Raw genomic sequence first — 288,358 nt, forward strand, 5'->3', positions numbered from 1 at the left:
TTTGAGAGAAGTAGTTTCTCCTCAACTCTGTTTTAAGTTTGCTATCCCTTATCCTAAGACTGTGGTCTCTCGTCCTAGAATGCCCCATAAGAGGAAGCATGCACTCCACGTATATCTTATCCATACCTTTTATCAACTTTTATACTTCAATTTGATCTCTCCTCATTCTTCTAAATTCCAGAGAGTATAGGCCTAAGCTGTTCAATCTCCCTTCATACGACAAACCTGTCATCTCTGGAATCAATCTAGTGAACCCCCTCTGAACTGCCTCCAATGCCTTTACATCTTTCCTCAAATAAGGGGACCAAAATTGAGCACAATGCTTCAGTGCGGCCTCACCAATGCCTTCTGTAGTTGCAACAATACTTCCTTTAGCTGTAAATGCCAACATTGCATTTGCTTTCTTTATTATCTGCTGTACCTGCTTGTTAGTTTTCTGTGACCCATGAACAAGAATACCCAGATCCCTCTGCATCGGAGCATACCAAAGTCTCCCCCATTTAGATAGTAAGTCGCCTTCCCATTTTTCCAACCAAAATGCATGATCTCACACATATCCACGTTAAAGTCCATCTGCCACATTCTGCCCAACTCTCCTAACCTATTTATATCCATTTGGAGGGTTCTTATTTCCTCATTGCAACTTACAGTCCCATTTCTAGGAAACATGATGTTGTTAGAATCTCAGACCAGTGGTTAGGTTTTATACCTAGGTACAGGCCTTGAATCCTTATTATGGAACATACCGTCTTATAGACAAGGCAAGCCCTATGATGCACACACTAATTCCTGCTTAAAAGATAGGGAAGAAAGAGCACACCCCGCCCCCATGAACATCACTGGCATCTGACCTCTTCCTCCTTCTCTTGCCCCAAAAAGTCAACACAAGCACTCCTTCTTCCTCTTCCTCTCAAAATATCACTGGCATTGAACCCTTTCCTCCTCCCTCACCCCAATCAGTCCATGCCAGCAGTCCCCACTTCCGCATGGAGATTGCTGGCATTGCAACTGCTCCCCCCCCCCAACAGCCATCAGTGGCATCCCCAGCTCCCATGTTCACTCCCCCTCCCCCACCACAAATAAATGAATACTCCCCCCCACGTGGCTCCCACTAGGGTACGCCCCTAACACCCCCCTGGCAGATGTTGTCACTGCCAGATTGGAAGGACATGTTGCCATCCTGGCAGTGCCAACCTGCACCAGGAGGCCATTGCCTGGCCATGTCCATGTCCGCAGCAATCTACCCAGCCTTCAGGAGAACAGTGACCACAACACCACACAACCCTGCCACAGCAACCTCTGCAAGGTGTGCCGGATCATTGACATGGATGCAATCATCTCACATGAGAACACCATCCACCAGGTACATGGTACATCCTCTTGCAATTCGGCCAACGTTGTCTACCTGATACGCTGCAGGAAAGGATGTCCCAATGCATGGTACACTGGGGAGACCATGCAGACACTACGACAATGGATGAAAGAACACCGCTCAACAATCACCAGGCAAGACTGTTCTCTTCCTTTTGGCGAACACTTCAGCGGTCACGGGCATTCGGTTGCTGATCTTCGGGTAAACATTCTCCAAGGCAGCCTTCACGACACAAGACAGCGTAGAGTCACTGAGCAGAGACTGATAGCCAAGTTCCGCACACATGAGGACAGCCTCAACCAGGATCTTGGGTTCATGTCACACCATTTGTAACCCCCATGACTTGCCTGGGCTTGCAACATCTCTAACTGCCCTGTCTGGAGACAATACACATCTCTTTAACCTATGCTTAATGCTATCTCCACTCACATTATCTGCACCTTAGAGACTTGATTCGCTTTAAAAACTCGCATTCTAATCAGTATTCTGTAAACTGAGTGTGTGCCTTTATATGCCCTGTTTGTGATCAGAACTCCCCACTCACCTGATGAAGGAGCAGCGCTCCGAAAGCTAGTGGTGTTTGCTACCAAATAAACCTGGTGTTGTGAGACTTCTTACTATGTCCATTTTCCCCAGGGGGCTTTATTCACCTTTGGGTGATCCTCAGAGTAACTTCACATTGAGGCGAACCTCTTGTAAACCTTGGCGACATGATGCCATGTTTGCAAGATATGAAAGTACGCCTAGGGGGCAATACATGGTGAGGGGAGGGTGTCTTCATTTATGTTTAAATTTTTATTTAAATGTATTAAAGTTAGGTTCAGACCCACTTACACTGACAGCAAGAGATCGCAAAAATTCGAGATCACTAATTCACTGCCGAGATTCATGATGTCTGGGTTTTACCGGATCCAGACGCTGCCATCATTCCCACAAATGGAAAACATTGGCTCAAGTTTGCCCCTTGAGTATTTGCTGAGAAATAGAGGCATTTTTGGTGAAGCTTTTCATCTTACACCCTTAGGACAATTTGCAAGAAAATACCAACGTCAGGGAAACTACATATTTATACTTTATGAGAGTGCAGATTTGTTGGTTAGTGGACTCTGATAGAGGTGTTGCCAATGAGCATGCACCTGTTGATGCTGATCGACAGTTAAATGTCAAGCACTGAATGAAATTTAAACCATGACTCTTACTGCGTGAGGAATGAGCCAGCGAATGGCCATCACTTACTTTGTTTAGCTGAAACAGATGCAGTGTGTGTACATGTTCTTTCTGTCTGCAAATACCAAAGTACTGTGCATTAAGATTTGTAGCTTCCAATTCATACAAACGTGTCACATTGTGAGCCTGACCAATGAAATTGTTCGTCAGCATAATTCTTCGCACACAACATTTAGCAAATATTGTCCAATCGTGGGACCACATCTAAACTTGGCTGTGTTTTGAGTTTTGCAAGTTGGGCTAGTTGGTTATGGTCTGTACCTTGTCTATTGTGAACAGTGGAAGGAACGTGTTATTTGAAACAATCTGACAGTCTTTGGAATGTACAGCCTATATCCCTAGCATCCCTTTGGCTGTACAAAATGACAAAGAAAATCTTCAAATAAAGATGAAGAAAAATAAGGCTGATTTGAACTCAGGTCACATACCAGAGACAAGACGTAAACAAATTAAAATAGCTGTGGTGCAGTTACTGTTTGATACCAGCTCCACTGCTGTATTTATTGGCATTCTGTAATGCAGTCCTGCTGTTCACTAGAATCAATGGACACGCTTGCTTTGTGCAAATTGTAACGTACATCATGCTCTGATGCAATTTCAAGGGACAAGAGGATGCAACATGTGCCAGTAATGCCAGGCAGGCGGAGGCACCAAAATTAGGCTGGTTCAGAAAGAGCTTTATGGAGTCTGTCAAAATAAACCCAATCTGGAATGCATTCAATTTTACCTATGTGTTATGAGCACAATCAATACGAGGTGAAAGACAGATTCACTCCTTCCCATGTAACCGCCACTTACAAGTTGTTCACTTGTTATCAGATGAATAGTAAAGCATGCACCGCAGAACAATTTAGATTTGATTTTAGATGAAGCTTGAAGGGAACAAAATTGGAAAAACAGGATTTCTATTAAATAAGTCTGGTGAGAAAGGCTAGCATGAAATCAACCCTAATTATACCATGCTGATAATACAAAGTAATGTGAGGAAGCCTGCTGGAAAATGTTAAAGTTAATTGAATGCAAGAAAGCATAGCTGAAGCAAATGAAAGGGAGCCTGGTGAAAGCATAAACCTGATGTCTTCAATTAGTCAAATAACTTCTTAATCCTTCTGTGTCTGTAATCTACAGCAGAACACTGATTCAGCAAAATGTCTTCTAATCTGGCTATATTTACATACTAATATATCACACAAATAGCTCACAAATTGTCTCTTCAATGCATCATTATAATTTGGGTTTGGTTAGATACCTGTCACCTCATACACTAATAACTTTTGTGTTTTTATGTACAGAATGCAGTATTGCAATAAAACCACCTAGTCCACAATTTTTTTTAATATAGAAGCTACATTTAAACATAGGCAAATAAAGATTATAGATTGTAATCTGTCCTGACTGGTGTTTTATTTGACAAGAATGTTTGGGTAAACCTAACTCCTGCAAAAATGCAAACATGTTTCTAAACATCCTAATCCATTAAGTCATTTAGTGAGCATGCCAGATAGCAGTGACCGTAAAAATAATGCTGACAAAGTACAATTCAGAAATGCTTTTAGAAGCAGATACTGCCAATGGATTATTTTCTTATTTGTTTATTTTTAACTACAAATGTTACTTAAATGAATGCTATGTTCCAAATCCGCAGACAACTCCCATACCAATTGACTAGTGTCTGGTAGTTTGCTTAAACAATTAGAGATGGATTTTGGAACAAAGGCAAAAGTCTTTCTGCAATTTTCATGAGATATTGAAACTAAGATACAAGTTTATGATTTTTCGTGCAACAGACGATACTTAGGATGGCAATTTCGGATTTAATTACTGATTTCTTTCTTCACATGTTCCATATTCAATAATATTCAGTCTATTTACATAATTATATAGCGAACCATCACTAGCAATGGCAAATAACTTACTGCAACTCATTTCAGCAGTAGTAAGCATTGCACATCCCAAGAACTTGGCCAATATAATCATTTGGGCATTGCATATGATATTTATACAGTCCATCTGAGTGTTAGAAGATTTTAGGATCAATTTTGGCTTGGCCGGTCTTGAAGAAATTATTTAAGAATACAATTTACCACACCATTGCCTAGTCCCAGTTTCAATAACAATCTACTTTTCAGCCTGATGTAAGAGCCAGGAAACAAAGGGTAATGGGTGTACAATTTTATTTCATAACTTATGGGAGAGCAGAATGCTCAGACTGTTCCATAAAGGAAATCTAAGGCCTCTGGTGTTATGATCCCAGTTGCTGTTATAAGTGGACAGGAAGATCCCAGAATGGAACCGTAGTCAAAAACATTTTAATTTTTTTAATCAAAGGTGAAGGAACGGAGTCACAGGACCATTACATAGTTTTAGCAACAAAAAAAATTATTAAACAGGGAAAAATTAGATTATAATACAATACTCCTTGATTCCCCACTTAGCTTAACAAATAAAACACAGGTTTATGATTAACATGGATGATACAATACGTTCAAAGTTACAATAGTCTCATTAATATCCAAAGTTGTTTTGACACACACACAATGACCGTGAATAAATCCACATTCCTCTTTGAACCCAAGTTCGTGTCTGTGGATTTACCCTCAGAATCCCTTCAAATGAGTGTCACATGAAATTTTCAAACTCTGCTCCCAAAACACACCTTAAACCAATGCTTTCACTTGGCAGTTTGAGGTCTGAAATATACACCAAGTTTTCCAATGAACTCGTTTGAACAGAGGTTTCACTCAATTTCTACTAGTGAATCCATTCCAGGTTTTACACCAACCCTTTTTAGGATTTCTTTGCCTTAAAGAGCTTTTATACACTCAACGTCCAGCCACTGATTCCCACAGATTTAAATTCATATTCCACAGGTTGTAGTGAAATCTCACAAACCTGAAAATCACTTGAGATTTCTTCTTGGCATCTCAACCTTCCTCTGAACTCTCTTTGTCTTTACTGAATGGTTCTCTGTTCTCACACCTTTAGCCTCAAACTGCCTGGAAGCTTCTCTTCATATCTATAGGATGATAGATCTCATATCACCAGGTTATAGTCCAACAGTTTTATGTGAAATCACAAGCTCCCAGAGCACTGCTCCTTTGCCAGGTCACCTATAACCTGATGTCGTGTGACCTCTCATCTTATCCACCCCAGTCCAACATCAGCATCTCCACATCATGGCTTTCATTTCTATAGTTTCCTTAAGTAGCTGTCCTTTAGTTTTCTGGCACCCCCTTTCTTAACCATCATTTAATTGTATGGCTTTTCTTCTATCAAATCTCTAATTGCCTGTTACCAGCTGTCTTTAGCAGTGTTGTAGGGGCTGTTCCCTCTCCAGCTGTCTATTTGCAACTAGTTTAGCTTCCGGTTAAACTAGGAACAAAGGAAAGCATTTTCCAGTTACAGGAATCTCTCGTTGCTAAGCAACTATTACCCCGCAGCTCTCTCTATCAAGTTAGATATTAACTAAATCCCCACATATACTAGCATTTTTGTCCAGCGTGATTTTAACTATAGGTCCCTTCCAATCATAGAAACATTAAAACAAACCGAACTAAAACTATACCTTACTTCAAAGGTTTACCAATATAAATGTAAATCCCTTTAAACTACCTTTAGTTTCCTGACTCTTCTGACCACAGTACCCTTCGGACTTTCTTCCAGACGTCGAGCACTGAAGATCATTTCTTTAGGGCCTCAGCCATTGTCTCCTGTTGCACAGAATCCAGACAGTATGGCTTTCACTTCACCGACAATTTCAAGACCCCCAGCTTGGAGTTAAAATCAGAATTTTGTTTCAGTGTTCCTCATTTATTTCAGGTTATTTCTATTTGAAGTAATGAGCCTCAAAGGTAAACTTAAGAAGCCAGGTTTATTTACCATTTCCCTTTAAACTAAATCCACCTGTAAATACTTTGCACCTATTTGACATGCTGTAAATTTCCATTGAGATTCTGTAAATTCCACTCTACACATTCTGCCATTGTTTTGTAATCCAAAAATTACACTTACAAGTGATAGCAAAAAGTTCAGTTTCTATCTGGGCACTGATAGCACTAATCACAGAAAAGGTAATTTGTTCGTAACATTCTACAGATCCACGTATTAAATATCACCTATCTCCCTGATTAATGACCCATCTGTTTCTCTGGTTACTTTCCCCACTGTTGCACTAATAACCGACCACCTGTTTGTCTGGTTATTGTCCCAATTGTTGCTCCAGTTACTGACTCACTTGCTCCTCTGGTTACTGATCCACCTGTTCCTCTGGTTACTGATCCACCTGTTCCTCTGGTTACTGATCCACCTGTTCCTCTGGTTACTGATCCACCTGTTCCTCTGGTTACTGATCCACCTGTTCCTCTGGTTACTGATCCACCTGTTCCTCTGGTTACTGACCCACCTGTTCCTCTGGGTACTGACCCACCTGTTCCTCTGGGTACTGACCCACCTGTTCCTCTGATTACTGACCCACCTGTTTCTTTGATTACTGACCCAACTGTTCCTCTGATTACTGACCCACCTGTTTCTTTGATTACTGACCCAACTGTTCCTCTGATTAATGACCCACCTGTTTCTTTGGTTACCAATTTAGTCAGTAGCACTCTGAGTCAGAAGTTAAGAGGACTTGAGATATCAAAATAGGCTAATGGTCCAGTGCAGTGGTGTGAGACTATTATACCTTCATTTGCGTCACCATCAGGTGCAGTGTTGGACTTAGGTTTTGTTTAGTTGATCTAGACATTCAGGTAGGTGTTAAAGATTACAAACATTCTCTCATTAACTTGCCCAATATTTCACAATCACCCAATGTCACTAAAAAGCAAATTAGCAGCCCCTTTACCTCATTGCTGTTTACCAAATTTTGCTGAAATCTGTTGCCTGCCATAATAACCTACACTGCCCAGTTTGCTGCGTTTCAAATAAACTAAGCTGTTTCTGGGAGAAGTATTAAAATAGCATCTATTTTGATTTTGGTAGTTATAAGTTGCACGAGAGCTATCAAATCAAAAAAGCTAGGTTCAACGTGGAACATTTTTGCAAAGCTGAATGTGAAAATAAGCACCAGGTCACTGGCATTGAAAGATTCATCCACATTGTCCCCTTTGCTGTTTTTTGAAATGCAACCAAAGTATAAAAGGATAAAGAAAACTATTTTCTATTACAAAATAAGACACTTTGATTGTTATTTTATAAATTGCTTTCTAAGAGTCCCAAATTGAAACTATTTTAATCGCAATCCAATCTAAATACAGTATAATAAATCAAAATTCAAGACTGCTGGCTACTGAATTCTGAAGATTATTAGTTTACTGCAATAATTGCTGAATTGGCATAGAGATAATGGAATATTTGAAGGCCCATTCATTGAATGAAACCAGCAGCAGCTAACTTTCATCGTGCTCCAGGTTGTAAAATCCTTAATTTTCTTATCAGAAGGGGCCAGTAATTGAAATGCAACAACTGAATAGGCAGCACACGAGGAATGCTTTTCATATCAGTGGAATAAAATATGGCATCGTTGGCTGTGGAAGAGAATATGACTACACGCTAACTGTCAGTATTTCACACGTGAGATGGGATTTTATGGCCTCGCTCATTCCGAAACCGTAAAAATCCCGTCCGAGTTCAAAATACCTTTCCATTTTCTGCTCCTTGCCCGCTTTGATTCCCGTGGCAGACGGGGTGCTAAGTTTCTGGTCATAATCAACACTTTGGAAGATGACTCAGTGCAGTCCCCCACTCCATTAACCTGTCACCCCATACAAAGTCTATACCTATAATCACGCCCATTCTTTGACCCCCCCGGCTCATGTGGCCTCCTTAGCCCCACCAAATCAAATATAAATAAGAACATTTAGGTGGCTTCCTTGTAGTCTGCACTAACTGCATACCCCTTTCAGCTCCACTCCCTGCTGCTTCTACACCTGCAATAAACTCGCCCTCAAGTCCCTCATAACAACACTGGTAAATTCCAAATCCTTAGCTTTAATTGAACCCATCATTTGCCGCAATACTTCAGCAGCTAGCAACCTCCTCAAACATATTTCCCTCACTATTTATGACTTCCCTATCCCCAGTAAAACCCATTCTTACCCCCTATCCTGTTCATTTTCTCTAGTTCAAAACTAATCACCTTTAAATTCAAGGGATGCAGATTTGATTGTTAGGGTCAGACCATTAGTTTAATCATTCATCGCCAAATCTGACTAGGACACATCAAACATTATCTCTCCTCTGCCAAAACTAGTCAAGATTTGTGTAGCATCCTGGAATACAGAAATAAAACTCACCCTCCATATTCTTAAATGTTTTTTTTTTGAATGTAAGACTAGACAGTCACTGAAGAATTCTAAGCAGGCCAACACCTGCTCCACTAATTGGAAACCTATTTCCAAAAGCAGTCTTTAGAAAGAGCCCCCAATTAATATACGCAAGAAGTGTAATACCCATTTTAAATGCTGCCTAAGTCAAATAAAAATTGGTGCCTGCAAAGTTAGCAATGGGCACAAGCACGTATGCAGATTGGACACACCATGTAATTGTTACATTTCTTATCATTGTGTCCATCGTATGTCCAAAAACAGCTGCAATTTATAGTAATTTGTAACTCATTATATGTTTGAACTCATGTATGTACAAATGTTTTTTGTTTAATGTTACATTATAATATTTATATTCAGTATACTTTCAAGTTACTCCTAGTGTTCTTTTTTATCCATTCATGCGATGTGAGCATTGCTGGCAAGGCCAGCATTCACTCTTCATTCCTAATTGTCTTTGAGAAGGTGGAAATGAGTCATCTTCTTGAATCATAAGACCATAAGATATAGAAACAGATTAAGGAATTCAGTCATGGCTTATATGATTCTTATCCCCATTCGCCTGCCTTGTCCCTGTAATCCTTGATCCCCTTATAGGTCAAGAACCTATCTATGTCTGTCTTAAAAACATTCAATGACCTGGCCTCCACAGCCCTCTGTGGCAAAGAGTTCCATAGATTCACCACCCTCTGGCTGAAGAAATTCCTCCTCATCTCAGTTTTAAAGGAGCGTCCCTTCAGTTTGAGGTTGTGCCCTTGAGTTCTAATCTCTCTCACTAGTGGAAACATCCTCTCCACTTCCACTGACACTTCAGGTTATGTGGTCCAAGTTCACCCACAGTGCTGTTACGCAGGGCAAGTTAGAAAACTTCTGGACCCCAGGTGCTTCTCCTATTTCTGGGCCATTGGGTGTGTCTGTGCAACAGAGATCTTAGGAGACTGGAGAACAAATGATTCACAATTGTATCTGTTTCATGGTTAGCAAGTACGCAGACTCAGCTGACTATTGCTGGAAGAGAGACTTTATTTGTTGAAGTAATATATATTATACAGAGAGACCAGTTCTTTGAAGGTGAAAAGAAAAGTGCATTGTGCCTGTTTTTGATAAACAAAGTAAGTGATAGCCATTTGCTGATTCATTGGTCAGGACAATTCCCTGACCAATCAGAGTCAAACTACCCGGCTTAAATTTCAAACAGTGCTCAGCATTTAACCATCAGTCACCATTAATTGGTGTATTGTCCATTATAAAGCCTTCATCAATCAATCAGTACACTCTTCTCATGTAAGATAAATGCACTCAATGCATTCTTTTGGGGCCAAGGCGTCAGCGTTTATTTTAAACTTTATGAACAGCTGGTAAGCCCATCAGCATCTGGAGAATGCATCCACTGTCTGGAATCCGCACTCTCAGAGAGATATGCAGGTTATAGAGATAGTGCAAAGATGTGTTACCAGGAAAATAGAAAGCATGGGGGGAATAAGGTATGAGGGGACTTTAATAATTCTTGGATTACAATCTTTAGAGAAGAGGAGACAGATTTTTGATTTAGTTGAAGTTTATAATTTGTTGCATGGCCCGAAAAGTTTTTTACTCACAATTAAAGTATTTTGTGAGGTCGTCTGTATGAACTACAAAAATTTAGTTCCAGTCTTGATATTCGTAATTCTTTTCTTCCTCATAGAATTGTTGACACTTGGAATGCTTTGCCTAATTTTGTTGTCAATGTTGAAAATGTAGTGACATTTAGAAGGTTTGTCAGATACAATGGGGACATTCTTGAGTCCGTGCTCTCCGTGCACAGAAATGGCACAGGAGCTCAAGATCCGGGAAAACCTGGAATACGTGAATCTTGCCAGCGTAATAGCAATTTCTGATTTTCGCCACCCCTCGCCAGTGATATGATCAAGTCACGGCCATAATACATTTGAGTATTGCCAACCTGGCAGTGTCAACCTGTGCCATGGGCAGTGCCTGGGGTGGAGCTCGTTTAAGGCACCAAACAAGTTAACAAACTCAAATTAACTTAGGGACAAATTAATAGGAGCAGCCCCCCTAAAAAGGAAGGGGGGAAACGGCCCGAACAAAACCAAAGTCGAAAGGAAACTTAAAACATTAAATCAAAATGTGATTGTCGGGGTCTATAATGCATCCCAGCCCCTACAGTGCTCAGCGGACTCGGAAGGCATCAACTGCGTCCGTGGATGCCTGGGGTGGATAGTAGTGGGAGCCTCATGGTTGGGGGACTCATTTATTTGTGGTTGTGGTTGGGGAGGGTGGTGGGGCAGCAAACGTGGGACCTGTGCAAATGCTGGCATTAACTGTTTGAGGAGAGATGTGTCCAATGCTGGTGATGTTTGGGGGAAGGGTGTTGCTAGTATTGACTGTGTGGGGGAAGGGGTCCAATGCTAGCAATATTTGAGGGGAAGAGCAGGGGAGGGGGTGGGGGTTGCCAGTATTACTGTTTGTGGGTGGAGGGTGGGGGAGAGGTACTGGTTCTGACTGCAGAGGGTCAGGGGGATGCCAGCATGCCGGCTTTGCTCATGATGGGGAGGGGAGAGATACCAGCTCTGACTGAAGTGGGGATGGGGCAGAGGGGGATGCCAGATCCATGCACAGGGGAAAGGAATGCTGTGAGAACCCGATGGTGGTGTGGGGATAGTTTATTTTTTCCCTCTGAACGGGGCACCCTTTAAAAACAGTGCCCTGAGCTCTATAAAGCCGGTATTTGCTACTATGTTCAGGTCCCGCCCCTCTGTCCCCCTGTTTTTTTTTGACAAAAGTGTCAGAAGATCTGGAGAGAAAATCAGCCTGTTTCTCTGCAGAGAAACACATGGTTTTCATTCAAACCCTGACACTTTTGATATTTTTTGATAAGATTCTGCCCAATGTAATTTTTATGCATGTAGTGTCTGATGTTGTTGTTGCTGTTCTTGACTAATACTGTGTCTATGTTCTTTGCACTATATGGCAATAAAGATAAATAAATTGTCTCCCTTGGATTTTTATTTTAGGGACTTATCTTGATGAGCGCAAGCCTTGGTGAGTGTCTCTTTTTAAAAGTAAAGGTTTATTCATTAGTCACAAGTAAGGCTTACTTTAACACTGCAATGAAGTTATTGTGAAAATTCCCCAGTCCCCATGCTCTGATGCCTATTTGGGTCAATGCACCTAACCAGCATGGCTTTCAGAATGTGGGAGGAAACCCATGCAGACATGGGGAGAATGTGCAAACTCCACACAGTGACCTAAACCAGGAATCGAACCCGGGTCCCTGGCACTGTGAAGCAGCAGTACTAACAACTGTGCCACTGTGCCGCCAGTTCTGTACTATCAAACTACTTTGATGATTGCTGCTTCTCCCTGCAATATATTTTGAACGTTTACTCCACAACACAACCTTATCATAATATTTCAGTAACTCAAAAAAAGTTCATAAAAAGCACCAACATAGAGTGGGATAATAGATAAGTAGACAAAAGGACAAGATTGAAGTCAATGGAAAAGACTCTTGAGAATTACATGCAATGTAAAACAGATTACTAATTCACTATGAGCCCATTACACACTCCTGTCCAGGCAACCTCATATCACAAATCCCACTCACAGTAAACTTTCATTCACAACAGAATTAATAGAACTCCAGCCACAATTCCAGCCTCTGCTCACAAGACAATTATGGATGTTAAAGGCCATTTAGCCCAGTTCATCTCATTCATCCAAAATGACATATGAACACATGTACCAGGAGTTGGAATAAGCCATTTGGCCCCTTGAGCCTGCTCCACCATTTGATAACATTGCCTACTTGATATCACTGACTCCAATTCAAAAGTACTGTGTTGGTTGTAAAAGTGATGTGGGACTTTGTGAAAGATGCTGTATAAAGGTAGGGTTTTTTTTCATTACAATCTTATGCAGCAGGCAGAGCCGTAGTGTTGAAACAGTAGGCCCAATGCTGATTCTTTCAGGATATTTAATCATAAAGTTAATTAATTGACCAATATTCATAAAGTGACTACAAATAAATCACTACATTTACAAAACAATGCAAATCTGTAACTGATTTCCACCCAGCACAGCATTCGCTAACCTCTCAAACTCTCAACTTCCATCAAACCCTAATTCAACCTTCACCTAACTTCCCTCTAAGCAAACCCCTATCTCCCAACACACACATACACACAAACAGATACATACACACACACACATACACACAACACGCACACACACAAATCAGACAGATACACACAAACACATACACACAGACATACACATAAGACACACAACATACACTCAGATGCACAACACACACAAACACAGACATAGATACACAAACACAGGCATAGATACACACACACACAGACAGATACATACACACAGACAGATACACACACAGACACACACACATTCACACAAAGACAGACATAGATATACACACACACACACACACAGATACACACACAGACATACTCACACAGATACGCAACACACATGGACACTGACACAGATATAAACACACACACACACACACATACACACATACATTTGGTTCTAAAATTACAGGGATCTGAAGGACCATTTTACAAGCAGCAACACTCTCAGTTGCTGCTGCTTCTCACCTCCAGGTAGTTTTTGAGGCTTCCTGGCGGGCTTTCCAAAACAAATCAGAATCACGAAGGAGCTTGAAGTTCAGAAGCAGTAGCAACAACAGTGAAATTGACCTAAAACTGCCAGACGTACGTATAAAATATCAGAGCTCAGCCCGACAGGTCTATTTATTTTTAAGCCTGTCTTTGAGATCTGTAGCCCTGGCTGCTCAGCTGGACGATGAGAAACTGTTTGAAACATTGAGTCTGGGTTCCCCCAGACCTCAGGTCCTGGTATCTGGTGTCATCTGCATCCCCTCTCCTGGGCCTTGTTATTAGGGAGGGAGTTTTAGAATTTTTACCCAGCAACAGTGAAAGAATAGCAGGGGATGATTTTCGCGTTGATCCTAGAAAATAGCATGGGAGCCTAAAAGTAGGTCCTGCTCCTGGCACTAAATAGTTTGTAGTTATTACAGCCTCTTTCTACTGGTGCAGACAGGATCACGCCTAGAAATGGTGTGAGGCTGATTAGCATGAGATTGACTGGATCTCAATCTCATTAGCAAGTTTGGCATGTGAATATTCTCCTGGAATATTCCAATCTCTCCAGCGATACTCATATGGGCGCGAATCGCTACTGGTCTCCACTAGCAATGGCCATCCCGTGGACATTTTGGGGGGTGTGGGGCATGGTGCCATTGAAGCCCCAGAGAGTCAGGAGCATGGCTGGACAATGCCCATTGGCAGTGACCTTCTGGCATGCTGGCAGGGCCCATGGATGCCTTGACGGTGCCAGTTGTGCCATAGGCAGTGCCAAAGGGGTGGGGCTTGAGTGGAGGTGGGGCCTAAGTGGAGGCTAAGATGGGGGGCATACTGAGTGGGGGCTATGCAAGGGGGCTATGTCAGAGGGGCAATGCAGAGGTGAAACATGAAAGGGGTCGTGATGGGGGAGAATGTCGGGTGTCAAGTGGGGTGGAGAGGAGACTATCAGAGGTAAGGCTGGGGACCCATCGGGAGGACACTGATGCACTGATGCTGGTGACCAGTGGCAAAGATAGGGTGGGGGAATATGCCGCCATTGAGTGGGGGGTGGGGGGCGTTCGTGATGTCCAATTGTGGGGGGGAGGGGAGGCAGGGAGGAGGTCTTGCCTTGCATTGTGAGATTGGGGCACCCTTGTGAAACAACGCCCCAGAGCTCTGCGGCCGGTTTCTCTGGCGTGTTTAGGCTCCCCCCAGTACTGGCACGCGACTCACCATTCTCCCAAAAATGACTAAGTGTAGGATGATTGCAGTACCGCGTCTGCGGTCCAGCATGGATCACTCTGGTATTATTGCTGTTGTGACAGATAGGCCAGAATTATCTGACCTGGCCCATGGCTGGATTTCTCTGGTCTCACTGCTATCAAAAGATACATACAACAAAGGAGAGAAAAACACTTTGTTTGGCCGTAGAGATAGGATGTATGTGCATTTAGAACAGAACAACCTCATTAGTGACAGGCAGCATGGTTTTGTAAGAGGGAGGTTGTGCCTTACAACTCTGGTGGAATTTTTTGAGGAGGTGACAAAAATGGTTGATGAAGGAAGGGCCATGGATGTCGTCTACATGGATTTCAGTAAGGCGTTTGACAAAGTCACTCATGGCAGGTTGGTGAAAAAGGTTAAGGCTCATGGGATACAAGGACAGGTGGCTAGATGGGTTGAGAACTGGCTTGGTCACAGGAGACAGTGGGTAGCAGTGGAAGGGTCTTTTTCTAGCTGGAGGTCTGTGACGAGTGGTGTTCCGCAGAGCTCCGTACTGGAACCTCTGCTATTTGTGATATATATAAATGATTTGGAAGAAGGAGTAACTGGTGTGATCAGCAAGTTAGCAGATAACATGAAGATGGCTGGACTTGCTGATAGTGATGAACAGTGTCAGGCAATAAAGCAGGATATAGATAGGCTGGTAAATTGGGCAGAGAAATGGCAGATGGAATTTAATACAGAAAAATGTGAGGTGATGCATTTTGGAAGAACTAATGTAGGGGGGAGTTATACAATAACTGGTAGGACCATTAAGAGTATAGAAACACAGTCCTTGAAGGTGGCAGCACAGGTGGAGAAGGTGGTGAAGAAGGCATATGGTATGCTTGCCTTTATAGGAAGGGGTATAGAGTACAAAAGCTGGCATCTGATGTTGCAGTTGTATAGCACGTTGGTTAGACCACATTTAGAGTACTGCATCCAGTTCTGGTCGCCGCACTACCGGAAGGATGTGGAGGCCTTAGAAAGAGTGCAGAGGAGGTTTACCAGGATGCTGCCTGGTATGGAGGGTCTTAGCTATGAGGAGAGATTGGCAAACTGGGGTTGTTCTCCCTGGAAAGACTGAGAATGAGGGGAGACCTAATAGACGTGTATAAGATTATGAAGGGTATAGATAGAGTGAACAGTGTGAAGCTTTTTCCCAGGTTGGAGGTGAAAATCACAAGGAGTCACGGGCTGAACGTGAGAGGGGTGAGATATAACTCAGATGTCAGAGGGACGTTTTTTACACAGAGGGTGGTGGGGGCCTGGAATGCACTGCCAAGTAGGGTGGTGGAGGCAGACATGCTAGGGTTGTTTAAGACTTACCTGGATAATCATATGAACAGACTGGAGATAGAGGGATACAAAAGAATGTTCTAGTTGAAGATCAAGAGCCTCAGGACATTCCTGGGAATTAATAGATTTCTATCAGCCGTCCAACAAATTTTAAGGCTCGCCTTGTCACTTATGTTGGAGCTGTTGGGGATCTTGCATTAATGTCTGTATAGCCTGTTGTATGTCTATTGATGTTTACTGATGTCTCCTTTTACATCTACAGGTGATTTGGTCCACCTTGTTGGCCAACAAGGGGCATACACGCGGTGAGTCGTGCGAGGGTTGCTCTTGGATGTTGCTTCAAGAGTTGCCTAGTGCTTCACACCCGTTAGCGTACGCTTAAACTGGGTCAGTTGACGGGCAACACGACAGCTCAGTGACTATCACTGTTTGCTGTGCAGTTACAGGGACCTGGGTCGGATCTCCAGCTTGGATCAATGTCTGTGGGAGTTTGCACATTCTCTCCGTGCTTGCGTGGGTTTTCTCTGGGTGCTCCGGTTTCCTCCCACATCCCAAAAACATGCTTTTTAGGCTGATTGATGTCAATAAATTGTCCCTGAATTGGATCTCCCTTAATCTGGCACACATATAATTCCCTAAATTTGCACCCCCTTTATTGTGGAGTCCACTAGAGGTAGACAGGAACATCGACAATTGACGGAAGACTTGAATAAGGCACTCACTGAGTGGTAAAATAGGCAGTGCGGACTTGTAGGGCCGAAGGGCCTGTTTCCTGTGCTGTGCTAGTCTTTGTTCTTTGTTCATTTTAACTTCAGAAAGATTTCAGTTTGTTTATTTCAGTTCACAGTGTCTGTATGTTTTACTAACATACCCATCAGTGTGTCTGTGTGAAAATATGGGTGTCCTATGATCAACGTACCCTCTATTTTTTTTGGAGTACATGGGTGATTTGTTTACATCAATGGCCCCTTTAAAAAGTTTCTGCAAGGTTTAAATGCACTGTTAATTAGAGAGGCCAATTTGTGCACAGCTTTCAGGTTGCGGCTGCGCAGCTTCGAAGGAACAAATTCAGTTTAAGGTTCCACTGGCTTGCCTTCTCTGAGTAAATGCATTTGAGGTATTTTATCATATGGCCTCCTTCCTCCCACACCCGTACTCCCACACTGGGCACCCAACGTGGTGTATCCACATGGCAAACCACTTCCCATGCTAGTCGGAAAGCAAAAACGATTCTTCGTTACCCAAGTTGGGTGATTCTACACTGTTATTCAAACAGTAACTTTCCCAATCACCAATGTTTTTATAACTAATAAAATCATAGCCTCATAAAGCACAGAAGGAAGCCATTCAACTAATTCTGCCTTTGCCAACGTTTTGGAAGAGTTTTCCAATTAATTCCATTGCCCAGTTTTTCTTCATAGTCATGCATTTTTTTCCTCTTTCAAAAGGGAATTGGAAAATACTTGGAAAGTTGTTATTGAATTGCTTCCACCATCCTTTCAGGCAGTGCATGACAGACAGATCATAACAACTCACAGAAACAGAAGTATTCAGAGAAAATGAAGAGAAAAGCATTATTTTATTTAATGCCACTATTTTACTCCTCCAGGGTGGCTCGCAGCAATGTCCTGGAGATCACCTTCAGTTCCTGGAACCTCCGGGACAGTCCAGTTCGGAAAGGTTTGCAACATTTTCCAGCTCCAAATAGTTCAATTGCATTGTGGACTTTTCACCAAAACATCTCCATCCACAAAGATAATGAAACTAATGCTTTTACGGCACATCGTTATGTACCCGGGAATATTGCAGCAGTTTCAGATGAATGTTTAAACACGGAAGTCCAAAAGTCGCTGTGTACGATACACAGCACCACTGTTAGCTTCATGAAAACAGCATTACAGTCAACCTCACCACTGAAATACATCGAATAGCATAACATTTCTGTAGTAGCCTGGTGAAACTAACCAAACTCACCACAGAAAGGTAAGCCTTGTCCATTTCAGTTGTTTAAGTATCCTTTTAACAATGTGATCAATGTTAATCACTGACAGTCAACCTCAGGCACCAAAAATTTACTAGTACTAGTGTAGAGTCACATTCCTTGAGGTTTTAATTGTTTGTGGAGATTTTTTAATGTAAAATTTTGAATATAATTTTTTCATAAGCTTCCTTTTGTCTCTTTTCTAACTTTTTCTTCATCCAATCTCATTTCCCTCAATTTCTCTTTCTTAGTTCGTAAGTTCATAAAATATGGAAGCAGAATTAGACCATTCAGCCCATTGAGCCCACTCCGCCATTTGATCATCGCTGATATGCTCCTCATCACCATTTGCCTGCCTTCCCCCCCATAACTTTTCAACCCATTACCAATTAAATATCTGTCTAACTCCTCCTTAAATTTAATCACTTTATTCTGTGGCATTGAATTCAACTTTGAGCTCTAATTCATATTTCCTTCTCAGCCTTCGCAGTGTTAATTTCATAATCCTTCAAAATTATTGATAAAGGTGCTGGTTCTGTTCAATCAAGTCCTAGATACCAGTCTCCCTCACTGAGATATCATCAGTTCACACATTCCACAACTTGGAATGAAAACATTTTCAAAGCTGGAATGCTTGAGAGTAAGTCTAACTAACAGCACATCAAATGGCTGTCTCTAACATAATCAATTCCTCACATTTATTTACAATTCCTTAAATAAGGACGTGCTACATTAATTCAATGAAATGCCTGAGGATTGTAACTTTCCCTTAATTTGTATTCTTGGTTTTCAATAACAACGTTTGAGAAACAAAATAAAACAACATGTATCATGTAAATAGAAGCAAAATACTGCAGCCACTGCAAATCTAAAATAAAGAAGATGTTGGAAACACTCAGCAAGTAAAGTAGTATCTGGGGAAAGAGGAACCCAAAAAAACCCTCAATGAGTTGGGCAAGTGAAACAATAAATTGCTCAGAGCATGACCCCAATCTGCTGTGTGCGTGCTATCACCACTTCTATGATGCCAAATAACACCTGGAACTTATGACATTAAAGAGGGTCAATCCCTAATGTGAAGTGGACTGCTGCGGTGATCTTGAAGGCTTCCGGTTGTCCATGGGACATGGATATCAAAGTAACCAGGGCACTTCTTAACGAACAGATACAAAAATGGCTATCTTTACCGGACTGTTGTCTGAAATCACCATTGTGGGAGTGATCAACACCTTTTCCAGGGCAACTAGGACAAGTGCAGCTACTAGATGATCATCCCGGGGAGAGACCCAAGGTCAACCGCTTACCCCCAGCCAGGGGGGTGAGCCCTCTCCCTGCAGCCTTGCAGTGGCAGAGGGCCACATGGGCACAGCACCCTGCCTCCCCAATTCCAAGGTGCCAGATTAGGGTGTCACTACTAGGGTGCAGGAAGCAGTGCCAAGGAGTGGGGCCAGGGCCTGAGGGTCATGCCTCTTGTCTCTCTTGTGGGGGGGGAGGGGATCGGGTCACCCTCATGTCTGAGTGGTTCTTTCAGTTGTGAGGGGGGGGAGGGGAGAATGCCTCTCTGTGCTGAGAGATTAGGGGTGCTCCCTTGTCAGTGGCAGTCATCCAGTAGGGTGAAGGTGGGGAGGGGGCAGAGAGGGTGTCCATCACTCAGCATTGAGATCGGAGCACCTGTCAAAAAGGGCGCCCCAATTTCTGTAAAGTCACACTGGTCAGCAATGCCAGTATTGCATTATGTATATTTTAAATGCTAAAAGTTGGTGAATCCTATGCAACAGGTATTGCTAACACAATAGAAAACACACCAGTTTTCCCACTGATGGGAACACTTAGATTGCAAATGGGAGAATCACGCCCTCTGTTTTTCTGGCCACAGATGCTGCCAGGCTTGCTGAGTATTTCCAACACTTTCTGTTTATTTTTCACAGTAGTTCAGCACTATTAAAGTTTATATTCCTTCATGGGATTTAAAGTTTGTGATGACCATAAAACTGTTGTGGGAAATTTACCACTTCGGAGTCAGACTTGGAGGTTTCAACAATATAGTTTTATTTCGGACAAAACTTTGGGAGAAAGCACTGGTACTCCATGGTACTTGGCAGCTATCTTCTCAACTATACAATGGTAGTTGATCATTTTTATACCTTTTAGACAATAGGCGATACAGACATTGGCCGTTAACACATTGTTACAAGTCGAGTAGACAGATACGGACATTGACAGTTAACACATCATTACAAGCAGACAGGTACAGATATGGACAGTTAACATATCATTGGTCATAGAATAGATATATTTAGGCAGTTATGTCTTCTATCAATGACTGGTTTTGATCTATATATTCAGCAGCTGATCTTGTTACCTTTATGTATTTATGTCCCCATCTGTGGCTGACCTTTTTATCAGACTCATTGGTTTGGGTCTGCTCTTATCTAGAGTGCCTCAAGCTCTGACCAGCTTCCTGCAGCAATTCAGATACTGCAGGTTTTAATCTTTTGTGTAATTGTCTGTGCCTAAAGCCAGTCCCTCTTAATGTCCCTTCCCAGGTAACCATTTTGTGTCCATCACTTCTAATTCTAACTTAACACTCCCCCTTTTTGGTCAGGATTATTACTTAATAATCCCCAGACCAACAACTGTATTTTCACGGGTAGGTGTCCATTTTCTTCTTTCCTTCATCGTAGCTTTCAACGTCTTCAGGGGTTCCCATCATGTATTCTTCCTCGATGGTTACACTGGCTCCTGGCACAAAACAAACATTAAGGCATCCAACAATTAGGAAACAGACAATTACAATTGCAATGAGTACGATCAGTCCATGCAGTAAATAGGATCCCCCCACTAGTCATTTCAGCCAGCTACTCCCTTTCTTGGGTTCTTATCTGAAATTATCAAGCTGTTTTCTGATGTTATTAATGACTTGGGTGATGTTATAGAACATAGAACATAGAACACTACAGCACAAACAGGCCCTTCGGCCCACGAGTTGCGCCGATCACATCAACACCTACCAACCTACAGACCTATCTATAACCCTCAATCTCATTAAACCCCATATACTCATCCAGAAGTCTTTTAAAAGACCCCAGCGAGTTCGCCTCCACCACCACTGACGGCAGCCGATTCCGTTAACTCACCACCCTCTGAGTGAAAAACTTACCCCTAACATCACTTCTGAACCTCCCTCCCTGCACCTTAAATCTGTGTCCTCTCGTAGCAACCATTTCAACTCAGGGAAATAGCCTCTGAGAGTCCACCCTATCTATTCCTCTCAACATTTTGTAAATGTTATAGGATTTGTCTGTGACATGGGTTATGCATTTGTTTCCTATGATTGTACATACTCCCCCATGTTGTGCTAACTGGTAGTCTACTGCATATTGTGTCTGCTGTGCATATAATCTCTATTCAGCCATTTCTTGGTTGACAGCCTCCAGTGCATTTGAAGTGCTGGTCTGCACTCACCAGCAGCCACCACCCCCCCCCAACCCCCGCTCCAGACCTCCACACAGAGATAGGGCCCCATGGAACCCATATCCCAGTGATGAACCCATTTTGCCAGGGTTTCCCAATCAGCACAAAATTCCTTGCTGATGGCCTGGGTTACTATCTTTTTCCAGATATGCCCCTTCTGAGGGCATGGTACAGTGAGTGGTCCTATTGTTCCTACTGCAAAAAGGATCGGGAGGGTTGGTGTTTCTGTTGTGTAAGTACCATTGAAGAGGAATACAAATCCCTTCTTAGCCCAGTAGCATTTAGTGTCCCAATTATTGGTTTGTGTATACTGCAATTATCGGTTTACTTGACTCCCCGTTTGATGTCACCACCTGGTAAGTATCAAACAGGTATGTCCATTCAGCTGAGCTGACATGAGTCCTATTATGCTGTCCACAAATGAGCTGCCTGCCTGCGGTTACATTCAGGCATTTCTGTTCTTTATAGGTGCAAGTAAACTGACTCTTATTTACCCAACAGTGCTGACGGACACACTCTGTCTGTACGCAGAAATCACTCTTGGGGACCGAGGAATACGCATATCCCCATCCCTGCCCTGTAAAACAAAGTGGATAGCATGCATTATCCAAGCAAACTTTTCCTTCCACCTGTTGGAGCCCCCTGCACCCAGTATCTGTGGGATTTACAAGTTCCACACATCTTCCCTGTATACCTCTTTTATATTTGCCAATTTGTCCCTTATAGGTGCATCTGATGTATCTACTGAATATAAGTCATGGGGAGGGTTCATCCAGGGGCGGCCACAAATAGGGCTTCTACCAATTGGGTTAATGGATAACATACAGTTCGATTCCCATGTAAGTGTATATGAGCCTTGTAAAATAGGTTATCCTCCAGCCCAGTCAAATTTACAATCGCGACAACGCAAAGTAATACAGTTTCCACAACAACCAAGTATCAATCCTAATACTGTAAGTTACACAATTTTCAAAAGTTATACTGTCAATCTGAATGTGTCAGCTACTGTTGCTTGCAGTTTTCACCTGTTTTGGGGAAAGCAATCTGGTCACTTTAATTCATTCATTCATTCCTTTGTGTAATTTCAGCTGGGTCCAATGTTTCCATACACCTTTCCCTCTTATGTCTAGACAGGCATAGATGTCTCCACTAATTATAACTTCATAAGGCCCATACCATTTTGGTGCAAAACCTGATTTGTCAGGTAATGTACTTACTAGGACTTGACTTCCCGCTGTTGGGATGTCAGGGAGCATTTCAAGCTCTCTCTGCGCGTCTCTTTTTTCTTAATTATCTTTTACCAATTTGCGCATCCTTTTAGCTGGGTGCTTAGTTCCAAAATCTATCTTCTGATTTTGTCTTCTAGGGAACCTACATCGGTCCCACCTGTTATGATGCTTTCTGGTAATTGCATCACCCGTCCTGTCATCAGTTCATAAGGTGTTAATCCAATTGTCCGGTTTGTGGTAGCTCTTAGCCTCATTAATATAGTGGGCAATACTTCTGTCCACAATTTTTCTGATGTTTGTATGGCTTTAGCCAGTGCATTCTTAAGTGTTCTTTCTCTTCATGCATTCCACCATTCCAGAACTCTATGGGTGGTAAGGGATGTGGAATTTTTGTTTTATCCCCATCAATTGGTATATTGTTTTTACCTCTTTTCCAGTGGTGTGTCTCTTGATCTGATTAGATTTGTAGGGATACTCCTTATCTTGGGGTTACCTCTTCTTCCAATATTCTAGCTACCGTAGTAAGAGTACAATTTGTAGTAGGGAACGCTTTTACCCAACTGGTCTATAATAAACAGACAATAGGTTTTGCCATGGGATTGTGGTAGTGGCCCTGTGAAATCCATTTGCAGATGTCCTCAGGGCCCCTTTGGTCAGGGCTGGTGCCCCATTTTAATTTTTATGGGTCGACTGGGGTTGTATTGCGTGCATGTCATGCATCAGTGACAATGTCGAGCTATGTCTCTTCCCATTTCTTTCCACCACCATTCCTTTCCTATACTAGTTATCATGGCCTCTCTACCCATATGTGAGAGTCCATGATGTAGTTCCAATAGGGTGTTTTGTATGCATTCTGGTACTATAACCTTATCTTCTCGTCTCTAAATGTTATCATTCCCTCTGCTCGCTCCCTGTGCTTCCCACTTCTCCTTTTCCTCTTTCAAGGCATCCTCTTGTAAGTCCCTAATGTCTATTTTGTCTCCTGTCTGTTCTGTTACTGCTATTGGCAGCTCGCCAACTGTCTTCTTTTCTAAGGCTAACTGTGCTGTTCTATTTGCGGCTTGGTTCCCTTTGAAATTTAACCAGTCCAGGTTAACTCTTCCTGGGTATTACTGGTGTGCTTTAATTTTGATTACTGCGGCTTCTTGAGGTTTCTCAATAGCTTTTAACAATGCCTCAATTCTTTGTTGGTGTTTAGTAGGAGTTCCTTCCATGGTTATGAACCCCCTTCTACCCCATGCTGTCATATAATCATGTATTACCCTGAAAACGTACCAACTATCTTTATATATGTTTACCATTTTGCCTTCAGATAACTCTAGTGCCTGTGTGAGTGCCACTAATTCTGTCACTTGCACAGATAGACCTCCGTCAATTCTTTCTGATCTTACTGTCTCTAGTTTGTCATTTACTACTGCCTACCCTGTCCGCAGTGATCCTTCCACATATTTGCATGAACCATCTACAAAAAGGGTCTCCTTAGCTGTTGTTAAAGGTACATCCTTTACCCTACCTTCTTCTATGTCCATACCTATATCCCTACAATTGTGTGGCTTTCCTGTGTCTAAAATCCCTTTTGATGGGTTATTTCCTGTGTCTCATTATTATTAAGGATTTGCTTGGAGATAGGAGGACAGCTTCCCATTTAGCCCTTCTCATGTTTGAGACGGACCTCAGTTTTCCAGTGTTCAACATTTCCACCAAGGTGTGTTTGGTGTGAAGGATTATATTTCCTGTCATTATTGGCTCACTAACCTTTATGGCTCAGATGGCACAATGCAATGCGGCAATGCACCTTGGCAGTCCAGGGACTTTCAGTCCTTCTGCGGAGACCTGTGGGTCTCCTTTTGTTGCCATGTTCCTATGTTACCAGTGCAGAACAGAAACCTCTCCCATTAATAGAATGGTTGTGGAAGTCTTTATTAGAATCTGGTTATCCTAGTCCAGGGGCTGATATCAGTTCTGTTTTTAGTTTGTTGTAAGCCTCTTCCTGCTTGGGTCCCCATTCTATGGGATTTAAAGCTGGTTTTCCCCCTTTGACTAGTCTTTGTATAGGTTCTGCCAATTTTGCGAATCTTGAGATAAAATTTCAGCTGTAGTTAAACACTCCCAGCACCTTCCTGACTCCTCTTATGGTGACGGGCCGCGGCATATTGCCTTCTTTCAGTCTGTCAGCATCTCTTTAAGCCCTTGGAATATTAGGTGTCCTAGGTACAGGACTTGTGTTTTTCACAGGATTTGTGCCTTTTTGGGGCTCACCTTTAACCCTGCAGTTTTCAGTTTATTTAATACTAAATATAGTGCTTCCTGATGTCCTGACTTGGATTCTGAAGCTATTAAGATATCATCTACATATTGTAGGATCGTACTATTCTCTGGCAGTTGTACCCTGTTTAGGATGTCACTCATTACTCGATGGAAGATAGCGGGGCTGTTGTGGAATCCCCGCGGTAGGCGAGTCCAAGTGTACTGTTTGTCTCTCACTGTAAAGACAAATTTGTCTTGGGATTCGGGATCCATGGGTACAGACCAGAATCTGTTGGCTATATCCAACGCCGTGAATATTTTGTGCTCCTGAGACAGTCCATTCAGGATTGTCGAGGGACTTGCTACTATGGAGTGCAACTTGGAGGTGGCTTTATTGAGTCCGGTGCAGTCTATCATGAGCTATAGCTTCCGTCAGATTTTGCTCACCGGCCAGGTTGGGGAGTTAGTGGTACGCGTAGTTTCCCTCAGAATCCCCCTTTCCACTAACCGTTTAACTATCTCCTCTACAGCTTTCTCTGCTTCTGGTTTTATTGGGTATTGTTGGTAGGGCTTATGCTCCGGTCCAGGTATCTTTATTGGATCCGGTATCTAACTTTGTTTTAGCCCATACTCCGGGGACGGAGGCACAAATGGCTCCAAACCCTCCTGTCTCTAATTCCCAATCTCTGGTGGTGGCAGTGGCCACCTTAATAGTTTTGAGGTGACTTGTGAGTTTCCCTATTCTAGTTTTCCAACTGTCCCATTCTGGCCAGATTAATTCTCCCTTTCCACAGTCTATCAAAATCTCATATTCTTTCATTAAATCATTTTCCATTATCGTACCCTTGTTATTTTATAACCACATAAAACCTCAGTGGTATATATAAATTATTTATTTCTACTAACGTGATCTAGCTCAGGTAGGCGGGTGTTTTATTCCCTCCTATCCCGGTCAGGTAAATCATTTTACTTGTAGTGGGTAAGGGAAGGTTGGTGACAGATATGGATGCTCCTGTGTCCACCAGCATCTCACATTGCCTGCCCCCTACTGGTGCAGATACATAAATCCTTCCCTCCTTCTTACCCTTATGAATGGGGGCTGCAGACAGTCTATCTTACTGACCCCGGAGGTCCTGTGGTCCCTCCGGTTCTGCTATGGTCATGGATTGGGTCAGGGATCTCCCATGCTTATCCCAACACACTGCTTCTGCGCATCCATGTTTATTACAGTGGCTACAATGTTTCTCTCTGCTCCCAAATCTGTTTCCTATCCTTGGGACCCTGCAATCCCTCACAAAGTGCCCTTGTCGGCCACAATTGTGGCAAGTCAGTTTGGACTTAGTTCTGTTCCCGTTACTGTAAGCGGCTACTCTTTCTAACCTTGTTCTTGTCTGGGATTTCTCCTCTCTGCCTCCCGGTACTCCACAAGCTCATTCTACCAATTCATCATAATCTTGGGACATAATCACTCCCATTTTTAGGATGATTTGGTGAGAACTAGAGAGTCCATCTTTGAAAGCCTGGATGAATGCTCGATCCCCACGACCTGGGTTTCCTTGTCCTGAGCATTCCTGATATACTTGGATCAACCGTTCCCTTTATTCAGAAGATCCTTCCCCCTTTAGCTGGTTGTGGTTATTCTGCTCCAGTTAGCAGAAGCATTTCTGAATACTCACTGAATTTCTGTCTTAAACTGGGTGAAGGGTGCCTGTTGGGCATCTACTTCTGCTGTTAGGGCGACTACATGTGTCCACCGTTCCCCCACTATAATCCTGTGCTGGAGGAGCAGCAGGTCCACCTGCCACCTGCCTCCCTTTATCTGCTGGACAGGCTGCCCTGACCAGTTGGTTTACGTCTCTCAGGTGTAATTGGTGTCCTACCCAAATTGTATCTAATTCTTCCCAGAATTTAGTGTTTGTTCTTCTAGATTGTAATTTACCCAGTGAAGCCATTATCTGCTGCCTCTCACCTGGGGTGAAAGGTTTATAATTTGCCTTTGGCTGCGCATCTGTTCCCTCTCGGGTTACTGCCGCTAAGTTGTGTTCTAGCGCTTCCCACTCCTCTGGAGGAGCGGTTGGTCCCTGCTGTGTGGACTCATAAGGAGGTAGAGGAACAGTTTCCCCTCTCCATCGATTCTCTTCTAGCACTTGGTTCTGTTTCTCCAGTTCCCTTACTCTAGATTCTAATTCTCTAATCTTTTCTTTATCTTCACTCCACTTCTTAGAAGAGGCGACTACTTGTTCAATTAGTCCAGCTAACTGATGTACTAATAATACCCCTGTCTTCTTTGTCTTGTCTCTTTTCCCCATCTATCCACTACCTGTACTGTTCTAAGGTCTGAGAAGCATCCCAGCCATCCTTTTGCATCCTCTTTATTAACGCTTGCTTGCCTCTCACATACACTTCAATGAGAGAACTTGCAGATCCTCTCTTAACTTTTTTATCTGCCATCTCGCAGACTTCACTACCTCCGGTCACTATTGCCACCTTGGCAATGTGTTTTAGGCACTGTATGGCCACAATTACCCCCTAGTAAAGTGTGCTTTCTGCTGTAGGGACTTCCCTACCCCCAGCCACTATTACTTCTCTAGCACCGTGTTTCACTACCGTCTCAGGGTTTCAACTTATACTCATGGCTCCACTATTACCGCCTCGGCAATGTGTTTCTCCACCAGAGTCCTGTTCTAGGTCACAGTTGATCAGCTCCTTTTTTGCACCGCTTTACAACATTGACAGTCCAGTACCCAACTATACAAACTTTCACGCAATCAGATGGCAACTCTGCGTTTGTTCACCACTACAGAGTTTGATGTTAACTGACTTTTGCCCCTTGTGCTTCATAATCCTAAGTGCCCTTGGTGCCTCTACACCCACTTCAGGGTCCTGACCTTCATGTGGGGGATTTCCCCTCTTAACAACTGGTCTAAGGCTATGCGTTTGAGACAGGCACTTCTTTGTTCCCTAGTCGGTCAGCACAAGTAACAGTTACTTATCACTATCAGCAGCTAGTACTTATCACTATACCATATACGATCAATACTTATCACTATAAATACCCCTTAATTTTTAACCCCTTTTAAAATGTGCTGTTGACCCCGTCTGACTCCCACAGATTCAGTGATCTCTACCCTGGCTTTCCAATCTTGGCCAATCGATCGAATTTACCAGCAATGAGATAGGTCCTCGCAGACTACGCCAATTGTTGTGGGAGTCAGACTTGGAGGTTTCAATAGTAGTTTTATTTCAGACAAAACTTTGGGAGAAAGCACTGGTACTCCACAATACTTAGCAGCTACCTTGATCAACTACACAATGGTAGTCAATCGTTTTTATACCTTTTAGACAATAGGCGGTACAGACATTGGCCGTTAACACATCGTTACAAGCAGACAGGTACAGATATGGACAGTTAACATATCATTGGTCATAGAATGGATATATTTATGCAGTTATGTCTTCTATCAATGACTGGTTTCAATCTATATATTCAGTGGCTGATGTTGTTACATTTATGTATTTATGTCCCCATCTATGGCTGACCTTATTATCAGACTCATTGGTTTGGGTCTGCTCTTACCTAGAGTGCCTCAAGCTCTGACCAGCTTCCTGCAGCAATTCAGATACTGCAGGTTTTAATCTTTTGTGTAACTGCCTGCGCCTAAAGCCAGTGCCTCTTAATGTCCCTTCTCAGGTAACCATTTTGTGTGCCAGATAACCATCTTGTGTCCATCACTTTTAATTCCACCATAACAAAACCATTGTTAATCGTTGGAAAACCTCATCTGGTTCACTAATGTTCTTCAGGGAAGGAAATCTATCGTCCTTACCTAGTCTGGCCTACATATGACTCCAGACTTACAGCAATGTGGTTGACTCTTAAAAGCCCTCTGAAATGGCCCAGCAAGCTACTCAGTTCAAGGGCAATTAGGGACAGACAATAAATGCTGGCCCAGCCAGCGACCCCCCATATCCCCTGAATGAATAAAAAAATTTAGCTTAACATCCACTGCAAACTTGCATCAAAAAATATTATTAAAGAAATAAGTAACCAGAATAAAGCCAAAACAAGATCTTTGTCCCAGATGATTTTGAAACTGATACAGTTAAGTCACAGTATGGATTACTAGGTTTACATAAAAATTATTCACTTACTGAAAATTAAATTTCAATCACAATAAGTTGATTAATTTGATGGAAGCTTAACTCCTTGTTTAAAAGTTAAATGTTCAAACCCTGAACCAGGAGTTTGTTCTGAGACAGTACTGAATTGGGAGAGCTATATTGAATCATAGAATCAAGAATCCCTACAGTGTAGAAGGAGACCATTCAACTCATCAAGCTTACACCGAAAAAATCCCATCCAGGCCCTATCCCTGTGATCCCCATTTATTTAGTTTGCTACTCTTCCTCACACTAAGGGTCAGTTTGGCAAGGCCAATCCACCCAACCTGCATATCTTTAGATTGTGGGAGGAAACTGGAGCACCCAGGGGAAACACACAGACATGGGGAGAATGTGCAAACTCCACACCGTCAGCCATCCAAGCCTGTAATTGAACCTGGATCCCTGGCAGCAGTGCTAACTTTACATGAACAATTAATCTAAAATGCAGTATATCTTTTTTTGTGTAAACTTTAATGATCCCTTAACATTATTGAAAGAAAAACCATAGCTTGTCCTGGCCAACAATTTTTCCTCAACCAATACTACTAAAAGAAACAATTTAACTAGTTATACATCTCATTATTATCTGGGGAAACTTTCAATGTGAAAAATAGCTGCTATACTTTGTCAGAACAAACATCAATTCAAAGTAAATCATCATATGAAGCGCCGGAGGTGTATATCGCAATGTAAAAGTTTTTTTTCCCCTTCATAGGAATTAAACACAAAAGATAAGAGTTTCCTCCTTGCCTAATGGATAATAAAGTGACATGGACAAAGCTTAGGCCTTTTACTTGATTCCTAATTTTTAGGAATTGGGAATGAGGAATTGTATATTAAAATTATGCGCTTGGGTCATTTATCCTGATATTTTTTCTTCTTTTTCTCTATAGGTTATTGCAGAAGGTAAGGGGGCATGGAGTTGGGGGTAGGGTGTTAGCGTGGATAGAGGATTGGTTGTCAAATAGGAGGCAGAGAGTGGGGGTTAATGGGTGCTATTCGGATTGGCGGTTGGTGACTAGTGGAGTGCCCCAGGGGTCGGTGCTGGGGCCTCAGCTATTTACCATTTATATAGATGATCTGGAGGAGGGAACCGAGTGTATGGTGTCGAAATTTGCTGATGACACCAAGATTGGTGGAACGGCAAATTGCGCGGAGGGTGTGGAGAGTCTACAGAAGGATCTAGATAGGCTGGGCGAATTGGCCAGGAACTGGCAAATGAAATTTAATGTTGGCAAGTGCGAGGTGGTCCACTTTGGTAGGAATAATGGTAGGAAGGACTATTACTTACGTGGTGAAAAACTGCAGCAGGCGACGGTGCAGAGGGACCTCGGGATCCTTGTGCATGAGTCGCAAAAACCCAGCTTGCAGGTGCAGCAGGTGGTCAGGAAGGCGAATGGGATGCTGGCCTTCATAGCGAGGGGGATTGAATATAAAAGTAGGGAGGTCTTGCTGCAGCTGTATAGGGCATTGGTGAGGCCGCAGCTGGAGTACTGTGTGCAGTTTTGGGCGCCGTACTTACGCAAGGATATTTTGGCCTTGGAGGAAGTGCAGAGGAGGTTTACTAGGCTGATACCGGAGTTGAGAGGGTTGAGCTACGAGGAGAGGCTGAATAAACTAGGCTTGTACTCGTTAGAGTTTAGAAGAATGAGGGGAGATCTCATTATGACGTATAAGATGATGAATGGGATGGATAGGATAGAGGTGGAGAGACTCTTGCCGCTCAGAAAGGACAGTAGGACTAGGGGGCACAGCCTCAAGATAAAGGGGGGGGTGGTTTAGAACGGAGTTGAGGAGGAACTTCTTCACTCAAAGGGTGGTGAATCTCTGGAATTCTCTGCCCGTTGAAGTGGTGGAGGCTGCCTCGCTAAATATTTTTAAGAAGCGGGTTGATGGGTTTTTGATAAGCGAGGGGATTAAGGGTTATGGGGAGAGGGCGGGAATGTGGAACTGAGCCACGACAGATCAGCCATGATCTTATTGAATGGCGGGGCAGGCTCGAAGGGCTAGATGGCCTACTCCTGTTCCTATTTCTTATGTTCTTATGTTCTTATGTTCTTTCCCATTGGTTATACTGATGTAAACTGGCTGAATTCAACTAAAGCAAAGAGCAGGGAATGCAAGGTTTTAATCAAGCATTAATGGAGTCCCCACAATCCTTGACACTGGATTAAAATAAATTGTCCTGGAATCTGGTGAGCCCACAAAGCTAGCTATACCTCTGGACTGAAATAATGTGGGTGGCAAATTTCTATTACTTGGAGCACTTTGAGGAGGCTCTTCGAATCGAGCATATTGCTTATCACACAAGCACTAGTGCATATGTTTTTACATTGCTCAGAATTTTACATTGATTGGGTGGGCATGTGCCCCACTCAGAGGCATGTGAAATCACAGGACAAGATGTCAAGCAAGCATCCCCAATGTCATTACACATCATGCAATATTTTGGTTGGCAGGTGTGTGTGAAGCTAGTAGCATACCCACTGAAAAGCAGGTATTTTAGTCCATTAAGGGGCCAGTTGAGTGCAATTTTACATGGCCTGACTGATTTTATGGTTGGCAGATGTACCGATTGGCCAGGCTGCCTTTGTGTTTTAGCTGCAACCTTGATCCAAGGCGGGTTGAAGTGAAATAAAATTAACAGATGTGTCTGGGGACTGTGGTCTGTGTATCACTGTGCTGCCCAGACACTTGTAGCATACGGTTTCCGTCAATGTTTATTTTTCTCGGGTCAGCTGTTTTTTGAAACAGTTCTGCAGCAGCAGTCCCCCTGAGGGAGCACATTGGAAATGCCAGCCCAGAACCCTCTAAAGTTTATTTATTATTATTAGAAGTAAGTTTAACGTTGCAAGTTACTGTGAAAATCCCCTAGTCACAACACTCTGGTGCCTGTTTGGGTACATTGAGGGAGAATTTAGCATGGCCAATGTACCTAACCGCACGTTTTTCAGACTGTGAAAGGAAACTGGAACACCTGGAGGAAATCCATGCAGACACAGGGAGAATGTGCAAACTCCTCACAGTGACCCAAGCTGGCAATCAAACCTGGCTCCTTGGTGTTGAGAGGCAGCAATGCTAACCATTGTGCCACCATGCAGACATACCTTACATTTTTGATGCCCATTTTCTTCCCACCCATCCTGGCAGAATTCAATCTTTCACAGAGCAGGTTTTACACTGGATGGTTATTAATTGACCAGCCAGCATGAAATTGTGCTCCGGGGCCAACCATGACTGGGAAGGCGTTTTGTGTCCACCTCCAGGCCCACTGAGTGCACGCAGCCAATGGTAATAGTAAATTAAATATTTTTCATTAGAAAATTTCCAATGTATGCCGAACTATGGTTCATTTTTGTTTTTTTAATGTCATTTTCAATTATATAAAATTAGGCCACTCACAGGAAGGGACATTTTATTGATGTGTTTATATTTTATGATAAACCCATTCTCTGCTATATGAAGAAAATGTTTAAGTTGACACCAGCACTTTGGAACAGCAGTCCAATTAATCCCATTACCACCCTCCATCCTTTGCAAAATCTCTATTTTGTATTATGTAGTTATCCAGTTCCCTTTTGAAGGCATCTATTGAATTTATATCCACCACAATAAGACCCAGGCCAGAAACTTCAAGGTGTTTTGTGGATTTAGCCTAGACCCTAAGTTTTACATTTGATTTTGGCATGGGTGAGCATAATGTGTTTCACTTCGGGTATGATTCATGTGACCCACTGGGAAGAAATTATCAAACAAAATTTGTTTGAGAACACAGTTAAAATATAACATAAAGAATGGGCATAACTTTTACCAATTGAAGACTTAAACAAGACACAGCATAATCCTTAACAGCTAACTATCTGTGTTGTTCCAAGTCAAACACCACCCCACTAATACACACTTCTCCAGCACAAAATGCAAGTACGCTCACGGGATGCTGAATCTTCAGCTTTTTAACACTTGTTGGGAATTGGCCCTTTGACTGTTGGATCAAATCTCTGAGGGCCCCTAGTCTTGGAACTTTCAGAAAACTTCTGGGGAGAGAAAGAGAAACAGAGAGACAGAGAGGCAGTGCCTTCCTCCATCAGCTCCTGAAGTGACACTAAAAACTAGAATGCTCTGTGGAAAAATCCTCATAGTAAGAAGTCTCACAACACCAGGTTAAAATCCAACAGGTTTATTTGGCAGCACTAGCTTTTGAAGTCTCAGGCTCCTTCACCTTCCGAGGCATGCCACCTAACTTGTCAATCAACCTCAATCTACTCAGCAATCCCCAAAGGATAATTAAAACCACAGAACACTGCATTAGTCCAGATTAAAATCAAACATGATATCAATTATACTAGTTCATGGAACATTTTACATTTGCAATTATCTCAATGGGCTCAGGCAAAATCTTGAACTTCAGCAAAACAGCACAGCTTCAGACACAAATTGCACTCAAAGTGCTGAAACTTGCATTTGGTTCTGGCTCTGGCTTTTTTTCAGACTCGAAGTTCTGACCACTCCCATTATCTTTCCCAAGTGAGCATTCATAAGAACATAAGAACATAAGAAATAGGAGCAGGAGTAGGCCATCTAGCCCTTCGAGCCTGCCCCGCCATTCAATAAGATCATGGCTGATCTGTTGTGGCTCAGTTCCACTTTCCCGCCCTCTCCCCATAACCCTTAATCCCCTCTCTTATCAAGAACCCATCAACCCGCTTCTTAAAAATATTTAGCGAGGCAGCCTCCACCACTTCAACGGGCAGAGAATTCCAGAGATTCACCACCCTTTGAGTGAAGAAGTTCCTCCTCAACTCCGTTCTAAACCGCCTCCCCTTTATCTTGAGGCTGTGCCCCCTAGTCCTACTGTCTTTTTTGAGCGGGAAGAGTCTCTCCACCTCTATCCTATCCATCCCATTCATCATCTTATACGTCTCAATGAGATCTCCCCTCATTCTTCTAAACTCTAACGAGTACAAGCCTAGTTTATTCAGCCTCTCCTCATAGCTCAATCCCCTCAACTCCGGTATCAGCCTAGTAAACCTCCTCTGCACTCCCTCCAGGGCCAAAATATCCTTGCGCAGGTGCGGCGCCCAAAACTGCACACAGTACTCCAGCTGCGGCCTCACCAATGCCCTATACAGCTGCAGCAAGACCTCCCTACTTTTATATTCAATCCCCCTCGCTATGAAGGCCAGCATCCCATTTGCCTTCCTGACCACCTGCTGCACCTGCAAGCTGGGTTTTTGCGACTCATGCACAAGGACCCCGAGGTCCCTCTGCACCGTCGCCTGCTGCAGTTTTTCGCCACGTAAGTAATAGTCCTTCCTACCATTCTTCCTACCAAAGTGGACCACCTCACACTTGCCAACATTAAATTCCATTAGCCATTTCCTGGCCCATTCGCCCAGCCTATCTAGATCCTTCTGCAGACTCTCCACACCCTCCGCACAATTTGCCTTTCCCCCAATCTTGGTGTCATCAGCAAATTTCGACACCCTGCACTCGGTTCCCTCCTCCAGATCATCTATATAAATGGTAAATAGCTGAGGCCCCAGCACCGACCCCTGGGGCACCCCACTAGTCACCAACCGCCAATCCGAATAGCACCCATTGACCCCCACTCTCTGCCTCCTATTTGACAACCAATCCTCTATCCACGCTAACACCCTACCCCCAACTCCATGTCCCCTGACCTCTTCAGGAGTGAACTTAATACTAGTGCATCCTTAGACTCAACATAAGAAGCAGCACAGCCAAGCCAAGCAGGTCCCCAGCCACTGGTTATTATCAGCAGGAGTCACTAGGAGCAGAATCACCAGCTGAACTTTCTACTGTGCAGCCTAACATCATTAACAGTTCTAAAAGCTGAAAGGAGCAGACTCAGCACAGACTGTGGTTTTAATAAGGACTCGGTTGTCCACTCAAGACATCAGGATAATTTCCCTAGATCTTCTTTGACTCATTTTATTTACTATTCAACATTTTTCATTTCATATTGTTGTATGTCAGATAAACAAAACCAGTAGAGGTGCTGCCTTAATAATTAACAGAGTAACTTGCTGGAACATGTTGTTTCATCTATCTGTGAATGCACCATTTTGACATCTCATCACTTTTTGAAGCTGGGCATAATCAGGGCAGTAATTGGAACTCAGAATATTTCATGCACTTCTGAGGAAGCATCATCTTGACTCGAGATGTTGGCTCTACTTCTCTCCACAGATGCTGTCAGACATGCTGAGATTTTCCAGCATTATCTATTGTTGTTTCAGATTCCAGCAGCCACAGTATTTTGCCTTCATTTCATGCATTCATTTGGCCGAGCCGATTAATCACAGTCAATGAACCATTATTTGGGACCAATTGGAAATCTAAGTTTGATTCAACATAAATAACCATTTGAGTTTTGGCCAACCTATGAGGTAGTTTGAAAGAAAAACCCAAAGGATTTTAGTTCATGTTAAAGGCAGATTGATATTAGATAGAGAAAACTGAATACAGCTGCTTGGAAACGTTGAGATGAATTTAGTTTTCTAGTTAACACATTAAATTATGTCCAACATGTACTCAAATTTGAACTCACCTTATCTTAACCAAGTAACTGTAATAAAGACACATTTTCCAACTCCCACCCCCCACCCCACCCCTGTGGCATCTTTCCCAGCGCCGGAAGCAGCCAGCTACTGGGCAGTGGTGGGATCATCTGGTCCCGCCACTGTCAATGGGGTTTCTGGTTCTATGCACCTCCGCCACTTGGAAACACATGGCAGGAGTTTGCCATTGGTAGGACTGGAAGATATCGCCCAAGAGAAAATCTGGAAAATTCCGACCCCTGGTTGCTATGACCTGTCAGAAGCTGCCAAATCGCTTTGACATCTTTGCCTCTGGGCCCTTCCAAGAATGAACTGTGGACCTTGGTGGCATTTTGCATGCAGCAGCACAGTACTGGTTTTCACAGGTTACTGATGTTCTTCATTTGTGAGCGCTGGACACTACATTCATTTCCAGGCAGATAGCATCTCCTGTGCACAAAGGGCAATGTAATTCACATCCACCTCTGGATTCTCCCAGGTGGGGCATCAAACATTGCACTCATGTGACCATATAAGTACCCAGTGACCAGCCAGTGAGATCATCCACAGGAAAGATTTTCAATACTTTAATGTTCAATTGGCCTGTGTTCACAAGAACTTGCTCCGCATATACGTTTGCGTTCATGATAACTGCCATATCTCCTTCATCTTCCAGCCACTGCAGCTCTTAATTTCACTCCTCCACACTAGATTTCCCTATTCTAGGGTACAAGGGATATCCCTTGATTTAATGGCTACAGTCACCTTTATGAGATCCCAAGTTTGAGCTGTAGAGGTACTACAACCAAAACCAGTAGCTTACAAAGACCACTCCATGAGTAAACCATCAGGCTGCTGAAGATCGGCCTGATGCCTGGATGGAGAGGAGTGATGCCCTTCAAAACACTTGCAAGGGTCCTACTGTGATGGTCTGGTATGCAATCCCTCCAGACAAGTGTGGATCTTGAAGAAGGCAATGTCCTGCCCCAGTCTCCAGCCCTGTTCCAGCCTCCAGTCCTGCCCTAGCCTCCAGTCCTGCTCCAGCCTCCAGTCCTGCCCTAGCCTCCAGCCCTGTCCCATCCTCCAGCTCAGCTGCAGCCTCCAGCCCTGCTGCAGCCTCCAACATCCCGGACATTCTCTCTTCCACCTTCTTCTGTTGGGAAAAAGACGCAAAAGCCTGAGATCACATACCAACCAATTCAAGAATAGTTTCTTCCCTGCTGCCGTCAGACTTTTGAATGGATCTACTTTATATTAAGTTGATCTTTCTCTACACCCTAGCTGTGACTGTAAGACTATATTCTGCACCCTCTCCTTTCCTTCTCCCCTAGGTACTCTAAGAATAATATATTCTTTGTCTGTGTGGCACACAAGAAACAATACTTTTCACATATGACAATAATAAGGTCAAATCAAATCAAAATAAGTGTAATCCATGTGAAATCCATCGAACTCACATAAAAGCTTGTGAAATGTTAAATGCAAGATATATCAAGTGTAGAGTAGGTTTCTGTGATCTTTATAGTTGGTTTAAAAATCATTTTACCTGAAGCCAGCCCACTCATAAAACTGACCACTTCCAGAATGAAATGACAAACATGCTGAGTTTCTGTTGATTGCACTGTTTGCTGTTCAAGGAGGCTCTTCAAATTACATTTGTTTTCTTAAGCTCACAGGCATCATTCTGCAATCTTATGTGTTTTAGAAGTAAGAAATACTTCTATTACTAAGAAATTCACTCTACTGCACACCAATGAAACTAGTAAACAATTTGGTATTCTGCTTATTTTCCTCTGATTTAAAATCATGCTATCCCCAGGTGGAAGATCAGAGATGCTTATTAAACATATTTTGTGATAAACTCATTTTCAGCCATATCAATAAAACTGGGCCAGGTCACCCCTCAAATATATTAATGAATATTTTTACTGCAAAAAAAGATTGTGCTCGATCATGAAAAATGTTACATTTTATAATTATGCAAAATAATTTTTTTTGGACTTGAACAGTAATCTGGCCAGCACAATTTCAAGCACAATTTGTGCCCAATTTTCTGATCATGACCCAAGTGGAAACTTGCTCTATAGAGTGCAGCCAAAACCAAGGCAAATTAATTCAACCTAACGCGTAGCATGATATCTATCTTCTGAGCCAAAATATCCACCTCCATTTTACCAATTAATCTGAAGCAAAATGCATGTTTTCTGTCTTGTAACAATCTGTATGGTTTTAAAAGTAAACAACAGAATCACAGTTACAGCACAAAAGAAGGCCATTTAAGCCCATTAGGTCAGCACTGGCTGTCTGCAGAAACAATTTACCTAGTGCCAATTCCCAGCCATTTCCCCATCACCTTCGCATTTTCTTCTTTTCTGATAATAATCCAATTCCTTCTTAAGTGCCTTAATGAACCTGCCTTCATCGCTCTCTCATGAGAACTGAAATTATAATGACATCTCAATAAAGGGAACTAAGTTCATTCAGATGGCAGGTATGGGTTTTATTTGATAGTTATACTTACATCAATGGGACTTTCCCCATTACGTCTCAAAGGAGGTATCAATCATTTTAAAACTGGAAAAACATTTATCCACTGAGCAAAATAACAAGACTTTGATATATTTATGGTTTATTCAGAGATCGCTTTGAGGTACGAAACACTCTTTGGTTCAATACAATCTATTCTAAGAAAGTCATCAGTAGAATATTATCAACAATATTTTTTTCAGATGTTATGTGATAAAAAACATGTGCAGTTTAGAAATGACAAATGGCATTTAAGCATCCAAGAAATGAGGGGTAAGAATGAAATCATGTTTTGGAACTTTCAAATGCTTTGGAAAGAAAATCTGTGGTGTTCTCTATGGTTACATTCATACAGCAGCCAGAAATTACTAGCCAATGGAAAATCTCCCAGTTCAACATTTGAAAGACAATCACAGTATTGGAATGGATTGCTGGTTCAGTTGATAAATGCAATGCTCAATGTGGGACAAACCCTGCTGAACCAAAAAGGTCTCTTAAGGTCAGCCCTTGATCTGTACCAAACATTGTACACATGTCATTCTGTTTTTGTTGGAATGGTGGGCTGAGGAATTTTAATCAGGCCCACTTAAAAAAAATCCTCCATTTCAGTATAGGTCCAAGATTGTTAATGGGTGAGTTATTTTGGCATTAGAACAGAGAAATAAATATTAGCTGATCTCTTTTTGGCTGAGTTGCAGCTAATGGGCCAATGAACAATAGATTGATTCTACTATCAGCTCAGAATCCATTACAAACCAACTCAAATCGGAATTCTACCAGCACCTAAAGGACTAGATAAAACTTTAAATTTAATTCACATTCTGAACCATTGTAGTTAAATGCAACACTTTCAATTATCTCAGTTAACACCCAAGAGTAACACATCCAATTTTTTTAGAGAATTGGGTTATATGAATAATACCAGGTTCCAAAATTAACAGCTCTGAACCCCAGAAGTTTGGTAGTAATGATAAACTAACTTATTGATCAGGAAACAGACAGGGTTAATTCTGATATCTATTTACTCACTATACTTATTAAATATTAAATTGGGCTGGTGTAAAATGAGTGGTGAACCTATCCCTGTGAAGTTCTCACTGAATGGGTAAAATTAAAATTACTTTCTGAAACACTACTTCATCTTCCTTTTCTGTCTTCAAATTTAAAATCTACAATCATTTAAATTCAGCGGAAAATGAATTTTCTGGTGTTTGCCCTGTCACCCAGTGTTTCTCGGCCATGGCCTATTTCTTGAATAAATGTTGTAGGAATAATTGACCAGAAAAAGAAAGATGCTAGGTAAGGCACCAGTAGCAATTATCACTTAATCATGGGTGGTTTTTATTCCAGGTTGTTGGCCAGAAAGTTAGGTTGCATGGGGCAGAGAATCTGAATGGGAGAGTGTGTCATAGGGTCATTGAGTCATAAAGGTTTATTGCATGGAAACAGGCCCTACAGCCCAATTTGTCCATGTCACCCCTTTTTTTTAAACCTGTAAACTAATCCCAATTGCCCGCATTTAGCTCATATCCCTCTATACCTATCTTACCCATATAACTATCAAAATGCTTTTTAAAAGACAAAATTGTATCTGCCTCTACTACTACCTCTGGCAGCTTGTTCCAGACACTCACCACCCTCTGTGTGAAAAAACTGCCCCTCTGGACACTTTTGTATTTCTTCCCTCTCACCTTAAAACTATGCCCTCTAGTTTTAGACTCTCCTACCTTTGGGGAAAAAAAATTGACTACCTAGCTGATCTGTGCCCCTCATTATGTTATAGATCTCTATAAGATCACCCCTCAGCTTCCTACTCTCCAACGAAAAATGTCCCAGTCTATCCAGCCTCTCATTATAACGCAATCCATCAAGTCCTGGTAACATCCTAGTAAACCTTTTCTGCATTCCTTCTAGTTTAATATCCTTTCTATAATAGGGTGACCAGAATTGCACACAGTATTTCAAGTGTGGGCTTACCAATGTCTTGTACAACTTCAACAAGACATTCCAACTCCTGTATTCAATGTTGTGACTGATGAAACCAAGCATGCTGAATGCCTTCTTCACCATTCTGTTCACCTGTGACTCCACTTTCAAGAAGCCATGGACATGTACCCCGAGATCTCTTTATTCTGTAACTCTCCCCAGTGCCCTATCATTAACTGAGTAAGTCCTGCCCTGGTTCAATCTATCAAAATGCATTAACTCGCATTTGTCTAAATTAAACTCCACTTGCCATTCGTCAGCCCACTGACCCAATTGATCATAGAATCAGAGAAACCCTACAGCGCAGAAAGAGGCCATTTGGCCCATCGAGTCTGCACCGACTACAATCCCACCCAGGCCTTACTCCCATATTTCTACATATTTATCCACTAATTCCTCTAATGTAAGCATCTCAGGACATAAGGGGCAATTTTTTAGCATGGCCAATCAACCTAACCTGCACATCTTTGGACTTGGGAGGAAACCGGAGCACCCGGAGAAACCCATGTAGACACAAGGAGAATGTGCAAACTCCACACAGAGAGTGACCCAAGCCTGGAATTGAACCCAGGTCCCTGAAGCTGTGAAGCAGCAATATTAACCACTATGCCACTGTGCCGCCAAGATCAAGATCAAGATCAAGATCCCATTGCAATTGGAGATAGCTTTCTTCACTTTCCCAATGCCACCAATCTTAGTATAGATAGGGTGGGAGTTCTCAGCTGGGAACTCCCAGCCACCTGACGATGGGACAGCCTGTTCCAAAAGTTTGCAGCTTTTGCTACAAATAAACTTGTTGGACTTTAAGCTGGTGTTGTGGGATTTCTTTCTATTTTACCCCAGTCCAACGCCAGCATCTCCACTTCATGACTATCATCAACACCGCCCTTCTTAAACAAAGGCACAACATTTGCCACTCTCCAATCTTCAGGCACCTCACCCGTGACTATCAATGATTCAAATATCTCAGCTAGGGGACCTGCCTAGCCTCCCACAATGTCCTGGGATACACTTCATCGGGTCCCAGGGATTTATTTATCTTGATGTGCTTTAAGACTTCCAGCACCTCCTTCTCTGTAATATGTATATTATGTGTGGTTGAATGTGGCAGGATAGAACAGAGAACCAGCCCTAAAAAAGGGAAAAGAGCTAAAACTGAAAATTTCCAACTGAAAATAGAAAATCAAACTACAAATCGAGCAAAAATAAATTGCGGTTCACATGGACTAATATGGGCAACATGGGCATATGGGTGACACTGTAGTACAGTGGTTAACACTGCCGCCTCACAACACCAGGGACCCAGGTTCGATTCCCGGCTTGAGTCACAGTCTGTATAGAGTTTGCACATTCTCCCCATGTCTACATGAGTTTCCTCCAGGTGCTTTAGTTTCCCCCCACAGTCCAAAGATGGGCAGGATTGACCATGCTAAATTGCCCCTCAGTGTCAGGGGCACTAGCCAGGGTAAATGCATCAGGTTGTGAGGATAGGGCCTGGGTGGGATTGTAGTCGGTTCAGACTCAATGGGCCAAATGGTCTTTTCTGCCCTGTAAGGTTTCCATCATTTTAATATTAGCAGAAAATCAAATAAACAAAATGTAAAGGGAAACTAAGGCATTATGGATCAAAACACTAATAGTGAAGAACTTGTGATCGTAAATCTGCTTTCAAAAAACTTCCCAGCAGCTCATTGGATTGATACATTTTTACTTGTATCTACTCTCATACTGAGTTACATTGGGTGGAATTCTCCCATTCTTTGCCAGTGGATTCAATGGGTAGCGATGGGAGTGCAGTGGGAGGAGAGGGGGAGCGATTTGGTGGGAGTGCAAAAATTGGTTTCATGCCGGCCTGAATTTCTCATGGTATCTTCTACTGTTGCTCACCATGATGGATCAGAAACTCGCTGGAGGCCAGTTAAAACTGACTTGTGTTGGGCTATTGGGATGCAGATGAAGGCCCCAACCAGAACCTTGCACACATGGCATCCAGCAGACATTCACGACTGACAACATTCACCAATTTGTCTCCACTGAATTTTGAAACTTTGCACGCACGTAAGACTTTGAGCATATCATGAGCAGTCCCCCATATCAACACTCAAATCGTCTTTTGAAACGCTCAGCCATTTATCTTCTAGTAAGTGGGCGTGGGATTGCACAGATTACAGTTCTGCATTCCTCAGCCTGTGAACTCTATTGTGACAGGGCCTGCCGTCATCAGCAAAATGATTCTTTTCCAGGTATGGCAGGACCACGATTCTCACTATTAACGCTTGTCAGCAGCCCAAGGTTGAAACCCACACCAATTAAGAGGCAAAACGCATTACGATTGAACTGCTCACAGACATTGCCCTCTAACACCTGGTCAAACAGTCAGGATCCAGACTATGCATGGCCATGGCAAGTTGACTGTGATACACAGCCTTTCCTCACAACCAAACAGTTACGCAGTAGCCTCAAACGGTGCCCACTATGGACACAAAGACAATCATATCCTACAGGTATCAGATCTAGTATGAGCAGATAACACAGCACTCCAGTCATCCGGCCGATGGCACAGGTCCTCAAATCAGAGGACATGCAAACTCCACTGGAGGCCAAAACAATGAGCCCTGGACCCACCAAACACACTGACAGATCACTCCAGATCATGAAAGTGAAATTATGTTTCAATCAATTTACAGGAATTCTTTGAAGGAGTCACATGTGCTGTGGATAAAGCAAACCAGTGAATGGACTATCCTTAGATTTCCAGAAGACATTTGCTAAAGTGCCACATCAAAGATTATTGCTGAACATAAAAGCTCAGGATATAGCGGGTAACAAATTGGCATTGATAGAAGATTGGCTGGCTGGCAGGAAACAGAGAGTTGGTATAAATGGGTCTTTTTTTGGTTGACAGGATGTGATGAATGGTGTGCCACAGAGATCAGTGCTGGGTCTTCAACTTTTTACAATATATGTAAATGACTCGGATGAAGTTATGGGTTGCTAAATTTGCTGATGAAACAAAGATGAACAGCCATGTAAATTATAAAGAGTTTACATTGATTATGTGAATGACTAAAGATCTGGCAAATGAAGTATAATGTGGGCAAACGTGAAATGTCTCCTCACTTTCGAGTTATAGAGTCATGCAATGCAGAAAAGACCCTTCAACCCATCGAGTCTGCACCAACAATAACTACCACTAAAGCCAAACTATTTGATTTGATTTATTATTGTCACATGTACTGGTTTACAGTGAAATGTATTGTTTCTTGCATGCTATACTGTTCATAGAAAAGGAAACAAGAGAGTGCAGAATGTAGTGTTACAATTATAGCTAGGGTGGAGAGAAAGATCAACTTAATACAAGATATGACAATTCGAAAGTCTGATGGCAGCAGGGAAGAAGCTGTTCTTGAGTCAGTTGGTATGTCACCTCAGATTTTTGTATCTTTTTCCTGATGGAAGAAGGTGGAAGAGAGAATGTCTGGGATGCGTGGGGTCATTAATTATGCTGGCTGCTTTGCCGAGGCAAAGGGAAGAATAGACAGAGTTAATGGACGGGAGGCTGGTTTGCACGATGGATTAGGCTACATTCATGACCTTCGTGGTCCTGGGCAGAGCAGGAGCCATACCAAGCTATGATACAACCAGAAAGAACGCTTTCTATGGTGCATCTGTAAAAGTTGGTGAGAGTCGTAGCTGACATGCCAAATTTCCTTAGTCGTCTGAGAAAATAGAGGCATTGGTGGGCTTTCCTAACTATAATGTCAGCATGGGGAGGACCAGGACAGATTGCTGTTGATCTGGACACCTAAAAACGTGAAGCTCTCAACCCTTTTTATTTCATCCCTGTTGATGTAGACAGGGGCATGTTCTCCTTTATGCTTTCTGATCTAATCCCACTAATCCTAGGAAGAATAAAAAAACATATTATCTAGCTGATGAGAGATTGCAGAGGTTTGAGATTCAAAAGGGTCAGAATGTCTTAACACATGAATTACAAAAGGCTAGTAAACAGGGACAAGAAGTAATTAGGAAAGCCAATAGAATGTTACAGTTATTGTCAGGGGAATTGATTGCAAAAGTAGAGAGGTTATGTCTCAGTTATGCAGGGCATTGGCGAGGCCACATCTGGAACATTGTGAACAGTATTCGTCTCCTTATTTAAGGAAAGATGTAAATACATTCGGAGCAGTTGACTAGACTAATAGCAGGAATGGACAGGTTGTCTTATGAGGAAAGGCTAAACAGATTAGGTTAGAATTTAGAAGAGTAAGAGACAGCTTGATCGAAACCTTTAAGATCCTAAGGAGGCCTGACAGGTTGGATGTGGAGAATATGTTTCTTCTTGTGGGAGTTACTGTTTAAAAATAAGGGATTACTCATTTAAGACAGAGATGAGGAGAATTTTTTTCTCTCAGGGAGTTCTTTGGGACTCTTCCTCAAAAGGTATTAGAAGAAGTGTCTTTGAATATTTTTAAGGCAGAACTAGTTATATTCTTGATTAACAAGGGGTGAAAGATTATCAGGGGTGGGCAGAAATATTGGATTGAGGTTACAGTTAGATCAACCATGATCTACTTGAATGTTGAAGCAGGTTCGAGGGGCCAAGTGGCCTTCTTCTGCTCCTAATTCATATGTTCTTAAGTAAACAACAAAAATATTATGCAATCTCCTACCAATTCAGATTTGGAGTCTGGCCTTGTTAGTTTTTAGGTTTATTGGGGAATAAACTAAATTCCTTTGGCAGGAATTTAATTCTGAACACTAATTAAAATATAGACCAGAATTTTACCGGCCCGCCCACCATGGCTATTGGAGCGGACAAGGTTTGCTACCTTGGGCAGGATTTTATGATTTCAGGGCAAGCGAGGCTATAAAATCCTATCCATATTATTCAGTTTCTTGGCAAATGTGGCTCTAACGCAAAGAAGCTTGAGAGTGTTAATTGTCAATTTAACCATATGATATTTCAGTATATTTTCAAAATTTCTCATGGAAATAATTAAAAGCAGTGAAAAATAGAAACAACAAGCTACAAAGCCTTAATTAAATGCTCTCTTGACAGACTTTCTTAAGTCACCCTTCCCACCAACAATAAATGCGCAGAGCTCTTGGAATTCATATTTAGTTATAAAGATCGAGACCATCCATTCAGCTGCCTCTTTCCTTTCCCCGAGTTCACCAGAACAACTTCTTTTAAGGTTCCCACACTTCCCCAACCCTCAATTCATATCTTGCTTTAGGTTCTCTTCCACCTCCCCTCATGGTCTCTCTAAACTCATTTTTGTTTTATTTCTTCATGAAATGTGAGCGCTGCTGGGAAGGTACTTATTGCCCATCCATAATTGCTTTCGAGAAGGTGACAGTAAGCTGTCGTCTTGAACCGCTGCAATCCATGTGGTGCAAGGGTCACCTACAGTGCTGGAACTTCAAGATTTTGACCCAGTGACAGTGAAGGAAGAAGTGATATAGTTGCAAGTCAGGATTGTGTGTGATCTGGACAGAAACTTGGAGGTGGTATTTTTATGCACATACCCTTGTTCTTCTGGAGGATGGAGGCCACATGTTCGGAAAGTTTAGCTTTCCTAATTACTTGCTGTACCTCTGTACTAGCCTTGGCAGTTTCCTGCAGTGCCTTAATTTGGACACTCACTCTTGACCTTCATCAAATTCCCATTAAATAACTGACCAGTCAACTTCCCTTTCTAGCACGTGCGTTGACTGATATTATTAATGGTTCTTCCATCTTAAGTAGTGTCCTTCCTTTTAAAATTTACCATTATCGCTCCCCCTCATCAATAAGCCAATCCATATGCCTTCCATTCTTGCAAACCACCACCCAACACCCCAATGCCAAATTTCCTTGCCTCCGAAAAGTCCTTGAGTGCTGCCTCCCAAACCCAGGCCAGTCTTTCTCAGAATATCATGCCTGAATCCTCTTATCAAGTTTTTGACCCACCAAGCACTAAAATGGCTCTTATCAAAATCAAAAGTTACATCGTAATTGACTTAGAAAAGCATCCTTCTTCATCCTTCTCCAGTGTTTGCAGCTTTCGATATAGTGCATCATAGAATCAGAGAATGTCTACTGTACAGAATGTGGCCATTTGGCCCATTGATATGTCCACTGATTCTTCAAAAGGGCATCTTATCCAGGCCCTATCCATGTAACTCCATGCATTTATCCTGCTAATCCCCCTAACCAATACATCTTTGGACACTAAGGGACAATTTAGCATGGCCAACCAACCTAACCTGCACATCTTTGGGCTATGAAGGAACCCGGGCACCCAGAAGAAACCCACGCAAATACCACACTGGCAGATACCCAAGACTGGAATTGAACCTGGGTCCCCAGCACTGTGGCAGCAGTGTTAACCAGTGTACCACTTATGGACAATGAAATTTTGACCTCATACCTCTCTAATGCTGGCTAATGGGACACGGCTGCACATGTCTGATTCTATCCTTATGTATCCAACTATAGCCAAAGAATCACTTGCAATGACTTCCAAAGAACAAAAAACAAAGAACAACATAGCACGGGAAACAGGCCCTTCAGCCCAACAAGCCTGTGCTGCCATCTTAACAATGTGTTTTTCCTCCTCCACCCTTGACCCATGCCTATGCTTATGGTACCCCCATTGGAAACCAGATTAAGGGGAAAATAATTTAGGGACAATTTGTTACACCAATCAGCCTAAGAGCACATCTTTGGGGTGTGGGAGGAAACCGGAGCACCCGGAGGAAACCCATGCAACCACAGGGAGAATGCGCAAACTCCCACAGACACTGGCCCAAATCCATGTGTCTGCACAGCAAACAGTGACAGTCACTGAGCTGTCATGGTGCCCATCTGCTGGTCCAGTTTAAGCGTACACAAACGACGCGAAGTACTAGGCTACTCTCGAAACATTCAAGAGCAGCCCACACACAACCCACCGCATTTATGCCACTCATTAGACAATAAGGTGGACCAACGCACCTGCAGAGTAAAAGAGAAAAACATCAACACAGTTGATTTCCAGGAGCGTCCCGAGGCTCTGATCCTTATTTAAAACAGTCTCCTATAACTCTCCATCCCTATTTTGCTCATGTGTCTATCTAAGTAAACCTTAAACAAGTCCAGTGTGCTTGCCTCCACCACCTTACTTGGCAGTGCATTCCATACGCCCATGACCCTCTGCGTGAAAAACCTCCCTCTCGCATCCAAATTACACCTCTCCCCCCTTACCTTAAGCCCATGGCCCCTCGTGATATTTGTCTCCAATCTAGGAAAAAGCCTGCCACTGTTTACTCTAACTATACCCTTCATTATCTTATACACCTCTATTAGATCCCCCCTCAATCTCCGTCTTTCTAAGCAAACAGCCCCAATTTACCCAATCTTTCCTCATAACCCAGTCCTTCCATACCAGGCAGCATCCTGGTAAACCTCCTCTATACTCTCTCCAGGGTCTCCACGTCCTTCCGGTAATAAGGTGACCAGAACTGGACGCAGTACTCCAAATGCAGTCTAACCAACGTTCTGTTCTGCAATATTACTTCTGGTGTCCTTTCAGCCTCTTCTTATTTTTCATCTGCATGCTGCTGCTTGGTAAGACAATCCAAAGGTAGTGTCAGTTTCCACATATATTCTTCCAATGCCAAGCTCTACCTCACAATCACCATTCTTGGCCTCTGCACTGTCTTTGTGCTATCACAGGTCTTGCCCAATATTTAGTACTGGATGAGCAGAAATTTCTACCAATTAAATATTGGGAAGATTGAAGCAAACTCCATTCCCTAGCCACCAACTACATCCTTCTCCCCGCTAGCTATGAGGCAGAACTAAACTGTCCACAGCAATAGTGCCATTATTTGACACTGAGTTGAGCATCTAAATGGTGCCATCATAAAGACCACTTGCATCACAACATCACAACAGTGGCTACACTTCAAAAGTCTGTATTTGGCTGTGAAATGCTTTGGATAAATGCTCATGCAATGCACTACAAAAATGCAGGAACCTTCATTTACTTACTGACCATTGAAAAATGGATTCTGCAATTACAATGTCTGTATATTCCATAGTAGTGGTAGGTAACTCTCAATGTCAATGCCAGATGTCATTCTTGAAACTAATTGCGGAACTGGAGCAGGAGAAACAATTTTCACTTGTTTTTCCTGGAGTGAATCTGTTCTTCATTCACTGAATATAGGTGATTGTAATAAAGCCAGCATTAGTTGTCCATTCCTAATTGTCCTCTAGGGGTGAGCTGCCTTCTGAGTGGTTTGCCAGCTATTTCAGAGGGCAGTTAAGAGTCAACCACTGGAGACACACGTAGACTAGAACAGATCATGAAGCTTAATTTTCTACTCTAGAGGACATTAGTGGACCAAATGGGTTTTTGCATCCGGCGGTTTCATGATCATCATTACTGTTGCTAGACTTTTATTCCAGATTTAGAGACATATAAGATAATGAAGGGGATGGATAGGGTAGAGGTAGAGAAATTCTTCCCGCTTAGAAAGGATAGCAGGACTAGAGGGCACAGCCTCAAGATAAGGAGGGGGAAGTTTAGATCGGAGTTGAGGAGGAACTTCTTCACTCAAAGGGTGGTGAATCTCTGGAATTCTCTCCCCATTGAAGTGGTGGAGGCTACCTCGCTGAATATATTTAAGTCACGGGTAGATAGGTTTCTGATAGACAAGGGAATTAAGGGTTATGGGGAGAAAGTGGGAAAGTGGAACTGATCCACTTCAGATCAGCCATGATCTTATTGAATGGCGGGTCAGACTCGAAGGGCTAGATGGCCTACTCCTGCTCCTATTTCTTATGTTCTTATTTATTTAATCAATTGAATTCCCAGCTGCAACAGTGGTATTTGAACTCAGGCCTCTGGATCATCAATCCATAATATAAACCGTAATGAATATGAAGATCCAAATCATTATTATCAATAGTTCTATAGGAAACAGTAAGCAGATTAAAATGTAATAGTCTTTTCGAAGCAATATTTGGCAGCTTCAATGGAACCTTATAATGGTAGCTATACTAGTAAACTTAATTTTGATCCTTCAATTTATTAGTAACAAGCTCAATTTTATTTCAATCTTAGGTTACAGAAAGCTGTCTTAAGTGTTCGCAATTCAGTACAAGCAATGTTTTAAAATATTGAACATGTGTTGAAATTATTTATTTTGCCAAAATTCAATCAAGAATTCTATTTGTTGTACATAGGTAATTCCTTTTGCCTCCAGTATCAGTTTAAATACAAAATTAAGAAAGAGATCAGGTTCACTATAATCACTTCAATTTTATTGTTAAATCATGAATAACGGTTCAATATTTGTCACAATAAATCAACATCAACCAATAAAAATTGCCCAACATAAGATTCTTCATATTGCATAGGTTTTGTATGATCAATGAAATTGCTCAATGTTGTGTCAAGATATATCTGGTGTCCACTTAAAATGAGAATTGTCAAATGTAATTCACATCAGAACCTTCTAGCCTGCAGAATTAGGAGATTAATTAACCCATCCTTATTTGAAACTCTAGTCTCAGAGGCAAAGGAGCAACATGGGAACTCACTGGGCTCCCCAAACACTAGTGTAAGAGTTTTATTCATTATTTCCCTTTCAGAACATATGAAAAATAAACATGGTTGCTTTGCTTATTTCCATTATAAGTTTGCCAAAGATATCAAAGTATATGAATATTATATACTGTGTTGCCTTAATTAGGGAGATATTTAGGTCAGCAACTTTTAGTACTGTGCAAGCGAGTACTTGTAAATCTTGAAAAAAGACAGTGTTATCTATTTCAGCAATAATTAGTGATTCTTCTACTCTGACTCCTCCTGGCTCTGAAGAAATAAAGCAATTAAAAAATTTTCTTATCTTTCTTGAATCATCTCCAGTAGTCCTTTTATGGGCAGTTGGTTAGACAATTCCCTTTCACAGAACCAAGTCCACTGGCTTCTGTTAATTTATCAAACCTCACTAGGGAAAACATCTATTTATTTGAAAAGCTTGTTACCTTTTACTGTCACTTTTTATAATCTGAGGTCATGAGTCGATGCAGACTTGATGGCCGAATGGCCTCCTTCTGCGCTGTAAGGATTCTCTAATTCTATGACTTGATTAAGTTGGTCACTCTAAGGTTTAGTAGAACCTTTGGTTGTAATTCATCCCAGTTTGCAGCTGCCATTGACTGGAATGAAGTACATCTGAAGCTCAAGCTAACTAATTTCATTACTGTGGATGCCTTTTGTCGAACAGTTAAGCCTGTGTTGACTGATAATGGCATTGTTAAACAAAGGGTTCCCAAATAGAGGTCTGCTGACCCCCAAGGGACCATCAAAGGTCTTCAGGGTCTGTGGAACTGGCAGCAGCCACACAACTGTCAAACACCAGTTCAAAAGGAGCAATTGACCAATTTCAAAAACAATCACTGCAATGAAATAGGCCAAGCAGAGCAAGGCCTCTTGGAACACTAGACAGCCTATCAGCATCCAGTGATCTGAGAGGTTTTTCACTGATTGGCCCATTTCATTTATTCCACCATGCTGCTTCAGGGCAGAAAAGCTCACGGCCTGAGAATGGAGCTAGTCGCAAAAAGAGGAGGCAAGAAGGGGCCTCAAAGAGATGTGTGTGGGAGAGCGGGGGAGAGTAGGCCTCAAAGAGATGTGTATGAGAGAGCGGGGGAGTGTAGGGCTCAGAGTTGTGTGTATAAGAGAGCGGGGGTGGGTCCTGGCTTCATAGAGGCTTGTGTGAGAGGGGTTGGGAGTGCGTTCAGGCTTTGGAGAGGTTTGTGTGAGAGTGAGGGCATGGTTTAGCCATGGAAAGACATATGTGTGTGTGTGTGTGTGAGTGAGAGAGAGAGAGAGAGGGGGGGTTGGATATGTGTGTTAAAAAAGGGTGAGTGTGAGAGAGAGGGACCTGAGTTTGTGTGCTTGTGTGTGAGACAGAGAGGTGCATGAGTCTGATATGAGAAGTAGCTTTCCAGCATCATTCTTTCCATTAAAAATGACAAAATGTAAGACTTGATTATTTTTTAAATAAGAGAATATTTTATTATTACTAGATTGCCCACTCCTAGTGTGGGCACTACTTCTTGAGGTTAATGTTAAGGGGCCATGGGAGGATGGTTTGGCCAGGGGTGACTGTGAGGGGGCCATGTAGTTGGTGGATGTATTTGTGACCATGTACTTCTTCCTAATTACTAATATACACATTGATATTACTAGAGAAAACTTGTTTACATCTGATTTCTATGTTTGCATCTATTTCACAACAAAAAAAGGGGCATCAACATTATCAGAATAATAGGGGTTCCCCGATGCTCTTGTCACTAAACTTAAACAATAAAGTACAGTTACATAGATCAGAGAACAAACTAAAAGATCAAACAGATCAATCAAACCATTGAACACAACAGGCGTGATCTTACAAAAAAAATTCTAAGTGCCAAACGAGTGAGGAAACAGGTCAGAATGGCAGTGGCTTTTAGCAGCAAGCCACAAATCACAATCTTAACAGCAATCAGTGAAAACAAAGAGACTGGATGCGATTCTCAGCCTACGCTTGGCACTGAAGCTGGCTGCAGACTAGGGTGCCATTGTGCAGGTGCCCGATCTCCCAGAGAACTGACAGAACTTCTGACACCACTCCCACCCGAAATGACCATCATCCTCCCCTGCCGATCACTTCCTATGCCAGTCTCTCCACTACCACTGCCAGGCTGGCACTGTCCTATGGGCATTGTCTGGCCATGTCCCACCCGGGGGTTTCAATGGCCTCCAACCAGCCTCCCCCCCACCTCTACCCCAGCGAGGCCATCATGCCTGGTCTCTACTGATGGAGACCAGCTGTGATTCTTGCCGGTGTGATGCATGACCAGCGAGGGAGTAATACAAGTGAGTTTGGACGATGCCATCCTGGACTCAGTAATATCATGTTAATCATGTCATTAATATTGGGGTAATTTCACAGTAATTTCATTGCAGTGTTAATGTTTTAGCTCTACTTGTGACTAATAAACAAATAAACTGGCAAAACAGAGTCAGTGAGATCTTACCACCTCCCCTTACCAACATTAGGTGGGATGAGGTTGTAAGATCACGCCCAACATTTTTTCCCAATTTTAATTAAAGACATTACTTTCAACTAAATTACTTCCTAGTGTACAACTGTCCCTAATACCAAAATAGTGTTTGAGATACAAAGATACTTTCGATCGGCAATTAGATCTATGAATTTGACGTTGTGGTTCTGTGTGATCAGTTTGATGAGGCAGATGATCAATATCACTCATATGAAAAGGAAAAGTATTCTCATAATAGAGTGCAGCACGGTGGCACAGTGATTGGCACTGCTGCCTCACAGTGCCAAGGAAGCTGGGTGTGATTCTGGACTTGGGCGTCTGTGTGGAGTTTGCAGGTTCTCCCCCTGTCTGCAGGGTTTCCTCTGGGTGCTCCAGTTTTCTCCCACAATCCAAAGATGTACAAGTTAGATTGGTTGGCCATGCTCAATTACCCTTCAGTGTCAGGAGGACTAGCAGGCCAAATACATAGAGTTACTGGGTTAGGGCCTGGATCGCATCATTGTCAATGCAGTTTCAATGGGTCAAATGGTCTCCTTTTGCATTGTAGGGATTCTATGATTCAATGGTAATCACTGTCCTCATATATTCATTCAGGCTCTTCTTCTGACTAAAGCCTTGTTATATCCTGCACACAGATAAGGCTTTTCCTGTGTGTGTGTGTTCCAATATGCATCTTTAATCCATCAATCTTATTGAAAGCTTTGTCATAGTAGGGAGACTGGTAGGGCACTCAACTGTATGACTTGTTCCATTGCCAGCAAATAACTGGCCACAATATGGGCAAATCATCTTTTCTCATTTATATCTTTATGACTCTAGCACAGAGCAAGTCACAAAGTTTTTGTTGCATAGATTGCATTTGAAAGTTTATTAATTTTTGTGCATAAGTAAATGTCTCTATATCAAGCGTGTCTTTTTAAGGTACTTGTACACATTTCTGGGAGCAAATCCTTTTCCACAAAATTTTTTATTTGTTGGGTTCATCCTCATTATGGATTGTCTTGTGTGCAGTCACTTTATCAAGCATGAGTTCGTTTTTGTGATGGTATATAATGTCTTAACTCACTCTCAGGAAGAGACTCTTCCATGAATCAATCCAATTAAATCTTCTTTGACAACTGCACATCTTTGTAAAATGTTTCCACTTAAAGCATGAGTTCCTCCTTCGACCTGAATGTTGTGGCTCAATGAATATTTCAACATTTTTTTATATTTGTGTCACAAGCAGCTTATATTAACACTGCATTTTTTCTTGCAGACTCTCAGCCTATAGTTTTCCAATCTCTGGAGAGTGGCAACCAAATTCCAAAGATGCTTTTCTTTGTCTCCTCCAGTGACTAGGATGTCATTCAAATAACACTGGACTCTGCTTAGTCCACTCAAGGCCTAATTCATTGTTCTTCGAAACAATGCAGGAGCTGAGAGTGATACCCTCAAGATAGCAAAGTGGTACAGTGGTTAGCACCGCTGCCTCTCAATACAAGCAACTGGGTTTTGATTCCAATCTTGGGTTGCTATCTGTGACAAGTTTGCATGTTCTCTTAGTATCTGCATGTATTTCCTTTGGGTGCTCCAGTTTCCTCCCACACTCTAAGGACAAAGAACAAAGAACAAAGAACAACCCAGCACGGGAAACAGGCCCTTCGGCCCAACGAGCCCGCGCCGCCGCATCACCCTAAGGATGTTCAGGTTAGTGGATTGGCTGTGCTAAATTGCTTCTTTGTGTCCCAAGATGTGTAGTATGGGGGATTAGTAAGGTTACGGGGATAGGGTGGGGGGGTGCTATGCCTGGGTAAGATGGTCTGTCAGAGATTCAGTGTAGACTCAGTGAGCCTATTGGCCTCCTTCTGCAATGTAGGGATTCTATGATTCTATGAAACAGCAAGCTTCAGTACTGGGACAAGGCTTTATGTGTCATGATTATCAGAAGTTCCTGTGCCTTCTTGTCCACATCCATATGTAAGTAAGCCTAAGTCACTAATGGATTTTTACAGTAACTTCATTGCAGTGTTAATGGAAGCCTACTTGTGATTAACAAATAAATATCATAAAAAAAAGCCTGGCTCCGGTCAATTTTTCTGAAATTTTTGACTGCTGCCAAGCCCACAAACATGTCTTAACTGCTGGGTTAATGGGTACTGTTCCTCCCATTCCATTGAATTAGTGCTGATATCGAAATCTCTGCAAATCCTTATGGAGCCATTCTTCTTGATGACTGGAACTATTGGAGTGGCCCATTCACCAAATCTGACAGGTTCCAAGACTCCTATCTTTACAAGTTGTTCCAAGTCAGCTTCCACCTTTAGCCTAGTAGCATATAGCACAGACCTTGCCTTCAAGCATTTTGCTTGGCTTCCGTCTTTTATTTTCAGTTGAGCTATAATATCTTCCACGTTTTCTAATTCTCCATCAAACATAACATTCTGCTTCTTTAGAATTTTCGTGAGGCCTGATTCTTCATTGGCCATCATGTTGACTTCGGCCCTGTTCAGTCGAATCCTGCCCACCCATATACAGCCCATCAATGCCAAATGATTGCCATTTATTACATGTAAAGACAAATCTGCTGTTGGCCCATCAAGTTGCACAGCTATTTTGATGCAGCCATTCAGTAGAATAGTTTTCAGCACCATCTTTGATAGCTTCAAGGGAATGTGTTTGAATTTCTCCTTGTAAACAATCTCTGGCATCAGTGAGACTGTTGCCGCAGCATGAACTTTCATCCATACTGATTGTCCATCCAGCAATGAAGTGACCCAGTATTGGTGTGCAGCACCAGTAATGGCTAGCACATTCAGTGATTATTCCTCCTTGGGCCATGAGTCACTACGCTTTTCTCAATCCTTTTGTACAGCATGGACATTTCTCCCTTTATTCTGTTTACATGCCGTCTTGGTTAGTTCATGTGTCTTATTTTTATTTAGAACTTGCTTTCTCTTCCAGCAAGCATGCTCTGTGTGTCCTCTTTTTCCACAGCTTTGACATACCATGGCCAGAAATCTTCCCTCTGGCCTGCTGTGGGAATTGTAGCAGGTGAGACAGAAAGGTCTTTTGAGCTCAGGCGGCAATTTCCAGTCTTGGGGCAAGCACAGCCAGAAAATCCCACCTCATGTCTTTACACTAGCATTCAGCAGCAGAGTGGCCTAGCTTTGCACATCGGTAACATGTACTTATTCTGAGGTTCTTGTGTATTCAAATATAGGAATTCAATTACTGAGCTTCCTTTGCAGCTAGTTCCATAGAAACAGTAAGTTCCATGGTCTTTTTCAGAGTTAGGTTACTGTCCATTAGCAAATGTTTCTGTATTGCTTTGTAGTGCAGACAAATCTATCCCAAATAATATCATTTGACACATCTTCAAATTCATAATAGTTTGCAAGTCTTTTAAGCGTAGCCATGAATTGGATAATTGACTCCCCCTCTTCTTGGTTTCTTTAGTGGGATCTAAATCACACTGCAATCACCAAGGATTGTGGCAAAAAATATGCTTGTACTATATCTATGATCTGTTCATTCATTTTAACATTCTCAGATTGCACTAAACCACAGAGGAGATCAAAACTCTTTTTTTCCCTTGTCAAGCTCAGGAAAGCGGCACCTTAATATCTGCAGTTGTTTTGTTTGTCTGCACAAAATAATTAAAATGCTCAGTGTAGGAGATCCATCACTCCACATTTTCACCAAAGGGTCCCACAATGTTGCAAACTCCCCCCATTTTTTCTATAATAGAGGATTCCCATGGACATGCTTCACAATGAGTTTCCAGCAGCTACCTTGACTTTTCTTTCACACAAGGCAACAGCCCAAGCTTCAGCCTTTTATTTAATGCATCCTCTATAACTGCATCTTGTATTACTTCTCTCCTCTACCTAGCCCATCAGGTCTGGAGCTCATGAGAAAAGCTTCTTTCCTAATCTTTCTTTACCAACTTCTTTTTGGTAAAACTGTCTTCCCAGGTGGCTTGCAAACACCACTCATCGTCCTTGTCACCAAGGACGTTTTCTTCTTGTGTATTGGAAAATGGTGCTAGGGGAGCATGAAACGTTAAAAACAACAGATCTTTATTTACAAGTTAAAGTTTAAAGCTTATTTATTATTAGTGTCACAAGTAGGCTTACATTAACACTGAAATGAAATTACCATGAAAATCCCCTAGTCACAACAGTCCAGTGCCTGTTTGGATACACTGAGGAAGAATTTAGCATGGCCAACGCACCTAATCAGACTGTGGGAGGAAACCAGAACACCCGGAGGAAACCCATGCAGACACAGGGAGGCCCACAGTGAGCATTTAGCAAATTAGATCTGCAAAGATGGTTGAAACAATACCAAATTGGGGTCTTGAACTCGCATTAGACAACACTGGGATCCACCTCCCCCCGTCCCAATAGGATGTGGGCATTGCTGGCAGTGCCCACGAATGACAAAGATGAGGCTTGAATTTACCAGTCACTGGCCTTGCTTATAGCTGCATGCACAAAGCCAGTTAGGTTTAACCATTATCTTTCTAAAACATAAAAAAGCCATCTAAAGAAGCTAACGCATAGCATAATGCGCCCTGGAACTGACTGCGTTTCATTTGTTCAGGAAGAAGTATTTCCACCTACCTTCAGAAAGCTTTTCACAGCATTTCTGCATTCATTATAGTACTGTTTAAACGTCAGCTTCTTCCACTCTTCACTGTACTTCGATGCAAGGACTGTATAGTCCCCATACTTTTCCACAGGCTCCATGAACATCTGAGACATAGTAACTGGTGGCTGCTCCGAGCAACTTGGATCATCCATTTTCAGCTTGACCTCATCGTCCTTGTTTGTGGTGCAGAATTTTGGGCCAGCCGAGCCTAAACTCTGTGTAACCATATGAAGCATATCTTCAAAAGGAAACAAAAGCAAGGACATTCAGTAATATTGCTTTGCCTCCACTGGCCATGCGTCACAAAGTTCTGTCCGCAGTGGCTTCTTCTCTGCCTATTTCCCACACTAGGACGTATGATGTTACTTCCAGTGAATACATGATTACAACAAAATTCTGTAAGCCAATAAGAATTAATACAAAGCGAGCCTAGATTCTGAGGTCCCCCTACCTTTGAGAAAAAGTGTGTTTCATTGTAAATCCACCCCTGCTCTCCATCTCCACCCTAAATGGGAGAATCTCTTATTTTGAAACTGTGAGCCTTGGTTTTAATATCCCACTAAATGAGGTTGAGGATGTGTCTGTACTTTGTTTTAGAATTATTTCATTTGTAAATATATCAGACAAGTATAAAAAAGTATTAACTTGTACTTTGTCTGAGTTCTTACTTAATCCTGATGTACTAACGTAATCCAAAATGTTTCTTCTCCAAAATGCCCAAGTTTGCATCCGTTTGGCTGATGTATGAGCATAAATTTGTCTGGCATCTTTAATTTACCATCCATGGCTGTTTTTCATAATGGGTGGATGTTTAAGATAGCACCACAGAAGCTGTTTCTTTGTCTCTTTGTTTTCCCACAACTATCGAACCTTGGTAGCCTCATCCAGTGATCTGGAGCCCTACTCTTTAATGTGGAGATGCCGGCGTTGGATTGGGATAAACACAGTAAGAAGTCTCACAACACCAGGTTAAAGTCCAACAGATTTATTTGGTAGCAAAAGCCACTAGCTTTCGGAGCACTAAGCTAGTGGCTTTTGTTGTGAAATAAACTTGTTGGACTTTAACCTGGTGTTGTGAGACTTCTTACCAACTCTTTAAACCAAGATGCCAAACTCAAATCATAGAATCCCTACAGTGCAGAAAGAGGCCATTTGGCCCATCGAGTCTGCACCAACCACAATCCCACCCAAGCCCTACCCCCATATCCCTACATATTTACCCACTAATCCCTCTAACCTACACATCTCAGGACACTAAGGGGCAATTTTAACATGGCCAAACACTCTAACCTGCACATCTTTGGACTGTGGGAGCAAACCGGAGCACCCGGAGGAAACCCGCGCGGACAGTGACCCAAGCCAGGAATCGAACCCAGGTCCCTGGAGCTGTGAAGTAGTGGTGCTAACCACTGTGCTACCATGCTGCCCAAATGAGCCAAAGGGTCAAATTTCTTCATAAGAGATGGCATGGCAGGCCAGACCACTATTGCTTTACAAATAAGACATCTTTAAAGTTGTATGTAATGAGACTCAAATATTTCATTTATAAGAACTTTAATAAGCTGCGTATTTCCATTTACTTAAAAAAGCATGGCATTCGTACTCTACTTTTCTCCTCACAGATATGGTTAAGTATGTTTTTATATTACAAAGTAATATAATATTTATATTACAAGTACAAGTAATCTATTTACATAGCACTTAGTGATTTCCAATTAGATGAATGCCCAAGACAGAGAAACTGATGACTTCTGCATAGAAGCTGCAGGTGTGCCTGAACGTGTGCAGTTAGTTGTACTGCAGGCGCATACTCCACCTCACCAACATTAACATTTATACCCACAAAGTTTATTGTAACTTTATAAATGTTCAGTGGGGCCACGTTGTGACCTTACATGGGTCTGTTGTGGCCAACATGCCCTGTCTTTCACACCCCTGCTTTAGACTAAACAACTCTGCAGGGAATCTTCAAAACGAATTGTTTGGGCCAGGCATTTGCTTTTTAAACCTGGGAGCCACATGGAAAATGATTTTCAGCTCTGCCCGCTGTGTATTTGTTTTGCATTTAGACCCCCATGTGGTATGGCAGCAGCAGTGGACATGGATGCAGCTGTCAGCCAGCTGCACTTCAAAATGCTGGTCCTAATCCCGATATCTGCATATTTTAAAAGGCAATTTCTGCCTTTTTACTGCATTTTGTTCACCCTTCTTGTGATCTGGCCTTCCATTTGATGAGTGCTACCTCCATGCATGCTTCTTTCAGACTCCTTTACGTGTGATCCAATCATGTGACACTTTACATCACTCTGTGGGTAATACAGTTTCCCCAGTCCCACTGCAACCTTTGCCCTGTCCAAACACCCTTTTTACCATGACCTCTTTCTTTTGGTAACATTTAAACAAAAGCTATGTTGTTCCAGTTTGTATGGAATTTTATTTTGTATTTTATCATGCAATTATTTAGCCCCTTTAATCACCATATTCCCATATTTTTCCTGTTTCTGGTATTTTTCTGACATAAAAGATTATCAAAACATTTAATTGCATCCTTTTCATCAATAAGAGGAAAAATTGTTTTTTTAACAGAAGTATTAACAATATATCCTTCTCTGGGCAGCAAGGTGACACAGTCGTTAGCAATGCTGCCTCACAGTGCCACAGACCTGGTTCAGTCCCTGGCTTGGGTGGACTGTCTGTGTGGAGTCTGCACGTTCTCCCTGTGTCTGCATGCATTTCCTCCGGGTGCTCCAGTCTCCTTCCACAGTCCTAAAGACACGCTGATTAGATCCATTGACCATGTTAAATTCTCCAAACAGGTGGTGGAGCGTGGCAGCTAAGGGATTTTCACAGTAACTTCATTGCAATGTTAATGTAAGCCTACTTGTGACAATAAATAAATAAGCTCTATCAATAAGAGTGCCAATATTTCAGAACTGACAAGAGAAATTGATCAATAAAACATTATGATGTATTTGCTTAAGGCTATTACATTATTTTATCAAACAAATTCCACATGGAAACATGGAAACAAGAGCATGTAAATCAGTTTGAGAGTGCACACACATGACCTGCAGCTAAAGCTACATAATAGTTGGCCCAAAGAAATGGATAGGCCTCACTTAGATTTACTATTAGTTTATCATAATTATTTCCTAAGGGACACAGTTGTTATGTATATAATTCTTGGATGAGGAGTTTAGTGACTCAGACATTTGGTCTAGAGGCAAATCTTTGCTCTCTTAAAAATCAGCAGTGATCCAGGAACTGGTGTAAACAAACTCTTAGAGGATCTATTCTGGAACTCATTTACACTGTTGATTCTGGCAGGCTGTTGATGCTGGCATTCTGGCTACATATATGTATACACACATGTGCACATCAGTATAGGTCCTTAATCATTTTAAATAATATAACTCTATTCCATGTTTAGCCTTTGTTTTGTTTCAGAAATAGTAAACATCTGGCGAAATCGGGTGTTATGAAATGCAATAGACTCAAAAGGCAGAGAACTCTGAGCAATTTGCTACTTTTTCAGAAAACGTTAGTCCACTTATGAGAGGGTTAAATATGGAACTGTGCCTTTAAAAATGGGATGCATGGTGACTCTATTGTGGCACAGTGGCACCAGCTTCTTCAGATGCATCATAGAAAGCATTCTTTCTGGTTGTATCACAGCTTGGTATGGCTCCTGCTCTGTCCAAGACTGCAAGAAACTACAACGGATCGTGAATGAAGCCCAGTCTATCAATCAAACCAGCCTCCCATCCATTGACACTGTTTACATTTCCTGCTGCCTCGGAGAAGTAGCCAGCATAATCAAGGACCTCATGCACCTTGGACATTCTCTCTTCCATCTTTTTCTGTCGAGAAAAAGATACAAAAGTCTGAGATCATGTATCAACCGAATCAAAAACAGCTCCTTCCCTGCTGCCATCAGACTTTTGAATGGACCTACCTCGCATTAAGTTGATCTTTCTCTACATACTAGCTATGACTGTAACGCTACATTCTGCATGCTTTCCTTTCCTTCCCAATGTAAGGCATGCTTTATCTGTATAGCGCACAAGAAACAATACTTTTCACAGCATACTAATGCATGTGACAATAAATCAAATCAAATCAAATGCTTAGCAGTGCCAGGGATCCAGGTTCAATTCCCGACATGGGTTACTGCTTGTGTGAAGTCTGCATGTTTTCCCTGTGTCTGCGTGAGTTTCCTCCGGGTGCTTCAGTTTCCTCCCACAGTCTGAAAGACATGCTGGTTAGGGGCTTTGGCCATGCTAAATTTGCCCTCAGCTACCCGAACAGGCACTGGAGAGGGGCAACTAGGGGAATTTCACAGTAGCTTCATTGCAGTGCTAATATAAGCTTACTTGAGATATGAATAAACAAACTTGAAACTATTGATTCCCAACAGTCAGTATAAGAGCTTGTGTATGTAAAGTCTTATTAGTCTTTGTCTATTATTAGAAAGTAATTTTATTACAAAGTGACATGGATCAGCAATTGAACTGGATTGATCTTGAACTTTATGGATTGGAAGAACATTGAAACACCGACAGTGCTGGCACTTAGTGAGAAATAGTTGGAATAATTCTCTTAGAAGCTCATTGAAAACTGGCCATTTTTTTCTGAACTAAGACACATGATATTTAATTTACTACAGCCACAAAAATAATATAAGATATAGAGTCATAGAGTTTTACAGCGTGGACAAAGGCCTTTTGGCCCATCATGTCTGTGTCAGCCACGAAGCATCTACCTATCCTAATCCCATTTCCAGCACTTGACCCGTAGCCTCGTGTGCTATAGTGTTTCAAATGCTCAACAACGTACTTCTTAAATGTTTTGAGGGTCCTCGGCTCTACCGCCTTTTCAGAAAGTGACCTCTATATTTTCACCACACTCTGGGTGAAAAAGTTTTTCTCATATCTCCTATAAACAACCTGCCCCTTAACTTAATTCTATGCTCCTTTTCCATGCAAAGGGAAAAGTTCCTTTTATCCACCTATCGATGCCCTCATAATTTTATGCACCTCAGTCAGGTCCCTCCCCCAGCTTTCTCTGCTCCAAAGAAAACAACCCCAGTCTATCCAGCCTCTCTTGTTAGCTGAAATGCTCCATCTTAAGTAACATCCTTGTGAATCTCTTCTGCACCTTCTCCAGTGCAATGACTTCCTTCTGAGAGTGTGGTGACCAGGACACCAACTGTGACTTAATCAGTGTTTTATACAGCTCTATCATAACTTCCCTGCTCTTATATTCAATGTCACAGTTAATAAAGGCAAGTATCCCATATGCTTTCTTAACCACCTGATCCTGCTGCTCTGTTGTCTTCGGAAGTAGGTTGGTCGGTCCATTCATCCAACCATCTGGTTTATTGAGTCTGTTTCCTTCACAGGCCATCAACATGTACAAATAACTATCTTAGAATGTATCTCATACATTTGTTTCTTGAGGCAATGCTGTGCAAATGCTCTTTAATTCCTTAATGGAATTGGGCAAAACACCAAAATATTTATCTGTTCCCATATTTTCACTGTTCAGTTCTGGCTAGCTTCTCTCCACAAATATTTCAGCTTCTTTTCTCTATAGCTATCTCTATAAATTTCTATTTGATTTCAAGCCAAATGTTATACAATTATCTTTTTGAAGGATTTATAGTGTTATAGACAGAATGTGTGTTTTATTATTCTCAGTGAGCATAGTGTTCTAATATGCATTAATACATATGTCCCTTCTGACTGTTAGTCACAATTTAAATAATTTCCAGCAGCAAGATTTTGTCTTAACAATAAAGTTTTATTGTCACATACTTGTCCTTGAGGTTTTAACATATCTCACACACACTACTACACGCACACACCCACACACAAAAGAGATACAGATGAAGAAAACAATTAGTTATAAGTTGCAATGATTTCAGTTTATTTTGTAGGAAGCCTATGGTTTCTCAACTGAATTGATACTTTAGTTGGTGTGGATATCTTGAAAACCAGAAAAGACTCAGGAAACTGTGATGCTTCTTGTAGTTGAAATTCCAGAAGGCTAGTTCTCAGGTGAACTTGAGGTTGTGGAGGGGGGTGGGGAAAGAACTCCTTCTTCCATTCAAGATATATCTCTTTTACCTCAGCTGAGCTGCCTTGCTGTTAGTCAAACGGCTTTTCAAATGATGCTTCAGATCTGAACGAGTTCTGCTGTTACTTTTAAAAGAATGTCAAATAAACATGGCTACCATACATTATGATGCCAACTGAGAGTTCAAAATCCTCTTCCAAAAAGAGGTAATGGGTTATATGCCTTCACGATTGTTTTAGTCTTTCGTATGGTGAGAGATTTTGAGACAGCCAATGTTGTCTTAATTGAGTGACCCATTCAATTCAAATTACTCTTTGAATGCCTTTCATAAATACCATAATGAATTTCAATATATTTATGGCCCAGGATGAAGAATTAGAACATAGAACATAGAACATTACAGCGCAGAACAGGACCTTCGGCCCACGATGTTGCGCCGACCAATTAAGAAAAAAGCAATGACCCTCTAACCTAAACCAATCCCTTTCCATCCATAAACCTATCCACAGACCTCTTAAACGCCCCCAAACTAGGCGCATCTACAACTGCAGCAGGCAGGGCATTCCATTCCCCCACCACCCTCTGGATAAAGAACCTACCTCTGACATCCGTCCTATAACTACCACCCCTTAATTTAAAGCAATGTCCCCTCGTGCTAGCTTTCTCCATCCGAGGAAAAAGGCTATCACTGTCCACCCTATCTAAACCTCTAATCATCTTGTATGTTTCAATAAGGTCTCCTCTTAGCTGCCTTCTTTCCAACGAAAACAACCCCAAATCCCTCAGTCTCTCCTCATAGGACCTTCCCTCCATACCAGGCAACATCCTGGTAAACCTCCTCTGCACCCTCTCCAATGCCTCCACATCCTTCCTATAATGTGGGGACCAGAACTGTACACAATACTCCAAGTGTGGCCGCACCAGAGTTTTGTACAGTTGCAACATGACGTTGCGGCTCCTAAATTCAATCCCCCTACCAATAAGCGCCAAGACACCGTATGCCTTCCTAACAACCTTATCGACTTGATTTCCAACTTTCAGGGATCTATGCACATATACACCTAGATCCCTCTGTTCGTCAACACTATTCAGAGTCCTACCGTTAGCCCTATACTCTACACATCTGTTATTCCTGCCAAAGTGAATTACCTCACACTTTTCCGCATTAAACTCCATCTACTACCTCTCGGCCCAGCTCTGCAACTTGTCCAAGTCTCTCTGTAAACTATGATACCCTTCTTCACTATCTACCACTCCTCCGACTTTGGTGTCATCAGCAAATTTACTAATCCATCCTTCTATACCCTCATCCAGATCATTTATAAAAATTACAAACAGCAGTGGCCCCAAAACAGATCCCTGAGGCACACCACTTGTAACCGAACTCCATGATGAATACTTTCCATCAACCACCACCCTCTGTCTTCTATCAGCTAGCCAATTCCTGATCCAATTAACTAAATCATCCTCAATCCCATACATCTGCATTTTCTGCAGAAGCCTTCCATGGTGAACCTTACCAAATGCCTTACTAAAGTCCATATATACCACGTCAACTGCCTTACCCCCATCCACCTCTTTGGTCACTTTTTCAAAAAACTCAATAAGGTTAGTAAGGCACGACCTACCCTTCACAAAACCGTGCTGACTATCTCCAATCAATTCATTACTCTCTAAATAACTATAAATCCTATCCCTAATAATTTTTTCTAATACTTTGCCCACAGCAGAAGTCAGACTCACCGGTCTATAATTCCCGGGGAAGTCTCTATTCCCCTTCTTAAACAATGGGACAACATTCGCTATCCTCCAGTCTTCTGGCACTATACCTGTGACCAACGACGACCTGAAGATCAGAGCCAGAGGCTCTGCAGTCGCCTCTCTTGCCTCCCAGAGAATCCTAGGGTAAATCCTGTCCGGCCCAGGGGACTTATCTATTTTCAAACCCTCAAGAATATCTAGCACATCCTCCTTATCTACTGCAATACTATCCAGTTTACAACCCTGTAACCCAGTGTTCTCCACAGCTACAGTTGGCTGAAGGATGTTAGTCTTATTCTATAAAAAGGCTTGTCAGTTTCACACGTGGCTCTTAATATTTTAATGAGGTAGTATAGTTCTGGTCACCCTATTATAGAAAGGATGTTATTAAACTAGAAAGAGTGCAGAAAAGATTTACTAGGATGCTACTGGGACTTGATGGTCTGAGTTATAAGGAGAAGCTGGAGGCTGAGACTTTTCTCTCTGGCGCATTAGGGGACTTAAGGCTGATCTATAGAGGTCTTTAAAATAATGAGGGGCATAGATCAGCTAGATAGTCAGTATCTTTTCCTAAAGGTAGGAGAGTCTAAAACTAGAAAGCGTAGGTTTAAGTAAGAGTGGACACAAAAGTATCCAGAGGGGCAATTTTTTCTCACAGAGGGTGGTGAGTGTCTGGGACAAGCTGCCAGAGTTAATAATAATGGCAGGTACAATTTTGTCTTTTAAAAAGCGTTTAGGTAGTTACATAGGAAAGATGAGTATAGAGGGATATGGGCCAAATGAGGGCAATTGGGACCAGCTTAGGAGTTAAGGAAAAAAAGGGGGCAGTGCGGACAAATTGGGCCGTAGGGCCTTTTTTGCATGCTGTAAACCTCTGACCCTACTTGAGTTTCTTTCTGTCCAGAGTCAATAATGCCAAACTCATTGGTTACGCTACCAGCCATCTTAAAAACTGTTGTGGCCATTGAGAAAAAGTTTAAATTTGTAAGATGTTCATGCCTGTACAGGGTATGATAGTATTAACATAGCTTTATTGGTTATCTATTCCATATTTCCACTATAGCGTGAAAGAAACTTTGCTCACAATTATTATATGTGTTCTAAGATCTAACATAGCCTTGGGAAAATATTCAATTTGTCTATGTGTATGGTTTTGATTGAAAGGTAAAAGGAGCTTTTTGGTAAATTTATTTGGTAGGCCGTACTTGGCACACACCAGGAACTAGTGAATCTTGACATGATGCACGTGTGGCTGGCTTGATGTTGATGGTGACCAGGTGGGGGAAGGGTTGGTCGAGAACGTTAGCAGTGGAAGCTTAGGGGAGCTCAACAACAAAGTTAGCCCAGCTAGAAAAATTGTTTCAGTGAGGAATGGGATAGAATTGATAAGGATCACAAGAGTGATGGCTTGGGAGGATGAAATGGCATGGGGTGAGATAGCACTGGCAGGAGGGAATGGCCTAAAGGGGCAAACAAGGTATGTAATTGGTTAATTGTGGCATAATAGCAGGGATAATTATTTGATGCAACTTAATATTCAAAACCTACTTTTTGTGCTTTGAAGCTTACAATATTTGAATGAAAAATGTTTTGAATGAAAAGGTTTTAAGTGAATTAAAAGGATACCTCAGTGTTAATTCAATAGATGAAGATGATACCTTCCTGAAGTCTACATGGACCAACTCCAAAGGACATACCACAAGAGAAATGTAGACTCAAGGAAGGACCAGTTAAAATGTTGCTACGAAACTTGAATCCTAAAAGGGACTTAGTCATGGGCCAAGATTGCTGTTAGGGAATTGTTTTCTTCGATGATAGATACTGAAATTATAACAGACAGGAATACAAGGAAATAGAATGCTACTCCTTGACTTCTAATTATATTGTCATCTCTCCAGTATTGCTGGCTCAAATTTCTGGCAATCCCTAACAATGCTGTGGGTGTACCTACATCATATGGTCTGCAATAGTTTAAGAAACCGGCTCACCACCACCTTCTCAAGTTCATCAGATGTGACCCTGTGTTTTTAATTTAGAAAAGAACAGTTCCCAATTAATTTTCACATTCTGTGACTCTAAACAAATCATAAGCCTTGACAAAATTTCTGTTTATATTTCTAGGCCATAGACCACTTCATACAGCATTTTCCAGAGAGAAATTTTGATACTAAGATGAAAGAAGAACCAGAAATTCAGTTTTGAAGTAGTACTTTTATAATAAAGATGTCAATATGGCCACAAATATTTACTAGTCACTGGAAGTATAATAAAGTATTATCTGGATACCTGACAAAAGACCAGTGCAGCCCTTGCCCATTACTTGCACTTTATACGCAATAGATCACTTTTATGCACAATATAGTTCTCACAAATAGGAAATAAATATACAGTCGGGATTCTCTCAAAAAATTTCTAAATACCTAATTTACATAGAAACTGGAGTAACTCTTGCTGTTTTTTTTTAAAGCGGGATTTTCAAATTGAACCTCCCACACACGGAGCACTGCAGTGCCCTAGTGAGATTCACAAGGAAAATCTGTGGGCAGGACCTATTCCCACTGGAGAGGCCAGCAGCATAGTGTGATGTTAGTGTATCTTTAAGAAACATGTGGACCACAGACATAGATGATGTAATTTGTTGGGTGGAGATAAAAAAAACTGTGAGCAGGTCAGGTGACAGGAGTTTATTTTCAGTTTTACAAGGGACAACAAGCTAATAAGTACCTTCTCTCTCTCCCTGTTGTTTTGAAAATTATGTTGGTTAACTGAAAACAAGAGCTTGTTTTCCTGAAGGGTAAAAATCTGCCGTTGTTGGGGACTGGACCAGAGTCTCCCTGGTGTTTTGGGAAGCTGCCTTGTTTTCAAACCATTCGGAGTGAATCCAGAGAACGGCAGGCTTTAACCAAAGGACCCAAATATCCTCATCACATGAGCAATAGGCTTTGCTGGATTGAACCTGTTTAAAGGGTTTTGTTTATGGCAAGGGTTTTGGTTTGACTGGAACACATTAGATATCTTTAAGGGTTATACATTACAGTGGATGGTTTGTTTCTTATTTGTAACTGATAAACATTTGTGCTAATTTTCTTCTTATTCATGTTAACTATATTCTTAAAAAAAAATTGCTTGGTTAAAAACTCCCTAGTGGGTCTTTTGAATCACACCTGAAGTGGAACATGTCATGCTTATCCTAGCCAAATTCAAGATGTAAAACATATCATTCAGGCAGGCTTCATAAAACACTTTGGAGTTTCTAACCTGAACGATGACAGTAGCAAATACAACAATCTATCAAAGTGGAGATCGGTGCACACGCAATAGCTCCCACTGTTGGTCTCCCAATCACTCATCAGCACAGCAACCCTCCATTACTGCCTCTCCGATCCCACCACCCTACCCTCCCCCCCCACCCGATTGCTGGCCTTCCACATGTCTCCAGACCAGCCCCCACTCCTCTTCCCATCTCACCTCTCCGCAGTCCTGATCTCCCCAAAACCACTTTACCCCCGGCAGTATCCCCCCACCTTAATGATCAGTCCTGATCAGCCCTCTCTATCCTTCTGCATTCCCTTTGCCATTGATCTTAGTTACAGAATGGCAGTGGGACTCCTCCACCCCCATTCATCTCCCCACTGACCCCCTCCAATAGATGCTGCTCCTCATTTGCCCTGCCCCCTTGGCACTGCCCAATGCCCAGTGGGCAGTGCCAATGTGTCCCTTGGGCATTGCTACTTTGCTCCTTGGGCAGTGCCAAGTGAGCACTCCTGGCAGGGGAGCGTGGGGTGGAGAGTGACTAGTAGGCTCAGAGATTTCACTCCCGCAAAGAGGCCCTGCAATGCATCATGGGGAAGTCAAGGACAGCATAACAACAAAACGAGAAGCATACAAAGTGGCAAGGATTAGTGAGGATGGGGAAGGCCTTAAAAAATGAGCTAAAAAAGCAACGGGGTGGGGGGAGAAGATGAAAAATGAGTGTAAGCTAGCCAGTAATATAAAAGATAAGAAGAGTTTTTTCAATATATCAAAGGTAAGAGAGAGAGGCAAAAATAGCTATCAGACTACTGGAAAATGAGGTTGGAGATGTAATAATAGGAATCAAAGCAATGACAGAGGAAACTGAATAGTTATTTTGCATCAGTCTTCACGGGGAAGACACCAGTGGGATGCCAGAGCTCCAGAGAGTCGGGGGCACAAGTGAGTGTAGCGGCCATCAGTAAGGAGAAGATTCTGGGGAAACTGAAGGGTCTGAAGGTGGATAAATCTTCTGGACTGGATGGACTACACCCCAGCGTTCTAAAAGAGACAGCTGAGGAAATTGTGGAGGCATTGGTAGTGATCTTTCAGGAATCACTGGAGACAGGAAGGGTATCAGAGGACTGGAAAATAGCTAATGTAACACTGCTGTCTAAGAAGGGAGGGAGGCAGCAGATGGGAAATTATAAGCCGGTTAGCCTGACTTCGGTCATTGACAAGATTTTAGAATCCATTATTAAAGATGAGATCGCAGAGAACTTAGAAGTGAATGATAAAGTAGGACTGAATCAGCACAGCTTTGTCAAGGGGAGGTCATGTCTAACAAATCTGCTAGAGTTCTTTGAGGAGGTAACAAGGAAGTTAGATAAAGGGGAACCAGTGGATCTGATTTATTTAGATTTACAGAAAGCCTTCGATAAGGTGCTGCATAGGAGACTGTTAAATAAGTTAATTGCCCATGGTGTTAAGAGCAAGATTCTGGCATGTATAGAGGATTGGCTGACTGGCAGAAGTCAGAAAGTGGGATAAAGGAGTCTTTCTCAGGAACGGCAGCCAGTGACTAGTGGTGTGCCTCAGGGGTCAGTGCTGGGACCACAACTTTTCACAATATACATTAACAATTTGGAGGAAGGAACCGAAGGCACTTTTGCTAAGTTTACATGTGATAAAAGATATTTACAGGACAGGTAGTATTAAGGAAGCAGGGGGTGCTGAAGGAGGACTTGGACAGGTTAGGAGAGTGGACAAAGAAATGCCATATTGAATACAATTTGGAAAAGTGAGAGGTTATGCACTTTGCAAAGAGGAATGGAGATATAGACTATTTTTTAAATGGGAAAATGCTTAGGAAATCAGAAACACGAAGGGATTTGGGAATCATTCTTCAAGATTCTCTTAACATGCAGGTTTAGTTGGCAGTTAAAAGGCAAATGCAACGGTAGCATTCTTTTGAGAGGGCTAGTCAGATCCCATTTGGAGTACTGCGAGCAGTTGTGAGCTCCATATCTAAGGAAGGATTTGCTGGCCTTGGAAAGGGTCCAGAGGAGGTTCTCAAGAATGATCCCTGGAATGAAGAGCTTGTCACGTGCAAAATAGTTGAGGACTCTGGATCTGTACTCTTTGGAGTTTAGAAGGATGAGGGGGGATCTTATTGAAACTTACAGCATATTGCGAAGCCTTGATAGGACAGATGTGGAGAGGATGTTTCCATTTGTAGGAAAAACTAGAACCAGAGGGCACAACCTCAGGCTAATGGGACAATCCTTTAAAACAGAGGTGAGGAGGAATTTCTTCAGCCAGGGAGTGGTGACTCTGTGGAACTCTTTGCCACAGAAGGTGTTAGCATGGATAGAGGATAAGATGTTAGCGTGGATAGAGGATTGGCTGTCTAATAGGAGGCAGAGAGTTGGTATCAATGGGTGCTATTCGGATTGGCGGTTGGTGACTAGTGGGGTGCTCCAGGGATCGGTGCTGGGGCCTCAGCTATTTACCATTTATATAGATGATTTGGAGGAGGGGGCTGAGTGTAGGGTGTCAAAATTTGCTGATGACACAAAGATAAGTGGAAAAGCAAATTGTGCGGAGGGTGTGGAAAGTCTGCAGAGGGATCTAGATAGGCTAAGTGAGTGGACCAGGACCTGGCAGATGGAGTACAATGTTAGCAAGTGTGAGGTTATCCACTTTGGCAGGAATAATAGTCGGAGGGACTACTATTTAAAGGGCAAAAAGCTGCAGCATGCTACGGTGCAGAGGAACCTGGGGGTCCTTGTGCATGAGTCGCAAAAACCCAGCCTGCAGGTGCAGCAGGTGATCAGGAAGGCAAATGGGATGCGGCCTTTATAGCGAGGGGGATTGAATATAAAAGCAGGGAGGTCTTGCTGCAACTGTACAGGGCACTGGTGAGGCCACAGCTGGAGTACTGTGTGCAGTTTTGGTCGCCACACTTGCGCAAGGATATTTTGGTCTTGGAGGGAATGCAGAGGAGGTTCACTAGACTGATACCGGAGACGAGGGGGTTGAGCTATGAGGAGAGGCCGAATAGACTGGGTTTCTACTCGTTGGAATTTAGAAGGATGAGGGGGGATCTTATAGAGACGTATAAGATAATGAAGGAGATGGATAGGGTAGAGGTAGAGAGATTCTTCCCGCTCAGAAAGGACAGCAGGACTAGAGGGCACAGCCTCAAGATAAGGGGGGTGCAGTTTAGAACGGAGTTGAGGAGGAACTTCTTCAAAGGGTGGTGAATCTCTGGAATTCTCTGCCCGTTGAAGTGGTTGAGGCTTCCTCGCTAAATATATTTAAGACGCGGGTGGATAGGTTTTTGGTAGGCAAGGGAATTAAGGGTTATGGGGAGAAAGCGGGAAAGTGGAACTGAGCCACTTCAGATCAGCCATGATCTTATTGAATGGCGGGGCAGGCTCGAAGGGCTAGATGGCCTACTCCTGCTTCTATTTCTTATGTTCTTATGTTTTTTAAGGCTGTGGGAGCCAAGTCATTGGTGTCTTTAAGACTGGGATGGATAGGTTCTTGATTAATAAGGGTGTCAAGGGTTATGGGGAAAAGGCAGGACAATGGGAAGAGAAGGCTATCAGCCATGATTGAATGGTGGAACAGACCCAATGGGCCAAGTGGCCTAATTTTGCTCCTACGTCTTATAGTCTCGTAGTTAGCACATACTGCTGCCACTGTGCACTGGTGGTCGAAAGTGACTGTTTGTGAATGGGATACGAAGCAAGTGAGCTGCTTTGTCCTGGATGGTGGTGAGCTTTGAGTGATCTTGGAGCAGGACTCATTCAATCAAGTAGACAGTATTCCATCATATTCGTGACTTGTAGCTTGCGGATTGTGGACAAGGGTGACAGAGCCAGGACATGAGTTACTTGCTTCAGGCTTCCTAGTCTCTGACCTACTTTTGTAGCCACAGTATTTAAATGGCTATTTCAGTTCAATTTCTGGTCAATGGTAACACCCACATTGGGGATTCAGTGATTGTCATCCCATTGAACATCAAGGGGCAATTGTTCGATTCTCTTTTCTTGGAGGTGGTCATTGTCTAGCACGACGTGGCACAAAAAGAGTCAGAGGTTTACAGCATGAAACAGGCCCTTCAGCCCAATTTGTCCATTCTCCCCCCTTTTCTTTTAAACCCCTAAGCTAGCCCCAATTGCCCGTGTTTGGTCCATATCCCTCTATACCCATGTTAACCATGTAACTGTCTAAACCCTTTTTAAAAGAAAATTGTACCTGCCCTCTGAAAAGTTGCCCCTTTGCACACTTTTGTATTTCTACCCTCTTCCCAAAGGTAGGGGAGTCTAAAACTAGAGGGCATAGGTTTAAGGTGAAAGATATTGACTATCTAACTGATCTATGCCCTTCATTATTTTATAGACCTCTATAGGATCACCCCTAAGTTCCCTAACGCTCCAGAGAAAAAACTCCCAGACTAAACAGCTTCTCCTCATAACTCAAACCATCAAGTTCCAGTAGCATTCTAGTAAATCTTTTCTGCACTCTTTCTAGTTTAATAATATCCTTTCTACAATAGGGTGGTCAGAACTGTACACAGTATTCCAAGTGTGGTCTTATCAATGTCTTGTACAACTTCGACAAGATATCCCAACTCCTGTATTCAATGAAACCAAGCATGTCAAATGCCGCCTTCGTTTGTCCACCTGTGAATCTACTTTCAAAGATCTATGAACCTGTACCCTTAGGTCTCTTGATTCTATAACTCTTACCAACACCCTACCATTAACTGAGCAAGTCCTGACCTGGTTCAATCTACCAAAATGTATCACCTCACATTTATCTAAATTAAACTCCATCTGCCATTTGTCAGCCCACTGGCTCAATTGATCAAGATCCAGTGCAATCCTAGATAACCTTCTTCACTGTCCACTATGCCAACAATTTTGGGATCATCTACAAACTCACTAACCATGCCTTCTAAATTCTCATCCAAATGACAAACAACAGTGGATCCTACACCGATCCCTGAAGCACACTGCTGGTTACACTACTCTGTCTTCTGGCATCAAGCCAATTTTGTACCTACTTGCCTACCTTCCCCTGGATCCCGTGAGATTTAACCTTGTGCAACAACCTACCATGTGGTACCTTGTCAAAGGTCTTGCTAAAGTCCATGTAGACAACATCAACTGCACTGCCCTCATCTATCTTCTTGGTTACCCCTTCAAAAAACTCAATGAGAGACATGATTTTGCATTCTCAAAGCTATGCTGACTGTCCCTCATCAGTCCTTGCATCTCTAAATGCCAGATCCTGTCTCTCAAAATACCTTCCAACAACATACCCACTACAATGTGAGGTTCACTGGTCTGTAGTTGAGGCTTTTCCCTGCAGCCCTTCTTAAGCAAAGGCACAATATTTGCCACCCTCAAATCTTCAGGCATCTCACCTGTGACTATCAATGATTCAAATATTTCTGCCTGTAATTTGCTCCCTAGTCTCCCACAATGCCTTGGGATACACTTCATCATCAGATCCCAGGGATTTTTCTACCTTGATGCACTTTAAGACTTCTCTGTAATGTGTACACTCCTCAAGACATCACTATGTATTTCCCCATGTTCCCTAACATCCATGCTTTTCTCAACAGTGAATACTGATGAGAAATATTCATTTAGGATCTCAGCCATCTCTTGTAGATCCGCACATAGGTGACTTTGTTGATCCTTAAGAGGTCCTATTCTCTCCCTTGTTACTCTTTTGCCCTGTATGTATTTGTAGAAGCTCTTTGGATTCTTCTTTGTTTTATCTGCCAAAACAATCTTGTATCCCCTTTTTTGCCCTCCTAATTTCTCTCAACTCTGCTCCTGCACACACTATACTCTTCAAGAGATCCACTTGTTCCCAGCTGCCTCTGCATATCATATGCTGCCTTCTTCTTGACCAGGGTTTCAATATCCCGAGTCTTGCCATCGGGTCTCTTGCATTGAAATAAGTGCAGTTTAATCTGGACTTCCCTTGCTTTTGCCTGAACTATGTAGTACTAGGATGACTTTTACTATTTAATGTGTTCTTTTTAACTTCTGTGCTGTCCTCAACCTTCTCTTCTGTCTCCCTACTGCTTTGGATCTCACCCCCTGTCAAACTATTTTAAACTCTCCCAAGTGGCTCTAGCAAATCTCCCCACCAGGATTTTTGCCCCTTCCAGTTCAGGTGTAATCCACCCCTCTTGAACAAATCATCCCTTCCCCACAAAAGATCCCAATGATCCAAAAATCTAAACCCTGCCTCCTGCACCAGCTCTCAAGCCATGCATTAATTTGCCTAATCTTCCTATTCATACTCTCACTAGCATGTGGCACCGGTTGTAGTCCAGAAATTACTACCTTCGAGGTCCTGCACCTTAGCCTTCTGCCTAACTTCCTATATTCACATTTCAGAACCTCATCCCTTTTCTTCCTATGTTGCTGGTATCAATATGTACAATGACTTCTGGCTGCTGATCCTCCCCCTTAATAATGTCCTTAACCCAGGAAGGCAACACACCATCCTAGAATCTCGATCGCGGCCACAGAAATGCCTGTCTGTGCTTCTAACTAGTGAATCCCCTATCACTACTGAATGCTTGCTCTTTGCCTGACCCTGCACTACAGCAGAACCAGCTGTGGTACCACAGGCCTGGCTGCTGCTTGTATTTCCACCAGAGAGATTATCCCTCTCAACAGTGTCCAATGTTACCTGCCACTTGTCTGCCCAAGTCTAGTTATTATCCAGATTTTGTTGCATTTGGACTTGACTGCCTCAGTAGCTATGGAGTCATGAATGATACTGAACAAAAGCAAACATCCCCATTTCTGACCTTATGATGCAAGATCATTGATAAGTTGCTGAACATGATTGGGTTTAGGACCCTATCTATGGATTTTCAGCAGTGATATCCTGGAATTGGCATTGACCAACCACATCATTTCCCTTTGTGTTGGTGATGACTCCAACCAGCAGAGATTTTCCCCGATTCCCATTTACTCCAGTTTTGCTGGGGCTCCTTGATGTCACACTCAGTCAAATGGTGCCTTAATGTCAAGGGCAGTCCCTCTCATCTCACCTCTGCAATTCAGCACAATTATGTATGTTTAAGCCAAAGCTGTAATGAGATCAGAGCTGAGTGGCTCTGGCCAACCCCTAACTGAAAACCAGTAATTATTGCTAAGCAACTGCCGCTTGACGGCACTGCTGATGAACCCTTCCATTACTTTACTGATGATCTAGAGTAGACTTGTGGGGTGATAATTGACATTTCCCGGCAATTTTCCGCATTTCTGGGTAGATGCCAGTGTTGTACTGGAACAGCTTGGAGTGCAAGTCTTCCGTACAATTGCCAGAACATTGTCATGATCCATAGCCTTTGCAGTATCCTGTGCCTTGAGCCAGTTCATGATACACGTGGAGTGTATCGAATGGATTGAAGACTGGATCTGTGATGCTAGGGACCTCCGGCGTAAGCCGAGATGAATCATCCACTCAGCATTTATGGCTGAAGGTTGTAAAAAAAACTCTTCAGTTTTATCTTCTCCTTGTTGCGCTGGTCTCTCCCATCATCTGGGCTGGGGAAATTTCTAGGAGCCGCTTCCTCTGGTTCCAGAAATCTATTCAATCTGGAATTGAATGTCCAGCCAACTCAAAAGCATGTTCCAGCAAGAGAATAGTTGAAAGCAAACCAGGATTGGCAATCTCAATGATTTATTTCACTCCTTGGGTCCAAGGTGTTTCCTGCGCATTCGACTCCTGGCTCAACATAAACAAATCCATCTGTAACAAATGTGCTAAATCACATGCTCCTTTTGCCAATCATTATCAGAGGAGCCATCAAACAATAGAGGGAAAAATCAGCATTAGAATTGCCATAAATTGCTGCTAGTTATCATATGAAAAGGATGTGTCCTGTGAAAACAAAAGATGATGGAAATATGCAGTAGACTTGTCAGTATTGGTAAAGGACATTTTGGCCTTAGACACAAAACCAAGTCTCTGTTGCTGGATGCCAATGTATGTGTACTTTCAGTATTTATTTTTTTCCCACTTTATTTGAAATTTACAAGAAAGATGTATTCCTATCTTTGTTGCTGAAGTGTAGAATCAGTTCTCATGTTTCTGGTAAAATAGTGTGGAAAAGAAATACTGTGGAGATTTGTTCGATCATCTTAAGTAACCTTTATGACTAAAAAAGGTATACCTCTTTATTGATACATTGGGCCTTTGAGAGACAATATTTGCTGGAAAAATTTGCAAACTATGCCTTTGAAGCTTGAACAGATCAAAGGTTGTGCAGACAAAATCACAGCAAAATAATCACATCTTTGAACATAGTGTGGGATACATTACAATGAACAAAGAAACGTACAGCACAGAAACATGCCCTTCAGCCCTCCAAGCCTGTACCAATATTGGTGTCTGAACTAAACTAAAAAATACCTTTTGCCCTCACTTGGTTTCTATGCCTCTCTTCCATCCCTATTCATGCACCCATCCAGATGCTTCTTAAATGTTGCTAATGTGCCTGGTTCCACCATTCCTCTGGCAGCGCGTTCCAGGCATTCACCATTCTGCGTAAAAGAACTTCCCCCCTATATCTCCCTTTAACTTTCCTCCTTTCACCTTGACCCTGCGCCCCTTGCATTTGGCACCCCCACTCTCGGAAAAAGCCTCTATCCACCCTGTCTATGCTGTTCATAATTTTGTAAACCTCTCTCAGATCTCCCCTCAGCCTCCGTCTTTCCATTGCATTGCCTTCGACTGTTCTAGGTCAATGAATGGGAGCGGTTTTCCCACTGTGCTGTGCCATGCCTGGCATGGATTGTGCTGATCTGAGAAAATAGCATGCAGGCCTAAAAATCGGTTTTGCGCTCGTCCAGTTTGCGATTCTTCAGGTCTCTTTCTAATGACACGATCCATATCACATTCAGAAAGGGGAGGAGGCCGATTAGCACATTTAAAGCAGTATTTAAATATGCATAGCCTGTTGAACTCCCAGTGCGTGCAATCTTCCAGCATTTGGGCACAACGCGATAACAGCAAGAATCACTACTGGTCTCTACCCGTAGAGAGCAGGCACGATGGTCACACCAGGGGCTCAGAGCTCACTGAAGCCCCCTGGTGGTCAGGGGCATGACAAGGTAATAACCGGACACCTGGCAGAGCCGACAAGACGCCCCTGCAGTGCCAGTAGGACACCACCAGGCCACCAATTTGGTACCACCACCGTGCTGGGCAATGCAGAAGAGGTGGGGCCTAAGTGATGATTAGTGCTATGACAAGGGTTATACAAGTGTTGATCATGTTGGGGGAGTGTGTCAGGAGCTCAGGCTGGGAGGGGCACTTCAGGAGGGCCCCAAGGCTCTGAAGCCAGTGGCCTGTGTTGGGGAGGGAATGACAACATAACACCGATGTGGGAGGGGTCGTGATATCCACTGGGGAAGAAAAGAGATCTCCCGGTGCATTATGGGATCGGGGTGCCCTTGCAAAATGGCACCCGAGTACTCCGCAACTGGATTCACTGGTGTGGTTAGATCCAGTACTAGCACGAATCTCCCAACTCCCTAAAAGGTGACCGAGTGTGGGATAATTGCAATGTGGAGTGTGCTTAAGAGACTGGCACAGATCACTCCATTATTCTTGTTGCTATGACACTTAGATTTTTTCTGGGAAAACTTGGGCTTGTCTTCCTATTGTCATAAATCATTTCTTTCTTTGGTTACTTTCAGTTCTTTCAATAAGTGAAAACTGAAACATAGTAATGTTTGAGAACCAGATCTCAAATCCATGTGATTTTCCCATAACCATTTGCGATCATCATGGAATCCCTATAGTACAGGAGGCCATTCAGCTCATCTGGTCTGCATCAACTCTGTCTCAAAGCATCTTACCTAGGCTCACCTCCCACCTGTCCATGTAACCCCATGCATCTACCCTGCTAAATCCCCCTAACCTACACACCTTGGGACACTAAGGGGCTATTTAGCATGGCCAATCCATCTTACCTGCACATCTTTGGACTGTGGGAGAAAAACAGGGCACCCAGAGGAAACCCACACAGACACAGGGAGAATATGCAGACTCCGCACAGTCATCAAAGGCCAGATCTCTGGTGTTGTGAGGCAGCAGGGCTAACCACTGAGTCACCATGCCACCACTCACTTTAATATTGAATAATTTGGCAACATTTGAGTGATCCATTGTTAATCACAGCTGCTTTCCTATCAAACCGAAGAAATAAAAATTCAATTTACAAGTTTACACTAGCTACCTAATTAGCTGCATTGCAGCATTTATGGTACAGAAGGCAGACTTTTGGAATTCGCTTGTGGCTGTTTAATTAAAAAAATTTCAGCTAATGGTTAAATAACTGCATCAAGCCATTTGATGAATGGCCACAGAAAATTAAGGAAATAACAGGAGAAAGTTCCATGAACATTCCCATCTCCGATGATGGAAAGAGACCAGTGTGAGCGCAAAGCCTAAGAAGGTTTTGCAATCATTTTCAGCACCAAGTGGATGATCCTTCGTAGGTCTTCTCTGAAAAGTCCCACCTGAAATTCACAAGCCACTTTGCTTCGCTCCATGTGGCATCAAGACACGTTTGAGTGCACCAAATGCAGCAAAAGCTACCTAGCCCAAGGACATCCTAGCTATAATGCTAAGAAGCTGTGCGGCAGAACAAGATGTGCTGCTAAGCCAAGCTGTTTCATTGTAGCTATTACCTCGGCACCTGACAATGCAGGAAAGGTTCCAAATATGCACCGTCCACAGAAAGCAAAACAAATCTAACCAATTGTTATCCAAGCAACCCACGTCCAACCCTCAGCAGAATTACACAAAGGTTATTAACAATGCTATCAAGATGCACTTATTCATCAAACTACTCAACAACACTAGGTTTGGGGCCCTGCAAGGGTCACTGGTTTCAAACCTCAGTCAAATTTAAAAGACATGTTGGCACCAGGTCAAAATTCCAAATGAACTAAGTGACATCAAAGCAACATTTGACTGAGTATAGTGTTAAGTCATTCTAGTAAAATTAAGTTAATGGGGATGAGGGGAAAACCTCTCCAGTGACTGGAGCATTAATGACAAAAAAAAGATAATATTGGGCCCGATTTTATTGTGTCACGCTTGTTTTGGACACAAACATAGTAATGTCAGACTTGAGGCCATTAATGGAATCTGCGCCCACACAGATGACCAGTTTACTGAGACCCGGGAATGGCCACAATCTGATTTGCATGCATTTAAATTGAATTAATGAACTACCCACACAATTTTATCAGCATTTCCCTCTTTACCACGTTTGCCAATCTGGAATTGTGTCGAAACGGACATGCTGAGTAAAAGTCTGTTTCCGGCCCTCCAGCTGCTGAAGGGGCGAGTTCAGTGCTTCCAACAGCTCTCTGACTCAGATTGGTGGTGGAGGGAGGCAGGTCAGACCATTCTCGGGGCAAGGTGGGGGTAAGATGGGGATATGGGGGTAGGCCTGGATGGGATTGTGGTTGATGCAGACTCAATGGGCCAGATGGCCTCTTTCTGCATTGTAGTATTTCTACGATTCTATGTATCTCTGGCAGGGGGCAGGAGGGTCTGCTGCCACGCTGCGGGCGATTAGTAGAGGGGGAAAGGGGGCCGGAGGCAGGAGGTTGCGATTGGTCTGGGTAGTTGGGGGGGTGGCGGGGCTGGGAGGATAAGAGGGACAGTGATGTCTATAGGGCCATCGTTCCCACATTTCACTCCTGGGCTGCTTTCTCCACTTCCTGTGGCCAGGGAGCAATCTGACACGGGCGCGCTTTTTCAAGTTTTTTTCCCCTAACTGCGCATGCGCAATTTAGAGCCCTGATCGTTTTGGGCACACTAAGCCCCACCCACAGCATGATTCAGACCAGTGATTTTTTTTTCAGGCTAAGTGCGTATGGGGGCACCTGAAAGCAGATTCCCAATTCGGATCTGAATTGTGCCCAGTTTCAGCACTTAGCATGAAAATGGTAAAATCAGGCCCATTGTGGTTGTTGGGAGGCCAAACAAAGACAAGTGTGTCATTGCAAGTTCAATGACTTCCCCTCCTTCACAAGGCCAGAAGGGGGGCTGTGCACTGATTCCTCCACAGTATTCGCACTATTCCTGGATAATGTCCAAGTCTGAACTGACAGGTGGCCAGCAACATTTGTGTTACAAATGCTAGGCAATAATTATCTCCAAAGAGACAGAATCACATCCCTTGACATTCAATGGCATTATCATTGCTGAATTTCCCTCACGCAAAATGCTAGGAAAATCTCTGATCAAGAACTCACCTGAACCAACCACATAAATGCAATGACTAGTAGACAGGATCAGCAAGGCTGGATATTCTGTGGATAAGGGACTTCAGTTGTGCGGACACAAGGAAAGATGGGATTGATCTTAGCAGAGCAGATAAAGTTGAGGGGAAATTAAATAAGGGTCTAGAGTAAAGAGGAAGCAACTTTTGCCGCTGGCTGGATGATCGATAATCAAAGGGCAGAGATTTAAGGTAACTGAGAAAAGCTAGAAGGAAGATGAGAATATTTTTAACAAGCAATTATTTATTATATGGGATGCACTGCCTGAAAAGATTGTGGGAATAGGTTCAACAACAGCTGTCAAAAATAATTGGAAATATACATTTGCAGTGTTATGGGTAAATAGCACCAATTAAGTATCATAGAACCCCTGCAGAGCAGATAGAGGCCTTTCAGCCCACTGATTCTGCACCTACTCCAATTAACTTAAACATGCCCTTTCCCCTGCCTAATCCCTGTAACCTCTCACCTTTTCCATAGCTAATCCATCTAACCTACACATCTTGGGACTGTGAGAGGAAACCAGAGCACCTGGAGGAAACCCACACTGACACAGGGAGAAAGTACAAAGTAGCATCTCTAAAGACACCAGCTTATATTTATCTAGCATGTTTAATGTAGTAAAAATCCCAGGTTACTTAACAAGTGACATCAAAATACAGTTTTGACACCATGTCACGTAAGGAGAAATTACGACTGACGACCAAAGATTTGACTGAAAATGTAGGATTTAAGTAGATGTGGTGTGTGCGCTGGGGAGAGTGGGTGGTGGGATGTTCTGGGGGATGGAAAAAAGAAGGCAAGGAAAGAAATTCCACAGTTTAGGGCCAAGGCAGCTGAATACATGAATACACGCCAAGGATGTATAAGAAGCCAGAACTGGCGCTGCTGAGAATTTGTGAAGGCTTGTGGGGCTGGAGGAGGCCACAGATATAGAGAGAAATTAGGTCATGGTGAAATTTGAAAACAAAGATGAGGATTTTAAAATGGAGGCATTGGCCACAATGGAGACCCTATGGATTTGAATCTATTAAGAATGATATGCATTTTGTCAATATAATTACACTGTCAGGCTTGCAAATATGCATGTCTGGGTTGGCCCTGAGGCCTTGCAACACCTCATATTAACACTGCATATGAAAAATACCACAAATCATCAGGTATTCTACAATATTCCAAATATGTATCTACTGGCGACTTAGAGGTTTATAAGATGAGGGGGAATAGATAGAATGGACATGAAGAGACTATTTCCTCGGGTGGATGTAACTGTTACTAGGGGACGTAAATATAAGGTTCATGGTAGGAGACATAGGAGGGATGCCTGAGTTAGATTCTTCACTCAGAGTGGTTGGGGTGAGGAATACACCGCCTGCTGTGATAGCGGAGTCAGACACTGTAGGAACTTTCAAGTGGTTACTGGATAGGCATGCGGAGCACACCAAAATGATAGGGAGTGGGATAGCTTGATCTTGGATTTGGACATAGCTCAGCACAACATGAAGGGCCTGTACTGTGCTATACTGTTCCATGTTTCTATGGATCTGCCACCAAGAATGACTGTGCAGCCTTGCTCAAAAGCAAGCAACAAAAATGGTTGTTTGACTTGTACAAGAGAAACAAATTGCCTTGCAACATGTGTGGTAACACTATATTCTGCACTCCCTCCCTTCCTTCTCTATCAACGATATGCTTTGACTGTACTGCACACAAGAAACAATACTTTTCACTGTCTACATAAGAACATAAGAAACAGGAGCAGGAGTAGGCCATCTAGCCCTTTGAGCCTGCCCCACCATTCAATAAGATCATGGCTGATTTGAAGTGGATCAGTTCCACTTTCCTGCTTTCTCCCCATAACCCTTAATTCCCTTGCCTACCAAAAACCTATCCACCCATGACTTAAATATATTTACCGAGGTAGCCTCCACCACTTCAACGGGCAGAGAATTCCAGAGATTCACCACCCTTTGAGTGAAGAAGTTCCTCCTCAACTCCGATCTAAACTGCCCCCCCCTTATCTTGAGGCTGTGCCCTCTAGTCCTGCTATCTTTTCTAAGCGAGAAGAATCTCTCTACCTCGACCCTATCCATCCCCTTCGTTATCTTATACGTCTCTATAAGATCCCCCCTCATCCTTCTAAACTCCAACGAGTACAGACCCAGTCTATTTAGTCTCTCTTCATAGTCCAACCCCCTCGTCTCCGGTATCAGCCTAGTGAACCTCCTCTGCACTTCCTCCAAGACCAAAATATCCTTGCGCAAATGTGGCGACCAAAACTGCACACAGTACTCCAGCTGTGGCCTCACCAGTGCCCTGTACAGTTGCAGCAAGACCTCCCTGCTTTTATATTCTATCCCCCTCGCTATAAAGGCCAGCATTCCATTCGCCTTCTTGATCACCTGCTGCACCTGCAGACTGGGTTTTTGCGACTCATGCACAAGGACCCCCAGGTCCCTCTGCACCGTAGCATGCTGCAGCTTTTCACCCTTTAAATAGTAATCCCTCTACTATTATTTCTACTAACACGTGACAATAATAAATCAAATCAGAACATCCTCATGGATCACCACATGCACACATATATAGGCTGTCAAAGACACAAAAGTGCTGCAACATTATGCCCTAATTTATCAATGCCAGTTCTGAACAGCACGAATTGGCCAAATAGTTGAGTGAATTACTACTACCTGCTCCTAATGAGTTTGCAAAAGGAATATACTGAAGCCTTGCATCTGTTTTGAATTACAAAAGAACTTGGAGAGCCCATAGTCAGCCATTGCTTTCTGCATGGCAATATCTCAGCTGATCAATGTCGACTTGCTAACCAATCAGCACTCGATTCCCCTGTATTGTAAACAGTAGTAATCATTTGAAATTTGGTATTCTTGCATTTGTACTGATAAGTGCAAGGTGAAAAACTTCAGCATCATGTCTCCCTTGTCAGCAATATGATCACAATTTCCGGTTTCAGTATAGCTGAAAAGAAATGTTTGTATCCTAAAAAGTTGTACAACTGGGTCCCACATCCATGAACAATCAATATCAAATGTCAGCATTCATGGATCACATCAGAGATTATTTGCTAATAAATATGCTTCTTTTTTTCACCAATTACTGAGGTAGAGGTTTAAGTTGACACTAGGAAAAAATTCTAAACAAAAGGGAAATTGTATTTTTGCCCCACCCAAATGGTGATATTTACAAAAAAAATTCCTCAGACGGCCTTTAGTTCATGTCTCCTCAGACTGCTTTTTCTGGCATTGCAGGAAAATATGTCGTTGTGCAATATAAAAGTCTTTCAAAAATAGCATGTGAACAGAATTTCAATGACAGCACCAAAGTGACAGAATTATATTTTTACAACCAAGAACTTTCATGTGTAAAAAGAAATCCAGAAAAAGCATGCTGGAACAGCAAGGTCATTTGGAACAATGCTCTTTGTAAATTTCTAAGAAAATAAGATATACTTGTTAACTGATTACAGTGTCTAAAGAAATAGAAATAAGTCCACTGGAAAAGCTTCAGGATGCTTTTCTTGGGCAAGAATCTACAATGAATTATTTTGTTTAAATTTAAGCGCTGCCTTTCCAGAGGAAACTAAATGACCTTGAATTAGGAGCTAACCTTTTAATGTTGAATATTCAAAAGCAACCAGTATGCATGAGAAATGTAACATGACTCACGTGATCGCTATTTACTTCTCAATTAGCATCACTGAAAACATATAGGCCGAAAATCTCCCACCTTGTCCACCATAGGAATTGTAGCAGGAGAGACAGAAAATTCACCAGCCGTTTAAAGATCTATTAAGCTCAGGTGGGAATTTCTGGTCTTGCAACATGCACAGACAGAGAATCCCACCCATTATCTGATCACTATCATATTGCTGTTTTTGGGAATTGTGCGCATGCAAATTGGCTACAATACAAAATTACTGCATTGGTTGGAAAGTGCTCTCAGATGTCCCGAGATCACACTAGATACTATATGCTAGTGATGGGCAACCTAGGCTAGTGAGTGGGCCACACAAATGGCCTTTCAAGATTGAAATTGGGCTTGTTCACTAACCCTGACCCCATCAATAAGATTAAATACATTTAATACATGCTGAATATTTCTTAATGAGTTAGAGAAAATGCTTCATTATTTATATATTAATAGAACTATCAATTTCAAATGGTAAAAACAAAATAAATGTTTACACTTTGGAAGCAGAGTAAGCTCATGGCTGTCTCAGCCAATGTTATGTACAATCGGCAGACACCTTACTTCACTTGCCCTTGCTTTATATGCGTATCACTTCGGTCATACTGATAAGAAGAAAACTATATGGACGGAAATTACAATGTGGCAACTCTGCACATGGGCAACAAAATGTCTTGAGCCGCACTCAGAACCCAGATGGGTTACATGTGGTCCTGGGTTACAGGTTGCCCACCACTGAAATTCACTTCATTTAGTGAATGTTGAAAAGTCAATCCACAGCGTTGAACAAAATGTTCTATGCCCACCAAGAATGAAAGATATTTTAGGGAAACTGGATTCTGGGGTGCTAGATGTTTTCTCCCATCCTTTTCCTCCTATCCCTGAACAACCCATTTCCCCCCACCTCAGTGAGGTCCTCACACGTGGGCTGGTGGCAATGAGCTGCACCCTCAAGAAAGACGACCAACATGTCGCAGACAATAAAGTTTGGGGAGACACTCCAACAAATATTGTAGACACCCCAGGGCAATCCAGGTAGTGGAACTGTTGCTTCAAATTGCCGGTGGCTTGCAGCATGACATTCCTGGTGGCAGCATGCTGTTCAAATGTGGTGATGTGACAGAGAGTCATTATATGAAGGGATAGTTTTTGCAACCAAGTAAAGACAGACCCTTTTGTCTTGGTTTGGAGGTGGCAGAAAGTATCACAGGTTGTTTCAGGATAGCAGCCATTCACTGACATGTGCATTCCGCCCCCGCCCCCACCCCCCCCCCCAAAAGCTAAGCAATTGGAACACTTTTAAGTTTTGGAATGCCTCCCTACTGAGAAGCAGCACTCTCAGTCAATGATTGCTTGCATCATTGGCAATCACTGAATCCTGGCAAAGGTACTTGTCTACTATTCCTGCTTCTCTTTGATTATGGGAAGGCTACAGAATTCCCTCTCCTGGTGTACAGGGCCTCAGGAAGCACCCTTTACGTATCAATGGATGATGAACTGAGAGCTACCAGACTGCAGCTAGACAGACACAGCCAGACTGTGGAGCAATAGGATTATGTTTGCTGGAGTTCAGAAGAATGAGGGGGATAACAGAGAAACTTAGAAAATTCTAACAGGATTAGACAGGGTAGCTACAGGACGGATGTACCCAATGGCAGGGGAGTCCAGAAGCAAGGGTCACAATCTCAGGATACAGGGGAAACCATTTAGGAATCAATTTCCAACAACAGTACTTCTACAAGTTCTGCATGTGCAGCAAAAGTCAAAAACACTCAATTTTGAAGTTCTAAGTGGAAGTCTTTAAATAGCTTGTAGGTGCAGGGTCCTTCATGCAGTGCTTAAAGTTTAAAGCTTATTTATTAGTGTCACAATTAGACTTACATTAACACTGCAATTAAGTTACTGTAAAAATCCCCCTAGTTGCCATACTCCAGCACTATTCAGGTACACAAAGAGAATTTAGCATGGCCAATGCACCAAACCAGCACATCTTTTGAACTGGGAGGAAATCAAGCACCAGAGGAAACCCACACAGGCATGGGAAGAACATACAGACTCTACACAGACAGTGATCCAAGTTGGGAATCAAACCCAGGTCCCTGGCGCTGTGAGACAGCAGTGCTAACCATTGTGCCGGCATGCATATCTGAGTATGTTTAGGAGGGGAGTAATAGAACCTCAAAATTCCATAGTAGATTGCAATCTGTCACCAAATCAGCAGAGTGACAACACAATCTGGCCGTACCTGTATGCTTCTGGTACATGCTCAGATGTGCACAGTGGTTAGCAATGCTGCCTCACAGTGCCAGGGACCTGGGTTCAATTCCCAACTTGGATCACTGTCTGTGCAAAGTCTGTATGTTCTTCCCATGTCTGCATGGGTTTCCTCTTGTACTCGATTTCCTCCCAGTTTGAACGACAAACTGGTTCGGTGCATTGACCATGCTAAATTCACCTTCAGTGCACCCGAATAGGAGTTGGAGTATGGCAACTAGGGAGATTTTTACAGTAACTTCATTGCAGTGTTAACGTAAGCCTAGTTGTGACACCATATGCCCCATTAATGCCCTACCAAACATTGTATGCCAAAAGAGAGGCTGGAACCAGATCAGCCATTATTTTTGGGACTAGTGTCAAAACCAACCATGCTTTATGCTAGGAAGCCCAATTGCATTGCCTCAGTTTTGGTGCTCTTGCTCAGCCATACCCATGGCCTTGTTTGGGGATGGCAGAGAATCTGCCACAAAAAGGGGCTCTGAGTAAACATCAGGGATCATTGGGATTCCCCGTGTTCAGCTCCAGGCTTAATTTGTGGTCCACCAAACATACCACAGCCAAAGCTATGGTGGGAATGCACGAGAAAGCATGCAGACTTTCAACCTATTAGACTATTGCTAAGACTAGATTCCCAAATTTTTGGAATCCTACATAAGTTTAAATATGCATCAAATGGCCTCATTAACTTAATTGTCACAAGCTGTTGCGTGGGTGACAAAAAAAGTATTAATGATTCAGTCTGGAACTCGATTACGAGTTTTTCCTGCATGCACATCAACATATTGTAAACATATCTCAAGTAACTGTCTGTATCTGAGTCGGAGGTTTTAAAGTTGAGACATTTGTATTCAACACTGCATATAAAAATGCTTTATGCTATTTAATTATTCTTATATCTGACTTCATCCAAGTCACACTTCAGGTGTCATGCATGTATATTTTCAAATTACTTGCTTCTGTTCAGGTTAAATTTCATAATAGATCCATAAATCATAATTAAAGAGATAGAAAACAAGAGGAGAGTGAGTAAAAAGGCTTCAAATAAACATCAAATAAAGATATATGGAAATAGCTAGATGGAATGGGTAATTAGTAAAATTTGCAATTAAAAAGCATTGAGCTCCAATGAAATAGCTCCAAATACTTTTTTGAAAGCCTTTTGGTTGCCATCTTCAAATCTCCACAAAGTCAAGCATTCATCTCTGAAATAATGCTTCGACCATCATAAAGATATACAAGAAAGTTAAATTAAATACAATTTTCATGTAATAAAATTACATTATATACAAGAAGCTTAAGTTTATGCATCACTGTCAACTGAACAGACTCAATAGTGTAGCAGTAAACAGCTTGCAGTATGCATCTGTGCTGAAAATTTACACATATTGACAGCAGGTTTGACCAGCCTGTGCCAGGAACTGCTGCTTTTGCAAACTTGGTCTCCCTGGTCACCTGTGTATCAATGCAAAATTACTAGATATCGAATGAGTTGAGAAAATTATTTTCAGAAGCAGTGAAATGGAGTACTTCTTTTGTATAAAATATCAAAAGTTTCAAAAGCAAAGCCAGTACATTTTATGTCAAAGCTCGAATGAAGGGTTATCTAGATGTGAAACGTTGGCCCTATTCTCTCTCCACAGATGCTATCAAACCTGCTGAGATTTTCCAGCATTTTTTCTGTTTCAGATTCCAACATCCGCAGTATTTTGCCTTATCCCAATATTGTCTATACATGAGCAGAGCTGCCACTGCTAGATTGTGAGGATAAGTGGTTAAATACAGGAACAACTGAGAACACTGAACGGCAGATGTGGTAGCAAGCAGAGAGAGAGAGAGAGAGAGAGAGAGAAGATAGTTAACTCAAAGGAATGAAGCAGAGTTCCACTGTGAATACGGATATCTACTGGTGTATTTCACACACAAACACACACACACACCATTTGTCTCTTTCAAACTTGACTTCCAGTGATATTCTACATTTGTTGGAAAAGTGCACCACCTAATGTCTGCAAAATTATAAATCAGTATAAAAACATTTATACATCCATAGGGGTTCATTGAAATCAGTAAATATTCCGTGAATAGAAGCATCATGAAATGATCATTGTAAAGGACATAGTGGTGGAGATAGTACTTCTGACATAATATGTTCAAAGCTCAACGATATACATTTTCTTGTCTTTTTTTATATTCAACTGCTAGGTTAATGAAATAGAACCATAGAACATTACAGCACAGAAAAGGCCTTTTGGCCGTTCATGGCAGTGCCGAACCATTTGTCTGTCTAGTCCCACTGACCTGCACCTGGACCATATCCCTCTTTGTATCATCAGGTAATGTGCTGATCCAATTTACCACATTTTATTTTATTTTTATTTTAAATGGATTAACTTAGAAACCTGATCCGAGTGAACTTTTCAAAACTAATGTACGTTTGCATGCTTTCTTAAGAGTTACATAAGAAAAAAATCAATTTTTGTTACATACATATGGTTTGCTTTGCAACTGCTTCTATTGTAAGCAGCTAACAAGGGATCAAAATTACAACTTGAATACAGTCTATTCTTTATTGGCCAGAAATATAAAGTTAAGGAGAAAGTTCAATTTGACAAGAGACCTGATTCTCTGCTTAATGAATGAGAAAGAAAACATAAGCAGGTGATGTAGCTTAGAGAACCAAGCACATCAGCAAACTTTGAGAAATCAGCATAAATGGGCATTTCTCTCTCAAAAGTGGTAAGGAATGTGGGTTTGATCCTTTGAAAACTGTATAAATATCCAGTAGAGAATAAGATTGAAAGTTTTAATGATGAGGATTTCAAAAAAAAAAATCAACAATCATATAGTGCCTAGGCCATGAAGAGTCAACTATGGAATGTTACTGGTCTTTGTTGAACAACATGTTAGTTCATATTTAGTCCTTGGAAAGGGTACAATTACTCCTGTGATTTGGAGGTTAATTTCACAGAGCTTCATTATATTGGAGTCTTTACCCCAAGAGATCAAGATGATTATGGAGTGAATATACATCGGCAATAGAAGGCTCTGGTTTCATTTATTAAAAGAAAATACCAGGTGGTAACACTTTAAACATTAGTATCACTGAATTTTAAAACTGAATTCATCAGTTGCCAGAATGGGGATTGGTGCTATAATCGAACAGCTGTACATGAAGTTTCAGGATGCCCTCTTTTAGGCAAGGGGAATGAAGCTCACTTGTTTCTGCCACCCATATCAACCAGTCTACTATTCACAAAGTCACTCACAATAGGCACAAACAAAATGGCTATTTAGTTTTGTAATAACGCTGGTGAGATCAAATCTCCCTTAAAGTATTACCCTGGCACATTCACTAAACTTACTTAGGATGGAAAAGACTTAAGATAATAGATTCTCTTGAGACTAATTTAAAATGTTCTCTATATCCTAAAGCGCTTAATGACACCTTTAAATCCTCACAAAACAAACTGATTAGATCCTCTCAGCTTCAGTAATCTTTACATGTAGACACTCAAATATACTTGAATTGTAATCTTGCCCTCATTTTCAGAGGCTACCACAACTTATACTTACACTGCGGTTTTAATGTATTAAAATGTCCCAATGCACTTTACAGAAGCATTATGAAAGAAAATATGACACTGAGCCACTTAAGGGGACATTAGATCAGATGCCCAAAACCTTGGTCGAAAATTTAGGGGCTTTAATGAATGTCTTAAAGGAGAAAAGTGAGGTAGAGAGGCAGAGTCGCAGGTTGGGAGGGTATTTCTAAATTTAGGGCCAAGTGGAGAAACTAATGTTGGCGGTGGTCAAGGGGACAGAATTAGGTGAGTGCAAATATCTCAGTAATAAATAACATTCAACATCCTACACAGTCAACAAGGAAATCTCCAACTTTACTGTAAATCCAGTTCTCACTGCCATCTTGAGAAAACCTTCCTCCCACTCCAATGTTGTGATAGACCTCTAATTTCTCAATTTTCATTGTATTCACTTCAGATATGTCACCTCCACATCAATAATTTCAAAATGTCTTTCCTTTATCCTCAAATGGAGGACTTCCCTCCCCTGCGGTTGGCAGGCCCTCAACTATGTCTCTTTTTTTGACATCCCATCCTCACCTCTTCTCCTTCCCAAAACCAAGACAATGTCCCTTTTTTGCTCATTAACCACCTTTCAGCATCCATATTCAATAAATTATCCTCCATCATCTCCAGCATGGAACAACGACCAAACACTCTCTTCTCCGCTTCCCCTTTCAGTTTTCTGAAGGGTTTGGTCCATCTGAGAAACAGCGGTCTACTCATCAATCAACCCCAACACTCCTTTATCTTCCCATGCAAGTGCAGGAGATGCAACAGCTCCTCATTCACTGTCTCACTTCCCACTATCCAAAAAATCCTTTCAGGTTTAAAAAAACTCACTTGCATTTCTTTCAACTTAGTGTATTGCTGCTCATGATATATAATCTCCTCTGCTTTGGGGTGACCAAAGGCAGATTGAGTGATTGTTTTGCTGAATGCTAACATTCTGACACTCTCTCCCATATCTCTGTACCATGATCCAATTTCCTGGCCTGAATTGTCTCCTCTTCGCTCTGGGCCTTCAATCCATCTACACTGCCACCTCCTTACCAGAACAATGAGGGCTCTCCACCATTTTGTTTGAAGTCTAACTGATTTCCATCCGCCACTGTCCTCTCTCACTTTGCTGAACTTTCTCTTATATTGAACCACTCCTTCAACTCTATTCATTACCTCCAAGTACAAGATCTCAGTATGGGTATGCATTTGGTTGCTAGTTAAGCCTACCTTTTTATAGGATATCTCGAACATTTCTTGGGGCACTTCCACTTAGAGCACCCACCCTCAATACTTTTTCTAGTACAAGATAAAAGCAGAAAATGCTGGATGAACTCAGGCCTGGCAGCATCTGTACAGAAATGCAGTTAGTGTTTTGAGTCCCTATGACCCTTGTACAGAACCTGGTGGCTTGTTGATCCAGGGGTATGATTTTTGTTTGGGTGTCACAACCGACAAGTTTGCAAGAGGTCCCAAGCTCTTTAGGGATGGCATGGTAGCACAGCTGCCTCTCTGTGCCAGTAACCTGGGTCAATTCCAGCCTTGGATGACTGTGTGGGGTTTGTACATTTTCGTTTGTATGCTCTCCGGGTGTTCCGGTTTCTTTCCACAGTTCAAAGATGTGCAGGTCAGATGGATTGGTCATGCTAAGTTGCTCCTTACTGTTAAGGGGATTAACAGAGAAAATGCATGGGGTCATAGGGATAGGGCCTGGGTGGGATTGTTGTCGGTATAGGATTGATGTGCCAAATTGCCTCTTTCTGCACCGTTGGGATTCTATGATCCTTCTACGATTCTAACTGAAAAGGGATAGAAGCTTGTGATTCCAAATAAACCTGTTGACTGTAACTTGATGTTGTGTGACCTCATCTTGTCCACCCCAGTCAAACATCGGCATATTTACATATTTAACAGATCATCCTCTGCCATGTCTGTCACCTTCAACATGACACCATCACCAAACAGATCTTTCACTCACCTTGCAGCATTTCATTCTATTCTCTCCATGACAGGCTGATCCACTTGCTGAATCACTTCCAACATAGGAGATCAAACAGCTGCTCCCCTCATGTCTCACTCTCCTACATCCCCCAAACACCCCCCAAGAGGACTTGTATACTTCTATCAGTTTAGTATACTGGATTCATTATTCACAGTATGGTTGGTGATACACTGTGGAGACCACAAATAGATTGGAAAACTGTTTTAGAGAACAACTCAATTCAGAGCATGAAAATGACCCCAAGCTTTGGGTGATCTGCAATTTTAACTCTTCACTATTTCTACACCGACATTGCTGTCCTCACTCTACTGTGGTGTTGCCATAAATTTAATACAAGCATTAGGAACAGTGCCTCATTTTTCTATTGGAGTTTTCATTGCCTTCTGGACTAAATATTAAGTTCAACTGTTTCAAACTGTAAGCTCTTCCCACCATTAAGTTTTAGACTTAATCTAGGTTTTGTGTTTGCCATTCGTTCTTCTGCCATTCATACTTCATCTGGATACATCTTTTGTTTCTTATTCCATTACTTTTGACTCAGCTCCATCAACTCATCATCTAATATCTCTAGTCTTCTGCTTCCTCACAAACCTTCACTTTAGATCCTTTTTTCCCATCCTCCTTCACTTTACTGACCTAAAATCTATTACATTTATTCAGATTTCATTCAGATGAAAGATCAAAGAACTACAACATTAACTCTGTTTCTCTCCCTGCAGATGCTGGCGGACCCTGCTAAGTGCTTCCAGTATTTTCTGTTTTATTACACAAATCATAACCCCACTTCCATTTTCTTGCATAGCAGATTCTGGTAATGGAGGATGGCCATACCAAATTCATTTGAGTGATACAAGTTAGGGTCGGTGCTTGGGCTAGTGATCCCATCAATACAAAGCTGGTACAATACTCCTGGGTTTGTACTCTGGGGTCTATCTACATTTCTCAGTCCTTCCTCTTTACCAGATATTCCATGCTTTCCTTATTAATTTTTCCACATTTACACCTTCTCTGGACCCTTTGTTTCTTCACTTATCCCATTTTGTCTCGTATCACCCCTTTAATCATATAGCCAATTTTGCTTTTGCAACCCATCAGACACTTTTGTTCTTCCCCATTTCCCTAGCTGTGTACATGCTTGAAAGTTCAATCTAATATCATCCAGTTCTGATGAAAAGTTATGAACTGGAGACATTAACTCCTCCCCACAGATACAGAATGCTTCTTGCATTTTCTATTTTTATCTGAGATTTTTTGGTCAGGTGTACTTTGGGCATCAACTGAACGCCAAGCATTGTTACAAAGCTATAAAGGTATAGGCTACTTTAATCAATTATTTCACCATTGAAAATGGTATAAAGATTAATGTTTGTATTTCTGCATTAATTCCCAAAATCATTACATACTTCTGCTTGGGCTATCAGTACCAACATCCGTACTCCACTAATATTAATGAATGAAACAGCAAAGTGATAATTGCCAGATAATCTGTTATTTGTGATGTTAACAGAGGGACAGACATTGGCCAGGGATTCACTCCCCTACTCTCCTTCAAAATAGTATGATCTTTGGCATCTCCTCAACCAGACAGATGGGACTTAACCAAATGTCTCATCCGAAAGATCTCACCTCCACTAATACAGCACTGAACTGTCAGCCTTGATTTCCTTTTGCACTCTAGCTCTAGAGTGGGACTTGAAACCAGGACCTTGTGACTCAGAGGCAAATGAGCTACCAACTGAGCCACACCTAACAATATAGAGCTTTGATTTATGTACACAAGTGAATCATCTTCCGAGGTGAATAGGAATTTTCCCCAAATTGCTGATGGTCCTCTAAGAGCTATTTTCCATATATTTTTGGATTCTTATATATAGTAGATTTGGTGATAGTGACTTAACTTTTAAATACTTAAAGATCATTCCCAGAGGCTAAGCATAAAAATTGCACATTTGACAAATAAAAAACAGGTAGTAACAACAAAAATGAGAACCATTTTAAGTAATAGTTTCTAATACTGGAGAATGCACTTAAAGTGAAAGTTCCAAGGACATTTCAGAGGCAAGTTACTTTACAGAGTGGCAGGTGTTTGGAACATACTGCCGGGGTGGCGGTGAAGGCAGCTATGATAGGGGCATTTAAGGGGCTTTTAAATAAGCATATGACTTTGCAAGGAATAGAGGGATATGGATCAAAGGCAGACAGAAGGGATTAGTTTAATTTGGCACCATGTTCGACACAACATTGTGGACGAAGAGCCTGTTCCTGTGTTGTACAGTTCTATGTTCTGCATGGGTCAGAACATAGAACAGTAAATATTACCTACCTTATTCTGCTTTCACTGTTAAAATTAAAAGTATTCCAAGGAAAGTTGAATGAGTGTTACAGACCACAATCCGACCAGGAGTTTTTTTAAAAAATAGAATAATGAAATATACAATAAATTGTCATTTAAAAACATTATTTAGAAAAACTTTTAATAATCTGTATAAACGGTCATGCTCCTTCAAAAGAAAAAAGACGTCTTGCCATTTGGTGAATGCAACTTGAATTCATTAAATACAAATGTCAGAAAAGTGAACTAGACAGAATTTCCCAGCAGTTATTTCATGTGGACATTCCAAACAGATAGTAAGATTGTGTCCATCAAATGAATAACTAATTTTAAAAATGCCTAAGATTTAAATAAATTTCTTTGACAATTTAGCTAATCTTCATGAAACAAAATTATTTCTGATTACAAGCTCTGGAATGTTTTAATAAATCAAAAACTTTACAGTTTTAACTGGATGATAGATGTGGATGGAATATTAAACTTGGATTAGTGCACTACACGAAATAAACCTTTAACAAAAAAGCAATATTATGAATCTAAGTCGCATGGTGCATGGGTTGCTAATGTACTGCAGTAAAAGCAGAGTGAAATTTTTTACTTAAAATTAACCCTAGTTAAATGAATAGAAGTGCTATCACTGAACCAGGAATGATGCTTGACCGAGCACACAACCCTCATGCCTTTTAACCACTTTTGTTAACATACAAAAGAAATTGTCAGTTGTTTCAGAAAAAATCCGTCCTATTTTGCCAACTATGTGACCCACATTTTGACAGTTAACATTACATGGTAAGAATCAGCTTGTTCCTTCTCTTCAAACTAATTTTGGTGCTTTTAACAAGAATGAGATCTGAGTGTTTTAAAACTGAAGATGAAAAACAGAAGAGAAAGAATAAAATTGAGACTAATGGAGTATGGCAAAGATGCCCAGTTTAAAGAAGTACTGAGGAAGTTTTAAAGACGTAGTGAAATATATAACCTAGCGTTGAGAGATTTAGGGATTCTCAGAGAACAGTAGCAAAATGGCTGAAAGACCATCCACCAATGGTGAAGCAGAAAGCAGACGCAGCTCGGTGTTGGCAGAGTGAAAAACATGCACAGGCAAAAGAGGAAACTGCTATGGTACAGTAGGGTAGTGCAAAGGAAACAAGCCAATAGTAACCCATTATGTACCTCACTTAGGAATTGCCTGGGAAATCCTCTGTCAGTTTTCAAAGTGAGATTGAGGGTGGTAAAATGTTGGCAATGTGAGATTGTGGGTGAAGGACATTAATTTGGGAATTTTGAATGGGTTGAACTTGAAATGATAAAGGTATAGGTTAAGGTTTAGCTGGTATTGGAGTGAGCCATAAAGGTGGGGAATATTGTTAAGGATATCAAATAGCAGATAAAATGGGATATCTAATCAAGAGAAGAAAGCTGAAGAGTTGAATAGTCTTCTCGGCATCACATCAGTTTGATATGACAGATGTTGAGTTTGTGAAATTCAAGGCCAAACACACAAATACAAATAAAAAGGCAAGGATTGTTTTGCAACTATTAAATGTCATTACTCCTAGAATGATTTCACAGTTTGGGGTATAAAATTGGCAGTGGAAGATTTAGCACTGTTGATGAGGTATTGAGAGTGTCTTCTGAAAGATATTCTGCAGCTTAACAGTCTCTCTTGACATGCATGGAAATATGAACCTTTCAGCAGACTCCAGTTGTAGCAGTTTGGAACACCCTTCCACAAGTAGAAATTGATGTTAAATCAATTGTTTTTTTTTTAAGATTCATAGATTTTTGTTAACCAAAGGTAAAATGGGACATGGGGCAAAGACAGATATATGAAACCAAAAGAGAAAATGTTGGAGAATCTCAGCATGCCTGGCAGCATCTGTAAGGAGAGAAAAGAGTTGACGTTTCGAGTCCAGATAACTCTTTGTCAAAGCTCAGATATAAAAAGTTGGGTTACAGATCCAATGTGATCTCACTGAAAGGTGAGATAAGCCTGAGCAATAACATAGCCCATTTCTGTTCTTATGCCCCTTATGTTTTCTAGCATTGTTGAACTATTTGATCTTATAAACGAAACAAAAAATCTACAGATTCTAAAATAATCTGCATCCCACATGAAAATAACCTCCAACAATACGGTAAGGCAATTAGGAAAGATGCATCAGCTCTGTGGTCTAGGATGTATGGAAGCATTCATCTGCACAAGTGCAGCTGGCTCACTGAGTGAGGCCACAAGTGCATATAGAATATCACATCACATGCCTATGAGTCGAAGCACAGGACGCTATTATGGTTATTTGCATAGTTCAAAAGCTATTCTGCAGATAGCTCAGTAGGATTTAATGCAGCAGCCTCAAAGTCTCCCATGGTAATTTTGGATAGCAAATCTGACAGCTGTAATACTTATAAGTATGTTTACCTTTTTTGGAATAGCACATCTACTCAGGTCTGGAGGGTAGGTACCAAAAAGAACCAATTGCACTGCAGCAAAAAAAAACAGAACTACTCAGCAATAAGGGCAATACTGAGTCCTTAACTGGCATTAAACAGCAGGCATGAAATTAAAGCATGAATATTGTTCTGTTCGTCCCCCAGGGCAGAAAGCTTAGAAAATGGCTCACAGTACCAGTTAAGTCCATTAGTACAATTTTAATGGTTTTCCGTTGTTGACTAAACTTCATTGCCTTGATTTGAGAGACACCATAGTATTTTATTCCAATGTGTTTATAAGCAACAGGGCTGTTATTCCTTCCCTCTGTACTCGAGTTGTATATTTTTCCTAAATGCCAAGGAAAGGAAACAAAAGATGAAACTCGAGGATTACCTGGGGAATCCTCTCGGTAGAGAGAATTGGTTGGTGGGGTTGGGGTGATGAACAAGCAAGCGATAAGATGTTGTTATGCCTCTTTCTTAAAATGCAGATATCTTAATGACAAATCAGCAAGGACAGTTTTTCTGCCAACCTTACTTTCATCATTCAACACTAAAAACATTGCCATTGTGAGGGGTAGCCCACAAAAGTAGGCTTTGGTACTGTACCTTGCCCCTCTCTGATTAGAGGTTCAAAAAGAAGTAGGGAGCAAAGTCTTGTAAAGCAAAAATGCTAGGACCCATTTTCTTTCGGGACCAGTGGTTAAGACATTGCATGCTGTTCTTTTTGTGCAGTAACCAGTAGGTCCTGGTGCTGGCAACTGCTTCTGGTGACATGGGTCCCGGTTGCTGTGTAATCTTTGGGGTTTCTTATGCTGTGACCTGCCAAAGTACAAAGCAGAATTGTTAGAATTTAGAGCTAGTTAATCGGGGGAAGAAAAACTTAATTCATTTCCCTTCAGCTTCAAACTTCACCATGAGTGTCACTGAACAAAAGCATACCTCAGTCAGAAACAGGGCAACTGGACCCAAAGTAAACTCTTCAGCACAAGTTAAAACAGATTCAATACTACAGATAAAAAAAGATTTAAAACTCTCACCAGCACGAATTATAACTGAAAGCAACTAAATATAAATAGGTCAAGGTTCTAGAAAGCATAGATAATGGATTTTACATCATGGCTGAATAGGCCTAGATAGGACTAATTTCCCAGTCAATTGATAAGTATTTAACATTAAAAGCCTGCTGCATATTCGGATGGAAAAATTTGTTTATACCTTTAACTTTGCTACTGAAACAGAATAATTACGTGGTTAGGAAGTACATTTTCTACAAAAACTGAAATCGTCTGATGTATTACATGATCGTCTGGCCTTCTAATATCTGATCAGAAGGTGACCATGTGGAATTTACAAAAAAAGAAACTGTTTTACATTTCATTGGCATCAAACATTCATAAGTATGACCAGCTGAAAAGTCCAGTTCCTAAAATGTGCATTGAATTACATTAACGCTCATAGGTTCCACATCATCACCATTTGGGTTCTATCCCACAATCACTACCACCTAGGACAAAAACAGCAGATACCTGGGAACAGCACCACTAGGAAGTGCCCCCCCGCTCCCACCCTCAGTCACTCACCATCCTGACTTGAAAATATATCACTGTTCCTTCATGATTGCTGGATCAAAATCCTAGAACTCCATCCCTCACAGCACTGTGGATGTACCTACACCTCAGGAACTGCAGCATTTCAAGACGACAGCTCACCACCACCTTCTCAATGGGGATGGATAATAAATGCTGGTTGAGCCAATGACATCCACGTACCATAAATGAATTTTTAAACAGCTCTACCCTTCACAATGGGTCAAGTGTATATTGCTTTTCATTTCACTATGAATAGGGGATTGAAGAGAGTTTATTCTGAGTTTATACTGAATTTACATAAACATAGTTCTCTGATGCAGAAAATCATCTCCAAATTATTGTATTATAATTGTGGAAAAAATAATCCTGTATTCTATTTTCTGGTAAATTCTAAGGATTACTAAATAAAATTCTCCCATGGTTTTATGTGCCATCGACTCACTTGTAATGTTCTCAAAAAAAGTCTAAAAATCCAATTTTCTTTGAGTCAGTAGCCTTCAAATGCATCTATTTATCCGACAGTAAAGATTTCCCAAATGTAAATTTTCCATTCCAACAAAAGTACTCCAATCTTCCTGACCGTTAAAGAATAGTTGCTGGAGTGGAGAATCTTTCCTCATAACTCAACCTTCTAAATTCAGAATTAAATCTAATAGCCCTTCACTAGATTCCCTCCTTTCCTTTGAGAGATGAATATCAAAAATACTCCCGATTTCGCATAATTGAGGCCAGATACAACTCAACATAACTTCTTGGCACCTACAAGTTTTACAATTAGTTTTTTTTTCATTTCTTCATTGTTCAGTAAGGATAGGCAACAACATCTCCTCCATGATTATCTTCAACACAGATGCTCTGCAAGGCTGTCTCCTCAGTCCCTTAATATACTCCTTATACACCTGACTTTGTGGCCATATTCCCCTCCAATTTGATTTTCATGTTTGCTGATGATACCACTATTGTGGGTCAGATCTGAAACAATGATGTGACACAGTACAGGAAAGAGATAGAGAATATGGTGAACTGGTGCGACAATCATCTCTCCATCAATGTCAACAAAACAAGTGAGATAGTCATTGATGGGGACAATGTAGAAGTGGTCGCAACTTCAAGTTTTTAGGTGTTCAGATCACCAGCAATCTCTCCTGGTCCCTCCATTCCAACACTATAATTAGGAAAACCTGCCAATGCCTGTACTTTCTCAGGAAACTAAGGAAACTTGGCATGTCCGCTACAGCTTTCACCATCTTCAACAGGTGCATCATAAAAAGTATTCTTTCTGGTTGTATCACACTTGGTATGGCTCCTGCTTTGACCAAGACGCAATAAACTACAAAGGGTCGTGAACAAAACCCAATCTATCATTCAAACCAGCCTCCCATCCATTGACACTGTCTACACGCTCCGCTGCCTCGGAAAACAGCCCACATAATTATACATAAGAACATAAGAAATAGGAGCAGGAGTAGGCCATCTAGCCCTTCGAGCCTGCCCCGCCATTCAATAAGATCATGGCTGATCTGTTGTGGCTCAGTTCCACTTTCCCGCCCTCTCCCCATAACCCTTAATCCCCTCTCTTATCAAGAACCCATCAACCCGCTTCTTAAAAATATTTAGCGAGGCAGCCTCCACCACTTCAACGGGCAGAGAATTCCAGAGATTCACCACCCTTTGAGTGAAGAAGTTCCTCCTCAACTCCGTTCTAAACCGCCTCCCCTTTATCTTGAGGCTGTGCCCCCTAGTCCTACTGTCTTTTTTGAGCGGGAAGAGTCTCTCCGCCTCTATCCTATCCATCCCATTCATCATCTTATACGTCTCAATGAGATCTCCCCTCATTCTTCTAAACTCTAACGAGTACAAGCCTAGTTTATTCAGCCTCTCCTCATAGCTCAATCCCCTCAACTCCGGTATCAGCCTAGTAAACCTCCTCTGCACTCCCTCCAGGGCCAAAATATCCTTGCGCAGGTGCGGCGCCCAAAACTGCACACAGTACTCCAGCTGCGGCCTCACCAATGCCCTATACAGCTGCAGCAAGACCTCCCTACTTTTATATTCAATCCCCCTCGCTATGAAGGCCAGCATCCCATTCGCCTTCCTGACCACCTGCTGCACCTGCAAGCTGGGTTTTTGCGACTCATGCACAAGGACCCCGAGGTCCCTCTGCACCGTCGCCTGCTGCAGTTTTTCGCCACGTAAGTAATAGTCCTTCCTACCATTCTTCCTACCAAAGTGGACCACCTCACACTTGCCAACATTAAATTCCATTTGCCATTTCCTGGCCCATTCGCCCAGCCTATCTAGATCCTTCTGCAGACTCTCCACACCCTCCGCACAATTTGCCTTTCCCCCAATCTTGGTGTCATCAGCAAATTTCGACACCCTGCACTCGGTTCCCTCCTCCAGATCATCTATATAAATGGTAAATAGCTGAGGCCCCAGCACCGACCCCTGGGGCACCCCACTAGTCACCAACCGCCAATCCGAATAGCACCCATTGACCCCCACTCTCTGCCTCCTATTTGACAACCAATCCTCTATCCACGCTAACACCCTACCCCCAACTCCATGTCCCCTGACCTTCTGCAATAACCCCATGAACCTCAGACATATTCTCTTCCACCTTCTTCCATTGGGAAAAGATACAAAAGTCTGAGGGCACATACCAACCAACTCAAAAGCAACTTCTTCTCTGCTGCCAGACTTTTGAATGGACCTACCTCTCACTAAGTTGATCTTGCTCTGCACCCTAGCTATAACTTCAACACTACATTCTGCACTCTTCTTTCCTTCCCTACGTACAGTATGCTTCGTATAGCGTTCAAAAAACACTACTTTTCACTGTGTACTAATACATATGACAATAATAAATGAAATCAGATTTAAATCAGATATAGCCATAGATGTACCACCCAATTTGCACTCAGGTGCATCAAAATTTCAGCCCTGTCATTGCTAAGTTTAAATTAATTTATTGACTTTTTTTGAACCATTCATCCAGAAACATAGTGCTGTGTCAAAAAGGCTATTTTTAAAACATGCAACAGATTATGACCAAAGACAAAGTTGTTGCGATGTTGTGTTTCGGTGAGATTATCCTCTTGCACGATGAACAAAATGCAAGTAGCATTTGAGTAGCAGGTTGTAAAGGATGTGGTGTGAATCCGTTGTAAAATGTCAATCATTTATTTTAAACGTACAAGGTGAACCATGTACAATCTACTTGGATTTCTACATTCAACATGGCAAAACAACTGATACCATTTCATTTTTAAAAAAAAACTTTCTTGCCCTTATGGAGATGAAATCAGGGGAGGACCAACCAGGTAAAGTGGCAAGGAGTGAGTGTGGGGGAGGGGGTGGCTCCTCAATGGATTCTTGTCTCCGGAGAATTTCCCAGTAATGGGCAGGAAGAAGTCAGAGTTCACATCTAAAGGTGATCAGCCAATTATGCCACTAAGAGTCCAAATAGGGGCCATTCTAAGATGGAGATGGGACCCTCATGCCATTTCTCCCATTCTTGCTATGCATGGAGCCTACCGGCTCTCTGGGGACTTCCCAGAAATAGGCCAAGGGTCTATTGGATCATCAATGCCACCAGAAGTCAGGATGAGCACTGGGCTACTGCTGAAGTCACTGATTATCCTGTGGGAAGACTCCTCCACTACAATAGTCACAATGACTACAATTTTTGAAATCTTCAGAGGGCTCCACGCATGACTCTCCAACCTTAATTTACACACACCACTCTTGATCAGGCCACCAACTACCAACAGCCTTGCACGCTCTGGGTAAGTCCCTTGCATGCTGAGCCCACCTATCACCCCAAATAGATAAAGCTACTGGAGGAAGCTTGTAAACTGGTTGTTTCTGAGTCAATCTGCAGGGCCCATCAGGATCAGGGTTTCCATATGGTCCTGGTATTGGTCCCAATGCCTTCCAGAAATTTCAGTCCAATAAATCCACAAAAACTAAATTACATTAACATGTCTTCTGATTCTGCAAATTCTTCACCATCTACTTCAAAAAGGGAAATGTGGCATCAATCCTGCGGCCATCTAAGCAAAGGGCAACTGCAAACTGATTTTCTGATTTATCCAACAAGGAGCTACCAACTTCACCAAAATATCAGTATTCACAATCTTTAGCTATCTGCAGCTCTATACTACACTGGCAACAGCTGGAGCATAGTCAAGTATAGTAGTGTTTTGTGAATGTATGAATTAGGAGGAGTAGGCCACTCAGCCCTTCGAGTGAGCTCGAGCATTCAATTAGATCACAACTGATCTGACCAACTTCAAATCCACATTTGTCTACTCTAATAACCTTTCACCCTCTTGTTCATTCAGAATCTATCTCTGATTTAAGACAAATACTCAGATTCCACCACCCTTTACATAAAAGAGCGCTTCAGACACTCAGAAGAGAAAAAAAACTTCATCCGTCGTAGGTAAAATGTTAGAATCCATGATCAAGGAGGAAATAGCGAGGCATCTTGAGAGGAATTGTTTGATAGAGCAGACGCAGCACGGTTTCATTAACGGGAAGTCGTGTCTGACAAATTTACTGGAGTTCTATGAGGATGTGTCTAGGGCGGTGGATAGAGGAGAGCCGGTAGATGTGGTCTTTCTTGATTTTCAGAAGGCGTTTGACAAGGTACCTCACAAGAGGTTATTGCAGAAGGTCAGGGGACATGGAGTTGGGGGTAGGGTGTTAGCGTGGATAGAGGATTGGTGGTCAAATAGGAGGCAGAGAGTGGGGGTCAACGGGTGCTATTCGGATTGGCGGATGGTGACTAGTGGAGTGCCCCAGGGGTCGGTGCTGGGGCCTCAGCTATTTACCGTTTATATAGATGATCTGGAAGAGGGAACCGAGTGTAGGGTGTCGAAATTTGCTGATGACGCCAAGATTGGTGGAACGGCAAATTGTGCGGAGGGTGTGGAGAGTCTACAGAAGGATCTAGATAGGCTGGGTGAATGGGCCAGGAAATGGCAAATGGGATTTAATGTTGGCAAGTGCGAGGTGGTCCACTTTGGTAGGAATAATGGTAGGAAGGATTATTACTTACGTGGAGAAAAACTGCAGCAGGCGACGGTGCAGAGGGACCTCGGGGTCCTTGTGCATGAGTCGCAAAAACCCAGCCTGCAGGTGCAGCAGGTGGTCAGGAAGGCTAATGGGATGCTGGCCTTCATAGCAAGGGGGATTGAATATAAAAGTAGGGAGGTCTTGCTGCAGCTGTATAGGGCATTGGTGAGGCCGTAGCTGGAGTACTGTGTGCAGTTTTGGGCACCGTACTTACGCAAGGATATTTTGGCTTTGGAGGGAGTGCAGAGGAGGTGTACTAGGCTGATACCGGAGTTGAGGGGGTTGAGCTATGAGAGGCTGAATAAACTAGGCTTGTACTCGTTAGAGTTTAGAAGAATGAGGGGAGATCTCATTGAGACGTATAAGATGATGAATGGGATGGATAGGATAGAGGTGGAGAGACTCTTCCCGCTCAGAAAGGATAGTAGGACTAGGGGGCACAGCCTCAAGATAAAGGGGGGGGGGGGGTTAGAATGGAGTTGAGGAGGAACTTCTTCACTCAAAGGGTGGTGAATCTCTGGAATTCTCTGCCCGTTGAAGTGGTGGAGGCTACCTCGCTAAATATTTTTAAGACGCGGGTTGATGGGTTTTTGATAAGCGAGGGGATTAAGGGTTGTGGGGAGAGGGCGGGAATGTGGAACTGAGCCACGACAGATCAGCCATGATCTTATTGAATGGTGGGGCAGGCTCGAAGGGCTAGATGGCCTACTCCTGCTCCTATTTCTTATGTTCTTATGTTCTTAAATGGGCAACAATGGCCCAGATTCTGCCAAAGGAAACATCTTTTCCACATCCACCCTGTCAAAACCCCTCAGGGTTCTATGTTTCAAACAAGTTGCCTCCTGCTCTTCTAAATCCCAGTAGATACATGCTGAATCCATCCAACCTTTCTTCATAAGACAGTCTGCCCAATCCAATTCATGTACTAGGACCTCCAGATCCAACTGCATCTCTGAACTCTGCAATTTCTCACCATATAAATGCTTTCTTTCCCTGCTACACTTTCCTATGTTTACTTTATTTGCCTGGTCTTTGCAAATAAATATTTGCAATCCAAGTTTTAGTTTAATAAACCTTCTCCAAACTGCTTCCAAAGCATTTACACCCCTCCTTAAATAAGGAGACCAGTACTGTACATAATACTTCAAATGTGGTTTCACCAATGCCCTGTAAAAATGAAGTGTAGCATCCCTACTTTGGTATTCAATTCCCCTCGTAATAAATTATAACTTTCTATTAGCTATCCTAATTATTTGGTGTATCTGCTGCATAGAAAGCATTATTTCCAGTTGCATCACAGCTTGGTATGTCCCTGCTCTGACCAACCACAAGAAACTACAAAAGGTTGTGAACGCAGCCAAGTCCATCACATAAACCAGCCTCCCAACCATTAACTCCAACTATACTTCCCGCTGCCTAGGGAAAACAGTCAACATAATCACTGAGAAAAGGATTCTGAAAACACGTACCAACCGACTCAAAGAACAAATAACAGTACAGCACAGTAAAAGGCCCTTTGGCCCTCTGTGAAGTTGTACGAATGAAGTAGTGGCATGATGGGAAAACTGGTCAAGTATTTGGTACAAAGTAAGGAAAGCTGATCAAGCTATTCCAAAATGCCAGACCCTGTAAGTCTTGATAAGACTTATTCCGCATAATGTAAGACATGAATAAGACCAGAGAAGGTCAAGTTATGCCTGACCTCTGTAAGACCTGATAAGGCTGACTCCACATAACTTAGGGCTGGATGAGTGAGGCGAGATAAAGTCAGAAATGACGAAGTCATCGGCCTTCTTCTGTTCTATCAAAAGGACAAGATAAAGGTATGACTGATGAGACAAAGAGTTCTAGGAAGTCTGCAGGTTGTACCATGATTTATGACATTGCTTATGATGCTATTACTGATCGAATTCCTGAATAAGCTCTGGTCATGCAAACTGATAATGATTATGTATAAATACTGAGTTGATTCTTTATGAAAGCACGGACTTGAGTAAGAATTAGCAAATCGTAACAACGGCTCTCTGAACTCAAGTTTTTGCCATTCTGGATGCAGCGTTTTGTAAATAAAGACAAGTTATTTTGTTGGAACAAACTTTGTTGAGTCTTTCTACCACAGTCAAGAAGCAGGAAAATTTCCACTTCAACACCTTCAAGCTTGCACTGATCACTTTGTCCTATCTAGACCAACTGCTTATATCCCTCTATTCCCCCTTTGTTTCGATGCCTATCAAAATAAGTGTTAAATGTGGTTAATGTAACTGCTTCAACCACCTCAAGTGGCAATGCGTTCCAGGCTCCCACCACCCTGTGTAAAAAACTTCCCGGCACATCTCCACTGAACCTTTCCCTCCCTTATCTTAAACTTGTGGCCCCAAGTAATTGTCATTTCTGCCCTGGGAAAAAGCTTCCAACTGTTCACCTTATCTATAGCTCTCAATTTGATAAATTTCTATCAGATTGCCCCTCAGCCTCTGTCTTTCCAGGGAGAACAATCCCAGTTTATTCAATGTCTCCTCATAGCTAATATCCTCCATACCAGGTAACATCCTGGTAAATCTTTACTATACTCTCTCCAAAGCCTCCACATCCTTCTGGAAGTGTGGTGACCAGAATTAGACACAGTATTCCAAATGTGGCCTAACCAATGTTTTATACAATTGTAACATAATTTGCTAATTTTTATACAAGTGCCCCGTCTGATGAAAGCAAGCATGCCATATGCTTTCTTCACCACCTTTTTCACATGTGCTGCTACTTTTAAGGCTCTGTGGACCTGTACTCCCAGGTGTGTGTGTCTATGCTCATGATGGTTCTGCCATTTAGTTTATAGCTCCCACATGTATTGGGTCTACCAAAATGTATTGCCTCGCATTTGTCTGGATTAAATTCCACCTGCCATCTCTCTGCCCATTTTTCCAAGACTCAAGAACAGCTTCTTCCCTGCTACCACCAGATTCTTGAATGATTCTATCACACATTAAATTGATTTTTCTCTTCACTCTATCAGAAACTGCAACACTATATTACGCACTTTATCTTTCCCTTCTCCCCATGTACTCTATGAACAGTATGTTTTGCCTGTAACAGATTGCAAGAAACAATACTTTTCACTGTATCCCATAACATGTGACAATAAATCAATTCAATCTGCATACTATCCTTTTATGATTCACACACTCGGATCTCCAGACCCGACTGCATCGCTGAACAAACACCTTTCTCCCCATCACACTTTCCCACATTATACATTATACTTTATTTGCTAGGTTTCTGTCCACTCAATTAACCTATATCCCTTTGCGTTCTTCAAGGACAACTCATGTCCTTTTCGCATCTTATTAACCTACCTATCCTTGGCATCATCAGCAAATTTAGCAACCATATCTTTGGTCCTTTCATCCAAGTCGTTTATTTAAATTATGCTGCCCCAGTACAAATACTTTTGATCATCACTGGTTATATCTTGCCAACCAGAAAAAACCATTTATGTCTACCCTTTGTTTTCTGATTGTTAGCCACTCTTCTATCCAAGTCAAAATACCAGCAGTGGGCAACCAGAGGTCTGCATGCAGCCCATCAGGATTATGACTGTGGCCTATAAGATATTTTGATGATAGAGCACAGAGTTTGAGAGCATGGAGCCAGAAGGTCAAAAGAACACAAGAGCGAGCGAGAACGAGAGCAGAGTCTGAAGATAAAAGAGCACAGGAAAGAGCGAGAATGAGGGCAGAGCCTGGCGATAAGAGTGTGCTGGAAAGAGCAAGACTGAAAATAGAACAATTGGTAGATGAGTATTTTAGTTATTTTCCTCATTTATTTTAAAATAGTTTTACAATTTATTAAAAACTATGAAGAAAATCTTAGTTATTGATCACATCAGTAGTAAAAGGAACTGTAGGGTTTATCAATAAATATAAAGGATAAACTAATATGAATAAATAAAAATAAGATAAATACCTCAAGCACACATCTGTGCAATTAATGTATAATGTTTTGTTGTAGCTGGTACTAGTTTTGTGTAATTTAATATACACAAAATGAGCATAAATATTTCTCCTATTTGAACTTGATAAGTTCTATTAACATATGAATGACAGCATTTTCTGTCATTCATTATGAAATATTTGGTGTGTATTAAATGTTGTTAATCTTATTCATGGGATCATGGTTAGTGCACATTACTGATTTCAACTTGCAGCCCACTGAGGAGGGCCACTCATTCGGCCCATTCACTAACCTAGGTTGCCCATCACTGCCCTAGACCATGAGCTTATATTTTTCACAATAACTTTTGATGTGGCACCTTATCTAAAGCCTTCTGGAAATCTAAATACAGCACATCCATTGGTTCCCCTGTATCCAGAGCATATGTTACTTCTTCAAAGAGCTCCAATAAGTTAAACATGATTTCCCTTTCGCAAAACCATGTTGATTCTGCCTGATTACCCTGAATTTTTCAAGTGCTATAAGGTCTTTAATAATAGTTTCTAACATTTTCTATAAAACATGTTAAGATAACTGGCTTGTAGTTTCCTGCTTTGTCTCCCTCTCCTTTTTGAGCAAGAGTTAAATTTTCCAATCTAATAGAACCTTTTCTGAATCTAGGAAATTTTAGAAAATTAAAACCAATGCATCAACTGTCTTGTTACCCACTTCTTTTAAGTCCCTAGAATGAAATCCAGCCAGACTCAGGGCAGCTTCAACAATTTTCTCAGGACCTCCATTTCCTAATTTACACACTCGGATTTCTCAGATGTTACTTGCATTCTCTATAGCAAAGACCGATGCAAAATACCTATTCAATCCATCTCCTTATTTCCCATTCCCCAAATTCACTTTCTATTGGATCAACTTTCACGTCGTCAACTTTTAAAAAATCTGTAGAATGTATTCATATTTCAAGCTAGCTTTCTCTCATGCTGTAATCTTGCCTCCCTTATCAATCTTTGATTTTTTTTACATTCTACCCAACCTTCTGACCTGTCATCCATCTTTGTGCAACTATGTGCTTTTCCTTCAAGTCTGATATGATCTTTAAGTATTTAGTTGACCGTAAAGGATGAGTCCTCCCCTTGGAAATTTTCTTTTTTGTTGCATGAATCTAATCTATGCACTCTTAAATATTCTTTCAAACATCTGCCACTGTATCTCTATTAAGCTATGCCTTTACCTAATTTGCCAGTTCACTTTAGCTAGCTGCGCTTTCAGGTCCTCATAATTGCCCTTATTTAAGCTTAAAATATTAGTCTCTTCCTCAAACTGAATGTAAAATTCAGTCATATTATAACCACTGCTATTTAGGGGATGCCTTCAGAGTTCATTAATTGCAAAATCTTAATATCTTTTGATCTGAACTCACATCAAGTGGTTTTAAGGATCAAAAGCATATGCAACTCACCCATTCCAAAAATAACTTAAGCAAAGCACCAGCAACTGCAGTCTGTAAATATAACAATCACAAACGGAGTCAGTTATCAGATCCTGGGAATGTTATAAACCAGTCCAATAAAGATGTGAACACCCGGTGAATAGATTAAAAACTGTGCACATATTAAAGTCAAGTTTAACATGTTGTTGATCTATGCAAAAATATGTAGACATAGACTTTAAACAAAACAACTTTGAGGTTTCAAAAGAAATCACAAAAGAAATCAGTTGTTTAAAATGCTTCTTAAAAATGCTACAGTAATGAATCTATTATTAGTAGTTTAGTCTCATTGCTTCTGTGCATGATTAAACAAGAATTGAAATGCCCTCTGCATATGACTACCCCTCAACACTTATAGTACTTTACAATTCTCAGCAATGAATGCAGGGATCTTTAAATTTGAGTTTTTTACCATGTGTGTTAGGTATTTGCACAATGAAATAGTTCAAATAAGATAGACTGAGCAAAAGAATTGTAGATATAGTTTACATGACTGCAAATGGAATTTGAGAAAATTCCTCAAGCTTTAGAAATGCTTAAACTGGATCTGAAATTATGGACTGGTTCCAGATTTAAAAGGACAACTATTAGATCTGCAAATAATGGAATTTTGAATCAATGTGCAATTTATGAGCATCTCAACCATGTTCTAAACATATTTTAAATAACTGAAAATTATTGTAAAACTGTACAGAAGTATTTAGAAATCCACTGGTGAACACTAGTGAGTTTCTTAGTAAATTAAATGTTTTTTGTTATTTAAAAATTGTTAATAAGGTGAGCAACTAGTGCCTGTCTCAAACAGCTTAATTTGAAAAGTATCCTCATATGGCAAAATCAGTAAAACCTCACTATGCTCACTAATACAATCTGGGAGCGCAGTTGGCTTATGAAGCAATTTAAAAATAAAGGATTGCAAGAATCCAATTTTCATTGGATGCATAGGAAATATCTTGAATTTTAATGCTGGCTGGATTGATTTCAGCTAAATTGCACTAGTTCGCAAAAACTCTACCCCACGGTCACATTACCAACTGACTCAAAAACAGCTTCTTCTCTGCTGCTGTCAGACTTTTGAATGGACCTACGTCACATTAAGTTGATTTTTCTCTACAATGTAACTATGACTGTAACACTACATTCTGCACTCTTTCCTTCCCTACGTACGCTATGCTTTGTCTGTATAGCGAGCAAAAATCAATACTTTTCATTGTAATCTAATACATGTAACAATAATAAATCAAACATTAAAGTTGTAACCACATCCTTGCCAAACTGTACAGCATTGATTATGCATGAATCTGAAGTTTGTTTATCCAACACATGAAGCTCAAATCAATTATAGGGGGAAAAACTATCCAACACTAACTATCCAAGCCACTTGGAAAGTTTCCAAGAGTTCTGGTCATACGCCCAATGGCTACCTGAACAGTAGAAAGGTTCATTACATGTTGAACCAAACTAAAACTGTTATAAGTGTCAATGTTGCCAAATTAATTGAATTTGTTGTTCTTCCTGTCATTTCTGATCAATTCTCTGGTATTGCTAAAAATTGCTATATTTAGCATTACACCCCAAGGCCTACCTCTGTAGAAAGGTGGAATGGAAACAAGAGAGAAATACACAAGTCATGTATTCAATTTTGTTCAATTTACTGAATGGTTGTAATACTGTCATTAGGATGCACTTAGTCACACAAATTATAGTGGAAATCCAGAGTGCTTGCCCTCAAAAAAAGGTATGAGAGTAGGTCAATTAAAAATTGCTGGGTAAAGTTATTAAGGTAAACAAATCAAATGTAGGTAGTTGGGAGTTGAAGCACAGAGCTAACTGAACTATAATTTGGGCTTGAGACATTGAATGACCTGTTCCTGCTCTTTATGTTCCTATTGGATAATTATAGCTGATCAATAATGGTCAACAAATGGATACTAGCTGCAAACAGTAAAATGGGAGAGGTTGAGGTTGGAAATAAATAAATAACTAAATGCTCCAAGCTGGTAATTAAATAACAAGGCATTTATGAAGATGAATGGCGCTGGCCGAAAATAATAATTTTTAAAAAATCACAAGTATACAAAATGGAATCATTTGACAGGAAAGAAAGAAATATAGTGCAAAATAATGAAAAGGCCCAGACCCAAAAGAGGGAACAAAGACATTATTTTCTTTAAAATATTGCAATACAAGAATAGCTATAACTATGCCATTTAAATATGTATCTAGAATTACTTGTTTTCCATTAATCATAGCCAGCAGTTCTTAATCACTAAAATTAACACTATTTTTATCACATAGTCCACAGGCAGCTATTAACGTCTCTATAGGCCCATAACAGAAGCCTTACAACAAAGAAGATTGTTAAAAAAACATTTTTGGAATAATAATATCAAAAAAGGATCAAGTTTGAGGTAGGATTTTCACTGGTACACATTTCAATTGCATTATCCAGTTCATACAGTTTTAGTTGGTTATTTATCTGAGCTTTTAGATCTTCTTTACACTGCTCTTGATCTGTGCAGGAGGAGGAATATACATCACCCAGCTCTGTGCAACCATCAAGAGGAAAAGTAAATTAAAAAAAAATTTACAATTCTCTTATATATGGCATCCTACATGCACACTCCTTTTGTAAAGGCAAAATCATTTAGAGCTTCACTCAGTGAAGCAAACCCTTTCAGTTAAAAGTCTACTTGCAACAGTCAGAATCCCTTTTGATTGCAAAAAATTATTCATGTTGATGTCAAACTTGATGTTCATCCTTAAATTCCATAGTGCTTATTTAATATTGAGTCTTATTAAAGTTACCGTTCTCCCCGCCATGGGAATCAGAGCAGGCAAGGGTCGGACTACAGAAAGGTCTGTTGACCTCAGATGGGATTTTATGGTTTTGGAATGAGTGAGGCTGTAAAGTTCCACCAGATATCGTCAAATGGTAGCAGGCAATCCAGATCTTTTCTTCATCAATAATGTCACTTTGAATTTGGCCAATAGAAAGCATCATGCAGCAAAATTCTCAGTTAGTAGATGCCTAACCCAACAATCTAGACAGGAATAGACAAAACCCATGCCCCATTTTTACTAGTAATTCCGGTGGCAAATAAATGGATGCAAAAACAGCAGTATTTCACTTGTGTTTTGAGTCAAATTAAACAAGATGCATTTAATAACAATGATTTTTTTATCCACAATATCCTCTTGTTTATCACTTTCTAAAATAGACTTGAAGCAAGTTTATGGAATAGCACAGTTTTGTGCTAAATTCATCAAAAGTACCAAATATTGAATTTATATACACCCTTAATCGAATGCTTTCTGATGCAATTCAAATAAGCACCATAATGGAAAGCGGTATGCTATCTCTAAAATGGTAAAACATATGTTTTAAGCACAACTAGTATTTGTAAACCATGCAGTGCTGAAATTGAGATGTGGTCACCATTCTGCTTTCTTAGACAAGGGGTGGAAAAAGAATGAAATTACACAAATACAGTAACATAGTCCATTCCAAGCTGAACAACATTTTCAATGTTTTTTAAAAATGATTTGTCTTTGTAAATCGAGTGCTGCTGCATCTCTAAACAGCTGGCTCTTTATCTTTATTCTAACTGTACTCCTACTCCGTTTGCAGTAAAAGACCTGAAAGATGATTCAAGATTCAGCTGTGACAAGATCATGGTTTGCGCTTTAGATGAGTTTGCATAAGTTTTCTTTGATGTGAACTTAATTCCTGATCTCCAGAGTTTTAAAAAATTTTGACTCTATGCTGGCCCTGAAATTGCCTACAAAATATTTCTCTGCTGGAAATCTTCATATTACATGAAACTATGTAAAGTCAATTCCTAATGAACTACTCTAACTTGCATGATTAATAGGAAATTAGTTTACAACACTTCACAGGAAAACACAAATAGTTGTGCATTATTTTCCTGTTAAAAGCAAATAATTAGATGTTATTCAACTTGTGTAAATACTTTAGAGAATTCACCCAGATTAGCTTGTGTGAATAATCATTTTACAGGCAAAAGAGCATATTAGTATGCTATGATATCAGTGCAACATCATAGCCATGAGTGTCCACATGGGTCCCAGAAGATCTTGAAAGCTTTCCTACTTGCTACTTCAGATGGGGGGAGTAGTAACGAATAGAAGGCTATTGTTTTAAAAAAAATGAGATTATATAGGAGGCAACAAAATGCTCTGTCAAATCAGAGTTTGCGTGGCAGATGTGCAGAAGGGTAGGAGTGGAGACTTGCAACGTTACAGGCATGCAAGTAGGTAATCTTTGTGACTGAGAGAATATATGTTATTCAGCAGGCAAACATGGAACTAAGTTGCATAATAGAGGAGACACTAGGGGAAGATGGTGTTATCAACCATCTCAAGATTACTGAGTAGTCAAGAACAACAGGAATGGGTAACATGACACAGTGACAGTCAGAGTGCCATCTGCAACCTTGACTAGTGCTGGTTTAGCACTGTAGTAGAGACAGAAACCTAATTGGAAAGATCAAACAGGGTCTTGTGGCAGAGATGCACAAATTTGGGAAGCAATGACAGTTGAATGACTCAGTAGCAAAGTAGCATCAGAATAGGATGGGAGATTGCAAATGACATTGATTGAAAAATTAAAACTAAAAAACAAACCCAAGTATAGAAATATGGATGAATGCTAAGCAGGAAAGAGAAATAAGCAAAGTACAATTCAGGCTTGAAAAAACAGAACAAAATCATCTACTATTTTCATTAAGTATCTGCAATGCAAAAATGGTTGTAACCATACTATTTTAATATGTCCTAAGGATCACCCATTTTCCAATAATCACAAAGCACAGCTAACACAGAAGGGTTAAGGGTGAACATTTTTGAAGAAAGCATAATATTGTCCTTGGAGGGAGTGTAGTGTTGATTTATCAGAATATTTAGACTCTGAGTCTTAAATTATGAGGAGTGATTTCAAAAGCTAGGATTCTATTTCCCTGGAAATTAGAAGGTTAAGGTTTGACTTGACCAAAGTTTGAGATATAAGGGGAGCTCATAAGTTAGATAGTGAGAAATTATTTTTGCAGGTTGTGGAATCTAAGATTGGTGGCATAGTCTGAAAATTAAAGCCAGACCTTTAGGAGTGAAATTAGGAAACAATTTGGTAGAAAGTTAGAATTTTTTTCTACAAAATACGACTGAAGTTCAATCACCTGTTAAGTTTAAATCAAATGGATTTTTAGTAGCCAAAGACATCACAATCAGCCACAATATCCTTCTAAGCAGCCTGCCCATTTCTATGCTCCTGTCAAAGGGAATGGAACAGAGATTGAGAGGGAGCCATTTACAAATGGTGTGTGCGTGCGCATGCGCATGCAACTTAAGCTGCTGTTATACTTGTCAGTGGCCAACTGCAGAATGGAATTGATACTGGGCCATGTTCTTAACGAGGGAAGAATGAGTCCATGTACTTGTTCTTTGCACATATAAAGGATAGGGAAGATGGAAAGGAAATTTCTTTTTCACATATTAGAATTGGTAAATATCAGCTCCCTTCGCAAACCTGATTTTAGTAGATTATGAAAGAATTCCTGTGCCCTCAATTCCTCAGATATATTTTGGAACAGCTTGTAAACAAAACTATCAAGTAAGACAAAAATGCTATTTGATCATAAAAGTAAATATGGCGTAAACAAAAACATCCTCAGAGACATCATTTTTTAATCATTCAGTACATCTTTGTTTCAGTTTGCTTAAACTTATGCATACAGTCTACTCCTAATAATTCAAAGTCACTTCTTGCATGAAATAACGGAAATACCAATAAACTGAATTAAGCAACATAATTAAACAGCATAGTGAGGAATTACTACTCAAATCTGAAATCTGAGAATCTAAACAACTGACTTAAGAGGAGTAGAATGTATAGAATAAATTTGTAAGATTGCTTTTACCATTGTGCAGGGAGTTGTGAAGGGTAGAATTAAGGATAATTCTGTGAGGGTTTCATTCAGGGCAACTGTCAAGAAGCTGACATTTAAAATGTTTCGCAGACCTTGATTAAAATCAACAATGCAGAAGTTCATCTCTTTAATACTGTAAAAGATGTGTACCATCTCCAGAGAAGTTTTAAGCAGTCTGTTAGGACCTCTATCCGCTGGTGCTAAAGAGCAGCCTGACTACTCTTGAACACTAGCCAATATAAGAATGCAGAATGCAAGGTGAGAACCACATTTGCAAGCATTTTACCACAATTAAATGGCTCAGCTTCAACTGAAGTGCAAACTTTCAGCCACCAGCCATCTGTTGAGGCTAATACTGTAGAATATTGACAAAATGCTACAGATTTTGCATCCAAATGAGAACAGAAAAATCTGGAAAAAGTACATCTTTTTACAATACCAAAAATACAATACAAGAGAAGTTAAAGTTCTCCCTAAGCAAACCAAGCCTGAAGGTCAACTATGCCTTCACATTTGAAATAGCAATACCAATAGATTTTTTAAAAAATCAACACAAAGGCTTCTTTAGGGTAAAGAAAATTTGCAAAGTGCAGAAATATCACAAGCACACTTATACTGGCAAGATTCCAACAATCCCAAGATGTCTGCAAACATATGCAACATCAGAACTGGAACAAAGCCTCACAAAGCAGCCTCTTCCAAGGTTTTTCCTACAAAAATAGTTCGTTCTTCTACTTTTTGTTAGGAAGAACCATTTATGGATGACTCCACAAAAGGGATACTGTGTCTTTAAAAACTGAGACTATTACACTCTTACCAAGGACTCTCAATGGCTTCAGGCAGTGCAGGAAAAAACAAAATCCTGTACTACTTACATACATCTAGTGCTGTTTAGCTTTCTTTGAACATCTGCCATAAAATTCATTGTACAGCCCGAGTACTGTACTGATTGCCAACTACACCATTGTAAACTTATACATTCGTAGTTACTCTGCTCTGAAAGATGTACTATCCCAGTAGTCCACATCTTTCCTGCACGGCTTAATCTCAAATCATTTGAGTCTTTTGAATAGGATCCTTTTTTCCCCCAGCAGATTTGTTGCACTTGTCCTGCTAGCACTGCGATGCAACAGTGAAGTTCACCTTCAGTTCTCTTGGGAATTCTCACTGAAGTGCCACATTTCCAGAGAGAGTAGTGTTCATAGAACGTAAAACAGGAAGAGGGTGAGCTTCTGTGTTAAAAACCCAATAGTCCAAGGGCAAGAGATCATCACTAGAAAACAGGAGATACAAGTACCTGAAATTGAAAACAAAACAGCTTTGTCATTATGAAACAAGCTGATTAAGAAAATAAGATACTTAAGTTTTCAGGTCACATTCCTATGTCTACTGCAGCAATAATGAGTTTATATAGCAGTCTGCAGATAAAACCTGACACTCTAGAATGTTTAACTCAGTCTTACAAGAAGGGGTGCAGCAGCAAATGGAAGAGTACAATGTTTAAATAGGAATCATTCATTAAATTGGAACCCATACATTGTATTAACACATTTCTGCACTGGAGTTCTCCTGAAGGTTCCCAAACATTCTTGGTGGATCTCCCTTTAAAAGATCATATCACATGTATGCCCTTTTTTTCCTAAGAAACAGAACTTTTGAATGGAACAAGAGGATTTTATCTTTTCAGCTAGCATGTTGCTTAAGGCCTTTCAACTGCCTCCATCTGTTGATAAAAAAGACTTTCACGCAGAAAAGTGTAAAGTTTACTCTTATGACACTCAGTTAAGAGCAGTAAAACGTAAATTGTTTCCTTCAGTGATAAACAGTGTCTCTCAGCTAGTATCATAGAATCCCTTCAGTGCAGAAGAGGCTATTTGGCCCATCGAATCTGCACTGACTTGCTGACAAGAGTAATTTACATAGGGTGTGGGGGGCAGGGCCTATGCTCATAACCACATAAATTACCATGGCTAATCCATCTAACCTACACATTGGGACACCAAGGGGCAATTTACCATAGCCAATTCACCCAACCTGCACATCTTTGGACTTCTGTAATTCACTTTTGTCAATTTTCAATGCCAAATTAACAAATGCATTCCAGAGAGATTGCACGATTAAACAATCAATTTCTTTTCACAGGTCTGAAAACAAACAAGTCATTTTTAGACAATGTGAAAATGACTAACAGCTCAAACAACATCCTTACAAATGGATCCATTTTTCATCTCTATAGCTACAATTACAGTCCGAATCAAAAATTCTATTAAATTTTTGTTTGGCAGATTATTACAATGTTTTACGATATCCATATGCAACTAGAGCCATGCAAGTCAATGATAGCAGACTTTTATTTTCCCTTAGCCAAAACCACCATTCACCCCCACCAAATTTTCCTGAAGGCCGCAATTTGTACTAAGATATGGTTCTATAAGCATCGCAGTTCCCCAAGTGACCATGCCTGACTCTGGAAAGTAATTAGCAATGCTCTGAAGTTGTACCTGTAATTTGGCGGTTGGATGTACACTCAAGAATCCACAGAAATGGAATCTTGAGGCAAGACTGAAACCCTGTGAGGTAGACCATTGTTGATGTCGTCAGAGTTTGGTAATTGAGGGCAATAGAGAAACCCTGAAGATTCAAGAAGGCAGCCAAAGATTGGTGACTTTGTGCTGCGGGCCACTGGGGTAGAGGAACCCACTTTGAAGTAGTAGTATTAAATTGGGCACAGCCGAAGAGATGAAACTATGCTTGATATTTCAACATCCTCAGGAATCTAGAGGAATGGAATCTCGAAGGCAAGATTGAAACCCTGCCAGGTGAGCTGTCATTGCAGCTACCAGAATGGGAACAACATGGAGAGTTTCAAGGCGAGTTTTTCAAAAAGTGAATACTGAAAACCCTTGTGAGAGCGCGAACTTCAGTAAGATTGGTTGACTCACTCTCTGATTAATGTCTGGGTGGTTTGCTGAGAAATCCAAAGAATGTGTTTTGATTGTACCCATCATTTATTTTACAGTGTGGTGTGTCAAACCACAGGTTGCATGTTAATTCAAATGTACCTCATATTTACCTTGACTGTTAGAGTATAAAATAGATATTGTAAAGTGTTTTGCCTTTCTGACCTTGCAATATTTGTTTGTTCAAAACACATGGAAACTTGTGGCTTTATCCTATTAGTAAGTGTTTTGAATCTCAAACTTTGTCTACCTTAAAGAAAACTTTGTTGGTCCCTAACTGGATCTCACCTACAACTTGGGAGTCTAGCCAAGGATCACAACAGGCTACTAAATATGCCCATCCACTGAAATCTGTTGCTTATTTTGGTTTTTAGCAAACAGAACTTACTGCACTTTTCGTTAATGCAATACCAATGCATTAGCTCATAGTGACCAGCAGATGGAACTAGCAGGTTTACAAATACAGGAAATAGAATCAGGTTAGACCATTCAGTTCATCAAGCCTGCTCTGCCATTCAACTAGATTATGGCTGATCATCTAATCAATGCCATTATCCCTATATCCCCTGATGTCTTCAATATCTAGAAATCGATCAATCTCAGTCTTGAATTCACTCAATGACTGAGCCTCCACAGCCCTGAGGGATGGAGAAGTTCCAAAAATTTACTACCCCGAGTAAAGAAGTTCATCTTCATCACGCTGGGCCTCCCCCTATTCAGATTGTATCTTTTGATTTTAGATCCACTCATCAACCCCTCCCATCAGCCCCACCACCAGTCAGAGGAAACATCTTTCTTGCATCTATCTTGAGCCCTGTAAGCTTTTTTTAATGTTTGAATGAGATCTCATTCTTGTAAAATCCAGATTTAAAAAAATACATAGGCCCAGTTTCCTCAATCTCTCATCATCACCCCAGGAATTGTCCCAAATTGGATTAGCCTTTATAGTTAGTTAGAGAACTAGACTATAATGGTCAGAGGTTTTTCTACAACTATATACAGCTCTGCTTAGACCACTTTTGGAGTTGTGTAGTTTTGTGCACTACCTCTTAGAAAGGATCTACTGACCTTGGAAGGAGTGCAGTGCAGGATGACCAGTATATTATGAAGGCTCTATTGGTTATTTTAAAAAGGGAGAATTACATAAACTAAGTGTATATTCTGAAAGGTTATGAGACAACTTAACTGAGCATTTTAAAATTCAGAAGTATGGTATGAATATTTTTGTTGGCATTTCAAAACATAAAACCATACATATATTTCTTATAAACAAAAACTATCCCAGGATTAAAAACATAGTATCTCAGTCATTCAGTAAACTTAATTCATAATATACTCCACCTGGAAGGACTAGAGCTGGATGCGTGGAAACAGCATTAGCTGCACATTCCCCTCCAAGCCATACACCACCCTGACTTGGAACTATACGACCATTTCTTCATTCAGTCGAAACCCAAGAATCTAACAGCACTGTGAATGTACCTACACCACACGGACTGCAGCGGTTCAAGAGGGTAGCTCACTAACATCTTTTCAAGGGCAATTGAATTGGACAACAAATGCTGGCCTAGCCAGCAAAGCCCACTTCCTGGGAATTAATTAATAAAATCTTGCTGCAACATGACTGTAATACAGGCATTGCCGCTTCATACAACGCACGTAGTTACAACAAGCTTCAACTTACATGGCTCATGGAAGAAAGACTGAATTCTAAATCCACATGCATTTTTAAAGAAACAGCTGCTTAATTGAAATATTTTTGCTTGTAAGTTTTGCATAAATTGCTAAAAATGTGTCCAGATAATTTCACTTAATAACTGCCACACACTAGGAATGAAAGAGATATGAAAATGCATCACTGCATATATATTGGCACTTTCACAATCTAAAGATGAAAACTGAAAAAAAAAACTGCCACTACTGCTCATTTAACAGTGATGGTGGAGTTTTATTTTAATTGCTTCATGGAATGTGAGCATTGCTGGCAAAGCCAGTATTTGTAGTTCAGCCATAATTGCTGGAAAAGCTGCCCTTGTGAGCCATTTTCTTGAACCACTACAGTTCAATTGGTACTGATACACCCACAGTGCTGTAAGGAAGGGAGTTTTGATCAAGTGACAGTGATGGAATTGAATATAGTTCCAAGTCAGGGTGTTGTGTGGCTTGGAGGGGAAATTGCAGATGATGGTGTTATTATTTCTCAATAATTAGATAATTTTTGTTAGAGTACCTATGTAAAAACAGCTAGGAATAGCTGCTCGGATCTGGTTTCAGACCTCAAATTCTCTTTAAAAACTTATTCATGGAATATGGGCATTTGCTGGCTAGGCCAGCATTTATTGCCTATCTCTAATTCCCCACGAGAAGATGGTATGTATGCTGCTTTCTTGAACTACTGTAGTCCACGTGGCGCACATTCACCTACACTTCTGTTTGGCAGGGAGTTCTGGGATTTTGAGCCAGTGACATTGAAGGAATATTGTTCCCTATATTGTATATGGCTTTATTTAGATCAGAGGACATGGAGTTGGGGGTAGGGTGTTAGCGTGGATAGAGGATTGGTTGTCAAATAGGAGGCAGAGAGTGGGGGTCAATGGGTGCTATTCGGATTGGCAGTTGGTGACTAGTGGGGTGCCCCAGGGGTCGGTGCTGGGGCCTCAGCTATTTACCATTTATATAGATGATCTGGAGGAGGGAACCGAGTGTAGGGTGTCGAAATTTGCTGATGACACCAAGACTGGGGGAAAGGCAAATTGTGCGGAGGGTGTGGAGAGTCTGCAGAAGGATCTAGATAGGCTGGGCGAATGGGCCAGGAAATGGCAAATGGAATTTAATGTTGGCAAGTGTGAGGTGGTCCACTTTGGTAGGAAGAATGGTAGGAAGGACTATTACTTACGTGGCGAAAAACTGCAGCAGGCGACGGTGCAGAGGGACCTCGGGGTCCTTGTGCATGAGTCGCAAAAACCCAGCCTGCAGGTGCAGCAGGTGGTCAGGAAGGCGAATGGGATGCTGGCCTTCATAGCAAGGGGGATTGAATATAAAAGTAGGGAGGTCTTGCTGCAGCTGTATAGGGCATTGGTGAGGCCGTAGCTGGAGTACTGTGTGCAGTTTTGGGCGCCGCACCTGCGCAAGGATATTTTGGCCTTGGAGGGAGTGCAGAGGAGGTTTACTAGGATGATACCGGAGTTGAGGGGGTTGAGCTATGAGGAGAGGCTGAATAAACTAGGCTTGTACTCGTTAGAGTTTAGAAGAATGAGGGGAGATCTCATTGAGACGTATAAGATGATGAATGGGATGGATAGGATAGAGGTGGAGAGACTCTTCCCGCTCAAAAAAGACAGTAGGACTAGGGGGCACAGCCTCAAGATAAAGGGGGGGAGGTTTAGAACGGAGTTGAGGAGGAACTTCTTCACTCAAAGGGTGGTGAATATCTGGAATTCTCTGCCCGTTGAAGTGGCTGCCTCGCTAAATATTTTTAAGAAGCGGGTTGATGGGTTTTTGATAAGAGAGGGGATTAAGGGTTATGGGGAGAGGGCGGGAAAGTGGAACTGAGCCACGACAGATCAGCCATGATCTTATTGAATGGCGGGGCAGGCTCGAAGGGCCAGATGGCCTACTCCTGCTCCTATTTCTTATGTTCTTATTTAGAGATAAGTATTGACAATGAACAATACAGATGGGGAGGGGATTCACATTTAGGGAAGTACAGTCCATGTAATCTGTCTCATTATTATTAAGGTAGAGTGGCAATATCTGAAACACAGCATCAAATTATTTTTCACTACTTTTCAGCTCAGGAAAAGTGATCTTTTCCAATTGAAAATCATCTTTATAAACTAATACTCAGGATTCAAAAAGTCCTTTATAACAACGACTGGAAAAAAAAAATCTAGCTAGATTCAAGTACTTTTTGCTTACTTTAGTGTTTCAGCCAAGAAGAAACTTTGTTGCACATCATCATAGGCTGGAGATGAAGAGTAGACATCTTTAACACCTGAAAATCCTCCGATTACCCTGCAATACTTGTCAATAGCCTGAAAACAGAAGCATGCTATCAAAATATAGTTTCAAACTTAAGATTCCTGTTGTAGGTACAATTTATATAATTGTACAAATTATACAATTTATAATACAAATTATAAATTGTATAATTGATAATATTCAATTATCAATAACAACATGTTGCTGGCTAAGATCTGGAAATGGAACAGATATTCACAATAAACAAATCCAAGAACATCATGCTCTAACAATTGATAATAAGAACAATCTTATGAAATATTAGTACAAGTAATTGCAAGCATATCAAACGTTCTTTCATTAGAAACACAACTGGAGATTAAAACTTCCTATAAATAAGTAAAAAGCTAACTTTCTCTGAACCATTATAATTAAAGAATTCAAAATTGATAAATCCTTCTCAACTACTGCTGACTGAAGTTTAATTAAATTGCAACTAGCCAATTTTATTTTGAGGATGGGGGAAGTTGCCTACAAATAAATTGTGAAAGTTTCGCTAATATTCTTGAAACATAACATTTTGATCAATTTTGTCTCATTGGCCTTAATAGGCAAGTACTACTGACAACCTATCAATGGTGAGCAGGGATAAAGCACAATATATACATTCTTGATACGTTTTGCTGATGACCAAGCCATGTTTATACTACAAACTTAATCAAAATCACAGGAAATGCCAAAATTACATTACTTGGAGTTATTGGAGGCTTTCTTGCCAAACACCAAATAGGAAAGCATTCAAGGTAGATCAACAGCTGTGCTAGTCTTTTGAGTGATGTTTACTCTCGTAACAATGTAATTAACACATTGCGCAATAATTTACTGTCGAGCTTCTGTCATAACATATCAATACAAAGTTACTGTTATTTTCCCAAACTCTATGCCCATCAATTGTATATCTTTAAGGGATTATGTTTCCAAGATAAAGCTGCTGCTTTTACTCATGGCAGCATTCATTGTGTAGCAACTGAAGGTAGGCCTGTGATCCAATGCTGATTGATCCACTCTTAACTGTCACCATGACATTGCCCCCACCCCACAGAAGCAAATATGTGTCCTAACATTTACCACTGTTCCTTGGCACTCCTGTCACATTTGGACCAGGATAAGTAGGGGTTCTCCAGGACCACAACAGAAGCTGTATATCCTGAAGAATAGATACCCTGAGGTTGGCAAAGTTGTCTATTCACAATAGTGGGGAAGTGAGGAATTTGAAAAGAAGGGACATAGATTTATATAGATGGTTTTTTACTTTTTTTTGAAATCTCAAGTGTCTTTCCAGCATTCTTAATATTTTTAATGCTTATGTATATTTCAAATAATTAAAATTAGGTATATGGTATCCCTTTAAGATGATCCCTTATGAATGATAATGTCACAAATTGGTAAACTATAAATGTTAAAGTAGACTTTCATAAACAAGGTATTTGCCTTTTTATACTAGAAACTACCATCAAACAATCAAGTACAAGGTGAAGGATTTATCCGTCATATCAAATTGGAAGCACAGATAGGATAACAGTATGCTCCCATCTATAATTTCCAAAACATACCAGTCTGTGTAATTACATCCTCTACAATGAATTTCAAAAACTCAGAATTTATAACTATGTAAACAAAAGAATACGAGAGAGGGAGGGGCAAAGAAAAAAATGAAGGGGGGGAAGGGGAAGAGAGGACAGAGAGAAAAAGGAGGATCACAGCTTTGTCAACATAAATAATGAATGTGAACAAGATGGGGAAGCCACAAAATCTCAAAGCACAGGAGGCTATTTAGCCCATTGTGACCGTGCTTTCAAAGAGTTATGCAACTAGTCCCATTCATATTCATTTAAGCCAACAGGTATGTACAAATGTTTATATTCTTTATTCATACAGCAAAGGGGAAGACTTGGATATTAATGCACCAAGATGGCCTTTCTGAAATCAGTGCCACCTGAAAGTTATTTTTCTCCTTTTTGTGATTTTATAGTTCTCACCTGAGCTGCCTCCCAACCCCACTGCCTATATTTGGGGTCATGCGTGAATCTCCACATGTACCAGTAGGTTTCAATCACTTCCGGTCGAAGGATGTAGTACTTCTCATTTTGTCTCAATGCTACGGCCTCTGTCCCACCATCGAATTTGAAAGCCTCAGGGCCTAACTTTAGTACTATTTTAAATAAGACGGGGAGATGGAATAAATAGAAGTCAACACAGCATCATAAAAAATAAGCAAATCATGAACAAATCTCAATACCAGTTAAAGTTCTCAAATTTTTAACCTTTATTTAAAAATGGTTGAAAATTATTAGGTACATTTCTGTGTATAGGCACCCATCACACTAGCACTGATAGGTATTATTTACTGATATAGACAACCAATATTTTAAGGAATTTTCACACCACTTTCCAGATTGTTTAAAATTGAATTTGGCCACATTTGTGAGTAAGAAGAATTATCATTTGTACTATCAGTCCCAGCACAGATTAAGTGCAAGTCAAGATTCTGGAAAAATATCAAGATTCATGGCAAAATAACCAAGACAACTTAGCAAATAAACAGCACCCTGCAGAAAATGCAAAAGGAATTCAGCTTTTACTGTAGTACCAATTATCTCATAGAATCAGGGTTTCTACAGTGCAGAAGAGGCCACTCGGCCTATTGGGTCTGCACCAACTCTGACAGGGCAACTTACCCAGGCCTTTTATCCCGCTCCCATCTCTGAAATCCCACACACTTCCCATAGCAAATCCAGCTAACCTACACATCTTGGGACTGTGGGGAAGTAAACAGAACATCCAGAGGAAACCCACAGATACAGGGATATCACGCAAACTCCACACAGACAATCATCCAAGGCCGAAAATAAACCCAGGTCCCTGAAGCTGTGAAGCAGCAGTGCCACACTGATCTGCTTTACTGAATAAACAGAGGACAGCTGCACTATTCTTGCTCCATACATGAAATTGGTTGACCCCAGTGACTTAATAGTTCATCTAGCAGGAAATTAGTGCAAATTTATGAGAAAGAATAAAACACCAGCCCACACAAAGTCTATCCGACTTCTAGAAGACGTTAGCCTCAAAAATGTTGCTCAAGGTGACTGTTACAACTTGAAAAGGTTTGCCTTAATCTCAGAATATAACATTGGCAATCTCTGCATGTCTGAGTGTCTTATGTTTTGGACTGTGTTTGTACATCTGAATATTTACCTTCTCAATAATTTAAACCATGAGTAAAATAATCTTAGTCCCCAGTGATGCATCACCACTAGCATTTCAAAGATGATTGAGAAAATACTTGTTTAGACAAGAACAGATACAATTTGTTAAGCTGCTTTATTTCACAACCAGCAAACATACACAGCAACCTCCTAGAAGTACAAGCTAGCCCCTACACCATCCATCCTTGTTGCTCAGTAAAGGTGCCTGATACATAGTAATTAAAACCAAATTGTATATTTTAGATTCATGTCTATAAAGGTGGTCAAAAATTTTAATTACAATTCAAATTCAGCTTCACTTGTATCCCAGTTCAATTTATATTTCAACATGCATTAAATTGCTGTTCTTATGAATTTATCATCTGATTCACCATTAGACAAAAATAAATTCATAAATGCGTCCAAGAAAGTTTTCGATTAGCGCAGAAAGTTGAACGCATTAAAATTGCATTCTAATAGCACAAAAGAGAACTCTATCCATTACTAGACATAGATCCACAGAGATTTTTAATGTATAATTTTTTTAAAAATCAGAAAAATTGAAGTGTACTCATAATGCTTCTGCTGGAGAACTGCATCTTACCTGTTCTGTCATATGATTGGTGACAAGTGTGAGCAATTTCAGCACCAAGCTGGAGATAATGACCTGCTTTATCATCTGGGGACCCATCTGCTCCGAGAGCAAACATTCCACCAGCAAAACATGTTAGATGGCCCATTTTCCTCTCCAGATGACCATTCTTCCATTCCCCAATAAAAGTCAAGCCAGTGTTTGATTTCCTGATCAGATGCTTTTCAATAGCCTGCCAGAAATTTAAGTACTGATTAAAAAGACAATAATCTAACTGCACCAAATTTCAGATCTGCCTTGGATATTCTCTCAGGTACATCAGTGCTGTTCATTCCAGTAAATGGTCTGAGTGCTTTACCTTCAACGGTGTGCCAATATTACTCAAAATTGAAAATAGTACAACTCAGCAATGTAATAACAGAACCTCCCTGTCATCTAAACTGGCAATCCCGCTTATGTAGTGAGAAACAATTAGTGGCCAGAGAAATGATTTTATTCAATGAACATAGAGAGCAACAGATATATAACAAACTTTCACACCAACTCACTTCTCTTCCATCCTTAAAATTATTAAAAGCAGCAGCTCACTTCTGTTCCTATTAGTGAGCTAAATATAAATATATTTACTTTTAGTCCATCTTAGCACTGTATAAAGATCACGACAAATTCAAATCATGGCTCTCTCTCCCTTCGCAGGGTCACTTTCCTAACCTTTATTGGCCTTCCTCTCACTAGATCTCACTAACTGACTTCTCAACAGTTGTTCTTAATTCTCTTCCTTTCTGACTTCTAGAGGAAGTTATAACTTGGTTCCTGATCAGATCCGAGTCAGCGTGGTTAAGGAAGAGTAAATCATATTTGACTAATTTGCTAGAGTTCTTTGAAGATGTAAGAAGCAAAGTGGATAATGGTGGTCCTGTAGATGTAGTGTAACTGGACTTCCAGAAGGTGATCGATAAGGTGCTACAAAAGGAAACATCCCATAGGGTTGGAGTAATATATTAGCTTAGATATAGGATTGGCTGTCCAACAGAAAACAGAGTGGGGTTAAAAGGATGTTTTTCTGATTAGCAAGCTGAAACTAGTGGTGTGCCACCCGTTTCAGACCTCAGGCCCTAACAACCTACAAACCATATTAATGACTTGCATGCAGGGATAGAATGTTCTATTGCCAAATTTGAAGATGACACTAAAATAGGTGGGAAAGCAAGTCACAAAGAAATAATAAGAAATTTACAAATGGATATGGATAGGTTAGGTGAGTGGTAGATGGAATTTAACATGGATTAGTGTAAGTTTATCCATTTTGGTCAGAGGAACAAGGCGGTAGTCTATTATCTAAATTAAGAGAAACCTCAAAATGCTTTGGTGCAGAGGGATCTGCTGCATGAATTGCAGCAAGTTTGTATGCAGGTGCAGCAGGCAATAAGGAAGGCAAATGGAATTTTGGCATTCATTGCTAATGGAATAGAGTATAAAAGTAGGAAAAATACTGTTGCAACTGTATAGGGAATTAGTGAGACCACATCTGCGCACAGTTTCGGTCTTCACGGAGGAGGACGTGAATAATTTGCCGGGTGTTAGAGATGGAAAGGTGGTAGGACTGGAGGGTCTCGATGACATTACTGTTACTAGAGAGGTGGTGCTCGACAGACTGGAGGGGCTGATTGTGGACAAGTCCCCAGGACCGGATGGAATGCATCCGAGGGTTCTGAATGAAATGGCGGAGGCAATAGTGGATGCTTTGGTGGTTATTTTCCAGACGTCGCTGGATTCCGGGGAAGTGCCGGAAGATTGGAAAGCGGCTAATGTTACGCCGTTGTTTAAGAAGGGTGCCAGGCAAAAGGCGGGGAAATATAGGCCGGTTAGTTTAACGTCTGTTGTAGGTAAAATGTTAGAATCCGTCATCAAGGAGGAAATAGCGAGGCATCTTGAGGGGAATTGCTTGATAGAGCAGACGCAGCACGGTTTCGTTAAGGGGAAGTCGTGTCTGACAAACTTACTGGAGTTCTATGAGGATATGTCTAGGGCGGTGGATAGAGGAGAGCTGGTGGATGTGGTCTTTCTTGATTTTCAGAAGGCGTTTGACAAGGTACCTCACAAGAGGTTATTGCAGAAGGTCAGGGGACATGGAGTTGGGGGTAGGGTGTTAGCGTGGATAGAGGACTGGTTGTCAAATAGGAGGTGGAGAGTGGGGGTCAATGGGTGCTATTCGGATTGGCAGTTGGAGACTAGTGGAGTGCCTCAGGGGTCGGTGCTGGGGCCTCAGCTATTTACCATTTATATAGATGATCTGGAGGAGGGAACCGAGTGTAGGGTGTCGAAATTTGCTGATGACACCAAGATTGGTGGAACGGCAAATTGCGCGGAGGTGTGGAGAGTCTGCAGAAGGATCTAGGTAGGCTGGGCGAATGGGCCAGGAACTGGCAAATGGAATTTAATGTTGGCAAGTGCGAGGTGGTCCACTTTGGTAGGAATAATGGTAGGAAGGACTATTACTTACGTGGAGAAAAACTGCAGCAGGCGACGGTGCAGAGGGACCTCGGGGTCCTTGTGCATGAGTCGCAAAAACCCAGCTTGCAGGTGGTCAGGAAGGCGAATGGGATGCTGGCCTTCATAGCGAGGGGGATTGAATATAAAAGTAGGGAGGTCTTGCTGCGGCTATATAGGGCATTGGTGAGGCCGCAGCTAGAGTACTGTGTGCAGTTTTGGGCGCTGTACTTACGCAAGGATGTTTTGGCCTTGGAGGGAGTGCACAAGAGGTTTACTAGGATGATGCCGGAGTTGAGGGGGTTGAGCTATGAGGAGAGGCTAAATAAACTAGGCTTGTATTCGTTAGAGTTTAGAAGAATGAGGGGAGATCTCATTGAGACGTATAAGATGATGAATGAGATGGATAGGATAGAGGTGAAGAGACTCTTCCCGCTCAGAAAGGACAGTAGGACTAGGGGGCACAGCCTCAAGATAAAGGGGGGGCGGTTTAGAACGGAGTTGAGGAAGAACTTCTTCACTCAAAGGGTGGTGAATCTCTGGAATTCTCTGCCCGTTGAAGTGGTGGAGGCTACCTCGCTAAATATTTTTAAGGCGCGGGTTGATGGGTTTTTGATAAGAGAGGGGATTAAGGGTGATGGGGAGAGGGCGGGAATGTGGAACTGAGCCACGACAGATCAGCCATGATCTTATTGAATGGCGGGGCAGGCTCAAAGGGCCAGATGGCCTACTCCTGCTCCTATTTCTTATGTTCTTATGTTCTGGTTCTCTTACTTGAGGAAGGACATAAATGCATTTGAGACAGTTCAGAAAAGGTTTACTAGATTGATTCCAGGGATAAAGGATTGTCTTAAGAAAGATTAAACAGTTTAGACCTATACACGCTTTAGAATAATGAGGGGAGATCTAATTGAGGTATACGAGAAGCTGAAGGGGAAGGGGATTGTCTGGGTTCGTGTAGAGTGGATGCTTCCCCTTGTTGGGCATTCTAGAACCAGAGGCTATAGCTTTAGGCTAAGGGGTGGCAGATTTAAAACAGTAAGAATTCTCAACACCAGGTTAAAACAGGTTTATGTGGTATCAGGAGCTTTCCGAGTGCTGCTCCTTCATCAGGCTCCGACAGCTCATGATACCAATTAAACCGTTTGAATTTTAACCTGGTGTTGTGAGACTTCTTTCAGTGTCCACCTCAGTCCAACACTGGCATCTCCACATCAGATTTAAAACAGACAAAAAGAAGAACTACTTCAGTCAAAGGGTTGTAAACCTGTGAGATTCTGTAATCAGGGTGCAGTGGATGCAGGAACACTAAACAAATTTGAAGAGGTAGATAGGTTTTTAACTAGTAGCCTGATGAAGGGTTACGGGGAGCAGGCAGCAAGGTGATTGTGAAGGCGAAAGCAAGATGAGATCAGCCATGATTGCATTAAATGGCAGTGCAAGCTCGAGGGGTTTAATTGTATACTCTTACTCTCAGTTCTGATGTTCCCTTCTCCATTTTTAGCATTTGCCAGACAACCTCTGTTCAACATTGGGAAGGGAAACAATGTGTCTGAAACTAGCTTTTTGCAATTTTTTAAAAGGAGACTTCAACTGCCTACAGTGTTGATGTTTCTTGGGAGCACCAGAGATGATTTCCCAAATCCAACTCCCACTGCCCCACCAGATTCATGTTTGAAAGATTTCTAAATTGGTGAACTTGATTTGAGATTAAAATTATAAAGGTAACAATTTACAAGTCCTTTAAATGAAGATAGTGTGGCAACCAACATTTTAAGTTTGCAGTAACAAATGCTATCAACTTCTAAGTTCATAACTCTTACATCAGGTCACTGAGTGTCTTTAAGACAGGCATAGATAGGTTCTTGATTAATAAGGGGATCAGGGGTTATGGGGAAAAGGCAGGAGAATGGGGATGAGAAAAATATTAGTCATGATTGAATGGCAGAGCAGACTCTGTGGGCCGAGTGGCCTAATTCTGCACCTATGTCTTATGGTCTAAGATTATATTGCTTTTTTTCCCCCACAGCATCCTCTTAATTTATCAGAATATCAGAAAATTGTATGATACCCAAACACGCAGTATAGGATTTAATTTGATAAACCCTTATTACCACAGAATGTTATTCAATATGGAAACAACTGAATATTGGCAAAACTGAGTTTTCACTTGTATTGCAACCTGCAAATAGGTTAGCTATACAGAGTGGGTTAATATAAAAGTGTGCTTGTGCCTTACAGAAAGTCACAAACGCATGTTCAGCACTTTGAGAGTTTTTGCTTACCTGCATAGCATCATCATACATTTTCCTTGCTTCTGTATCAGTTTTATCAGATACCAGCCACGCTTTCAGCAAGTATTCATAAAAACTGTCTCCCAGGCCACCCACAGAGGTATGATCTGCACAGAAATGAAACAACAAAATTCACATCCAAAACTAGGCCATATATTTTTTATTCAGCAACACAATATCTGTTGCGTTTGTGTATAAAGTCATTAGCATTGCAATCAAGCTCGAATGTTCATCAATTTAAAATACTGAAACAGAAAGTGCTCAACAGGTAGATGGAGCTGCCAAGGCAGAGTGAAAAAAAAACTGATTGTTTGGAAAATGATCCCTGCACATATACAGGTCAGGTGATAACCTGTTAATACAAATGAAATCACTAATTGTTAATTATTTAACCTAGATTTGAGGAAATGTCATAACTAATGAAGATGCAGGGAGAAGTAATTTTAATCAGGGGCAAGAAAACATGCATACAAGTACACGGAGCACCAGAAATTAACTTTTGGAATTAGGAATACATGTAATTTGCAAAAATGTTGGCACCACTGAAATAACTAGAAACAAAGAGGCAAATCCATTAAGCTAAAATTAAGGGAAAAGCAAAAACCCAAGCAATTTCAGGGGCAATCTGTAATTCTTCACAATGCATCATGAAGCAAAGTACCATAGGGGACGTTTTAATAAAAAAAGCTGGAAACGCTCAAGAGGTCAGAAGGACAGATGTAGATTTCATCAAACCTGGCTGCATTGGAATATTACCATTTTCCACTATACACAGCTACTGCTTTCATCTGTTCTAGTTATTCCTTCAGGCAACGGCAGAGTACACTGCCCAAAATATCAAGACGTATTCGTTCCTTTAAGGAATTCTTCAAATGCAACAAAACACTCTTTTCAGAGCAATTTTACGTGGTGTTAGCTCAAAATATTCAAAGTTACCATTCTCACCAAGAACATTTTTCAAGCAACTTTTGATGAGTAACCTGAGTGAATGATTTTCTAGTAATTATTTCATAGTTAAGATTTCAAACTATTATGGCCAAAATAAAAGTTAGCGTTTAGAAGGATGAGGGGGGATCTTATAGAGACGTATAAGATAATGAAAGGGATGGACAGGGTAGAGGTAGAGACATTTTTCCCACTTAGAAAGGATAGCAGGACTAGAGGGCACAGCCTCAAGATTGGGGGGGGTGGGGGTGGTTTGCAGTTTAGATCAGAGTTGAGAAGGAACTTCACTCAAAGGGTGGTGAATCTCTGGAATTCTCTGCCCTTTGAAGTGGTGGAGGCTACCTCGCTAAATTTATTTAAGTCACAGGTAGGTAGGTTTTTGACAGACAAGGGAATTAAGGGTTATGGGGAGAAAGCGGGAAAGTGGAACTGATCCACTTCAGATCAGCCACGATCTTATTGAATGGCAGAGTGGGCTCGAGGGCTAGATGGCCTACTCCTGCTCCTATTTCTTATGTTCTGGTAACAATCAGTGTTGTAGCTGACCCTCACAACTGTGCGGAGGCTATTAACAAGCTCCGAGATTTGATCACAACATACAGAAGTCCTTGTTAGAATACGGCGTTCAGTTGAAGAGCTGTTAATATTGTAATATTCTGCTAATGTTTTAAAACATTATGTAAGAATAGTGACTATTTGAGTGACAAACTGGACAGCTGCCCTGGAACCAAAGGCCCAAATCTTTCTATCAGCTTTGGAACAGTTGTGACTGACACTAATTGCAGGAAATCAAAAACCACCAACATGCAAGTGTATGGCTGGCTGATCCCGGAAGTCTCCATCACAGAAAATCAGGCACTGCCGTGGCACAGTGTAGGACTGGCCAAGCCATGCCCTCTTCTGGGAGGCAAGAGTTGAAATGTCTATAACTTGTGCAAATGTTGCTAGTTCCAGCTCTGTTTCACAGTAGAAAATGTGATTTTCAGTATTAGTTCTGGGCATCACATTATTGGAATGTTGTGAACAGACTGGAGCAGTGCAGAAGAGATTTACAAAGAATGATTCCAAGGATGAGAAACTTCAGTTATTAGAAGGATAGATTGGAGAGATTGGAGCCTGTTCCCCTTAGAAAGAAGGTTAAGAGGAGACTAGGTAGAGATGCTCAAAAGCATGAGAGAGCTGGACAAAGTAGATAGGGAAAAAGACTTCCTGCTCATGAAATGATCAAGCACAAGAGGGCATAGATTTAAACTAATTTGCAAAAGCAGCAAATGTGACACAAGAAAAAGCATTTTCACTATAGTGTGTTTCGGATCTGGAATGCACTGCCTTGAAGTGTGGTGGAGGCAGGTCCAATCGAGGTATTAAAGAGGCATCAGATGATTAATGGAATAGAAACAATGTGCACGGGTACAAGGAAAAGACAGGAGAATGGCACTGAGTCATAGTACTCATTTGGAGAGCTAGTGTGGACATGATGGACCGAATGGCCTTCTTCAATGCCATAACAATTCTATGGTTCTGTGATCTATAATTACTAAATATCCCATGGCAGCATTTCTAATTAACTCACTTGCAATTCTTTGTATAGAAATGTCGAGACTGCTCACCCCCTTTTACCCCCTCCCCCACCCCTGCAAAATGCTGATTCTTCCACTATTCGCCAGGGACTCCAAGTAGATTGTGCAGGAAGTGTGAACAAACCGTCCAAGGTGTGGGAGGATGTCAGCACTGTTTTGGGGAGGCAGGTGAGAATATTGCTGTGGGTTATAGAGTAGTTTGCACATCAACACACCTACTACAAAAAAACTATACCCATGTCAAAACCAGGGTAATTATGTGTGGTGCTACCCAATAATGGAGCTATCTAGGAAGATTATAATTTCCCATAAATACTAGGTATGTGCTTATGTTGGGACTTCCTATGGCTCCCACTCAGATGTGGGTATGCTGGCGTTGGACTGGCGTAAACACAGTAAAAAGTCTGACAACACCAGGTTTTAGTCCAACCTATTTATTTGATAATATACTCGCAAGCTTTCGGGTTAGCCCCTTCGTCAGGTGAATGGAGAGTTCTGGTATATATTACAGGGTACCTCTGGTCTCTGATCAACTAGAGACCAGAAAATCTGGGCTACGCTGTTTCACAAGAAAGCTCATCCAGGAAACATGAAAAGAAATCAATTTCCTCCCCATGCATCAGGAGCTACATCAGTTCGAAATTAAGTGATATTTTACATGTCTTTTAATTCTGGGCATTAATACTACTACTATTGGCCCCAAATACAAGTTATTTTACGGATTAGAGTTAGAACTCCAACTGTAATTTACAACGCTAATAAATTGAAGGGTCAAACTCAACAGCATAAGCCCAAAAGTTAATGTTTTTACAAACAAATCATCTTACAATTATAGAGAGCTCAGTTTCTATTTAAAGATTCACACATGCAACATTCCTCGTTATTCCCCATTCACTATTTTCTGTTCACATTTAACTAGCAGACATTGGTAGAAATCTCAAAGATAATAATAGATCCACGAATCATGAGCTTATGTATCTAGGATAACAAAAGGGCATCCTTTTTCTTAAGAACTGTGAGACTTCATACAAGTTAAGACAATTTGTTTTCAAGAACACATGTTAACATAAGGATTTTTTCTATATATATTGCAACACATTTTTGGAAATGAAATTGTATTAAGAAGTGCAATGGTCAGCCAAAGAATTATATCAACATCTACTGAGTTTTCAAATATACAAGGATAATGTTTAAAAATAAATACATCAATTCATCTTTATTTTCTTTTAAACTAAACCAGATAGCTGGGAAGATGGAATAATGTAGAAAACGCAACACTAATGAGCAGAATGTAAACACATTTTTTAAAAAATGTTAACACAAGGCAAGAATAACATTAGTTCTAAAATAAGAGCAATAAAAAAACTTCCTCTTTGAACTTTATATTAATCCTTCAAGATAAATATTATGCAACTCATTTCAGTCAACATTCACAGTTACAATTGCCACTGGCACAAAAATTGGCCTAAAAACCAAGATAAGCGCCACATCATTCAATTAGCAGTCAAATTATGAAAGGCACTTCAGGCAATTATATAATCTAAAAGGTGCAGATGATGGACATAGGGAACATCGCACATGAACAGAATTTCTGTTCTTATGGTAAGTTTCTTTGCCAAATTCTCTGGCTTACTATCAACAATCAGAAAACTTAGGTAATTCTACAGATAATTACATAATTTACACCACAGAAACAGACCATTCAGCTCAGCAGCTCTCTGCACTATTTATGCTCCACGTCACTTACTTCACCTAATCCTAACAGCACTCTCTTTTTTTCCCCTCATGTACTTATCTATCTGTCCCTAAAATGGCATTAATCAACTAACCACAATTGCCTCCAGATTTAAGTGTGAATTAGACTGTGCTCGTTTAATAATTGTGCTGATTTCATAATAGTGTATCAGGTTAACAATGCTCATCCGAAGTATATATGAAGACTATTTCAACCTACAAAAATCTAATGGCCACCTTCAATGCTCGTTTTCCTGTTTTTTTAACAACAGCATGAAAAAACATTGCAAAACTGAACTTTGCCGTAAGTTTTCATTTAAAAAAAATTCAAATAAATTTTTTAAAAAATTCTAAAAATATTTAGTACAAGAAAATAAATTTGTGTAAGATGTTTATTTATGTGATTAATTGGAGAATAAACTGTGTACAATAAAACATTGCCCTGCCTAGACTACAGACCAAGAACTGTTCAAATCAACAGTATTGCTTTCTCAATACCGTTTTATTTGATACACAGAGAGCTTCAAGTTTTAGGTGTCCAGATCACCCCATGTCCTGGTCCCCCCAATAAGAACATAAGAAATAGGAGGAGTAGGCCATCTAGCCCCTCAAGCCTGCTCCGCCATACAATAAAATCATGGCTGATCTGTCGTGGCTCAGTTCCACATTCCCACCCTCTCCCCATAACCCTTAATCCCCTTGCCTATCAAAAACCTATCAACCCACGTCTTAAAAATATTGAGCGAGGCAGCCTCCACCACTTCAATGGGCAGAGAATTCCAGAGATTCATCACCCTTTGAGTGAAGAAGTTCCTCCTCAACTCCGTTCTAAACTGCACCCCCCTTTATCTTGAGGCTGTGCCCTCTAATCCTACTGTCCTTTCTGAGCAGGAAGAGCCTCTCCACCTCTATCCTATCCATCCCATTCAACATCTTATACGTCTCAATGAGATCTCCCCTCATTCTTCTAAACTCTAACGAGTACAAGCCTAATTTATTCAGCCTCTCCTCATAGTTCAACCCCCTCAACTCCGGTATCAGCCTAGTAAATCTCCTCTGCACTCCCTCCAAGGCCAAAATATCCTTGCGCAAGTGCGGTGACCAAAACTGCACACAGTACTCCAGCTGCGGCCTCACCAGTGTCCTACACAGCTGCAGCAAGACCTCCCTACTTTTATATTCAATCCCCCTCGCTATGAAGGCCAGCATCCCATTCACCTTCCTGACCACCTGCTGCACCTGCAGGCTGGGTTTTTGCGACTCATGCACAAGGACCCCAAGGTCCCTCTGCACCGTCGCATGCTGCAGTTTTTCGCCACGTAAGTAATAGTCCTTCCTACCATTATTCCTACCAAAGTGGACAACCTCACATTTGCCAACATTAAATTCCATTTGCCAGTTCCTGGCCCATTCGCCTACAACAGACGTTAAACTAACCGGCCTATAATTCCCTGCCTTTTGCCTGCCATCCTTCTTAAACAACGGCGTAACATTGGCTGTTTTCCAATCTTCCGGCACTTCCCCGGAATCCAGCGACGTTTGGAAAATAATCACCAAGGCATCCAATATCAGCTCTGCCATTTCCTTCAGAACCCTTGGATACATTCCATCCGGTCCTGGGGACTTGTCCACAATCAGTCCCTCCAGTCTGTCGAGATCACCTCTCTAGTAACAATAATGTCATTCAGGCCCTCCACTCCTACCATCTTTCCATCACTAACACCCGGCAAATTATTCACGTCCTCCTCCGTGAAGACAAACAAAAAAGTTATTCAGGGCCTCAGCCATTTCCCCATCCCCTACCACTAAGTCCCCCCTCTCATCCTCTAAGGGTCCAACGTTCACCCTAGCCAGCCTCTTCCTTTTTATGTATTTATGAAAACTCTTGCTATCCTTTTTTATATTAAGCGCTAGCCCAGCTTCATAGTTTATCCTACCCTTCTTTATCAACTTCTTTGTCATTCTTTGTTGACATTTAAACCTCTCCCAATCCTCTTCTCGCCCACTACTCTTAGCTACTCTAAACGCATCCGCTTTTAATTTAACACTTTCCTTCACCTCCTTCGTTATCCACGGCTGATTATCTCTCCTCCTACGATCCTTTTTAACCATCGGAATAAATTTCTGCTGAGCACCAAGAAAGATCTCCTTAAAGATCCTCCACTGTTCCTCAGCAGACCTACCTTCCAACGCACTCCCCCAATCAACATTTGCCAATTCCTCTCTCATCCTACCATACTCCCCTCTGTTCAAACAAAGGACACATGTCCGGGAACCCACTTTCTCCTCCTCCATCTGCACCAGAAACTCCACCATACAATGATCACTCTTCCCAAGAGGATCCTTCACCACAAGGTCCCTAATTCTACCCACCTCATTACATAACACCAGATCCAAGATAGCTCGCTCCCTCGTCGGCTCCAACACACACTGTTTGAGGAAACTATCCCGGCAGCATTCCAAGAACTCCTCCTCAAGCCCACCGCGTCCAACATGGGTCGACCAATCAATATGTAGATTGAAATCCCCCATAATTATCACCGTCCCATTCCTGCACGCAGGATTTATTTGCGCGTTAACAGCCCACCCCACCTCCAGATCATTATTCGGGGGCCTATAAACGACGCCCACCAGCATCTTCCTCCCTTTGCTGTTCCTAATCTCCACCCACAACGATTCCACGTTCTGCCCTTTGGTTCCTAAATGCTGACGCTATAGTTAAGAAAGCCGACCAACACCTCTGCTTTCTCAGAAGACTAAGGAAATTTAGCATGTCAGCTACGACTGTCACCAACTTTTACAATTGCACCATAGAAAGCATTCTTTCTAGTGATATCACAGCTTGGTATGGCACCTGCTCTGCCCAAGACTGCAAGAAACTACAAAAAGTTGTGAATGTAGCCCAATCCATCACACAAACTAGCCTCCCATCCAATGCCTCTATCTACACATCCTGCTGCCTCAAAGCAGCCAGCATAATTAAGGACCCCACGCACCCCAGACATTCTCTCTTCTGTCAGAAGAGGATACAAAAGTCTGAGATCATGTACCAATCGACTCAAGACCAGCTTCTTCCCTGCTGCTGTTGAACTTCTGAATGGACTTATCTTGATCTTTCTCTACGCCCTAGCTTTGACTGTAATATTACATTCTGCACTCTCATTTCCTTCTCTATGAATGGTATGTTTTATCTGTACAGCACGCAAGAAACAAATGCTTTTCACTGTATATTAATACATGTGACAATAATAAATCAAACAGGAATAGTTTATAATTTAAAAAAAAAATGAAGCAGGTTAGGCAGCATCTGTAGAGAGAGATAAACAAACAGGTTATTGACCAAAAAGGATTTCTCTCTCCAATGGTGCCACTGGGCACGTTGAGTACTTCTGGTATTTTTTGTTTTTATTTCAGAATTTCAGCATCTGTAGTATTTTCTTTTTGTGTTGCAGTTTATCTAGTACAAAGGCAGAATAAAATGCAATTTCTGATAGTCAAATTAAAATAGCATCAGGTGGTAATGTAGGTACCACAAGGTATCTTAAATCTGTTCACACATTATGGCACCAAACATTCTGTGTGCTTCACTTTTTCAAAAAAATTGTACGCATATTAAAAGGATCACAAGTGCAAGTACTTCAGGTCTGGCTAGTGTTCCTTTGGACTTGCATCGTTATAAACTCAATGATTGTTTGGGCTTACACATTCTACCTACATACAAGTCCGAACACAGTTCCAGAAACAACGCATCTTCTGAGTTAGGGGCAATGTCACTGAGATACGCCACAAAATGGAAAAAAAAGAGCGATATGCTGAATGTTGTGGGTGGATCCAGGAAGACAGAGGTTTACTGCACTGCGATCAAGCATCTTTAATAACTGATTTGTGCAGTCTTGGTATTGCTTAATTAGTTTATATGTGTTATATATGCACACACATGCAGTGACAAACATTCTCTGATAATATAAGTCAGCAGACGAACATCTTTAGAATACAACTGATGTTTCACCATCAGCAATGCTCTAAGAGGACAATGAAATTGAATCTTAACGAATATGCTAAATCTATCGGAAGGCAGATACTAGAAGCATTTAGAAGATGTGATTAGCTGACTGGGTGCAATGTAGCAATTAAAATAGGCTTTAGAAACTTACATAATAAAGGTCCAATGGAATTTTCTGAGTTGAATAGATCGATAAAGTAAAAGAAAAGACATTTTTTTTTAAAAGTAACATTCAAGCAACTATATGTATTCCCTCCATCTTCTATTTTTCTCCTCACTATCACCTTATTAAGAGGAGGTTGAAACTTGAGAAGTCCTTATTTGATGCATACTGTTGGAACACTAACAGTCCTGTTTAACATTATAGTTGGAAAATAGATGCTCAACCGTCTGAATCACCAAAATAAGTGATTTGCTGCAATGCCTTAGAATTCTAACAGTGACATCATCTACCACAAAAGTAGTAACAAAGGATTCCAATGGACCATTTAGGATGTCACTACATTGATTTAGTTAAAGCATCTATTATTTTACTGATTACTCACATTTCAAATGAATCATATACATGCATTCTATTAGACTTAAATGCAAAACTTTAGCAAAAGCAATTTAGTAATGATGGCAAAGATGATTGCAGTGAAATCTCAAATTTGGCTTGGGTAGACTGCATTGCATTGGGCATGTTGCATACCCACCATGGATGACAAGCCAAAAATTTAAAACACAATGGGCTTTGGGAGATTTTCTTCATATTGCATTTAACAGTATAGCATTGCCCCAGGAGATTGCTTAAAACAAAGTTGAACAGAATAAAACAAATCCAATTTTCTGTCAATACAAATCAACAAGAAAAAATACAGAGAATTCATGACACACCTGGGATTCTCCCTGTCCAATTATCCTCAACTGAACTGCATTGAGCCAATTGATTCTGCACAAATAGATCAGAAAAATCTATCCCACTTTCATACAAACTCATTGGCAGTGCTTTAAATTTTTTTTTGAGCGCCCAGGAAAGCAGCTATGCTCCTCCTGAACCTGCAGAAACAACTTTTTTATGCTGCTTTTGAGCGGCCTCCAGCATTTCTTAAAGGCAAATAAGGATGAATAATAAATGTTGGCTTTGCCAGCAATGCTCATGTTCTAAGAATGAATAAAACCATTTCCTTTAAGGAATATAGGTTAGGCCACTTAATATCTTGTCCTTTCACTTGAAGATTTTATAAAGAGTTGAAAAAAAAACCAATAGCTTGACTAGCCAATATAAACTTGGAATGTCGGTTTAATTTAGAGTGTAGATTAATAGAGTAGAGTAAATTTTATTTTGGAACTCAGTATTTTAAGTCCACGGAGTTGAAGCTGGTGTTACGAAATTGAGGGACAGTTGTAATTCAATTTTCTACACATCAACTTGGCAACACAGCACATATTGGTTGCTTGATCTCATGCACAGACTTAAAAGGCAGGTATAAACCTAAATATGCATCTGAATTGAAATGTTGTGGCCAACTCCTCATGGTTATAGCCCTAAACATGCAATTATTAACAGAAAAACGGGGGATCAACCTATATCCTCAATATAGGCCTAAAGATGCCTCAGGATGCTGACAAAATGGAGCTGTCTCCTATGCCCAGATCTACATCAGTTGTTCACTTAGTGTAGGAAATTGAAGACTCCCTCAGAGCAGACCGTGCATAATAACTGAAGAACAGCATCCTTCTGCACCAGCACATGTGGCTCACATTTTATACTTGCTGTATAAACTTCTGTTTTTGGAAGGACTTCTAAAGCTTCAGAAGACTATTTAATAGACTAGGTTTAAAGAAACCTGTTCAATTACAAAACAGCTTTTAATAGTCAAGATCATAAACGAAAACTGCTTATGATCATACATATATCAGGAGTTATGGAGAAGTGAAATTAATAGATGGCACAGAGATATCTTAATGTAGTTATATTCTGTCCAAGATGTTTTAATTTAATATATGTTATTAAGGGATAGAAGAGAAAGCTGGTTTCAGGACAAAATAATATCTGATTTGAGACTGTGTACCTACATCAGATAGACTGCAGCGGTTCAAGCAGACAGCTTACCATCATCTTCTGAAGAGTAATTTGGGATGGGCAATGGCAGGGGGTTGAGTGCGAGGTTTGTATAGAATTTTTAGTATGAGGCCCTTCATTTTAGTTTTACTATAATAAGTAGACTAGGTTAAGGTCGTTATAAAGTGCCTTATATATAGTGAGGATTCACAATGTGCCTGGAACAAAATATGCAAAGATATTATAAACAGTACAGCCACAAATTAAGTATTATAAGCTTAAACTGTATTTTTCCAACATATATGTATTGTGCGTTTTAGCCAACTTTGTTCTGAATACGGCATGATGGGAGCCAATGGTAGACAGGCTGAGTTCTCTTAAAACAATGGAACAGAGAAAGGTAGCTTCTGTTATCTGTTTTTGGAAACATGTAAACAAGTTTAAATCCTAGGCCTGCTATTTAAGGGAGTAAATTCGTTCATGGGTAGCAAGGCTAGGGCAGCCTCTCAAGCTGATAAGGAGGCCCCGGTTCTAGCGAAAGAGTGACTCTTTTCATCAATTAAGATTTGCAGGTGTTGGCTATGGCTTTGGTTACTAGCAATGACGTGGGTTAGGTTTCCTAGGTAAAGGGGAAGGAACCTACATGGGCAATAAGCTAATAATATCCTATTCTTCTTGACAGGTGAAAAGTTATTGGCCAAGGTAATAATGTTGAATATTGTGATTGGGTCTTCAGTCTGATTGACAACGCTAGACAGGATATTGAAATGTTCAGAATACGATAATTTTACCTTGCAATATTAGTTCAGAGAGGACAGTGAATTCTCATTGACTCATCTCTCTCTCTCCTGATACATGCATTAGCAAATGAATTCCTTTTCATTCTTTAACTATAAACTGTTCTTCGCAGTCTATGTATACGTTGAGTGAGGTTCAACAAATACATAGCACCTCAGGAAGAACACCTCAAAAAATTCCTCTTATAGCCAGTGATACTCACATCCCATGAAAGATTTATTTTAAAAGCACTGATCACGAACATAAAGAATTGGAAAAATATTCAATTAACCACCAATACACAAAATGAGGAGTCACCAAAATTAATGACCAAAGTTAATTTTGGGTTCAGAACATCAACCACATTTGTTTTGCTTTCTGAAAATGCAAAAAAATTCTGAACAAGTGGGATAAAAGAATTGATTGGCTGGTGAGTGTCACAGTTTTGTTTCTGTCCCTCTGGAGTTGGGTGGTTTTGTCTAAATTATCCTCCAGTGCTAAAATAGTTTGACGTTTATCAAATAGATAACTGAGCAACTCAATTATATCTGGTGGACCCAGCTAGCCAACTTGTAAATAAATGAAGTATATTAACTACAGCATTTTGATTATAGGCATTAAGTGAGCTAACATAATAAATGAAAGTTGTGGCAGGGTACCACATACCCATGGAATGTGCAGCCTGTGCCACATGGGGATCCCAGAATACATCCTGTGTACTTAACAAACACAGGTGCAGGAAGTATCAGCTGGATCAGACTCAGGACTTGGAGACTGAGCAACAATAAGGAAGATGTTGGTGTAATGGCAATGTCACTGAACTAGCTATCCCAAGGCCCAGATTAACATCCTGGGGGTATACATTCAAATCCCATCACAGCAGGTGGTGGAACTTAAATTTGATTAATAAAACCTTCAATTCATAGCCAATCCCTGAAAATATAATTGATTGTTGTAAAAACCCATCAGGTTCACCAAAGTCATTTAGGGAAGGAAATCTGCTATCTGTGTGTGGTTTGGCCTACATCTGACTCCAGAACACAGCAATGTGAGTGACTATTATTGCACTCTGAAATGGCCCTTGGAAGCCACTCAGTTCAAGGGCAATTAGGGATGGACAATAAATGCTGGCCTTGTCAGTGTTGTCCACATCCAATCAAAAGAAATTTTAAAAATCTGATGTCATTGCTGTTCATTCCATGAGATTGAATGTTTTGTTGGTAGCACAGGATCTAATTGCAAACAAATTTGTCAGCGCTAATGAGGAAAGTTTAAACTAGCCAGGTAAGGGGATGGGAAACTGAGCATAGGTTCACAAAGGAGAAATGTAGAGTTAGAAATGGAAGGCTGAAAATTAGAGACTTAGACAGGCAGGTCAAACAAAGATGGGAAAACAGACAACAAGAAGTGTGGTTTGTGCTTAATTGTACATGCAGTAGATAAATGCAAGGTCTATAGTGAATCGAGTGAGCTAATACCACAGATTGGCATGTGAAACTATGATCCTTTTTAAACTGATGGCTTAATACATGGCTCAGAAAGGAATTGGAATGGCAGCCTAGTGTTCTTAATTGTAGGGCTTTCAGATAAGATGAGGATTAAAAAAGATGAAGATAAAAAAGAAAAAGATATTAGTTAAAGAAACAATTACAACATGAGACAGGACAATATGTGGATGGTATGGTGGCTTGCACTGCTGCCTAACAATTCCAGGAGCCTGGGTTTGATTCTGGCCTTGGATAGGCGCAGATTGGGCGGTAGGACTGCTGAGGATCTTTAAGGAGATCTTTAAGGAGATCTTTAAGGAGATCTTTAAGGAGATCTTTAAGGAGATCTTTAAGGAGATCTTTAAGGAGATCTTTAAGGAGATCTTTAAGGAGATCTTTCTTGGTGCTCAGCAGAAATTTATTCCGATGGTAAAGAAGGATCGTAGGAGAAGAGATAATCAGCCATGGATAACGAAGGAGATAAAGGAGAGTATTAAATTAAAAGCTGATGTGTTTAGAGTGGCTAAAAGTAGTGGGCGAGTAGAGGATTGGGAGAGGTTTAAAAATCAACAAAGAATGACGAAGAAGTTGATGAAGAAAGGAAGGATAGACTATGAATCTAAACTAGCGCTAAATATAAAAAAGGATAGTAAGAGTTTTTATAAATATATAAAGAGGAGGAGGCTGGCTAGGGTGAATGTTGGACCCTTAGAGAATGAGGGGGGGGGGGGGCGGATTTAGTGGCGGGGGATGAGGAAATGGCTGAGGCCTTGAATAAGTTTTTTGCTTCGGTCTTCACAGAGGAGGACGCGAATAGTTTGCCGGGTATTAACGATGGAAAGATGGTAGGAGTTGAGGGCCTGAATGAGATCATTGTCACTAGAGAGGTAGTGCTCGACAGACTAGTGGGACCGATGGTGGACAAGTCCCCAGGACTAGATGGAATGCATCCCAGGGTTCTGAAGGAAATGGCGGAGGTGATAGTGGATGCATTAGTGATTATTTTCCAAACCTCGCTGGATTCCGGGGAAGTGCCGGAAGATTGGAAAACGGCTAATGTTACGCCACTGTTTAAAAAAGGTAGCAGGCAAAAGGCAGGGAATTATAGGCCGGTTAGTTTAATGTTTGTTGTAGGAAAAATGCTTGAATCCGTCATCAAAGAAGAAATAGCGAGGCATCTTGAGAAAAATTGTTTGATAGAGCAGACGCAGCACGGATTTGTTAAGGGGGAGTCGTGTCTGACGAATTTATTGGAGTTCTATGAGGATGTGTCTAGTGCGGTGGACGGAGGGGAACCGGTGGATGCGGTGTTTCTCGATTTTCAGAAGGCGTTTGATAAGGTGCCGCACAAAAGGTTGTTACAGAAGGTTAGGAGGCATGGAGTTGGGGGTAAGGTGTCAGCGTGAATAGAGGATTGGTTGTCTAATAGGAGGCAGAGAGTAGGTGTCAATGGGTGCTATTCAGATTGGCGGTTGGTGACTAGTGGAGTGCCCCAGGAATCGGTGCTGGGGCCTCAGCTATTTACCAATTATATAGATGATCTGGAGGAGGGAGCTGAGTGTAAGGTGTCGAAATTTGCTGATGACACAAAGATAAGTGGAAAAGCAAATTGTGCGGAAGGTGTAGAAAGTCTGCAGAGGGATCTAGATAGGCTGAGCGAGTGGGCGAGGACCTGGCAGATGGAATACAATGTTGGCAAGCGTGAGGTTATCCACTTTGGCAGGAATAATAGTCGGAAGGACTGTTATTTAAAAGGGCGAAAAGCTGCAGCGTGCTACGGTGCAGAGGGACCTGGGGGTCCTTGTGCATGAGTCACAAAAACCCAGCCTACAGGTGCAGCAGGTGGTCAGGAAGACAAATGGGATGCTGGCCTTCATAGCGAGGGGGATTGAATATAAAAGTAGGGAGGTCTTGCTGCAACTGTACAGGGCACTGGTGAGGCCGCAGCTGGAGTACTGTGTGCAGTTTTGGTCGCCGCACTTGCACAAGGATATTTTGGCCTTGGAGGGAGTGCAGACGAGGTTCACTAGGCTGATACCGGAGTTGAGGGGGTTGAGCTATGAAGAGAGGCTGAACAGACTGGGCTTGTACTTGTTGGAGTTTAGAAGAATGAGGGGGGATCTTATTGAGACGTATAAGATCATGAAGGGGATGGATAGGGTAGAGGTGAAGAGGTTCTTCCTGCTCAGAAAAGACAGCAGGACTAGAGGGCACAGCCTCAAGATAAGTGGGGGGGGGGCAGTTTAGCACAGAGTTGAGGAGGAACTTCTTCACTCAAAGGGCGGTGAATCTCTGGAATTCTCTGCCCGTTGAAGTGGTGGAGGCTACCTCGCTAAATATATTTAAGATGCAGGTGGATAGGTTTTTGGTAGGCAAGGGAATTAAGGGTTATGAGGAGAAAGTGGGAAAGTGGAACTGAGCCACTTCAGATCAGCCATGATCTTATTGAATGGCGGGGCAGGCTCGAGGGGCTATTTCTTATGTTTCTCATGTTCTTATAACTGTCTGTGGAGTTCGCAAGTTCTCCCCACGTCCATGTGGGTTTCCTCCGGGTGCTCTGATAGTCCAAAGGTGTGCAGGTTAGGTGGCTTGGCCATGCTAAATTACCCCTTAGTGTTCAAAGGTGTGTAGGTTAGTTAGATTAGCCATGGCAAATGTATGGGGTTATGGTGATAGGGTAGGGGGTTAGATCTGGGTAAGATACTCTTTTGGAAAGTCAATGAAGATTCGAGCAGCTGAATGGCCTCATTCTGCACTGCAAGGATTCTAAGGTGTATTTAAATAAGGGTTGAACTAAGGGATTACATCATTGTGAATATAAAATACGCCAAATAATCCAAATTGAAAGAACAAATCTGAAAAAATTAAAAAGTAAATTTTTAAGCCTATTTCAAAGAAATATAAAGACAATATGGAAGGAATAGTGGGAAATAAACTATTCAAGCAGTAATTAGGATACTATCAGTGCAAAAAGGTACAGAGAGCACAGAATTCCTACATTGCATTCAAGGGAATGTGGCAAGCCCAACAGGACAGGGGCAGTAATTTGGGGTTCACTTTTAGAAAATCAAGCTAGGCTGATGGAATGAGCATCAGTGGGAGAGCACTTATTCGAAAACTATCATAATTCAGAGTTTTGGCATAGCTATGGAAAAGGACGAAGGTTCCAAACTGGGGGAAAGCCTATTTCACTAGGCTGAGTAATGATTTAGCAGGCATGAACTAGAAACAATTTCTTGAAGATAAATTGGGGTCAGAGAAACGAGAAGCGTTCAAAAGAGATTCAAGGGATTCAGGATAATATGCCCCATAAAAGACAGACAAGACAAATCTAGAGACTACTGGACGACAAGGGATAAAATGAGGAAAAATTGAAGCTCATGTCAGCACTGAGAGCTGAATGATGCAGAAAGCATGGAGGTGAAATTAAAAGGGAAATTTAGACAGCAAAGCAAGGACATGAAAAATACCAACAAGTAAAGGCAAGGAAAATCAAGGAAAATACAAAGATAACTACATAAAGAGCAATAGGATATAGAAAGAACAGGGAGATTATGCTAGAAATATATACAACACCAATTAGGCCACAATTTGAATGCTTTGTACAATTCTAGTCAACACATTACAGGAAGACGTGATTGCACGGGACAGGCTAAAGAGTAGACTTAAGGCGACGTTGTTAGGACTGAAAATTTTAGCTGAGGAAAGATTAGACCAGTTAAAGTTGTTTTCTTTGGAACAGAGAATTGAAGGACCTGCAGCAAACAGGAATGACCTATTTGTCTTAGCAAAGGAGTCAAAAATTAGTGGGCATTTATCTAAAGTAACTGACAGAAAAATTAGAGGGGAGACGGCGAAACAGTTCTTCACCAGAGGGTGTTAGAAACCTGGAAGTCACAATCTGAAAGAATAGCAGGATCAGAAATTGTCACCACATTTAAAAAGTACTTGAATATCTAACTGAGGAGCTGTAGCTTGAGCTACAGACCAAGTGGGAGAAGATTGGATTAGGCTGGCAGCTCTTCATTGGATGCACAGGCTCAATGAGCTGAATAGCTTCTGTATTGTAAATTTTCTATATTTTAAATTTTCTTGTCAGCCAATCAACAATTTGCCCAATAAAGTATCTGGAGTAAACTATAGACAATGAAACTGAATTGATTAAATTTTAACTAATAGCAATTGACTACCTATTTTGCATCCTTCCTAATTTTTATTTCTAATGAAGTCAATGGAAATTTTTTTAAAAATCACAGAAGATGTGACATGGGCTGCTGGCTCAGTCAACTCCATTCCCAATTATTTCAAGCACTTTTTACAAGGAGGAGAAAAAGAAAAGTCATCGTTGGCACTTTATAGTTTTAGCTTTTTGAAGGGCCATCTATTGCAGTGTCATTAAAAAAAGTGAAGTCAAAAGACCAAAGGGGATGAAGTATTATTAACTATCTGGCTGATAAAGGAGGACTCAAATGGTTAAACTCAGAATCTGAAAAACCACACAATTTCACTTTGGGAAATTAGAGCTAGTTTTAGCACTAAATAAATAGGTGTAATTTTAAAAGGCTTCGCTGTCATCACATAGCCTGAAAGGTTTAAATCTGATGGTGGAAATAGAGTTGTAGCTCTGATTTTACCATATCTGAATTGTGTAACTAGAGTTCAATGGTCAGAGTAGTTTTCAAAATTAGCCCCATGGTGTACTAAGTAACAAGCTTATTGGACAGAATTTTTAAAAATTAAATGCATTGTATTTCAAAAGCACTTTGCCCAATTAGCATAATCCGGGATTTGAGTTTGAGTCCTGTCAACAACTATCATTTTCTAAGTACAAAATAATACTCACGTTGGCCCCAACGCCCTGTCCTTGGATTAAGGTAGTTGGGGTACAGGCCATTAGGTCTATCCATTTTCTGCAACAACTTGCGAATGTGCAACACCTGCAATTAGTTTCAAAATGTATTTTGTCAATCGTGGTACTATTTACAATAATTTACAATATCAATGCTCTTTTACTACCATATTATTTCCACAAGTTTAACAATTATCTTTCTCATTGCCCTCCATTTCATGCGCCTTTCAAGAATGCAGGTGATCCAACTTTGCACTAATACTACTGTTACCGTCACAAATACAGATATGCCTGAATGTGGAATTAAGACAAGTTGATTCAAATATCAAGCACCCTCAGACCTGAACCCCCAAAATACCTGACTGAGAAGTTGTGATTACTAAAATACCAGATCCACTCTACACGTATTACCTTTCTCCTGAGGAAAGATTGTGAAATAACTTCCCCACTATCAACATCAATGCCTTGCATTCATATGCAGGTTGTGTGCTCATTTTGAATTAATAGGCAGTCTGGTGGCTGAGAACTACAGAATCTCATCAAACACAACATTGGAATGTTCAAGTAGCATTCCATATGTGCCTCAGATGAACTACATTGCCTCTGACCAAAACAGCAATGTTGCTACAGATTCAGATTTGCCTGTTTAAAAACCCTATCTCTAAACCTGAGTAAGATTTTTGTTAATTCCAAGATTATAGAGGAAAGGTTATTACACCAATTCTATTTCAGGATAGCTTTAGTTATAATAAATTTACATTTTAAAATCTTGCTATTAATATTCCATACTTAAAAGATAATAATCTCATATAATTCATGGCTGAAGCTGCACTAATGAAGGGTTGCTGTTTCAATACTCTATACACAAAGCTATCAGATATATCCCAGCAACACTTTCCAGTACCTACAAACTTGAGTACAAGAATTTGTCTTCCTTTTTGTTATTGAAATGCGGGCAGCACCGGAAAGACAATACTTACTGTCCATCTGTATTTGCCCTGAAGACATTAAGACTGAATGAAGGACTCATGCTTGATAGATGCAGCAGGTTCTAATCCTGATACACATTAACAAATCAGCTAGGATTTTTTAATAACAGTTTGTTTTGTTGTTATTTTCCAGCATTTGCCAACAAAATTACTAGATTTATTGCTTTCAGTGTTACAGCGTGAACTGTAATGAGCTTGGGGTTGTGAATCCTAAAGCATAGGATTGCTAGATAATTGTAACCATCAGATTTCCCTTTCTCCGATAACTTACTGCTTTGAAGGACACACCTATAGCTGTAGTCAGGGTTTTATTCACTTTTCATTCATGAATAGGAATTTATTACATCTCACAAACTTTATAAAACAGTTCTGAAGAAGGCATGCAACTATCTGAAATACTCCCACAATAAGTATAAAATGTTGGAAGTTAATGTTCAGTAGCCTCTCACATACTACAATTAGAGCATTATGACTAGGGTAATATTCTTTTACGACAATTATGTCTAGCACTCACTTTTTTGTAGTAGACGGGGTCCCCTGTCAGGTAGCTCAGGTGCACAAATTCCAAATGCAGAGTCCCAAATTCAGATAAAATGCTACTCCCAGCAGATGCCCAGCCCCAGTTCCGTCCAACACCACTGGCAAATCAAGAACCCAGGCAAGAACAAACATATAATCACAAACAGAAGAGCATAGCTAGTTATCAGATGGTTAAACACACTGAAAACTGCGAGCAAAAAGATTCTAATGACTACTTAATCAGGGATACCATGAAGTCATTTTAAAGAGCAAGAACAAAAATCTTATAATGTAAATTACCTAAACACTCAAATATTTGGTGACATTATCTTTATCTTAAATCCTTTAACAATTTCTTTGTTGAATTTCATATAGAAGTTGTCATTAGATACTCTCCTCACTCAAAAGTGCATGTTATGTTATCAGCCATTAACATTCTACCATGCAAAACAGTTATATATTTTTAAAAACTATTTTACAGCATTTCCTCTGTCCTATCTTTAAAAAAGATGCATCTTTAGAAGTTATTCATCTGGAATTTAGAATCTTACCATCAATTTCAATTCTATTAAAGTGATAATTCAAAACCGTCTTGTTTGTGTGTCTACGTGAATGTCAGTCCATCTTCAGCTCATTTTCTTTTACTAGATAGTTGAATATACCATGAGCACCAAGGACTCGAGAATTTCTGTCTTTGATATCAATAATTTCATTTGTCATTGCTCCATGGTATCTCCATTCACTGCTAACTTTATTCTCATCATCTACTAGTAGCCATTTTGGATCCCACACTAAGGGCCCGATTTTACCATTTTCATTCTAAGTGCTGAATCTGGGCGTAATGCAAATCTGACTTAGAAATCTGCTTTCAGGCACCCCCATATGCATTCAGCCTGAAAAAAAAAATCGCCAGTCCCATTCACGCTGTGGGCAGGGCTTAGTGCAGCCAAGACAATTGGGGCTCTGAATGGCACATGTGCAGTTGGAAAAGAAATTGAAAAAGCGCAGAAAGTGGAGAAAGCAGCCAGGGAGCAACAAACAGGAGTGATTGCCCCCACACATATCACTGTCCCCCTTATCCACCTTCCCACCATCCAGACTGATCATGACCCCTGCCCCCTTCCTACCACCAATCGCCCACAGAGTGGCAGCAGACCTCCTGCCCCCACCCCTCAGAGATCCATCTGACCCTGACCCCCACCCCCACCCACCCACCGGAGATCCATCTGCCCACCCCTCCACCAGTGAGCAATCAGGCCTCCCTCAGACAACGATCTGGCCTCACTCCCTCCCACCCCCAATCCAGAGAATTAATTGATCCACCCCCTTCCTCCCTCCACACCACTGATCTGAGTCAGAGAGCCGATGGAAGCTCTGAACGCGCTCTTCAGCAGCTGGAGCCCCCAGTTCAGACTTTTGTTTAGCAGGTCCATTACGGCACAATTCCAGATTGGCAGTCATGGTGGTAAAGGGGGAAATGCTGATAAAGTTGGGCTGGCAACTCATGAATTCAATTGAAATACGTGCAAATGCATTTAAATCACCGTTGCACCCATTCTGGACACGAATTGAATTGCTGCCATTCCTGGGTTTTGGTAAAATGGCAATCTGCACAGACACAGGTGCAGATCACGTTAATGGCCTCACGTGACTTTACTACATTTTCATGACAAATGGTAAAATCGGCCCTAAGTTTGAACATCAGTCATACTATGTCACTATCCTAGGCCTAGCCTAACAAGCCCATCTCTAATCTGGGGCTTAACCTTAATATTGCCAAACAGACCAATACCGTCCACATGAAATCCTGACTTTGACCATGAACCCAGCTTCTGCTTTGGTCGAGCTTGCTTCCAGCCAAAGTATACCACAGTCCAGAAACCTTGGGAAGTAATCTATTTCTAAGCTTTGAAATTTTCTGAATTATCGAGGGTTAGAATACCTAACCACAGTGCATGAACTGGATATAAATATGCACCTGAAACATAAAACATGCAAAATTAAGAAAAAGACACAAAGGTACACCTTTTCAAATCCATTCAGTTGAAAATATGAGTTGATGCACAAGTCCAAAATAAAATTGAGCATTATAAACAGTTCTTTAAAGGCTTATCCTATGATTAGTAGTATAAATTTGAAGAAACTTGCAGTTATCTCAAATTCATACCTCATCTGTACTCCGTACATCGGTGCTTCCCAAACTATTTTTCAAAGTGACCCAATTTAACACAACTGCATATACAATCAATCTCTCTGCCCCCCATGACACTCACTAATCAACTCCTCTATTCACCGCCCCCCCCCCCCCCACACACACACACACACACACACACACACACACACACACACACACACACACACACACACACACACACACACACACACACACACACAAATTAGACCCTCTTGACTCTCATCATCCCCTCAATATCTCCACCCACTCCCCTCAGTCAGCCCATCTTGCAGATGGTACACATTGGTGAAGGAAGTGAAAGTTTAAGGTAGTGGATAGGGTGCCAAACAGACTGCTTTGTACTAATGATGTCAAGCTTCATGAGTGTAGTTGGAGTTGCAATCATTTAGGCAAGTGGAGAGTATTCCATAATATTTCTGACTTGTTGGTGAATAGTCTTTTGGGGAGTCAGGACTTGAGTTACGCATTTCAGATTTTCTAGCTTCTAACCTGCTCTTGTAGTCACAGTAGTTGTACAGCTAATGATCAGTAGTTATCCCCAGGATGTCAGTGGAGATTCATCAAAATGCCACGTCAGAAGCATAACATTTGGCTAGAAATACTCACCAAATGTAATTATTAAATTCTTCCAAGCAGCAGAATCACAATTTAATTAAAACCTAACCAGGAGGTGCCTAGGAAGCAACCCTAGATTGACCATTAATTCAGGCTTCTACTTTTGAGATGGAAACAATGGATACAGTCAATCTTTCTTTGTCAAGTACCCAAACCATAGTGGAAACAAGGGGATTCTGAACAAGACTACATAAATTATAATGACCAAGATAAAAATAATTTGGGCCCCACAGTATTTACACAAGCAAAGTGACAATAAAGCGGGTCAGTAGATCAACCACAAAGGACAAATTCTGACCCAAATGTAATTACCCGAAGGACTGCTTCATCAGAGTGACAAATACAACTAGTTTCAACAAATTCTTGCAGTTCACTATTGTGAGTTCAAGCTCTGGATCAGGACTTCAACACAATCTGGTTTGATATGCCATCACACTGCAATGGAAGCTGGACATGTCAACCTTTGGAGATGGCTATTCAATGAGGATAAAGCATCCCCATCATATAGTCCAAAGAAGAATGGGATACATCCTTAGCACTTGGCCAACCAAAACCACCAAAACAGATTTATTGATTGTTTATCTCATTTGCTGTTCGTGGAATCCAGATTGTGTGCAGACTGGCTGTTGTTTTAGTCTACAAAACAACTGATTTAGTAGAACATGGTGCATACCATACAGAGATTAATCAAGATATCTGCCATCAAGGCCAGACAGTAATTTTAACGGTCATAATTTTTCAAAAGCTTGGCAACCAACAAGAACATTCTCCGATTTGGTTACATCAATTGTGCATCCCCTTCTACAATAATAAATGTGATAGCAGACACTGTCTTACACAAGACGATGAAACTTATTTGTGTTTAACGTTGTGACAGTCAAGATCTGTGCAACTATAAAGGGGTTACCAGTAAAAACTTACTGTTCTATTACTTATCTTTTGAGTGACTTAGGATCTGAAGAAATTAACAAATACACAAAAATTTGAACACTTTAATAATGAGTTGCATTATCTTTTGAAAGACAATAGATGATATAATAGCTTTTAATAATAGGACTGTCTCAATTTTGCACACTGCTGCTAAATCCAACTATCCTTAGGATAATGCACAAACCAGACCCAAAAAAAAATCGTTCGTTGAATGTGCACATTGATGGTAAGGCAAACATTTGTGGTTCATCCATAGTTGCCCTTGAGAAGGTGAAGGTAAATCACCTTCTTGAACAATTGCAGTTGGTGTAAAATATACACACAGTGCTGTCAGGAAACGGGTTCCATGATTTTGACCCAGGGACAGTGAAAGAATAGTAATATTTCCAAGTCAGAATGCTGTCAGGTTTGGAGGGAAGCTCCATGTCCACAATCTAAAGTTAGAATAAAAGCACACACATTTAAACTACTACTCATGGGATGTTCAATGAAGATTACACAAATCTGTTGCACTAGGGTGGATTCCATGAGTATAGATACTGAAGTACTGGAGGAATAAAAATGTATTTGAATAAAGCAAATTAATGCAGTGAAAAATAAAAACATGCTTGCCATTTTATGCACAGTGGGATTCCATAAACAGGTTGCGAGATGAATTTCAAGTTGATCTGTTCTTTTGCTTTAAAACTCTAACAGTTAAAATAGCAATGTCATCTAGGGCACCAACAAAAATTATTTTTAAGCTGTCAAGTAATGATTTGGAATCTTGATCTTTAACTAGAAAAGATATACAGGACTTCCATTTATCATCTCCAAGAACAATATTTCCAACAATGCCGAGCTGTGACAGTTTAGGTTATTAGCTTTCTATTCATTCGTGGGACATGGGTGTCGCTGGCTGGCCAACATTTATTATCCATCTCTAGTTGCCCTTGAGAAAGTGGTGGTAAGCTGCCTTCTTGAGTAGTTGCAGTCTACGTGCTGCGAGTTGACCCACAATTCTTTTGGGGAGGGAATTCCAGGATTTTGACCCAGGACTGCGACGGAATGGCAATATTTTTCAAGTCAGGACATTAAATGGCTTAGAGAGGAAAGAAGAACTTGCAAATGGTGGTGTTCCCATATATTTGCTGCCCTTGTCCTTTGAGATGAAAGTGTTCGCGGAAGGTGCTAAGGATCTTTGGTGAATTGTTGCAGTGCATCTTGCTGATAGTACACACTGCTGCTACTGAGCGTCAGCGGTGGAGGGAGTGGATGTTTTTGATGTAGTGCCAATCAAGTGGGCTATTTTGTCGTTGATGGTGTCAAGTTTCCTGAGTGTTGTTGGAGCTGCATCAATCCAGCCAAGTAGGGAGTATTCCATCACACTCCTGACTCGTGCCGTATAGAAGTGCATAGGCTTTGGGGAGTCGGGGGCAAGTTACTTGCCGCAGTACTCCTAGCCTCTAACCTGCTCTTGTAGACAGTGTTTATGTGGTGAGTCCAGCTGAATTTGTGGTCAATGGTAACCACAAGGATACTGACATTGGGGGAATTTAGTGATGGTAACACCATTGAATATCAAGCAGCGATGGTTACAATGTCTCTTACTGGTGATGGTCATCGCCTGGCATTTGTGTGGTGCAAATGTTACTTGTCACTTGTCAGCCCAAACCTGGATATTGCCCAGACCTTGTTGCATTTGAACGTGGTCTATTTTAGTATCTAAGGAGTCGCAAATGATGCTGAACATTGTGCAATCATCAGCAAACATCCTCACTTCTGGCCTTATGACAGAGGAAAGGTTATTGATGAAGAGCTGAAGATTGGGCCTAGGACATTACTCTGAGGGACTCCTGCAGAGATATCCTGGAGCTGAGATGACGGACACTCCATAACCATTTTGCTATGTGCCGAGTATGATTCCAACCAGCAGAAATATTGCCGCAAAAACCATTGATTCCAGTTTTGGTACTTGATGCCACACTCGGTTAAATGCAGCCTTGACAAGGCTGTCACTCTCACCTCACCTCTGGAATTCAGCTCTTTTGTCCATGTTTGAACCAAGGCTGTAATGACATCAGGAGCTGAATGACCTTGATGAAAAGCAAAATGGGCATTACTGAGCAGGTTACTGCAGAGCAGGTGCTGCTTGATAGCACTGTTGATGACCCCTTCCATCACTTCACTGATGATTCAGAGAAGACTGAATGGGCAAGTAACTGACTGGATTGGATTTGTCCTGCTTTTTATGTACAGTATAAAGTTAGGCAATTTTTCACATTGCTGGGTGGGTGCCAGTGTTGTAACTGTACTGAAAAAGAGCTTGGTTAGGGGATCGACAAGTTCTGGAGCACAAGTCTTCAGTACTTGTGTCAAAATGTTACCAGTGCCCATTGCCTTTGCAGTATCCAGCACCTCCAATCGTTTCTTGATATCATGTAGAGTAAATCAAATTGGATGGAAACTGGCATCTGAAATGCTGAGGACCATTGGGAGAAGCTCAAAGCCCTAACCAGCAGTTGTGCGCAACCAACTGAACCCTGCTGACACATAATGCAAAGAAGATTTCTTTCTGGACATTCACTTAACGGACCTAAATTTGTCTAGTAGAAAAACTCAAACCGACAAATCAATAATTCTATTAATTCTACCATGAAGGGATTAATCCGAATCATGAACATATATAATTTCTGAAGTTTAACCCACATAAAATATTACACTAAAATCAAAGCTTCATGCCACACTAACAAATACTATAACCTCTATAAATTAGCTATGCCAATGACTGAAGTATACTTTCCCGATTCATACTTGGTAAAGAATTTCTGGCTGAAACAGCAGTTTATATGTGGAAACATCTCTGAAATGGCTTAAAAAATAAAAACACAGACCAATAGGAACAGCAGAAAACTGTTAACATGACCACTCAGAATCATGCAATGCTGTTTAGTGTTGCACATCAATACTGGGCATATCTGCTCCCAAATATGTAACCACAGATTTTACCTTCTCCTCATAAACAGGATTCCCCAATAAACAGGAAATGTGGAGGAACTCCAAATGAAGAGAGCCAAACTCTGCAAGAATGCTCGCTCGTTGCGAGGCCCACACATAATTACGGCCTATTCCACTGGAAAGAGAGAGGCAGGTTCAGTTACAAATGGCACCTCCTCTCCTATCACCATTCTCCTTAAACATATTATGCAACTTGGCTGCAGATTACGTCAAAGACTTTAAAACATAAATAGCTGCATTGTTGACTGCATTTAAAGTTAGGTTCTATGATCAATTATTCTGAAAAGAGAGCTTAGCAGGATGTTTGAAAGTGGAATATTAACCAGCCTGCTCTTACATTGTACCAACTACATTAATTTTGAGGATGGGGAGAAAACAGATTGTAATTAACGTCATATGATTTTAGCATAAGCTTGTTCAAGAAAAATTATCACCTGCTTGTGGGATGTGGGAATTAGGTAAGGTAGCTCATATTCCCTGTTTCATAGTTCCCTTAGAATTTTGATCAAAGAAAATGTAACACACATCTCATCAGTCCAAGCACAACGAAATCAGTGAATAGAAGTTGCAGGAAGAATTCAATTGCAGATATTTGGAACTTTGCCACTAATTTGATTTTTAGAGCAAGCAGCATCTAACCACAATGACATTACCATAACCCAGAAATAGAGCATTTCTATCAAAGCCTGACATGATGTTAAGAGAATGAATCCTAGACATTTCTAAACTCCAGTTTTGTAGATCACTGCCATCCTAAAAAGTGACAAAAGTCACAGTCAAGTGTTGAGACAATGAGCAAACAAATTTGATTTCAGGCCTGAAAAGTCCAAATCGATAACACCACCATTGAAGATTGACATTGATTACTTTCATTCATGATGCTAGTATCACTAAAGGGTACTATGCTATCTTCAATTAAAGCCATTGCACTACTTGACTCGATGAACCATATTATGCAGGCAATTATTATAAGTGGATTTCTGCTCCCCCCCCACCCCCCCCCGCAACTGAGAACTAACATCTAATCCCTTAAAGAGGAGTGTCTCACCTCAATCTGTAAATAGGGGTGGGAAGTGATACGATCTGTGCTTCAGCAACTTTTAGTGTGAATCAAAATAACTACTTTGGCACAGTCTCTAAAGTCAACAAGTAACAATTTATTTATCCAACAGTCAACAGGTTAATTAAACTATTACAAACCAAATAAAACACAATTTTAATCGAATGTTGTTCAGGTAAATACAATTCCCACTTAACAAAAAAAAATTGAATTTTAGTCACTCTCTAAATTACAACCTGGTTTGGCGTCCTCCCAGAATATTCTGGGATTTGTGTGTTGATTCTTCTATCTGGAAATTCTGTCTTCTTTAGTATCTCCACTATTGAGATGGAGCTTTCTCTAAGACATGGGATGAGGCTGGCAAATGGCAGTTGCTCTCTCTGCTTATTGCCCCACTGCCCTCTTCTTTTATACCTGTGATGACATATCAACATCCCCTACAATGATTGCTTCCAGGTTGTCAAAAACCATCAAATTCAATAGGTTGATGGTGTCCAAGTGCCTGATTTAAACTGATTGGATAAATTCAAAAAGCTGTTGTGTTTCAAATTGATTGGTTAAATTAAAATATTCAAAAGCCTGAAGGCCTGTTGCCAAGGCAACCCTGCTGCTTGATCTTCGATATAAATGTTTCAGTCTGGGACCCCATATGCACCTGCATTTCTTTGTTAACTTTCTATAAGCACAGAAAATAATAACACCTTTTTAAACAGAACCATGCAATGTTTTCTCCTCTTCGCATTTCACAATTTTAAAATTATATTACAAACACCAAATTCTAACATCCTACTCCTCAATCTACAATTACTCTACACAACTTCGCAACACAATCAAGTCAGAATACTCGAACAAACTTCAAGAAGAATGGGAATTTGCAGTTCTACTCATCCACTTTGGCACCTTCAGTGTCTATAAATCTTATATCCATGAAAAGAAGGAACTTGGTGACCCCCATTTGCCAGACTTCACAGAAGAGCTCTCACTTCTGAACAATATATCTTAAAATCAGTAAATAGCATGAAAATGCTTCATTCCATCAAGGACAGACAGACTCTAACTGTTCTGCAATACCATGACAAGAGATGGTTGTGTTTAAACTAGAAATTTAAAGGAACAGACAAGCTTCTGCGTGGCATCATAACCGTTTGGATCAATCAAATAAAAAGCATCACACCAATAATTCCGTTTACTGAACTATACCCTCTGCTGACTTTAAGATATCATTTTGTGTATGCAGTTACTCTTTCCCTGAATCAAGACTGTTGAGTGTTAGGAAGTAAATTTTCTCAGTATAATACTTTCAGAAATCAGAACTATAGATGATAACAACATAAAAGATCATTTGTCGCACGGTGCTGTCTTTTTGAAAGCAAATCTCACTACATTGATATCCTCCATAGTTCTGTATTTGTCTCTGCTTCAAGTAGTTATTCAAGGTTCATTTTTAAAAATCACAATGGTCTCTGCCTCAACTACTCTCTATAGCAAAGCAATTCATGCTCCCAACTCTGCATTAATCAATCTACTCATTCTCTCACTAACAGTATTAAATTGATAAAACTTCATTATTTACTCTCCAAAAAAAGGAAATTATCTCAACATAGAGAAATAAAGAGCAGAATAAGGTAATTTGGCCCTTCAAGCCAAAAACTGGCATTCGGTATGATCACGGCTGATCATCTATCTCAATGCCATGTTCCCACTTTCTTGCTACACCTCTTGATACCATTAAGATCTAAAAATATCTTGACTATATTGTGACCTGGCCTCCACAGCCATCCATCTGTGATAGAGAATTTCACAGATTCACTACCCTTTTCATCCAGTCCTAAGTGGCCTACGCAGTATCCTGAGACTGTCCCCAATACTAGATTCCCCAATTAGGGAAAACATCATCCCTGCATCTAGTCTGTTCAGCCTGGTCAGAATTTTATAAGTTTCAATCAGATCTCCTCTTATCCTTCTGAACTTGACTGAATTCGGATCCAGTCAAAGCAATCTCTATTCATAGGATCATCCCACTAACTCCAGTCTCAGCCTAGTGAACTTCTGCTGCACTTCCTCCACAGCAAGTACCTTCTTTCTTAGGTAGGAAGATCAAAACTGCACGCAATACTCCACGTGTGGTCTCACTAAGGCTTCTGTAACTGCAGTAAGACATCCCTACTTCTGAACTCAGAATTAGCAATTTTGAAAAGCCTGGGCCAGATGGGATACATCCTAGGATATTTTGGGAGGGAAGGGATGAAACGTGGAGCCTTTAGCTTTGATCTTTGGGTCCTCACCGTCCACTGCGATTTGCCAGAGGACGAGAGAGTGGCGAATGGTGTTCCTCTTTTCAAAAAAGAGGATAGGAATGACTCTGGAAATTATAGGCCAGTTAGTCTTACTTCAGTGGTCCGTAAGTTAATGCAAAGGATCCTGAGATTTAGGATTTATGACCATTCGGAAAGATGCAGTTTAATCCAGGATAGTCAGCACAGTTTTGTGAGGGGTAAGTCCTGCCTCACAAATTTGATCGAATTCTTTGAGGAGGAAACTCAGTGTGGGGACAAAGGTAGGGCAGTTGACGTCATATATATGGATTTCAGTAAGGCATATGATAAGGTTCCCCATGGTAGGCTCATGAAGATATGGGTGTGTGGGATAGACGGAAATTTGGCCGATTGGATAAATAACTGGCTGTCTCATAGAAGACAGAGGGTGATGGTGGAAGGAAAATTTTCAGACTGGAGGCCAGTTACCAGCAGTGTGCCACAGGGGTCAGTGCTGGGTCCTCTGCTATTTGTGATTTTTATCAATGACTTGGAAGAGGGGGCTGAAGGGTGGGTTAGTAAATTTGCTGATGATACCAAGATTGGTGGAGTAGTGGATGAGGTGGAGGGCTCTTGCAGGCTGCAAAGAGACATTGATAGGAGGCAGAGCTGGGCAGAGAAGTGACAGATGGAGTTTAACCCTGTTAAGTGTGAGGTGATTCATTTTGATAGGACAAACTTGAATGCAGATTACAGGGTCCACAGCAGGGTTCTGAGGAATGTGGAGGAACAGAGAGATCTCGGGGTTCGCATCCACAGATCTCTGAAGATTGCCACTCAAGTGGACAGAGCGGTGAAGAAGGCTTATAGTGTGTTAGCGTTTATTAACAGGGGGTTTGAGTTTAAGAGCCGTGGGGTTATGCTGCAACTATACCTGGTCATCTCATTATAAGGAGGATGTGGAAGCATTGGAGATAGTGCAGAGGAGATTTACCCAGATGCTGCCTGATTTGGAGGGTAGGTCTTATGAGGAAAGGTTGAGGGAGCTGGGGCTTTTCTCTTTGGAGCAGAGGAGGATGAGAGGCGGCTTAAGAGGTTTATAAGATGATGAGTGGGATTGATAGAGTGGACGTGCAGAGACCATTTCCTTGGGTGGATGTAGCTGTTACTAGGGGGCGTAACTGTAAGGTCCATGGTGGGACATATAGGAGGGATGTCCAAGGTAGATTCTTCACTCAGAGTGGCTGGGGAGTGGAATAGACTGCCTGCTGCGATAGTAAAGCTTGACACTTTAGGAACTTTTAAGCGGTTATTGGATAGGCACATGGAGCACACCAGAATTACAGGGAGTGGGATAGCTTGATCTTGGGATTGGACATAGCTCAGCACAACATTGAGGGCCAAAGGACCTATATTGTGCTGTAATGTTCTATGTTCTAACTCAAATCCTCCTACAATGAAGGCTAACATACCATTTGCCTTCTTTATTGCTTGATGCACCTGCCGCTCCACTTTCACTGACTGGTGCATAAGATCACCCAGATTCCTTTGTACATCCACACTCACCAATATTTAATAATAGTCTCCCTTTGTGTTTGATGCCAAAGTGTATAACTTCATATTTTGCCACACTTTACTGCATCTGCTATGTTTGCTCATTCACTCAACTTGTCTAAATTACTATAATGCCTCCTTGCAACCTCTTCATAACTCAATTCCACCCTGTTTGCGTTGTCAGCAAGCGTGGAAATGTTACATTTGGTTCCCTCATCCAGGTGATTTGTATATATTGTGAACAGCTGGGACCCAAATACTGATCCCTGTGATACCCCATGAGTCGCTGCCTATCACGTGCAAAAAGACCCATTTATTCCCACTCTCTATTTGCTGTCAACCAAGTCTCAATCCATGCCAATACATTACCCCAGCCCATGTGGCTTAATTTGCCCACAAACCTGTTATGACACCTTATCTTGCTCCATTTTGACCACCAAGATCCTTCATGATTCTAAAGACCTCTGCCAATAAGATGCAGCTACTTTCCCAAGAGAAGACTGAGGGGCAAACTAATAGAGGTCTATACAATGAAGAGGTTTGCTAGGTAGATGCAGAAAAGATGTTTCCACTTGTGAGAGCAGACCACATCCCAAAACTATAAATTTGAGATACTCACTAATAAATCAAATGGCAAACTCAGGAGAAACTTCTTTATGTAGAGATTAGTTAGAGTGTAGAATTTACTAAATAGTTTAACCAATAACACAAAAAGCTGTAAGAGGAAGCTGAGTAAACATGAGGAAACAAACAGAAGGATATATTGATGTGGCAGGACAGATGAAAAAGGATTGAAGGAGGCTCAAGTGATATAAATACCAGCATTGACTTGTTGAGTCAAATGGCCTGATGTGTTAAAAATACAATGCAACACAATGCAAAATCTTCCTGTCCTTCTCTGTTCCTTAGTCTTTCAATGTAGTTCACCATCCTGACATCAGGGAGCATGACAGAGGTTAGCGCTGCTGTCTCACAGTTCCATGGACCCGGGTTCGATACCCGACTTGAGTCACTGTATGGAGTTTGCACAACCTCCGCATGGGTTTCTTCCGGGTGCTCCAGTTTTCTCCCACAGTCGAAAGATGCGAGGCTTAGGTGGACTGGCCATGCTAAATTGCCCCTTAATGTCAGGGGAACTAGCTGGATAAATGCACGGGGTTATGAGATAGGGCTTGAGTGGGATAGTGTTGGTGCAGACTTGATGGACCAAATGACCTCCTTCTGCACTGTATGATTCTATGACATCCTGGTGAATTTATGCAAAACATACTTTATGGCTTTATTGTCCTTTCTATATGAAATGTTTGAAATGGTACACATTACTAAATTACAGTAAATATCGTCTTATGAAAGTGAATCATGAGCTCTCTACTCTTGTAAATAGAGATGTGGAATACAAGACATTGTTCATGCCTGTGTGACATGATATCCAAAGGCAAAGGGAAAGAGGACATATCCCATGGGCACCACCAGCATTGCTGTTAACTGATCAAAAGGTATCAACACCACCCATTCCATTCCACCCACCACCCTGCCCCATCTCCAACCCCCAAAACCAAGAATCCCTTTGCCATTCTTCAGCAAATGCAGCAAATCGGTGCTTGGTTCCATCCATCATCTTTGTTCAGAATTATGACTGACATTGGAAAATTAATGTAATGGGGGAAGAGGAATCAAATCTGCACACCCCCAAACCTCCCTGGGGTTATCTGTTTATCCAATATGCACTTGACTTACCTAATGAAGGCACACAAGGGGCAGTCCTTAAAGTACCATGAATTGCCAATGTGCAAAGAATAATTGTTTACACAAAAATCAGATAGAAATCCATAATCTCAATTCTTCAATATCCTCTATAGTTTACATTAGAAATTATCCTCACTGTGTATCAATGTGAACATGTATGGTGTATTACTGGTCATTACAATCCAATTATTCAAACTTTCAAGTCTCTATTTTAAACAAGCCTCTCTCCATCCTGGTGGTTTCCCTTGAGTTTAACATTTCTGTTTTGCAAGGTTGTACACTCAAAATAGCAATACCACTTTATGCAAGATTATTGTTCCAAATAAATTACTAATTCATACTGGATTCCAAAAATATAAATTTGCAATAAACATTGTACATGATTCTGCTTAATTAGAACCAACTATTACACACAGAGTGGACATCAAGTTACATTAACGACACCGATGTGCATATTTTAAAAAAGTCATTCACATTTATTCTGTTGATCCAATTTGCAAAAACATTTATAGAAAACAGCTGTCATTTGTTCATAAATTCAAGGACCGCAATAATCTAGAAGGATTTATATCAGCTTTTAGATAATTACTTAGCTACTCTCTGTACTCTACATAAAAAAATGATTGCAGAGTATAGGAAAAAGCCTTCAGCACGTCCTCTAAAGTGGTAAAAATAGGATACAATGAATGATCTAATAAAGCACGTAGAATATTAATACAGGTCAAGTATCCTTTATCTGTAAAGGGAAACATCGAACACATCCAAAAGCTCCACATTTTTTTAACTTTGTCAACCTTGACCACAGAACATCTATGACTCAGGCTAACAAAACCTGAGCTGACATGAACCTCACTGACCACGCCCGACCTTTAACACGGGCAGTCTAGTTGTTTGCTGCATTGTTTACTTTGTGAACTCTCTCCCCACAAGCAGAATTGCAAATAGCACCACAGATAGGAAGTCATTACATGTATCTTTATTCAGTGGCACATCTTACTTTTCGAGCCATTTTAATTTACACGATGGCAAGCTTAGGCTTCAGCCATTGTGATGCAAGTAGTCCCAGGCCTATAATAATGTCTCTTCTTTCTCAAATGCAATCTCATGATAGTCTCAGTTAAATGCTGATTGTCAGTTTACTTTTAAAAAGTCATTACTTTGTCCATGCTATCAGTCCTTGGCAAACACTGAATTTTTATATCATTAATTTCACGTTAAATTTGAGGGCTAGATGTTTGAATATACTTCATTGCTTTCAACACAAGTTGTTGAATAATATTGTCATGCAAGTAGAGAAATATTTTTGACAAACTAAGTTGAAAAAGCACACAGTGGCAAGATATGACCAACATGCAGTCCCTATTCTGTATATTGTATACATCTTGCTGTGTTGCAATGACTAAATGTTTGAATCCTTCAAAAATATCAGTAGTCAAGAGTACTAAATATAGGTTGCAGCCTGTGTGTCCCCTACTGGTATGATTAAGCATGAAATGCAAAGAAAGAGATGCGAAGTTGTTTGTGATCTTGACATAAACCAACTACATATGTGAAATTGATCGAAAGTCAATACGTGCTATGCAGTTACACACTCTGAGCGGAGAGCTAAAATGATATACTTGCAATCTTTTCCCTCTGTCTCCATTGAAGTTGTATCAATTATGTCAACATATTTCTGATTTTGATCACATCTTCAAATTAGAGAATTTAACTTAAATCTAAATCATCTTATTGCTCAAAAAGAAAACAGTCTAAGATGACAAGTAATAGATTTGAAAAATTAAAAACAGAATACTTTATGTATCCTTCCAAGAAAGGATATTTTATCTTTTCTGGAAAAAAAACACACCAAGTGGTGGTTCAATTGCCAATGTCAGAGAATAGGTTACACCTGAATATTGATCCTAAACACTGTAGCAACTACAGTGTAAAATAATTCATGTCCGTTCTTTAAAATGTTGATAGACACCTCACAATTCTCGTAATATTTGAAGATACGCTGCCCAGTATTTGCAATCTTACACCATAGTGACATTGTAATTTGTATTTTGAATGCACAACAGCTACATGCTCAGATTTGCTAATTTATTAGCATTTGCAAAGCACATTCCAGTCTCAGAACAGGTATTGGCATAAAGATGCAAGCACATTTGTTCATGCATAAATATATCACAGTGATATCAAGCACTGAAAAATGAAAGTTTTTTTTTAAATAAACTTGCAGTATATACTTGCTTTTAGGTACAAAAGATTAATGCAGCATTTCAATGATACTGCAGGGATTTTAACGCCTACATTCATCTAGCAACTTCCTGTACATCTGTACTTGTAATCTACAGTCATACTGTCACTGAACTGTAAAACCCGTATGAAAAACTCTTGCAATTTTCATTCATCCACTTTAATGTGTAGGGTTAGATGCCAGTGAAGCAGAAGTGGCAGTAAAACTCAATCCCATTCTTTCCTTACTCAACCAATGTAGAATGCAACAATAGGTACGCAAGCTTACCTCTTCAAATTCACCATAGCCCAAGGGATGCCTGTGGGGGTGTTAAAGGAAGGTAGTAGCTTCTCAGCAAGTTGCGCAGCTTTCTGCTTAAAGACCTGGAGAAGCAAATGAAAATGTATTAAAAAACACTTGCTTCATATTCAAGAAAGTAAAACAAGAAAGAAGTAAAATAATAGTTTTGAGGATATTTCGATCAATCCAAAGCCATTTTGACAATCTTTGACAATGGAATTTTCTTTGATGAAATCTAGATCCTATACACTGAAAACAATAATTCAATTCCAATTTACAAAATCCTGTAGACAGCTCCCTACTCCAAGCTCAAGCAGATAGTTTCCAGCAAGTTGAACTCCAAGTGGCCCAAATACTGTACAAGCTAGACAAATTACAACTTTGGTCAAGTGTGGAATAATGCAATTACAGACCCTTGTTACATATAAATATTACGATGAAGGAACGCAATGAAAACTCCCTAAAGATGCAAGTTTTGGTGAAAAGAAAACACCTTGGAATTGAAAATCCTTGAAGTCATTGTCACACTTGAGAACTCAAAACATCTCTATGCATTTAAAGGTTTAAGATGCTCTGTCCAAGAGCCAGTGCATACTCGATGGGCCGAATGGCTTCCCACTGTAAGGATTTTTGAGATGCTACGGTAATAAATAAATTTATCACCATCTTTCTCTTTTATCCTCACTCTCGGGATAAGATGGGAGGCATAATGAGTCTTAATCATTTGAAAATGGTTAAGAGAAGCACAATGCAAATAATCTTGGTTAGTCCATCAGTTTAAGATTAGGATCAGTGACTGAATTAACAAAAGCATTCAATTATTTGCGGCATATATGGCTTATTGTGCAGAAGATAATGCCAATTTGCCTCGACTTATTCAAATCCTCATCTTCATAAATAAACATCGACTGTCTTGGAGGGAAGAAATGCCAGTGAAAATGGAACAATGGGGGCCACATGCTGGCTCTCTCTCTTCGTAGGGATTTCTGGAACAACAAAGTCATTCACAGTTAGATATATCTCAAGGGCAATTAGGGATGGGCATAAATGCTGACCTGGACAGTGAAGCCCATATCACTTGAATAAACAAAAAACTGGGCAGAATTTTCAGCTCCAGAGACTAAATGCACTGCCTGACAGAAACATCATGATTCCTGCTGGCCAGTGGGGTGATTGTCCCTCCAGATCTTCATTTTTCAGCTCATTATTTATGCATAAATAGGCAACTCAGTGAATCGCATAGTGAGACAGGTTGGGATTGATCGAACCCACTGTTACGCATGGGTCAAAGGGCATCAAAGAAAAAGGGGCACCCTCTCACACATTCACTCTCTGCAGCCCAGGACTTATGGGGAGTGGTGATTTTGAGATGAAGCACGCCTTCAGCAGCCAAATTCAGCAACCAGTGCCTACAGAGAAGCTTCCAGGCAGTCCAGGACCAGTGGAAGATCCTTTGCTTTGCAGATGACAGCAGGAGGTCCGCCCATACCACATAAGCTTGACAAGAGTCGCCAGTGAGGTCAGCACATATGGACCTTAGGACCGTTCTCCAGTTTCGGAGGAGGATGAATGATTTTGTCTGCTATATCAGGGTATATCAATCTTCTCACTCTGATACATCAATCAGGCATTCACGAAGTTCCAGTGCACAGGGATCTATTTTTTAGGGCAGATTGAAGTGGGGACAGGGGTCACCATCTGATGGACACAAAACAGGTGGAGGTAGTGACAGCAAAGTCTCCAACACTCGGAAGACTGCTGGAGAACAAGGCCCTTGCTGAGTGAACAGAGGGGAGTACGGTAGGATGAGAAGAATTGGTGAATGTTGACTGGGGGAGCGCGTTGGAAGGTAGGTCTACTGAGGAGCAGTGGAGGATCTTTAAGGAGATCTTTCTTGGTGCTCAGCAGAAATTTATTCCGATGGTTAAAAAGGACCGTAGGAGAAGAGGAAATAAGCCGTGGATAACGAAGGAGGTGAAGGAAAGCGTTAAATTAAAAGCGGAGGCATTTAGAGTAGCTAAGAGTAGTGGGCAAGAAGAGGATTGGGAGAGGTTTAAATGTCAACAAAGAATGACAAAGAAGTTGATAAGGGTAGGAGAAACTATGAAGCTGGGCTAGCACTTAATATAAAAAAGGATAGCAAGAGTTTTTATAAATATATAAAAAGGAAGAGGCTGGCTAGGGTGAACGTTGGACCCTTTAGAGGATGAGAGGGGGGACTTAGTGGTAGGGGACAGGGAAATGGCTGAGGTCTTGAATAACATTTTTGTTTCGGTCTTCACGAAGGAGGACGTGAATAATTTGCCAGGTGTTAGCGATGGAAAGGTGGTAGGACTGGAGGGTCTTAATGACATTATTGTTACTAGAGAGGCGGTGCTCGACAGACTGGAGGGACTGATTGTGGACAAGTCCCCAGGACCGGATGGAATGCATCCAAGGGTTCTGAAAGAAATGGCGGAGGTGATAGTGGATGCCTTGGTGGTTATTTTCCAAACGTCGCTGGATTCCGGGGAAGTGCCGGAAGATTGGAAAACGGCTAATGTTACGTCGTTGTTTAAGAAGGGTGCCAGGCAAAAGGCAGGGAATTATAGGCTGGTTAGTTTAACGTCTGTTGTAGGTAAAATGTTAGAATCCGTCATCAAGGAGGAAATAGCGAGGCATCTTGAGGGGAATTGCTTGATAGAGCAGACGCAGCACGGTTTCGTTAAGAGGAAGTTGTGTCTGACAAATTTATTGGAGTTCTATGAGGGTGTGTCTAGGGCGGTGGATAGAGGAGAGCCAGTGGATGTGGTATTTCTTGATTTTCAGAAGGCGTTTGACAAGGTACCTCACAAGAGATTATTGCAGAAGGTAAGGGGGCATGGAGTTGGGGATAGGGTGTTAGCGTGGATAAAGGATTGGTTGTCAAATAGGAGGCAGAGAGTGGGGGTTAATGGGTGCTATTCGGATTGGCGGTTGGTGACTAGTGGAGTGCCCCAGGCGTCGGTTCTGGGGCCTCAGCTATTTACCATTTATATAGATGATCTGGAGGAGGGAACCGAGTGTATGGTGTTGAAATTTGCCGATGACACCAAGATTGGTGGAACGGCAAATTGCGCGGAGGGTGTGGAGCGTCTGCAGAAGGATCTAGATAGGCTGGGCGAATTGGCCAGGAACTGGCAAATGGAATTTAATGTTGACAAGTGCGAGGTGGTGCACTTTGGTAGGAATAATGGTAGGAAGGGCTATTACTTACGTGGCGAAAAACTGCATCAGGCGACAGTGCAGAGGGACCTCGGGGTCCTTGTGCATGAGTTGCAAAAACCCAGCCTGCAGGTGCAGCAGGTGGTCAGGAAGGCGAATGGGATGCTGGCCTTCATAGCGAGGGGGATTGAATATAAAAATAGGGAGGTCTTGGTGCAGCCGTATAGGGCATTGGTGAGGCCGCAGCTGGAGTACTGTGTGCAGTTTTGGGCGCCGCACTTACGCAAGGATATTTTGGCCTTGGAGGGAGTGCACAGGAGGTTTACTAGGCTGATGCCGGAGTTGAGGGGGTTGAGCTATGAGGAGAGGCTGAATAAACTAGGCTTGTACTCGTTAGAGTTTAGAAGAATAAGCGGAGATCTCATTGAGACATATAAGATGATGAATGGGATAGATAGGATAGAGGTGGAGAGACTCTTCCCACTCAGAAAGGACAGTAGGACTAGGGGGCACAGCCTCAAGATAAAGGGGGGGGGCGTGGTTTAGAACGGAGTTGAGGAGGAACTTCTTCACTCAAAGGGTGGTGAATCTCTGGAATTCTCTGCCCGTTGAAGTGGTGGAGGCTGCCTCGCTAAATATTTTTAAGACGCGGGTTGATGGGTTTTTGATAAGCAAGGGGATTAAGGGTTATTGGGAGAGGGTGGGAATGTGGAACTGAGCCACGACAGATCAGCCATGATCTTATTGAATGGCGGGGCAGGCTCGAAGGGCTAGATGGCCTACTCCTGCTCCTATTTCTTATGTTCTTATGAGTGCAAGTCTGAAGACCGAGCCTTTGGAATTCGCCAGAGAAGTGTTGGACCAGCAAAGACAGAGTCAACAGAGGCCATCACCAGATAACAACAAAGGATGGAGGATTCTGCCCATATTCTGCCTGTTTCATGTCTCCATTATGCAAATGCATTGGAAGGGTAGCATCTACCACGGAGACCCTGATCCAACACATTATGCCAGATGTGCATTCAGATCTATATGCCATCACTGTTACTGAGTGGTATGCATCAGTGGTTAGGTGAGGAGGGGACAGGGTACCTCAGTCTCCCTCCAGGTGATCTTTCTCCTCAGAGTCATGGGGCAGTCCTTGGGCACCCACAGGGAGCAGTAGCATCACTCAGCACTCTCCAAATCGGACCAGCTGCACCAAGTTTCCTCTACCTTTGACCTAGCAACTCAACTTGCTCAGGTCGAGAAGATGCACCTGCCCCACAGCAGGGGACCTTTCAGAAGCTGAAACCCTCTAAAGGTAGCAACCAAAGTCATGTCATTCAACAGGGCTTAGCAGGCAGCCTCCAACACTGCTGCAGATGTTGGGATGCACCTAGACATAGAAGTAGGATCAGGGGTTTTGTCAAGTGCTTTTGAATGATCAGATGATAGTGCTTCTGAAGCTCTCTTTTTTAAATTTCATGGGATGCGTGTGTCATTGGCTAATGCCCTCGAGGTGGTGGTGGTGAGCTGCCTTCTTGAACTGTTGAGGTCCCTGTGGTGTATGTATACCTCTTCAATCTCTCTAACCTGTGCTTAACCATCTCTCCACTCACATTGTCTGTACCTTTAGGACTTGATTACCTGTAAAGACTCGTATTCCAACCATTATCTTGTAAATTGAATTTGTGTCTATATGTGCCCTGTTTGCGAACACAACTCCCATTCACCTGATGAAGGGGCAGCGCTCCAAAAGCTTGTGGCTTGTGCTACCAAATCATGCTGTTAGACTTTACCCTGGTGTTGTGAGACTTCTTACTGTGTATGTATGCCCACAGTATTGTTTGGGAGGAAGTTCCAAGATTTTGACCTAGCAACAGGAAAGAAACAGCACTATATTTCCAAGTCAGAGTGATGAGTGGTTTGAAGGGGTGGCATTCCCATGCATCTCCTGCTCTTGTCCTAAATCTAGCTGACTGCTGCCAGGGAACTCTTAAGGATGTGTGTGCAATTGATGACACCCTGCACCTGAAATCTGCTGCAAATCATTGTTCTAGTAACCTGGCTGACTACATCTGGGGACAATTGGACACAATTGTGCGCATTACTGAATAAAGCATCAGTGATCCTTTTTTTGCATTGATAAGCAGAGGATTGTGATATTTTGCAGCGGTCCCCTGGAATGAGATACAAACAAAAAAAGCTGTGTATGGCAGTCACCTTTAGAGCCACTGGCAATGGATGCCCTCAGTCTCTGTGGAGTCAGGTCCTTCCATAGGATGTGGTATATGAGAGCCATCACCTCCCTTGATAAGCTAAGGCATTTGTGCCACAATCTTTCACTCATCTACAAACGAGAAGCGTTTTCGGTACATCCTGGATCATGCCAAACACCTCAGCGCAATTGTCTGTCTTCCTCAGCTTCTGAATCTTCAAGGGACCCCACTGTCCCATGGTCCTCATGTTGAAGCTCATCCTTTTGCTCTGCCTGGCAGTAATGAACACTTCTCCCCTCAGTTGCACGAAATCCATGGACATGAAAACATTGCTTGCTGCCTGCATTCTGCACACCATCTTGTGTCTGTTGAAGAATAGTTGAGGGACTGTATTTGCCACGCACACTAAACTGTGTGTGACTGACAGAATGGCCCTCTTCCTCCCTGAGCTGAAACCAAGGTATGTGCCCCAGGCACTGCCTTGTAGCATGGTGTGCATTTTCTGGAGTGCCCTTAATTTCTGGGCCAGACACTGTGCTGCGCACTGCCTCAAAGTGACTCAGTCTCATCCCTCTCACCCCATTCTTTAAACCATCCCCAATCATGCATCACTATCCATCCACTTCCCTCCTGGGCTCCAGTCACCACTCCCAAGCTAGTCAAGTGTCTGCTTCTATCCCTTCCTTTGTCTCCATCCACTTATTTCCACCCCCCCCCAATCACCTAAGTCAAGCAAGTGCCCCCCCCCACCTCTTTTCCCTTCACCCTGGTCTTGCCTAAGCAACCCTGGCATGGAATCAAAGCAGCTGCGAGAGCAGCACAGCGAAAGGTCAGCATACACTGCTTGCACGAATCTACACTGCTTGCACAAACCTCAAGGTCAGGAGTGAAGTGCAGGTCAACAGTTGTAGGCCACTTCTAATCGGGTTGTGAATCAGACTAATCTAATTATCTACTGGCAATCAGATTGAGTGTGAATGTGATCCGGTGAGCTACATTTTTAATGATAATTCATGAGATCCAAAGGCATGCAAATATGGTTCATGACATGGAGCAGTGGGAAACTTGATCCATCGTGAAATTCCAAAGGAGGAAATACAACATATTTTCCTGCTGATAGAAAACCAACTTTTGCTGTTGCTGCAAATTTTGTGCCCTCATCTGCTATGATTCCCGCCATTGGCTGGACTGGAAAGTTCAATGCATTATCTTAGATCTGGCCTCAGCCCATTTACTGTCCAATGAGTACTAACTGTATCTTTTGATTGTTCTCGAAGTCTTAAAGATCACCAGTACCTGCTGATTTATTAATACTTTCCAAGCATGTTATTTCAAATTTCACATTATCAGACATGTATTGAATATTTTTAGTGCTTGTATGACTGCGATCTCTTTTCAAAAAGATAGCAAGCCCAGTAAATCCTTTCCTACTCTAACATTTAAAACCTAAACCATAATCAATTTGGAATCTTCTGGGACTGACTTTTCTTTTAAAAACAGATATCAATTTACTGCAAATGATTGCTGCTGAGTCACCTGACTTAATTTGTTGATTCAAACTAGTACACTGTCTTGAAAGACAAAAGAACACATCAAGACTAAGAAATGTCACTACTAATCTCCTGGCACCATCCAAAATATGTTTCTGACTTCAATGGATCACTCTGAAATCAAGACACAGATTGTCTCATACCTCCTGGGTGAATGCCTGTAAACATTTACCTAGTGTAATCAACTGAAGCACATCATATTTGGCAAAGGGACTGTGAGAAGCCACACAGTGAGGCAACTATACTGTCTCCCTTTTAATCTTTCAGTGCTGTCTGCAAGAGACAGAAACAGTCACAGCAAAATGCAGCAACATCTTTGCCTTAAAATCTGAAGAGTGCAACACCCTAAGATCTCCAAGGATTTCCTTTTCAAGTCCACCAATACAGAAAGTCAACCTCGTAGTAGCAAAACTATAGGTAACTAGCTTTGCAACTTGTAGAAAGTCCATCTCTTCGATTTCACTCCCGCAGGATTTTGCGCCTATGTCATTGAAATTGCGTGCAAAATCATAGGCATTGTATTTTTAAACCATTGTTGTAGTCAAATTACACAGAAGGGATTACTCCCAAACATGGCACCCGTCACATGTCTACAGAAACCTAAAACCAGTCTGTAATATTTGTTTAAATGGTAGCATTATTCCTGTTAAATTTCTTCATATTGAAAGTTTCAGCAGATGTCCCCTCACACAATTCTCTTCTCCCCACCCTTCTTCCCCTCTTCTGTTTCTAATCCTTTTATTCTCAATTTAGAAATGCAGTAAGGAAATTCTTTGCTGGCAATAATTGGGACTGCTGAAGAAAATGCTGAAATACTACATTACATAAATGCCCAACTAAATGGCAGTTGCTTATAGAATTCACTGCAAATACTGGAAATAAAGCATATTCCTATGTCCTACAAATGAGAAGTACTAAGCAAAAGATGTGTACATAAAATGCAAAAACATTAAAAATTAATGACTGCAAATGAAACTGAGAGCAAGAGAATACTATATAGAAGTAAATGCCTTCTCTATTAGTCTACAAGCCAAAATTCAGAATAGATTTTTTTAATTCAGAAAAGCATTTTCAGAGCTGCAGGTGTGTTATTCTTAACAGAATATTAAGTCAAAGAAATGGAAGTACAATTATGTATAGAGAGAGCAAAGATGCTTTCAAAAGTCAGTGATGAACAACTTGCTTCTTTTTTCCTTTTTCTTCTATTTATATAATTGCAATATCTGGTAAAGAATTAAAGAAACAATCCTGTAAAAACAAAAAAGTTTTAGAAAGTATTATGGTTTCAAGATTGAAATCATATTAACATAATAAAGGCAAAAAGATGAAAATTTGCAGGATGCAAGTTAGCAAACTGGCCATAAAAATGACAGTGTGTTACATTTGTACCCTGTTCAAAAGACACATTATTCACCATAATTTTCTTAATACAGTTAGATAGAGTTGTAAAACAACTATTTTTCCATTAAATCCAAATAAAGTGACAGCAGTGCCATTAAACACTTCCCAGTCAGATTTGGCATAGGTCATCAACATGGAGCACTCCTTCCATATCACTGACAATGCATCTAAATCCCACGTGCCATCAGATAATTTCCAGGTATTTAATCAGAATGCTTATTTTATTCCTCTCAGTCAATTTGATGCACTAAAAGCAATTTAATGCTTCAACTGCATGATTTAAGATTGTTGCTTCTAGCTGGCAAAGCAAGTGTAGATTATAAAATGAATTCCCATGAGCATAAATTGACTTCCCATTATTTTCTGCAGAAGTCAGTCTGACCTTTCAAAATACAATGCAGAATACATCCAAAGTTTCCATTTAAGCCCATTAACAGAAAATGTACATGCAAATATATACACAAATACGCATATGTGGAATTGTCAATGCGTGTCAGGGGAGATGGTTCTTTAGTGAGAACAAAAATCAAATAATCATTTTTACCATAGAAGTCTGAAGCTATTTACAAAGTACGAGACAGACATTTTGTGGACGTGGTCAACAAAAGTGACAGCTCTTGTATGTGGTACTTAATTAACCCTATTGCTGGGACTGAATGAACTTCTTCCCAAATCTAGGAAAGCTCCCAGCCAGCCCAGCAAAAAATTAAATATATATCGTCACATTGGCAGGGAGATTATTTAGCCTTACAGTACAACAGCACATGTGAGATTATACAAGTACTGGAACTGGGGTGGGTTCTGACTTGTAGTATTTGACATTATTAGAGAAATGCTTACACTGAGAACTGGTATAGAATGATGAAAGATCATGGATCAGAAACATTGGATGGGTGGAATTTTCTCAAAAAAATTCTAAGTTTCGAACAAGTGAGAAAATGATAGGTTTTCTCACTTTTTGTTTAGAGAGGCAAGTACTGGGAATTTATGGCACTCTGTGCATATCAGGAGCCATCATGTGATCCTTGCCAGCTCTTCTTTTGAGGAGGGTGTTGAAGAAAAAGCCTCAACTCATCTGTGAAATCAACTGCTGAACTCTAGAGGTGCCATTGTGCAAGTGCCCCAATCTCCCAGTATGTGGTGTGCATTGATTGTACATGGTATACTGAGATCCCCTGTCACCTACCCCCACCCCCAACCTTGCAGATGGCGGAGAGGCTTTTGAAAGTCAGGAAATAGGAGTTACTCACTGCAGAATTTCCAGTCTCTGACCTGCTGTTGGAGCCACAGGATTTATAAAGCTGGTTCAGTACAGCTTATGGTCAATGGTAATCCCCAAGAAGTAGATTGTGGAGGGTTCAATGACGGAAATGCCATTAAATGTCATGAGAGATGGTTAGATTCTCTCGTTGGAGATAAGCATTGCGTGGCACCTGCGTATGGACAAATGTAACATGCCACGTATCAACCCAAGCCTAAATGCCATCCAGGAATTGCAGCATATGGACATGAACCACGTCAATATCTGAGGTGTCACAAATGGTGCTGAAAATGGGCAACCATCAACAAGTATCCCCACTTCTGATCTTATGATGGTCTTTAATGAAATAGATGAAGATGGTTGGGTATAGGACAATATCCTGAGGAACTCCTGCACTGATATCCTGAAACAACTACAATCATCTTACTTTGTAAAAGGTATGACCCCAAACAGTAGAGAGTTCCTCTATTGTATCAACTTTGCTGGTCCCAAACTGCATTTGCCCTTTGTCACAGATGGAATGGTACTCAGAACATTAGAGAAAACAGTCCCTGAGCATTAGACAACTGGGATGAGATGCTGGATGCCAGCATTGGTGGTAACTTTTGAGGAGTCCAGGGGGGTTGAGAATAGGTAAGATTTGGGGAACACGTGAGAAAGAACATCTGGCAGATACTATGGCTATGGCTGAATGGGTGAGAGCAGCATTAACCAAGGACAATTCCACTGAGCTGAATAAGAAAAAAAAGGCCTTGGATCATGTGGTACGCTTGACCATGTCAAAAGCAGATAGATTGAGCAGAACAAAACGATAATGTAGAATCATAGAATCCTACAGTGCAGAACAAGGCCATTCGACCCATCGATTCCACACCAACCACAATCCCACCCAGGTCCTAGTCCCATAACCCCATGCATTTACCATAGCTAGTCCCACTGACATCAAGGACAATTTAGCATGACAAATCCACCTAACCCTCATCTTTAGACTGTGGGAGGAAACTGAAGAATCCGCAGGAAACCCACAGAGACATAGGAAGAATGTGCAAACTCCACACAGACAGTGACCCAAGCTAGGAATCAATCCCTAGTGCTGTGAGGCAGCAGTGCTAACCACTGCATCACCAAGCCACCTAATACTACAATGTTCTATAGCTACAGTTATAGAATAGGTCAATTAGAGGCATTTCAGTGCTAAGGTAATTATAGAAACTAGTTTAAGAGATTCAAACATGGCAATACAGGAACGATAAGAAAAAATTTGGAAACATACAAGGACATTACAGGTCAAAGACAAAGCAGTTGAGTCTCTCTCTTTTGGGGAAGGATATGACGACAAATTTGGTACTTGAGCACAGGGGCTATTTACAATGTCAGTGATTGCTGGGACCAGAAAGAGACGTATATAGTTAGCAGCTTAATGAAAGTGATGTCAAGGGAGAAAGAGGTAAGGCTCAAGATGATGAAAAATAGGAGATAGGCCAGAAACAAGTGAAAGATGGAGGTACAAGGCTAGGCTGGGAGAAGCCCAGGGGAAGTGATTGGGCTTGCATAATAGAAAAGTGATACACGATCTTAAATAATATCACAATTATAGAAGAACAAGAATGTCTGGCATGTCAAAGATAACTCACTCAACACTTATTACAGGTTTAGGCTCAAATTCTAAAGAAGTTTGCTTACAAGGAGGAGTTAATTTCATTTACTACAGGAAGTAAGGCTTCTGAGGGTGCTGTACTGAAATGCATGCAGTATACGAAACAAGGTAAATGAGCTAGAAACCCACATTGTAATTGGAAGGCGCGACGTTGTGGGCATCACAGACTTGGCTACAAGGGAATCAGAGGCAGAATCTAATATCCAAGGATATGTGTCCTATCGAAAGGAAAGACAGATGGATAGAGGCAGAGTTATCTTGTTGATAAGAAACAAAATTGAATCATTAGCAAGAAGTGATATAGGGTCAGTGTAGAATCTGTGTGGGTAGAGTTGAGGAATCATAAAGGAAAAACACCCTGATGAAGTATACATAGGGCCCCTAGTAGTAGTCAGGATGTTGGACAGAAAATAAAATCAGGAGATAGAAAAGGCATGTAAGGAAGGCAATAATACAAATAATCATGGGTGATTTCAAAATGCAGGTGGACTGGAAAAATCAAGTTGGTAGTGGATCCCAAGATAAAGAATTTGTGGAACGTCTACAGGATGGTTTTTTGGAGCAGTTGTGCTGGAGCCCACGACAGAACAGACAGCTCTGGATTTGGTGATGTGTGATAAGGCAGACTTGATCAGGAAACGTATGAAGGAACCCATGGGCGCAGTGACCACAATATGACAGAATGCACCTTGCAGTGACAGGGGAAGATGTTGGAATCGGACATGACAGTGCCACAATTGAGCAAATGAAACCACAAGGCCACGAAGGAGGAACTGGCCAGATTTGATTGGAAAGGGAGCCTAATAGGAAAGGCTGTGGAACAACAATGCCAGAAGTTTTTGGGAATAATTCAGAAGGCACAACATAAATTCATTCCAAGGAAGAGGAAGCATGTTAAGGGGAGGACGAGGTAACCATGGCTTACAAGGGAAGTCAGGGATAACATAAAAGCAAAAGGAAAGAGCATACTGCGAGGGGAGGAATAGGGGGAAGCCAGAAAATTAGGAAGCCTTTAAAAGCAAGAGGAGAACATAACTGTGAAGAAGATGAAATATGAAGATAAGCTAGCTAGTAATATAAAAGAAGATTGCAAGAGTTTTTTTTACATTATATAAAAGGTAAGAAAGGCAAGAATTGACCTTGGCCTGCTGGAAATTGAGGCTGGAGTAGTAACGTAGGGCAAAGAAATGGCAGAGGAACTGAATGGGTACTTTGTATCAAGTCTTCACAGTGAAAGGCGCCAGTAACATGGCAGAACTTCAAGAGAGTCAGGGGTCAGAGGCAAATGTAGTGGCCATCACTAAGGATAAGATGCGAGGGAAGCTGAAAGGTCTGAAGGTGGATAAATCACCCAGACCAGATGGACTGCACTCCAGGGTTCTGATTGAGATAGCTGAGGAGGCTGGAAGCATTGGTGGTGAGTTCTCAGGAATCACTGGAGTCAGGGAAGATCCCTGAGGACTGGAAAAAGACTAAAGCAACACTCCTGTTTAAGGAGGGAGAGAAATTATTGGCCAGTTACCCTGACTTCGGTCATGGGTGGGATCTTGGAGTCCATTATTAAGAATGAAATTGCTAAGTACTTAGAAATGCATAAAATAGGGCTGAGTCAGCGCGGCTTCGTCAAAGGGAGGTCACATCTGAAAATCTGTCAAAATTCTTTGAGGAAGTAACGAAGGAATTAGACAAAGGAGAGCTAGTGGACATGATTTATTTGAATTTCCAGGAAGTCTTTGACAAGGTACCTTACAGGAAGCTGTTTAATAAGCTCAGAGCCAATGGTGTTAAAGGCAAGGTACTGGCATGGCTAGACAACTGGCTGACAGGCAGAAGGCAGAGAGTGGGGATAAGGGGGACCTTTTCAGGATGGCAACTGGTGACTGATGGTGTTCTACAGTGGCCAATGTTGGGACCACAACTTTTCATTATATATATTAATGTTCCGGAAGATGGAACTGAGGGCATGGGGCTGCTAAATTTGATGGTACAAAAAGATATATAAAGGGGCATGTAGTGTTGAGGAAGTGGGGAGGCTGCAAAACGACTAGGACAGGCTAGGAGAGTGAACAAAGAAGTGGCAGATGGAATACAATGTGGGAAAGTGTGAGGTAATGCAGTTTAGTAGGAAGAATAGAGACCTGGACTATTTTCTAAATGGGGAAAGGCTTTGGAAATCTGAAGCACAAAAGGATTTGGAAGTGTTGGCTCAGGATTCTCTTAAGGTTAACATGCAAGTTCAGTTGGCAGTTAGGAAGACAAATTCAATGTTAGCAATCATTTCTAGAGGGCTAGAATACAAGAACAAGGATGTACTGCCAAGGCTGTGTAAGGCTCTGGTCGGGCCCCATTTGGAATACTGTGCACGTTTTGGACTCCATACCCAAGTATGGATGTGCTGGCCTTGGAGGGGGTCCATAAGAGGTTCACATGAATGATCACAGGAATGAAGGGTTTGTCACATGAGGAATAGTTGAGGAGTCTGGGTCAATACTCAATTGAGTTTAGAAGGACAAGGGGGAGGGGATCTGATTGAAACTTAGAGAATATGGAGAGGCCTAGACAGATTGGATGTGGAGAGGATGTTTCCGCTAGGTGAAAGGAGGTGTTGAAAATCTTAAGGTGTGTCAAGGTAGATAAATCCCCGGGACCTGATGAAGTATATCCCATGACATTGTGGGAGGTTAACGAGGAAATTGCAGGTCCCCTAGCAGAGATATTTGAATCATCAACAGCCACAGGTGAGGTGCCTGAAGATTGGAGGCTGGCAAATGTTAAACCTTTGTTTAAAAAGGGTTACAGGGAAAGCCTGGGAACTACAGGCCAGTGAGCCTAATGCCTGTAACGGTAAGTTGTTAGAAGGTGTTCTAAGAGACAGGATCAACAGGGCATTTAGAGACACAAGGACTGATTAGGGATAGTCAGTATGGCTTTGAGTGAAAAATGTCTCTCACATCTGATTGAGTTTTTTGAAGGGGTAACCAAAGTAGATAAGGGCAATGTAGTTGATGCTGTCTACATGGACTTTAGCAAGACCTTTGACAAGATACAGCATGGTAGATTGTTGCATAAGGTTAAGTCTCACAGGATCCAGATGGAGGTAGGCAAATGGATACAAAATTAGCTTGACAACAGAAGGTGGTTGTCGAGGGTTATTTTTCAAACTGGAGGCCTGTGACAAGTGGTGTGCCTCAGGCATCAGTGCTAGGTCCACTGTTTTTTTGTCATTTATATTAATGATTTGAATAAGAATTTAGGAGGCATCGTTATCAAGTTTGCAGATGACACCAAGACAGGTGACAGTGGACAGTGAGGAAGGTTACCTAGAATTGCAATGGGATCTTGATCAATTGGGCCAGTGGGCTGATGAATGGCAGATGGAGTTCAATTTAGATAAATTTTGGTAGACTGAACCAGGAAGGACTTACTTAGTTAATGGTCGGACGTTGGGGAGAGTTATTGAACAAAGATCTAGGAGTACATGTTCATAGCTCATTAAAAGTGGAGTCACAGGTGGACAGAGTGGTGAAGAAGGCATTCAGCATGCTTGGTCTCATTGGTCAGAGCACTGAATACAGGTGTTGGGATATCTTGTTGAAGTTGGACAAGACATTGGTACGGCCACATGTGGAATAATGTGTATAGTTCTGGTCACCCTATTATAGAAAGGATACTATTAAATTAGAAAGAGTGCAGAAAAGATTTACTAGGATGATACTGGGACTTGATGGTTTGAGTTATAAGGAGAGGCTGGATAGACTTTTTCCCCTGGAGCATAGGCTTGGGGTGATCTTTAGAGGTCTATAAAATAATGAGGGGCATAGATCAGTTAGATAGTCAATATCTTTTCCCAAAGGTAGGGGAGTCTAAAGCTAGAGAGCATAGGTTTAAGGTGAGAGGAGAGAGGTACAAAAGGCTCCAAATGGGCAATTTTTTCCACAGAGGGTGGTGAGTATCTAGAGCAAACTGCCAGAGGCAGTGGCAGAGACAAGTACAATTTTGACTTTTGAAAAGCCTTTAGACAGTTGTGGGTAAGATAGGTATAGAGGGATATGGGCCAAACATGTGCAATTGGGACTAGCTTAGTGGTAAAAGCTGGGTGGCATGGACAAGTTGGGCCGAAGGGCCTATTTGCATGCTGTAAACCTCTGACTAGTGGGAGGGACTAGGACGCAAGGGCACATCCTTTTAAACTCTTCAGAGGAAGCTGGATCTGTGGCACTCACTGACACAGAGGACTATGGTGGCCAGGTCATTGAGCGTCTTTAAGACAGAGACAGATAGGTTCTTGGATCAAGAGTTACAGGCAGAAGGCAGGAGAATGAGAATGAGAATCATATCAACGTTGATTGAATAGCAGAGCAGACACGATGGGTCGAATGGCCTAATTCTGCTCCTCCATCTTACAAAAGATGTTTTGTCAACTATTTTAATTCATCAGCAGTAGAATGCACTAAAAACAACATATTCCTGGGGAGCATTTTGGAAACTAAATCCTGAAAATACAGAAAATTTGAAGTTAAAAACAGAAAATGTCGGAAGTACACAAGTCTACCAATATCTGAAGAGAAAATGCTCCAGTCTTTGTTACAGTCTGAAACTAGGTCAATACCGGAGTGTTAATCAATATTTTTAGCTTTATTTTCCATCTTTTTTTTGCATGCTTGTTTTGATGGAGCCATGCTAAGACTAACACTGTTTTGTGAAAAGTCCAAACTTACAAGAGTGTGAAGGCAAGTTATTAACTTGAAAAAAAATGAACAGCTAACTGTACCTCCTCTCCTGAAAGGTAGTAGGCAGCCAAGAGACCTCCGATAAACCGGATATTCACTTCAAAGACTGAGACTTCTGCATTCTACAGAACACGGGAGGAGTTAACAAAATTAGTTGCGATAAAGTAATGCTGTAGAGGTATTACTATAGAACAGAGCCATAGAATCCTTACTTTACAGGAGGCAGCCATTTGGCCCATTGAGTCTACACCGACTCCCTGAAAGACCATCCCATAACCCTGCACATTTAACCCAAAAATTCCCCTAACTTACACATCCTGGGACATTAAGAGGAAATTTAGCTTAGCCAATCCACTTAAACTGCACATCTTTGGACTGTGGGAGAAAACTGGAGCACCTGGAGGAAACCCACAGAGACATGAGGAGAACATGCAAACTCCAAGGCTGGAACTGAACCCAGGTCCCTGGAAGTATGAGGCAGCAGTGCTAACCACTATGCCATCATGCTGCTTTTTAATTTTAAAAAAAGAGCATTGTACCCAGGCCAGCTCCCCCATGCTTTTTCTGTAACAAATTTACTACGGCTAATCCATCTAACCTATGTAAAAGAATTTGTAGCCAAAACTTGTATTAGAATGTGTGTAAAAGAACTGTACGAAACTTGTATTAGAATGTGTGTAAAAGAACTGTAGCCGAAACTTGTATTAGAATGTTTCTCTTATTGTAAAAGAATTGTAGCTGAAACTTGTATTAGAATGTTTTTCTTGAAGTAGATTTAGGATGGGTGATGGGATAAGACTAGTATAGTTAATCAGCTCAATGTGTGTGACTTAATGTAATTAAGTATAACTGATATAATCAATGCATGCGATCCAATGAAGATAGTATAGTAATCACTCATTTGTGAATGTAAATAGTAGCCACTTGGGAGAACAATGGACACTGCCCAGTTGTCCAACTTGATCTGTGACAGTAGCAAAAGAGAGAATAAAGTCAGCATGTTTATTCGGCTTGAGCTAGTTAAACTATGATTGGTAGGTAAGCAGAATGGTCTAGACAAGGGAAAAGGTTTAACCACCATGGTTTCAAAAAGCAAAGAGAGGTAACAATGAATGACCAATCTCAAGCAAGATAGATAAAGGGTCAACCCAGAAACAATGGTGGCTAAACAAGATTGAATTTTGAAAGAAAGATAAGAGTCTTGCGATATGGGACTGTAAGGTGTATAAAAAGACTGTAAGCAGAATGGTTCAGTAGAATGTTCCGGACATCCCGGCTTTATTCTCTTGTGCTGGAAAATAAAGTCTACTGCTTGGAGGATTACAACTCAGACTCTCTGTTTCAATCGGGTTAAATAAGTTGTCGTCTTGGGGAACCACGACACCTACACATCTTTGGACATTAAGGGGCAATTTAGCTTGGCCAATTCACCTAATTTACACATCTTTGGACCGTGGGAGGAAATCAACGCAGACACAGGGAAAATGTGCAAACTCCACACAGTCACCCAAGACCAGAATGGAACCCAGATCCCTGGGGCTGTAAGGCAGCAGCTCTTTAACACATCGGTCTACCTCTTGGGTACAAAATCAGGAACCTATACATTCAATTTTGTTGGTTGTTTTTTGTTCCCCAAGAGTGCCTGAAATACTTCGAACACCATATTTGCACAGGATATTTTCAAGTATTCCTGGCAGAAGTCTTAAACATGCACTCAGCCTTTTGAATATGCCACAAATGGTTGAAACTCAGTATATGGGCTCATTAGTCAAAGACTGAGCAAAGCATGCTTTAAACGTTTTTCTCCTGATTTTTTTGAGGTTTATTCATTCAGAAACTATTGGAATCTCCCAACATAAAATATTATGTTTTTTAACTTTTTAAGCTTACTGCACTGTGGAACCAGGAGGAGCAATAATATTCTATCTGTCACAATAGCCTGACTTATGGATTTCAGCCAACTTATTAACAGAACGCTGCCCGAACTGATTCCATTTGCACTCCTTGCATCCCAAAAATTACCAGTGGGTCACTACTCACTTCATAGGCATTAAATTTGGTCCACAGAAAAATATGCAAACCACCTCAGGAAATAATTCAGGTGCCAACAACTCATTAGCATTATTTACATGAGGTCTGAAGCCCAAATTCCAATGAGTTTCAGTTTCTGACGATTTCTGCAAGCTTGCCAACCTGGTCATGTCAGAAAGTAACTCAACAATTCTATTCCCCACTCACTTTTATTAATGGCATGTACAAGCACTTAAGTTCCCTTCACCATACATAACATATGGCAAACCTAATACACAATGACAAGTCAGTGTTTTGATGGGTTTAATTAAAAGGTTTAAAAAAAAAACAAGCAAGCATTCAGATTCAGTTTTACTTTAACCAGTTATTTTAAAAGTGTTAACTCAAATATTATTTCTCAGTCTAAAGGCTGCGGCGAGAAAAGTGGCATAAATCAGAAAATCTGTCATTGTCACTGATTTAACTGGAATCAGAGCTATGGCATTCAATTGGTACTGATGAGGATATGGAAAAGTGCTATAAAGCTTCCAGAAAACTTGGATGTGGAGTGACCAATGGTGTAAACCACTTACACGGCTACTAATGAACCCAAAAGCTGTAAGTGTGGCATTTGAATGGTACAAGTCTCCAGGAAATTCAGGGCGGTGCTCATCGTCCAGTCATATTACTTTCACTCTATATGAGCTTTATGTGCAGCTAAGTACTTTTTAACAATTAAAACTTTGAATTTTATATAATCCTCTCTCCTTGGATGATAACTGGACAACCATTTCCCAATCCAGCTTCCCAAATCTTCACTGAATTTTAGCTCATTGGTCATAATCTCAATTTCAACCTCTCATAACTTCATTTTGACCCACTCAGGTCTCATTTATGCTAGCTGTTTGTGCCTGCACTGCCACCATTTTGGACTGCCTTCCCTTCATCCTTCTGACCCCTTTTAGTCGGGTCTCAGACACAAAGGACACAGCCAGAAAGGAAACTCTGATGGTCGCAGACAGGACAGTGAGAAAGAGAACCATAACGAGGAGCACAACAGAAATCAGAATGAGGGATGCAAAGTGTCCAACTTCTATGATCGATGCTACGGAAGATAAACTTACTAATTGAGTGTGGATGTGTCATCTGACAAGCCACCTCTTTGACAGTTCAAATTCTTAGCACTGACAAATTTATATTCCACTGAAAAGGACTCACTTCATATTATGGTGAAAACAAAGCCATTAAGGAGGAGTAGGATTAGGCCCATCAAGCCTATTATGACTTACCACACTGAAATCCAAGTTCTTTTCAATCCATTCTTTCCCATCTCGAAACTCATCAAAAAGACCCATGATGTAGAGTGTATCTAATGCATCCACGATTGTTGCACCCAATTGAGAATTTCCTAAAACAAAATCAAAATATTAAATACTTTGTGTATGCATCTGAAGATATAATGGTAGTGTAGGATGGGAATAGAGGGATATGGTCCCCGAAGGATAGGGGGTTTTAGTTCAGAGGGTAGCATGGTCAGTGCAGGCTTGGAGGCGAAGGGCCTGTCCATTGTAGCCTTGGAGACCAAAAGGACCTGTCCAGTGCTGTAATTTTCTCTGCTCTTTGTATTTACTTTACAGCATACTCACAGCCTTCAACTTATTTTTTTCAAATCTGGGAACCCTCTTATGAAATGATGCATCAGTGATTGGCTAAATATCAAAATTCCACTCACTGTAATGCGATCGCTGCTCTTCTTCCAGAGGTTAACACCCTTCCTCCTTTTTACCAATTTTCTATAGATATTTTCCCTCCCTGCGTCTTCTTTTTTCCTCACCAGGCAAACTAAAACCTCATTACTTCCAGCTTCATTTCAACAGCAGACCACATGGTGGGCACAAATTTGTGATCTGACAAAAATCATCATCACAAGATCTGGAATTCCTGATAGTGACAACACAATAAAGAGCGAAACAGCAGCATGAGGCTGGAGTACTACTGACAATGATTTATTATTTGGGATCAGTAGCTCCCCATAAAGGGGTTAGCAACCACCCAATAAATGCTTGTTGGCTTCTGGGAAATCATGAGTTTAATTGAGAACAAACATATGCTGGATATCGTAATTGTTTTTTAATTCATTTACAGGATATGATGTGTCACTGGCTAGGCTAGGCTAGCATTTCTCACCCATCCCTAATTTCCCTTGAGAAGATGATTGCGATCCTTCTTGAACTGCTGTAGTCCCTATGTGTAGGTACCCCCAGAGTATTGTTAGTGGAGGGAGTTCCAGGATTTTGACCCAGCAACAGTGAAGAAATGGCAATATATTTCCAAATCAGAATAGTGACTAGCTTGGTGGGGAACCGCAAGGTGACATTCTCATGTATGTGCTGCCCTCGTCCTTCTCAATGGTAGCAATCACTGGATTTTAAAGGTGCTCTTAGGAGTTTTGTTGAATTTCTGCAGTGCATCTTGTAGATGGTACACACTGTTGCCACTATTCATCAGCGGTACAGGGAGTGAATATTTGTGAAAGCGGTCTCAATCAAGCAGGCTGCTTTGTCCTCGATGGTATCAAACTTCAGTGTTGGAGCAGTATGAATATTAAACGCAGTATTAGAATTAGGTTTTTTTTAGGAAAAGCACTGTGGGTGTACCTGCAGTGATTTAAGGCAGCAGCTCACTACCACCTTCTCAAAGGAAATTAGGGATGGGCAATGAATGCTGGCCTAGTACTTGTGATATTGCTATGTTAACTACTAAAAAAGGAACAAGATTCATTCGCACCATTTTTGTGGCACGAGTAATATCTTGTAATTGACGTTACATTAGAAAGTTCAACTCAAAATGCTTGATTAATATGCTGCTCATTGAAACAATTTACAAAAATAGCCAAATGCCCTAGAGTTTGCTCAATTGAAAATATTTTAAAAAGTAATCCCTTTTCATCTGTCCAGAGTCATTCATTCTATTCAATTCCTGCTTGCATACTCTAAAGTTTGCAAAAATACAACTTGCTATCTAAAATATTAATGGTACACACATCAATTAAAAATATCAGTCAGAGGAGAGAAGCCCCACCACCTCAAGCAAGCCAGTTTAATGACAAGTGAAGCCATATAATTGGATTTAAAGAAAGCAATTCCACAACACTGATCAATAAAATCTTTACCCCTGAATAATTATATTCCATTATACTATTTAGGAATGGTAAGCTTCGAGTTAATGGCATATTCTAGCATATTATGAACTTTCAGGCAATACTTCAAAATTTTGAACAGAAATTGTTAAAATAGCCACTGCTAATCATGTCACCTTTGTCCACATCAACTCCAGAGAGTCCTGAAACTCAGCAAATATTTAACTAAAAATGGACATTCTCAGCCATTTGGGAAATTCACACATCCCTTTCTTTAAGGTTGGAATATCAATAAAAGCTCTTTTGCACACAACTGACTCGGCTCTCTGAATCACCATGAACAAAATACACACACTAGACTAATGTGAATGTGTCCCAAATCGATCTCCCATTGTATTGTAATGGTTTCTCATCTGAATCAGATTTCAGAGCATTAAGGACAATACAAGGTGTTTGGCTTGACCAGCCACCTTATTTGAAAAAGGACTTTGAACTGTGACAGGTTACATGGCCGAGACAGTCATGTTACCTGCTTTTAAAAATAACAAAGATCAGTCCTGGACAGAGGCACTGTCCAGAAGGCATCAAATCAATTTCAGTCAACCAAACTGCCACAGTAATAAAAAGCAATACCTTGAAGATAGGAGAAGGACTCTGCAATCAGTTCCAACTTCACCTGAGAGCTAACCTTCTGAAAATTAAATATAAGAAGCCTTGCAGCTTACTGAGAAGCCTATACTTATAAGACTTTTAAAACTATCATATCATTTGAGAAACCAGAGGTCTGCTACAAAAGAGAGACTGGGACAGTCATACCTCGTAATCATGTATTTTTAAACTTCATCTATATTTTATCTTGGTGCATGTGATGGTGTGAGAGTCAAATGAGTGAAAAGTCATACATTTGTTTTAAACATCCAGGGTAAGCATAAGATAACAAACCATCTCTATATTTAAAAAATTCACAAAAAGCTTATTGCTGAAATTATTTAAATTGGAACAAGCACTGAGATTAAGAAAATACACACCTCACATAACAGAGTACATTAATTAAAAAAAGTAAGAAAACACACAATTCTGTCCGTGACAGTTAAAAATACAACCAACCTTGAATGCAACACACAAAGTGAAAATTTAAAATTATAACACTACCCAAACCACATTCAGTAATAGAAATCTTTGAACTCAAACAGTCACAATAAAACACCTAGATTAGACATGAAGTACACAAACTGGCATCTAGCTGTATAAATTTATACCACAGTGTGAAAGTCAATGTATTCAACTTTACTGCAGCATTGAAATATTTTTGTTGAAGCCTAAAGGTTTTTAAGTTATGTTGTATAGATTAGGATCAGCAATGCTTAAATAAAGTCTGTATTTACAAAGTTTGAAAAGAATCTTGCACAAATCTCGTTGTAAGAAACTAAAAATAAAAGACAATTTACCATCCAATATTTTTTAAGACATATCTGATCTCAAAATTGATGCTGGCTAAATTCAGTAGATTTGCCAGCAGATCAATAACCAGGGGCGGGGGGAGTAACTGATCTGATGGATGAATGAATTAAATGACTACACATAAGTGCAGAACTGTAAATCAATTAATCCAATAAACAAAATTAAATGGACATGGCACGACATGTAGCCTGCAGCATGTGCAAGTTTGTGGATGACACTGCAATCCGAACGAGCCATATCCACCTTATGTACCTGTGATTCAAGGAACTTCAGTGCAGAGTTAGAGCTGCAAACATTGCAAGACATCAGAGGGAGGAGAGTTACCATGTCTTTGTTCTAGGATGTGGAGATGCCGGCGTTGGACTGGGGTAAACACCGTATGAAGTTTCACAACAAGGTCAATACAACCGACGAAGGGTCAGAGACCCGAAAGCTAGTGGCTTTTGCTACCAAATAAACCTACGAGAACATAATAAGAAATAGGAGCAGGAGTAGGCCATCTAGCCCTTCGAGCCTGCCCTGCCATTCAATAAGATCATGGCTGATCTGTCATGGCTCAGTTCCATATTCCCGCCCTCTCCCCACAACCCTTAATCCCCTCGCTTATCAAAAACCCATCAACCCGCGTCTTAAAAATATTTAGCAAGGCAGCCTCCACCACTTCAACGGGCAGAGAATTCCAGGGATTCATCACCCTTTGAGTGAAGAAGTTCCTCCTCAACTCCGTTCTAAACCGCCCCCCCCCCCCTTTATCTTGAGGCTGTGCCCCCTAGTCCTACTGTCCTTTGAGTGGGAAGAGCCTCTCCACCTCTATCCTATCCATCCCATTCATCATCTTATATGTCTCAATGAGATCTCCCCTCATTCTTCTAAACTCTAACGAGTACAAGCCTAATCTATTCAGCCTCTCCTCATTGCTCAGCCCCCTCAAATCCGGTATCAGCCTAGTAAACCTCCTGTGCACTCCCTCCAAGGCCAAAACATCCTTGCGTAAGTGCGGCGACCAAAGCTGCACACAGTACTCCAGCTGCGGCCTCACCAATGCCCTATACAGCTACAGCAAGACCTCCCTATTTTTATATTCAATCCCCCTCGCTATGAAGGCCAGCATCCCATTCGCCTTCCTGACCACCTGCTGCACCTGCAGGCTGGGTTTTTGCGACTCATGCACAAGGACCCCGAGGTCCCTCTGCACCGTCGCCTGCTGCAGTTTTTTGCCACGTAAGTAATAGTCCTTCCTACCATTATTCCTACCAAAGTGCACCACCACCTCACACTTGCCAATATTAAATTCCATTTGCCAGTTCCTGGCCCATTCGCCCAGCCTATCTAGATCCTTCTGCAGACTCTCCACACCCTCCGTGCAATTTGCCGTTCCACTAATCTTGGTGTCATCAGCAAATTTCGACACCATACACTCGGTTCCCTCCTCCAGATCATCTATATAAATGGTAAACAGCTGAGGCCCCAGCACCGACCCCTGGGGCACTCCACTAGTCACCAACCGCCAACCCGAATAGCACCCATTAACCCCCACTCTCTGCCTCCTATTTGACAACCAATCCTCCATCCACGCTAACACCCTACCCCCAACTCCATGCCCCCGACCTTCTGCAATAACCTCTTGTGAGGTACCTCGTCAAACGCCTTCTGAAAATCAAGAAAGACCACATCCACCAGCTCTCCTCTATCCACTGCCCTAGACACATCCTCATAGAACTCCAGTAAATTTGTCAGACACGACTTCCCCTTAACGAAACCGTGCTGCATCTGCTCTATCAAGCAATTCCCCTCAAGATGCCTCGCTATTTCCTCCTTGATGACGGATTCTAACATTTTACCTACAACAGATGTTAAACTAACCGGCCTATAATTCCCTGCCTTTTGCCTGGCACCCTTCCTAAACAACGACGTAACATTAGCCGTTTTCCAATCTTCCGGCACTTCCCCGGAATCCAGCGGCGTTTGGAAAATAACCACCAAGGCATCCACTATCACCTCCGCCATTTCTTTCAGAACCCTCGGATGCATTCCATCCGGTCCTGGGGACTTGTCCACAATCAGCCCCTCCAGTCTGTCGAGCACCGCCTCTCTAGTAACAATAATGTCATTAAGACCCTCCAGTCCTACCACCTTTCCATCGCTAACACCCAGCAAATTATTCACGTCCTCCTCCATGAAGACCGAAACAAAAATGTTATTCAAGACCTCAGCCATTTCCCCGTCCCCTACCACTAAGTCCCCCCTCTCATCCTCTAAGGGTCCAACGTTCACCCTAGCCAGCCTCTTCCTTTTTATATATTTATAAAAACTCTTGCTATCCTTTTTTATATTAAGCGCTAGCCCAGCTTCATAGTTTCTCCTACCCTTCTTTATCAACTTCTTTGTCAATCTTTGTTGACATTTAAACCTCTCCCAATCCTCTTCTCGCCCACTACTCTTAGCTACTCTAAACGCCTCCGCTTTTAATTTAACACTTTCCTTCACCTCCTTCGTTATCCACGGCTTATTACCTCTCCTCCTACGGTCCTTTTTAACCATTGGAATAAATTTCTGCTGAGCACCAAGAAAGATCTCCTTAAAGATCCTCCACTGCTCCTCAGCAGATCTACCTTCCAACACGCTCCCCCAGTCAACATTCGCCAATTCTTCTCTCATCCTACAGTACTCCCCTCTGTTCAAACAAAGGACACGTGTCCGGGAACCCACTTTCTGGTGTGAGATTTCTTACTTTGTCAATCCAGGCAAGATGAATGTTGGACGACTGCCCCAATAGTGTTAGGTCGTGACACACATTTGACTTCTATGTCAGTGTCCTGATCTGAAATGGAAAACCCTGCCCATAGCTGCAAAGTGACAAAGTTAAGGATAGTAGTAAGAAAAGCAAGTAGATAGAATTGCTGTGGTTAGAAATAGAGTAAGAAGTCAGAAAATGCTACTGGAATAATTTAACAGTTCCAAAAGTGGGTATACCACAGGCAGAACATTAAGAAATGATTGGAGCTTGTAAGAAAAACATCATAATCGCGAAGACTTTTATTCATCCAGTCCACATGAAAATTAAATTTCATCCTTGGTTTACTAGAAAAATCATCAGCAGCAGATTAAAAGAGACCCAAATGTTGAAAAGAATAGTCAAAAGCCTGACGATCGGGAGAGCTCATTGAGAGAGGTTTAGAAACCAGCAAAGGGTGACTGAAAATGCTGATTAAAGAAGAGGGAAAAATAAAATTCGAGAATAAAGCAGCCAGGAATATAAAAACAGATTGTAAGTACTTTTACAAGTGTAAGAAAGGAAAACAGCTGAAGTAAACTTTAGTCCTAAGATGAAAAAACTGAACCGTCATGGGGCATGAGGAAATGGCAGTGATGTTGAACAAATTTTATGTCTGCCTTTTTCTTGTGCTGTAATTTTCTTTGCTTTTTTTCATGATAGAAGATAAAAATGATATACTAGAAACAGAAGGTAACTAAGGAGCTATTAAGAACAAAGAACTTAAAATAATTATCAGCAGAGAAAAGGTTTGAGGGGAGCTTAAAGGACCGAACACCGACAAATCCCAAGATCCTGATGGCCTAGACCTAGAGTACTAAATGAAGTAGCTGCAAAGTTAGTGGGTGCACTGGTTATGATTTTCCAAGTTTGCTAGATACTAGGATAGTCCCAGTGGTTTGCAAGTTAGCAAATTAAGCACCACTAAAGAGAGAGAGAAAACAAAACTAGCTACGAGAGTTGGGCGGGACACGGTGGTAGTGTTCAGCAATGCTGCCTCACAGCGCCAGGACCCGGGTAACTATGGTGGAGTCTACAGGTTCTCCCTGTGTCTGTATGGGCTTCTTCCAGGTGTTCCGGTTTCCTCCCACATGTCAAAGATGTGCGAGTTAAGTGGATTGGCCATGGTAAATTGCTCCTTAGTGTCAGAGAGATTCGCAGGGTAAATGCGTGGGGTTATGGGGATCGGGCCTGGGTGGGATTGTTGGTGTTGGCTTGATGGGCCAAATGGCCTTTTCATGCATTGTGGGATTCTGTTCTAGTCCAATGTGGCATTATCCATCAAGACAATACTGGCATCTATTATTATGCAAGATTTGCATGCACTTAGAAAATCACAGCATGATCAGATAAAGTCAACATCATTTTAATAGGTAAACCATGTTGGACACATGAGTTTTTTTTTTAAGGGTTAACCAGTAAGCTAGATAAAGAGGACCAAGTAGATGCAAGTACACTTGGATTTCCAAAAAGGATTCAATGAAATACAACACATGTTAACACTCAAGGGATCATGGAGTTTAAGTAATATATTAGCATGGATACGACTGGTTAATGGTAGCAGAAATTAGGGATCGACAGTGCATTTTCAAACTGACATGTTAACTAAAGGAGTCCCAGATGGATTAGAGATATGGTCTTAGCTATTCGCAATTGATATGAATGACATTGAAAAAGAGACCAAGACTAATATATCCAAGTTTGCTGATGCTAGTGCAAATACAAGGTGTGATGAGTAGCAACAGGGCATATGTTTTCATGGCTGCCAATTGCAATCATCTACACGTACCTGCTGTTGGTCTCTAGAAGTAATTCCCTTGTAACCTTCCATTTCAGCAAATATTCAAAACAAGGCTTATTTGAGTACACTGACTAGATCATGTCGTACTAGCACTTAATTATTTCATAATTTTCACTCCCAGTTAATTAAGGATTTAGCACAACAAGAAATGTAGAGGATATGATAAGCATCTCTTAGCAAACAAGGTCACCAACTCAGAGATCCTGAAGTTTGCTAATTTCATCAGCATAAACTTGTTGTCCAATCTGTGCTGGCTCAAACATGTCCATCAGACAGGTCATCTCAAATACTCAAAAATCTTCTGCACAATGAATTAGCCACTGGACCATGACCTCCTGGGCATCCATACGACCACTACAAGGCCACCTGAAAGCATGATGTGAAGATGGTGGACAATGACACAACAACTAGGAGATTGTCACCAACAGCCATGACCTCTGGAGGGTGATTGTTTTGAAGGGGCGAGCAGAAATGGAAAGCTCAGCTGGCCAAGAAGAGAACCCACAGAAAACTGTCCAATGAATTGAGCAAATTCTCAGCCTACACTTCTTTTCTGCAACAGAAACTATCATGCTAGTGTGGGGCTCCTGAGCCTCAGAGTTGATCATCTTACAAATCAGAAGGCTGCCACCTTGTTTAGTATAGCAAATGAAACAAAGTTTAGTACATACGAGTGACACAAGGAACTGCAACACCTTGATACTAATAGGCAGCATTACCATTATAGTGTTGAGGGTCAATTTTTATTCTTTTCTGTTATTTCCCAAGTACAGTAAAATAGTACGTATCAGCAAGTAACACCAAACATTCTTGCAGCATAGGCTGAGAAAAAATATCCAGAACAACACAAAACACCGGAACTATATAAGAACATAAGAACTAATAGAATAGGCTATTTAGCTGATCAGGCCTGCTCAACCATTCAATCAGATCACGGTTGATCTGACTTCAACTCCATTTTCCTGCATGTTCCCCATAATTTTCGATTCCCCAAATAGTTAAAAATTATCAGCCTTGAATATATTCAATGACTCAGTCTTCACAGTTCTCTAGGGCAGAGAATTCCAAGAGTTCACAATTCTCTAGAAGAAATTCCTCCTTATCCAAAACTTAAATGGGCAATACCTTATCCTGAAACTATTTTCCCGAGGTTGTGGATTTCCCCATGAGGGAGATATCCTCTCAGCTTATAACCTGTCAAACCTTCTCAGAATTTTATGTTTCAAAATTATCTCTAATGCTTCTAAATTCCATAGGGAAAAAAACCATAGAACCCTACAGTACAGAAAGAGGCCATTTGGCCCAATGAGTCTGCGCCAACCACAATCCCACCCAGGCCCTACCCCCATATCCCTACATATTTACCCACTAATCCCCCTAACCTACGCATCTCAGGACACTAGGGGCAGATTTTAGCATGGCCAATCAACCTAACCCACACATCTTTGGATTGTGGGAGGAAACCGGAGCACCCGGAGGAAACCCAAGCAGACACGAGGAGAATGTGCAAACTCTACACAGACAGTGATCCAAGCCGAGAATCAAACCCAGGTCCCTGGAGCTGTGAAGCAGCAGTGCTAACCACTGTGCTACGTGCCACCCAATCTGCTTAATCTTTCATCATCTCGCCATTCCAGGAATTAACCTAGTGAAATAAGTAACACAAAACAAAATACTGTGGATGCTGGAACTCAAATAAGAAAATTAAAAAATGCTAGAAAAACTCAGCAGCTAAGGCAGCAGCTGTGGAGAGAAGCAGCACTATTACTTTTCAGGTCAAGTGACCATCAACCTTGCAAAACTTCTCCAAACTGCTTTCCACTTATCTTTGTATCATTAGCAAGCTTAACTACAATACATTTTGTTCCTTCATCCAAGTCAATATTACAGACTGTAAATAGTTGAGAATCCCACTACTTAGAGTTTGCCAACCTGATATATATTCAGACTGATTGTCGGCCAATTTCTATTCATGCTCATATATTACCTCTTGTTTTGTAATCTTTTGTGGCACCTCATCCAATGTCTTTTGGAAATCCAAATAGGCTATAGTTGCTGGTTCTCCTTTAACTGGCCTGCTCATTGCATCCACAAAGAATTTTAATAAATGTGCAAAAGACAATTTCATAAATCCCGATTACTCTGTTTGAATGAATGATGATTTTCTAAATATCCTTAGTTTGATTTAATCCTAAATTTCCTTGATAATGGATTGCAACATTTTCCCAACAGCCCAAAATTTCTTGCTTTCTGATTCTGTCCTTTCTTGAACAGAACAATTTTATATAGAATATATAGAACAGTTTTACCAAGATGTTGCCATGTATGGAGGGCATTAGCTATGAGGAGAGGTTGGAGAAACTTGGTTTGTTCTCACTGGAGCGAAGGAGGTTGAGGGGAGACATAAGAACATAAGAAATAGGAGCAGGAGTAGGCCATCTAGTCCTTCGAGCCTACCCCGCCATTCAATAAGATCATGGCTGATCTGTCGTGGCTCAGTTCCACATTCCTGCCCTCTCCCCATAACCCTTAATCCCCTCGCTTATCAAAAACCCATCAACCCACGTCTTAAAAATATTTAGCGAGGTAGCCTCCACCACTTCAACGGGCAGAGAATTCCAGAGATTCACCACCCTTTGAGTGAAGAAGTTCCTCCTCAACTCCGTTCTAAACCGCCCCCCCCTTTATCTTGAGGCTGTGCCCCCTAGTCCTACTATCCTTTCTGAGCGGGAAGAGTCTCTCCACCTCTATCCTATCCATCCCATTCATCATCTTATACATCTCAATGAGATCTCCCCTCATTCTTCTAAACTCTAACGAGTACAAGCCTAATCTATTCAGCCTCTCCTCATAGCTCAACCCTCTCAACTCCGGCATCAGCCTAGTAAACCTCCACTGCACTCCCTCCAAGGCCAAAATATCCTTGCGTAAGTACAGCACCCAAAACTGCACACAGTACTCCAGCTGCGGCCTCACCAATGCCCTATACAGCCGCAGCAAGACCTCCCTACTTTTATATTCAATCCCCCTCGCTATGAAGGCCAGCATCCCATTAGCCTTCCTGACCACCTGCTGCACCTGCAGGCTGGGTTTTTGCAACTCATGCACTAGGACCCCGAGGTCCCTCTGCACCGTCGCCTGCTGCAGTTTTTCTCCACGTAAGTAATAATCCTTCCTACCATTATTCCTACCAAAGTGGACCACCTCGCACTTGCCAACATTAAATTCCATTTGCCATTTCCTGGCCCATTCGCCCAGCCTATCTAGATCCTTCTGCAGACTCTCCACACCCTCCGCACAATTTGCCGTTCCACCAATCTTGATGTCATCAGCAAATTTTGACACCCTACACTCGGTTCCTTCCTCCAGATCATCTATATAAATGGTAAATAGCTGAGGCCCCAGCACCGCCCCCTGGGGCACTCCACCTGGTAGAAGTTTACAAGATTATGAGAGGCATGGACAAAGTGGGTAGTCAGAAGCTTTTTCACAGAGTGGAAGATTCAATTGCTAGGGAACACAGGTTTAAGGTGCGAGGGGCAAGGTTTTAAGGAGATGTACGGAGCAGATTTTTTACACAGAGTAGTGGGTGCCTGGAACTCATTGCTGGGGGAAGTAGCAGAAGCAGATACGATAGTGACCTTTAAGGGACATCTTGACAAGTACACGAATAGGATAGGAATAGAGGGATACAGCCCCCAGAAGCGTAGGGGGTTTTAGTTAAGTCGGTGTAGGCTTTGAGGGCCGAAGGGCCTGTTCCTGTGCTGTAATGTTGTTTGTAGAACATTATATTTGTGATTTCCTACTACTGCAATCTTTCCAGGAACTAGAGAATTTTGCAAGATGATAACCAATGTATCCAAAAAGTTTGCAGTCCTGTTTTTAAGAACTTAGGGTGCAGATTAGACTTTTTTTCTTGGCCAGCATAAATCAAGGAAGAATTACCACCAGCTTGACATACAGACTTCTTGCTCAGGACTGGCACAGTTGCAAACAGTTCTCTGGATCCACTACAGTTCATCTATTGCCACAACATGTCCACAACAGATGCCATCTCCCTGGCCCTCCACTCAATCCTGGGACACCTGGATAACAAAGACACTTATGTCAGACTCCTATTTATTTATCGACTACATTTCAGCCTTCAACACCATTATTCCTACAAAACTCATCTCAACTCCATGGCCTAGGACTTGACTCTTCCCGCTGCGACTGAATCCTAGACTTTCTAACCCACAGACTGCAATCAGTAAGGATAGTCAACAACAACATCTCCACGACTATCCTCAATATCGGTGCCTCACAAGGCTATGCCCTCAGCCCCTTACTATACTCCTTATACACCCATAACTGAGGCCAAATTCCCCTCCAACTCAATTTTCAAGTTTGCTGATGACAACACTGTAGTGGGTGAGATTGCAAATAAAGATGAATGGAGCACAGGAAAAATCGCACCAGTACACCGGTACTACAACAATAATCTCTCCCTCAACATCAGTAAAGCAAAGGAAGTAGTCATCGACTTCAGGAAGCTTAGTGGAGGACATGCCCCTGTCTACATCAACAGAGATGAAGTGGAAACGGTCAAAAGCTTCCAGTTTCTAGGTGTCCAGATCACCAGTAACCTACCCTGGTTCCTCCACACTGACACTATACTTAGAAAAGCCCAACAACTCTACTTTGTCAGGAGGCTAAGGAAATTCAACATGTCTACTACGACTCTCACCAACTTTTACAAACGCACAAACGCAATTTTTCTACCTGTATCACAGCTTGGTATGGCACCTGCTCTGTCCATGACGGCAAGAAACTACAAAGTGTCCTGAACAAAGCCCAATCCATCATTCAAACGAGCCTCCCATCCATTGGCACTGTCTACACTTGCCGCTGTCTCAAAAAATGCAGCCAGCATAATCAAGGACCCCATGCATTTCAGGCATACTCCTTTCCACCTTCAGTCAGGAAAGAGATGCAAAAGTCTGAGGTCAAATGTATATTGTACAGGGATGTAACCAGTGATATTTTCTACAGTTTGGTGACTAGTGGAGTGCCCCAGGGGTTGGTTCTGGGGCCTCAGCTATTTACCATCTATACAGATGATCTGGAGGAGGGAACCGAGTGTATGGTGTCGAAATTTGCTGATGACACCAAGATTGGTGGAACGGCAAATTGCGCGGAGGGTGTGGAGAGTCTGCAGAAGGATCTAGATAGGTTGGGCGAATGGGCCAGGAACTGGCAAATGGAATTTAATGTTGGCAAGTGTGAAGTTGTCCACTTTGGTAGGAATAACGGTAGGAAGGACTATTGCTTACGTGGCGAAAAACTGCAGCATGCGATGGTGCAGAGGGACCTCGGGGTCCTTGTGCATGAGTCGCAAAAACCCAGCCTGCAGGTGCAGCAGGTGGTCAGGAAGGCGAATGGGATGCTGGCCTTCATAGCGAGGGGGATTGAATATAAAAGCAGGGAGGTCTTGCTGAAGCTGTATAGGGCATTGGTGAGGCCGCAGCTGGAGTACCGTGTGCAGTTTTGGGCACCGTACTTACGCAAGGATATTTTGGCCTTGGAGGGAGTGCAGAGGAGGTTTACTAGGCTGATACCGGAGTTAAGAGGGTTGAGCTATGAGGAGAGGCTGAATAGATTAGGCTTGTACTCGTTAGAGTTTAGAAGAATGAGGGGAGATCTCATTGAGACATACAAGATGATGAATGGGATGGATAGGATAGAGGTGGAGAGAATCTTCCCGCTCAGAAAGGACAGTAGGACTAGGGAGCACAGCCTCAAGATAAAGGGGGGGGGGGGGGGGGCGGTTTAGAATGGAGTTGAGGAGAAACTTCTTCACTCAAAGGGTGGTGAATCCCTGGAATTCTCTGCCCATTGAGGTGGTGGAGGCTGCCACCTCGCTAAATATTTTTAAGACGCGGGTTGATGGGTTTTTGATAAGCGAGGGGATTAAGGGTTATGGGGAGAGGGCGGGAATGTGGAACTGAGCCACGACAGATCAGCCATGATCTTATTGAATGGCAGGGTAGGCTCGAAGGGCTAGATGGCCTACTCCTGCTCCTATTTCTTATGTTCTTAATATGTTTACACCTGCCAACTTGATGTTTAACACACCTAAAAAGGCACTCCTCAAATCTCACTAATCCACCCAGCAGTTACTTTAAATGTATGTCCTTCGTGCACTGTACTCACTACTAATGAAATAAATGAAATGAAATAAATCCTTCAATCCACACTAAGCAGGTCCCTCATTATTTTACAAACCTCAATTAATTTCCACTTAAACTTTTATTCCAATGAAAACAAACCCAAACTATCCAATCTTTTCTAATCTTTTCATTCCTGACAATATCTACTGTACAGTATGCTTCTCTGTAATTACATCCTTTTAATATGCTACCAGAATTACAATATTCTGATTTACTGACCCACAAGGCTACCTCCAATTCTGCACAGTCCCATTTTTATAATCATCAGTAGCTCCTCCACAAATTATGTTGAACTTGCAGGTCTGTAGTTACCTTACTTCTCCTTAAATGATGCTTATCTTGCATAATATTTAATAACCACATCATATTCACAATTAAGTAAATAACTTTCAGCAGAAGATGGAAAATGCTGAACTACTCGAGGTGAGACAGCATTTGTGGAGAAAGTTAATGTTTCAGGATGATGACCTTTTGTCAGACCTATTGATGATGAATGGTCATCAAACTGCAACACCAACTAATTCCTTCTCTGCAACTGCTGCTTGACTGCTAAGTATTTACAGCATTTTCTGTTTGCATTTCAGGTATCTAGCATCAACAGTAATTATTTCATATTGATGAAGCACATGGAAATCAGTCTCTACACTGCTCGATCTAAAGGCAAATTATCACATTGTCCAAATTGTCAAAGGCAAGGAAAGTAAAGACAATGCAAACTACAGATGAGTCAACAAATATTCAGATACTTACCAAATATATTGGTGGTATGGCCCTTCCTAGAAAGTGGTTTTAACTCATTGTGTCCCCAAGCATATTGTCTATAGTTGCCCCAAGCATGCTTCATCATCTACAAAAGGAGAAAATTACTCAACTTTGTGCAATTAAAATTAATAAAACATTTATAAAAATATAATTCAACAAGTTAAATTTTAACACCAAGTGACTGCAACTGTACAAGGCAATGATGAGACCACACAAACACATACTACATATTTTGGCTCCTTATTTAAGGTTTTGGAAGCACTTCAGGAAAGATTGATTAGGTTGATTCCCGGGATAAGGGGGTGTGCAATGAGGAAAGGTTTGAACTGGTTTGGATCTATGTTCATTGGAGTTTCAAAGAATGAGAGGTGATCTTAGTAAGACATAAAAGATTCCGTTAGGATTTGACATGGTAGGTGCTTAAAGGATGTTTCCCCACATGGAGGAACCTGGAACTAGGGTTCATGGTTTAAAAATAAGGCTCCCCATTTAAGGCAAAGATGTGAAAAATATATTCTGTCCATATTGCTTGTGTTTGCAATTTTATTCCACAGTGGAGGTTAGATCCTTGAATAGATTGAAGGCTGAGTTAGACAGATTTTTGATCTGCAAGGAAGGCAGGCGAGAAGATGGAATTGAGGCTACGACCAGGTCACCTATGATCTTATTGAATGGCAGAGCAGGTTTCATGGTCCAAATGGTGTATTCCTGTTCCTATTTCCAATGATTTTTTTCTCTCTTTGTATAGAAACCCTACAGAGCAGGAGACTATTCGACCCATCAAGTCTGCACTGACCACAATCCCACCCAGGCCCTACCCCTATATCCCTACACATTTACCCACTAATCCCTCTAACCTACACATCTCAGGACACCAAGGGACAATTTTAACATGACCAATCAACCTAACCCGCACATCTTTGGGCTGTGGAAGGAAACCGAGCACCCGGAGGAAACCCACGCAGGCACGAGGAGAACATGCAAACTCCATACAGTGACCCAAGTTGGGAATCGAACCCAGATGCCTGGAGCTGTGAAGCAATAGTGCTAACCACTGTGCTACCGTGCTGCCCATGGTTATTATGAACTACATAAACATAAGGGCTTGTCCAATATGCCTGGTTTCATAGTTCCACAATGACAACGTTGTGCTTAAGATTCCCTATGCTTATACATGCGATTTGACATGTATGCTTGCACAAATCATTGAAGATGGCAGACAGATAGAGAGCATTTAATAAGTATTCCAGGCTTCATTAACAGGGGCATTGAATACAAGAGAAGATTATGCTGAACTTGTACAACTAGTTAGAACTCAGCTGGAGTGTTATGTATAGGTCTCGATTCTACACAGCAGGAAGGATGTAAACATGTTAGAATGAAGAAGAGATTTACAAGAATGTTTCCAATGATGAGCAACTTCTGTTATGGGGATAGAGTGGAGAGATTGAGACTGTTCTCTTAAGAAGTAGGCAGCTGAGAGGAGATTTGATAGAGATGTTCAAAATCATGGAAAGTAGAAAGAGACAAACTGTTCCTGAGGGCAGAGATTTAAAGTGATTTGCAAAAGCAAATGTGATGAGAGAGAAAAAAGAATCACAATGTCTGCAACAGAGTCTGGTAATTGTAGGAATTCAGTGCAAGGGGAAATAAAGAGATGATTTTTGTTGCCTTTTAACATGTAATGGTGAAAAAGTGTTTGAAGCAGTTAGTATTTGAAACAAGAAACCTAAAACTAACCTTTATTAAATTAATTCATACTACTTAGTTAGGTTTAAAAAAACTAAAACAATAAACCCAAGTGAGTTACTGATGCAAAATTTTAATTAACTAAATACATAAATCAATGCTATCTAGAGATGACCATGCAGGTGGTGTACAACATTTGCCGTGTGTGGGAGGAAGCTTGTGGACAGCAACACGATCCAGGCAACCATATCTGCAGCAAGTGTCTGTAACTCAAACAACATTGACTCAGTGGTGTTCAGCTGGGTCTGAGGTATTGCAATGCATCAGGTGATGGAGAGTTACCTGGATAGTTTAATCCAGGAAACAGTAACATCCTTCAGGTTAGGTTGTGGTTTTTTACTCAGGGAGAAGAAAATGTGACACTGTGATTCATGCAACTAAAGGGATCACAGAGATAGTTGATCTATGTTGGCTGACAATCAAGCAACATCTTGATTTCAACAATCATATTATGTTTTCAAATGCCTCCATCTCTGCAATTTCCTTAACCTACATAATCTCCAATATATCAAATTCTGTCCTTCAATGTATTTCCCCCAATTTTAATAATTCCATCGTGCCTTTAGCTGCCTAAACCATCTGTTCTGGAATACCTCCATACACTTCTTTATCTCACTTTATTCCTTTAATACACTCATTAAAACCTACATCTTTCACCAAATGTTTGATCATTTAATCTATTATTTCTTTGTGCAGCTCGGTGTCATACTTTGTTTTATAATACTCCTGTGACGTGCTAGGGAACATGAATAAAATAGTCAGCTTCCTATGTTTTGATTGTGTATTTTTTTCCTGTTGGAAATGAACCAGTAAAAGAATGAAGATTTATTTTTAAAAATGGCTCAGTTCTGACTCCAGCCATTACGACTGGTGATGCTAGCTACGTTTATTGGAAGGGAGGGTTCTTCTAAAGTGTAAAGTGGCTGTTGGCACACAATGCTACTTGACTTGTAATGCTTGGGTCCATTTACAAAGCTATTCTAATCACTTCAACTATTAATCCCCTCACTGAAGACTCAGACGTAAAGACTGAGAGGCAAGTTTAGATAGAAGTAGGGAAATTGCCGCAGAGCTCAAGAAATTCAACCCCTTGTTGCTTCCAGAGGGAGAGGATATAGATTAGAAGTCAGTCTGAAATTGTGGACAATCAAGCAACATCTTGATTTCAATATTCATATGATGTTTTCAAATCCCTCCATGGCCTCCATCTCTGCAATTTCCTTAACCTACGTATCATAGATTTCTATCAAGATCTAGGAAGGGATAAAGCCTCCAATTTGCTGAGGATGCCAATAGTCCTGTACAGAATGAACCTTGATCTATCTTGGCCTGGATTTCCCATCCTTGCTGCTCCTCCCATCACAGATTATGTCTCATTCACATGAGGGCAACTTTTTTCATCAGTCTTCCGATGATTAAATTTTTGCAAGCCTTTTGAGGTTTGAGGGCAAATTCGCCCCCCTGGCCCCATTTATTTTGAACCCTGATTGCTCTTATTTATGTTCTAATGCAGAGTTAGCATGAATTTCTAATCCATCTTCGATTTATTTTAAATATGTCTACAACTGGATAATGCTGTGTCAACACTGCAATAAAAGGCATTAGCTTTAGGGCACTCCAACATTGCACAGACAATTCAGCTTTTAATTCCAGTTTTATCTCAATTGGACTCAGTCATCCAACTAACTCAACTGTCATACCTGACTAGGATGGCAGGTGCCAAAGACAAGCAACATGTCTTTGTCTAAAAATTAACGCAAGTGAACACTCAGCATCCATTCTGGCAGCAAAAGAACATCACAGATAGATGTCACAGGAAAATTCAGTGTCTTTTCCCTGCACTTCCAAAATCTTTTATTAGAATCTTGCTCATTATAATTTTTTCTTTAGGGGATGGGAGGGAATGGAAAGTAGCTAAACAAGCATTTTGCCAGTTCTTGAGTGTGACATTACAACACCCAAACTTGGTGGCAATGTTTACTGCTTGTGACAATAATATCTATATTGTGACTAAAATATGAATATGAAACTTTGTAAAACACATGGTCTGTTTGCTGCAGATCATTAAAATTTGTCAAGAGTATTTTCTCAGGAATGGAAAATACTTAATATTTTATTAAAACGTATATTTTCTAAAGACTGTAAATCTCTTTTCACATTGCTTCTAATTTTCAGTCATTTTAAATTTTATAATGACTTTGCACTGCAGATAGTTCTATAATTTTAATTTAAATACTATGTTAAATCAATTTATTATTATTAACTTAATTTTCAGACTGCGTAAGATATTTATCTCATAAGCAACATCAAGGAACATTCCCATAAAAGAAATCTTGTTGCATCTATAAAACAAAATATTAGGCATTGGTGTTGTCGGGTTCAAAAATGCTCGTTATATGAACTCCATTAGCATGACTGTCGTAAAAATTGAGCAGATTTTAGACAAACAGGAAGAAAAAAATCTAAGGAGTCATACAAATTCTTACCCTGGAGGGGGCATCACGGCATTTTAATGTCTAAATTACAAATTTCCAATGCAAATGGTCATAGAAATTAAATAAGCAGCGTCCCCAGCAACAGTAAATTCTGGCACAGGCTATTTTAATGATGTTGGTTGAGGGACAGGTATTGACCAAGACAATGGAGAAGGACTCCTCTGCTCTTCTTTGCATATCAATGGGTGCTATTCTGATTGGCGGTTGGTGACTAGTGGAGTGCCGCAGGGATCGGTGCTGGGGCCTCAGCTATTTACCATTTATATAGACGATCTGGAGGAGGGGGCTGAGTGTAGGGTGACGAAATTTGCTGATGACACGAAGATGAGTGGAAAAGCAAATTGTGTGGAGGGTGTGGAAAGTCTGCAGAGGGATCTGGATAGGCTGGGCGAGTGGGCGAGCACCTGGCAGATGGAGTGTAATGTCAGCAAGTGTGAGGTTATCCACTTTGGCAGAAATAATAGGAGGAGGAATTATTATTTAAAAGGCAAAAAACTGCAGCATGCTATGGTGCAGAGGGACCTGGGGGTCCTTGTGCATGAGTCACAAAAACCCAGTCTGCAGGTAATCAAGAAGGCGAATGGAATGTTGGCCTTTATAGCAAGAGGTTGAGAATGTAAAAGTAGGGAAGTCTTGCTGCAATTGTACAGGGTACTGGTGAGGCCACAGCTGGAGTACTGTGTGAAGTTTTGGTCACTGCACTTGCACAAGGGTATTTTGGCCTTGGAGGGAGTGCAGAGGAGGTTCACTAGGCTGATACCAGAGATAAGGAGGTTGGCCTATGAAGAGAGACTAAATAGACTGGGTCTGTACTCGTTGGAGTTTAGAATGATGAGGGGGATCTTATAGAGATATATAAGATAATGAAAGGGATGGATAGGGTCGAGGTAGAGAGATTCTTCCCGCGTAGAAAGGATAGCAGGACTCGAGGGTACAGCCTCAAGATGGGGGGGGGGGGGATATTTAAGTCACGGGTAGATAGGTTTTTGATAGACAAGGGAATTAAGGGTTATGGGGAACATAAGAAATAGGAGCATGAGTAGGCCATCTAGCCCCTCGAGCCTGCCCCACCATTCAATAAGATCATGGCTGATCTGAAGTGGATCAGTTCCACTTTCTCGCTTTCACCCCATTACCCTTAATTCCCTTGTCTGTCAAAAACCTATCTACCCGTGACTTAAATATATTTAGCGAGGTAGCGTCCACCACTTCAATGGGCAGAGAATTCCAGAGATTCACCACCCTTTGAGTGAAGAAGTTCCTCCTCAACTCCGATCTAAACTGCACCCCCTCTTATCTTGAGGCTGTGCCCTCTAGTCCTGCTATCCTTTCTAAGCGGGAAGAATCTCTCTACCTCTACCCTATCCAACCCCTTCATTATCTCATACATCTCTATAACATCCCCCCTCATCCTTCTAAATTCCAATGAGTACAGACCCAGTCTATTTAGTCTCTCTTCATAGGCGAACCCCCTCATCTCCGGTATCAGCCTAGTGAACCTCCTCTGCACTCCCTCCAAGGGTATTTTCCCTTGCACAAGTGCGGCGACCAAAATTGCACACAGTACTCCAGCTGCGGCCTCACCAGTGCCCTGTACAGTTGCAGCAAGACCTCCCTACTTTTATATTCAATCCCCCTTGCTATAAAGGCTAGCATTCCATTTTCCTTCTTGATCACCTGCTGTACCCGCAGACTTGGTTTTTGTGACTCATGCACAAGGACCCCCAGGTCCCTCTACACCGTAGCATGCTGCAGCTTTTCGCCCTTTAAATAGTAATCCCTCCTACTATTATTTCTGCCAAAGTGGATAACCTCACACTTGCTAACATTATACTCCATCTGCCAGCACCTCACCCACTCGCTCAGCCTATCCAGATCTCTCTGCAGACTTTCCACACCCTCCTCCAGATCATCTGTATAAATGGTAAATAGCTGAGGCCCCAGCACCAATCCCTACAGCACTCCACTAGTCACCAACCGCCAATCAGAACAGCACCCATTGATACTAACTCTCTGCTTCCTATTAGGCAACCAATCCTCTATCCACACTAACACCTTACCAACTCCGTGCACCCTAACCTTCTGTAGCAACCTTTTATGAGGCACCTTATCAAACTCCTTTTGAAAATCTAAAAACACCACATCCACCGGTTCCCCTCTGTCTACCGCACTAGTCACATCCTCATAGAAATCCAATAAATTTGTCAAACACGACTTCCCCTTAGCAAATCCGTGCTGCATCTGCTCTATCAAACCATTCCTTTCTAGGTGCGAGAGCGGGAAAGTAGAACTGATCCACTTCAGATCAGCCACGATCTTATTGAATGGCGGGGCAGGCTCGAAGGGCTAGATAGCCTACTCCTACTCCCATTTCTTATGTTCTTATGCATAAAGACATTGAATATTTCAAATCCAATTATTAGGGCATATTTGGTCTTTGTTTATCAGAAAGAAAGCACCTATGAAACGAGCACTCCCTTAGTATGTGCTGGATTATGGCTAAATCATTGGCTCAAATCTCTAGAGTGCAGTGCGTACCCTTATAAGAGATGCACTATGTTTAGAAGGAAACTAATAAAACCCTATTATCACACCACTGTAAACAACATACTGATCCATGCTTTCACAAACCTCTTTAATTTTCTCTTGTTTCTCCCTGGTTTCTGGATCACCTGGGTCCCCATTATTGATTCCTACCAGTTTTGGGATAGGAACTCGTGGTAGCTGTTTGCCTTCTCTTTTTTTCAGATCTTGAGCCACTCGATTTTTCTCTGTCTGAATCTCAGCTCGGATTTGATCTTTGGATTTTTTCAGTTTTTCCTTTGCCTCTTCCAGGGCCCTCTCATGATCCGCCCTAATCATTTTACGAAGCTGCTCCTCTTCTTCTCTAAGGAATGCAATGAAGAGATCGTATTCTCAATAATAGATCATTGTATCAACAGTACAATGGTTTAAAAAAAACACCATTTCAGAGCTTAAACAAGTCTCACCTTGCTGTCATTTACTGCAGAGAAAAATTGCGATATTCAAAAAGAAAATATTTTAAATAGAGATAATTGTTGTAGTAATTATTAAATTCAGACAGTGTTCACAAGATACCAAAACTCAACTTTATATCTAGGTTTTAGTTTTTCCAGATACTTTACCATATTTTACACAAAAGACCAATCTAATGACAAGACTTTTTTCCAAACAAATATAAAGTTAATGATAAATACAAGATGGAATCAAAACATATTGCAAGTACTCAGGAAATGGCTGCACCTGAGGAGAGGAAAGTTAACATTTCTGGTTGTTACAATCTCTACAGAGATGTGCAACTTTTAAAAATAAATTTGAACTTTGAATAGCTGAAAGGATGACAAGATTTCACACTTGAAGGCTTTTACCATAACAAAAGAGAGAACTATTGACTAAAAATCTTTGTAGACAATTTAAACAGAATACTCTTTCCCTTTTAGCACAACCAAAAACAAACTTCAGGGATATACATTACATCATCCATTAAGTAAACATTGAATTCACCCAGAACCAATCCTAAAGTGAGGCTCAACTCAAAGGTTTACTGCTATTCTTTCCCTTTCACAGCCTGGTAACTTTCAGTCTCAATTGTCTTTCATAGTAGGTTCAATTAAAGAAACAAAGTATGAGTCCAAAAGACAAGAAAAGGTCAACACAAACATACATGCAAGGAGCAGGAGTAGGCCATTTGGCCCCTCAAGTCTCTTTACCACTCAAGATCATGATTGATCTGATCGTAGTTCCAACTTCACATTCCAACCTACTCCTGACAATAGCAGCATCATTACCAAGAGCTGCTATCTGAAAAAACTGATGCAGTGGTTCTGATCCGAAATTACTGAATTCAATGTTGAACTCAGAAGGCTGCAAAATACCTAACTAAAGATGAGGTGCTATTCCTTAAGCTTCCAATAAGCTTCATTAGAATAGTTAAGGACTTTGAAGTCAGAGCGAGATCAAGACAGAGAATTAAGATGACGAGTACCTGGAAGATCAGAATCACATTTGTGGCCAAAACAGAGGTGTGTCAAAAATCACACAATCTGCCTTTAGTCTTCACAAACATGAAGACCATTTAGTCAACCGCAAATACAGCACACTGAAATGAAAGGAGTGCAAGTAAATCATAGTTTCATCTGGTAGGTGTATATAGAATCCCAAAGAGTAGAAATGGAGGGTAAAAGGGCATGCTTTGTATCTCCTCTGCTTGAATGGGAAGATATCAAAGGTAATCAAAGAGTGGAGGAAATAGTGTCTCCAGGATGCTGGAAGGAGAGAGGATATAATTGATGGTGGTATCAGCAAAACAAATGTTATTCAGTGTGGAGGCTGGTGGGGTGGAAGGTGAGGTCCCAAAATCTGACCGCCCAACAAGACTCCCTGATCCCTCCCATCCAAAACTCCAACTTACCTCAGGTTCATGTTGTCTTTATCCCAGGGTCTATTTGCAGTCCCTGCAACACCCAGTATGGAATTCTGCCATTGCTCGGACTACTTGTAGCAAAAGCCCCAAGCTTTCGGGACAGCCTGTCCCTTCGTCTGGGAGTTCTGGTCGTAAAAATGACACAAACTCAATTTACATGCATAATGATTGGAACGTGAGAGTCTTTACAGCTAATCAATTCTTAAAAGGTACAGATGTGAGTGGAAAGAGCTTTAAGCACAAGTTAAGGAAATGCGTATTGTTTCCAGACAGGAAAGTTAGTGAGGTTTTGCAAGTCCAGGCAAGTTGTGGGGGTTATAGATGTTGGACTCACATTCCAATCATTATGCATGTAAATTGAGTTTGTGTCTTTGTGTCCTTTTCATAATCAGAACTCCCAGCCACCTGACAAAGGGACAGGCTGTCCCGAAACGTTGGGGCTTTTGCTACAAATAAACCTGTTTGGACTTTAAACTGGTGTTGAGATTTTTGTTTTACCCCAGTCCAACGCTGGCATCTCCACATCATTGCTGGAACTGTCAGAGCAGCCAAACAGTAAGATGGGCTGACAACTCAAGGGCGGAATCCCTCACCTCCATAACATCACTCATTACACATTACTGCTGCAAGGTGGTCCTGGTGAACATTGCTTTGTTATGCAGCAGTGTCCCTCCAACCCTGCCCCTGTAGAATTCAAGTGATGTCTTACAATTAGTGCCATAGTCTGTCTCTCTCTTTGTTTTGGCTGAGTGCGGTGTTGTTGGGTCTAAACCAGAGACCATCACAAGACCTTGTCACTCAAGTACAAAAAAATTGCTAACATTTATTGAAAATACAAATTAAACAGTAAAATAAAGTGAACATGGTGAATTTCATCAGTTTCAAAATTTCTAACTTGTTATCCCTGGAATACTTGAAAAGACCTTGCACTCCTTGTTGCAGCCTCCATTCTACCTTCCATAAATTTGAGGTTATCCAAACTTTGCTGCCAGTGTATGAACTAGCCCCAAATCCCATTCACCAATCACCTCTGCGCTCAGTGATCAATAGCAACTCCTGATCAAGCTACATCTTCATTTTAAAATTCTCAATCTTATTTACAAATTCGTTCCTACCCCTCAACTTGCCAAGGCTCAAGGCTCATCTTATTCTTGAATGTCGCCAATTTGATCACTCTAATATTAGAGGTGATGCCTTCAGTTGCCTGGGCTCTAAGCTCTGCAATTCATCATACATCTCTCTGCATTGCTTTCCTCCTTTAAGATACATCTTAAGACCTGCCCCCTCACCCAAAAAGCCTGCATCTTTTGATGATCTGACCTAGTAACTAATGTGGCTTGATGACAAATTGTGTTTTATAATGGTCCTATCAAGTGCCTTGGAATATCTTATATTAAAAGGCACAACATAAATAAGTTGTTTCCTGATAACAAAAATCTCCAGCTATCAAATCTCCATTAACCATTCTCTTGAAACCATGTCAAAGATAGCTAAAACAAAGGATACTGTGGCTCATCGATCCAAATGATTATAGGAAATTTTCAGCATAGAAACTTGCCAAACAAACCATCCCCTTTTTGATTATTTTACCCACCATATTTTTAAATTGTCTTTTCCTTTAAATATATCCAGTGGTTTCATTTTTGATCCAACGGATATGTAACATAATCCATCAACACAAAGATCTCCAAATTACTACAAAACCCTCATAGGTTTGGTTTCTGTTTGTCAGTTTGTGTTTCCCTTTGGTAGCAAAAAGATGTATACTCCATTTTGGGCACTCATCCAACCTGCACAAGTTGAGAGCAGTTACTCTTCATTACCCTCTGCAAAGAGGATCACCAATTGCCTTTAACATAAGAAAATGTCCCAAGGTGCTATATAAGAGCACAGGATAGAAACTAACACCAAGCCAAAGATGATATTAGGACAGCTGAGTGGAAGCTTGGTCAAAGAGGCAGGTTTTTAAAGAGAAGAGATAATCTGTAAGTGCAAGATCTTGCTGCCATTTTTTCTACAAGGGGCAGCACTTCAAAAATACTTCACTGGGACATCCTGAACAAACAAATTAAAGCCCGAGTTTTACTTGCATGCAGAACTAGATATCTAGCAACATTACTCTTTAGCATACAAGGTTGGAATTTGTAATGAAAGATAAAACTTTTGATGTCAGTGGATAAAAAAATGAATAGCAAGACAAACCACTAGGTGTACCACATTTTTAATTTTACTTCAACATCCAAGCTAAAGGCAAACAACAAGATTAAATTACAGTAACAGGGCAAAACTATCCATTTCACTACTAAATTAAATCAACTGTTATAGCAATGATATATAAGCAATCTGATTTGAAATTTAACTTCATTGGCATGTCACAGAACAAAACACCAACCAAGACATGTATGTAAACATGTAATAATGATAAAGTTTAACTGAACTTACAAAAAAAACATAAAATTTATACAGTTACTTATAATCTCGGGATGTCTCAAAAACAACTATTTTTGAGGTGGATTCAATATTGTAATACATGAAAGGAGTTGTAAAACCTGAGCTGAGACATTAAAAGTTAATACCATAAGGAATCTAATAGCCTTGGGTTTGGTGATTATGCAGTAAATATTGCAGTATTGTATCAATATCTTCACTGGGAGGATTCTTTATCTGGATTACATAGCAGAGATGATGTGTGATTGTAATGAAGTAAGCGTTAGCTTGTAAACAACCTTGCCTTCCATCTCAATCAATGGTTTGCACTGTGGCAGTCAACTCTTTAAAGCATCACCTTGTGTGGCTCAAGAGCCCCACTCTGACATGGCATTTTCTGCCACATTTTACAAAAAGAGAAAGACAATGGGCTGGGAAGGTGGCCAATTTGCCAGCCTCTGCTTGGCCAGCACAGCTTTAGCATACAGCAGAGTTTTTGCTCACCTCTTCCAATATCCTTCCAGTCAGCCTCCAGAATTATGGCCATTGGCACTAATGACTAGTGTCAATGTCCACTATCTTTGTATCTTGCTTGGAGGTGCCTTTGTGGAGGTATGGACACCCAGCAAGTCTCAACACAATGACCCATTCTCTGTACAGAAGATCACTGGGTAGGTGAGCTTCATTCATCACGTGAACTGGCCAGCCAGCATAGAGGTCATTCATGTAAGCTGATGGAATTATCACCCTTGAAGATGTCAAGAGTTGGAAAACTTTCAATATACAATAGATGCCAAGGATATGTCTGAGATAGTGAAGGCAGAAACTGCTCAGCCTTTTCCTGCCTGGCCCAGGTTGACCAGATCTCACTACTGTAAAGCAGTCTGCTGAGAACACAGGCTTGTTAGGCTCGCAATTTGGTGTTTGTAAGTCAGGTTGATGATGGCTCTCTCTCTTACTCGGCTTGGGCATAACAGTTGCAACATTCTCAATGCGTATGTAGATTTCAGTATCGAGTAACACTGCTGGTGATTGCAGATATGAAACATGAATAATTTCCAACAATATCATTAACAATGCTGATTGTTAGTAGTGTGGAAACACCCTGGGTCATGACATTCATCACATCAAACTCTTCATAGTCATGGGAGTGTATGTCCAGTTGCCAGTAAAGGGGTTCAGGCAGCATAACATTAGCACCTGGAGCTTTGCCCATAGCAAGCAAGTCAATACCTTCGGTAAACTCCCTCACTGTGCGTTCAAATTCAACTCTGCTATGTCAGACAGACTTTCTATGGTCTGTATTCTTTCTTAGTATTGTATTCTTTCCAAAGTACAACTTCAGACAGCACACCATCCATCTCTCTGATTGTTTATTGGGGGTCAGTGATGACCTTTATAGATCCACTTTAACTTGAGCTACTTTCTTTATTGATGGGCATGAAAGAAAGGACCAAACAGCAATAAGTCCATGAGCAAAGAAAGTACCATCAGCTGACGAATCAGTATTCCTCCAGGTTGAGCACCACTTGGCAAAGGTGCAGAATGTACTCTGGATGGGGTACTTCAAAGTCCATCACCAAGCGTGGCTCGGTAATACTATCACAGATGGAGCTGGCCAGGTCCTAAACAACATAGCTACTGTTAGACAGCAGCAGGTGGCGAGTAAGCCAACATGAGGAAAATACATTGCAACCACAATCTATAGCCTCATGGCCTGACATGTCCCTCGCTGTACCATTACCACCAAACCAGGAGATCAACCCTGGGTCAACGTAGAAAGCAAGAGGGCATGTCAGGAGCAACACCAGACATATCTAAAAATGTATCAACCTGATGAAGCCAGAAGACAGGACTACTTGCTTGCCAAACAGCATAAAAACAAAGTAATATATAGATGTGACAATAGTGTGCCTTTAAGAAATGTTGAGTCATCTTCTTGCCATTCTATCTATAATCAGCATCCTGCACTGCTACTGCAGCAGCATAATTGTTTAGTCTGAACTAATGCTGTTTTTGATGTTTCCCCTGGGATTTTGCTGAGTGGGGTTTGATTGGGATGATTGACAGGTATGGTCATATGACTGGGCACAGCTAGGCTTACACAGAGAACTCGAGCTCAAATCTGCTTTTTGGGAGAAGACGTGCCTCTCTTTTCTATCCCTGAAGTCTGACGACTGGGAACTGCTAGAGACAAGGTTTACTTTTGATGTTTTGAGGATCTACCCTTTCCTGAAAACTGCTGACTGGATCACCGTCCAGAAGTGTTAAAAAGCTAGAAATCTAGCATTGTTGGTTTCTGTGCCAACTGGTTCTACAGAAGGGATTTATGTCCATGGGGGATACTGCTGAATTGCAACAATAGAGATACCTAGTTAGCTTTCTCATGTTAAGTATTTTGATTGGTAAATGTTATGCTCACTCTTTTTGTTATATTCTAACTATATTCTTAAATAATGTTTATTTTGATAAAAGCTTCCTGTTGAGTTATATGAATCATACCTGGAGTGAAACATCTTATGCTCACCCTATCAAGTTGTACAAAATTATGAGGCACATCAATAGGGGTAACTAGGAAGAAACTTTTCCTCTTAGGAGAGAAGTCAGGAAGCAGGGGGCACAGATCTGGGGTATGAAGGAGATTTAGTGGGGATTTTAGGAAATACTTTTTCACCCAGAGAGTAGTGAGAATCTAGAATTCACAGCCTGAAAATATGGTAGAGGTAGACGACTCGCCACAAACAGTAGCTACAAAAGCAAGTCTGAGGCTAGGAAAACTACAGCAAATAACTCACCTCCTGACTCCTCAAAGCCTAGCTACATTCTACAAGGCACAAGTCAGGAGCGTGATGGAATACTTCACTGGGTGCGACTCCAACACTACACAAGAAGTTTGACGTGATGCAGGACAAAGCAGCCCACTTGACTGGCACACATCCACGCCGTCCACCACTGATGCTCCGTAGCAGCAGTATGTACGATTTACAAGATGCGCTGCAGCAATTCACCAAAGATCCTTAGACAGCACCTTGCAAACCCATGACTACTTGCATCTAGAAGGATAAGGGCCGCAGATATATGGGAACACTAACATAAGCAAGTTCTCCTCCAAGCCATTTACCATCCTGACTTGGAAATATATTGCTGTTCCTTCCGTCGTTGGGTCAAAATCCTGGAATTCCCTCCCTAATGGCATTTTGGGTCAATCCATAGTACGTGGACTGCAGCATTTCAAGAAGGCAGCTCACCATCGTCTTCTCAAAGGCAACTAGGGATGGGCAATTAATGCTGGCCAGCCATGTCGCACAAAAGGAATAAAGAAAAACAGGTGGGAACCTTCAACATTTAAGAAGCATTTGGATGAGCACTTGAAATGCCACAAGCATACCAGGCAATGGAACGCGTGTTGGAAAATGGGATCAACGTAGATAGGTGCTTGATGGTTGGTGCAGATACGATGGGCTAAAAGGCCTTTTTCTGTGCTGTAAAACTCTATCGCTGTAATAGCAAAATCAAACGTAGAAATTAGGGTCTAGGCTAACTTCATAAAAATCTTCGGAGTTTCTGATCTGATCCTTAACACAGATCTAAGCAATCCCACAACAAACAGATCAGATCTAAGTTCTACAATCCTGCCTCATCCAGGCATGAATGGTGGTAGACAATTAAACAACTCAAACTTAAACTCACTGGAAGAGGCTCCACAAATATCTCATTCTCAATGATGGAGAAGCCCAGAACATCAGTGCAAAAGACAATGCTGGAACATTTGCAACAATTACTTCTCTCAGAGTCGTGATTTTGTGGATTTTACTACCCCAAAGTGGGGAGGATGCTGAGACATTGAGTAAATTTAAGATATAGACAGATTTTTACTACTCCTGCTCCTAGCTCTTATGTGATATCATTGGAAAGGGTGCAGAGGAGATTTGACAGGCTTTTGCCTGGGCTGAAGAGTTTTAGCTGAGAGAAATTGGATAAACTGTGATGGCTTGTTTTGGAGCAGAGGAGATCTGAAGCAGGCAGTCTGGATGGCAGACACACATGATTGAGATGTATAAAACTATGAGGGCATAGATAAAGTAGACAGGAAGAAACCTTTCCAAAGAAGTTTGAGATCAAATCAGCTGTGATGACATCTGTTAGTGAAGCAAAATTTATCTAATATGCAACATAAACCAACAAGTTGGAACACTGCACAAATTGAAAGTGGTGAAAAATAATTATTCCACAGAAGGAGAAAGATCATAAACACAAATCAACTTATGTCAAAAAATCTAAACTAGCTGTGAACCCAACAGAAATAATGGGATTGAGAGGACATTTGGTTCTCCATGACCATTTTCTGTCCCCGAAATCTAAAGATGGCAAATGATTCATCAACAGTTCTCCCATTGGTTTGAACACTACTTTATTCCCATGTTTGTTTGCCGTGACGTTAAATTGAAATTCGAACGGGGACTGACTGAGAATTCACCCTCGATAGGGCATTAACTTTCCAGACAAAAACAGAAAATGCTAGAAAATCTCAGCAAAATTGACAGCATCATTGGAGACAGAATAGAGCCAACGTTTCGAGTCTGATGAAGAGTCAGATGAACATAAGAAATAGGAGCAGGAGTAGGCCATCCAGCCCTTCGAGCCTGCCCCGCCATTCAATAAGATCATGGCTGATCTGTCGCTGCTCAGTTCCACTTTCCCGCCCTCTCCCCATAACCCTTAATCCCCTCTCCTATCAAAAACCCATCAACCCGCGTCTTAAAAATATTTAGCGAGGCAGCCTCCACAACTTCAACGGGCAGAGAATTCCAGAGATTCACCACCCTTTGAGTGAAGAAGTTCCTCCTCAACTCCGTTCTAAACCGCACCCCCTTTATCTTGAGGCTGTGCCCCCTAGCCCTATTGTCTTTTTTGAGCAGGAAGAGTCTTTCCACCTCTATCCTATCCATCCCATTCATCATCTTATACGTCTCAATGAGATCTCCTCTCATTCTTCTAAACTCTAACGAGTACAAGCCCAGTTTATTCAGCCTCTCCTCATAGCTCAACCCCCTCAACTCCGGTATCAGCCTAGTAAACCTCCTCTGCACTCCCTCCAAGGCCAAAATATCTTTGCGCAGGTGCAGTGGCCAAAAATGCACACAGTACTCCAGTTGCGGCCTCACCAATGCCCTATACAGCTGCAGCAAGACCTCCCTACTTTTATATTCAATCCCCTTCGCTATGAAGGCCAGCATCCCATTCGCCTTCCTGACCACCTGCTGCACCTGCAAGCTGGGTTTTTGCGACTCATGCACAAGGACCCCGAGGTCCCTCTGCACCGTCGCCTGCTGCAGTTTTTCGCCCCGTAAGTAATAGTCCTTCCTACCAAAGTGGACCACCTCACACTTGCCAACATTAAATTCCATTTGCCATTTCCTGGCCCATTCGCCCAGCCTATCTAGATCCTTCTGCAGACTCTCCACACCCTCCGCACAATTTGCCGTTCCCCCAATCTTGGTGTCATCAGCAAATTTCGACACTCTACACTCGGTTCCCTCCTCCAGATCATCTATATAAATGGTAAAAAGCTGAGGCCCCAGCACCGACCCCTGGGGCACTCCACTAGTCACCATCCGCCAATCCGAATAGCACCCGTTGACCCCCACTCTCTGCCTCCTATTTGACAACCAATCCTCTACCCATGCTAACACCCTACCCCCAACTCCATGTCCCTCGATCTTCTGCAATAACCTCGTGAGGCACTTTGTCAAACGCCTTCTGAAAATCTAGAAAGACCACATCCACCTGCTCTCCTCTACCCACCGCCCTAGACACATCCTCACAGAACTCCAGTAAATTTGTCAGACATGACTTCCCTTTAATGAAACCGTGCTGTGTCTGCTCTATCAAGCAATTCCCTTCAAGATGCCTCGCAATTTCCTCCTTAATGACAGATTCTAACATTTTACCTACCACAGACGTTAAACTAACCGGCCTATAATTCCCCGCCTTTTGCCTGGCACCCTTCTTAAACAACGGCGTAACATTAGCCGTTTTCCAATCATCCGGCACTTCCCCGGAATCCAGCGACGTTTGGAAAATAACCACCAAGGCATCCACTATCACCTCCGCCATTTCTTTCAGAACCCTCGGATGCATTCCATCCGGTCCTGGGGACTTGTCCACAATCAGCCCCTCCAGTCTGTCGAGCACCGCCTTTCTAGTAACAGTAATGTCATTAAGACCCTCCAGTCCTACCACCTTTCCATCGCTAACACCTGGCAAATTATTCACGTCCTCCTCCGTGAAGACAGAAACAAAAAAGTTATTCAATACCTTAGCCATATCCCCATCCCCTACCACTAGGTCCCCTTTCTCATCCTCTAAAGGACCAACATTCACTCTAGCCAGCCTCTTCCTTTTTATATATTATAAAAACTCTTGCTATCCTTTTTTATATTAAGCGCTAGCCCAGCTTCATAGTTTCTCCTACCCTTCCTTATCAACTTCTTTGTCAATCTTTGTTGACATTTAAACCTCTCCCAATCCTCTTCTCGCCCACTACTCTTAGCTACTCTAAATTCCTCCGCTTTTAGTTTAACACTTTCCTTCACCTCCTTTGTTATCCACGGCTTATTACCTCTCCTCCTACTATCCTTTTTGACCATCGGAATAAATTTCCGCTGAGCACCAAGAAAGATCTCCTTAAAGATCCTCCACTGCTCCTCAACAGACCCTCCCTCCAACGCGCTCTCCCAGTCCACATTCGCCAATTCTTCTCTCATCCTACCGTATTCCCCTCTATTCAAACAAAGGACGCGTGTCCGGGAACCCACTTTCTCCTCCTCCATCTGCACCAGAAACTCCACCATACAATGATCACTCTCCCGAAGAGGATCCTTCACCACAAGGTCCCTAATTCTACCCGCTTCATTACATAGCACCAGATCCAAGATAGCTCGCTCCCTCGTCGGCTCCAACACACACTGTTCGAGGAAACTATCCTGGCAGCATTCCAAGAACTCTTCATCGAGCCCCCCACGTCCAACATGGGTCGACCAATCAATATGCAGATTGAAATCCCCCATAACTACGGCCGTCCCATTCCTGCACGCCGCACTTATTTGCGCGTTAACAGCCCGCCCCATCTCCAGATCATTATTCGGGGGCCTATAGACGACACCCACCAGCGTCTTCCTCCCTTTGCTGTTCCTAACCTCCACCCACAAAGATTCCACCCTCTGTTCCTTGGCTCCAATATCATCCCTTGCTACCACAGTGATGCTATCCTTAATCAGCAGAGCTACGCCCCCCCCTTTTCCTTCCTGCCTATCCTTCCTAAACACTTGATAGCCCTGTACATTCAGCTCCCAGTCCCTGTCACCCTGCAGCCATGTCGCTGTAATGGCCACCAGATCGTATCCATTTGTGTCGATCTGCGAATGAAACATTGGCTCTATTCTCTCTCCACATAAGCTGTCAGACATGCTGAGATTTTCCAACATTTTCTGTTTTTGTTCCAAATTCCAGCACCTGCAGCATTTTGCTTTATCTTAACTTTCCAAATTATGACTCAGAGATTCTCTTTGGTTTGATTGCACCGGTAAAACAGAATCATAAAATCCCTATAGTGCAGAGTGGCTATTCGGCCCATCAAGCTTGCTCTGACAACAATCCCAGCCAGGCCCTATCCCTGTAACCCTCGTAATTACCCTGCTAAGAAGCTGCTGAGCATGATTAATCAGCCTGGCCTGCACATCTTTGGAATGTGGAAGGAAACTGGAGCACCCAGAGGAAACCCACGTAGACACAGGGAGAATGTGCAAACTCCACACAGACCTGAGGCTGGAATTGAATCCGGATCCCCGGTGCTACGAGGCAGCAGTGCTAACCACTGTGCCACCAGATTGTTTAGCTACCTGTTAGAAAAAACTGACTACTTGCTATTTTGTGGTGCTTCGCTTATGCAAAGCAGATGTTACAACAACAAATACAGTCATCATGCTGTTTGCCTTGACTCCCATCTAAAATAGTGTTTAAATTCCCTGCCTGCAAAGATTCCAGCACAACACTCTTAGCTGTATTACAAAATAAGGACAATATGACACTAAATTTGGACTTTAAAAGCTTGACAATTACAGCAGAACAGACAGACATGGGGAAGGAACAAATTTCACAGATTTAAGGCCTGGAAACAATGTTGGAGTAAGACAGTTGATGTCCATACTCAGTGCACAAACTGCAGATACTAATAAAAAAAAACATATGCAGAGGTTGAAAACCACCATAGCAGCATTGTAAAAACAGTAATAGGGGGGTCACCTAAGACGCCATCCATTTATTTCAAAGGAAGCCAAGTTTCTTAAACATCCCTTTGGAAATGGGAATTCCAATCAAGTTAAAGTCAAAGATTTCAAAAGAGGAAAAACAAATCCACAGTGAACCCATTAAGAGCAAAAGGCACTCGCTCTTCATTACATTTGAGAGTTACAAAGAAACAAGATGTTTAAAACATTTTTGAAGGCACAGAGATGGTAATAAACGAGGGGGCTAAAAATCCAATGCAACCTGAAGGGAATTGCTAAACACATGACTGAGTTCAAACAAATTTCCAAGAAAGGTAGATTAAAAGTAAGGAAATGATGAGCCAATAAAAAGGGTATGTTATAGTTACATAATTTAAATGGTACCGTTGGGAAATTATCTTTTAGAGCGCACAGAACATACCTGGTCAAAATCTAACATGAGGCTCATCGTAGTAGTGCAACTAAAGATAGTAATTTGTAAGCAAGATCACGGATTTAAATAGGAAGAGAGTGAACCAAGGTGACCAGATTTCACCTAACAACTAAGCTAACAACTGGGAATTCAAGAAAAAAAGTTTTAATTAAAACCATTGAAAATTTAGGACATGGGAGGCATAGTACAACGTACACATCATAAAATCAGTACTACAACTCTTTGTCCATTACTAAACTCAAACCCAGGGAGGCTATTTGCCAACAGTAGGGCCTTTTAAAACCTCAGCCTAACCAATCTTTCTTCGTAACTAAAATTTCCAGTCCTGGTAACATTTTGGAAATATCATTTGTACCCTCTTGAACGCAATCACATATTTCTTATAACGCGGTAATCAGAGCTGTACGCAGTACTCAAGCTGTGGTTTACCTAATGTTACGCACAATTTTGGCATAAGCACCTTGCTCTTATGCTGTATAAACTAACTAACAAGGGAACACATGCCATATGCCTTTCAACCATGTCATCTTGTCCTGCTCCCTTTAAGAATGTGTGGACATATACTCCAAAGTCTCTGTTCCTCCGCACTATACTGTATCTTTCCATTTATTGTATCATCCTTGCCTTGCTGCACTTCCTAAAATGCACCTCTGGATTGAATTCCATTTTTCACTTTTCTGCCCAACTGACCAGATCATCTGCACCTTCCTGCAGTCTAAAGCTTTTCTCATTTGGCAACCACATAGTTAATTTTGCTATGACCTGCAATTTTTTTGCTCCCTACACTTGTGTCTAAGCCACCAACATAAACAGGCCAATTACTGAGCCCTGTAGATTTCCTAGTAAATACCATCCAGTTGGCATAGTTGTAAAAATATCCAACCGTCACTTCCCTTGGCTTCCTGCCACTGAGCAAATTTTGGAGTCAATTTGTTACTCTTTCCTGGATTCCAAAAGCTTTTATTTTTTAAATAGCCTGCAACATAGGATCTTGCCAAAAGCTAGCTAAAATCTATGCAGGGCATATCCACCATGCTACCCTTAGCAACCCTACTTGTCATCTCCTCAAATAATTCAATCAAGTCAGTCAGACATGACTGACTTGTAACAAACCCACGCTGACTTTCCTTGATTAATCTATGCCTTTCTAAATTAATGTATATATTATTGCTCAGAATTGATGTCAATCATTTCTCCCCAACCGAAGTTAAGCTAACTGGCCTACAATTACCTGGATCTCTTTTGAAACAATGGTACAATATTAATAATTCTCCAGTTTTCTGACACCACTCTAGTAGCCAGGGAGGACTGAACAGGACGGCCAGAATCTCCGCAATTTCCTCTTTGGCTCATTTAAACAACTCTGGATACATTTCATTCCAACGTGGCAAATAATCTATATTCAAAGACATTAAACCCTTTAATACTTCCTCTCTCAATGTTTATCCCATCCAATATAGCACAATACATCCTCATCAACTACAGCACTATAGTGACTCCAATGGTGGACTTGTACAAAGTTATAGAAAATGACATTGATTCAGATATTTCACGCTGCCAAAATTGCCAGGTGACATCAGAAAAAAAACCAAAAAGGTATCATTAGATCTGATGATTATTTCAATAATAAATCAATGAGTCAGGAAAAAAAAACAGCAGTTGGACTAAAGAAAACAAAATGTTAAAAAAAAACATTTTTGCTCAATTTGGCAATCAAAATATTGGGTATGTCACTGCCAGCCATTAAATACATCCCCAGAAGGACGTGCTATATGGTCAGTAACGCAATACTGAGATATTATAATATCATACTAATACAACATAATCATTGTATTTCCTGCAGAACTGATTTTAATCAGCATTTTTATAGCTCATGTGCTCTATACTGTTTTATTGCCAGAAATACAAAATGATTTCTCCACATAAATATCGGAGGATAAGAACTGTTTCAAATTGTACTTCAATGGGCCAAAATGTAATTCATAAATTCAAGAAACAAATTCTTAATTATTCCAGCAGCAGGATTGCAAAGCACCCACAAAAAACACTTAAGTAAAGCTCGAGCAATTTATCATTTAACCATCAATATTAACTTAAAGCATTTTTGACAATAAACAAGCATTTAGTCAAAGTTTTACACATTCTGCCTGTGCCAGCCATCAAGCACCTAATTATTCTCATCCTATTTTCCAGCACTTGGTCTATCATCTTGCATGCTTATGGCATGTCGGTGCTTGCCTAAATACTACTTAAAATGTTGAGAGTTCCCACCTCTACCATGCTTTCAGGCCATGAGTTCCAAATTCCCACCACCCTTTGGGTGAAAAGGTTTTTCCTCAAATGCCTAGGGAATTTCCTCCTTTTAACTTAAATCTACACCTTCTGCTTACTGACCCCTTTACCAAAGGGAAATGTTTCTTCCCATCTGCCTTTATCAATGTGCCTCAATTTTATATCCTCAATCTTCCCTGCTTTAAGGAAAACAATCCCTGGCTAATCAGCCTCTTTTCATCACTGACATGCTCCAGCCCAGGCAATATCTTTGTGAATCTCCTCTATACCCTTTCTAATGCAATCACTTATTTCCCTGTGTGATGACTTGTTACCTAGGGTACTGCGCAACAGTACTCTACCTAACAACTGCACAGACTTTTCTTCAACAACGTTCTCCTTCCTCTCTGCAATTTATTGCTTATAATTTAAAAATAAGACTCCCACACTGGAATACAGTTTCTCGGATGATGGACTCATGGGCCTTTCTGGTTCATGTTCATTTAACCAGAAGAACTGGCTTCAAATCACAAAATCTAATTTTGACTACTGACTTGCAAAGATCTTTTGGTGGTCGCGAATTTACAAGTAACATAAGCAGCAGCAGTGTATTCACCTAAATTATTGATATAATGACTTCAGTTTTACAACTTAACCCATAACAGGTTATCCAGAATTAGCACTGTTCCATTCAAGCAAATTATGAATTTAGTGAGTAATACTCACTTCATGAATCAACTCAGATTATTCAAATCATGATTTTTAAAATGTCAGTTCATATGGTACTGCAATATTTGCAGAAATACAATTTATTTTCTCCACACTAGTGAGCTGGAGGATAGAAATCGGAGACTCAATACGTTGAACAACTGGACTCAAATGTTATAACAGTTATGTACTGGGCTCAGCTTTCAGGAACACAAACAGGAGCAAGCAATTCAGCCCCTTAAAGCTTGTCCAGTTCAACCATGACTGACCAATATTTTACCTGGCTCTGCCTTTGTTCTGTAATCCTTTGCGTCTTACCGAACAAAAAATTATCAGTTTTGAAATTTTCAGTTGACTTAGTGGTTCAACAGTTTTTGAGGACGAGTTATTTTTGATCCCTAACAAACTAGCTAACACAAATGGAGAATTTGATAAAGAACCTAAGTGGAAGCACGGAACTTATAGTTCAATCTCATCTTGCATATCCGTTGAATCAAATCACAGATAGAAACATAGAAGTTAGGAGCTGGAGATGGTCACTTGGTCCTTCGACCTTGCCCCGTCTTTCATTATGATCATGGCTGATCATTCAAATCAAAAGCCTAATCCTGCTTTTTCCCCATAACCTTTGATCCCATTCGCTTAAGTGCTATATCCAGCCACCTCATGTTTTGGCATCAACTATTTCCTGCGATAGCGAATTCCACAGGCTCCCCTCTCTACGGGTGAAGAAATAACTCCTCACCTCCGTCCTAAATGGTCAACCCTGAATCCTCAGACTGTGACCCCTGGTTCTGGACTCCCCCACCATCAGGAATATCCCTCCTGCACCTACCCTGTTTAGTCCTGTTAGAATTCTATAAGTCTCTAAAAGATTCACCCCTCTTTTGTCTTAACTCCAGCAAAAACAATCCTAACCTAGTCAATCTCTCCTCATATATCAGTCCCGCCATTCCTAGAATCAGCCTGGTAAACCTTCACTGCACTCACTCGAGAGCAAGAACATCCTTCCTCAGAAAAGGAGACCAAAACTGCACACATTCTAGATGTGGCCTCACCAAAGCCCTGTATAATTGCAACAACACATCCCTGCTCCTGTACTCAAAACCTCTTGCAATGAAGGCCAACACGCCATTTGCTTTCTTTATCACCTGCTGCGTTTGCATGCTTACCTTCAGTGACTGGTGCATCAGGACATCCGTGTCCTGCTGCACACTCCTCTCTCCCAATTTACAGCCAGGTAGTAATCTGCCTTCCTGTTTTTGCCTCCAAAGGAAATAACCTCATATTTATCCAAATTATACTGCAACTGCCATTGATTTGTTCACTCACCCAACCTGTCCAGATCATTCTGAAGGATCTCTGTATCTTTGCCGCAGTTCACCCTCCCACCTAACTTGGTATCATCTGCAAACTTCGAGATGTTACATTTTGTTCCCTCACCCAAATTATTAATATATATTGTGAATAGCTGGGGTCCCAGTACCAATCCTTGTGGCACTCCACTAGTTGTTGCCTGTCAATTTAAAAAACAACCATTAAGTCCTACTCTTTGTTTCCTCTCTGCCAACCAGTTTTCTATCCATCTCAATACACTTCTCCCAATCCTATGCGCTTTAATCTTGCATGATAATCTCTTATTTGGGACTTTGTCAAACACTTTCTGAAAGTCCAAATATTCCGCATCAACTGGCTCCCCTGTATCAATTCTACTAAGTTACATCTTCACAGAATTCCAACAAATTTGTCAAGCAAGATTTCCCCTTCACAACTCCATGCTGACTCTGTCTGATCCTGCCACTGCTTTCTAAATGCTCTGCTATAAAGTCCTTGACAATGGATTTGAGAATTTTCCCTACTACCAATGTTAACTTACTGGTCTATAATTCTGTATTCTCTCTACCTACTTTTTTGAATATTGGAATGACATTAGCTACCCTCCAATCTGCAGGGACAGTCTATAGAATCCTGGAAGATCATCACCGATGCATCCACTATTTCTAGATCCACTTACTTAAGTATTCAGATGTAGATTATCAGGCCCTGTGGATTTATCCGCCTTCAATTTTCCCAGCACCATTTCTCCACTAATACCGATCTCGTTCAGTTCTTCCCTCTTACTAAATCTCACGTCCTCCAACATTTCTGGCATCTGAGTGGTGTCCTCTTTTGTGAAGATAGAACGAAGTCTGTATTCAGTTGCTCAGATATTTCTTTGTCCCCTATTATACTTTCCCCTGTTTCTGTCTGTCTGCAGGGGACCCACATTTGTCTTTGTCAACCTTTCTCTTCACATACCTATAGAAATTCAGTGTCAGTCTTTATGTTCCCTGCAAGCTTACTTTTGTACTGTATTTTCCCCTTCTTAATCAATCCCTTGGTCCTCTGCTGAATTCTAAATTGTTCTAAATCCTCAGACCTATTATTTTTCTTGGCCAATCTGTATGCTTCTTCCTTAGATCAGGTATTCTCTCTAATTTCCTTTGTAATCTATATTGGCCCTCTTACCCATTTTGCTTTTGTGCCAGACAGGAACAGTTACTGCAGTTCCCCCATGTGTTCCTTGAATGTCTGCCATTGCTATCCACTGTTATCACTAAGTAACTCTCCCCAATCTATCAAGGCAAACTCACACCTCATATCCTAAGATTCAACACCCTAGTCTCCAAATCACCCTCCATCTTGATAAAGAATTCTACCATGTTATGGTCTTGTACAGCTAGGTTGGCAATGATTCCCTTCTCATTACACAGCACCCAGTCTAAGATGGCCTGGTCTCTAGCTGGTTCCTCCACGTATTGGGTCAAGAAAACCATCCCGTATACACTCCAGGAATTCCTCCTCCAAATCAAATTAGGTACAATCTATGAGCAGATTAAAATTACCCATGATCACCGATATTCCCTTATCACATGCATCTCTAATTGTGTTTAATGCCATTTCCATCATCACCGCAGTTTGGGGGTCTACATATGAAATCCACCAATTTTTTTGCCCCTTGGTTTTCCCAACTCAACCCATACAGATTCCACATTGTCAGAGCTAATATCCTTTCTCATCACTGTATTTCCTCTTTAACCAGCAGTGCCATTCCACCACCTTCTCCATTATGCCTGTCCTCAAACATTAAGGACCCTGATTTATTCAATTCCCACCCCGATCATCCTGCAGCCATGTCTCCGTAATCTTAATTCTATCATTGCAAATGTTCCGTGCATTAAGGCGCAGAGTTTTTAAGCTTGTCTTTTTAACACTGTTTGTCCTGCTCCCAATATTTTTCTCTTAGCCCTATTTGAACTTTGTTCTTGGTTTCTCTGCCTATCATTTTTCTTATTCCCTTTTCTTTCTTTTATTTTGTCCTTGTTCCCTCCTTCTCTGACTTCTTACATCGGCTCCCATCCTCCTGCATATTAATTCAATACGGAAGTCAATGGTCCTGCTTTTGCAGTAGAAATAAAGTTAATTTTTATTAAAACTGATCATGCATGCTTAGCTAAATAAGAAAAGCAGGAAATTGCTGTTGAATTGCCCTGCTCCACCGGTATCTTGGTGAGATTCGTGCAGTGGTATAAAGATTTTTAACAGCATGACAATAATAATTAGTGACAAACACCCAAAAATTAATTTTATGAATGTGGAATCTCGCTCCTTCGGATTTTAATTGAGATTTTTCATGAATTTTGTTTTTACATTTTTGTTTTTTTATCTCACCCTCTCAAAGTCATCCCTCTTTTTTGCTCTTTGTTTTCTGTACTTGGTTTAGCCTCATGTAAATCAACATACACATCCTTATGCAGACTGTGTCTCTAACAAAACTTCAACCAAAGTGCTTAAGGCAACACACTTACTTGCCGTGTTCACAGACCCTAGATGCTCTGTAATCCACTATTCTGGATTTCTAATTACCAGAACTTCCAATGCAAAAGTCCATTGAAGGAAAAGAATAATAAACTTCGCACTGTTCTTTCATTACTACATGTGCAATCATGACACTGAGAAATGTCAGCACACCAGTAAAATTAAAATTGTCTTTTACTTTGTCTGTCCAACTACCACATTACAAGGGACTAATGGCAAACAGTGATTACAAGTGATAAATTATTTCAACTACATCCCAAAGAAAACAGATTGGGAAATATTCTACTTTATATAAAATTATCTGATATTTTCTTATAAATTTGCTCAACAATTGACATATACTTTGCTGCTGTGATGAACACATTGCAACACTGAGAACCAGGCAGAACGTGTGCAAGAGCAATGGTATGATTAACAATATCCATGAACGCATTTCCAGGTACCCTATACAATGCAAAACAAATTAACTGTTCTAATTTCCAACATTATACAATGCTGCATATCAAATGAGTTATATGTTTTCCATTGATAGGATACAAGCTTATGCTTTTATTGGAAACACTTAGATTTCATCAAGCAAATGTGTACAGTCCAAAATTGAATCAGACATTATTTAACAATGGAACATAGATCATTTAACGTGTGAGGAATGAGTTTAATACTCACAGTGACTGCAATTGTTTTTACATAGTTATATGCTGATCTCTTCTCTTTGGTCTCAGTTCGTGCTTCAATGATTTGCAGAAGTCAAGGTTGTAAAGTCTCAGCTTAGAAAAAAAGGAAATTCCCTCCCTTCATATCTTCCACAGATATCTTCACAACTTTAGGAGTATCATTTCCATCCACCACACAGTTGAAGATATTCAGTTAAGAAGTGCTGTAATTCTAAACAGTGATATTGATTTTCACAGTCCCCATGTTCCCAAAGGACGTGCAGACAACTGAAGGAATTAGACTTTGAACTAGGTAGACACGTTATTTTCACTTCTTGAGGTATAAAGATGGACTTTTCAAACTACAATTCTGAGGCTACTGTTAAATTCTAACTATTCTTTTTTAAAGATAGCCCATCTATATTTCAGTTTTCTAAAACTGAAACAGAAAATGTTGGAAAATCTCAGCAGGTCTGACAGCATCTGTGGAGAGTGAATAGGGCCAATGTTTCAAGTCTGGGTGATCCTTTTCGAGATTAATTATTTTCTACTTGGAAAAACAACAAAAAGGCCAGGACACAAACATTTAATTTTGCACCATTAAAGCAGAAAGTGTTTCAGTAACGTGACAAGCATTAGGAACTGGATACTGAATAGACTCTGCTCCAATTTATAACATGGTCATTTATGCTTTTGTAAAATTTATTTACTCAAGGAGATAGGGACTGTTGCCCCACTGATGCTCCAATCCCTAGAACTGCAATTGGCACACCTTCAAAAATGCCTTTAATTATCTGGCAGAGCTAGACTCCATTTCAAATACTGGCTGCAGAATTCTAATTCACCATGCACTTCAGCAAGGACTATTATACAGTCTTCCTGACAACAGGAAAGACTTGCTTTACTTGGCAAATAGACAACTGACAATATTCAGAACTAAAGGTGAGAATACATCTCCATTATTGACATCAAAACTACAACTTAATTTTAAAGAAAAAGTCAATTTTCAATAAGAATTTTAAAATTAGAGAACAAAATATTTTCCTTCATGACCAGAGGGAAGAAATCTTAATCCCACCGCTGTGGAGTGGATCTGACCTAAATTTACAGGCTAAAGTTCAGGGTAATAATCACCAGTTTTTTTTCCCCCAAATTTAGTGTTCCTCAAATATATGCCCAGTTTTGATCTTATGACCATTCATACGATTGAGTACGCTAAATTTCTTGAGGAAAAAAATGAAAGCTACTTCGTAAAGCAGTTAATATTTAAGCTACACTGTAACATTAGAATACTGGAATTTTGGATGTTCAGCAGGGAATTTGCCCAAGGTATAATCTACACAATTCACTTGTGGGTCTATTACTTACGAATGCTTCAGTATTTCGCATTTATGGGATAAAGTCCATACTTCAACTTTTAAGTATCCTGCTTATTCCATGTGTTTGTCGATCCAGAATTCTGCACTGTGTTCTAGTGTTAAAGAAAACTGAAACAGATCTAATATTCCTAAAAAAATAAAAACAGGCAAGTATAACTAAAGAGCTTGGCAGCAAATATATAAAATCACTGCAGAGAAATCCTTTCAAGAATAACATAAGATACGAGATCTTGCGTTTACAAATCCCAAGAACTGTGGATTAGGTATCTCTATTAAAATTTCAGACTCCACAGAAGTAGCCTTTGGTCATTTCTGCTATTGTTTAAGAAATATGAAATGTAACAGGACTTGCTCTAACCAACAAATCAAGACTCTGAACACAAACACACTAGAAACTGGGAATGCGAGTTCACACAGTGGATGCCAAATCACTCAAAAAAACCTAAGGACGAAAGACTGACATCTTTTGCCTTTAAACCATGTCACAAACGATAGTTCAAGTGTTGTTTTGTCACTTTTGAATTGTACAGATGGATTTAAATTACAATTCTGATCTGACTGTTAAATTCTAACTTTTTTTAAAAAATAATCCACTTACATTTCAGTAAACACAATAATTTTCTGCTTGTTCTCGCAAAAAAAAACACTTTGCAATGACAAAGCTTGAAGTCCACATGCTGACATGATAATACCAGCCTAAAATAATCTCATGAGCAACATTCATTTGCTGTCAGTTGCATGAAACATACTTAAAGCACAGCTCAAAAAGTGTTTAAAAGGAAGTCTTTTTGAGCAGGAAGAATACAGAAAAGTATAGATTAATTTAAAACTTCAGCAATTTCTAAATGAAAAAATGGCAGAGCACTGAAGATGACAACAAAAGGGACACAAAGTAAAAGGAAAGGCATTTTCTGTAATGGGTGGTGGAAAACCAAGAGAATTTAGTGAGGGATGAGGAAACCTCTGAGCACAGGTAAAATCAAATAGAGAAGAAATAGAGCTGAAATACAATTCTTATATTCTAATGACAAATGCAGCACAAAGCTACCTTTTACTTTGGAAAGATATCAATATAATTTAGCCTTTGAGGGCTGATCATTTTAAGAACATATGAATTTAGAAATAAAAAGGCTAGTCAGCTTGCTCTATTATTACACTTTTCCATGAATCAATCAGACTCCTTTGTTTATTTTAAACTCAAAACTCATACCTAATTTCAGGGTGAAGAATGAATATAATCTCCTACTGTACATTCTTACCATTTATTGCATTTTTAAAAGGTCCCAGTCCTTAGTGTAAAATTTTTGATGTTCTAATACAAGTATTGTAAAAGCAGTTGAAGTATTTAGAAGTTCATGCTTCATATTCATATTACAGAATTTATAATTGACATTAATGGAAATCAGAAGTCGCTACAAATTTTGAATGTACTCATCGTTGACTGTCTCTTGATTGAGAACTGCATCTACTCAGTTTCAACCATGGATCTCCATGTCAATGAGCAATCTGATTTTCATCACAGATCACTGAGCACATGGGGCAGGATTTTTCATAGGATAGTAGAAATCAAAGTTCAGGATTTGCTTTCTTTTCCTTCTTTCTCTTCTGCCAATCTGCTTCATCATTATGATGCTGTGATTCAAAGCTTGATGCAACTTAATGGACAAGATGCCACCATTCTGAACAATTAACAGAAAACTCCTCCCAGGCATTAACATCAATGCTAACTGTGTCTTTGAAATATTTTTTGTCCTTCCCCCAGAACACTGGCCATTTGAGAAGACAGGACCTGGTGGAGGGGAGAGTGGGTAGAATTTGTTGATGGTCATCCCATTGAATCTGGAAGATACAGCAGAAGCTTTGCTGATGAAAATTCTCAAATGCTCATATGTTATTGACATAGTCCAGGTCTCACTGCAGGACATGAATGCAGTACACTCAGACTTCTGCTAATTTGTGGGAATCTTTGTTATCAAACACTCACTGACAACATTTGCAGAGAGCTGAGGTGCCACAGCTGATTCAGCATTGGATCTCCTCAATAATAGTGGCCTTTTGTGAGGGATGGCTCCTAAGGTATGGGAAGTGTTCCAACATTTTCAAGAATCTCTCCTTCAACAGTTATGAAAAGTGGATTATTTGGCTAACCAGGTTCAGGGTGACATGATATTTTGTCAATATTAAAGGGCAAGCCGAGTTTCTTGCATGCTGAATGAAAGAGATCATGAGCAAATCTGATGCAGGGCAATGACAAACACTACAATTATTCACAAACTATATATCATGTATATCTATGGTGGTTAGTCCACTTTTAGCACCGAGGCAACTTGAGGTTAAAAAAAGTTTTGTATCCAGATGGCATTTAATACAGACATTAGAGGGCAGTTGATCTTTGATGAGCTGAACAGCCACTGTCGGGTAGGTTGCAAATTGTACAGAGGTTACCAAACAGCCTTTCTTGACCCCGATCCAGACTCTGAAGGCATCTATTTGAGATCTCACATTTGGAACAGTTGCAGTCATATCATCGTGATGCAATTGTAGGATTGTGATAAAAGAAAGCAAACTTTTTTTTAGGAAGTGGAGGAAACCAGAGCACCCAGAGGAAACTCATGCAGACATGGAGAGAACATGCAAACTCCACAAGGACAACAGCCCATGGTCGCAACCAAACCCAGATCCTTGGCGCTGAGAGGCAGCAGCGCTATCCATTGTGTCACCGTGCCGACATTTACACTTTATATCAATAACTTAAAGGCGACCAAGTGTTTGATATCCAAATCTGCTTAGGATACAAAGCTAGATCAGAAAGTCAACTGTGAGGAGGATGTATAGATGCTGCAAAGAAACACAGACTACTAACTGATTGGTCAAAAAGATGGTAAATGGGGGATAATGTGACGAAGTGTGAAATTGCTCACTTTGGTGGGAAGAATGGAAAGTAATTTTTTTTTCTCAAAAAGAAGTGTTGATATTTAAAGGAAAGTTTTCTTTTCCACATTCAAGGGACATGAACATCACTGGCAAGTCCAGTATTTATTGGCCATCCCTAATTGTCCTTGAGATGGTGGTGGCAAGTTATCTTTTTAAACCATCCTCTTATGAATGACTTCGACTGCTGTCATGAAACACCTGTCGTAAAAGAAGTGAACAATTAAGGCGATGGACGGGCTCTCAAACAATTAGTCCACTTCTTTCTGGATGGTGTTGAGTTTCTCATGTATTGTTACAGCCACACTTATCCAGGCAAATGCAGACTATTCCATCATACCCAATTTGTTCCTTACAGATGGTGGATAGCCTTTGTTAAGAGTTTCCAACCTCTAGCTTACTGTCAAAACTTCAATATTTCTGGCTGGTCTAGTTAAGTTTCTTGTCTATGCTGGCAGATGGTAATGTCCATGGTAATGTCGAAGGAAAATAGCTATATTCTCTCTTGTTAGAGGTGATCATTTCCTAACATACAGACGGCATGAATGTTGTCTACAATTTGTCACTCCAGGTCTGAATGCTGCCATGATCTTGCAGCATGCAGATACAGAACAGCATCCAAGGAGCTGCAAATGATACTGACAACTGGACAGGCTTCACCAAACATGACTTGACCTTATGTCTGAGCAGAGGTCATTCATGAAACTGTTGAAGATTGTTGGACCTAGGACACAGCCATGGGGAACTCCTGCAGATAGGTCCTGGGCTGAAATAATTGGCCTCCAACAGTAACAACCAATAGTTATCATACAGGCATAGCAAACAATTAGAAAGGCATATTGAATGTTAGCCTATATTGTAGGAGTAAAATGGGTTTACTGCAATTATACTAAGCTTAGATGAGACAACACTTGGCTGAACGGTGTAAGTTTTTGTCTCCTTGTCTATACCTTCCTTAAAGGAGGTGCAAAGTATGTTCACTGGAATGATTCCAGGGATGATAAGACTGTTCTAAGAGAGCAAGTAAAATGGGTCCATTATCTGCAAGCTTTAGGAGAATGAAGTGATCGTAATGAAACATGTCAAATTTTTAGGGGGTCTGATAAGGTAGATACTGACAGGCTGTTAAAGTTGAGAAATTCCTTCTTTCAGAGGACTGAGACACTTTGGGAATTCAGTACTCCAGAAAAGCTGGAGCTCTTCCGTCTTGGAGTGGTTCAAAAATTAAATCAAAAGATTTTTGGCCTCAAGGGCCATAGCAATTGAGCAGGAAAAGGCAGTGGATGTAAACAGTCAGTCATTATCTTATTGAATGGCAAAGGAGGCTCAAGGAGCCTAATGCCTACTCCTATTTCAGTGTTCTTAAACTAAAATGATTTTGGAACTTTGTCACGTACAACAATTTGTATTTCTAAAGCATCGTGTAACAAAGAAAACCCCAAAGTGCATCACAAGTGCACCTTAAAGCAAATCTGACACAGAGCCATGTGAGACAATATTAAAATATATGGTCAAGGCTTGGTCAAAGAGGTAGAGTTAAGGGCTGTCTTACTGGATAAAGGAAAGGTAGAGGGGTAAAGGGGTTTAGGGAGGCAATTCCAGCGCACAGGTTCAAGCCAAATCAATAACTGAGCAATCAGAATTGCAGATGCTATGAGAGAGTGAAAGTGCGAGAGACAGAATTTTACAATAAAGGTATTACTTGACCAGGAGCTGATGAAGGTCAGCAAACAGACTGCTGACAGGCAAACAGTATTAGATAAAATTAATAACAAGGGCAGCAGAGATTTAGATAACCTCAACTTTACAGTGAGTAAAATGTGCAAGGTCAGCCAAAGGGGAACTGGAAGAATCAGGTCCAGAGGTAACAAAGCACAGCTGACAGATTGAACAGGTGACCCAAGACAGAAGCAGGATTAGACACTGCCATGAAGATGGAAACTGAATCTCAGGCATGGATGTAAAATTGATAATTCATTTTGGGAGTAAAATTCGATACCGACTTTAAGTGTAGCATTTTTCAGCCTCAGCATCATGACTAACTAAACTAGCCAAGTCCTAAAGGACACAGCTGCTACACTGGGTTTGCAGCAAGCAATGAAGGAACCAACATGAAAGGAAAAACATACTTGACCTCTTCCTCACCAACCTGCTGGCCGCAAACACATGTGTCCATAACAGTACCAGGACAAGTGATCACTGCACAATCCTTCTGGAGACAAAGTCCGTTTTCATCTTGAGGATACTCTCCATTGTGTGGATGGCACGAACATTGTGCTACATGGGACAGATTTCAGACTAGATCTAGCAACTCAGGACGGGGCAACCATGAAGCACTACTGGCCATTAGCAGCAGAGAATTTTACTCAACCAGAATATGTAACCTCATGGTCCGACATATCCCTCACTCGATCATTGCCACCAAGCTAAGGGATTAATCATGGTTCAAAGAAGAGTTCAGAGATTATACCAGGAGCATCACCGGGCAAATCTAAAAATGAGATACCAACCTGGTGAAGCTACAACACAGAATTACTTACATGCCGAACAGTACATATAGCAAGTAATAGAGATAAACAATTTCACAACCAACAGATTAGATCTAAGCTCTGCAGTCCTGCCACATCCAACTATGAATGCTGATGGACAATTAAAAAACTCGCGAGAGAAGGCAACTCCACAAATATCTTCATTCTCAATGATGGGGGAGCCCAGCATATCAGTGCAAAAGACAAGGCTGAAACATATGCTACAATTTTCAGCCAGAAATGCCAAGTGAATGATCCATCTTGCTCTCCTCCAGAGGGCCCCAGTCTCAAAGATGTCAGTCTTCAACCAATTTGATTCACTCCAAATTATGTTAAGAAATGGTTGAAGTCACTGGAAACAGCAAAGGCCATGAGCCCTGACAATATTCCAGCGAAGATTTGAGCTCCAAAACAAAGCACCTCGCGCCAAGCTGTTCTAATATAGCTACAGCGCTGGCATCCACCCAGAAATGTGGAAAATTGCCAGATATATCATGCATATAAAAAGCAGGACAAATCTAACCCGGCCAATTATTGCCCCACCAGTCTAGTTTTCATTTGCTTTCAACGAGGTCTCACATAACAGACTACTATGTAAAGTTAAAGCACCTGAGATTGAAGGTAGTGTCTTGAGATGGATAGAAAGTGGGTTGGCAGATAGGAAGCAAAGAGTTAGCATAAATGGGTCTTTTTCTGATTGCTGCAGAACCCCGTTAGTCCCTGACTGCCAATCTGTGCTAGGACCTCGACTGTATATATTAATGATTTGGAAGAGGGAACTGAACGGCCTTGAGAAAAGATGTACTAGCACTGGAGAGGGTGCAGAGGAGATTCACTAGGTTGATTCCAAAGTTGAGAGGGTTGGCTTATGAGGAGAAACTGAGTAGACTGGGCTACGCTCACTGGAATTCACGAGAATGAGGGGAGATCTTATAGAAACATATAAGAAAATGAAGGGACTAGATAAGAAAGAAGCAGCGAAGTTGCTACTACAGGCAGGTGAAACTAGAACCAGGGGGCATAGCCTCAAAATAAGGGGAAGCAGATTTAAGACTGAGTTGAGGAAGAACTCCTTCACACAAAGGTTTGTGAATCTGTGGAATTCCCTGCCCAGTGAAGCAGTTGAGGCTACCTCAATGAATGTTTTAAGGCAAGGATAGATAAATTTTTGAACAGTAAAGGAATTAAGGGTTATGATGAGTGGGCGGATAAGTAGAGTTGAGTCCATGAAAAGGTCAGCCATGATCTTATTGAATGGCAGAGCAGGCTCAAGGGGCCAGATGGCCTACTCCTGCTCCCAGCTCTTATCTATTATCTCCAAACTTGCAGACGATACAAAGTTGGCTGAGATGGGGAGCTGTGAGGAAGATGTGGAGATGCTTCAGTGTGATTTGGACTGACTGAGTGTGTATGCATGTGCATGTCAGATGCAGTATAATGCGGATAAATATACAGTTATCCACTTTGGTAACAATAATAGGAAGACAGAGTACTACTTGAAAGGGCATAAATTGAGAGAGGTGGATACTCGACGAGATCTTGGGAGTCCTCGTGCATCAGTCGCTGAAAGTAAGTGTGAAGGTACAGCAGGCAGTAAAGAAGGCAAATGGTATGCTGGCCTTCAAAGCAATAGGATTTGAGTATAGCAATATTTTGTTGCAACTGTATAGGGCATTGGTGAAGCTACACCTGGAGTACTGTGTGCAGTTTTGGTGTCCTTATCTGAGGAAAAGATGTCCTTGCTATAGAGGGAGTACAGCAAAGATTTACCAGGCTGATTCCTGGGATGGTAGGTCTGTCATTTGAGGGAAGGTTAAATCGGTTAAGATTACATTCCCTGAAATTTAGAAGAGTGGGGGCGGATCTCCTAGAAACTTATAAAATTCTGACAGCGTTAAACTGGCTAGATTCAGAAAGAACGTTCCCAATGGTGGAATCCAGAACTAGGGGTTTGAGGATAAGAACTAAAGCTTTTAGAAGGGAGGTGAGGAGAAATTTCTTCACCAGAGGGTGGTGAATGTGTGGAATTCACTACCATACAATGTAGTTAAGGCCAAAACGCCTACTCTGGCTTTTAGTTTCTATTGTCGATCACAAATAAAGTGATGGGAAGGGTCATCAGCAGTGCTGTAATGTGGCACTTGCTTAGCAATGCCGTGCTTACTGACACTCAGTTTGGGGTCTGTCAGGGCCACTCAGATTCTGACCTCATTACAGCCTTCATTCAAACATGAACCAAACAGCTAAACTCCAGAGACGGGGTGAGTGTGACTGCCCTTGGCATCAAGGCCATAGCATCAATGTGCCCTAGCAAAACTGGAGTACTGAGTACCACCTACCAGATGCACTGCATGAACTGATCAAGGCACCTTCCAAATCCAAGACCAGTACCATAGAGGCAGCAGCTACAAAGGAGCACCACCTGGAAGTCCCCTCCAAGCCACTGAACATCCTGACTTGGAAGTATGCTGCATTTTCTTCAACATTGCTCGGTCAGGATCCTGGAACTTCCTTCTCAATAGCACTCTGTTTACTCCTACATAACACAAGCTGCAACAGTTCAAAAAGGCAATTCACTGCCACCTTCTTGAGGGAAATTAGGAATGGGCATTAAATACTGTCCCAGCCAGTAAGATCCACATCCCTTGAATGAAATAAGATAGATTCCTTTTAAATAAAAGCACTGAATATATAAGTCGTACAAACAATTGTATTGAATTCACACAAGACAATTACCAAACCAGACAGATAAAGGCATGTGCGCAAGTTCTTCGCCATCATTAAAATTCAGGAGCTATGGGAAGTATACAGTGAATTCACTAGAATCATACGGGGAATGAGAAATCATAATAGTTAGCCATGGTTTCAGAACTTTTATTCTACAGTCACAAAATTGTGGTTTTGATGGACAATGCCGGAGTTGAGAATGCTTCAGTGTAATATTGATAGTGTTAAATGGTCATAGTGCTATTTTTGAGATAACACATTGAACTGAGGCCTGTCTGCCTGTAGATAGGCATGAAAAATAAAATCCCATCAAAAATTTCAGGAGTGTCCTTCCAGTATCTTAGTAAACATTCATCCTGCAACCAACATCAAAACGGATCAACTAGTTATCCATTTCATTGCTGTTTGCACAACTCTGCTGTATGCAAATTGTCACTGTATTTTTCAGCAAAAACCAATACTGATGAGACTTCAAGTGATGTATCATGAATCACAAACAACCTGAAGTAATGAAAGACACTATACAAACATGAAAATATTTTTAAAGTTGTGAAGCAATTTTTAAAATTCTAATACTTTCAACAAACAGAAAGCAGTAGACAATCAAATAAAGATTTTCCAGTTTATGATGAGTATTGGCCAGAATTTTCCACCTCAATTTTCAGAGATTGGGAAGGGCAGCAGGGGCAAAGAATTCACAGAAGTCCCAAAACAATTTTAATGCCTGCAGGAGTTGCCCGTTTTGTGTGTGTGTGTGTGTGTGTGTGTGTGTGTGTGTGTGTGTGACATTTTGATTTTTTCTTTTACATCAGGATGTCCCAGTCTTTTAAAAACTTAAATTGTTCATAGAACAAGCTCAATCAAATAAAAGGTGTTCTAGATTATGAAACGTCTTGGTCAGGATTTTATGCCCCCTTTCACAGGAGATAGAAATTGCAGCGGGGTGGAAAATCCCACATTATGCCATGCGATCTATTCCTTACATTTGTTTTGTCTATCAGTGTAAAAGTACAGAGGGAAACCCACCAACACTGCCAGGCTACCCTCTGCCTTTTCCACCTTTTCTCACTGTCAAAAAATGACAAAATTCTATCCATTGAGAAGGTAAAACAATGAAAGATGGTTGCTGCTGCCTGGTGAATTAACAACAATGTGAATTGTTATTACAATCATATTCCGCTCAATTCCCCTTGCAAAATGACGACTGGAAGGCCAGATGCCTTTCAGCAGAAACAGAACCAAAAAACACAGGAAGGATCTCACTGTTACTGTCTTAAAACTCATGGTGGATGACACTCTTTTCATGTGTAACACTGGTAGTTAGAACCAGTTATTTTCACACTCTACAGCTTAGATCATCCATGAAAAGAAAACAAGGAGAGGAAGTCAAAGGCTATGCAAAATAATTCTTTTCACAACAAAAAACATTTGAAATCTTATAGAAAGATGATTTTGGAAACGGCTTTGAAAAAGTTGCAGTGTCAAATCAAAAATATAAACAGGAAAAAATGGGGGAATTAAAATGTAAAGTAAACAGTAAAATGATCAATTTCCTTATGATAACTTAAAACTAAATGCAATCACAAAAAGACTAAAAATTAATCTGAAAAATGCAGTACACAGCAGCCAATTATTTGATTTGTTATAAACTGTCAACTTTGGGAAAATGTTAATAGCATTTAAGATCAACAACGGTGACAGTTTGTAAATTATTTTAAACTTCTGACTGTACTTATTTTCAAGAATGACATCAAAACAATCTATGTTTTTAAATTAGAGTGTGATGATTCCCACTTCACTGGCACCCGCCAAGCCTGAAATACTATGACAGAAAAACAAACTACAATATGTCTTTTCTCTAAGCGTACATCAAGGTTCACAGCATCACTACCAAACTCTCAACGTTTGATATGTTTTAACATTCCAGTAGAATTTCTGTCAGTTGTCTCATTTTCTCAGTAAATGTCTGCTATAAATATTTTGCTAGTAATTAAGTCAAGTAAATCTCAATTTTACAGCAAACATAAAACTGACCAGCTGGGAACTGAACATAGGCCATTCAGCCTATTGAGACTTCTTTGCCATTCAATACTATGGTTGACCATTCATTTCAATGCTGCCCCCCACCCCACACACATTATCCCTATATCCCTTTATGTCATAGGTATTTAGAAATCTGTCAATCTCTGCTTTAAACATTCTCAATAATAGAACTTCCACAGTCCTCTGCAGTTGAGAATTCTAAAGATTGGCAACTGAGTAAAATCATTTCACCTCATCTTGATCCTAAGAGGCTTCCTCCTTATTTTGAGATTGTGTTTCCTAATTCTGGACTCCCCAGCCAAGAGAAACATCTTACCTGCGTCTACCCTGTCTATCCAGTTAAGTATTTTGTTGATTTCAATGAGATCTCTCATCCTTCGAATTTCTGTTGTGTACAGGCCCAATTTCTTCAATCACTCTTCATGAGACAGTCCTGTCATCCCAGGAACAAGTCTGGTGAACCTCTATCGCACTCCTTCTATGGCAATCATATTCTTCCTAAGGTGAGGGGTCCAAAACTGCGTACAGTACTCCAGATGCAGTCTAACCAAGGTTCTATAAAATTGAAGCAAGATTTCACTACGCCCGTACTCAAATCCTCTTACAATAAAGGCTAACATACCATTAGCCTTCCTAACTGCTTGCTAAATCGGCATAAACACAAGTAGGAATCAACTTCTAGTATCAATGGAATGGATAGATTTTGATAATTGAATCCCTCCCATTACAAGTAACAAAAAACTACAATTACATACAATTTAAAGCACAGAAAGAACCCTATACAAATGCTCCTTATAGTGTTCAACCACTGATTTTATCTCACCGCACCTCATCATTAAATCCTATTTCTTTCTCCCTCGTGTACTGATAGCTTCCCCTTAAATGCATCAAATACGAACCCCTGGCTAACGCATCATCTTTCAACCTTATTTTGAAAGGTTTGTTTACATTACCGCTAGCACAGTGAACGAAAGAACTTGAAAATGGTGATGAGAATCCCAAACTACTGCTAAAGGGGAAAAAAGGGGCAAAGATTACAGCGCTGCTGCTTTCCCTGAAACAATATTAGCATGCCTGGCTAATGTTGCAAACTGTGGTTGGAAAAGCACCGTCCATAAAGGTCACTCTGAACACTTCTTCCAAACGCTGGGTCAAGTCCTAAGCAATTTGGACAGCACCTTAAGGGTGCAGTGGGTCTTTGTGTATGTGCCGTTTGCTGTGATACTTGCACCAGGCCTACATTAGCTGGCTCAACGACAAGATGAACAATCGAAGCTGCCGTTTACTTATAGCAATCCTTTCAACTTTTTGCGACGGGGTAAAAGATCTATAGTGTTGCCCACTCTAACCTTTTGCTTTTGGGGATCTCTGTGAGAAACGAAGCATTTAGTCGGACACCCGGGTTTGCATACTGAACGGATCTGTTTTGCAGTCCAACCTGAGTGGAGTGGAACTTGAGTTTGCTCTAGCCCGGGGACCCCAGCCCAGCCCAGCCCAGCCCGGCCCGGCCGGCCCCAGTACCTGTGTCGGTGCTGATGCTCCTCCCCACCTCCATGCACCATGACTCCGCCGCCTTGTGGCCCGGCGCTGCCGTCCCGTCCCGCCGGCCTGCCCTGCTCTACATGCGGGATGAGGACGTCCTGCAGCCCCAGGTCGAAGCGCCGGTGCTTGGAGGAGTCGGGCAGGAAGAAGATGGCCCCGAAGCACAGGGTGATGAAGGCGCTGAGGATGAGCAGCAGGATGAATTTCTCCGACAGCCTGAGGGTGGCTCTGTGATGCGGGTAGAAGGAGACAGGCGAACTGGGGCTCAGAGCCGCCAAGCGACGGCTCGACACGGGCAGCAGCGCCGGGCTCGACATCTTCCTCCCCCTCCTCCTGCTGTTGCTACTGCTGCCCAAGACCCGCTGCCAGCCGTCCAACCGAGAACCCCGCCTCCGGGTAACGTGCTAATCGCAGTGGGGAGGGGGGGGATGGGTTTAGATATCTCCCCGGTAGCACAGCGAACCCCCAACCTCTCCCTCTCCCTCTCCCTCTCCGCTCCGCTCCGCTCCACTCCGAGCCTTCAACCGTCCCTGCTCGCGGGGAGCTCAGGTACAGCCCCACTGCGCGTGCGCCGCCCCAGTCTCCATGGGGGGAGGGGAGGATGGTACGGCCCCGCCCCCTTTTCCGGGAGGAGGGGGAGTGCAGTTGGCCTCTCTGCGCATGCCCAGCAACATACCCCTCCTCCCGTCAAACAGTTCCAGCTCTGCATTGATGCTCCCACCTAAAAAGATGCTCCCACCTCAAAAGCTGCACCCGCGTTCCCCCTGACTATCATTAGTGGAGATGCGGCGTTGGACTGGGATAAACACAGTAAGAAGTCTCACAACACCAGGTTAAAGTCCAGCAGGTTTATTTGGTAGTAAAAGCCACTAGCTTTCGAAGCGCTGGCTGCTCCTTCCTCAGTGCTTGCAGCTTTTCATTTATTAGTGTCACAAGTAGGCTTGCATTACATTATCACTGCGATGAAGTTACTGTGAAAATCCCCAAGTCGCCACAATCCAGCACCTGTTTGGGTGCACTGAGGGAGAACTTAGCACGGCTAATCCACCTAGCCTGCACGTCTTTGGAAGGAAACTGGAGCACATGGAGGAAACCCATGCAGACATGGGGAGAATGCGCAAACTCCACACAGACAGTGACCCAAGCCAGGAATCGAATCCTAGTCCCTGACACTGTTGGGCAACAGTGCTAACCACTGTGCCACAATGCCACCCAGCACAACTCCATTTACAGCACTGGTGCAGCTGAAGGATGTTGCTGTAAGTCAATCGAGGAAAAACACCATGCCAAGTATATATATATTCAAAAGGGAAATTAAAAGGCAAAGCAAAAATCGCCTCCACATAGATGTAGGAAAGGTGTTTATATAGAAAATAGAAGTAGGAGTAAGCCATTTGGCCCTTTGAACCTGCTCCGCCACTCGTTTTGATCATGGTTGATCATCAAATTCAATATCCTGATCCCTCTTTCTCCCCTATATCCCTTGATCCCTTTAGCCCCAAGAGCTGTATCCAATTTCTTCTTGAAATCACACAACAGGACATTTAAGTTGCTTTTAGATAAGTACATGAATATGCAAGGTTATGGACCAAGGGCAGGCAGCAGGGATTAATTTAAATTGGCTTCATGTTTAGCACCATATCATAGGCCGAAGGCCCAAACCCTGTGCTGTAATGTCCTATGTGTGACAAAAAAGGAGCAAGTGGTGGAACCAATTTGGCAGGAGAGTCAGCATCATTTGTGAATCTCCACTGAAAGTCCTCACACGAAATGTGAATTCATCTGTCGCCTCCACAGATACTGACTGATCTGCTGGCAGTTTCCGATAAACAAAAGAGTGCGCAGAAATAGGGAGATGCAGAGGAATCTATTCAGTTAATAACTCTTTTAAACTACTGCAGAGTGTTCCTGTGGTCTAATTCTATACTGCTAGGTTCTATCATGCGTGCCAGTCGGACCCATGTTAGTAGTTCGGTGATTTATGGAAAAAATAAACCTGTTGTGGGCTACATTACTGCCAATGAGTTACCTTAGTCACAGATAAATTATTCCTATGAAATTCTTTTGCAGGGAAGCCAGCATTGAATTTGTTAAGGGTACATCATGTTTAACTATTAGAAGTCTTTTGAAGAGGTAACAGAGAGAGTGATAAGGGCAATGCTGTTGTTGTGGTGTACATGGACTCCCAAAAGGCATCTGATAAACTGTTGCTCAACACAAGTGTGAGCAGTTAGAACTTATGGAATAAAAGGATAGTATGGATACAAAATTAGCTGAGTGACAGGAATCAATTTTTTTTCAGATTGGAGGAATGTTTATAGTGAGGTTGCCCAGAAATCAGAGTTAGGACCCTTGCTCTTCTTGATCTATATTAATGCCCTACACCTTGGTGCAGAGGGCACAATTTCAAAATCTATTGATGATACAAAACTTGGAAGCAGAGTGAGGAGGATAGCATGGAAATTCAACAGGACATAGACAAGTTGGTAGAATAGGCAGAGAAAAATAGTTGATAACATTTAATGCAGAGGATTGTGAAATGATTCATTTTGCTAGGAAGAGTACAGCGATAATGTGAAAGGGCACAGTTCTAAATGGGATGCAGGAACACAGGGGCTGTTTGCATATGTGTATAAGTTATTGAAGGTGACAGGACAGGTTGAGAGTGCAGCTAATAAAGCATTGTGTATTCTTAGTATTTTTATTAGGTGCATAGAGTACAAAAGCACAGACATTATGTTAAACTTGCACAGAACACTGGTTCAACCTCAAATGGACTATCATGTCCAGTTCTGGCTATCACACTTTAGGGAAGATGTGTTGGCTTTAGAGAGAGTGTAGAAAAGATTTGTGAAAATAGTTCCAAGGATGGGGAACTTCAGTTACATAAATAAATTAGAGAGTTATGCATGAATTTTCCCATTCTGCCCCGCCATGGGAATCATAGCGGCTGAGGGGCAGACTATGGAAAGGTCCATTGACCTTGGGCAGGATTTCCCGGTTTCAGGGCAAATGCGACTAGAAAATCCCATCCTAAGTACTTGATAAGGTTTTGTCCCATGGTCTTTGATAATGGAATTTTCACAGGCAGTGCACAATGAGTGCAGTCAATGGTAGTATTAATTGAGAAAGGTTTTCCTTAGAGGAGAGAAAGTAGAGAGGAAATTTGATAAAAGATTTGATTAGGTATACAAAATCATGAGTGATCTGGACAGAATAGTTAGGGAAAAACTATTTCTATTGGTGGAGGGATTGAGAACAAGAAAACACAGATTTAATGTAATTAGAAAATGCAGCAATGGCGACATGAAGAAAAGCCTTTTCACAAAGCAAGTGGTCAGGATCTAGAATGCACTGCCTGAGAGAGTTGTGGAGTCAGGTTCAATCAAAGTATTTAAGAGGGAATTGGATTATTATCTGGAAAGAAAGGATGTGGCGAGCTACGGGGAGAAAGCCAGAGAGTGGCACTAGGTAAATTGAATGGTCAATAAGCCAGAGCAGACATGACAGACTGAATGTTATGTAACCATTCATGCACTCATCAGGATAGCTACACAAGATAAACCAACAATAAAGGGAACAACTATTTATACTATATGAGAAGAGATGGCTGATTGGCTGGCAAGTAGACTTTGACACACGGTCTTGTCTTTTCATAGAATCAAAGAATCAAAGAAACCCTACAGTGCAGAAAGAGGACATCTAGCCCATAGAATCTGCACTGACCACAATCACACCCAGTCCCTGTCCTCATATTCCTACACATTTACCCACTAATCCCTCTAACCTATGCATCTCAGGACACTAAGGGGCAATTTTTTTGCACAGCCAAACAACCTAACCTGCACAACTTTGGACTGTGGGAGGAAACCGGAGCACCCAGAGAAAACCCATGCAGACACGAGACAGAAAGAGCATTTCCACACATTATGGTTTGGATTCTCTGATCATGCCCGTATCCATCCCGCTGCAAATTAGAATGGTGAATTTGGCGCTGAGCCAAAACTTCATTCACTGCAGAGGGACTGGAGAATCCCAGCCATGGATGAGGTCAGAGGTTTTGGCATACGTCTTTTCAAATTAAACAAAAGCTAGGATGATTACCATTTCCTGATTCATTCCCATGGGGATATCTTGACCAATCAAATTGCCTGGTTTAAAGTTGAAACAGAAGCTTGGCAGTTAACTGTTAACTGCACTCTTTATGGCAATGCCTCTACTAATCAGATTCTACCTGTCAACAAATCAGCACTCTTTTATCATGCAATATAAATTGTTGTTCCTATATTGTTGGTTTATCTTGTGCAGCTGTCCTGATGAGTGCAAGACAAAAGCTTTGATAGCATGTGTCTTTTTTTCAACAATACTCTCAAGTTATATACTACCAAATGACCATTTGTAACCATTCTGCAATATGTTATATTCAATAAACATACACAATAAAAATGATTTATAAGTCCATAACTCCCATGTTCATTTATGGGGCCATGCTGAGTTAACCATACAAACTCAGAAAACTTGAAAAGAGTTGGAAAAGCACAAAAAGGTGACAGTTCAAAAACAAAATACAACTGATACAATCTTAATAAAAGCTTGTGAACAATGCCTCTGCTATGGATTGCCTGAATATATTAAAAGTCCTTTATATTGCTCCGAGTTTCAGGACACTTACAGATGTTTTGAAATCAAATTACACTATTCGGTTTGTTTTCCTGTGAAACTGAAATCCTAACAGTCTTGGATATAACATAACTGGACTGCAGCGGGAAATAAACTGTCATAACTTATGCCTAATATTCCATCAATTAAACATACAGAATGAAAATCTATGCAATAGTGCAAATTTTGCACTGATGGAATGAGCCTTTTTCAAAAGGGAAGTCAGATCTTATGGATGAAAATTTATTTTCGAGGTCATACCCCAAACGGAATTATATTTTTGATACATTTGCCAACAGTTTGATGCCTGCAGAGATTCAGTATCTGAAGTCAAAATAAATTTATCCCAAAATTATGTATGCATATGTAAAAATAGCTCAATCACTTAGTTCTTGATTTGTGCTGAAGGTATTGCTCAGTGAGCATAATTAGGCAGATCCATAACTGAGTTAGATAATACAATAAATAATAATGGTCTGTTGAGTTCCTTATAGCACTATAAATCTATGGAATAAATGATAATTTATTGCCAGGTGCGTGATATTAAAGATATGTTAGTACACCATAATCAAGGATAAGCATACCATATCAGTTTGTAGCACATTGTGAAGATGGTACACAACCTAAACTTCAGATATATCCAATTCAAAAGGCTACTTGGTAATCGAGCATTCAAACTAACTTCCTGAGTTCTGTATGCAATCCAATATTTTCAATCAACTCAAATATTCCTTAACTAATTCTGAAAAATAAGTAGCTGCATCCAGTTATGTTAGCTCTTGAGATAAAATGGTAGGCCAACCTTAAACAAAATTCAAATTATCCTTTATATTACAATATCATTCCATGTCTTTTTGTGAATTTCATGTTTACTTTGAAAAGCTTGTGCAATTTTTGAAGAAAAATCAGTGAGACCATTGATTCATAAGTTAAAATTATACTTGTGCAATATCAGTAGTGTTTTCTCTCCTTTTAACTTTCTTTGAAATAGCAAACAGAGGAATTTCATCTGAATATATTTGATAATATGAGCTCATCCACTGAGCCTCGAAGGGAAAAAAGTGACCTTTAATTCCAATAAAAGGGAAGTTAAAATCAATTAACTCTTGCATTCAGGACCACAAAGACTGGCAGATTCTCTGAATCCCAAGCTCATAATATGACACATACTTGAATTAATTGCATTGTACCAATGATCTCTTAGGGTAAACTACAGCTACCAACCATCTCGACAGGTGGCACGACATCCGGAACAACCTCAGCTGGGAAACAAGCAGCAGCTCTCCCAAGAAATAAACAGAAGCCAGCCATTTAAGTTTTGCCCCTACACCATTCAAAACCCCCATTAAACCTACTTTACAGCATTCCATGATATGGAATGTATGGGCTGCCATTCAATAAGTCCTACCTCAAAAGCACCCTTCAATGGATCAGCTGATGGCTGTAAAAGCAGAAAAACAGGTTGCAGCAGGGCCTTATCCTCCATAATACTGACTCATTGCAATCCGGCCAAGACCCACCAAGGCATTATGGGAACTGCTGTACAACAGGCTTCCCACTCTAAGAGACACCAGGCACAGGCCTTCCTCTAGATGATTTTCCTCAAGCCATTTTGGCAATTAGTTAGTGGTGATAAGGGTAGGTTTGTAACATCTTGGAGCTGCTAATTGTTGCTGTTGTTGTATCTTCACACCCATATACTTTTTGGGGAATAATGGGGGAGGTGATGGAAGGATTTCCTAGCTGATTATCAGCCTGTTGGACATTCCTTCTGTGACCAACACATCATGTTGTTGGACTCGAAGCTGGAGCTTCTGGCTCAGTAGCAGGGGTGCTAGCATGGTGCCACAAGCCCCCCAGCTGGAGCTTCTAGTCACAAGCTAACACAAAGGTCACAGTTAACTGCTTCCCTCTTAACAGAGGCAGCAGGGTGGTTCAGTGTTTGTAACTGCATCTAAGCAATCCTCTTAGGCTCAGAAAAAGTGCTGTAATAGTAACCTGCCTCACTGTAAACTTGGCTTGAGAACCGCATCCGGCAGGATGACTCTTTAGCGATCAAAGATCACCACCAACTAAGACAGGAACTTGGAATTTCGAATTGTTAATGTATAACTCAGAATGATCTGAGAGACGCATGTGATAGTAACTCACAAGCTCTAATGCATAGATATTAACATAGTAACCCTTTGTGAGACCCACAGAGCAGAGGAGGGACAAATCAAAGAACATGAAGATGATTAGAATTTCTTTTGAAAAGGCGAATCACAAGAAGATAGAATCCGTGGATGGCTTGCCATCAAAATAAATTCTTGAGGTGACTCCACAAAGCCCTGGTAGGATCCATGAATGTGTTATGACAGTTTGATCTTAAGGTAGAAAGCAGTCAATCTTTTCCCCTCATCAGTCTTTATGTAATGACCTTGGACACTGAGGATAAAGCAAAAGAAGCCTTCTATTCCAACAGATAAACAACTCGAACAGCTATACCATCATATTCAAAGATCATATGTGGAATTCTCTCAAACAAATTCTAAGTGCTGAATTTGCATAAAAACCGGAGTAAATCCTGCTGCTTTTTTCAGCAGGATGTTCAAAATGAATCCCCCACACTCTGAGCATCATAGAGTGCCCTAGCATGAATCACAATGAAAAACTGGGGGCAGGATCTATTCCCATTGGAGAGGCCAGCAGCGTAGTGCTGAACAGGCCATTGCGCATGCACCAATCCATCATAGCGAAGATCGCGCATGTGCAGTAGCCCGCACTGCCAGCCTCTCCAGTAGGAACTGGCTGGAGACAATACAGATCTCATTAACCTGTGCTTAGCCCTCCAACCACTCACATTGTTTGTACCTTTAAGACTTGATTACCTGTATAGATTTGCATTCCAACCATTATTTTGTGAACTGGGTTTGTGTCTTTGTATGCCCTGTTTGTGAACAGAACTCCCACTCACCTGATGAAGGGGCAGTGCTGTGAAAGCTAGTGGCTTGTGCTAGCAAATAAACCTGTTGGACTTTAACCTAGTGTTGTGAGACTTCTTTTAGTGCCAAGGTGCCAGTTGGGCATTGCCACTTTTCCCCTTGGACAGTGCCAAGGGCCAGGCTGGCACTGCCAGGCTAGCAATGCCCAAGAGCACCCCCTTATCCCAATGCTCTGGGGTCTTCCATGGTCCCCCCTTCACTCCAGTGGGGTCAGATTGCCATTAATGGGAGCTGTTGGAAACCCCACTGGAGCGCAACACTCCTAAGGGGTTGCAGGGGAGAGGCTAGTGGGCCCAGAGACTTCAGTTTCAGGCCCGCTAATGATATTTAAATGAAGATTTGAGTAATTTATTCGGCTCTGCACTGATTTCTAGCATGATGCCGGAAATCCAATGGCTGGAGACACATGTGGGCCATGCCGCCCAACGGGGAGCCCGCTACATGGCCTCCACTTATATCTCCCAGCTCTAGCTGTGCAGCAGCCTGGGAGAATCACCCTCTCATACTTCTCTGTGATGTCAATGCCAAGTTGATGGACAACCACATCCTTTAGTCAAACATCACTGGACAGCATAGGCATTGGAAAATCCAATCCCAATGCTCTATGTCTCCTTACTCCATGTGCTGATCACGACCATGTTGTTACTAACATCCTTTTCTGCCATAAATTGTTTTAAGGCATCCTGGCAGCATCCAAAATCAAATCCTGGCTATTAATAGTCAGGACCAGCAATTGAAAAGATGTGTGCTTTACACATGCAATAGTTACAGCTGACCAGTGCTGATCTCATATGACCAGTATTGGCACTTCCGGTTGTCCTGAAAGTAACTGTCAGTCATCACAAGTTCAAGGTTTTGCGCTGTCAAGCAACACCAAATTTGAGGAATTGGCATGAATAAGTCAAACAAAAACTATAGGAGCAAATGGCCATTGAGAAACACCCAAAGTGACTGGACCTCATTGAAATCCATCATCATTCATACATGCCAAGAGGTCCTCAGACACAACATTATAAGTCACCAAGACCGGATTGATCAGAATGATAAAGAAATGTGTAAACTCAGCAATCTTAAGCAGGCAGTATTCCAAACCTAGTGACAAAATCCAAACTCCACAGAAAATAAGCACTCCCACTAGACAGCCAAAACTGAAGTCCAAAGAAAAGCCCTTGATTTGAAGGATAGTCGTGGGCAGAGAAGACCAAAGAAATTCAACTCTTCACTGACAAATATGACACCCATGCCTATTTCAACAGAAGCAAAAAGATCTTTGGACCCTCAAAACATGGATAATGCTGGTAAGATCCAAATTTTGCGGGACTGTCCTGATAGAGAGAAATAATGACAGCATCTACTGAGAAGACTGTTTTGTTGGACCACTCAATTAGTACTCCACAGATGAAATATACCTGCTGGAGAACCTCCCACAATATACAATCAGAAATGAGCTAGCTGAGATTCCAATGCTTTGTGAAATGGTAACTGTTTTCAACCATATGAAAAACAAGGAAGTTTCTGACCCTGACAATAATCCTGTGAATGTTTTGACTGACATTCAATGGTGTTACTATCATTGAATTCCCCACTGCTAATATTTTGGTGTTACTCCTTTGACCAGAAACTTGCCTGCATTGTCCATGGGAATTCTACAGCGAGTAACTCCTGACTCCCTAAAACCTGTCTACAAGGCACAGTCAGGGGTGTGATGGAATGCGCCCCACTTGCTTGGATGAGTGCAGTTCCAGCAACATTCAAGAAATGGGACTCCATCCAGGATAAAGCAACCTGCTTGATCAGCTCATTCACCACTACCTTAAACACTACTTTATCCACATGTAATACCCAGCGGCAGCAGTATGTACCATATATAAAATTCACTGCAGCAATTCATCAAGCTATTTTCATTTACCCCATCCAAACCTGTGACAACTACCATCTAAAAAGAGAAGAGCAGCACTTGCATGAGGTGGTCACCACCCACAAGTTCCCCTCCAAGCCATATATCATCCTGACTTAAAGCTTTATTTCTCTTCCTTCACTGTTGCTGGGCCAAAAACTTGACATTCCCTTCTTAACACACTCCTACACCAGATGGACTCCAGTGGTCAAGAGAGTGGCTTACCACTTCTCAAGGGCAATTAGGGATTTACAAATGCAGGCCTTGCTTGTGATGCCACCATCATATGAAGGAATATAAAAAGTTAAAGGGACAAACTACTGGATACCAGAAAAGTGCATAAGCAAGGCCTTATCCCTTGTTATACCTCCATTCTGCAAGTTTTTTTCAATGTGAACTAAATTACTTTAATTGTTTCATCTGCATTAGTTTAATACAAAAATTATGCAAAGCTAATATGATGGTTTTACATCTGCCATTCCATCTTTTATGTAAAAATTTTAATACACAATTCTCCAGCCAGATGGACCTTCAGGCCAGAGACATATTATAATTAGCTGGAAAATTGGAGATTTATAAACCTGACAAAAGCCTTGGCGATGGCTTCAAAGAGCATTTCCAATTTTGCATTAGTAGGAGACTGTAGTATCTCTCAGCGCCTTCTGCATTTGATTACACTTGGAGATATTCTTTGTATTGTGTTTTATTAGTCCATTCTATTAAAGATTAATATGTGTTTCCATTTCATGGTTAATTTGAGTGTTCAGCACAATTTTAAATGTTTTACTTCAATTGACATGGTGAACGTTAATAATTGGCAAAATTGATGCAGCAGAATGCTATTTCTAAAATGCCAAATCATGCAGGTATTCCACAAGCATAATTGTTAGCTGAACAGTTTTGGTGTTGCCTCAATGCTGATTCATGAAAATCCAGCCTGATACAGAAAACTAACAGGTAGAAATAATGCATGTATTAAAAATGATTATTGTAGTGATTTAGAGATAAAACATAAATATCAACTCATCTTATTTGGATAGACACTTGAAATGTCATAACCTACAAAGGCTTTGACAAAGAGTCTTCTGGACTCAAACCGTCAGCTCTTCTCTCTCCTTACAAATGCTGTAAAAAGTCTGACAACACCAGGTTTTTGTCCAACCGATTTATTTGATAATAGACTCACAAGCTTTCGGGGTTAGCCCCTTTGTCAGGTGAATGGAGAGTTCTGGCCTCAGACAGAGCATATAAAGCACAGACAGTTTAGAGATTACTGATTAGAATGCGAATCCTTATACCTAACCTGCTGTTCAAGACCTGAAGTGGCTGACAATGTGAGTGGAAGGAGCACTGATCACAGGTTAAAGAGATGTGTATTGTCTTCAGACAGCACAGTAAGTGAGGTTTTGCAAACCCAGGCAAGTCACGGGGGTTACAGATAGTGCAACATGAACCCAAGATCCCTGTTGAGACCGTCCTCATGTGTGCGGAACTTGGCTATCAGTCTCTGTTCAGCGACTCTGCGCTGTCGTGTGTTGTGAAGGCTGCCTTGGAGAATGCTTACCCAAAGGTCAGAGGCTGAATGCCTGTGACCACTGAAGTGTTCGCCAACAGGAAGGGAACAGTCTTGCCTGGTGATTGTCGAGCGATGTTCATTCATCCATTGTCGTAGCGTCTGCATGGTCTCCCCAATGTACCATGCTTCGGGACATCCTTTCTTGCAACGTATCAGGTAGACAATGTTGGCCAAGTTGCAAGAGTATTTACCATGTACCTGGTGGATGGTATTCTCACGTGTGATGATAGTATCCATGTCGATGATCCGGCATGTCTTGCAGAGGTTGCTGTGGCAGGGTTGTGTGGTATTGTGGTCATTGTTCTCCTGAAGGCTGGGTAGTTTGCTGCGAACAATGGTCTGTTTGAGGTTGTGTGGTTGTCTGAAGGCAAGAAGTGGGGGTGTGGGGATAGCCCTGGCGAGATGTTCGTCTTCATCAATGATATGTTGAAGACTCCGGAGAAGATGTCGTAGCTTCTCCGCTCCGGGGAAGTACTGGATGACGAAGGGTCCCGATCTCCTCAGAAGGCAAACACGGGACACAGTGGACAGAGTACCCTTCGTTGTCCAGTAGTACTTCCCCGGAGCGGAGAAGCTACGACATCTTCTCCGGAGTCTTCAACATATCATTGATGAAGACGAACATCTCGCCAGGGCTATCCCCACACCCCCACTTCTTGCCTTCAGACAACCACACAACCTCAAACAGACCATTGTTCGCAGCAAACTACCCAGTCTTCAGGAGAACAATGACCACAATACCACACAACCCTGCCACAGCAACCTCTGCAAGACATGCCGGATCATCGACATGGATACCATCATCACACGTGAGAATACCATCCACCAGGTACATGGTAAATACTCTTGCAACTCGGCCAACATTGTCTACCTGATACGCTGCAAGAAAGGATGTCCCGAAGCATGGTACATTGGGGAGACCATGCAGATGCTACGACAATGGATGAATGAACATCGCTCGACAATCACCAGGCAAGACTGTTCCCTTCCTGTTGGCGAACACTTCAGTGGTCACGGGCATTCAGCCTCTGACCTTTGGGTAAGCATTCTCCAAGGCGGCCTTCACGACACACGACAGCGCAGAGTCGCTGAACAGAGACTGATAGCCAAGTTCCGCACACATGAGGACGGTCTCAACAGGGATCTTGGGTTCATGTTGCACTATCTGTAACCCCCGTGACTTGCCTGGGTTTGCAAAACCTCACTTACTGTACTGTCTGAAGACAATACACATCTCTTTAACCTGTGATCAGTGCTCCTTCCACTCACATTGTCAGCCACTTCAGGTCTTGAACAGCAGGTTAGGTGTAAGGATTCGCATTCTAATCAGTAATCTCTAAACTGTCTGTGCTTTATATGCTCTGTCTGAGGCCAGAACTCTCCATTCACCTGACGAAGGGGCTAACCCCGAAAGCTTGTGAGTCCATTATCAAATAAATCGGTTGGACTAAAACCTGGTGTTGTCAGACTTTTTACTGTGTTTACGCCAGTCCAACGCCGGCATACCCACATCATGCTTACAAATGCTGCCAGACCTGCTAAGATTTTCCAGTGTTTTTCCTTTTGGTTTCAGATTCCAGCATCCGTAATAATTTGCTTTTAACCTACACAGCTACTGACCAAGAGCTAGAAAGTGTAATGAAGCTGGATAACTTTTCTTCAACCAGCACAAGCACGATGGGCTGAATTACCTCAATCTGTGCCATAGATTCCTATGATTATGAATTAACTTTACGCTGAATGGCTCAAAGTTTCTTTCTAAATTACATTACATTTCTAACGAGAACAATTGAACAACCTCAGCCTTATGTGAAACCAAATTCAGTTGCTGTGAATCTAGAATACATGGGCATAGACCTTCCGAGCTCCAGGCAGTCGGAGAGCAGATGTAGCCCAGAAGCTGCACTATTGGACTTCTTAGAAGTTCCTATGCAATGATTCTTTGGCAGGAAGTTTGAACTTCCAATGGGCAATTCTTTTGCTCCCTGGAATCCTTTTGATAATGTCTCCAACTCTAAGTTAGAGTCAGAGACTTTGGATGTTTCCAACTTATTTACCTGCATAGTTACCCAGGAAATGTTAGACAGGAAAAACGATAACTATACAACTGAGCCCCAAATCACTGGCAGCAACTTCCCCAGCCCCCATTTGACCTACAGATGCCTCCCTTGATCCCCAACTCCCCAACTTGACATGACTAGCCCCTGTCATGACAAGCCCCCTCCCCAACTGCCACCCCCACTGCCAGCCCAACTTGACAAGCTTCCAATCCAATCTGACTAGCTCCCACCACCTGATTCTTCCCCACCCTGACTCGACCCTGATCTGAGAACACCTCCAGACCTTAATATTCCTGACCCATCTACACAATACTCCACCTGCTACCCTATCCACCTGCTCCTATCCAACTACCACCCTATCCAACTGCTATCGTACCCTCTTACCACTTTACCCAATTGCCTTATCCACCCTTTCCCTTTTGACGTACCTTGCCTTCATAGCTTTTCAAAGAACATATGGGACAACGTCTGTGGTAGGTAAAATGTTAGAATCCGTCATTAAGGAGGAAATTGCGAGGCATCTTGAAGGGAATTGCTTGATAGGGCAGACGCAACACGGTTTCATTAAAGGGAAGTCGTGTCTGACAAATTTACTGGAGTTCTATGAGGATGTGTCTAGGGCGGTGGATAGAGGAGAGCCGGTGGATGTGGTCTTTCTGGATTTTCAGAAGGCGTTTGATAAGGTACCTCACAAGAGGTTACTGCAGAAGGTCAGAGGACATGGAGTTGGGGGTAGGGTGTTAGCGTGGATAGAGGATTGGTTGTCAAATAGGAGGCAGAGAGTGGGGGTCAATGGGTGCTATTCGGATTGGCGGATGGTGACTAGTGGGGTGCCCCAGGGGTCGGTGCTGGGGCCTCAGCTATTTACCATTTATATAGATGATCTGGAGGAGGGAACCGAGTGTAGGGTGTCGAAATTTGCTGATGACACCAAGATTGGGGGAAAGGCAAATTGTGCGGAGGGTGTGGAGAGTCTGCAGAAGGATCTAGATAGGCTGGGCGAATGGGCCAGGAAATGGCAAATGGAATTTAATGTTGGCAAGTGTGAGGTGGTCCACTTTGGTAGGAAGAATGGTAGGAAGGACTATTACTTACGTGGCGAAAAACTGCAGCAGGCGACGGTGCAGAGGGACCTCGGGGTCCTTGTGCATGAGTCGCAAAAACCCAGCCTGCAGGTGCAGCAGGTGGTCAGGAAGGCGAATGGGATGCTGGCCTTCATAGCGAGGGGGATTGAATATAAAAGTAGGGAGGTCTTGCTGCAGCTGTATAGGGCATTGGTGAGGCCGCAGCTGGAGTACTGTGTGCAGTTTTGGGCGCCGCACCTGCGCAAGGATATTTTGGCCTTGGAGGGAGTGCAGAGGAGGTTTACTAGGCTGATACCGGAGTTGAGGGGGTTGAGCTATGAGGAGAGGCTGAATAAACTAGGCTTGTACTCGTTAGAGTTTAGAAGAATGAGGGGAGATCTCATTGAGACGTATAAGATGATGAATGGGATGGATAGGATAGAGGTGGAGAGACTCTTCCCGCTCAAAAAAGACAGTAGGACTAGGGGGCACAGCCTCAAGATAAAGGGGGGGCGGTTCAGAACGGAGTTGAGGAGGAACTTCTTCACTCAAAGGGTGGTGAATCTCTGGAATTCTCTGCCCGTTGAAGTGGTGGAGGCTGCCTCGCTAAATATTTTTAAGAAGCGGGTTGATGGGTTTTTGATAAGAGAGGGGATTAAGGGTTATGGGGAGAGGGCGGGAAAGTGGAACTGAGCCACGACAGATCAGCCATGATCTTATTGAATGGCGGGGCAGGCTCGAAGGGCCAGATGGCCTACTCCTGCTCCTATTTCTTATGTTCTTATATAAACTCTTTACTTGCAGAATACAGCAACTAGTGCAGTAAAATGAGGGCATAGTTTCTGTGCAGATTCTCTCTTCCATTATCTCCCAGGTTTCCTGCACTGACTGAATTCTGCAGGATCCTCTGTCAGAAGGTTGCCCTAAAAATCAGAAAATAGGAGTTCAGACCCTGAACAGGAGATTCAGCCCGTGAGTGTCACTAAATTAGTAATTTCACACATGAGGTGAAAGATTAGTACTTTGATAGGAAAATGTAAGGTTGAAGTTAAGGTGTATTTGTGAGGCATTTGTTTTTGCTATGCCTAGATTCAAGAGAGCTTTATAAATTGTGAAAGACGGTTAATCCAGTGCCTCATGACACCCAGTCAAAAATATAGCTCTTATGGAAGTGCTTGCCAAATCTTGGATTTACATGAAATCCATGATCCAGCTGCAAGCTCTTTGGGGTATATGAGAAACGTTTAAATCTACCTTTCTCAAAAGAGGAGTAAGGCAAAATTGTCTTATATCTCTAATGCTATTTGATGTCTTCGTCAATGATGTGTTAAATGCATTGTTGGGAATAGTCCGCTTCTCCTGGACATTTCTAAAATAATTATCTTTATCATTGTTGAAATTTTGATGTTTTGGCCTCAGTTGGTGGTCCAGCATATGATGTTCACCACCTTGTGCTACAGTCAAGTAGGAAATAGCGCTGGCTTCTTAAAAAAAATGATGGTTTTATTCCTTTGCAACAATAACCATTTATACTATGTAACATTTTTTTAAAAAGCAAAATGTCCTAAGGCACTTTGCAGGAGTGTTGTCAGGCAAAATATGACATGAGTCACATGAGGAGATATTAGGATGAGTGAGTAAAAGTTTGGCCAAAGAGTGTTTCAAAGGAGGAGAGAGAAGTAAAGAGGTAGATAGGCAGGGAGCCTTAAGGAAACAAATTCAGAGCTAAGAGCCTTTACAACTGAATGTACAGTTGCCAGTATGGGGAGCAGGAAATGGGGAAGTGCAAAGGACAAGATAGAATTTTATAGCACAGAATCAAGACATTCAACCCAACTGGGAAATGCCAGCATTTATGCTCCACACAAATCTTCTTCCACTTTAACTATCTTCTCCTGCCCTATCCCCTTAGCCCTCTATTCCCTTTCATCTCACAAGAAGCCAGAGTCAGAGGAACACAGAGTTTGCAGAGACTGAAGGTTAAGAGGTAGGGAGGGGAGAGACCATGGAGGGATTTGAACACAAGGTTGAAAGGTAGCTGAACCTGGAGCCAGTATAAGTCAGTGAACAGAGGAGTGAAGGGTGAACTTAATGCAAATTAGGATAATAAGAACATAAGAACATAAGAAATAGGAGCAGGAGTAGGCCATCTAGCCCTTCGAGCCTGCCCCGCCATTCAATAAGATCATGGCTGATCTGTTGTGGCTCAGTTCCACTTTCCCGCCCTCTCCCCATAACCCTTAATCCCCTCTCTTATCAAGAACCCATCAACCCGCTTCTTAAAAATATTTAGCGAGGCAGCCTCCACCACTTCAACGGGCAGAGAATTCCAGAGATTCACCACCCTTTGAGTGAAGAAGTTCCTCCTCAACTCCGTTCTAAACCGCCTCCCCTTTATCTTGAGGCTGTGCCCCCTAGTCCTACTGTCTTTTTTGAGCGGGAAGAGTCTCTCCACCTCTATCCTATCCATCCCATTCATCATCTTATACGTCTCAATGAGATCTCCCCTCATTCTTCTAAACTCTAACGAGTACAAGCCTAGTTTATTCAGCCTCTCCTCATAGCTCAACCCCCTCAACTCCAGTATCAGCCTAGTAAACCTCCTCTGCACTCCCTCCAGGGCCAAAATATCCTTGCGCAGGTGCGGCACCCAAAACTGCACACAGTACTCCAGCTGCGGCCTCACCAATGCCCTATACAGCTGCAGCAAGACCTCCCTACTTTTATATTCAATCCCCCTCGCTATGAAGGCCAGCATCCCATTCGCCTTCCTGACCACCTGCTGCACCTGCAGGCTGGGTTTTTGCGACTCATGCACAAGGACCCCGAGGTCCCTCTGCACCGTCGCCTGCTGCAGTTTTTCGCCATGTAAGTAATAGTCCTTCCTACCATTCTTCCTACCAAAGTGGACCACCTCACACTTGCCAACATTAAATTCCATTTGCCATTTCCTGGCCCATTCGCCCAGCCTATCTAGATCCTTCTGCAGACTCTCCACACCCTCCGCACAATTTGCCTTTCCCCCAATCTTGGTGTCATCAGCAAATTTCGACACCCTGCACTCGGTTCCCTCCTCCAGATCATCTATATAAATGGTAAATAGCTGAGGCCCCAGCACCGACCCCTGGGGCACCCCACTAGTCACCAACCGCCAATCCGAATAGCACCCATTGACCCCCACTCTCTGCCTCCTATTTGACAACCAATCCTCTATCCACGCTAACACCCTACCCCCAACTCCATGTCCCCTGACCTTCTGCAATAACCTCTTGTGAGGTACCTTGTCAAACGCCTTCTGAAAATCCAGAAAGACCACATCCACCGGCTCTCCTCTATCCACTGCCCTAGACACATCCTCATAGAACTCCAGTAAATTTGTCAGACACGACTTCCCTTTAATGAAACCGTGTTGCGTCCGCCCTATCAAGCAATTCCCTTCAAGATGCCTCGCAATTTCCTCCTTAATGACGGATTCTAACATTTTACCTACCACAGACGTTAAACTAACCGGCCTATAATTCCCCGCCTTTTGCCTGGCACCCTTCTTAAACAACGGCGTAACATTAGCCGTTTTCCAATCTTCTGGCACTTCCCCGGAATCCAGCGACGTCTGGAAAATGGATTTGGATGAATTCAAATTTACAAATGGCGGAAGGTGAAAGGTTGGCCAAGAGAGCATTGGGTCATATTTTGTTTGGTAATGCTCCTGTGAAATTCACTGGGACATTTTACTAAGTTATAAGTGCTATATAAATGCAAATAGTTGAGTTCAACATGGATGAATGTTACAGGTATACAAATCGGTATTCTCTGTGATAGAGACCATGCAGGGTTGGAAGTTCAGCTCAGGGTCAAATAGGACGCTAAGGTTATAAGCAGTCAGTCTCAGGTTGTGGGTAAGCAGGCAAATGGAACTGGTGCCTAGGGAACAAGGTCTGTGGTTGGGACTGAAGGCAATAGATTTGAACTTTCCAATAGTTAATTGAAGAATATTTATGGTCACCCAATAACGGATGATGGACAAGTAGCATGAAAAATCACAGATTATGGTGAGGTTGAGATGTTATGATTGATAGAACTGGGTGTCATGAATGTACACATGGAATCTGACATCATGTTTTTGGATAATTCCATGAGGGGCAGAATCTAGATGTGAAATAGAAGGAGTCCATGAAGGAAGTCTCAAGATTATTCATTGGAAGATATAAGGGGCATCTCACCAGTTGTTTACATCAATATTTGGGTTTCCTGGTGGCTGTTTGCTTTAACCTGAATACGGACCTCCTGGACAGAGCTGAAAAGCGGTTCGCACTTTTCTCTTCCTCATTCTCTTCAATAACAGCAAACTGGAATGCAGATTTGGCTTAGGATATATAAAGCATTTGTTCAAGTGCTTTTCTATAACAGTTCAGAACTCTAGAGTATGTAATGGAGTTGCGAATGAGCAAGCCTTGTAAGCAGTATTAAGCCTGAAACATCAAAGTGACTGATATCAAGTACTTTTGTAATGTGGATGATATGGGGCCAAAAACTCAGCTTAGAGCCGAACAGGATGCCAAAATTGCAAACTGTATAGTTTAAGCTGAGACCATGGCCAGAAGTGGGGATGAGATTGCTAGTGAGAAAATGGAGCTTGTGTTGGGAGCTAAAGATAATGACTTGTGTCTTCCCAATTTTTAACTGGAGGTGATTATTAGTTGATGCAAGGCCTTCTGCCAGACAAGTTGTCTGATGGTATTTAACAAGTGAAGAGGTTGAGAGAAGTGGTTGAAAGGTAGAGATAGATGTCATCACAGTACTGAAGCTGACCTCATGCCTGTAGATAAAATTGCTGAGGTAAATGAGAAAGGTGAGGGTGTTAAGGATGAATCCTTAACATCCCAAGGTTCTAGTGGAAGAGTGAGAAGAGACATTAGACAAAAGAAGAGAGGCATTGGAAGACATAAATAAATATTTGCATTTATATGGGATCTTTTATGGCGTAAAATAACACAACACTAATTACAGTCAATCAAGCACTCTTGAAGATTCGTTTATTATAGTAATGCCAGAATCATAAGCAGCCAAATTATGCTCAACAAAGTCCCACAATGAGTTAATGATTATTTAATCTGTTTTAGTTACTGGGGGATAAATATTGCTCCATAAATCCCTATTCTTCTTCAAAATTGTGCCATGGAGTCTTTTCTTTCCACCTGAGAGGGCATACAGGTCTTGTGAGGCCACACGTAGAATATTGTATACTGTTTTGGTCTCCTTTTCTGAGGAAAGATGTTCTTGCACTTGAAGGAGTGCAGTGAAGGTTTACCAGGCTAATTCCAGGGTTGACAGGATTGATGTATGAGGAGAGATTGACTAGGTCAGAATTGTTTTCACTAGAGTTCAGAAAAATGAGGGAGGATCTCATAATGATATAAAATTCTAACAGGACTAAACGGGGTAGGTGCAGGGAGGATATTCCCAATGATGGGGGAGCGTAGAACCAGAGGTCACAGTCTGGGGATTTGGGGTAGACACAGTAAAAAGTCTGACAACAATTTGACAACAATTTGGGGTAGACCATTTGGGACGAAGATGAGGAGACATTTCTTCACCCAAAGAGCAGTGAGCCTGTGGAATTCATTACCACAAGAAGTAGTTGATGCCAAAACATTGAATGTATTCAAGAGCCGGCTGGATATAGTATTTGGGCGAATGGGTTCAAAGGTTATGGGGAGAAAGCAGGGTTACGGAGAGAAAGCAGGATTATGGTTTTGAGTAGGACAATCAGCCATGATCGTAAGGAATGGTGGAGCAGGCTCGAAGGGCCAAGTGGCTCTTTCTGCTCCTATCTTCTATGTTTTTATGTTGACTTATTTAACATCTCATCTAAAAGACAGCACCTCCAATAGCACATCATTCACTTGATACTGCACTGAAGTATCAGCCCAAATTTATGTTCAAGTCTCTCATTTGGCACTTGACCCACAACCTTCTGACTTGGTGGTGAGAATGCTACTAATGAGCCATGACTGACTCGTGCACAATCATGTTGAAGGCTGTACAGAGAATGAAGCGGAATGGAGGGATAATTCTTTTTTATAATATCATAAAATATCTTATTTGTGACTTTGACTATGACCACGTTATTGCTGTTGAATGGTTAGACATCTGCTTGAAGGGATTCAAAAGGGAACCTGTGGCTGGAAAGATGGGCAGGAACCTGTTATGTGGCAACATGTTTAAAAACCTTGGTGAGGAAAGGTTGGCTGGATGTTTTGAGGGGGCAGAGAAAATAACAGATTTGAAAGGTAGGGGGATAGTGGCTGAGGATAGGTAATAATTTACAATGCTGATTAACACTGGAGCCAGATAGTGAAGTTGGAATCAGGAGTTAAGTGGAAATAAATTTAATGGACAGAATCTTTCATTCCTGGTGGATGGCTTATGCGCTGCCTGCAAAAGTGATGAGAAGCACACACTGACTCTAATGAGGAAGGCCTGTCATATCTTCTGTCCATTAGCCAGTTAAGTGAACAGCAAATGGCCTTCCTCCAGACTAAGAACATTGGACGACAACCACCTACCCACTATGAGCTGCTGGCCAATCAGAGGCTGGCAACTTTTGGACTCAGCAGCGCCACGGAGGAGGTTGTGGCTGTTGCTGGAACAACACTGCCCCCAGAACCCCAGGATTGAGAAGTGGCCCGGAAAAAGGAGAGGGAAGTGCTGTGTTGGAGAGGGTGGGCTGGGTATGGCAAAAGGACATCATAAGGTCGGGGTCATGGGATGAAGCAGGCCGTAAGCGTTGGCAGCAAGGACTGGAGGGATGGCTGTCAAGAGCCATCACCTTGCTCCATGTCCATGCTCTCAATCATGCATAGATTAATGTGACTAATAGCTGACAGTTTTACATTCATGCAGGCCATATATTGGCAGGCCCACCTGGAGCTGGAAAGATTGCAGTGGAGGCAGGAAGATACTCTTAAGTGGTCATTAATTAACAACTTAAGGGATTCAAGTGGAGGTTGACCACGGACTTTCTCATCCAGAATCTACTTTCAGTGGAGGCAGGAAAGCAACCGGTATCTGTCCTAACACGAACCCACCAAATTTTCAGACCTCCCTTCTCACCTCATGTGGGGACAGAAGATTGTGGCTGATGTCTGACAAATTTGGGTTGCAAAAGGCAATGTTATTGTTGATGTTCCATAATTATAATTGACCAGATAGCTGTTGGTTGCAATATAGTTTGAGTACAAACTGTGGTCATGAATTCAGTATCAATGAACACACATATTTTATGTTGATCTGTGTGGATCACCATGCTACCTATGAAATAATCTGATACCTATTGTTTGCAGTACTGCAGTCCAAAACCATGCTCTCAGCTGTCTAATAATCATAGTGTTCACACTCCTTGAGAAGACATGGGAGGGTAACCTTGGAGTCAAGAGACTGTGACTGAACCAATAATCTGGAAACTAAATCTAGCAGTCCCAAAGTATTCCAGAACATAGTTGGTGATTAACCAGCTAGCCAGGCTCAGGTTGGGAAGGTCTATTGCTCTTGGGAATCTTCCCTTTCAGCTCCAGATAATCCTACAAACCAATGCCTTGACAGTTAGGAGGCTCAGTCTGAAAAAGCAATGGAAACTTTTATGATAATCTCATTCCTTCATGATACATGGGCATAGCTGACAAGGCCAGCATTTTTAATGCCCCCCCCCCCCCTTAATTGCCTTTAAGAAGTAATGATAAACCTGATAAACTGCTTATTTAAATTGCTGCAGTACGCCCACTGTGTTTTTTGGCTGGGAGTTCTAGGATTTTGACCCAGCAAAGTGAAGAAATGGTGATGTAGTTCCAAGTGGCTTGGAGGGGATGCTGTGGGTGGTGGTGTTCCCATGAATCTGCTGTCCTTGTCCTTCTAGGTGGTAGAGGTTGCAGTTTAGAAGGATCCTTGGTGCACTGCTGCAATGCATTTTGTAGGTGGTACACACTGCTGCCACTGTGTATTGGCAATGGAAGGAGTGGATGTTGGAGGTGATGGATGGGGTGCCAATCAAGCGGGTTGCTTTATCCTGGAAGGTGTCAAGTGTCTTGAATGTTGATGGAACTTCTCCTCATCCAAGCAAATAGAAAGTATTTCATCACATTCCTGACTTTTGTATTGTGTGGACAGGCTTTGCGAAGTTAGGACATAGGTTACTCACCAAAGAATTCATAGTCTCTGATCTTCTTTTGTAGCCAAAGAATTTATGTGGCTGGTTCAATTCGGTTTCTGGTGAACTGTAACCCCTCGGGCTGTTGGTGCTGAGAGATTCAGCGATGGTAATGTAATTGAATGTCAAAAGGAAATGGTTGGATTTTCTATTGTTAGAGATGGTCATTGTCTGACACTTGTGTGGTGGAAATGTTACTTGCCATTTGTTCAGGTCTTACTGCAAATAGACACAGACTGCTCCAGTATATGAGGAGTCATGAATGGTGCTGAACATTGTGTAATCATCAGTGAACATCCCCATTTCTAACTTATGGTGGTGGAAAGATCATTGATGAAGCAGCTGAAGATGGTTGTGCCTTGGGGTCTACCCTGAGGAACTCCTGCAGTGAGCTCCTGGCAGTCAAATGAATGATCTCCAACAACCACAGCCAGCTTCCTTTGTGTCAGGCATGCCTCCAACTAGTGATGGGATTTTCCCCTCATTTCCATTTACTCCTATTTACCTTGTGCTCATTGATGCTGAACTCAGTTAAATGCTACCTTGATGTCAAGGGCAGGTGCTCTCATCTCACCTCTTGAGGTTCACTCTTTTCATCGAATCATAGAATTGTTACAGTGCAGATGAAGGCTATTCAGCCCATTGAGCCTGTACTGACAATAATCCCACCCAGGCCCTAGCCCTATAACCACACGTATTTACCCTGCTAGCCCTCCTGACATTAAAGGTCAATTTAGCATGGCTAATCCACCTAACGGCACTTCCTTGTAGGGGGAAACTGGAGCACCTGAAGGAATCTCATATAGACATGGAGAGAATGTGCGAACTCCTCACAGGCAGTCACCCAAAGGTGGAATCGAATCTGAGTCCCTGGTGCTGTGAAGCAGCAGTGCTAACCTCTGTGCCACTGTGCTGCCCTTTGCCTGTGTTTGAACCAAGGCTTTAATGAGGTCAGGAGCTGAGTGACCCTGGTGGAACCCAAACTGAGCATCAGAGATCAAGTTGTTGCTGAGTAAGTGCCGCTTGATAGCACTGTCAACCACCCCTTCCATCAATGTCACTGGTGATTGGAACCAAAATATCTATATGTTGAGACAATTCTTAAATGAAATTGGAGAATGTTATCCTCAGTTCTTCAGTTCCTGGCCAAGCATGTGCAGTTACGACTGTTAATAACAATGAGAATAGACTGATGCAGTGGTAATGGCTTGGATTTATTCTGCTTTTTGTGGACAAGAAATACCCTGGCAATTGTTCCAGTGTAGCTGACTGGAAAAACTAAGGTGACAGCTAGTTCTGGAGCATGAATCCTCAATACTATCTCTGAAATGTTGTCAGGGCCTATAGCCTTTGAAGTGTTCAGTGCCTTCAGCCATTTCTTGCTATCATGTGAAGTGAATTGATTTGGCTGAAAACTGATATCTGTGCTTCTGAGACCTCTGGATTTTTCATGAGCAAAGTTCCAGCAGCATCTCCGCACATACTTAGAGGTCTGGGAGCAGATATGTATGTAAAGCTCTCAGGACCTGTGTATGTCGGGTGTATCATGAAAGAGAGAGATAACTCTATAGCAAGCAAGATAAAAACTGCGGATTTCTGGACAGTTTGGTTTGGAGACTCATCAATATGGTAATGGGTTTCCCTACGTGTGAACCATAAGGCCAACCAAGGGAAAAAATGCTTATACTGAGAGCACTTGATACTGACAATGAGTTTTCAAAAGTGGCAAAGTGTTCAAAAACCTGTCATCTGAGGCAACATCTTTAAAAGATTTACACGCATGTCTGACCTTTTATTGAAGATGTGACATTCCCTCATCTGGTTTCCATCAAAATATCAGTGTCCTGGTTCAATTTCAATGGCTCGGACATGGGAAAAGCTACTGAAAAATCTCTCAAGCTTCTGTACTTTAAATGTAGTCTGTAATGAATATTCTAATATTCAGCGGTGATTTGTGGCAGTAGATATTTCTTGTTTTATGGAATTAAAAATACTCCATGAAATAAAGAAGCTATCTGTACATCAATCGGCTCCATAAAGGGCTTATTTATATTATCTTATCTGTGCAAGAAAATGAAGGTATAATTACATTTAATATTCAACAGAGTATAATAGTTGATGGTTTAAAGAGCATTAGATGTAATGTTAGTGGAGCAGAACCAAATGATACGAGCACCAGAAAAAATAGATTTTGATCTAGCCAGATGGTCAGATGTTAAAACTAGCTGAAAGTTTGCCCTATCCTCATTTCAGAGAGCTCTTGAGAATTTACAACAAATGTAGAGTTAAATGAAGGTAAATATTTTATTAAAAATGTACACTGATTAAACAGAAAATGTGCTCTGATCCTATTTTCCAACATCAATTTTGTTCCTGAAAGTCTCTAATTCTAATGGGCGGCACGGTGGCAGTGGTTAGTATTGCTGCCTCACAGTGCCAGGGACTTGGGTTCCATTCCCGGCTTGGGTGACTGTCTGAGGAGTCTACACATTCTCCCCATGTCTGCATGGGTTTCCTCCGGGTGCTCCGGTTTCTCCCACAGTCCGAAAGGCCTGCAGATTAGGTGCATTGGGCATGCTAAAATCTCCCTCTGTGTGCCCGAACAGTCTCCAGATTGTGGCAACTAGGGGATTTTCACAGTAACTTCACTGCGGTGTTAATGTAAGCCAACTTGTGACACTAATAAATAAACTTAAAATTAAAAATTCTAGCAGCTCCAATCATATGCTGAAAATATAAGACCTATTTTCAACCTCCTTCTGACTGCAAAAGTACATTGTAGTCTCCCCACTCAGGCTTTCTTTCTTCCCCAGTTGTGGACTTACAGAGGCAGTGACAACACCCTTCCCCCCACCCCACCCCTCCAGCCTTACACTCCTCCCCGATCAACCTACTCCCCAAACCGCCCCCAACACCACCACACCCCCCCCCCCCCCCCCCCACACACACACACACACACACACACACACACACACACACACACACACACACACACACACACACACACACACACACACACTTAGCATGCCGGGGACTCTTTCCTTGGGATTGCAGAAGTTGCCTGATTCCTCATTTTTTTCCCCCACTAGCCTGATTCACAAGTCAGTTAGATTATGTCAGGCCAGGACTGCAAATTCATTTACCCATCTTTTGTTCTGTACTTCTTCATACCCTCGCCCAAGAATAATCTATCAATCACAGCCTTAGGTTTTATTGTCTTCAGCACGCCAGTTTTGGGTGGCAGTTAGATCCAATAGAGGCAGCTGAGGGTCATCATTGGTGCATTCTGGGAGAAGTCGGCCCAGCAACATTGACTAAGATGTGGGAAGCGTAAGATCTGGTGTCAAGCCAGGATTAGTGTTTCCCTCCCTCTCTCCTCCTCTAATCAAAAAAAAGGCCACTGTGAGAAGGAAAGAAAGGTGAAGGTAGGAGTTTTATAAATTTTCTTAAATAATTTAATTGGTGCTAGAAATGTTGGTTAGTGGGGTTAAGTGCTGCACTTGCAAGATGTGGGAGAACTGTGACGCTTCCAGCGTCCTGTACGACTACATTTGCAGGAAGTGCACCCAACTGCAGCTCCTTACAGACTGCATGGATAGGTTGGGGCAGCAGTTGGGTGCATTTAGGAGCATGAAGACAGCAGAAAGCATCATGTTAGGAGCTTTAGAGATGTAGTCACACTGAAGGTGCAGACAGATAAATGGGTGACTGCTAGAAGGAGGAGGCAGTCAGTGTAGGAATCTGCTGTGGTCATCCTCCTCTCTAACAAGTATACCATTCTGGATACTGTTTGGGAGGATGGCCGATCCGGGGATAACAGCAGTAGTTGTCAGAACAGTGGCACCACAGTCTCTGTTGTTAAGCAGGGAGGGACAAAGAGCAGTAGAGCAATAGTTATAGGGGACTCGATAGTTAAGGCTGCAAATAGACACTCTGTGGACGTGAAAGAGACTCCAGGATGAAATGTTGCCTCCCTGATGCCAGGGTTCAGGATGTCTCTGAATGGGCAAAAAGCCTTCTGAAGGGAGAGGGCGAACAGCCACAGGTCATGGTAGATATTGGTTCAAATGACGTAGGTAGGAAGAGTGGTGAGGTCCTGCAGCACCAGTTTAGGGAGTTAGGTCGAAAGTTAAAAAGCAGGACCTCTAGGGTTGCAATCTCAGAATTACTCCCTGTGCCATGTGCCAGTGAGTCTAGAAATAAGAAGATAATACAGCTCAACATGTGGCTAAACAGCTGGTGTAGGAAGGAGAGTTTCAGATATCTGGACCATTGAGATCTCTTCCGAGGCAAGTGGGGCTTGTACAAGAAGGACGGGTTGCATCTAAACTGGGAGGGCATAAATATTCTGGCTGGGAGGTTTGCTAGTGTCACACAGGAAGATTTAAACTAGAGGGTCTAGTGGTCTGAAGTGCATTTGTTTCGATGTGAGAAGTGTAACAGATGAACTTAGAAAATACTTGGAATTATGATGTTGCAGCTATTACAGAGACTTGGTTAAGGGAAGGACAGGATTGGCAGCTTAACATTCCAGGATACAGATGTTTCAGGCGGGATAGAGGGGGTTGTAAAAAGGGTGGGGGAGTTACGCTATTGGTTAAAGAGAATATCACAGCTGTACTGCTGGAGGACACCTCGGAGTGCTCATACAGCAAGGCAATATGGATTGAGCTCAGGAATCGGAAGTAGTCACAATGTTGGGGGTTTTCTATAGCCAACCAACAGCAAGCAGGAGAAAGAGGAACAGATATGTAGGCAGATTTTGACAAGGTGTAAAAGTAACAGGGTTGTTATGGTGGGAGATTTTAACTTCCCTTGTATTGATTAGGTCACTTAGTGCCAGGGACGTGGATGGGGCAGAGTCGGTAAGGAGCACCCAGGAGGGCTTCTTGAAATAGCATGTGGATAGTCCAACTAGGGAAGGGGCCATACTGGACCTGGTATTGGGAAATAAGCCCAGCCAGATGGTCAACGTTTCAGTAGGGGAGCAGGAATAGTGATCACAATTCAGTAAATTTTAAGGTACTGATGGACAAAGATAAGCATAGTCCTCAAGTTAAGGTGCTAAATTGGGGGAAGGCTAATTACAGCAATATTAGGCAGGAACTGAAGAATGTAGATTGGGGGCAAATCAACATCTGGCATGTGGGAGGCTTTCAAGTGTAAGTTGACAGAGATTCAAGACCGGCACATTCCTGTAAGGATGAAGGATAAGTATGGCAAGGTTTGGGAATCTTGGATAATGAGAGATGTTGTGAACCAAGTCAAAGAGAAATAAGAAGCATTTGTCAAGGCTAGGAGTCTGGGAACACACGAAGCAAGTGTGGAATACAAGGAAAGTAGAAAGAAACTTAAGCAAGGAGTAAGGAGGGCTAAAAGGGTCATAAAAAGTCATTGGCCAGCAGGATTACGGAAAATCCCAAGGCTTTATATATATATATATATATAAATAAAGAGAAAGAGAGTAACCAGGGAGAGGGTTGGCCTACTCAAGGAGAGGGGAGGGAATCTATACATGGAACCAGAGGAAACGGGCAAGGTATTAAATGAGTACTTTGCGTCAGTATTCATCAAAGAGAAGGACTTGGAGGATGATGAGTCTGAGAAAAGGTGTGTAGATAGTTTGAGACAGGTTGAAATCAAAAAGGAGGAGGTATTAGAGTCCTTGAGAAATATTAAGATAGACAGGTCCCTGGATCTGATGGCATATACCCCAGAATACTAAGAGAGACAAGCGAGGAAATTGCTGGGGTCTTGAGAAAATCTTCGTATCCTCACTGGCTACAGGGACAGTGATGTGGAAATGCCGGCATTGGACTGGGGTTGCACTATCAAATAAATCGGTTGGACTTAAACCTGGTGTTGTCAGACTTCTTACAGGGACAGTCCAGAGGATTGGAGAATAGCTAATGTTGTTCCTTTGTTTGAGAAGAGTAGAAAGAATAATCCCGATAATTACAGGCCGGTGAGCCTTATATCAGCAGTAGAGAAATCATTGGAGAGGATTCTTCGAGACAGGATTTACTTTCTTTTGGATATAAGTGGACATATTAGCAAGAAGCAGTATGGTTTTGTGAAGAGGATGTTGTGTCTCATTAACTTGATTGAGTTTTTCAAGGAAGTGACAAAGATGATTGATGAGAGTAGGGCAGTGGACGTCGTCGACATGGGCTTCAGTAAGGTCTTTGACAAGGTCTCTCATGTCAGACTGGTGCAGAAGGTGAAGTTGCGTGGGATCAGAGGTGAGCTGGCAAGGTGGATACAGAACTGTCTCGGACATAGAAGACAGTGGGTAACAGTGGAAGGGTGCGCTTCTGATTGCAGGGCTGTGGCAAGTGATATTCCTCAGGGATCAGTGCTGGGACCTTTGATTTTTGAAATATATACATATAAATGATTTGGAGGAAAATGTAACTGGTTTGATTAGTAAGTTTGACACAAAGGTTGGTAGATTTGCAGATAGTGATGAGGACCATCAGAGGATAAAACAGGATATAGATTGGTTGGAGACTTGGGCAGAGAGAATGCAGATGGAGTTTAATCCAGAGAAATGTGAGGTAATGCATTTTGGAAGGTCTAATACAGTTAGGAAATATGCAATAAATGGCAGAACCCTTAAGAGTATTGATAGGCAGAGGGATCTGGGTGTACAGTGACATAGGTCACTGAAAGCGGCAACGCAGATAGAGAAGGAAGTTAAAAAGGCATACAGCATGCTTGACTTCATCAGCTGGGGCACTGAGTTTAAAAATTGACAAGTCACGTTGCAGCTTTATAGGACGTTAGTTAAGCCAGACTTGGAATATAGTGTTTAATTCTGGTCACCACACTATCAGAAGGATGTGGAGGCTTTGGAGAGGGTACAGAAAAGATTTACCAGGGTGTTGCCTGGTACAGAGGGCATTAGCTATGAGGAGAGATTGGAGAAACTAGGTTTGTTCTCACCGGAATGACGGAGGTTGAGGGGTGACCTGATAAAAGATTATGAGAGGCATGGACAGAATGGACAATCAGAAGCTTTTTCCCAGGATGGAAGAGTCAATTACTAGGGGGCATAGGTTTAAGGTGTGAGGGGCAATGTTTAAAGGAGATGTATGAGGCAAGTTTTTTACATAGAGGGTGGTAGGTGCCTGGAACTCACAGCTGGGGGAGATAGTGGAAGCAGATGTGATAGTGACTTTTAAGGGCATCTTGATAAATACATGAAGAGGATGGGAATAGAAGGATATGGTCCCCAGAAGGATAGGGGGTTTTAGTTCAGTTGAGTAGTATGGTCGGTGCAGACTTGGAGGGCCAAAGGGCCTGTTCCTGTGCTGTAATTTTCTTTGTTCTTTGTTCAGAGTATGCAAGTGGGAGGTAAAATTCTACCAAGCCTTGACTTCTGAGGGGCAGAGGTGCAGGAAGCGGAGAGGGAGGGGACACACTGTTTGCTATCTGTTTTGGCTGCTGAATGTCTAATTCTTGACCTGAGTTAAAATCAACTTGCCATGCCAATTTGGTGACTGGAATTGTTTGGTTGAAGCATCAGAAGAGAAAGAGGAATTGCATGTGGCAATCACTTAACTGGAGTCAGGAAACAAATCCTGCCTTTTTTTCTGAAATCACAGGTACTCACAGTGTATTGAGATGCTGAGCTAGTTTAACAGTTGACACAATTAAGAAAATAATCATGTGCTGTACAATAAATAAGTTGAACTATGAGGGCGCATCAAGAATACATTGAGTCCTGTAATGCAAGCTTTCCAGCTCTATGTTAAGATAGTAGCTTGTACTTGAGAAGCTGAGTCAATTAGAAAGGAGTTGAGTTATTTCTCTTTGTACCTGGCTTTCCTGCATGATATAATAACAAAGGATATATCGAAGTACCAGAAAGACATCAGTTGTTTTATTCATCAGGATTGTTATCCTCACAGAATACAAATCTACTTCTGGTGTGGAATAAAAATGCTTTTGATGCTGGATTTAGCTCTTTCCCTCTTCCTTCCTTCCTTCATCTATTGAAAGAAAGTTTAGCTGAGTCCACACTTTTTAAATTGCTAGTGGTAAGAAGCATCTTCCCAGACAATCAGAAACCAGATGAATCACCAGATTCCTCCTCCACTACCACATGTCATCTACAAGTATCCTCTTCATTGCCCAGGCAGTGAGAATATTATAGCTTGAAACAAGTCTGGTTGTTCTGTGTCGCAAAATTGAAATCTGTTTGCAAAATTCCCCTTCATTTGGTATAAAGAGTAAATGTATTCCAAAATGAACACATTTAAGATTTTGCCAGAAATAGTAAACAGGGGAAAGATTCATGAGCAAGGTTATCATGTTGCTACCATGAACAACCAGACTAATACTTACTCTCAGCTATCTACCAAATTCAGTGGTAGTAGAAAGACAGAGATGCTGCAGTTTTCATTCAGTGTAAACAGACAGTATGTAACAAAATTTATTAAGCTGTCAATTTTCTGGCAGTTATCCATATCACTAGGTAGTTGGATGACACAGATGCATACATCCGCTGCACTCTTTTTTCCCAGACCAATTGCATTCTATGAACAATTATCTTGCAACTCATCACAGAAACTGATACTTGTTCTCTCTCATTTTTTTTCATAAGGAAGGGCAATCCATAATGTGATTAGAACCAAAATATCCAAATGTTGAGACAATTCTTAAATGAGACTGGAGAATGTTATCCTCAGTTCTTCACTTACTGGCCAAGCATGTGCTGTTACAACTGTTAACAGCAGTGAGATAAAGACACCATCTATTTTCTATTCACAAACTAGCCAAGCAATGTGTCACAATATTTATTACACTGATGATTTCCTGGCGTGTGTCCATACTAAATTTCTGTGCGCTTAATCAGCACATGCACAGGAACTATCTGTCATTATTTTTTATGTTCATTTACTACTAAAGGCAGAGAGGAATTGAACTTGAAACCTTACACTTACTCCACAGAAACTAAATTGTAGGGAGCTTGGGGGTGGAAATGGCAGGAAGAGAGAAAACAGAGGGAGGTTAGTAGTAATTATTATTTATATCCTGTAGCAGATAGTAAATGGACCCAAAAACAACACATATTCAAGAACTTTTTTTTATGGAAGGACTCAAAGAAAATTAAAATTGTCATTTTGGAAGAAAATGAATTTCTTCTCCTTTTGAATACCAAGGCCATGAGATTCCTGGAAATCGGCAAAGGCTGATGGCGGGCTGAAAAAGCGACATTTAGCCCACCGACAGCAATGGCGGCTTTTCCATCACAGTGTGCAGCACTTAGTGCCAAAGATTTTCAGCCATGGGTTCTGTGCCTTATTGCTGAAGTGCAGCCTCTGATTTGCTTTCCCTGCCATCATCTTTAATGGCCAAGGCGTCACATTTAAAGGCCACTCCAGTGTTCATCAGCCATATTTCCTTCGTTGATGGCAAGTTATGGTTGTAAAGAAATCCACGCTCCAGTTCTTGGACGCCTCTATAGAGAGACTCTTGGATGCCATGAGGAGTGACATGATATTTTATATCTACTCCATGGAGGAAACCAGCCAGTAAGAACATAAACCCAGTATCAGAGGCTGTGGCAGAGGGTACAGTGCCAACTCCTTGCGGAGGAGAACAGGCATCAAGTGCCAGAAAAGAATGAATGATCTCATCTGTTCTACTGGGGTAAGTCACTCTTCTCATCACCTCCAACTCACACACCCATTGCACATCCACAGGGATCTCATTCACTGCCAGCTCAAAGGATACCACCACTTGTGTCCACATACAACTTCATTTCCACTGTGCGCGTATCCTCATTACCTTGCTGCTCCCATTCACCATCCGCACATGCCAAGTGTCCTTAGCATCTGTCCTGGTACACATCCCACTTGCACACTCTCCATCTGTTTCCATGCAACACAAGCTGACTCACAATAGGGAGAGATACCATACAGGATGCATGAGCTTAAACTCTTAACTAACTTCAAGGAGGGAGCCCTCCAGCTGGTTGAGGAGGACATTGGCCTCTCCTGTACTGATGATGAGGTCAGCAGCGATAAACCAAATGAGGACCTAACACAGCATCATCTATCAGACAACAATGTTGTGAGTCACGTCCTCTGTTCTTAAAGGCCCCTGTCATGCATGAACTCTCCTTTTTTTCACAGGCACATCTGGGAAGAAGGGTATTCTCCTACCAAATCCAAGACACCAGCTCTGAGGCCTTCACAGACCATGATTTCTCAGGATCTGTGATTGAAGAACCATCACAGCTTGAAGGGACCTAATTTTGGAGCAGCCGCAGGGTCACAATCTGGTGAGCGCATCACACTTTTTAATCTACAGCAGGAAGTGCATTCCATGAAACAGGCACTCATGGGAAGCCACAAATGCGATCACCAGAGGACAGGTGGAGTTTCTCAAGCTCATTCCAGTTGTCCCTGTATCTCAAGGAGGAAGCCAGGGACCCTATGGTGCCCAGAGGGAGGAGGAGCAACTGCTGCACAGCCCTGGGCCATTCACGCAGGTGACTCCAGGCATGTCCTACCCATCTGAATCCTCTCTTCCTCTGGTCACTTCAGCTCCTGTTATGTAGGTTGAGAAGGGTGGCACTGCCACACAGCAGGATCCTAAAAACATGCCGGGGTCCTCCAGGCCTTGGCCCTCAAGAGGATGCCCATGGAGGCCATCACAGCAGCAGGTGTGGCAGCCAGCAGGCTGCCTTGACCTCCGCTATGGATGTTGTGAATGCACAAAGGCGTAGCATCAGTGTTAGAAAGGTTAACAAGCTCTTATTGCATTACTGTGGGCACAGGTGTTAAGCGCTTACAGATCACGTTTAACTCTGTAAATAAACTCTGTCTATTTTCAGCCTTTCTATGGTTCCTTGTTCTGATGAGCAGTGTTCCTGTAGTCCTGAGCTGAAGACTTGATTCCTGCACCAGGAAAAGTTAGGGTTTTCAGTCCAGGGTTTCCTCCCAGTGGTTTGTGCAACGTTGCTAGCACTTCGGTGGTGTCCCTTCACAGTGCCTGATCACATCAGTCATGCTTGTTTCTCAGTGGAAAGGAGGATGTCTCCCCTCTCACAATGCACTGGGCTAGCGGCACTCATCCCCACTATTGTCCATATGTGCTCTCTGCACCTTATCAGCTGTGACTGTCCCCCATACCATTTGTCTCAGTCTCTGGTGACACTGAACCGCAAGGGTGCGGCTCACAAAGGATGATATTATGTCAGGAGAGACAAACTTTTCCTGTTCATCGCCATGGTAAGACCTGAAGGGGGCACGGTGGGGGAGCAAGTGTTGGACGTTATATTGAAAAAAAATAGTTTAAGACTCCAGTATATGTTTTTCATCTCTGCTATTTACTGAAAGGGTTTGAAAATCTTCAGTTCAGTCTGTGAAAGGCAAGCTGTTAGCTACAAGAAGGTAGCTCAAGGGCACAATCAGCCAGCGGCTCGTTCACAGGCAGGACTTCACAAGTGCTAAATCTCAAGGTCTGTAAAAACAATATGGGGTTGTTCTACCGTCTACTTTGAGATAACTTAGGGAGGCAACACTAGAAAATTCATTAAGCACTGGGAAACTGGACAAGTTAGTGTGATTGATAGCCACAAGCCAGACACAAGTTATTGGGAGAAACTTTCCCCTCCCGCCTGCCATGGGAACTGCAGTGGACGGACGGACCATGCAAAGATCCATTGACTCAGGTGGGCTCTTCCAGTTTCAGGGCAAACATTAGGTTATAAACTAATTGTAGCCAGTAGTAAATCAGACTCGATAATATGTACGTCACTGATTCCACATTATAATCAAGTAGAGGTGCACATGTTGTAATTGGCCAGTTGTATTAACACCTTCGTACTGATGTAAACCAAACTGGTAATTGTGAGATAACTCCTGTGCAAATTTACATCTTTTGATTAATATATGTTAAATTCTTGAAACTGGATCTTAACTATACCTGTCTGTATAATTCCTAAATCAGGGCTTTCCTTGGTGTATCACTGGTTGGAGCACTGGGGCCAGCCCATCATACAGTTTGCAATAAAGGCCTTGTTTGAAACTCCAAGGGTGTTCATCTGTTTTTCTTGAGAGTGAGAGAGTATAGCCGAATACTGGCCATTTTTCTCTAACAAGACAATAGTCATTGAGAGCAAGTGAGATACCATCAGCCAAACAGGATTCCGGCATTCAGTCCCTACCTCAAGGCATCATCTTCACCTGGAATGTAGGGGCTATGGGCTTATCTCAGGGAAAGTGTGCTCAGTCAGATGGGAGAGCAATGTTTACGCTAGGCATGTAATGATAATGGGATGTCCTTCCGGATGTCCTCAATGCCCTACATGAATCGGGGGCAAAGAGTACATCCCAAGCTCATCTGCCTTGTCGAGACATTGCCTCATGGCCGACATCCTCTCCCTTGAGGACCTCCTTAGCTCTGTTCCTACTGACGTTCTCCTCATCGAAGGAAACATGCCATTCTTCCATCTCCCACTCAGTCATTTCATCCCCCCCGCTGAAGTATCAGATTGCGCAGGGTGCAACAGACGACCACAATGCATAAAACCCTCTGTGGATTGTATTGCTGGGCTCCACCAGACCACTCCAGACATTGGAATCTCATCTTCAGTATCCTTATGGTCTGCTCTACCAAAGTGCAAAATGTAGCTTGAGCCTCATTGTATCTGGTCTCAGCTGCACTCTGTGGCCTCAGCACAGGCATTATCAGTTATATCCTCAGCTGGTAACTCTTATCCCTGAGGAACCATCCCTGCAACCACTCTGGACTCTGGAACATGTCAAGGATCTGAGGGTGGATCAGAACGTAAGAGTTGGGCACACTTCCTAGGAATCAAGCAAACACCTGCAGCATGCACATGGTTTGGTCATAGACCAGCTGAACCATGAACAAGTGCCTTTGCTGTTCATGTAGTTCACTGTTTCATATCCCGGGCATGTGAGTGCAGTCAATGGCATCCTGTACCTGCGAAAATCCAGAGATTTGTCAAAGCTCATCACTCTTACATCCTGACTTGCCTGATCCCGGTCAAAGCGGATGAAGTTGTGTGACCTTGTGAAGTTTGCTTCTATCACATCCTGTATGCATTTATGTGTGGAAGGTTGCAAGATGCCAGAGAGTCACCTGTGCTGCCTTGGAAGGAACCATTGACATAAAAGTTGAGTGTGCCGCTGTAACTTGTGTGGTGTGAATGTTACCTGTTGATTGTCAGCCCAAGCCTGGATATTGTCCAGATCTTGTTGCATTTGAATATGGATTGCTTCAATATCTGAGGAGTCACAAGTGGTGCTGAACTTGTGCAATCATCAGCTAACATCCCCACTCCTGCCCTGACAATGGAAGGAAAGTGATTGATGAAGCAGCTGAAGATGATTGGGCTGAACGCACTTCCCTGAGCAACTCCTGCAGTGATGTCCTGGAGCTGAGATGATTGGTTTTCAACAACCACCACAACCATTTTTTTTGTGCCAAGTATGACTCCAACCAATGGAGCATTTTCCCCCTGATTCCCATTGACTCTAATTTTGCTAGGACTCCTTGATGCCACACTTGGTCAAATACTGCCTTGATGTCAGGGACAGTTACTCTCACCTCACCCTTGGAATTTACACTTCTGTACATGTTTGAACCAAGGCTGTAACAAGGTCAGGAGTGGAGTGACCCCAAACTGAGTGACAGTGAACAGGTTATTGCTGAGTGAGTGCCACTTGATAGAACTGTTGATGACCCCTTTGAGTGTGAACTGGTAATTGGATGAGTAAATTTATCCTGTTTCTTATGTTCAGGACATACCTGGGCAATTTTCCACATTGCTGAATAGAATGTTGGTGAGTTGTTGCAGACGTACATATTGCTGTGTTGGTGATGGAGGACATGAAATGTTTAAAGTGGTGGATGAGATGCTGATTAAGCTGAATGGTGTCGAGATTCTTGGGTGTTGTTGGAGCAGCACTCATTCAGGCAAGTGGAGGGTATTTCCTCACACTCCAGCCTTGTGGTTTGTAGTTGATGGACAGGCTTTGTGAAGTCAGGAACTGAGTTACGCACTATGGAATGCACAGCCTCTCACCTACCCTTATAGCCACAGTAGTGTTATGGTTCTCTATTTCAGTTTCTAGACAATGATAACTCCCAGGATGTTAAAGGTGGGGAAGCTGAAAGTAACTTTAGACAGGTTCCTGGAAGGACTGCAGTTCTATAGAAAGCACAGTGTAATGTATAAAACTAACATTTGTTCTTTTGGTTGTGTTCAGAATTAAGCTGGATGCCTTTTCTGCAATTTATAGCATTTGTTGCCACTTAACTAATACTGAGCCAGTGTTGGTTATTGTTTGTTACAGTAAAATTCTTAAAATGTGAAATCTTGTGATCAATTATGCCGATCTCGGGCAATTCAAATCACTCTTTAGAAGTTATTGATCTTGACAGGGATCTTAAGACACAGCTAAGGGATCCCATAACCAAGAGATTAGATGAAAGCCCAATCATCCACTACATCCAGTCACGAATGGTCATGGGTAATTAAACAATTAATTATTAATTAAACAATTAACCAGAGGGATGGTCCCACAAATATTGTTAACCTTGACATCACCAACTTTAGGGCCAGAATTTTACCGTCCTGCCTGCCATGGGAATCAGAGTGGGCAAGTGGTGGACCATGGAAGGACCCGTTGATCTCGGGCAGGATTTTGCAATTTTGGGATCAGCACGGCCGTAAAATCCTGCCCCAGGTATTAATTGCAGCTCCCTTTTCTCCCTGACAATAGGCGCTAAGATGGAATGCTTCTGCCGAAGGGTGAGCAGCGTGGAGTGGGTGAGTATCTGCAGTAGAGTTCTACTGGCTCCATCACCAACAGGGTATGATGCCTATTTGGACTGAATTCTCATGATGTGGCATTTCTTGGTTGAAAACACAGGAAGATCCATCTTTTAATTTACTTTGTGTGAGTGTGGGGGAGGAACATTCAGATGCTGGAACTTGTCTAAATTCACTAAAAGTCTGATAATCATTTGGTGACTGAGATCCAGATTTCCACTATCTTTTGTGTGTAATAGTGCTTCCTTATTTCATACGTAAACAGGTTAGATGATTCTGTTAAGATTATTCTGATTTGTTTTGAACTTCTCCATGTGCAGAAAATATTTCAAACATACAAAATAATTATGGGATCATCTTAAAAATAATCTTTATCACTGATGTTTCCATCTAATTCACTGATGGGCAGCTGAGACTATTGAGTAGGCTGCATGAGTGGCCCTCCTTCATCTCAGTGGGCCATAAGATTGAAATCAGGTTTGTTCATTAACAATGGCCCCATGAATAAGATTAAATACAGAGAATGTTTCAGAACGAGTTATAGAGAGTGCTTAATCATTTATATATTATTGAGCTATCAACTTCAAATGTTCAAAATAAAAGAAATATTTACACTTTGGATGCAGAGGGAGTGCATGGTTCTCACAGTCAATGTTATATGCAATCAGCATGCACCGCATCTCACTGGCCCTTACTTTACCTGCATATCATTTCAGTCATACCGGTAGGAAAATACCTACACAGACAGAAATCAGCACAATGTGGCAAATCAGTTTGTTGGTAACGATCAACAAAATGTCTTGTGGGCTGCACTCAAAACGCAGATGGGCCTCTTGTGGACCCCAGGCCTCTCACCACTGGTGTAATTGTTTAAGTTTAAGTTTATTTATTATTGTTACAAGCAGGCTTACATTAACACTGCAATGAAATTACTGTGAAAATCCCCTGGTTGTCACATCCCTGTGCATGTTCGGACACACTGAGGGAGAATTTAGCATAGCCGATGCACCTAACCAGCACATCTTTCGGACTGTGGGAGGAAATTGGAGCACCGGAAGGAAATCCACACAGACCCGGGAAGAATGTACACACTCCGCACAGTGACCCAAGCTGGTAATTGAACCCGGGTCCCTGGCGCAGTGAGCAGCAGTGCTAACCCCTATGCCACCACGCTGTCCTATTGTTACTTGAAATAGCACTTTGATTATAAGGAAGTATTTGACCAACCTTTCCTTATTTGAAGTAAAGAATGTCAAAAGATAAAAGGTGAGAAATTGGACAATATTCACTCACTGGCACCAGCTACCTTCCAGTAGACCCTGGGATCAGTGAAAATAATCATTTGAGGTTTGAAAGAGGGTTGACGACAACATTTGGGACTGTTCTGTATCATGGAACATGGAAGACCATTTCTGTTTCTCCAGGTTCCACATTCAAGTAAATGTTTTTTTAATAGATTGCACCCTGTTGGCGGCAGCCTCAGATGATCTTTAGGCCAACTTGTTAGACTGCAAGTAAGGATGCAGCTTTCACAATATTAACATCCCAAACTGCTTTCCAATCATTGAAGTACTTTTTAAATGTACACATTACACACTTTTGTAACGTGGGATAAACGTCAGGCAATTTGAGCACAGCAAGACCCCATGAACAGCATTGTGATAATAACAAGAAAATCCATTTCAGCAATGTTGGTTGAGGGATAAATATTGGTCAAGCCACTGGAACAAGCTCCCTTATTTGTCTTCAAAGTAGTGCCATTGAATCTAAGACAATCTGAAGGAAGGACAGCATTCCCACAATACTGCAATGGAGCATCCATAAAACTATGGAACCATAGAAGCCGTACAGTGCCAAAGGAGGACATTCAGCCCATTGAATCTGGATCAGTTCTTTTAGATTTTGTGGTCAAATGTCTTGAACCCATTCAGAGATAAAAGTATACTTAATCGAGCCATGGCTGGCTTTATTATCCTTTTACTGACTGAGGGAAAGTGTATTACAAGGCCAGGATTTTAAATATGACATTAAGGTTATGGTTTCCTGGGTGGCAGTGATCACTCCTATAAGCTTTGGAGACTTAGACACCATGCAGCAGGCATCTCAGGCATATCACCAGTGAGTGATGCCTTCTCAAGAGCTTTGAATCCCAATTGCAAAACCGGCCGACCAACAGCAGCGACCTCTTCCAAGCCAACATGCCCAGCATCAAAGTGCTAATCACTCAAAAGCTGCTCCATTGGGCAGGACAAAAGACCATAAGACATTGGAGCAGAAGTATGCCATTTAGCCCATTGAGTCTGCTCTGCCATTCAATGAGATCATAGCTGATCTCTGATATACTCCTCAACTCCACTTTCTTGCCTTACCTCCGTAATCCTTGATTCCCTTACTGTTTACATATCATTATGCCACCTGACACTAGACTTCTGAAACAACCAGAAAATTCTGGAAAATCTCAGCAGATCCAACAGCATCCGTGGAAAGAGAACAAAGCTAACGTTTTGAGTCTGGAATTTTGAGTGTGGATCTTCAAGCATTTTCTGCTTTTGTTTCTGATTCCAGAATCCATAATAATTTGCTTTTATCCTGAAACAACCAGCCTGCTCAGTACACGAGCACAGCAGGGGGCTCCCAGGAGGGCAGCTTTAGGGGTATCCTCAAAATATCTCTGAAGAAGTCAAACATCCCCGCTGACTCATAGGAGTCTCTGCCCTGTGACCAACTGAAATGGAAAAGGTTCAATCGGGACACAAGAAGAGACTTTGTGCAATGCAAAAGTGCCAGAAAGATCTCACAAAACGGCAAACAACTTGTCTACCCAGCCCTTCAAGTACCACCTGCCTTGACCGTATGTGACAGAACTTGCAGGTTGCGCATAGGACTTAGCAGCCATTTCGGAACAAATTGAACTAGAGTGGAAGCAAGTTATCCTTAATCATTGCCTGAAAAAAAGGTTATCTGAACACAGCTGGCTCAGTGCAATATCCATTCACGGCAGACCAGTTTCAAGAAGGAGTCCTAGAACAGGCTTTAGGCCTCATGCTTGCATTGTTAAGGGCTTAGTGCCTATTTCAGGCGCAAGCGCTGGACACCTACATGAGGGCCATTACCAATGTACCGAGCATCATAACTCCAATGTGGAATTTGTGTGCACATGACACACATCGTATTGGATGTTTAGGGACTCTTTTTACACCCACAAGGCAATTGCAGCACCAATGGATTTGTGTGTAATTTTCATCATTGCGCCTTTCACTCATGAAACTGATAAGGTCAGAATTCGCCTTATGAGAAACTATGCTACCATGGTTTCTTATCGTAAAGAAAAATTGCTTCACAGCGTATTGAACTTTATGCTGCTTTTCAAGCTTTGGACATTGAACAATTTCTAATTCACTCTACCTAACCCTTCCACAACTCCATTGTCTGTACTGAATAGCTTCTATTAGACTAGAATGGTGGACATTTATTTACTTCACAATGCCTCTCACAGCACCCACTGTCACTGCTGCAGTCTATAATCCTGGTAAATTATTCACAGGATGTGAGACAACTTTGATTACCAGTAAATCATTGGAATTTTTCTGTTTTCACATAAAATTGAAATTGGAATATAAAGTGTAACAGATAGGTTGGAAGGATCTAATGGCAACAGTACAATTTCATGGTTCAGGTGGCAATTATGAACTGCTTGAGCTAAATCCTCACATTTGTAAGTCATTTAAGATCACTGATGATGTTGTAGCTCTCTAATTCCCTTTAGGTTATATAGTATTACTGGCTGATTTGTGTTGCTACATGAAAAGGAAAATTGGTACAAAAACTATTCTGTAATATTTTAACTTTGGGCTAGATTATAGGAACTACTTATTTTAAGAAAAACAATGTCCCAGGGAGCATTTTTTTTATTGTCACATTTTAAGTTTTCTGCTTTTTTAAGCAATATTTCTTACCTACTTTACTGAAGATGAGGAACTGAGTTATCTATCCTGCGTTTTATAGGAAATTGCTAATTTTTATTTATAAAGTTTGGAATAAAAATTTTTTTTTTGAGTACACTCCATTAAAATGGTATTGCAACAAGATAGGTGGTAGACTCTAACCTCTTGATGAGAATAATGAGTTGAATCCTGAGCCCTTCCCATAGTATTTTAGTGATGGAGTCACTTACTAAGGTGGACGGTGGCAGATGGGGAGCCCACCACCTTCCTGTTAAGTCTATGGCAGGAATGCCCATTTAAAGGCCTTATGCCATCACTGCTGGTATCATGGTAGGACCTCATGCTTAGAAAAGCATGGCAAACAGAACCTGGTGTGAGATCTTCAGTGTCTAATCGAGGCAGCTGGCATCGGGAAGGGGAGACTGTCTCTGAGACCTACTATCCCTGGCCTTACTGCATCAACTGCCTCCCCACAACACTCACCTTTCCTTCCTCAATCTGAGGCCTCTGGTGGATGTCATTCCAGCTGCAAGCACTGCCTCTTTGGTATTGCTACTGAGTACAGAAGAACGTCATTACACTGATTAACCAGCAGCTCTTGGCAAGTGGTTCTTCTGCCCCCAGGGTCCTTGATCTTGAGGAAGGTCTGCCACTGGCCTGTTGAGTGTAGCTGTTCAAAAAGGCAGCTCACCACCACCTTCTCAATGGCAAATACTTGCCAGCAATGTTCATGTCACATAAAAAAAGAATAGAACTCTTAGTATCTACCTTTTGCAAGACATAAAAATATTACTTTTAAGGTGGGTTACCATTTGCCCACCTCATTCAATATATGGTAGGCCTTCCTAAAAGAGATGACAAAGAGCTCCCACAACTCTCAAGCCAGCTGCTAAGAACCCTATTGCCTCCACAAGAGCCAACCCAATTTGTGCTTGTGTGCCTATCTTTGTGAGAGAATAAGGTGGACAAATAGATCTCTGAGGCAGAAAGGTAGGTTAATAGGGTGGTGAAAAAGGCGTATGGCACACTCACCTTTATCAATCAGCATATAGATTACAAAAGCAGAGGGGTCATGATGGAGTTGTATAGAACTTCGATGAGTCACAGCTGGAGTACTGTGTGCAGTTCTGGTCACCACATTGTAGGAAGGATGTGAATGCACTGGAGGGGGTGCAGACTAGACTTACCAGGATGTTGACTGGGATGGAACATTTAAGTTAGAAAGAGAGGTTGGATAGGCTTGTCTGGAGCAGAGGAGAATGAGGGGCGACCTGTTTGAGGTGTTCAAGATTACGAGGGACATGGACAGAATGGATATGGAGCAGTCGTTTCCCTAAATTGAGGGTTCAGTTACGAGGGGACACAAGTTAAAAGTGAGGAGTGGGAGGTTTGGGGGGATTTGAGGAAAAATCTTTTTACCCAGAGGGTGTTGGTGGTCCAGAATTGCACTTTCTGGGAGGCTGGTGGAGGTAGGATGCCTCATATCCTTTATAAAGTACCAGGATGAGCACTTGGCACACCATAACGTTCAAGGCTATGGGCCAAGTGCTGGCAAGTGGGATTAGGTGGGCAGGTCAGGGCCTTTCATGCGTCGGTGCAGACTCAATGAGCCATAGGGTTTCTTTTGCACATAGTATTCTGTGATTCTGTGATCTCTTAAAAACATTCACATTGCCTGTAAGAGGAGGAGACCAGCACGTCTGTGAAAAAGATAAGGCTAAAGCATTTTCAACTGTATTCTGTCAAAATTGCTGAATGGATAATCGATCTCAGCCTCTTCCTGAGGCCTCTCATACCACAAATGCCAGTCTTTAGCATTTGGTTCACTCCACGTGCTGTCAGGAAATGATTGAATGCATTGGAAACAGACAACATGTTAAAGGCTTGTGCTCCTTAATTAGTCACATCTCGAACCAATCTGTTCCAGATTCTTACAACACTGGCATCAACCCAAGCAGTAGATTTCTCAGATATGTCCTGTACAGAAGATGTGGGAGAGTGTGAACCTGAGGCGAAACAGTGCTGGAGACTAACAGGTAACATCTACTCCCAAGGTGAACTAGGGGACCAGGCACATGGCAACTCCATCGCCTGTAAATTCATCTCCAAGCCACCCACTTCCCTGACTTGAAAATATATTGCCTTTTCTTTATCACTGCCAGATCAAAATCCTAAAACTCTCTCTCAAACAGGTCTGTGAATGTAGCTACACCACATGGACTGCAGCTCTTCAAAAAGGTGCCACCTTCTGTTAGTTGTTTAATTGTCCACCACTAGTTATGACTGGATATGGCAGGACTTTAGAACTCTGGTCTGATCTGTCAAATGTGGAATCACCAATCTCTGTCTATAGCATGATGCTCCATGTTTAGCATGTAGTTCTGTGCTGTAGTTTCATCAGGTTTGCATGTAATTTTTAGGTTTCAAATCAGCATTTCTGGTTGAAAACTATTATAAGCACTTCAGCCATGTCTTGTGCACTTATGTGCTGGGCTTTGTCATTATTAAGAGTACGGATGTTCGTAAAGCCACTCCTCTCATTAGTTGTTTTATTGTCCACCAGCATCCATGACTTGAGGTAGCAGGATTGCAGAACTTCGTTCTGATGAAGGGTCAACTAGACTCAAAATGATAGCTCTGTTCTCTCTCCACAGATGATGTCAGACCTGCTGACATTTTCCATCATTTTCTGCTTTTGCCTCATATTCCAGCATCTGTAGTAATTTAGTTTTATCTGCAGAACTTTGATCTGATCCGTTGGCTGTGGGATCACTTAGTTCTGGTTATAGCGTGCTGCATCTGCTGTTTATATCTGTAGCCCAGTGTCATATCTTCCCCAAACTCGCACCTCAACTTTAGGTATGTCTGGTGCTGCTCTTCGCAAGCTCTCCCACACTCCTCATTGAAGTATGTTGGTTCCTTGGTATGATGGTAATGGGAAAGCAAGGGAAATGCTGGGTCTTGAAGATACAAATTATGGTGGTATATAATTCTGGGGCTGCAGAAGGCCCGCAACATCTCATGGGTGCCCAGTTTAGGGCTGCTCGTTCTTTATTCAGGGGCGATTTTGAACCTGTGCTCTCTGCCCGTGAGAATGGTGGCACATGCTCAAAACCTGGAAGGCACGATTGCAACTTTCTGAGCTCCCTTCTTCCAGCCCCCGTCGCTGGACACCAGGAAGCTTATTTTAATACATTAGCATATCATTAGTAAGCAAGCTCTCTGGGACTTCCCCCCTCACCAGATATTCAATGGGCGCTGGCGTGACATCACATTGGCGCTTTTCAAATCAAAACAGGTTCATCTACACATGGGAATGGTGAGAAACAGTTCAGTTTTCTTGCCAGAAACAACACTCTGCCTTTTTTTTGGAAGATCTCACCCTTGTTCTTTTCACAGGATCTGTTCTGGATCTATCCTACTTAGCATATTGGTAGAGCCGCATAACATTTGGAGGTGTCCTCAGTATGAAAACAGTAGATTGGCAAGGATGAGGTCAGATAGTCTTTTCCCTCATATTAGTTGCCTTACCATCTACCGTAGGACAGTCAGGCAGGTATGTCCTTCAGGATTAGGAAAGCTAGGTCAGTGCTGTAGTAACAAATCATTTTCGGTGATGAACATTAAGTTCCCCACCCAGACCCCACTCTGTGCACTTGCTGTCCCTGGTCCGTGTCCAAGTAGTTTTCCACATGTAAGTGTACTGATTCACCAGCTGAGGCACAGTGATTAGTGATAATCAGCAGGTGGCATGGTGGTATAGTGGCTCACAGCACCAGGGACCCGGGTTCAATTCCCAGCTTGGGTCATTGTCTATGCGGAGTCTGCATATTCTCCCCATGTCTGCATGGGTTTCCTCCAGGTCCTGCGGCTTCCTCCCACAATCCGAAAGATGTGCTGGCTAGGTGCATTGGCCATGCTAAATTCTCCTTCAGTGTACCCGAACAAGCACCAGAGTGTGGAGACTAGGGGATTTTCACAGTAACTTCATTGCGGTGTTAATATGTGTACTTATGATGCTAATAAATTAACTTTAAAAATTTAAACTTTAAACTTTTCCTTGATCATGTTTGACTTTTGTAGGGTCCAGAGTCAAGGTGGAGGACTCCCGGGGCCTCTCATTCCCGACTGCATATCGCTGTTTCCCCCACCTCTGGTGGAACTGTCCTCTCAGTGGGATAGGACATACACAGGGATGGTAAAAGAGGACAGAAAGTGCTGGAAATACTCATGAGGTCTGCCCCCATTTGTGGAGAGAGAAACAGAGTTAAAGGATGTTTCTTTTACGTTGCTAACTTCTCCCATTTCTGATGAAAGATCATCAATTTAAAACGTTGGGTAGGATTTTCCAGCCCTGCCAGTGGTGGGCATTGTCATGGGTGGGATAGGAAACGTTGGGGAGTGGCCAAAATTTACCACCAGTGACGATGCCCATTGCTGGCCTGGCGGGACAGGAAAATCTCAACCGTTTACTCTGGTTCTTTCCAGGATTTTGTGTTTTTATTTCAAATTTTCAACATCAGGAGGAGTCTGGGACATTGGCTATAGGCTATGATTCTGTGAGCATGACTGTCAAGCTGTTGCTCGACTATTCTGTGAGACAGCTCTCCTAGTTTTGGCACAAATTCCCAAATGTTAGTGAGGGAGGCTTTGAACGGTCAAATGGAGTATATTTGAACTTTCTAGTGTTGATGCAGGTTGTTCAACTGGTTTTATACTTATTTGACATTTCTATGGTGGCTTGAGTGACTTCCAGGCCATTTGAGAGATCAGTTAAAAGGTAACCATGTAGCTGTGGGTCTGGAATCACATGCAGGCCAGGTAAGGATATTAGTGAAACAGATTGGTTTTTAGGACAATCTGGTCAGTTTCACAATCATTGTTACTGATGATGGGTACCTATTCTAGAGTTTTTTAGTTAACGAAGGGAACAAAGACCAAAGAAAATTATAGCGTAGGAACAGACCCTTTGGCCCTCCAATTCTGCACCGACCGTACTGCCCAGCTGAACTAAAACCCTCTACTCTTCCGGGGACCATATCCCCCTATTTCCATCCTATTAGTGTATTTGTCAAGACACCCCTTAAAAGTCACTGTTGTATCTGCTTCCAATACCATCCCCAGCAACGAGTTCCAGGCACCCACCGCCCTCTGCGTAAAAAACTTGCTTCGTACATCTCCTTTAAACGTTGCCCCTCACTCCTTAAACCTATGCTCCCTAGTAACTGACTCTTCCACCCTGGGAAAAAGCTTCCAACTATCACTCTGCCCATGCCCCTCATAATCTTGTAGATCTAACCAAATTCAAATGTCCAGCCATGGTGAAACTTGAATTCATATTTGTTTATCATCAGTCTCTGGATTATTAGTCCAGTAACAAAACCATTCCTGATACGTTTATCAGTCAGCACAGTGTAGCTCCTGAAGAGGATTGTCTATATTATGGTTTTATCCTTTAAGGATAGGATAACAGGGACACGGAAAATGACAAAGAGGGTAATTTAAAATATAAGGCACTTTTTTCCTCAGGACCAGAATTGCTTGGAAGGGGCAGGGCAAGTCGGAAATATCCATGGCTAATTTAAACTTCTTTGCCTCCTTTATACTATCGTGTGATATAATCTGATTGATGGACACCCCTTATTTCCCTGCACACTTACCAGCAAGCTGCATATGCATAGAGGAAATGCATCCTGTAAAGCAAGTTGGTAATCCTAACACCAGATTTCACTGTTACTGCTGGAAGAAGGAAAATGAGATGTCAGGGTTTCTCCCATGTTTTCTAATGCTTCCTGAAGATACCCGTGGAAGGGGCTAGGGAAAACATGCTCCCCAGTATCTGAAGCATCCTCAGGTCCACTGTCAGGCCAAACAAAGATCGAAGTGGCTGACAGGGTCAGAGTCAGCAGCATCACTTCCAGTAACTCACTTCAATATTGGAAATGGCTCAATCAAGTGCAACAAGAGCTCTTCAGCTCTCTAAACTTCTCCTGAAGACATGCCTTTCACTCCTTCCTTTGACACTGTCCACAATTCTCTCTTCTTCATTACATTCTTCAGCATACAATCAGATGGACACATTGCAACACCTCTCATTCTCATTACAAGCACACATATCCCTACTCACTTTGGAGAACTTATACAAACAACACCTCCTCCCCCACTCCTTTCTTATTTCGCATTCTATTTAATTGGCTTTACATTTAGCATCTCTCCACCCTCATTCCATCTTACTTTTTTTCCTGTTCTCAGTATCTTTGCAATATTAACAAGATCTACACATCACCACTCATCCATTTAACAGTCAATCACTGACTCTTATCCGATTTTTCTACAGGATAACATAGCACAGAATGCTAGAGAGGAGACCAAGGCTATATCAAGTATCTATCCCTTACCCAAGCAGAGTATGAAGCCTGGAGATTAATGGCCTTGGCAAAATCATGAGCATTGACAAAAAATAAGCTGTAGGCTTATCTGAGTAGGATGCCTGTATGTTACTTGTAAGCCTGTATTAACTTCTGCATACATTCAGCAAACTTCAGAACTTCAAGCTGAATTCTGATGTTTGACACCTCCTAATGTCCAGCTTCTTAATGGCCTCCCAACTCTTCATCCAAAACCTTTTCAGCAGCAACAACATTGGGGACACAGCATTGAAAAAATGCAAGCATTTACACAAGGAATTGGAAAAGCTTGCCAAGAAATATGGAGCATTCAGCTTCATATTCCTTGGCAAGCCTGTGTGAATTCAACTCACATAACATCAGCACCCTGCAGTCTATTTTGTTTCACCTCCAAAGATGCTGCCTACACAAAGGGGGGGCTGTGGCACCAGCTTTTGCAGCTTTAGTAGATGCTCAAATGGTTGCCAATGCAAGTCCTGGGCTCTATGTTGGAGAGACAAGTGTGTGCCTTGGACAGACTAATGGAACATCCTTTCATGGATTCACCCATCTCCTGCAATTACTGTTCACAGATTGGTGGAAATGGTGCTCACACAACTATGGCTCTGGCATGATGGGAGCAATGCTTGTTTCCTCTTCCAGGATGTTGGCATTTCTGGTGCCTCAATTAAACCCACCATAGTGCCAGCCTATTAATTGGCCCAGATTTCCCCAGCTGAAGCCAGGCATCAGCATTCTGCAAGTAGGCCCCGCACAAACTTGAAATGAAATTAGAAAGTGCTGGAAAAGCTCAGCAGCTCTGACAGCAACTCTGAAGAGAGACAGAAAAAGAGTTAATATTTCAAGCCCAATATCACTCTTCTTCAGAAATCAGAAATTTGAATTTGAGTACCTCGAGTTGCTAGCTACAAGCATCTCAAAGTCACAATTTGAGGAATAGCAGGAGATGGAGAACATCATAGGAGTAGTCGAATTAGGAAACCTTATGAGGAAGGAACC

General features: G+C 41.6%; 1 protein-coding gene across 3 annotated transcripts; it reads right to left on the reverse strand.

Moving 5' to 3' along the window:
- Window positions 1-94,479: 94,479 nt before the first annotated feature.
- On the reverse strand, window positions 94,480-240,242 carry man1a2 (mannosidase, alpha, class 1A, member 2). 3 transcript variants are annotated; one of them, XM_080203765.1, is made up of 14 exons: window positions 239,727-240,242; window positions 206,147-206,402; window positions 199,260-199,356; window positions 184,416-184,534; window positions 181,158-181,238; window positions 165,122-165,216; window positions 149,257-149,380; window positions 147,748-147,841; window positions 138,748-138,771; window positions 130,326-130,441; window positions 125,563-125,782; window positions 123,753-123,925; window positions 121,672-121,787; window positions 114,535-116,090 (listed from the first exon to the last, which is right to left on the reverse strand). In XM_080203765.1, exons 1-14 carry the CDS (start codon window positions 240,062-240,064, stop codon window positions 115,958-115,960), a joined length of 1,986 nt encoding a protein of 661 aa, XP_080059891.1. In that variant the 5' UTR covers window positions 240,065-240,242; the 3' UTR covers window positions 114,535-115,957. The 3 variants fall into 3 exon arrangements, with proteins under 3 accessions (XP_080059890.1, XP_080059891.1, XP_080059892.1); XM_080203764.1 differs by lacking the exons at window positions 114,535-116,090; window positions 138,748-138,771 and adding an exon at window positions 94,480-97,565; XM_080203766.1 differs by lacking the exon at window positions 138,748-138,771.
- Window positions 240,243-288,358: the final 48,116 nt, after the last annotated feature.

The sequence above is a fragment of the Carcharhinus amblyrhynchos genome, chromosome 15, assembly GCF_965287045.1.
Source record: "Carcharhinus amblyrhynchos chromosome 15, sCarAmb.v2.hapA, whole genome shotgun sequence".
In the NCBI taxonomy this organism is placed as follows: domain Eukaryota; kingdom Metazoa; phylum Chordata; class Chondrichthyes; order Carcharhiniformes; family Carcharhinidae; genus Carcharhinus; species Carcharhinus amblyrhynchos.

Bases quoted from the DNA above. Each gene is read 5' to 3' on its own strand.
- man1a2 (XM_080203764.1), bottom strand. From the start codon at position 240,064: ATGTCGAGCCCGGCGCTGCTGCCCGTGTCGAGCCGTCGCTTGGCGGCT. The intron at 199,357-206,146 runs GTTTGTGAAAGC...CTCCTTTTGTAG, and splicing joins AACAAGAGAAAATTAAAGAG to ATGATGAAGCATGCTTGGGG. The intron at 121,788-123,752 runs GTGAGAACTATA...TTCTGTTTTCAG, and splicing joins GGGGTTGGGAGGCAGCTCAG to GCTATTGACAAGTATTGCAG.